The sequence below is a fragment of the Chionomys nivalis genome, chromosome 15, assembly GCF_950005125.1.
Source record: "Chionomys nivalis chromosome 15, mChiNiv1.1, whole genome shotgun sequence".
NCBI lineage: Eukaryota > Metazoa > Chordata > Mammalia > Rodentia > Cricetidae > Chionomys > Chionomys nivalis.
This window is the reverse complement of record NC_080100.1, coordinates 41,896,017-42,156,623: the sequence shown is the minus strand read 5'-3', so window position 1 is coordinate 42,156,623 and position 260,607 is coordinate 41,896,017. Positions and strand designations below refer to the sequence as shown.

At 39.8% G+C, this 260,607-nt stretch overlaps 2 protein-coding genes across 10 annotated transcripts; both read right to left on the bottom strand.

Moving 5' to 3' along the window:
- Positions 1-44,305: 44,305 nt before the first annotated feature.
- Srek1 (splicing regulatory glutamic acid and lysine rich protein 1) lies at positions 44,306-79,070 on the bottom strand. 3 transcript variants are annotated; one of them, XM_057789450.1, is made up of 12 exons: positions 78,784-79,070; positions 70,681-70,814; positions 65,436-65,551; positions 62,901-63,065; positions 62,270-62,448; positions 60,802-60,932; positions 59,860-59,974; positions 56,770-56,889; positions 56,131-56,451; positions 50,842-50,937; positions 47,424-47,568; positions 44,306-46,429 (listed from the first exon to the last, which is right to left on the bottom strand). In XM_057789450.1, exons 1-12 carry the CDS (start codon positions 78,942-78,944, stop codon positions 46,289-46,291), a joined length of 1,824 nt encoding a protein of 607 aa, XP_057645433.1. In that variant the 5' UTR covers positions 78,945-79,070; the 3' UTR covers positions 44,306-46,288. The 3 variants fall into 3 exon arrangements, with proteins under 3 accessions (XP_057645433.1, XP_057645431.1, XP_057645434.1); XM_057789448.1 differs by having other exon boundaries at positions 65,427-65,551; positions 78,784-79,069; XM_057789451.1 differs by lacking the exons at positions 70,681-70,814; positions 78,784-79,070 and adding an exon at positions 65,839-68,410 and having other exon boundaries at positions 65,427-65,551.
- A 37,352-nt stretch (positions 79,071-116,422) lies between these two features.
- On the bottom strand, positions 116,423-227,964 carry Erbin (erbb2 interacting protein). Of its 7 annotated transcripts, none has more exons than XM_057789402.1 (27): positions 227,739-227,964; positions 195,270-195,317; positions 189,614-189,811; positions 186,995-187,112; positions 174,701-174,779; positions 172,809-172,898; positions 171,621-171,677; positions 166,872-166,935; positions 164,572-164,646; positions 163,727-163,871; positions 162,368-162,440; positions 161,945-162,074; positions 161,420-161,535; positions 158,768-158,837; positions 152,919-153,018; positions 145,470-145,591; positions 144,777-144,947; positions 143,193-143,366; positions 140,518-140,632; positions 138,665-138,848; positions 133,412-134,954; positions 127,797-127,940; positions 125,448-125,564; positions 123,056-123,262; positions 121,710-121,802; positions 121,184-121,258; positions 116,423-118,974 (listed from the first exon to the last, which is right to left on the bottom strand). In XM_057789402.1, the coding sequence occupies exons 3-27, from the start codon at positions 189,800-189,802 to the stop codon at positions 118,867-118,869; spliced, it is 4,359 nt and encodes a 1,452-aa protein (XP_057645385.1). In that variant the 5' UTR covers positions 189,803-189,811; positions 195,270-195,317; positions 227,739-227,964; the 3' UTR covers positions 116,423-118,866. The 7 variants fall into 7 exon arrangements, with proteins under 7 accessions (XP_057645385.1, XP_057645379.1, XP_057645383.1 ...); XM_057789396.1 differs by lacking the exon at positions 227,739-227,964 and adding an exon at positions 227,164-227,428; XM_057789400.1 differs by lacking the exons at positions 143,193-143,366; positions 227,739-227,964 and adding an exon at positions 227,164-227,430.
- Positions 227,965-260,607: the final 32,643 nt, after the last annotated feature.

Below are 260,607 nucleotides of genomic sequence, written 5' to 3'. Positions count from 1 at the left end.
CACATGAAATTTTATTACTGATTAAATTATATTAAATTATAAAGAAATCACTCTACTTACCATTGACCTCCACATTGTCTTGCTTTAAGTCAGTGGTTCACAACGAACCCCAAGTTAAATCACTCAGGAATTTTAGGGAAAATATACCTCTTGAGATGGTGGTCTAATTGATACAAACTGGAACCGGGACATTGGGGTTCTATAAAGTTCCCAAGAGCTCCTTTTCGTCCTCATCATTGCTCACCTGGTTCATGGACTGAGTAATTTACCTGGGCCCTTCCCTCCGGGTTTAAATTCTTCTCTTCTCCTTGCCCTTGAACAACCGGGCCAATCTTATCATGCCCTTCCTGCCTTCAGTAAATGATTCTGCTGAACCTTTTAATCCTTCTCAATTTCTCCTCTATACATACTTGTATAAAAGCCCCAGTGATAAAGGGAGCTGTGACAGACAAGAGAGACAGATTGAACCAAGGAAGGAACCTGGGAAGAGAAACCAGGCCAGCTATTAGCAGCACCAATCAACGCGGCGGCCTCCCAGAATGGTGTCCGGCAAGGGGAAATGGCGTACCACAACACCCTCAGAGGCTGCCATGGGTTCTGATGCTCCTCCCACTTGGGACATGATTTTATTTCACACACACAAAAAAATTCCTATGTTGAAGTCTTATCCCAGTACATCAGCATGTGCCCAGAGGAGGACCACTTCCCAGAGGCAGTCAAGTTAAAACGACATCAGTGTGGTGTCCTTATGAAAGGGGGAACATTTGGACCTGCATTTAGAGAGACAGCCATGTGACAGCTTAACAGGGTTAAGTTGCCTTGTTTGGGATATTTCATCTCGAAGGTCCAGAGAGCTAGCGCACCCCTGGCTTCTTGACCGGACTGCTCTGCCTCTCCGTCCACTCTTGCCTCTGCCCCACGCCCGCAGACTCTTCCTCTAACCAGGCAAGCCTGCTTCATCATCTCTAGTGGAGCACGTTACCATGTTCGTTCCTGCTGTCCCCACTCCCTGTAGTGCTCACTCCCAGCCCCACTCCTACTGGCCTCAGGAAGGCGTCTATCCGAGCTGAGATCTCTCTAACCACTGCTCCCCATCTCCAGGCATTTCTAGAGTTAGCTGCTCCTCTTAAGACAAACCACCTCTGGCATCTAGACCCGGCCTGTCTTCCCATCCTCACAACCTGCCTCTCCACCCAGCCTCTGCTTCAGTGACTACCGTAGCCCATCCCACTAGATGGAAAGATAGCTGGGGTCTGACTGTTCTCCAGCGCTCACACCACTTTGCTTCCTCCTTTCCCGCTTCTGCCCTCCTCTGCTTGCAGACAGATGTGCTGGACATGCATGTGTGTGCCACCCACAGCTACAAGTGAGAGACTGCTCACCCCCTTCACCTGTGCTAACTGTTCCCAACGCCTCGGCTGTTGCAGAAAATTGAATGGAGTGGCCAACTCCGAAACCTCCTTACGCCTTGGTGTTTCCACTCCCTGGTTTATGCCCCAGCCCCTCCCTTACTATTGATCCTTATGATCATGCCGAAATAAACTCACTGTGTGCATACTGTGTCTTCTTGAGGTCAGGAAGGATACCCTTTTTTATTTTGGCCTCCACAGCATCAGTTCCTGTGGTCTCCCAGTAAATGCTAGTATGTGTTATCATCTTGTCAGGGGACCTAAGAAAAAATAAGGTAGATTAAGGATTCTTCTGCAGTTAGGATAATAAAATCAAATCCTCACCTTACACCAAAAAAAAAGAGATGAATTAAAGAAGCAAAGCAAAATTAAAGCCATTTTTTATTCATTTTATATACCAACCACAGTTCACCCTCTCTCCCCTCCTCCCTCTCTCCCCTACCTCTCTCCCCCACCCCCCACCCACTCACTCCTCAGAGAAGGTAAGGCCTCCCATGTGGAGTCAACTAAGCCTGGCATGTCAAGTTAAGGCAGGACCAAGTCACCTTCCCCTGCATCAAAGCCAAGCAAGGTATCCCCCCATAGGGAATGGTCTCCGAAAAACCAGTTCATGCATCAGGGATAAATCCTGGTCCCACTGTCAGGGGCCCCACAGACAGACCAAGCCACACAACTGTCACCCACATTCAGAGCGTCTAGTTTGGTCCCATGCAGGCTCCCCAGTTGTCAGTCCAGAATCCATGAGCTCCCACAAGCTTGGGTCAGCTGTCTCTGTGGGTTCCCCATCATAATCTTGGGTCAGCTGTCTCTGTGGGTTCCCCATCATAATCTTGACCCCCACCCTCTACTCATATTATCCCTCATCCCTCGCTTTGACTGTACTTCAGGAGCTTGGCCCAGAGCTTGGATGTGAATCTCTATATCTGCTTCCATGTGTTGCTGGATGAAGATCCTATGATGACAATTAGGTAGTCACCAATCTGATTACAAGAGAAAGCTGGCTCAGGCAGCCTCTCCACTATTGCTAGGAGTCTTAGCTGGGGTCATCCTTGTGGATTCCTGGGAATTTCCCTAGCACCAGGTTTCTCTATAACCCTATAATAACTCCCTCTATCAAGATGTCTCTTTCAATCTACCTCAAGATTCAGCAATACCATTCTTGGGCACATACCCAAAGGATGTTCAATCATACCACAAGGACACTTGCTCAACTATGTTCATAGCAACATTATTCATAATAGCCAGAACCTAGAAACAACCTAAATGTCCCTCAACCAAAGAACAGATAAAGGAAAGGAGGTATATTTACACAATGGAGTTTTACACAGCAGTAAAAAACAATGACATCATGAAATTTGCTGGCAAATAGATGGAACAAAAAAAAATCATCTTGAGTGAGGTAATCCAAGCCCAGAAAAACATACACAGTATGTACTCCGTCATAAGTGGATATTAGATGTAAAGCAAAGGATAATCAGGCTACCATCCACAGCCCCAGAGAAACTAGGTAACAAGGAGGACACTGAGAAGAACACGCACAGATTGGACCTGGGAAGGGAAAACAGGTAAGACCTCTTGGGTAAACTGGGGGTGTGCGGGAAGAGGGGAGGGGATGGGGATGAAAGCAGGAGGGAACAGGATAGTCGAGTTGCATTGTGGGAAGACTGGAGAGGGAGAGCAATAAGAGCCATTTTTAAAGAACAAAGAAAATCTCCATGCTCTAGTGAAGAGGCAGTTAAAAACTAAAGGTCCACTATGGAGCAGGAAATGTTCTGCTAGCAGAAACTGGGGTTGGGGGACCAGAACAGCACTTAAGTCAGGCTGGGGTTCATCAGGTAGCCAAGAGGGGTGACAGCTAAGCTAAGTTCTAGATCTAAAGAGAAGCCAGGAGAACTCCGGGGCAAAGGCTTTCCCGGGAAACGCCTGCAAAAAGACCCAAGCGGGAGCCGCGAAAGCCAGGACCCTGAAGCTCTCCGTGTATGTGATGAGAATCAGTACGGGCGTGGCATCCAGCTTGCACAGTGGGCTGTGGGTCAAATCCGCTTGAGTAGCAACCGTGTTTCAGATGTGACTCTGGAGTCTAGTGACTTCTTGGAATGAGCTAGATTCGGGCGGGGGGGGGGGGCGGGGGGGGAGCGCGAAGTTGCCGCCTCCCTAGAGTATCAATGGCCCTAATCTCCACATGGACAATACCTTTAGCAAACTTCAGCAAAACCGACCTGGCCATCCAATTAAGGGCCATGCAGAGTCCAGGACCCATACAAAAACACTGTTCATTCTCTGACGGCACCAGAGAGAGCTGCTTCAAAGCTCCAGGAACGCTGTTCAAACCGACAGAGATGGTCTATTACTCTGTGGCCAACTCAGAGCAAGGAGCTCACTCTGTGGCCAAATCAGAGAAGCTCCATTGGGGCTCCACCAGAGAGGGGGCAGGGAAGAGGGAACAAGCCAGTCCCACTGTTGATTTTCAGTCTGGAGAAATCGCAGGCTCTGGGTGCTATATTTTAGGGCCCGTGACAACTGCAATGTCTCTACCTACACAAAATCTATCGTGTGTGTCCTCTTTAGTCTCACGAATTGTTCTGAGTAGTAAAAACACGTTTCTTCTCAATTCAAACTGATAGCTTAAGATAAGTTTGGAAACTTTCCTAACCCAAGAATCAGATAAACTGAATCAAATGCTGTGTAACAGCCATGCGGTATTCCAGTGTACAGGGTCCTTAAAGTCCACATACAGCTAAGCTGTGGTGGTGCACGCCTTTAACCCCACCACTTGGGAGGCAAAGGCAGACGGATATCTATGAGTTCAAGGCCAGCCTGGTCTACAGAGCAAGTGCAAGGACAGGCTCCCAACGCTACACAGAGAAACCCTCAAAAAATAAAACAAAAACAAACAGAAAAATCCGCATACAGTCATCAGTGCATTTTGCCATGAAATCCTTCACAACCCGAGAGGGTTAAGCAGCAGAGCACCCCCACGGTACTGTCCCACAGCAACAGTGGCAAAAGGGAATGCTGAGGGGACACTTGGCTGCATTTGCCACTTGTCATCAGCAGGCAGGGGGCAAAGCTACCTGGCTTCAGAAACTCACTGCCACTAGAGGATCAGTAGAAAGATACCTGCATTTTCAAATCATCTATTTTTAAACACCTGCCTTTGGTCACCTGTCTGCTTTTTCCACACATCTGATAAGACAAATTTGGAGGAGACTTATCAAATAATACCACAGATAATGTACTCAAGGGATTTTTATAGTCAGAGATTCTCTGGGTTACAGCTGTGTTTTATTTATGACTCATATCACACACACACACACACAAAACCTACGCCGTGGGGCTTCTGTTCTCCAAATCCCCAGCACTTTATTTACCCCAAATTGTGCTCGTGTTTAACAGCAAGATCCACAGCAATGAAGCAAGAAATCAAGAAACTCGGCATTGGGTGTCAGCCGTTTAGTTCTTAGCTAGCTTGGACAATCCGGAGGCAATCACACGGAGAGGCTTTGGGTGGCCCTGTGGCCACTACAAATCACTGTGATCTGAATGAGAATCGTCTCTTCTTCAATAATACATTACAGACTCAAGTGCATTTATGCATCCTCGGGGGTTTCCCAGTAGGAACTAAGATTATTCCAGCACAAGCTCCATTGTTCTTATCACGTGGCTTCCATCAATACATTCACAATCCCGCTAAAGCATGCGGCAGAGGGGCACCCATGTCTCTAAGAGCTCAGATAGATACATACGCCAATAAGTCATAAAGAACTAAATAAAAGAACTAACAAATATTCCTGCCCAGGGTGTGCATGCCTGGATGCTCACATTCAAGAGCAGTCACAGTAGAAATTAAATAAAAACAACAGACAGATTCAGGCTAGAAGAGGTGAAAGGTCAAGTCAAGGCAGCAGATGGGTGGCCATCACGGGAGACCAAAGGCAACCTTTGGCATTAGCAGTGAATGACTACCCAGACCAATCATGCACGTTTCCACCAGAGAAATCCCCAATAAAAAGTGATAAAATACAAATAGAACTGTGTTGTGTCCCCTTCAGACCCAGAGAGAATACTAAACAAAGCCATACTGAAATGTCAGTGCTTATTCGACACCTAGAGTCCTGCTGAGCACCCAGTCAAATGCCACCGCCCCCATCCCGCACGGCACACACACACTTTCTGCCTAGCATCCTCCTGAGTCAATTGAGTCCCACACTATGGGAACAAGTCAAATCCTTCCCTCGGTAAGATGGCAAATTGCTGGGTGTCATGTGCATACACAATAGGCTATAGAGAGGGTTCCATGCCAGCTCAGTACCAAGGGTCATGTTCAATATGACCGACAGACTTCTCATCTCATTTCTTCCCCAACGGAATAAATCACATACTATTACCAGCACCCATTTTATAGAAGAGAAGCTCAAGTTTAATGCACTCAGCAAGGCAAAGCAACTACTCAATCCACAATCATTTACTCCATTGCCATTGAAGGATACAGCCTCCAACTGTGCAAGCCAATTCAACAGATCCTCTTTTGTTCTATAGGTCCTGTTCCTCTAAAAAGTCCTGTCTGCTAAAATAATCTTTCTTGGCTGCTAAGATCTTACCCTCCACCTGCCTTGCTCCCTCACTCCTGCGACCACATTCTAGGCGTTATCATCCATTGCTAATACCAGCATCACAGGAAAGAGCAATATGAAACCAAGGGTTCCCACTTTGATCTTGCCCAGTTCCGGGTTCCAGCTCCAGCCCAGTCTCCTGGTGTCTGTGACACTAGGTCACTTGTCAACTGTTTTGAAACTCAGATTGCTCAGTTGTCCGAAAAATGGGGAAGGTGGTCATCTGGGTTTGTTACAAAGGGAAATGGGACCGTTACAGGTAGAGTAGGCGTGAAGCTATCCGATAGCGATAGGTATTGTAGTGAGATGGTCCCTGTAACTCCCCCCACTGGGTGGCTCAGTCCTTGGAGTCAAGGGCTCTTTTCCATTTTGCAGTCTCCTTAGCAGGGATCTGTCAGGCTGAGCATTTTGTGGCAGGTAAATGAAAGGATTCCTCCTTTCACACGAAGCCTAGGAAATTCTGAACGCAAGACGCAATACAGATATGTTTGGAAGTGAGGCAGGAAAGTGCTTGCTGGCTAAGCATGAGGACCCCTTAACTATCCAGTACAGCAGTAGAGGCTGGGCACAGTAACACGCATCTACAGTTCCAGCACTGGGGGGAGGTGAGCAGAGACAGATCCCTAGGACTCACCAGGCAGTCAACACAGAGAAATTTAGTGAGACCCAGTCTCAAAAAATTAACTGGAGAGCAACTGAGGCAGACATAAAACATCAGTCTCTGGCCTCCACACACACATACACATGTGCATATGCATCTACACACACATGTATGCACAAACACCTGTAATACACAGGCAAGTTCTAGAAGCATTTAAATTCAAAAGGCTTGAGAACACCGTGGCTGTAAAATTAGGTGATGTTTAGTCAATAGCATTTTATTCTTGTTTTCTCGAGCCTCCCATGGGCCTTGGGTGGACACTAAAGACTGTCTAACGCCTCACACATGTCTTTTTAAGCCATATGCAAACTTTGCTGCACATAGATGGCGAACGTTGAACCGTGTGTCTCCCGACCCCTTAGAATTCAGGATCTACCTGAGGACCAGCTTTCACAGAGTAGCCCAGCCACATAGATACACAGAATTCTGGCAAGGTAGCCTTCTGTTAGGGGAGTCCAGGGGGCATTGTCCTGTCTTGGGTGCTGCTGAAACCACAGTGTGCTGCTGTCAAGGTAACAGTTTCCTAGGTCTCCACCAAGGTACAGTCACCCGCATGGACTAATTCTGCAGTGTTGATCTAGGAGGGTTACAGAGGTTGCTTCTCCGGATGTCGCAATAAAATGTACACATGCCCTGTATGAAAATCACCAGCCTCCTCAGGCACTGAGGTCTGGGGACCGGACAGCCATGATGCCTCATCAACCACTCCTGAATAAGCTTCCTTTACCGTGTGAAAGAGACGGAAGCTGTGGCCCTTGGCAGGTTCCATTCAACGGGAAAATCTTCCACCTCCAATGAAATGGAATGTAGGGGAAAAAGGGGTTAGAACAAGTTTAAGCAGAAGCAGGCTGTGAGGTAAGTGCTTTTAATGATGATCTGTTCCAGGACAAGCGATTAAGCTTAGCAGGAAAGGTGCAGAGCCTTGCTGCACACTGGAGCCTGCATGCCTGAGCCTCCCTGTACACTAAAGCCGTGTGCCTGAGTCTCCCTGTACACTAAAACCATGTGCCAGAGCCTCCCTGCACACTGGAGCCCGCGTGCCTGAGCCTCCCTGCACACTGGAGTCTCTGTGCCTGAGCCTCCCTGCACACAGGAGTCTGTGTGCCTGAGCCTCCCTGCACACTCGAGCCTGAGTGCCTGAGTCTCCCTGCGCACTGGAGTCTCTGTGCCTGAGCCTGGCTGCGCATTGGAACCTGCTCCTTGATGCACACAGGAGCCTGTTTACCTTGGGGCTCACAGTAGTGAAGAGCTCTGCCTGGTAACCTAGCGTCCCCTGACAAATGACTATGAGGTGATCACAAAACTGGCTCCCCTAAAGCTTTGTGGTTTTCAGAAATGTCTGTAGAAGGGTGATGTGAAATCAACAATCTGGAAAAAGGAAACCTTGTTTTTCTTTTCTTTCGTCAGAAAGACGGAGGGTTCATTGTGGCTCAGAGTTCAGTGGTTTCCACTTATCTTCAGTTGCCTGCTGCCTTTTGACAGAACATCATGGCAGTGGCCTGCAGTAGAGACCTCATGGCCTCCAAGAAGCAAGGAAAGAGAGGAAAGGGCTGGGTTCCAATATCCCCTTTGTAGGCATTCTCTAGATGACCTGACTTTCCTGACACCTCCCACTAGAGCCAGTCTGTTAATCAGACCTTCAACAAATGGCTTCAGGGGACATTCAAGGTCCTTTTTTTTCTTTTCTTCCCCCTTTGGTTTTTTATTTTATTTTATTTTTATTTTTTGCATGCTTTAAATTGGAGTTAAGAAATACATCTGGGGTTGGAGAGATGGCTCAGAGGTTAAGAACACTAGCTGTTCTTCCAGAGGTCCTGAATTAATTCCCAGCAACCATATGGTGGCTGGTAACCATCTATATGAGATCTGGCGCCCTCTTCTGGTGTGCAGGCATATATGCAGGAAGAACACTGTATACATAATAAAGAAATCTTAAAATAAAATAAAAAAAGAAAGTACATCTGAATCCAGAATAAACCACCTCCGTGCACCTTGTAGTTTCTTATTTTTTCCTTTTATTTAGAAAAACTTATTTATATCCTCATATCTCATTTTTCAAAATATTTGTTCACTTAATTTACTTGCATGGATGTTTTGCCTACATGTGTGTCTGTGCATCACATGCATACATTGCACGCAGAGACTAGAAAAGGGGGTTGGAGTCCTTATCAGCAGCCATGTGGGTGCTGGGATTTGAACCTAGGTCCTCTGATCAAGCAGCCAGTACTCTTAACTGCTAAGTCATCTCTCCATCACTTTTTATTGATTATTAATTATGAAGGAATGTAGATTTCCCATACTGTTGTGATTTCAATATGAGTTCACACACACACACACACGTGTGCCATAGGCCCTGTGCTTGAACACTTGATCCCCAACAGGTGATACTGTCAGGTGTTTGGAGATGTTGTGACACCTTTGGTAAGTGGGGCCTGACAGGAGGGAGCAGATGGCTCTGGAGGTGGGCCTTGAAGGTACGGCTTGACTCCACCCCACGTGGACCCTCTCCCGCTGAGATACAGAAAGCTGTCCCACCAGCTCCAACTGCCACCCAGAGCCACCCCAGCCATGATGGACTGTACCCTGACACCCCAGCCATGATGGACTGTACCCTGACACCCCAGCCATGGTGGACTGTACTCCTGACACCCCAGCCATGGTGGACTGTACTCCTGACACCCCAACCATGGTGGACTGTACCCTGACACCCCAGCCATGATGGACTGTACCCTGACACCCCAGCCATGGTGGACTGTACTCCTGACACCCCAGCCATGGTGGACTGTACTCCTGACACCCCAACCATGGTGGACTGTACTCCTGACACCCCAACCATGATGGACTGGACTCCTGACACCCCATCCATGGTGGACTGTACTCCTGACACCCCAGCCATGGTGGACTGTACTCCTGACACCCCAGCCATGATGGACTGTACTCCTGACACCCCAGCCGTGATGGACTGGACTCCTGACACCCCAGCCGTGATGGACTGGACTCCTGACACCCCAGCCGTGATGGACTGGACTCCTGACACCCCAGCCGTGATGGACTGGACTCCTGACTCCTACACCCCAGCCATGATGGCCTGCGCTCCTCAAACTCTAAACCAAAATAAGCCCCCCTCCTTCAAGCTGCTCCTGCCAGATGTTTCATCACTGAAATGAGAAAATAACTAATACGTACAGCAGCCAGTCCCCACAATGTAATTATGACACCAACTGCATCATAGTATCATAACTCCCTTTCATTTCAGATCCCACAGATTAAGGACTCAGTCATATCAAAGGCTTCCACTTCAAACACCAGTCACAAGTAGTAGGTTCCCATCTGCCCATGCTTTGGTCCAATTAGTTACAAATTTAGGGTTCCATTGAGTGCCTCCCCACGTTCAATAGTTTGTTATAATATCTCATGGACACTGTAAAGTGATTCAGCATACAGAGAAGTGGAGGAAAAGCATTAGGGTGAGTATGGGAGGGCCCCTAACCCAAGAGTTTCCACCCCTGTAGATCGGGGTACAACTCTCCTGGTTCATTGATGCATCTCACCAACATAGAAGCTTTCTGAACCCCAAACTTCTGGGACTTCGGCCAAGGCATCCTAACATAGGCATAAGCATGTATTAACTCCATCTTTGCCTCCTTTCCCCTTCCCAAGGACTGAAGATAAGGTGGATCCAAACTTCTTCTGGGACTGGGTCTTTCTAGTGATCAGTCCTTACGAAGAGTCTCCTGACTAAATCAAAACCAAGGACGTGCTTCTGCACCATCAGTGGAAGAACTGGGTCTCCCTCAAAGAAGCAACAGTGCTCACTGGTTCAGAATTGGGTTTGTTGCTGAATGTCTAGACAAAAGCCCACATAAAGATGCCAGAGAGATGGCTCAGCACGTAAGAGTACTTGAGGGTCAGAGTTCAGATCCCAGCGCCCTTATAGCAAACCAACCACCCTACACACACCCAAACCCCAGGTGGAGAGATGATGGTTGCTGGGGTTTGCTGACTTTCAGCCTAGCCCAGAAAATGCAAGTCCCAGCTCCAAGGAGAGACCCTGCCTCAGAGGAGAAATGGGGGACAAGTGACAGAGCTGTATACTGAATGCTTCGTCTGGCCCTCTGCGCATGTGCACCCACACTCTTGCACGTGCGCGCGCGCACACACACACCCACACACAGAGATGTGTACATACCCACGCAGATGTGAACAAGTTATAAATATTTTAAAGCCAGCATAGAAACTGAGAAAAATTAAGTAAGAGTAATTACTGACCAGGTGATGGTGGTGCACACCTTTAATCCCAGCACTCGCGAGGCAGAGGCAGGTGGATCTCTGTGAGTTCAAGACCAGCCTGGTCTACAGAGCAAGTTCCAGGACAGACTCCAAAGCTACAGAGTAGCTCTGTCTCTAAAAACTAAAAATAGAGAAAGAGAGAGAGAGAGTAATTACTGAATAAGCAGATACAGTCCTTCCATAAATTGCTCTTGTTCTGAGTTTTTAGAAATAACTGTGTGTGTATGTTTGTGAGGATGGGACACGGCCTTATTCATGCTAGGCAAGCTACACCCCAGACCCTGGTGTTTCTAAACATTTCACAGCATCATCTTGTATATTTCCACAGCTACCAACGGGCACTGTTTTCTGTTTTATAGGCAGGAAGACTGAGGCTAAGAGGTGCTAACTAACCCATACAGGGTCAAACAGCTAGCTGGGTGGAATGACTTGGGCCTGTGGACTTAGCATCAGCCTCTACCACCTGCCAATTTTATGGTCAAATGAGGTGTCTCCTTAAAGAAGAAACAGAAAACACGGTGAGGTGACAGGCTTCAGATGACTTGTAAAGCTGGGAGTGGTAGTTCGTACCTATAATCCCAGGACTCAAAAGGCTGAGGCAGGAGGATTGCTGTAAGTTTGAGACCATTCTAGGCTACCTACCTAGTGAGCTTCAGGCTAGCCTCAACTATAGAGTGGGACCTTTTCGGAAAAAAAAAAAATAAAGAAAATGCTCATGAATCTACCAAAAGGATTACACTGCCTTTGGGTAGATGCAATTTCCTCTATGTGTCTGTGTGTTTGAGACTGGTTAGGCAAGCCCAAAGGACTCACATTTTGCTTTGGTAAATGGAGAGCCAGCTACTCCCATCAAGTGAGGGAAAAGCTAAGGTGTGCCCGATGCCAGGCCAGTTCTCAGGCTTGCCAGCTGCAGAGACTCTGCACTGGGTCATGACCCAAGTGCTGGGCTGACTGCGGTGACAGGTGTAGAGGCCCAGGTCACCAGCCCAGAATGACAGCTCTCAGAGGCTGTCTGCTTCCCAGTCCTGCTGTCTATGAGACTCGTTCTTCATTGCCAGAATGATGGATTACCTTTTCATTGGGGGAAACACACACACACACACACACACACACACACACACACACACGGGGTGCCTCCAGGAAGCTCGGCTTCCCTTGAAAAGCATGAGATGGCAAAAATGGGAGCAATCTGCTTGCAAATGTACCTCCAAGTAGGGAAAATGAACTGCTTCTTATGATTAAATCAGAGGGTGACTTAAAATGCGCTATTGGAGCATCACCTCTCCATAGACAGGATCATCGTATAAATGCTAATCCTGACATGGGGCCTGACACAGCCCGCGGGGGATGTCAATGTCATTCCTGGATAAAGTGCCCATGTTCCTAGGACTGCAGAGAATTGAAAACAGCCAGGCAGTGGAAGGCGAGTGGCTGCGTGACTGGAAAGAAATGTCAGCTCCATGTTGACACTGGCCTTTGAACAAATAATATAGGATATAGCGACCACAATTACTCAAATGCCTCAAGATAAAGCCCAACTAAGGACACTAAACTATGACATGACTTATAAACGTGAATTTGTTGCGGTCTACTTAAAGATGATATATATTTGAAGATGGGAAGCTGAACCTTAAGGAGTCACTAGCTGGCACCAAAGCAGAGAAAAAGTGGCCCCAAGGAGGCCGGGTCTCATAGCTGACACAGGATTATGTCCGCTACACAACCAACGCATAGTCAAAAGCCAGCAGATTCAAGGGATACGGACACTGCCCCCAAGTGGGCACAGGCAGATTTGCAAATCATATCGCAAATATGGTTACAGGAAAAGGTAGGAATAGAGCCTATTCTCATCAATAAGCATGAACCATATCATCCAAATGAGACATTAAATATTTTTATATTTATCTAAATAGTACAGGTAGATAGAGAAACAGATTGCATATTCTCACACACATGTGTATATTATATTATTTATGAGCTATATACAGCGGTACATCATTTGTATAAATGTAAACCAACCTTTAAAATCTATTGGACAGATAGTGCATAAATGAGAACACTTGCCAATAAGTCTACAAAAATAAAAAACCTAGCCGGGCAGTGGTGGCACAAGCTTTTAATCCCAGCACTTGAGAGGCAGAGGCAGGCGGACCTCTGTGAGTTCAAGGCCAACCTAGTCTACAGAGGGAGTTCGGATAGGCTCCAAAGCTACAGAGAAACCCTGTCTTGAAAACCCAAAAAGAAAAAAAAAAAGCCCTCAATACCATTAGTCACTATGGAAACGTAAATTAAAATAGCCAAGCACATCTACTTGCCCTACAAAGCGCTACAATTTAAAAGTTGTCCTCTGACATCCACATATATGCTATGGCATCTACATAAGTAAGCGCATACATGTAAGCATATGTGCATGCACACAAACACATATACTACATAAATACAGTTATTAAAAAGGTTTTTTAAATAGTTCAAATCTATGGAAATACTCATTAACAATAGAATAAAAAATAAACGGAGGGTATTTTTTCACAAAAACTGAACTCTACAAATAACATAGTGACCAATAGCATTGATGATTCTAAGACAAAAAGTTTCTTCCCTAGTTTGTATCTCTGATGCCACGATAAACACCATGAACAAAAGCAACTGGGAAAGAAAATGTTTTATTTGGCTCACGGGTATATTCCATCATTGAGGAAGGCAGGAACCTGAAGGCAGGAACTGAAGCAGAGGCCATGGAGAAATGATGCTTACTGGCTTGCTCTCCATGACTTTTTCAGTCTTCTTTCTTAAACAACTGAGGACCATCTGACCCAGGCAGCACCACCCTCAGTGGGCTACATCAGTCAGTAATCAAGAAAACAGCCAGGCATAGCAGCACACTCTTTTAATTCCAGCACTGGGGAGGCAGAGGCAGGCAGATCTCTGGGAGTTTGAGGCCATCCTAGTCTACATAGTGAGTTCCTGGACAGACAGAGCTACATAACAGAGTCTCTTTCTCTCTCTCTCTCTCTCTCTCTCTCTCTCTCTCTCTCTCTCTCTCTCACACACACACACACACACACACACACACACACACACATACACACACACACAAAGAGACAAAAGAAAATGTCCCTATAAGCCTGCCCACAGGCCAATCTGATGCAGGCATTTCCTTAACTGAGCTTCCCTCTGCCCAGATGACTCCAGTTTGTATCGAGTTAACACAAACTAACCAAGTGCACTGTTGAACAGCTAAAGCATGAAAGACCCCCCCATACTTGAAAGACCCCCATGCCCACATACTATGTTAAATTCTGCTGAAAATTTAGCTGGGCCCCCGGGCTCAGCCCATGCTAAAACTGGATATCTATGGGTTGCAGACTCACTGACTAGGCTAAGGAGAGAGATACTCCACCCCCCAAGACATCCTATCTAAATTGCCAACTTGCTACAGGGTGTTTTATCTGTCTTTATGGTTTTTCCGGGAAATTCGAGAATAGACATGGGGCCATTCCCAGGATGAGCTAAGCCCACCAATTTGAGAGCCAATGAAATGCTTGTGCTATACTACCCTCTTATGTAATCATTTTTCCCTATAAATATGGCTGTTTGAATTTGCCCAGGGTGGGCAGTTGGCATAAGCTACTGTTGCACCCTCAGGCGCCTGTGTAATCATTAAAGATACCTCTTGCTGATTGCATCTGTTGGCCTGAATTATTGAGACTGGGGGATTTCTCCCACCGCCCTTGAAAACAAGGGTTTTTCAAGCAAAAGGTCTGGAAAAATCTATCTGTACAAGAAATTTCAGCACAGGCGAAAGCCCCTTTGGTTACAGAAACCATGGCAGTAGTTACCTTTGGCAGCAGGGTGGATCACCCAAGCACAAGAAAGACCTTTAGAGTTGTGGTTTTATACTCTAAACCTTTAAGCTACGGCACGGGGTTCCTGGTTACATATCCTACTTTGTAATGGTATGATTACCAAAATAACAGTAAGAACTCCATTTGTTTCAAAGTGTCTCTATCGAAATGCAAATGCATCTGAGAAAGGTCTGGTTGAACCCATCCCAACCCCTGCTGAATCGGGATGTATCAAGAGCTATAGCATTGACAGAAAGGAGATCCCAAGGCAGCCAGGACCCAGAGAACACACTCCTCCAGTCCTGGCCTAAGTTAAACCTAGCTTGAAGTTTTGACTTAGGCGGCTCTCTCTGTTTTCACCTCCTTCCCACTCTGTTCCCTGGCCTCTGGGCACGAGGCTCAGCTTTCATCATCTTCTTGACCCTTTTTTTTTAAATTATTTATTTATTTACTTATTTATTTATTATGTATACAATATTCTGTCTGTATGCCTGAAGGCCAGAAGAGGGCGCCAGACCTCTTTACAGATGGTTGTGAGCCACCATGTGGTTGCTGGGAATTGAACTCAGGACCTTTGGAAGAGCAGGCAGTGCTCTTAACCACTGAGCCATTTCTCCAGCCCCTTCTTGACCCTTTTAAAATCACCACCCACCAGGAACAGAGCCCTACATAAAAGGTCAAAAGCAATGGCTGTACGTGTAGAGGGACCTGCTTGCACCCAGTTGAAAACAGCAAAGCCAGGGGCTCTCTTCCGTTTTCTGCAGCTTCCCTCCCATTTCCTCCAGCTAATCCTTCACTGTCAGCACTTTCAGGATCTTCTCATTGATAGAAATGAGATCCTTGTTCCCTTGGCTGGAGGCTGTCTGATGGGATTTGGGGACAAGCTGCTGGTGCACAAGGAAGGATATATATAAATAAAGAGAGCAAAGTCATTCAGGAGGCCTGTGCCATCAGGAAGATTGTTAAAATAAATCACTGCATTTCCAAACCAGCAAGGGATATTTATCGCTGCATTCATCCAGGCTGTGCCCAAGAGTCTGGAAATACGTGCCAGTTTGTCCCCATGAGTGAAGATATGCATGATTTTAGCCAGTGAGATATGCAAATGTGACTGGCCCCATCAAGGATGACAATACCCTGATTTTATTAAAATGTAGCAAGGTAAGGCTCTGCACCCTGCCAATATTAATCAAAGGAACATAGGAAAATCAGAATTTATGTGTGTGTTAATGTGGAAGTCTGAACATGGGCAACTTGAAGGAGTCCACACTCCTCTTTCACCGTGTGGGTCTCAGGGGTCAAACACTGTAATCAGACCTGGCAGCAGGTGCCTTTATGCGCTGAGCTATCTCTCTAGCCCTTATTTTATGTTTAAGTGTGTGTGCGTGGGGGAATGTATGTATGAGTATGAGTTTGTGTGAGTATGTGTACGCATGGGGGATGTGTGCATGTGTGTGTGAGGGGAGGAGGGAGGGAGGGAGAGGGGGAGGGAGGGAGGAAGGGAGAGAGAGAGTGTGTATGTATGTGTGTGTGAGAGAGAGTAAGGCTACATATGTGGATGTATAAGTATGAATATATGTTATATGTATGTTTATATGGGGATGTATGGGAATATGTGTGTGTAAGATAGAGAGAGTGTATACAGGACTACATGTGTGTATTATATGAGTATATAGATGTTTATATATGGGGCTGTATGAGTGTGTATATATAAGTATGTGTGGGGGTATGTGTATGAGCAAGTGTATATGTACATGTGTTACATAAAGCCACTAGAGGGGCTGGAGAGATGGCTCAGTGGTTAAGAGCACTGACTGCTCTTCCAGAGGTCCTGAGTTCAATTCCCAGCAACCACATGGTGGCTCACAACCATCCGTAAGGAGATCTGGTGCCCTCTTCTGGCCTGCAGGCACACATGCAAGCAGAATACTGACAATACTGTATACATAATAAATAAATAAATAAATCTTTAAAAAAAATAAAATAAAGCCACTAGAATCTGTTAAGGGTTCTCAAGAATTTATTTAGGTATAAAATAGGGGTAAACACTCACTGATACAAAACGGTTTAGATGCCACCATAGATCCAGATGTCTTCGTCCAGTTGTTCTGTCCAGGGGTGAAGAGCAAGCCACCTGCTCCGCTCTGACCACCCAAGAGAGTGCAGGAGTAAGAGACGGTGAGACCCTCTCCCTCAGCTTATAAATTGTCATGTCCTAGAACCAGATTTAGAAAATACCTAGCCACAAACCTAGCCCTACACAAAGTACTAGAAGGAAAACTCCACCCCAAGGAAGTTGGCTACATCCACAAAAACACATGCAATAGATGACCTCACAGCAGGAAATCTCAAAGAAGAGAAAACACACAATAACACAATAACATCACCAACAACAAAAACTAAAATAACAGGTGATAACAATCACTGTCAAGGGATACAAACCAGAAAAGAAGAAGTCAAACTCTCACTATTTGCTGATGACATGATACTTTACATAAATGATCCCAAAATTTCTACCAAGGAACTTCTACAACTCATAAACACCTTCAGTAATGTTTATGAGTAGCAGGATACAAGATTAACTCGAAAAAATCAGTAGCCTTCCTTTACACAGATGATAAATGAGCTGAAAAACAAATCAAATAAGCATCACCCTTCACAATAGCCACAAATAACATAAAATATCTTAGAGTAACTCTAACTGAACAAATGAAAGACCTGTATGACAAGAACTTTAGATCTTTAAAGAAAGAAATTGAAGAAGACATCAGAAAATGGAAAGTTATCCCATGCTCTTGGGGAGGTAGAATTAACATGGTAAAAATGGCAATCTTACCAAAAGCAATCTACACATTCAATGCAATGCCCAGCAAAAGAACAATTTCAACTTCATATGGAAAAGCAAAAATCCCAGGATAGCCAAAAAAATCCTGTACAATAAAGAAAATTCTGGAAATATCATAATCCCTGACTTAAAATTCTAGTACTGAAAAGAACCTTGTATTGGCATAAAAACAGATAGGAGAACAATGGAACCAAATCAAAGACCCAGATAGCAATCCACACACCTATAAACACTTGATTTTTGACAAAAAAGAAAAAATATCAAATGGAAAAAAAGATAGTATTTTTAACAAATGGTGCTGGCATAACTGGATATCAACATGTAGAAGAATGAAAACAGATCCATATCCATGGATCTAAGACCTCAACATAAAACCAACCACACTGAACCTCATAGAAGAGAAAGTGGGAAGTACACTTGAATGTATTGGCACAGGAGACCACTTCCTAAATAGAACCCCAGCAGTACAAACACTGAGATAAACAATTAATAAATGGGACCTCCTAAAACTGAGAAGCTTCTGTAAAGGAAAGAACAAGATCAATAAGACAAAACCGCAGCCAACAGAATGGGAAAAGATCTTCACCAACCCCACAGCAGACAGAAGTCTGATCTCCAAATATACAGAGAACTCAAGAAATTGGTTATCAAAAGAACAAATGATCCAATAAAAAAAATGGGGTACAGACCTAAACAGAGAACTCTCAAAAGATGAATCTAAAATGGCTGAAAGACACTTAAGGAAATATTCAACATCCTTAGCCATCAGAGAAATACAAATCAAAACAACTCTGAGATTCCATCTTACACCTGTAAGAATGGCCAAGATCAAAAACACTGATGACGACTTATGCTGGAGAGGATGTGGGGTAAAGGGAACACTGCTGCATTGCTGGTGGGAATGCAAGCTGGTACAACCCCTTTGGACGTCAGTGTGGCGATTTCTCAGAAAATTAGGAAACAACCTCCCTCAACACCCAGCAACAGCACTGTAGAAGCAGATTCAGGCTGGCCAGTGGACCAGGTTCAAGACTTTTGTTGCTATTAAGGATGACAATGATCATGTTGGTCTTGGGGTGAAGTGCTCCAAGGAGGTAGCTACTGCCATCTGAGGGGCCATCATGGCCAAGTTTTCCCTCCTTCCTGTGCTGAAAGGCTCCTGGGGGAGCAAGACTGGCAAGTTCACAGGGATCCATCAAGGTGACAGACAGGTCACTGTGGCTCTGTGTTGGTGTGTCCCATCCCTGCCCCCAGAGGCATTGGCATCATCTCTGTTCCTGTGCCCAAGAAGCTTCTGATGATGGCTGATATTGAGAACTGCTGCACATCAGCCAGGGGCTGCACTGCCACTCTGGGTGACTTTGCCAAGGCCACCTTGATGCCATCTCCAAGACCAAGTTACCTGACCACCGACCTTTGGAAAGAGACAGTGTTCACCAAATCTTAATAGGAATTCACTGATGCTCTTGTGAAAACCCACACCAGAGTCTCTGTTCACATAAGGTTTTTTTATACAAGAAAAATAAAGGAAATTAAGTCTGTTTTAAAAAAAATTAGTTAAGGCTACACAGAGAAACCCTGTCTCAAAAACTCAAAAAAAAAATTTTTTTTTTCAAGGAATTTGCTTTTGGAAAGACAGATCGGTGTTTACCGGCCACTAGCATCCATTCTCCTTGTGACCATATATGGCTATGTTCTAGAACAATGTAAACAAAATCAGAAACTGTTTGGCAAGTAGACTTGGGGGAGATTAGGTTGGTGTCATTGTGTCAACACCATGTAAACCAGTCAAGGTTCCAGTTAAATCCTAACCCAAACAGTCAGAGGGGCAGACATACTTCTTCCTAGGCCAAAGTCAGAACAGTGCCCCAAGTGCCTACCTAGCGGTCCTACTGCCTTCTGATACGATGTCCTGAGTACCCTCCCCTATAATCCTGACACATTCTGAGCTGGCACCATGTGTAGCCTCCCTAGCAACTCAGAGCTCATCTCGAAGATCCTGGAGTCTAGAGTGGGCATCCCAGCTGAAGGAAAACGTGTCATTCTGTCAAATGTAGGACATGTGTGAAGGCTGTTTTCCACTAGCTGTATTTGTAGGGGCTGCATCCCACCAGCTGTGTTTGTAGGGACTGTAATTCCAGAGTCTGTGTGGGTAGGGGTTGTATCTCATCAGCTGTGTTTGTAGGGCTGTATTTCCAGAGTCTGTGTTGGTAGGGGTTGTATCTCATCAGCTGTGTTTGTAGGGCTGTATTTCCAGAGTCTGTGTTGGTAGGGGTTGTATCTCATCAGCTGTATTTGTAGGGGCTGTATTCCATCCGCTGTGTTTGTAAGGGTCGTAGTCTGGCCTGAAGCCTAGACTTAGCAGGTTTGTTTAAAGAGATTTTTAGTTTTTGTTCTTTTGGTGCAAGACCTGGACATGGGAAGAAAACAGGGAAGGAAGGAACAGAGGAAAGTCAGTAGGCAAATGTCTAAGGAATCCTACCCTGTCTGCATCTCACAGAAGCACTGGGGTTGTGAGCGGCAAACTGAGCTGGGGTGGAGAAAATGTGGAGACCAAACACAAAGAGATTATCATCTGAGCACATAAGTGCTGTGGCTGGGGTCACAAGGATAGCCGCTGAGACGATCAAGCACTGATTCCGACTCCCGGAACCTGCAAATATTTCCTTAGGAGGCACAATTAAATGAAGGATCTTGACACAGAGACATCATCTTGGCCCTCGAATCCAAGCGCAATTGTTCTGATAGGAAAGAGAGAGGGAGGAAGGGTTTTTGGTGTGGGTTTTACATTTGTATATTGTGTGTACACATATGGGCATGCATGGTGGCATGTGTGTGCACATGTACATGTGTATAGTTGATATGTTGATTCTTTTGGGGCCCACCCCCCAGCTCTGAAGTAAATACATGCAGATTTGTTCTTGCTTATGAACGCCCGGCCTTAGCTTGGCTTGTTTCTAGACAGCTTTTTTAACTTAAATTATTCCATTTCTCTTTAACTACGCTTTGCCTCTGGGCTTATTACCTTTCTTTAGTCTATATATCTTATACTCATTATTCCTTCTGTGTCTGGCTGGGTGACTGGTGGCTGGCCCCTGGTGTCCTCCTTCCCTCCTCCTTTTCTCGCTCCTCCCTCGCTCTTCTCTCTCGAGCATATGTTTCTCCTCTTATTTCTTCTCTCTGCCTGGCAGCCTTGCCTGTCTCTCTCCTGCCTAGCTTAGGGCCATTCAGCTCTTTATTAGACCAATTGGGTGGGATTTTTTGTTATTTTTTGTTTTGCTTTGGTTTGGGTTTTTCTAGACAGTATTTCTCTGTATAACAGCCCTGGCTGTCCTGTAACTCATTTTGTAGACCAGGATGGCCTTGAACTCACAGAGATCTGCCTGCCTCTGCCGAGTGCTGGGATTAAAATCATATGCCACCACCACCTGGTGCAATCCGGTGTTTCAGGCAGGCAAAGTAACAAAGCTTTACAGGGCTGAACAAATGAAACATTAGAGAATGCAACACATCTTTGCATCACCAAACAAATATTCCACAGTATTAACAAATATTTTTAACTAATATTCCACACTATTTCCCCCTTTCTATCTAAGTAAAAATGAAAGGTTTTAACTTCAACATAGTAAAACATACAACAAAAGCAGTTTTCAAGAATTACAATAGTCAGTCTACTTGTATTTAGCAAAATCAGAGAAAATACTTCATTATCTAGCTTATTTTAGTGATTCCAAAGTTTTATATCTAATATACTTTCTATCATAACTAAGGAAAACTATAACTCTAACTATTTAGACTTTAACTCCATCAAAGACCCTACTAGGATGTAATATTACCTAACAACAGAAACATCTGGCTGCCTGGACAGTCACCCAAAGTTTCTCTGCAACATCGGAGCATCCATCTTCAGCCTACAAACCTAGTGTAGAAGGAGCTGTGGGCAGGCCTGCTTTTCATCCCGCCCGGCTCCCTCACGGCTAGCTTTACACCCAAAATAATAACACAGAAACTGTATTCATTTAAACACTGCTTGTCCCATCAGCTCTAGCCTCTTACTAGCTAACTCTCACATCTTGATTAACCCATTTCTATTAATGTGTGTAGCACCATGAAGTGGTGGCTTACCAGGAAGATTCTGCGTCCATCTCGGAGAAGAGAGCTATGGCGTCCGACTCACTTCCCTTCTTCCCAGCATTCTGTTCTGTCTACTCCACCCACCTATGTTCTGACCTATCAGGCCAAGCAGTTTCTTTATTAGTTAACCAATAAAAGCAACACATAGAAAGAAGACCCACCTACATCAGCCTAGAATATCTGGCAGACTCTTCAGTGAAGCAGGAAATCTGAAGAACTGTCCTGCCTTTTATTGACAAACTTCGCCAATTGCTTTCCTCTGTGTCCTGCAGACTCTTCTGTGAAGCAGGACTCTCAAAAGACTGTCTTACCTTGTCATGGCAAAATTCAAGTTTTTTTCCTGTGTCCCACTAGTACAATTTGTACAGCATACTGTCAACAATCAAGGCAAGTACAGTTTCCTGCCAAATGGTTAGCCTTGCCACATTGAAAGCAAACTCTATATGGAGTTTCTTTTATGCCCATCATTTTTTTTTTTATGAAGTAAATTGGTGCTGCCAGGAGCAGAGGTGTCTCATTGTCATGAAAAACCTTAGGTTATTAAGCATCTTTTTTTTTTTTTTTTGGTTTTTCAAGACAGGGTTTCTCTGTAGTGTAGCTTTGGTGCTGAGTGCTGGGATTAAAGGTGTGTGCCACCACCAACTGGCATTATTAAGCATCTTAAATGCCATATTCTGAAGGTCTTTGAAGTGTTTGAAAATCATCTGTCTGTCTAAAGTATTCCTGTTTAACCTTGAAAACACACAAATATGACTATAAGTTTTATTATTATAGATTAACTACTAACTTCATTTCTTAATTATTTGCACTGTGGTGCTCTCTCTCCACACACACAGAGAGAGAGAGAGAGAGAGAGAGAGAGAGAGAGAGAGAGAGAGAGAGAGAAACAATCATAATAAAAATACAAAAGAAAATAACAGGAAATTGGACTAAAGTGCTAACAATAATTCTAAAGACTGAATCGCTCACTGCATTTCTGTAATGTAACCAGAGTGTCCCTGCCTTGTTCCTGTTGCAGGGTAGCCCAGTGTCTGGCCAGCAGGTGGCTCTCTCCAACTCTAGGACTGAGAGATGCAGGCCTACTCCAGCTGCAGTTTCTCCAGTCCCCTAGGCCTCATTAACAATGCATTCTCCTAGCAGAGAAAGATCCTGAAGAAAATACACCCATAACCTCAAAGTCTTAGCTTAAAGTGACCTATTCCCACACCTCTGGTCATGCCTAGATGCAGGTGTGGGCTGGAAAATATATTCCCGGACTAATTAGACAAAAGGAGTGAGATTTTTAGTGGACAGGAAGCCTTTTTTGCCACGGGGGGATTTAATCTTTATTTTATAAATGTTCTATAGTGAAAAGGATTTGCTTTAGTAATCAGGAAGAGCAGCTAACGGTGTGCATAGGACAGGAGGATGGGAGGATGCGCTAGAGAGAAAAGGGTCACAGAGCTGCACCGCAGGGCTGGTGCTGGGGCAGAACTGAGCCCGCACAAACGTAAGAGAATACAGAGTCCACTTTGGGAAACACCTTCACCCAGGCATCAAGTGCTGTTCTCAGTAGTTATACACGAGACAGAAACTTAGACGGAACTTTTAAATTGCCTCTTTTAATCTGTCAGATTAGAACATGTATTTTAAGAGATGATATACAATTTGATAAAAATGCAGGGTTTATTTCACATTTGGAGCAGGTATATTCTTGCTTAAGGATGAGTTGAGAATAAGTTCAGAATGCCTTTGTCCTCACAATCAGATGCTAGAATTTGTCCTAAAGTTGGATATAAATATAAAAGTCACTTCTATGGCTCTAAGGGGCAAGGGGTGACAGTTGGTTTTTCCTTGTAAAATGAAAAATTATGAGCAGCATCATTTTGTAATTTCTGCTTATTGAAGTATACTCTTATACATGCGTATACTAGAATACAATGAAGTCACCTTGAACTAGTCGGATGAGTTCCCAGGTTCAACCCCCAGGACCAACAAAACAGGAAAACAGGATACAACGCAACCTTTAGAATGTACTATAGAGTGCTGCTGAATGACACGGAAAATACATGCATCTTCTTTTTAATGTTTGTATGATTTTACATGTATAGGTGTTTTGCCCGCATGCAACAGCACTTCAAAGTAGCTACTCTAAATAATTTTTCCTCTGTCAGGTGATGTCACCCACCTATAGTTCTCAACAGTTTCCGAAAAGGCCTTTGGCATTCTTTACTGTATTTTATGGCAGTGTTTTTATGTGAAACAGTGTTCTCCACGCAAGCTAAAAGGCTCTTCACCACTGACAGTGATAAGTTCAAGATCTCTGTCAAGTTTGAACAGTGTTGAAGATGGCCTGTGTTCTGCGGCACCAAACGTTCAGCCGAGACGTAATTCCCTATATAAAAATGGTACATCCATCTCATTAGTATGCATGTTTGTTTTGTCATTAAATAGTGGTAAAGCTACGTGTATACCAAAGAATTGTTTTAAAATAAATGTCTTTGATTATTAACAATAAATGTCTAATTTGCACTCCTATTTTATATACTATATAAACAGAGGTTTTGCAACAACAACAACAAAAAATTCAGTCAGAAAGGGGTCGGTGAGAGGGAAAAACTTTAAAAGCCCCGTTTTAAACCACACTTAGCAAAAAAAGAAAAAAGAAAAGGAAAGAAGGGAGGAAGAAGATACACACTTAGCAGTTGAAAACTAGGGTGATCACTGTGCCTGCTGAGGGCTTGTTATAAGTAGAGGCAGTCTCTCAGGTGACTGCAGCATAAACAGGGGTTGAAGGAACCTGCCCTGGAGATGCTGCAATGAGGACTTCATGGCTGTGCATTAGTTACTTGTCTTGTTGCTATGACAAAATATCTCCCAGAAGCAACTTGAAGACATTGGGCTCACAGTTTGAGAGGTAGAGTCCACTGTACCCGAGAAGGCATGGCCTCAGGCAGCTCCACAGAAGCAGGACTGTGTGATCGGGACTTACCTGCTCACATCAGTGCAACATGAAGCAGAAAATCCAACAGGATGTTAGCTAGCGAGCTATAAAGCCTTATAGCCCAGCCCACAAACCAACTTCCTGCACCAGGGCTCTACCTCCCGAAGGTTTTGCATCACAAAACAGCACCAACAGGGGACCAGGTCCTTTTGATTTTGTCTTTTGTCTGCTGGGGTGTGTGTTTTTTGTGTGTGCACCTGTGGCTGCAGGCACATGTACATGTGTGCACATGTATGTGGGTGGAGGTCTGAGTTTGACAATGGATGTCTTCCTCGATCACTCTCTACCTTATTATTCACTGAGACAGTGAATCTGGAGGTCACCAATGCAAGCAGACTGGCTGGCCCACAAGCCCCAAGGATCTTCCTACCTCTCTGGCTTGGATTACAGGTGTGCACCACTATGTGGGGCTTTTAAGTCGGTGCTGGGATCTGAACTCAGGTCCTCACGCTTGTGAGGCAAGCACTTTACCAACTGAGCCACCTTCCCGGTCCAGCAGCAAGTGTTAAATACAGGAGCCTATGGGGGGTCATTTCATAATCAAACTGCTACAAACTGGAAAGATACTCATGATATTGGTGTGAGCTAGAGCTCACTCTAGCTTCACAAAGTCCCATGCTCTGCATCCTCCCTCTGGGACCCAACTTTATCCTTCCTTCCTTACAAACCCACAAAGCCTCCCCACCTGCTTTCATGGTACCCTCCCTCTCTAGCCATTCATTTATAGACATCACAATTTTTTTAAAAAACAAAAGTCACTCGTAATAACAACAATAGGAACCACCTAGTAAGTATTTTCTTTCTACTAAATATTGTGCTGAGCACCTAACAAACATTATCTTAATCCTAACTGAGAAGTAGATTTTGAAATTGAGTTCAGCCGGTAAACCTGAAAGAAGTACAGGCCAATAAAACGTGTGTGAATTCATAGGTTCGGACCGTGGCTCTTAAGCCGCCTCTTGGCTCCCCAAACAAGGAAAGGCTGAGTGAGTTGAAGGCATTTTGTGTGCCTGCAAAGCCAGCCTTGACTCTCTCTGAGATCAAGATGAAGCAATTTCTGTTTCAGAACATCGATGCCTTCGACTGACCTTGCTGCTAAATACTGACCGTGATTTTTGTGCAGCAAAACATTTCAAGTTCAAAGTAAGATGGATACATCTTAGCGATCCATGGAGGAGGGAAATCGATTTCTATGATAAATGCTGTGGCTGTGCTTCTGTCTTAGGGCACTGTCGGCAGTCCCATTAGAGCGCAGCATATTCGTTCCTGAAAGGCAGCATTCCCTGGCACCCAAGTGCTTCTTACCCCGGGATGTTTAAGGCTGCCCTGCAACGCGCAGGGAAAGAGAAGCACATCTATCCATCCGGTTACAACATCCCAGGGAACTTTTGATCCGGAGGCTGCTGTGCAGGGCCGTGAAGGAGAAAAGAAGTTGGAGGGAATGGGGGCGGAAGGCATTCTGGGTGGCGGAGACACGGAAGGAACCAGGAGTGGGAGAGACGGGGAGGCAGGGGACGGAAGACGAGTGGGCCAGAGTCTGGAGTACAGAGACAGGATTAAAGGAGGCAAAAGGAAAGTGGCTGGGAGCACAGGACTGTTCTGTGGCTGCAAGTGCAAAGCAATTCAAATTAGGCGGATCAAAGGAAAGGTGGAGAATTCAATCCCCATTCAACTGGGTGTGTGTGGAGCGGGGCGGGGGCGGGCAGGCCACGTGCTTTGCATGCAGGTGCTACACGTTTCCTTCTTTGTTCTCTCTTCTCCCTGGCCTCAGCTATGCTTCCCAAGAGGCACTGGCCTCAGCCAGACTCTTCTATGGGTGACTTCCTCCAGGCAAACTGATAGGTCGGTGACCGAAGTGCGGGGACTGCTCTCAGTCACATCCCCTGGCATGTCATCTCTTGGGGACTTTGCTCGGCGGGCACTGGAAAGCCACTTAACTTTACGCAGGGTTTAGAAAGACCAGTGAGCAAACAAGAGCGACGCAGATGGGAGAGAGACTTCGCCACAAGGACCTGGACCATAGCAGTAGCCCTTAGTGACCACCAGCAGGAGCTGGGAACAGGAAGGGACACCTGGGGCTTCGGTTGACTTTCAGGTTGAGCTGCTGCGGGATGGTGACATTGGGTTGGGGGGACTGCTTTCTGGAGGTCGCGTCTAAAGTTCTAGCTCTTTACCTATTTACACCCTGTAATAGAATGAGAGTCTATCCTGGTGCCAGGGAACCAGGGAAGCCTGGCAGCATGGCTCCTGTCAATCCCAGTCTGACTCTCCCCGATCTTCTAGGAACTGTGCCTCTTCTCCTTGCTGGTACATGCTGGCTTCCTGGTGAAGGGCCGCCGTTCCCTCCCATTCTCTCATGAAGGTTCTCTGGCCTCACCAAAGAAATCAATTCTAATGCTGCCAGCTCCGTTAAGCACCCTTCCTTGGCCCTGAGCTCAGAGCACTATGATACTCAGCTCCAAAATATTCAGATCCTCTCTGTGTCCATGTTTCAGTGTTCTGCCCCAGGTATCTATGCCAGGAGGGCTTCTAGGTCAGTCACCCCGCCCCCAGTCCAGACCCTCCAACCACCCTCAGCCCCTCCCTGGCCAAGGTTTGCCGACCTATCTAGTTTAGATCTTGCAGTCTTCTCTCTCGATGCAGTATATTGTATCTATATGGGACTGAACTGCAGCCAACTCCAGTTTAGGTCAGTAGACAAATCTTGGAGGAAGCAAATGCCAACTTGTGAGGCTGTTCATGTAGGGTTTTTTTGTTTGTTTTTGTTTTGTTTTTTAAGACAGGGTTTCTCTGTGTAGCCCTGAACATCCTGGAACTCTCTCTGTAGACCAGGCTGGCCTCCATCTCAGAGATTCACCAGCCTCTGCCTCCCAAGTTGCTGGGATGAAAGGTGTGCGCCCAGGTTGAGGCTGTACTTTTCTAAGAGTGAGGCAGGTTCTCTCAGTTACCACAAGGACCAAGCATGAGCCAGAGCACAGAGTTCTTCCACAGGCATTGGCGTGGCAATTCCTGACTTTGGCTCAGTCTTACATTGTTGTAATAAGAGCGGCGGGGTTGCGTCCCCGGCACCCGGCCGCCCGCATGGCTTAGCTTATGCCCCGAAATAATTACACGGAAACTGTATTCTTTTAAACACTGCCTGGCCCATTAGTTCCAGCCTCTTATTAGTTAGCTCTTACATATTGATCTAACCCATTTCTAATATTCTGTGTAGCCCCACGAGCTGGCATACCAGGGAAGATCTTAACCTGCGTCTGTCTGGAGTGGGAGAATCATGGCGACTCCTGACTCAGCTTCTTTCTCCCAGCATTCTGTTCTGTTTACTCCACCTATCTAAATTCTACCCTATCAGAGGCCAAGCAGTTTCTTTATTAATTAACCAATGAAAGCAACAGATAGAAAGATGACCCACCTCCATCATTACATTGCTAGGGAATGCTGGGATTTAGCCAGTATTTGTCAGCATCTCTGGTCTCTCCACCACGGCACCAGCTAAGACCATGAACTCCCTCCCACCCAGAGTCCTGCTCAGAACACTCCGTGGTGGGAGCTGGGCTTTGAGAATCCAGAGAGCGCACGAAGCCATTTTCAAGCTTGTTATTTTTGAGGCTCAGAGCTCCAGAAATGAATTCAGAAAGAAAATGAAAACCATAACAAGACAGACAGCAGGAGCGCAGTAGCCGCTAACAAACGCCGTCAGCTGAAACCAATTTGGACAGCTCTGCTCGGTCTCGGCTCATGAACTTCACTTTGCCTTAGAAAAGCCTTTCAGCACGGGTGCTCATGGGTGTGCGTGCGTGTGTGCGTGTGTGTGTGTGTGTGTGCGTGTGTGTGTTTGCATGCATGCTATGTTGTGGGCACGAAACTGTAGACTGGCTTTTGGGGGTATTCAACACAAAAGCAGCAAAGGAAACTTGCTTCATTTTGGAAATGATATCGGTGGGTTCAACCTCAGTAACTGATAGTACGATTTATAATTAAGAACTGCGTCTTTTCGTGAAACACCAAGAAGGCGCAGTGGGTTAAAAGGCATTGCTGCCAAGCCTGATGACCTGAGTCCAATTCTTGGGAGCTGTAAGGTGGAAGGCAAGACCTGACTCCAGTAAGTTGCCCTTTGACCTCCACATAGGTGCTGTAACATGTCTCCCTCCATCCCCCACTATTGCAGAAAATATTTTAAGGTGTATTACTTTTGTTTATGCTACATTTGTTTAACTTGTGAAGCTGTGATTCTTTGCCTGTCTAAAACACCTGATGGTCTGATAAAGCGCTGAACGGCCAATAACAAGGCAGGAGAAAGGATAGGTGGGGCTGGCAGAGAGAAATATAGGAGGCCAACTCTGGGGGAGACGGGGACAAAGGAACAAGATCAGGGTGCCAGCCACCCAGCTACTCAGCAAGTCATGGAGAAAGAGTGAAAGCAAGACATACAGAAGAAGACAAAAGGAAGACATACAGAAGTAAGAAGACAAAAGGAAGACATACACAAGTAAGAAGACAAAAGGAAGACATACAGAAGTAAGAAGACAAAAGCCCAGAGGCAAAAGATATATGGGATAATTTAAGAAAAGCTGGCTAGGAACAAGCCAAGCTAAGGCTGGACATTTATAAGTAATAATAAACCTCCACGTGTGTGATTTATTTGGAAACTGGGTGATGGTCCCCCCAAAAAGCCAAAAGAGTAAAAACACTACAAGAAAACCAATTACAATTTGGCATTCCAACATGGGAGTAAAATAAAATACAACACCCCACAAAAATAAAAAAATGTAATTTTTTTAAATGTTAAAAAAATGTGTCTACTGTGTCTTTGTCCAAGCTTCTAAGACTTTTAGATTCTCTTGTGCTCTGTTCTGGTTTTTCTTTTTTTCTTCTTTTTCTTCCTTCTCCTCTCTCTCTCTCTCTCTCTCTCTCTCTCTCTCTCTCTCTCTCTCTCTCTAATAAGCACCATGACCAAAAGCATCTGGGGGGAGGAAAGGTGTTTATTTAATCTTAGACTTTCAAGTTACACTCGACCACTGAGGGAAGTCAAGGCAGGAACTCAAGCAGAAACCATAGAGGAACTCTTCCAAACCCACACTCACCTTCGTTTCTTACATAGCTCAGTCCACCCACCAAGGGGGATGGTACCGCCCACAGTGGGCTCTAGGCCTTCCTACGTCAATTAGCAATTCAGAAAATGCTCACAGAGGTCCACAGTCCCATCTGATGGATGCAATCCCTCAGTTGAGATTCCCTCTTCCCAGGTGTGGCAAGATGACAACCAAGACTTATCACCACAAGTTCTGAGTATCTTTTGGAGTGTTAGAAGATTGGTAGCTAAGTCTCCTCAATAATATGAGGGACCAACCATACGGTAAAGAGGTAGGAACTCTCATCCCTTACCCCCTCAGAAGAAAAAGGGGCTGAAAGTTGATTGCCATCTGTCAACTTTCTGACACTATGACAACATGTCTCAGACCAAACTCTTATTAAATCTTATTTTCACTCGGTTTCTGAGTTTCTGAATCTGGTGGCTGACCATTGCTTTGGGGCCTGTGTCAAGGCAGGACAGACAGCAACGATACATGACAGAGTAAAGCTGTTCACCGTGTGGGGGCCAGGAAAGACAGACAGCAAGGGGGTGGGTTCCTAATCCCCAAAGACTTAACTTGCTTCCATCTCTCAAATGAGCCACTGGCTGCACACACCCCATTAATACTCAAGTTTTAAAGGTGCCTATACAAGTCATAAATCATCAATAATCATTCAATCAGCCAGGTGAATGGAAAGAGGCCATCATGAAAACTCAAATGAACAGGATTCTGAGAGAATCTGGGCTGCAGAACACATAGACGAAAGCACCTCCAAAGTCTACATACGGGGGGGGGGGGGGGGAGGAAGGGGGAGGAGGGAGGGAGGGAGGGAGGAAGGGAGGGAGGGAGGGAGGGAGGGAGGGAGGGAGGGAGGGAGGGAGGGAGGGAGACCTCTGTATTTCTTGCATCTGCAGCATCTCCGTATCTCTTGTGACATCCCTTACAAAGGGCCTGTTAACTGTTGAGGGCTTTTCAAAGTTGTTGGAGACACTCCATCCAGCAAATCACTACACTTGAGGAGGGAATCATGGGAACCCTTAGTTCAAACCATTGTGTCAGAAGCACGCGCTGAGATCTGAGAAGGCATCTGAAGTGAGCAGTCTTGCGGGACTGAGCCCTTGACCATGAGATTTGAGACTCCCAGAGGCTAATGTCTGACTGCGAGGACCCTCGTGCAGTGTCTGTGGGAGGACGGATTGCTGGTGGCAATCCCATAACACACTTGGATGAGCCGAGGTGAGGGGTTAGGCTGAGCGCTGACAGCACAGGAGAAAACACCTCATTTGTTTCACTCCGGCTGGACAGATGTTCCCTCCTTACCGTATCAAACACTAAATTATTTCTTTGCACTTTGTCCTCAAGATCCTTTCCTCCCCAAGGCTTTGCCAGTCCACATGTTGGTGCTACCTTCAACCCAACTGCCCAGGCCCCGAGATCATCACCGTAAAATTCTTTCACTTTCCCACGTATATTCCATTTTGGTATCCTGACATGCCACCTCCAAAGGTAACCAAAATTCACTATCTTCATTTCTATTTCCCACCGAATATGCTAGCATATGTGGATTAGGAAGTATTCTTAAAATATTTTATGTCCAGCACTCAAAAATGTTTGGAAGCCATTCACTGTCCCATCATGTTATTAAGGACCCTTAGGAGTGACCGGTCTTGAGGGTGGAGGCCTCATAAATAGGGTGAGTGCCCTTCTGAATGGGGCCTGAAGTAGCTAGGACCTTCCAGCATGTGAGACCTCAGAGAAGGCACCATCTATGAGAAACTGGGCTCTCAACACACATTAGATCCGCTAGGGTCCTAATCTTGGACTTCCCAGCTTCTAGATCTGTGAGCAACAAATTTCTGTTGTTTGTAAAAGGTATTTCTTTATAGTTTTAGCAATTCAAACAAAGACACTGCATTTGCTAATTTTTCCTCATGGAAACCTGTGGGTTGATCTGCGTACTTCCAGTGGAGCGTATGCTGAAGTCAGGAACAGATTTTGTGTATGGCACACCTTACTCCCAGCTCCTAAAGAGGCCCATGGAAAACCATGGGGATTGGTGCCAGTAACGGCACAGAAGTAGTAAGGATACATGCTATAATGTGTAGAAGTGTGTCCTCAGAAAGTCTACATTCTAACCACTGTTAATGATGGCGCCTTGTTTGGAAACAGGGTCATTGCAGGTGTGCTCATGCAATCAGCTAAGGTGAAATCATTTTGGATAGGCTGGTCCCTGAATCTAGTAAGACTGTTGTCTGCAAAAGAAGCAGAGGAATAATACAAGCCGCAACATTATACAGTAATTGCTCAGCTATCTTTTCATGAGCGACTTATCCGAGTCAAGGGCCTTGGTAAAGGTTAAACCAAGTTTCAAGGAAATTTTGGCGTTATTGCTTTGTAGATAAAGTTGCTGTCTTGTGCTGCAGATTTTTGCTGTAGTTAACTCTCTTTCTGCTACATGTCTGGGAATTAAGTCCCACAGTTGAGAACTGTTTTCTATGCCTTTGGGGCTCAGTGATCACATTGCCCTAGCTACTTGTGAGAACAGTTTCCCATTGCCAGGCCTTCGTTCTTCTCTCCTGGGTAAACGCAGAGATCTGCCTTCCTGCAATCATCTATCAGCAGGCACTTGGTCAGCGTTTAGGGTCCAAGCAAAAGCGTCCCATTTAAGACATCCACAGATCTCCAAGGACACAGAATCACTACTTGCTCCAGCTGCTGATTCATAGCTGCTTAGACAGAATAAGTATGCTCTGATTTTACCCCACTTAAAAAATTCCTAACTCCTTACACTCACTTTCACCTTAGTTTACTGCTGATTTTAGTTCAGGAAATTTACTGCTTGTGTTTTACTCTCAAGGACAGTAGAAGAGATGATTAACCATAATCCAGAGAAAGACCCACAACGACCATGATCAGAATGGCTGATAACAGTATAGCTCGGAACTGATAATTTAGAGGCTTGGGTCTCGTCTTCGTTTCTACCACTTAGAGCAACACTTACTCCAGACCTAGGCCTGCACAAATTACAGTGTCTGGTGAATGTGTTAATCAGATCAGGAGCCATTAGCTTCCTCAACTGTTTACATAGGTTGTCTAGTTACATGGTACCCTCTGTGCATGCTGGGAGAAAAGAAGCAGAGCACTGATTTAAAATACAATCTGTGCCCTATTCATACTTTTACTGAAAATAAACTTTTTAGCTCTTTACCAACGACCTAAAAATGTAGTAGAGCACACCAGCCTTCCCTTCTGGAACCCCTGATGTCGTCATTCCTTTCTTGACTTTCTCCACTAAAAAAAGCCCTCCTGACGTGTATGACCTATACTAGCCACGCTCACAGCCACAGATCTGTGTGCATGAAAACTCTTATCTGGTTCTTATGGGGCAAAAGATTGGTGCTAGAACCTGCTAGGGCTAGGAAATCGCTGGTTGTAAGGGCATAAATGACTAGGAACCTGTGTGACAGGGGATGAAGAAAGAAAAAAGAATAAAGAAAAATAGATACAAAGAAACTGCTGTGAGTAGACTTCCTAACCCTGAGATTTCTAGCCCCTTTTCGCTTATTGTGGAGTTGTGGGGTTTTTTTTTTGGGGGGGGAGGTTGAATCAGAAAGATAGTACAGTGGGTGTTCAGTGCCTGCAGAACAAGCATGAGGACCTATGTTCATATCCCAGCACCCACATAAAAGTTGAGTGTGTACGTGTGCACACCTGTAACCCCGGCACTGAAGCAGAGACAGGAGAATTCCAGGGACTCGCCAATCTAGCCAACTGGTGAGCTCCAGATCCACTTTAGAGAACCTGTCTCTGCAGCACAATACAAACCCAGAGACAGATACTGGGGTTCAAGCTGAAGATCAGAAAAGCAAAGCAGCAAGCCTCTACAGAGACCTTTTACCTCTACCAATTTTTCAGACAAGATCCTGTCTCTACAAATCCTCAGACTCCACACTCCACTGAGTTCCTGTGTCTTCCCCTTATTCCTCTCTCCTATGAGCCGTATTGCTCCTGTCTCCATCTCCCTAGTGCTGGGATTGAAGGCATGGGATCTCATGTGTTGAGATCACTTTGGTGTGAGCTATTTCTCTTTCAGACAGATTCACTCTTGTGTAGCCCAGGGTGGCCTTGAATTTACAGAGATCCGTCTGCCTCGGTGTCCCGAGTCCCCGGATTAAAGGTGTGTGTCACCATTTCCTGGCCTGTATGGCTGACAAGTATGACTTCTTTGCCCTCTGATCTTCAGGCAAGCTTTATTTATTAAAACATAAATAATATACCACTATATTTCTCGGAAAATAAGGTGGACAGGGAAAAAAAAAGACACTGGGAGTTGACCTCTGAGTTCTACACATGCACTCACAGGGCAATGCACCTACACACACACACCCCACATCACATAGATAAACAAAATACTAAGAGAAGAGACACAGGGAGAAGGCCATTTGCAGGCAGCGACTGGAGTCTTGCACTCAGGAGCCAAGAAGTGCAGGACTGCAAAAAACACTGAAAGTCTACAGCGAGTGCGGGCCCCTGATGAACTTTGACTTCTGACCCCTCACTTGGACTGGGGAAAGGAAATTTTGGTCAGTTTAAACCCTCTCCTCCATGGTGCTTTGCTCCTGCAGTCCTGTTGTCCACTACTTGGGTAACATGAGAAGAGGGAAATATCTCAAAATCTACCTCTAAGACTTGTGATTTATGAATTGTTGGAGAGTAGACTGGAACACAGTACAGGACCCAGGGAATCGGGACACCTCTAAAGTAGGTCTTAGTCTGTGAAGGCAAAGTAATCAAAACAAAACTGCCACGCTCCATCTGAGCCAACATCACCCAATCCTGAGAGCAAACATCAGACCCATTTGTTTCATCAAGCAATGAAAGTGCTCATTAAACTTCTGCTACCTCATCTGGGATTAGAAAAAAAAAAATCACATTACAGCAATGCTAGAATATGTTCTCATTGTTTATTTTAGTGTCTGTAATGCTTTTAAAAGTCAAAGTCTAAATATGCCGGTGATAAAGTTATGTCAGCCTTTCAGGACATCTTTGACCATAAATTGCATTAACTCAGACATCTCCCTTGATTCACCAAGATTAATGGAAGAAGCAGCAGCCCTGGCTTCCTTGAAGATTGTCTTTTTAAAATGCTATCAGTGATGTTTGCAAGCCCTGGAATGTGGCACCAGAGAACCTACATTTTGAGTAATTTTTGCAAAGGTTTTTAAGCTAAGCAGCACTTTGAAAGAAAATGTATCCAAATTTTAATTTATTAGAGTGGCAAACAGTGGGTCTTAGGTGAAACACAAATCTGTATTTTTGAGTCCTACTCAGGATCTGCTCCTTAGCTGGTAGTGAGACACGGCACTCACTTCCTCCTCACCTGGAAAGAGTAGGAAGTGAAGAGTGGGGCCATTCCCATGATCCTCTCCTGCCCTAAAATACTGTTGCCCAAAGAGTTTATTCCTCAGTGGCATATCTGTTCAAGTCTGCACATTGCACACTGCATAATACAGGAGACAGGTGAAGCTGAGCTCCACCTGCTACACCTCACACCACAGAATCCGCACACCCAAAGGCAGCACCACTTCCTGACTGCACAGGATGACAGAGACTAGCAGAAGCCTTGTTCCTACTGTCATCAGCTTCAGATCGTGGGAAGCCACCAGGTTCTTCCTTTGCTTCCAAGAAGACTGGAAAAGAACATATTTTTGTGGAAAAATATACTTATTTTTATTGCCCTTAATTTATTCATTTATCATCACTATTTTGTTTTTTTGAGACAGGGTCTCTCTGTGTAATAGTCCTGGCTGTCCTGGAATTTACTCTATAGACCAGACTGACCTCGAACTCACAGGGATCTGCCTGTCTCTGCCTCTGGAATACTGGGATTAAAGGCGTGCGCCACTACCGGGCTTATTATCACTATTCTTAAGACTCAGTGAATACCTTACAAATGCATGATTTTAGGGTACTTTAAGGCCAAACAGACTAGCTGTATCGAATTCTATCTAGTGAACTACACTGGATAGACGGCTTGCAAAATAAGAACGCTCGGTGCACAACTGTGAGGGCCTGATTTCCAACCCTCGGAACCCACATTAAAGTTCCTGATAGCCGGGCAGTGGCGGTGCACACCTTTAATGGCAGAACTTGGGAGGTAGAGGCAGGAGGATCTTTGTAAGTTCGAGGTCAGCCTGGTCTACAAGAGCTAGTTCCAGGACAGCCAGAGTTGTTACACAGAGAAACCCTATTTTGAAGGAAAAAAAAAAAAAGAAAGTTCCAAGATAGCCAAGGCTACACAGAGAAATCCTGTCTCAAAAAAAAAAAACAAAACAAAGAAACAAAGACCAAAACGAAAGTCCCTGCTGGGAGGGGCAGGTGGAGACAATAAGACAGCCAGGCTCTCCTACAGAGACTCTGTCCCAAGGGAGGGAGATAGAGAGCAGACACCTGGCATCTCTCCTTCAACTCTACATGTGTATACTAGTGCAATCACACCCCTCTGCCATGTATTCACATATATCGCAAACATATTTTTATATATACACACACACAATTCTAATGCAAACAAACAATACTTTACGGTAAGCCCATCTAAGTCATTGGTTAGAGTTCAAACTGTTCAGCTTAAGTAGTTCACAGCCTGTCCCATCATTAGTTTAATATCCATTCAACATCTGCAATTTCATACCTTGTATCAAGAGTGTCTGTCTATCTACATAAGCTCCTGAGCCACCTGGAATCCAACCCTGGCAAAGGGATCAACCTCTGGCTGAGCCAGATTCCTGGAATCTTTAAGAAAGAGTTTTTATCATCTGCCCAGAAAGCAAGCCTTATAAAGCCTACTTCTTCACACCGCAAGGTCAAGATGGTCAAGAGGCTGGGCGGAGGCATCAACCCTGCTAACACCTGCTCCTCCTCTTCTGGCCTGGGAAGGATTCACTATGAAGCCTCCATAGTTAAACCTGCACGTTCTGACCCTTTCCAAGGGTATTTGGCAATATGCCTGCACAGTCCTTTTTTGTTGCTGCTATCTGTTTTTAGACAGGGCTGTGCTATGCAGCACTAACTCGCTACTTGCTTTGGGCACAAACTGGCCTTGAACTCAGAGCAATTCTCCTGCTTTAACTTCCTGAGTGCTGGAGTCACAGATGCACCTCCACACCCACCTAATTTGTGTGTGTGAAGTAATTTTTTGACAAACAAAAACAAAATAGTGTGCAGCTCGGAGGGGACGTGGCTCAGAGGGTGGCACTGCTTGCTCTGTAAGTATGAGGACACGAGTTCAAATCCTCCTCAGCAGCCAGCTATGGCCGCACATGTCTGTACCCCAACACTGAAAAGCAAAGAGGGGTGGATTCAGAGAGCTCACTGGCTGGCTAATCACTGGTTAGTGAGCTTCTGGTTCAGTGAGAAACCCTGTCTTGGAAGCAGTAAGACTGGGAGCAAGAGAGGAAGACATCTGCCATCTTGCTCTGGACTCTGCAAGCACTTGAAAAGGCATGCACCTGCACACCACACATATACCATACACAAGCCTGCCTATATATATATATATATATATATATATATATATATATATATATATATATACCGATATATATATAGACACACACACAGCATACAGCCTAAAACCATAGACTAAAAATTATGACAGCAGATTTCTACTTATGGCTAAAATAAGAGTAACAAGAATTATAAACTACATGTACCATTATATTTGATATAGAAAAAAACATATACAATCATTGAGACATAATAGCTCAATAGGCAGGTAGTCAGAAAGATAGAAGATAATCAGAAACTGAATGTCAGACATTGCAAGTCAGTGAGCATGTTGTCAACAAACAAGGTAGAAAGGTTACAACTAAAGCAAGGGAGGGAAACCCAGGCCCAACCTATTCGTCTGTGTTAAGGAGATGAAGTTAAAAGGTCCACTGGGGTCAAGTTGGTCAGAGATTATAAGCCAGAATGTGGAGGAAAGGTCTGCATAGAAGCAGCTCTGAAGATCTGCAGGCCACCACAGGGCCATTGTGTTGCCAACTGAGGAACCATCAAGCTACTAGCCAAGGCCCAAGATTGAGAGAAAGAAGGCTTAGTCAGTTAGTTAGGTGCAGTCCAAACATGAGGCCCTGAGTTCGATCCCCAGTGTTCCCCTGGAAAAACATGGCATGGTGGTGTGCTTCGGTAATACCAACACTGGGGAGGCAGGCACCCCTAGGGCTCGCTGGCAGTCACCATAGCTGATCCAGCAAATGCCAAGTTCCAGGGAGAGGCCTTGTCTCCTGAAGAACCATACTTGAAGTTAACTTCTGCACGCCCCTCCCCCATGAAAAAATCCTCTGAACAATCAGTCTCCCCAGAGATGGAACAGGGCTGACAATCATAATCCTGAGAGAGCGTGGGGGGGTGGAGGGTGGGGGGCAAGGAAGACAATTCCCAGAACAGCAGGTGCTTGAAGAGTTTCTGCCTTAGTAGTGGGGTAAAATGAGCCCTAGAGAAAAGGCCAATCAAGGCATCCTTAACAAAACGTTAAAATCTACACTTTGAAAGTCCCTGAGGAACTTAGGTGCCTCGGGAAAACACACACATACACACTCCTACTCAAGAGTATCCACAAGGCACAAAAATACCCAATACCCAATATAATAAATTACATGTTACGGTATTTCACATTTAAGCCTGTAAAGATATAAAGGAAATATAAATTTGAGCTGGGATTGCACAACAAAGAATCTGAGGTTTCAGTTGTTAGTTTTAAAGTATACTAGGTAAAGTTAATAGCAGATAAGAAACTATAATCATGGGCTCAGGATGTAGTTCAGTGATAGAGTGCTTACCCCGTATGCACCAGTGTTCAATGTTCAATCCCCAATATGGCAAACAAACAATGAAAGACAAAAACTACAAGTATGTGTCTGTTGACCATTATGGTGCAGGACAGGCCGTGCACCAGCTTCTTCTCTAAGAGTGCACTGCGGGGTACTGGAGCTACTGAGTACACATCCCATTGTTCACACACTAGTAAGAAGTCACACCTGCATCAGCCTTGTTAATCTCAGAAACACCACACTGTAACTTGAAAAGAAAGAGAGGTAAGATCCACCTTGTGTTTTGTTTTTGTTTTATTTGCTTTTGGCTTTCTCTGCGTAACTACCCTGGCTGTCCTGAAGTTCAATCCACTTGCCTGACTCCCAAATACTGGGACTTAGGGTATATACTACCATGCATTGCCATGCCTGTGCAAGACCCAGAGAAAGACAGACAGACAAACAGACGGAAAGAAAAAAAGAAAGAAAGAGAGAGAAAGAAAGGGAAATAGGGAGGGAGGGAGGGAGGGAGGGAGGGAGGGAGGGAGGGAGGGAGGGAGGAAGGAAGGAAGGAAGGAAGGAAGGAAGGAAGGAAGGAAGGAAGGAAGGAAGGAAGGAAGGAAGGAAGGAAGGACGGACCTATACACTTCTCATAGGTGAATAATTTCAATAGTAGTATGCTAAAAAATTGAAGTAAAATAATGGTAAAAGATATTACACAAATGCAAAAAATCCTCACAAATTTTTGAGCTATTAGTATCAGGGAAAGATTTCAAAGCAAAGAACATTCTTAGGAACAAGAAAGGCAACTTAATAATGATGAAAAGGTCAAGTTAATATGAATTATTTGACAGTACTAACCATTTATGAGCCAAATAGCAGAACTTCAAAACATATAAAACAAAAATAAAACTAAGACCTCTCACTGACAGAAAGCAAACAAAATTAACAAGAATATAAAAGAACAGAAGTTACAAGTTACATTTTTATAACAAGTACACAAGAGCGCTTACCAAATGGAATTTACGGACCATTAAACAAAAATAATTAGGAATAAAATCATACAAATGTTTCCTAACTACAACGGAATTAAGATAGACTTTTTAAAAAAAGAAAAGAAAAATCTTTGGGATTTTCCAAATATTTTGACAGTAAATAACACAGATTTAAATAACTCAGGAGTTAAAAACAAAACCCATGGAAATTCTGAGTGTTTTGAATTGATGACAACAAAGAAACAATATATTGAGATTTGTGCAGATGCAGGGCATTGAAATGTCTGTATAGAAATGGTCTCAAGTCAAGGGCTCCAATTCATACTTCAGGGGGATAAAATAAAGATAAAAATAACAAAACACCTAAACCTGTAACATACAAAACTACAGAAAGACAATTTAAACAATATGACTTGAGGAAAAAGAACTGACAAGTGTCCTACTAAACTGATCCAAATAAAAAGCTTAACAATGAGGACCCCTGGACAGATCATACATGTTTAAAGAAAATATGAACAATTTCACAAAAATAATCAATTTAAAAAGAATCACACAACAGCTTATTTTAAAATACAAGTAACCATAAGCCTGCTTGTTAATACTGAATTTTCAGTAAAATATATAAATTAATTAATTTAAAAAAATTCATTGTGAGATGGGTCAGCTTATAAAGGCACCTGGGAACCTAAGTTTAATTCCCAGGACCCATGTAGTGAAAGAACAGAGTTCCTCAAGTGTAGGTTGTCCTCCAACCTACACACACAGACACACCAACGGATTGTAAATAATATTTCAGGCTCAAATAGCTTCACTGGGGAATTACACTTAACAATAAAATACAAATCCTCTCAGAAAATTAAAGATGAAGGAACACTTAACTTAAGCAATTAGATTAGCACAACCCTTTTTATCAAAATGAGAAAGCCTTGCCAGTTTAACGGTTAATTAAGTGACAACATACACTGAAATAACTCGGGGTCAGACCAATTAGGACTCTACAGAAATAAATTAAAAGGACTTAACTTCAATACTGTAATTATCTGCCAGAGGAATTATCCCATGTATCTACAATCATTTCTGATAAAAGGCATGTTGAGATATTTGCGGGGAGGGTGGACTGGGCAGTGGTGAGGTCTGACAGCCCAAGAGTTCAAGTTCAGACAGACTACACAAGACTCGGTCTCAAAACAACAGTAACAAGGGCCTTTCAGAGGAAGCCAGAATTGAGAGACTTAGCAAAGGTAAATGAGGGTCATGTCAATTCAAAAATCAATGTGGCAATTGAGAATTAAAATGGATGGTGGTACTGGTGAACTGAAGAGCCAAGGCACATACTGATCATAAAGTTTGTAGAAAGAACAGCGGATGTCACTAGTACGCTACCCAGTCTTGGAGACTGGAGCTTAGGGGAGGAAGTAGGAAGGGCCATGCCTATGTGACTCCACTTAGGACCTCCAGCTGAGCACACTGTGACTAATACATTAAACACAGGGGCATACCCTAAAGAGAACTAGCTAGTCATTTGCATTTATGCTGGCTTTCCTAATGTTTAAAAAAAAAGTTCTATTATAAAAACCACATTATAATACTATAATTATACTTATGATCCAGTGTCTGTCAGAAGTGGCTACTCCAACTTGGTGTACCTATATGAAGTCAAACAAAAAGAACCACATTCTGCAGCCTACGTCTGTTCCCAGAAAAAGCTTCTCCAGCCCCTGCATATATGCCTTATAACCCACCGGAAAACCAAACGGCCTAGTTTCATCTGAGAGGGCAGCTAAGACAAGGGCCTCACTCATCATGGATGGGCCAGTCAAGCCACAAGGTCACACTAAATTCTAATACATGGCTAGGAGTCTACTGCATTTGCTGTACACACACCATGGCAAACAAGACTAGAGAATGACTCTGGTCTAAGGGCTTGTTGGCACATGCTCTTATTGCTGAACCTTCTTCACAGGTCTAGTTAATTTATTATTAAGGAGGCAATTTTGACTAACTGGTTAATCTCACTTCCAAGGCCACCCTCAGCACATAATTCACTGGCCTCATGGAGAACTGCATTTCCCCAAAATCAGAGAAAGCATTCCACTTGTTATTAAGACATGGTGGCATCTGTTGCCACATAAAAATCTCCAGGAAGCGGATGCCATGAACAAAAGAGACTCTGAGCAGCTATCACTGAGACTACCACCAAATGCTTGATATGGAAAGCCTCGATTATAGTTACCATAAGACAGGGTTGCCCGATATGTGAAAACCTGTCTGGGTGGTCATTTCTCAACCCTGGAAGAGAAAATCACGTTTCAGTTATAAAAACAAGCTGTGAATATGCAAATATCTGTCCCAAACATGAAATTACTACAACAGTGAACTTCAATATTTTCATTTTATTAAAAATATAGCAACATGATAGCAGCAACTTTTGATAACTCTTTTACTAGTACCATGTAAAAGCAGTCCTCCTCACTGATACATCTAGGCAGCATCTTTACGCTTTACATTAACTTCTCCCCTGATGATCGACAGCACTGTTCTATTAAACTACTTAGACCAACAGAGTATTTTTAACTACTAAATTGGCCTATACAGTTACACAGTATATTCAGTCTTGTATGGAAATCAGTCCTCTGCGTTATTCCTCAATCATGTGCTGCCCACTAGTCCTGTTTACTAGTAAAATCCTACAATTCTCTGAGTATGAGCTTCATGAATCTGAACTTAGTCAGAAATGTCTCTGTCAGCAAACAAAGGTGAATCAAGAATACAGAAACCGCTACCCCATTTTGATCCTAGAAATTATATGTCTTATCTCCCAAACTGGTAATTTTCCAAATTAAAGTGTTAGCTGCCTATACAATTAAGTATCGGGCTAAAGACCAAAAATCTATGTTTAAAAAATTGTTATAAGTTGGGCTGCAGTTCAGTGACAAGAGAGTACTTTGAAGCCCTGGCTTTAATCCCCAACACCCAGAAGGAAAAAAAAAAAAAGAATCAACTATAAACAATCAATTCCAGAAACTACAAAATTATCTTAGCTTAGTTTGTAAGATCTATTACTAACTCTAACCTGATTATGGGCCGGAAGTCACAAATAGCTTTATTTTCTAATCTTTTAATTATGTATCATTCATGCCACAGGTGAAAACAGCATTAACTGTACAATAAGAAACAAAAGGAACTGAAAAGCTGACCTACAAATTAAGTAGGAAACAAGTTTTATTTTGTTACATTTATAGTAGACTCCTATTTCCAGAAATAGGATGAAACCTTTTGAAGAGCACTAAACTTGGAATTTAAAAATAATTTGACTATTAGTAAGTAAACACGGGAAAACATATAAATATACAATGAACAGTCACTGCATTACCCTGTCATAACCCACTCAGTTAAACCCTCTTTCCAATGACGCCCAGATATGCCCTTACCCAATGCATCTCTCCAAAAGACTAATGCTAGCTGCTAACTCAACTAACATGAAATGAAATCACACTCCACCTGTAATGCACTATAAATGGGAAATATTTTAAAGCCTACTAGTGAGCTCGATAACCCTTAAAGTTAAATATTCTCATAGGTTAAGACAGGTGTAGATAAAAAGTCGAGTCTTTTTAAAAATCTGAAAATAAAAGCAACACAAAGGAATTAGTAGTATCCTAAGAGAAACTTTTCTTGCCCCTCTGCCAAAAATAAATAAACATCTCAATTATAAACATTGGTTTTTATTTGTAACTGAGTATACCAAAATTTAATCCTCTAACATAAAGTTAAAGACATAAAAAACACTAAATCTGTCCAGAAAAGAATTCTAAACATGGGAGATTACCGGCTGAATAGTGTTTTTCTGCCTAAATTAACTAGATTAAACGGCAATCACGGCAATGGTCACAGAAGTTAAGGACCTGTTGCGGTCTACCTGTAAAGCCACCAGGTCAGTGCACACATGAAGACATCACAGTATCAGACCCTGACCAGAGAGAGAAGAGGAACCACCACACTTGCTGTCGGGAGGGAGAAGCTTCTCTTATCTCAGGTTTTCCTGACAGTAACTTGAGTGACAATATTTGTTTGTTTTTTGAGGCAGGGATTTTCTGTGTAGCCCTGGCTGTCCTGGAACTCACTCTGTTGACCAGGCTGGTCTCAAACTCAGAAATCCACCTGCATCTGCCTCTAGAGTGCTGGGATTAAAGGCGTGCGCCACCACAACATGGTTGACAATATTCTTGAAAGAAATAAAATACTTTAGTAGAAAACAGCAAATGAATAATAAAAAAAAAAAGAACATGTGTGGCTGCCTCCCTGCCTCCCTCCCTCTCTCTCTCTCTCTCTCTCTCACACACACACACACACACACACACACACACCAATCCTACAGCCTCTGACTTAATTTTCTCTTGTAACCCTACTTATTCTGAATTTGTAAACCTCTTCTACGTTAGTGATTGCTTGAGTAAAATAAATACCTACATAAAAAGTAATTAGTGGTAGAATAATGCTATTTTCCACCGTGAAAACGTCTGAATAGTGCAGAGCAGGAAGACAACTCAACCTCATTTAAAGGGCTGTTTTAGACAGTGCACGAGGCTGCTCGTGGCCAGGCTCTGTGTGCCACGCAAAACAAGAGCGGGATGAAACTGAAGACTCCTCTAAAATACTGAACTTTATTAGAGAAATGGTCCTAAAAATAGCAAAGATTCAAACATTTGCTCTAGTCTACTTACATATCATAAATAAGACAGCGGTTGAAGCGAGACACACTCCTTCACAATCTTTCCACAGGTGCCCAAGCATTTCTCTATCAGAATAAGCTGTTACTAGCCAACTGTATGTGGCTAAACGATTAAAATGGCCATTTATACTTTACATAGTAAAGCATTTTCCAAAAGTTTAATGTACACAGTGACAGAAAAGAAAACACACACATACACACAGTAATCTGAACACCTGAAGATGATTAAGCAGCTTCATAATCGAACCAGGCTTTATGACTTGCAGAAAGGGCTTTTCTATTCTTCAAATTATACTTTCAACAGTATTAATATGAAAACAAGACTCAAGTTGGAACCAAGCAACTAAAGTGCTACTTGACTTTTTAAATCTGTGACAGTAACCCTTCCCATGAGGTAAGGCAACTGAGTAATTTGATTGTTTAGGTTGTATTAAATAAAATTAAAATTGATTTTAAAATAAGATTATGAATGAAGCGTTTCTGGTTTTTTTGAAAATGTAACAATGAATAGTGCATTAACCGGAATTTATAGTTTTGCAGAAAACATGAGCAGTTTTCGTTTTACTACTTGCATACCATGCCGTCCATGAAAAGTGGAGTCTAAGATCGGTGGATGACCGTGTGTCTTAAACTCGCATAAGCATATCACTGAACAAAAACCAACCTCTGTATGCTCCTAGTCCTTCCTTTAAGTATAATTTCTGTATCATTAGAAGAAAATGATTGCGAGGTAATATTAAGGCCATCCAATTAAGTCAACTAATAAGTTTCCTCTGATTTGAAGTATTTCCTTTTCAATCATCACAGTAGAAAACTGGTGGTCCCAAAACTACACTGTTGTTTGAAACTTCACAAGTCTTATAAACAGGACTTTCTTCTCTTAAAGCTTCTGACACAGCCCTCGCACACTTCCCAATGGTTGTGAACAGAATACAGCCATCTAGACTCCATACGAATTGAGCGTGACTAGCACATATAAAATCCCAGAAAGCAGTACACCACACATTGCAGAAGGCACTAGAGCTTCAGCTTGTGCTCCCATAGCCCATTTTGAAAACTCAGTCTCCTTTTTATAAGGGCATCTTGCCGCCTACAGTTGACAAGTCACACTGCAGTATTATTCATGAGCTTGGAAATGTCAAGAAAGTTCAAGAAGAAATGCTCATTTTGTGGCAGACCCAATGGTTCTAAACACCGAACACTAACACGTTGTTATTAGTATTCGACAGAGCTGCTCTTCTTCTCAAAGAGAACAGTAGCATGCATTGTCAGTTGGTTTTTAATCCACTTATTTAAGCAATTTTAATCTGTAAAACTGTTTTAAAGAAAAACTGACGTCCAAAACAGTGAGCAAAAGAAAACACAATAGTGAGAATTTACCACAATCACTGTTAAGTCCCGTGAAGTAAATGTTAAAACTCCTTACATATTTTGCACTTTACTTACAAGAGTGTGTATATATATTTGCACAAATTTCAAGCACATCATCAAACTGTATATATTGAAAATTTTTTTTAAAAAAGTAAAACAATACAAAATTCAATAACTAGCATTTTCTTTAGGAGCCTCCAATGTTCATCTCCAGTCTTAAGGGATAGTTCAACTCTGGACCTCTGATGTTCAATTGATTTGCAATGCTTCTTGGCAAACACTAATGAACCACATGACAAGTGTGCCAGCCACCACGGAAATGCAGACTTCAGAAGATGGTGCACTCGGGTAACATCTGATTATTTCCATGATGTCTATGCTCAGTAACAAGATGTCCACAATGTCACCTCATAGCCGAAGAGCTGCTAGTTCCCATGTGTGGGTTTCTTCCCCGTGTACACCTTGCTGCAAACTGAACGCTTTGGGTTTGATCCCACCGTGGAGGGAGAGACGCAGCGAGCAGTCCTACGCCACGTCGGTTTTGTTCTCTTCATTTGGTTGGCAATTCCCATTCTGCTGCACTTTGTTTTCTTCCTCAATCCTTGGGGAGTCCTTCTCGTCAGCATCTTTGCTCACACTTGAATCTGTCTCTTTACTGTGTTCCTTCTACAACAAATATCAAGTGCATGTTCACTATTTTGCACAATAATTGTCTGTAATTATATACGGCTAAATGATTCAACTCTCTCTTGTGAATAAAACTGTATTGTTTTCTTTCATTAAAAACCCATGAAAGAACATGTGTCCATTTGCCCTTTGTAAGTTATTTCCAACAAAAGATGGGCAACTCATGGTAACAGAATCAGAATACAACAGGGAAACAGAAATTCTAGCTCTTCACAAACAGCCTTATAAAAGCCCCCAAAAGCCAAAGTGCTTTCCAAAACACTACAAGAAATAAGTGTGAGCACGCACAAAAAACTACAAGAAATAAGTGTGAGCATGCACAAAGGAAGCCACCGTTCCTCTTAGAAAAGCCTTCAAAAGCAGTACAAATTCCGCCGAGGCCTAAGGAAGAATTACATGAGAACAAAGAATACCTAACAAGGAATACATGCTTAATAAATAACGCCAATGTCACTAAAGATGACAACCCTCCATCAGTAGCAAAGCCAATTCCAGAACCTGTATTTCCAAATAGAATTATACAAGATAGTAAAGAGAACTGACATAATTTGCAAGTACTTTCAATTTCCAAGAAAAAGTTTAATTAGAGAGTTTTAATTCTGTACTGGCAAAGGAATATAGTTTTCAATTATATATTACATAATTGAACAAATCTAATTATGTGAACAAATTATTATGTGAACAAATCTAAGTTTAACTATATATTACAACAAAATCAATGACAACAAAGTCTCATCAAATTTGCTCAAATATATGCTGAGAAAAATAGCATCAGACACAAATTCAACCTCAGTATCATAAACATCTAATACACTTGTTACCCAGAAGTTCTCTACAATTTTCTCACAGTACATTACTTACTGATTCTCCAAATAAGGGATTAAGCTGCTTATGTTTTAGCAGGTCCTCATCTCTCTGAAATGGAATCTACAGGTAAGGCAGCAGAGCCCTGGGCCCTGGCTGAGCAGCTCACCTTAACCGCTGTGTTGGTCTTCTCCACCTTCTCCTTCCCATCCCGGTCATTAGAACTCTTTTTTGTAGACGTGGAACGCTCTCTTTCTCTCCTGTCACTGATGTGGTCCCGTTCTTTTTCTCTCTTTTTATCTTTCTTATTTCGGCTATGTTGAAAACATAGGAGTTATCTTTCAAGAATTTAAAGACCCACTGTACTCTTGAAAACAGTCCTTTATCTAACACAGGCTATCCAAAACAATGCATTGTAAATAAGCATAATAATAAACTGGATTGAGAAAGTAACAAAGATGGGCCTACAACCTGACCTCTTTCCACCTTTGCTCAACAGCCACCAACATGTTCCTATAAAATACAACTTGTACTGTCAACCTACTACTTTTTAAATGCTCAAGATACACTTTCTCTACTAGAAGAAGGTTGAGATAAAAACAAACTATAGTCAGTCTACACTCTAATGATTCCTTGTCCCTAGATTCACCCAACCACAAATCAACAATATGGAGGAAAAGTTGCATATGAACTAAACACATACGTTTTTCTTCCTGGTAAGGGAACCCTTCCACTGAATCTCTAACCCTATAGACGTTTTTCTTTTTATAATTCTCTAAATATACTATTATATAACACTTTCCTATGCACATTCTCAATATATGAACATTCAAGAGGGAATAAAAAGGGACCTGTGAGATGGCTTAGTTGACATCAAGCATAATAACCTGAGTTTGAGATCTGGGACCTACAAGATAGGAGAGACTCAACTGTCCCTAGGTTATCTTCTGACTCACACATTCACACAAAATAGGAAAAAAAAAAGTTTAACAGAGAATAAAAGGACGGAGAATCAGATGTGTGAGAATAGATACTAGCAAAACTTCGAATTTCAAGTAACCTACTACATCGCTTGCCCTACTATTAGAAACAAGAACCACCAATTCGAAAGCAAACCTAAAACACACAGACCACCACACTACTTGAAAAACAAAATCACAAACCCCTAAGATTATAGAGGGGAAATTCTGCATATTATTTGAGAAACATAAGTACTCCTGATCTAGCTGAGATAGCTCTGAAACAGAACTATGAGCGGTTCCCTATTAGTAGCTTAAAAAAGGTAACATTTAAAGCCACTGGGGAAAAACCATTTTTTATCATAGGAGGTTTGGAAGACGACTGTCTAGTCATTCGCATGGTAATAAAGTAGGATCCGCATGCCATTCTACATAAAAGAAATCAAGCAAATGGGTTTAGAGACCCAACTTATTTTTAAATGAAATGATTATATACTGAAAGCAAATCTGGATGAATTCTAGGTGAGAGGAAGTTTTGGTCACAACTAAACCTCCAAATACATAAAACAAACAAAAAAATCTGTAAATTTGTTTGCAAGAAACCTTACAGGCAAAACAAAGCAAAAAATTAAAAAAAAACAAACTACAAAGCAAAACCTTAGGTCTTCAAAAGAAAGCATTTTTGTGTGTATTATGTGTCTTCATATACGGCTTCAAAATCTAAGGAACAATACAAAGGAACAACATAAACAATAAAATACAAGGGCTAGAAAGGTGGCTCAGTAGTTAAGTACTGTTCTTCCGGAGGACTGGAGTTCAGTCCCCGGAACTCCAGTCAGACAGCTCACGATTGCCTGTAACTCCCCATCCTCTTCGGGACTCTGCAGGCACTGTGTGCACATGAAGAAATACACAGACACACACATACATATGATTACAAATAAAAATTTTAAGAAAATACAATCAATTTAACTAAAAATAACAAAAACAAAACAATTTGTATACTAACCACCATAACACAGTAATGAAAGAACTCAGAAGACTTGAATGCCATTAAGAACACCAGCAAAAACAATATACAGACTCAATGCAATTCCTACAAAAACCACTAACAGCATTAGCAGCAGATACAGGAAAAACCTGTCCTAAAACTCATGTGACATCTTGAAGGCTCTCCATATAGCCAAAATGTTCTTTTAAAGAAGAGCAAAGTTGAGGCTGGAGAGACAGCAGAGTTGTTGAGAGCACTCGGTGCTCTCAGAAGAGCCCTGTTTGGTTTCCAGCACTCACATGGCTCACAACCTCCAGTGCCAGGGAAGCTGACATTCTCTTCCCACCTTCACAGGTTCCTGCACATGTGTGAACATACAAACACTCAGGCACACACAGATAAAATCAAAGAGTATATAAATATTTTTAAAGCAAAGGATAAAACAGGGTTAGGTGACTCACAATTTCTCATTTCAAAATGACTACAAACTACATTAACTGACAATATGGTGCTAGCTAAGGACAAACATATGAGTCTATGGAAAGCCTAGAATAAACTCTTGCATACCAGATCAAATGGTTTCCAAGATGGGTAAATGGATGTTTTCAACAATGGTGCCAGGAAAACTTGAAATTCATATGCTAAAGAATGAAGCTGAAAACCTACCTCTAACCATATACAAAAGTTACCTCCAAACACATGAAAGGGTTGATGAAATGGCTCAGAGTAACAGCCTAGAGTCCAGTGACCTGAACCATGTGTCCGATTTCTGGAACCCACATTCAAGTAGGAGAGAACAAATTTCACAAAGATGTCCTTCAACTTCCACACACATGCTGTGGCACAGGCATGCCCCTCCACGTATATCACACACAATAAAAAATAAAAGACAAAAATCAAAAACAGACATGACAGTTCATGACATGTTTCAAAGTTAGTCTGGTCTAACATGTAAACACCAATGAGGCCTAGTCATTGAGCACACAAATATACAAGGATATGCTATCCTTTGTGTGGAGAAATAAAAAGTTGGAAAATATCCATTTGCCTAACTTTAAAAAAAAAAAAAAAAAAAAAAACAGCTGGGCAGTGGTGGCGCATGCCTTTAATCCCAGCACTCGGGAGGCAGAAGCAGGCAGATCTCTGGGAGTTCGAGGCCAGCCTGGTCTACAAGAGCTAGTTCCGGGACGGGCACCAAAGTAGAGAAACCCTGTCTCGAAAAACCAAAAAAAAAAAAGACAAAAGCTGAAGCAAACAGCAAATGGGAAGAAGGCAGAAGGAAAATAGAACTCAAGTCAGCCGGACTGCCACAGAACCAGTCCCAACATCATAAAAAGCAAAGGGGACATTCTCTCACCATACGGAGATATACCTTACAATTAAGAGTGGCAGAAAAGTACAGTCCCCACCTGTTTCACACTTTTCCATCTTGTAACTACACAGAACTGGAAAGGCCGGGAGCAGTCCCTACATGGACTGAGTGGATGAGCACATGGCTGGAAGCCGATGGTCTTAGACACTAACATCTTACATCAATTAAGAATACAAATGGATCAGCCACTCAAAAACATAACTTGAACGCAGATTAAAGAAGGAATTCTTTCCCACATTTTGTTTCACCAAATGTTTCCACCTACCCCCTGGGAGACGGAGACCTAGAAGACTTTCTCTTTATGGACTTTGATGTTCTTGGAGATCTGGAAGAACTCCTGCTCCTCCGTCGCCTCCTTTCCCTGAAAGACAAAACATGTCATTTTCTAAAATCAGCAACTGAAATAAAGGACAGTTCAAACTATAAAGCGAAAGGGTACCCAATTCACTGAGAACATCTCTCTAAGACTAGTTTGGTTACTTTATCTTCTTAATGTTTTTCAGACCTTGATTCCAGTCTCAGGCTCCTTAGAACTGACATTTAAATCTGCTTATACTACCAGCTTAGCTTATTTCTTTTATAATTGGGAGAGGAGTTAAAGGGATTCTGGGGATCAAATCCAAACAGACAAGTGCTTTGCCACAGAGCCATTCCTCCAACCCCCTCTGTGAGTTCGAGATCAGCCTGGTCTACAAGAGCTAGCCTGGTCTACAAGAGCTAGTTCCAGGATAGGCTCCAAAACCACAGAGAAACCCTGTCTCGAAAAACCAAAAAAAAAAAAATTAATTAATTAAAAAAAATTAACACTTTTTAAAAGCATGTTTTATTACCTGATTTTAGTACAGAACAAATTATGAACCATAAATTTTATCACTGACAAAACCGTCATCTAAAATTTCATGAGAAATTTATTTGACATACTTTAAATGCTTTCTAATTCTTCAAGTTAGTATACAAAGTGATGGGTTTCATTAGATGTTCAAATATCTTCTCTCTTAGCAACTAAAATCTTTTGCATCAGATCCTCTATTGTGCCTCTGGCTCATCCTTTCTGCCCCTCCATAAAGATTTTTTTAAAAAATAACAAAGTCTGCCAAAACTGAAAGATAAGCCATCTTGCTAGGGTTGAGGTGTGTCAGAAAAATAAAAAAGCATTTAAGAAACTTATTGAAAAACCACTTTCTCCTCTAGCTTGCTATCATTACTACTGTCCCAGTAATTTAAAACTGAATGTAAAAATTTATACAAGTAGTTAAAATCTGAAATTTAGGTAAGAAAATAATTACCAAAAAGAAAGAAAAATTTAACATTAATATATAATGCACATTCTAAACTGTATCACTTTTAATAGTAGTCAAACAATAAACTTCACAATGCCTAGTTAATGACTAATTAATATAGCCAATAATCTTATATAAGAAGTTCTGACAAGGGCTGAGGAGATTTTTCAGTGGAAAAAGTATTTGTGGCCCAAGGACCCATGTAAAAGGCCAGGCAGGGTGGCACATACCTGTAATTCAGCACCAGAAACAGGAGGACTGGGAGACTTGCTAGCCAGCGAGTTTCAAGTTCAGTGAGACCTTGTCTCAAAAAATAAGCAGGACAGCGACAGACGGAGACATCGACAGAGACCTCTAATGGTAACACATACACACAAGTACACAATCCCACACACACACAAAGAGCAGCAGCTCTGATAACCACTGACCACACAACCAAAACAGCAATCCTCTGAAATTCAAGTTTTCCTTACTATTGCTTTTAGTTTTCTTTCATAAAATTTAAGCACATGGATTATTAGTTGCATATCATTGCCATTTTAAAGGGCTTAAAAAAAAGCAAAGATCTGTAACAACACAAATACTGTTTAAACTGGATCTGCTTTTCCTAACGGAAACAAAGAAAATACACAGACAATTCAAGACTTACAGGATTATTGGAGGGCTAACGGATAGCACCTGTAAAGTATTAGGAACAGAGCCTGGCACATAGCAGGTGCTCAATAGACAGATTTTTTTCTTGTGGGGAGTGTGAACAGAATATTGTAGAAATCAAACCCAAATCTACTCACGTATGGTAGAAAGCACTGACCCACTCTTTCTGCCTTACCTATCCTTTCTTCAAAGCAATTTCCAAGCATTGGTATTTGTTTATGTTTTTGAGAAGGGTTTCTCTGTGTAGCCCTGGCTGACCTGGAATTCACAAAGCCACCTGCCTCTGCCTCCCAAGTGCTGGGATTAAACATATGTGCCACCATGCCTGACTGCATTAAACTTTATTTTGGTTTTTATTCTTTTTTTTATTTTTATTTTTTTAAATTTATTTATTTATTAAAGATTTCTGCCTCCTCCCCGCCACCGCCTCCCATTTCCCTCCTCCGATCAAGTCCCCCTCCCTCGTCAGCCCGAAGAGCAATCAGGGTTCCCTGCCCTGTGGGAAGTCCAAGGACCACCCACCTCCATCCAGGTCTAGTAAGGTGAGCATCCAAAAGACAGCCTTTCTCTGTAGCTTTAGAGTCTGTTCTGGAACTAGTTCTTGTAGACCAGGCTGGCCTCCAACTCACAGAGATCCGTCTACCTCTGCCTCCTGAGTGATGGGATTAAAGGCGTGCGCCACCACCACTTGGCCACCATTAAACAGTTTTTTAAGCCACCAATTTTTCTTTGAAAATACAGAATAGGAGGCAATGTTGAATATAAAAGCATGAAGTAGACTTTTTTGATCAGTTAGAATTGTTTCCCACTCAATAAACAAATCAGAACATTAGAAAAGAAGGGACCTGCTAAAAGGTAATAAACTGCAGCTGCTGCTGAACACAGATTATTGCTGTTTACCAGAGCTCTTAGAGCAGCCACTATGTGTGCGTGCATGTGCACATGTGAGTAGCCATTTACTAAACAATTCCTGACAGGTCACCCTTGTCTTTTGGTCTCTAGGTGCCAGGGCCTGCCTAAAGAGTGCATTTAGGGCTAAATATGAATCTTTCAACTCCCTTAAAGACAAAACAAAGGAGCCAGGTGTGGTGAAGCATGCCTTTAATCCCAGCACTTGGGATGCAGAGGAAGGTGATCTCTCAGCGTTTGAGGCCAGCTAAGTCTACACATTGAGTTCCAGGAAAGCCAGAGCTATACATTAACAAACATACGGCTATGTTATTAATTCCAATCATTTGATGCTGTAAACAGAATATCTGGATCGTACATTGACATAAAGGTACCCAGAGCATGATCAACAAAATCACTTGCAAGCAAGGTGCAGTCACAGTCTAAGCTGATCCCTAAGGCAAAGGCTGTAAGTCTGCTTCACTGTTTCTATTTCAAGAAACCCATCCTGACAGGTATTATTAATTTCAACTTCATAGTCTGTGGCAGTTTTTCAAAAGTGGGCACAAATACTTCACACTTTCTTTTTCTTTCTTTCTTTTGTTTTCCGAGACAGTGTTTCTCTGTGAAACAGTCTTAGAGCTCACTCTGTAGATCAGGCTGGCCTTGAACTCACAGAGATCCACCTGCCTCTGCCACCCAAACGCTGGTATTAAAGGCGTGCGCCACCATTGCCTGGCAACTTCACACTTTCTTAAATGAAGAAAACAAGGCATTGCACTTCTGACAGCAGAGCAGGGGGCAAGGGAAAGGCCTGTCTTTACCAAGGTTGTGATAGTCTCACAAGCTTGCTGGAAGGACTAAACAAGGTGAGATATCAAAGTCAGCCAAGAACTAGAACTGTCCTCTTATAACAACACCCAATAAACACTGCAACTAGCTTTTATTATCTTTTAATAGGCTAGCATAAAAAATACACCATTAAGTAACTCTTTTTTTAAAAAGGAAATATATTCCTTTATCAACTTGTTTGCAATAAAAAGCCAACTTTAAAATTAGTTGAAACCGTTATTTTTAAATATTTTTAAAAGACTAAGCTTAACTTATCATACAACAATCTGAAATAAGGGGTAAGAAGAGGTTTAAAGAACCTAGAGGAATATTCTCATTTTGTAGCTGTTACTATAGCAACCTGCTGCCACCTGGTGGCAGTTTATCTATTAATAAGTGGAAACAACAATGCTAAAATCTAATCCTTAAAACATCAAGAAACAAAACTTAAATGTCATACACAAAGCATAATAGAAGTAAAAGTTAACTCAAGATGACAGAAAGGACTCACACTAGAACTTTAGATATCATTAGGACATGCTAAGATTTACCACACCATTCTAGAGAAACACCAAAGCCTCAAAGGTCAACTATTACACATAAGAATTTTAAATAGAGGGGCTGGAGAGATGGATCAGAGGTTAAGAGCACTGCCTGCTCTTCCAGAGGTCCTGAGTTCAATTCCCAGCAACCACATGGTGGCTCACAGCCATCTACAATGAGATCTGGTGCCCCTTCTGGCCATCAAGCATACATACAGATAGAACACTGTATACATGTTGTAATATGAGCAGCAGGGCTGCGTCCCCAGCACCCAGCCGCCCACATGGCTAGCTTATGCCCCGAAATAATTACACAGAAAACTGTATTCTTTTAAACATTGCTTGGCCCATTAGTTCAGCCTCTTATTGGCTAGCTCTTACATATTGATCTAACCCATTTCTAATATTCTGTGTAGCACCATGAGCTGGCTTACCAGGAAAGATCTTAACCTGCGTCTGTCTGGAGTGGGAGAATCATGGCGACTCACTCACTCGACTTCTTTCTCCCAGCATTCTGTTCTGTTTACTCCACCCACCTAAGGGTTGGTCTATCAAGTGGGCCTAGGCAGTTTCTTTATTAACTAACCAATGAAAGCAACAGATTAATACAAGACCCACCTCCATCATTTCTGGCCCATTAGTTCCAGTCTCTTATTGGCTAGCTCTTACATACTGATCTAACCCATTTCTAATATTCTGTGTAGCACCACAAGCTGGCTTACCAGGGAAGATCTTAACCTGCGTCTGTCTGGAGTGGGAGAATCATGGCGACTCACTCACTCGACTTCTTTCTCCCAGCATTCTGTTCTGTTTACTCCACCCACCTAAGGGTTGGTCTATCATATACATAATAAATAAATAAATCTTTAAAAAAAAAGAATTTTAAATAGAAAAACATCTTCCCCATCACATGTCATCCTCTAGGAAAAATAATAAGTAATATTATTTAAATATTGCATTATGAAAGACAGCTAAGTCGGTCCAAATATCTCACCCAGGAGGTTCAATGATGTAGTGACCCCTCTGTTGTTCAATTAAGGGTAAATGTTACTACTTTTATACTTGTGTAGAATAATCTTTCCCCCTTGATTAAAAATGTACTCACTGATCACCAGCAACCTCATGGAAAGAGTTGAAGCAGGGTGCAGTGATAGCTCAGTCAGTAAAGAGCTTGTAGTGCAAACACGAGGACCTGAGTTCTACCTCCAGAGCCCATATGGAAAAGCACAGCACATAACAGGGCATGGTAGCACGCATCTGTAATGCCAGTACTGGGAAGGAAGACACACAGACCCCAGGTTGCCCTATAATCTCCACACACAAACAACCACAGGCATGCGGGCCTATGTACACACAAACCTGCTGGTACTACGAGATCTTCTTGATGCATTGTAACTTCTGGGTGGAGTTCTGGACTTCTTCTCCTTCTTCCGTTTCTCATCCGCCTCTTTGGATTTGTCTTTTTCCCGCTCCTTGTCTCTGTCTTGTTCCTTGTCCTTGTCCCGCTCCTTTTCCTGGTCCTTTTCCTTCTCTCGGTCTTTATCTTTGTTTTTACCCCGTTCCTTGTCTTTTTCACGATCCTTTTCCCTTTCTCTCTCCTTCTCTTTCTCCTTTTCCTTCTCTCTCTCCTTTACTCTGTCCTTTTCCTTCACCTTTTCTCGGGTATCTTTTCTCTTATCCCTTGAAAAACAAACAAATTCTTAGCTCAAAGAATTTTATCTCAAAAAGAGAGACCTTTACCAATACAATATCATCTGCAATGGCTACAGACATTAGAAATTTCTGTGTAACTCGAATGTGGACCTGAGCTTACAGAGTAGACAATTACCAGGCTGACTTGAATCACACTGATCATATTTGCATTAGAGGCACTCAAAATTAATCCTAGACACTAAAGAAACAAGAAAGCCTTATTTCTCTCATGATAAACCTAAACCACAATTTCAAATGACTGAGAACTGATAAATTTTAAATTTTCTTTGTATCTCTAGAACTCACCGTGAACGTGAACGACTCCTTGACTTCCGCCTCTCCCTAGACTTCGAGCGCTTTTTATGTGGACTCTTGGATCTACGTCTATCTTTCTGTCTTGAACGTGACCTGTTATGAGATCTACTCCTAAAGAAAAACAAATTGTAAGGAGATCAAAACTTAGAATTTCAACTGCAAAAAGTTTAGTTTTTTGTTTTTTTTTTTGTTTTTTTTTTTTGGTTTTTCGAGACAGGGTTTCTTTGTAGCTTTGGAGCCTGTCCTGGAACTCCCTTTGTAGACCAGGCTGGCCTCGAACTCACAGAGATCCGCCTGCCCCTGCCTCCCGAGTGCTGGGATTAAAGGCGTGCGCCACCACCGCCTGGCAAAGTTTAGTTTTTTAAATGAGCCTTCTATAATGTTTTAGTTATAACACCAGAAATTAATTTATTGGAAAATTTATCAGCTATATTATTGTGTAGGACACAAAACAAAAATAATTTAATGGTTATTTCCTATCAGAGGAAGTATTTTCAGGGATAGCTTTCCCTTTCATCACAGCATTACAAGCCTCAAATCTAGAGACCGTTTCCTTTGCCTGAGTTTTCACATCACCAATTGTCTTTAATCCTGGCTTCCTTGAAAACTGCTTTTGAGTCCTGAGGGGAACAAGTTATATGCTTTAGCAATCTCTACATTGCTGTTTGTAGATAAATGGTCCTGCACTTTTAGAAGAGCAACTTTTGGAGCTCTTTCATGGGAATAGCTTTCTGCCTGGGGAAGCAAAGTTCTAGAAACAGCTGACATTATAATCTACACTACCCTGCTAAGTCAGCCGAGGAGTAGGGGAAAGTGTAGGAAGATTCTTTCAGGTCAAAACCCCCAAGTCTTATGTATTTAATGAATGATCCCATGCCTCTATTTCAGAGGTAACTCATTCTCTTTTGTCTTTAGCCTATTTCAACGTGCATGTGTAAAATATGTTGGCCATGTATGTGTGTGTGTGCATGAAGAGCCACTTATTTCTAATATTAGCCTCAGATGCAACTATATGAAAGTTCAGTCATGAATATCAAGAACTGCCAAATTTCAATTTATACATAATAAACAGAATAGTGATTCTCAACCATTCTAATATTATGATCCTTTAATACAGTTCCACATGTTATGGTGACCCCTAACCATAAAATTATTTCACTGCTACTTCATAACTGTAATTCTGCTACTGTTACCAATTGTAATGTGAATATCTGATATGTGACCCAAGAAGACAGGTTAAGAACCATTATCCTAGAGGGAGAAAATAGTATGCAAATTCAAAGACCTCAGTTATTGCCCTAATTTTTAAAAGCATGTAAAGTTTCATCAATTATCAAAGAAACTGATGTTAATGAACAAGTTTTAATTTTTCTCAACCTTAGAGCTTGGCTCTCCTTTATAACCATTCAAAACAAGACTTAGGAAACTAGTTGTGGTGGTTTGAATGTCTCTGGCCTAATTTCATAAGAATTAGCACTATTAGATGTGGCTTTGCTAAAGTGTACAGCCTTGTTGGAGGAAGAGTGTCATTGTGGGGGTGCACTTTGAGGGTTTCTATGCTCAGGATACTGTCCAGTGTCCCAGTCCACTTCCTGTTGCCTGCAAGACGTAAGACTCTCAGCTACTTCTCAAGCACCACATTTGCCTGTACGGAGCCATGTCCTACCATGATGATAATGGACTGAATCACTGAGCTCTAAGTGAGTCACCCCAATTAAACATCTCCTTCATAAGAGTTGCCGTGGACAGTGTCTCTTCACAGCAACAGACACCTTTACTAAGACATCAGTCTTTATTACCCTTCAGCAGCTTCCTATTTCCTCAATCTTCTTTATGCTGTCAACATGTAGGAATCCATCCATCATACATCCTGGTCTTATACTATTGCATCTGTGTTACTTTCAAGCTTTGACTCTGGTCCCGACTGCACTTATTTTCCGGGTATTTTTGAGATAATGTAGGTTTAGCAGATCTGGTATTTACTATGTAGACCACAGTGGCTTAAATATAGGGCATTTGATTTTTGAGCTTACCTCAATAAGATCTTGGAGACAGTAAAGTCCTCAAAGGAGATTTTGTAAACTACATATGTACCATACCATTAAAAGGGCCAGAAATACAGTTTACCAAAGCCAAAGAACAACACTCTATTTTCCCACCTCATCTTTCAATCTCCTTCATCACCACAGAAACAGAAACAAGATGGAAGGTGTGTGCAGCTTCTCAAGTCCTCCTCCTTTAATTCCCCTACTTTGCACATGCACACATCTACGTCATTCTCTCACGACACGAGTGACTCAGCAACAATGAAGACTCACTACATGTCAGGCATTGTGGTGGCCAATAGGGAGTGGTACTATCAGGAGGTACTGGAGGAAGTATGCCACTAGGGGTGGAGTGGGTTGAGGTTTCAGAAGCTCAAGCCAGGTACAGTGCTGTTCTCTCTTCCTGCTGCCTGAGGATGCAGATGTAGAACTCTCTGCTACCTCTCCAGCGCCATTTCCGCCTGGAGACCCTGAGCACTGCTCCGGCATTAGCTTTTCTCAGAATGTACAAGGAAAACACTTCCTGCTAAGTATGTGTGAAAGGCTAGCTTACAAAAAAATCAAGTACAAAACATACGCAAATATGAAAAACACTTCTAAAATTAAAGATTTAAAATTAAGATGAAAAATTAAGAAACAATTTGAGCTGGGCAGCAGTGGTACATGCTTTTAATCCCAGCACTTGGGAGGTGGAAGCCAATCTCTGAGTTCAAGACAAGTCTGATCTACAGAGCAAATTCCAGGACAGCCAGGGCTACAGAGAAACCCTGTCTCGAAAATTCAAAAACTAACCAAACAAAGAGAAAAGAACCAATTTGATAAACTTTCTTTCCTTTGAACATAAAGCAAGAAATGGGCAGGGCAGTAACTGGTGCACCCACAACTAGACCACTACTGGTAGAGCGTTAGCTAACAGTAAGCACACTACCAGGTAAGCAAACACTAATGAAAATTTCTGGATTCTAATACTTCGACATCTTAACTATTTGAACACAAAACCAACAAAACATTAAGCATTGATAGTAGAGAGTCTCACCTGTGCTTTGACTGTGATCTCTTCCTTCTAGAATGGGATTTTGAGCTAGACCTGGACTTTGAGCGAGTGTGGGAACGAGATCGACCGCCTTTCCTTTCATTGCTCTTTCCAGACTCTGGGAGGAAAAAACCACTTTGCAGCGTAAGCTCAGAACAATTAAAAATCCCAGTTAATAATTAGGCACAAGTGGAATATACCACATATAGTGCAAGGGGCCTACTCTCTGTACATCCTCCTCCTGTGCAATTATCCTTCAGAAACATCCAAGAAAGTCATTGCATAAACTCGTTGAGTGCAGCCACCCTGCAGCAGTACATATAAACCAGATGATTATAAACAGCTGTTCGTAGTATTTTGTTGCTGCCATAACGTACGATTAAAACATGTCTGCAATTCCTAGGACACTGAGGCTAAGACCTTCCTGCATTTATTTTGTTAGAATTGAAGCTAAATTCCAAGTGTTAATTTAGGAAATCTAATTAAAGCTAAATCACATAGACATTTTTAGAGTGGATTTTACAGCACTTAGCAACACAAAATGAGTCAGTTTTCCTTTAATCTTGTAAGACTGAGTGTGTTTTTTGAAATCATATGCCCTTTCTCATCTTAAAATTAAAACTTTGAGGGAAAGTCAAGCTGCCTATTTTTAACATTTTACACATTTTTTTCTTTCCTTTTTGGCCTTATAATAACACTCATACTGTTTCTAGCAAACCAACCTCAACACTGACTTGTTGCCATAGAAGACTCACTTAAGCTAAAGTGTGTCAGCTCAGTATTAGGGAAATGTCGGTTTGTGCTGACTTATTCTAAATAATCCACTTACTATTTCTTGAGTTTCAGTCTTCTTATTTGTACAATGAAGGAACTGAGCAGTGTAATTCTAAAATTCCTTCCAGTCCTAAGACTCTCTCTGACTATACAACAACACTGTGGCCTTACCTGGTTCAATAGCTGCTGAGATAAATGACTGAGCTTCCCGTACTCGCTTCATTACTTCTTCTAACTCCTTAGCTGCAGCCTGAGGTGTCATCTCAGGAGGTTTTACTATTGCATTGTTGGAGTGATTTATTCTAAATTAAAAATATTAGTATATCACAAACACACCACAGTTTATAAAACATGAAACAACTGTTAGTAGATATACACATTTATAAACCTGAGGGTATTGCAACAGCACATAAGGAATAAAATAACTAAATACAGAATAGCCAACAGCAATCTCAGAAAACCATGATTAATCGCTCATCTAAACCTACCATCAGTTCTTGCTAAGCAAAGAAAAAAGAAAAACTGAAGTCTATCTAACTTCAACAATTGAACAGACAAGTGAATTACAATAAACAATTACAAGTGCTTGTGCATATACCTTAGAAAAACAACAATGCTGACACCAGGATTAAAATGGACCACTTCTCCCCCAACCCTGCTGGTTTTTATGGAGTCATCGTTTACTGCACAGAACTGGCTATCCTAGAACTCACTCTGTAGACCAGGCTGGCCTCAGTCTCCCGAGTGCTGTGATTAAAGGTGTGTACCACCACCACCAGTCATGGAACAATTCTATTCTTACTTAGATTCTGCTAATAACCTGCATACCCCAACAGAATGAAAGGGAAGCTAACTACTTGACCATTTTATTCAATACTGTCCCATATGAGTCAGGCACAGCTTCAGAGTTGAAAGGCATATGGTAAACCTCCCCTAGTAGGTAAGGTGGCTCTTGTGACACATACAGACACACCTGCTTTGTCTATTTACCCATTCTCCACTGAGAAGACTGAGCATATAACAGTGACTTATCTTTTAAGAGTAAAATCCCATAAAACTATTAATTAAGAGATAACCTATAAAACTCAAACCCACATTTACTTTAATAATCTGTATGAAATACACAATTTCTGGTCTTGAGTATCTGAAAAGTGATATATAATTTTTACCAACAGGGATGGACATGAGCAGATTAAGTCACAATGTCTGATTTAAAACACTTCTAAATACTTAACACTACTTTCTTCATAGGATTTGGAATTCACCAAAATTCTTATTACAAGAAGTCCTGTAGTTCGACTACAAGTTGCCCTTAATCCGTAATCTTCACAAAACAAACATGACTTACAGAACTATACAGAAAAATACCTGAAGCCATTATGTATTATATACAAATATATACACATAATGTATAATGTATATACATTAACAAAGAGTTAATGGCTAACTAGATATTGAAGACAGAAGAAAGAGATGTCTACAAATATAACATGCTATGGTGTCATGCATTTCATTCATACTTAATAGTTTCTTCCTATCCACAAATTGCCAATAACTATTCTTTTTAAAGCCTTAATTAAATCAAACATGTTAAAACTTTTTCAAAGCCATTAAAATTTCTTTGTTGAAGATTTCTTACTTCAGTGGCCTGTCTCCAAACATAACTCCATTAAAAGCAAGGGCCCTTGGTACAGAATTTTGGTCTGCAAATTCCACAAAAGCAAACCGAGTTGGCTGAGTCTCATCACCTGCCATCCGAACAAACTTCACTTCTCCAACTTGTTTAAAAAATTCAAGTAGTTGATCAGCTGTCGTTGTCTGAGGAAGCAGAGTGACACTTTAATACAGTATAATCTTTTTTTCTTTTTAAAATCAGGTAACTAAAGCAGCTAATGCTTGTAGGGAGAGGGAAGTACTTTTTATTTAGTGACGGGGCCACTGGCAAGGTTCCCAGGCTCCTGTCAACGGCCCCTTACCTATGCTCCTTTAAGATCCTGATTACACTTCCTGGGTCACAAGATACGCATGAGAGTAGAAGGGGGACTAGCTGGGAGGAGAAAGGGGACCAATGGGGTGAGGTAGTCACAAGAGAATAGTGGGAAAAATGAATACCATCAAAATATATGCATGCATCAAAACCATAATAAAACCTATTATATAAAATATGCTAATAAAAATAAAATTTAAAAATAAGTAAATAATACTTTATCAACAGAATTTGTAAGAAGAATGAATAAGCAGATAGTGCCACTCAGTTTCTTCCTAGTTACCTGCGAATTCAAATTTCCAACATAGACTGTTCTCCTAATTTCATCAATTTTGGAAGGATCCACATTTCCCATAAGTGGTGGCTGTGGGATCTCTCCAAGTGTTGTAATATTGGGGTCCAGTGCTGCTGCCGGTATGGCTCCCAAACTGCTAAGTGAAACACCAAGCTATAAAAAATAAAAGTAAACCATAAGGCACAGTTTTCAATAGTGTTCCAAGTATTGTTCTTTCATCTTGCTACCAGGAGATCATGAATGGGAGGTATAAAAGGATCCCTTGCTTTAAGCTACACGTATCTCAATTATTAAGCGTGAAATCATATTAGTTTTTAATAACGTTTTTAACTACCTTTAAACTGACACTAAAAATGAACACTAATTTTTAACCTTCAAGGTAGCTGCATTCTGTGATTTCCATAAAATAAACAGTATTATTGTACACTGTAGGAAAGAGGTAAGGTTAAGTTTCTAAGAGCCTGGAGTCACAATACCCCTGTCCAGCAAGCATTCAGTACAGTACCTTTCTGTCTGATGCTCCCTCAGTCAATACATGCTAACACAGAATGCATACACGGTCAGCAAAATAACTCTGAAGCTTTTCTACATTTTCATCATTAAGGACTGAGCTTTTTTTTTTTAAAAAAAAAAAAAAAGCACTGTGTGTGGGAAACTATTTAAAGAGCAAAATCACATACTGAAAGAAAAAGAACAAAACTTCAAAAAACCTTAAAAGAAACTACAATCACACTCGTCCGCAGCATGAGTGCTGAAACAGGGGAGGAGGTGCTTGGAAATGTGTGCACCATGTGACTGAAGCTATTACTCTAGGGTATGTGTCCACGATTACTAAGTGAATAAATTAAAAAATAATCCTTGTTATCAACACTAAGAGATCAGTACTACTAAATCCAATTTTATTAAGAAAAACTTAACTCAAGCAAGGTGGCACACGGGTGTAACAACAGAAAAAAAAAACAAAAACAAAAAACATTGTATCATCTTTTATGAAATTTTAAACATTTATGTTTATGTGTACATTTATGAGTTTAAGTGCACCACAAAGGTGCCAAAAGAAGGTACTGGATCCCCTAGAACTGGAATTCCAGAAGATTGTAAGGCACCTCACAACAAAGGTAGTCAGAACCAAGCCCAGGTCCTGCAAGAGCAGTAAGTGCTCTCAACTGTCAAGTCATCTTTCTAGGCTCCATGAGATAATTTTTCTAGAACGTTCATAAAATCAGTTTTCAGGACATATATTAGGAAACGTGTTTATTTTAATCTAGAAGGGATAGATCTCAGGACCTGAAAACATTCTCTGCATTTGGCAAAACAAAAGATTTTTTTCAAGGAAAAAATATAACCACTTTCATTTCTCCTTGTGCTACTCCATAAAACTGATTAACTAACAATATGTGTAAATATATTGTAAATGACCAAGATTTAAGAACTAGTAAATAAAAGCAGTTCCTAAAGATGAAAAATCAATGTCATTTACTCTTGTCATAGTGGCCAGTCTTATTCTTTGGAAAACATGCTAGAGTCTAATCAAGTTAAAAATAAAATCCAAATGCCTCTCTATGATCTAAAAAGCCCTACAAAGTCAGTATCCTATCCACCCCCTACACCTGGTTCTCTCTCCTCACTATGCTGCAGCCAAATTGACCAGCATGGGTACCCCAAACACAGAAGTTCAATTAAAAATCATTTCGAGGAAAAAAAAAATTGCAAAAGCTGGCAGTTGTAGCACACGCCTTTAATCCCAGCACTTGGGAGGCAGAAACAGACAGATATCTTTGAGTTCAAAGTCAGCCTGGACTAGAGAATGCTCCAGGACAGCCAGGGCTACATAAGGAGAAAACCATTTGGAGGGAGGGTAAAAATCATGTCGCTCCATAGATCATAGTGCAGGTCTCCAGAGAAGAATGCTGGGCAAGATTCAAAGTTTCAGAAACCACTTCTTTAATCAGGACAAACTGACCATCACAGTCACAAAGTTTGTGCGCTCCCTAGGAAACACTAGTCACAGTCCTTACCTGTCGAATGGCCCTCCTTTAAAAGGAGTTGACTGGATAGTTCACGCAAAAACTAAAAGCCCAGTAATAATTAAGTTATTCTTTTACTAAGAAATCACAAGATATTAATTGTTTAATTCTACACAGAAAAATCTCAGGTGTTTGTCAAACCTTGTTTCAACTTCTCAGTCACCAGGCACTCCCATGACTAACACTAAATTCCTGTTTAAATTTCTTAGTCCTGGTCCTCTTGAACTGGGGAGTGATCTAGTCTGTGCTATCTAAAGCACCAAGTTCTGGAAATTATTTTTCTAACAAATAACCCTTTTTGAATCCTCAAATTTAAACAAGTCCCAAATATTTCAGAGTAATCCCCAAAACAAGCTCAAGTAAGATGATGTGGGGTAAGTTCTTATGTATGGACTTTGGATGGTGTCACTAACACAAGGTGAAAACAACTTCCCCCTCCTTCCTCACCAGTTTCCACAGTCAGAGCTCACCCACTGAGAGGACTTACACTACTCACTGCTGTCAGAGGGCTGGAGGTCGGGATGGGAAGCAGCCCTGCACCAGGCACCAGGCTTGTCATGGTTGGAGCAGGAGCCAGTAAAGAAAGGGCTTTGGCTTCCTCTGGGATTTTACCTGCAGAGGCAAGTTCCAAATATTATGGAGAGCAGAAACACCACACCAACTTTACACTATGATTTTACAATTACCCTTGCACTTAAAAAATAATAATAATAAATGAATCTATCTAGCAGATCCGTACAAAGAAACAAATAAGAAAATAAGTCTTTCCTTTTATCCTGCTCTACTAGGAAAAATAAAAGTGAGCAAAACTTCAAAGACTAACAATCTCATTAATGGAATATTATTTTTAAAAACTGAATAATGTAGACAATTATTTAACACTTTGAGCTATGGGTCACCTGTACTGGAAACTTAATGTTCATGAACCAAACGATATCAAGCATGGACGCTTTCCCAGGACGCTGTTTTCGCGGTGATCGAAAGTTGTGTTACACATGACAACCGTTCGTGTTGGCTGCGTCACTAATAGCACACAGAACATCAGATACAGAAAAGAAGAACATTTTTTAAAGTTTAATCCCCAGAAATGGCAAATAACCAAATTAGTCAAAAAAAAAAAAAAAGAAAAAGAAAAAAACAAATATGTGCGAATTGAAATTTGCTCCATAATGAGTGTCTCTACCCTGTTACTGAAGCTACCTACTGTGAGCAGACAATTCTAACAATTCTCCACGACTCCACTCAATTCAGATAAACAAAAGAAACAGGAAACTAGAACATGCAATCAGCTTCAATGGTCCACACCCATTCATCAAAAACGCACCTCACCAACATCAGTAATGCCAGAAAGAATCCAATCCCAAAGATCCTTAGGCAACTGATAAAAAAAAATTCTAACTTTCAGATGCAACTTATCTGAATAATAGTAACTAGTACTTAAAAATGCTTTTCTTATAGTCTGTAACTTTCTAAAAGAATAAACTAAAATCACTTTAGAAGTGAAGAAAAATGCCTGCAACTTAAAAAATGGAAAATCTACTTTGAAGTTCATGTCCTACCATATTTAGTTTCTGAATTAAAAAAAAACCTGACAAACTAAAACTTTCACATTTCCCTTAACTTTTTAGCAAAAAAAAAAAACTTTCTCAAACTTGATTGCATATATAAATAACCATTTCTATTATCAATTAAGACTATTTTAAAACTGTACTTTAAAAAAAATCACGAAGACTGAAATACATATGGCAAGTTTTCAAAAGTATAATGCCTACTTTCAGTGGTAAAATCCTATTTAATACAACCAGATGTAAGAGAGAAATCTCCAAACAACTTTTTCTGGAAAGATCTCTAAGGATGGATGGAATTCAAGTTGGAATTTAAAACTTTAGATAATGGTTATAGCTTATCTATAGAAAGAAAATTAGAATTAGTTTAGGGGTTTTGGCAAATGCATACTTTCTAATTTTACAGCATCTAAAATTAACTAATTTAAAAAACGAGGCTATTACTTTAACTTCTGGAGAATAAATTTCATAACATGCAGAATGATAACAAGGTAGGCCTTACTGAAGACATCAAATAACAATGAACTATCAGTTACCACTATTACTATAAATCTATATATGCCACATATACTATACTATTTATAATAATTATCACATTCATTTTATCTATTAGAAATATAGAGTACTTTTTAAGGTTTAAAACCTGAACACATCTGATGAGTAACTGCTGTCCTGAGGTGGGCACGCTATGCTTCATTACCCTAATTCACGCACCTCAAAGAGTTCTAGGTTTAATATTATTTGTCAGTAACCAAATCCAGCTATTCATACAGTACAGAGGCTACACAATCATGAGCCAAGCTCATTACTTAGTACTGTGAGGCCTCAGTTCTATCTTAAATACCAGCAGGCTATCAGATTCTCCCTGCTGTTCATGACAACAAACTGTTAAAAATCAATAACTATAAGCTGAATATTATTTCTGTCTTATTCTATGAAAGATATTTTAAGAAAAGTTCCATTGCTTTATTTCCAAAATAAAATTTATCCTCTAACATTCTACCAGAGTATATAGAAGTATAAAACACATAAGCATTTAGCATTTTCCCCAAACTATATTTCAAAGAAAACTGAGGGAAACATCTCTCACGCTACTGTGAGTCCTGACTTCAGAATCCATGTAAAAAGCTAGTAACCTCTGAAGAATTTTCAACAAAAAAAAAAAATTCAAGCAAACAAAAAAAAAAAATGCATGCAAATAAATAACCAATAGTTTTCTCTAATATCCATTCCCCACAGAGGCAACAAAAGGCTTCTTAAAGACCAAGCTAATAAAAGTCAAAGACCTCCCCCTACCTTCAGATTGTTAAAAGAAATGTACTTAATTTTCCTTGCTGGTTTTATATGCCTATAGTTCTAGGGGAAGGATAAAAATTAGAAGCCATCAGTTGGTTTTATGAGAGATGTAGACTTGGGGAAAATAATAAGCACTGAGCCCATCAGAAAATGTTCCTACGATTCCAGTAAGCATTTTAATGTTTGAAGATCAAAATGTACCTCAACCCACAAACATCAATTAAAAGGCCCTGAGCATCTTCCCAGCACTGCACTCTAACTTACTGCATGGCAATTTAGTTCATCTCAAGGTTGAGTTCTGTTAATCATTCCCCCATAAATTTGCAACACGTTATAAATTCTTAATGGAATACCATTTACAAAGAACTGGAAAACCAGCTCACAAGCTAAAAGTGAGAGAGATTTAACAAAACAAAAACAAAACAAAACAAAAAAAGGGACAAAATAAAAAGAAATGAAATTAAAGTAAAACAATAAAAACAGAGACAGGGCGTCCATCTTCTGCGGTTCAGACTCCGATCTCATTTCCCCAATGAAGATTTCACTTGGCGGCAGGTTTAGTGGCATGGCAAACAATGCCTGACTCAGGCAAGTGTAACAGGTCTGCCTTGGCCAGTCTAGTCATCTAATAATGCACAAATATCACATAGAGAAAACATACAAAACCAAATTAATAGTCAAAATCCATCTACCAGAAAATGTGGACATAAAGTTATGACTGATGATTAGGCTGACACCTGCTATGTTGATCTTATTTTTTCTAAGTGTTAACATTTATAAAAGGAAATCTGAAATGTACGCAACAACAAAAAGAGGTCATATCTAGACAAGTATAATGAAAGTATATTTTATTCAAAATGGCATGTTTTATTAGCAATAGTTCATGCTCAACAGGTATCAACACCACTTTTTCCACCCTCTTCTACATTACTGTCTGAACTAAAACCCAGCAAACTGAAAGAAACTGAAAACCCCGTAAAATGTTTTACATGGCCGTTTCCATTTACACCACAATGCTGTTCCTAAGGCGTGGAGGCGAGCAGTGAGCCAAGTGCACAGGGCACACAAAGCACCGCACACCTCCACTCAGAGCTTCCTCCACTCACACTTCCCTTCGTTTGCTTCTCTCACGCTCTTTTTTAATAGAGCAATGCATTACTTCTTTGTTGGCAGTGCATAATCAGGTTTAACAGCTGTGAAATTCATCAGTTATATTTGACAAAATTAATAAAAAATGTGTATCAGTTTCTTCCCAATATAAACATGGAACTACAAAATGCAGTAAATGTTTAGATTTGCATGTCCAAAATTGGTAAAAATTTTCTTTCAAAATGATAGCATTAAAAATATTTAAGGAGCTATAACTGATTGTGTTTTTATAAATTTCTACCAAGTAAAATAAACAACAGACTTCCATGTGCTCATAACCTTGACAGTTCCTTACAAACCAGAGCTTCTCTGACTGTATGGGATTACAGCAAGGTTCCAATGATTTAAAATTCCTCTTTCAAAAATCAGTAATGATAAAAGCCTATGCTATAATCTTCTGATATTTCTAGTTAAGAAATCTACTGAATACTTCCTGTGCAGTTTCATGGCATGAAACTTTGTAGAATTCATATCTCTTCCTCTCCCATCTTACTCCCCAAGCATGTGCTCACTATGCTCTTAAAGAGTGTCAGGTAAAAACCTACTTGACAAATAATTTACTTTAATCCATCTTCCCTCTCTACTCTAACCCCTGAAACATGAGAAATATGCTTTTAATTTATCTGGGGGTTAAAAAAAAAAAAAAAAAAAAAAGAAACCAGAACTTCCTGTTCTGGAATTTCAAAATTACCTGTCTAGGAGGAGCAATATAGCTCTTAACATTCTAAAGCAAGAGTTCTGAAACAATCATAAAACTCACAAAGTGCAACAAATTCCTGATGCACTAAGTGATTTTAATGTTAACTTAGTAACTACAAGTTTTAAAATCACACAATGAAAAGCCTATTAAATTGTTTCTAGCATACTTTTATGCTATAAAATAGGTACTATCAGTCAGCAAAAAAAAAAGTTCATTTCTAAGGACATTTAAATTTAAAAAAATCACCAAATTTTAAAATTTATGTAAGTCAGTCAGTACTCTAAGGTAATTGTACATTAAAACTGTCGAAATCAGAAACCAATTAATTATACACGAATGACTCCGGGAAAACCTAAAATTTTTTAATAATTGGCTCTTAAAGCACTGCAAGACATAAAATTTAACAGATAACTAGAAGGCCTTTGGCCCTGCTCCCACCTTTGTCATCACTCCTTGACAGAGGCTTTAAAAATTGCTTTCCAATTACCCTCCCCAATAAAAGCCAATCAAAGAAAAAAGTTTTAAGTGTATAGCAAAAATTAGACTAAATATAAAACCATACAGTCTTACAACAATTGAGAAAAACTACCTTAAGAGGATATTTGAAAAAATAAACTGAGCATTTTTCAAATGAATATAAAAATGTTACAACCCCAATTTGGCTGAATGTGTAGCATTTTGCTTGGGAAACTCTTAACTCTGTCCCATTAGTATATACTTACATAAGCATTTTAAATACTTTTCCATACCAACTTAAGTTTTTAAAGTCAAAAGCTCTTCTTACAATCTGCAAATTGGTTACAGAAAAGCCAAAGCCAACTATAAAAGGCAAATATGCAATAAATTTTCTAAGTGTCCAGTTGTAAAATTTCAAATATCCATGAGTAATGAACTAACCACTTCAGTATAATTTTCTATCTGGTGTGTTTTTAGAGTACTGGCCAATTTCTAGAAAAGTCAAACACACAGGACAGATATTAAAACAATAATCAATATAATAAAAAAAAAAAAAAAAAACATGAGATACCAACCTTCGGCACAAGGAACTACTATCAGAGCTCTGTCAATAAAAACCGTGTTAGTTAGATGCTGGGCCACACCAACACTTGATGGGTCACGAAACTTAATATAACATACTTTGGAGGAAAAAGCAAGAGGTGTGTTGCTGCAAGATAAAAAGAAAACAAATGGATTAATAAACATTTGCATGGTTTTATAATTTTCATTTGCAATTTCTTTCTCTCACCACACTTAGGTAATTTTCATGGGCTGAAGACAATGCATGAAACAACAAATTTCAGTCATTTACTGCTGACTTGTCTGACAAAGCAGAAGTCAATCTAGGGTTGTCTACAAAACCTGACAAGTGAAATTTAAAATCAATCAGTCCTTGAGTGACATTTGAAAAGAGCTAACATATTCTCTGGTAAAATCTCTTTAGAAGATCCAGTTCTCAAGACTTCAAACTGTAGTCTCTCCCAATCCTAACTCATTACCCAACATTTATATCACTAAAAACAGAGCTAAAGTCATAGCTAGTGGTAGCACGGGAGGTCCTAGGTTCACCGCCAACAATGGAAAAAGAAATCACTGAAAACTTCATAATAACCATACAATCAGGTAATACAGAATTAAACAAGGAGTTTTTGCATATACCAGATGGCTTCAGGCTACAGAGAAATGTGCTTTTCGGACAAAAAAACAAAGGATTTTACAAACAAATTTTATGTAATTTATTTTGCAAAACAGTAGACACTCTAGACCATTTGATTCAATTCAAACTAGACAGACCTATAATAAAAAGGAAACAGCATGTTGAAAAGAGTTTGTCTATAATAGGATCTTGTTATATTAAATAAAATCACTACCTTCATGGGTTATCTATACTACTTCTCATTAAAACACTAAATAACTGCTTAACCAGTAATTACAAGGTCACCTTTGTTATTGTTGTTGTTGCTGTTTGTTTTTGGTTTTTTTTTTCCAGACATGGTTTCTCTGTGTAGCTTTGGTGCCTGACCTGGAATTTGCTTTGTAGCCCATGTTGGCCTCAAACTCACAAAGATCCACCTACCTCTGCCTCCTGAATGCTGGGATGAAAGGTGTGCGCCACCACCACCTGGCTATAAATTCACCCTTTTAAAAAGACATGTTATTTTTAAGTGTGTGTACCTATGTGAATGCTGGTGGCAATCAGGTCCAGAAGGCTGGAACTGGAGTCCCAAGTAAGCTGCCTAAGAGGGCATGGGGAACCTAACACTAGTGTGTGCTCTAACCACTGAGTCATCTTTCCAGTCCCCTACACAGTCATTTATTACTAAATCTGTTCTCTGTAATCCTTCGCATAAGCAATGTAGAAACAATGTAGAATGACATTAAATGGTTAAAGCTACAGTTACACTGTTAACCTGTGATGGTTAGCATTGCTAGTCTAACTAACTGGATCCACAAACACTAAGAGACAGTTCTACTCCATATTATCTGGATTAGAGTGGTTGAAGGGGTAACATTCCCTGGGCTAAGGTTCTATAAACAACATAAAAAGGAGAGAGCCAAGTGAGCACAGCATTAAGGTCTCTGCTTCCTTACAGTGGACTTAATGTGACCACCTACCTCCTATTCCTGCTACCAAATCTTCTCCTCCATAATGGACCATAACCCTAGAACTATAAACCAAAATAAATCCTTCCTTTCTCAAGCTGCCTTTATCACAGCAAAAAGACTGATATCCAAACACTGTAATATTTGCATTTAAAACTTAAGTCAATATTATAAATATAAGTACATAAGTAGTGGGACCACTTAAGTTTTTTTAATATTTATTTATTTATTATGTATACAATATCCTGTCTGCATGTATGCCTGCAGGCCAGAAGAGGGCACCAGATCTCATTACAGATTGTTGTGAGCCACCATGTGGTTGCTGGGAATTGAACTCAGGACCCTTGGAAGAAAAGGCAATGCTCTTAACCACTGAGCCATCTCTCCAGTCCCTTAAGTTGTTTTTAAAACTACAAATTCTTTCCTATTCGGCTCAATTTCCTCTCTCTCACCCACCTAAGGTCACCAATTCACAGCAGCCCTCACTAAAAACCCCTCCTCAGCAATCAATCACCTAAGGCAAAGTCCACTACCCAGTGTCACATAAGTAAACACCCCATTCAGATTTAAACCACCACCTTTACATTACCACACCTCTAACCTAGGTCTGTCCTGAGATCTGAACAGCCAGATCCAAGAGTATGCCTGCTGAATAGTAATTACACTTTGATGCACCCTTACCTTAGTTAGCTCACAATCCATTCACTGCCTTCTCCGCTTTTCAGTCCCGCCCAGTATCCTATATTTTCTGTTTAGTTAAAAGTAACAGGACATTCTCTGTTCTGGTATCTGGGAGTCACTAGTTTTACCAAAATTCACCAAATTTTTACCACATTTCACCAAAATTTTCAATGCTCCTTCTAAGTGCATGGTAAAATTAGACTCTTCTACTTCATGAACTTAGTTGTGTCCAAATAATTTGCCATGGTGGATCAACAGAACTAACATCTGGATTCTGCAGAAGCCTTAAAAGCCACAGCTTAGCCCCTTTCCTCTGCCACAGCTACCGGCAATGTTCAAGAGACAGAAAGCTGATGGTTCACTTCATCTCAAAGTGCTACACTGAGGCCAGTTCTCAGTGAGAACCACCAAGGCATGCTAGGAAATAACCTCTCTTGTCAAACTGAGCTTTGAATTCCAATCCTGAGTCACTCCTGATCCTTGGCCTTTCCAACTTCCTCATCTCCCAAATACAAATCATCCTAAGTCCTTCCTCATTCTCACTACTGATGTCTTAGTTCAGGACCTCAGCAATGCACACCTGGATCACTTTACAGTTCCCAAGTCAATCACTCTTTGTCTAACTTTAATCCCTTATTAATGGTCTTCCACAAAAGTGCCAGTGTGATCCTTAAACCCTAAATTGCATCACATCCCTTAAGATTACATTTCCTTGGAGGCGCCTTTGTGTTCCGGCTTCATTTTATATATGTCCAAAACTGCAGACACGTATTCTGGGCATGGGGACTCTGGGCATGCTGCTGCACTCCGGGAATCTGATTTCCTCTCTGTCTCTCCTTACACTAATTCCACCTTTAAGACTCAAGTCTCAATCCTCTGAAACCATCCAAAGATATTACAGGCCTCAGGTAGCCCTCGCTGAGCACCATATGCAGCTTCAGCAGGGCATTAGCACAATTTATTTGAACACCCCCCCCCAAACACATTCTATAAGTTTCTCTAGCCCCTTCCACAAGAGTCCACTTCACTGGCTGAACACACCACCTAATTTGGGTAGGCAGGCTTGAAAAGACAAACTTAGAACAATCAGACTCTTTCTAGAAAGAGGCTTGTGTCAGATGCGGGAGTAGAGAGTAGGTCCATAAAGAAACAAAGAAGATACACAAAGACAAACAGCCTCTTGAGAGAAAAAGGCAGTCACTTTGATCGCAGTTACCTTTCTGATTCCCAGTCCCAGGAAGCCCCACTGCTCTATGGCCATCACAGCCTTTATTCTTCAGCTTAGCAAAGACCTTTTTTTAACAAACGCCAGTACAGAAGATAGGTAACACTTTCTGTCCTTCCCAGCTAAAGCGAGTCAAAAGCCTACTAAAGCCCTAGGAATAGCAACAGGAATATGTTCAGTCCTCTCTCTAATCAAGAATCTGACAAGCCATCCATCACTAGAGCTACATTTCTTAAGTTGGCAGACCTTTTTGTGAAAAAAATGCATACCTAAATTGTCACTACTGAAAATGAAAAATGTATCCTCAATATCTCTACTTCACTTTAAATTTAATATTTATGGACACAGTAAACCAGCCCAATTTTTAAAGAAACTACATGAAAGGTGTACCATGGGAACCGATCTAAAAGTGGTCTACTCTAAAGAACACAACCATGGTACATACACGTAAGGTATATATATAGTACAGTGGTTCTCAACCTTCCTAATGCTGAGACCCTTTACGACAGCTCCTCATACTGTGGTGACCCCAACCATAAAATTATTGTTGTTGCTACTTCATTTGCTACTGTTACAAATCATAATGCAAATATCTGTTTTCCAATGGTCTTGGCAATCCTCATTTTAAAGACTATCAGAATCACACAAACAGTTTTATGCATGAAATTATTAACCAACATAACATTTATCTAAGGACTCCAATAGTAGTGCTTTAGATGGGACAGTTCTAAGCCCTTCTTATAAACTGCTGACACTGCCTACAGCCCTTCCAGTTACTACTGATGATCAAACACTTCCAAATGCACCTAGTTTAAACTTCTTCATTTGTAATTAAAAATTAAAACGATGGCCAACATACGACAGAATTTTAAAAAACACTCAACACAGCACGTGTCTTTAAATATTACTGTAAAACACAGTAATATGCAAAATGCTTATTACAGATTAAGTAAAAAAGGCTTATAATCACAGTGTATGAATCCTTTGATTACACTGTATTATAATAAGCACATACAGGGAGCCAGAAGGAAAAACATGCTAATGGAAGGAGTATGGTGGGGTGATGCTAAGATCACAGACTTTAACCAAAAAAGAAAAAAAATTACAGATTTTCTTGTTCTCCATTCTACACAAAATGGCTGCTAAAGCTAGGTTATGAAACAGCCCCCCAAAGGGCTCTGGTGTGTTGAAGGCTGGGTCTTCAGCTGCTGGTGTTACTTAAACAGGTGAATGCACTATTAGTATTAGGAGGTGGGGGCTGGGCTAAAACACTAGGCTGTAGCTTTAAGGAGATTTTATCTTGTCGCTGGCTCCTTACAGCGGCCTGGCTACAGGCTGAATCAGAGCCAGTCAGCACAGACTGAAACCTCTGAAATCCTGAGCCAAAGTAACTCCTTGCTTTATGATCTTAGGTGTTTTGCCATGGCAACAAAATCTAGCAAACACAGCATGTTATTTCTTTAATTAAGTTACTTTAAGTAGTTAGACACTTTAACTTTGGTTCTTTGAACTTGAAAACCAGAGCAAGCAAGAAAAACTGCAGGTAAAAATCTCCCTAGTGTTAGAAATCAAAAGAATTACCCTTGGGGACAGTGGAGGGGTAAAGGGGGAGTCAACTGAAGAGGGGAACTTGGAGGATGCAGGTACTTCCCCATTGTGTGCTTGCTACATTGCTCTGTTTAACTCTGTAAAAATTCATTGAGCTGCACACCATGACGTCCATTTTTCTGTATGAATATTTTCTCACAATGAAAGCCTACTGAAAAAAGCAATTTGTTTAAATAGGTTTTCATGGACTATGAAATTCAACTATTGTGCAAAAAATTGGACAGTAATTCTGGATACTTAATTATCTGGCAACACAAAAAAGAATGATGTTAATGAATGTCTACATAAACTCTTCTTTAATTTTCTGTATTGTCTGTGCAAGCGTGTGCACACGGGGTGAACTGTACAGAGATGTCAAGAGTATAACCTTCAGGAGCTGACTTCTCTCCTTCCAACTCAAGATAGCAGGCTTAAGAGGCAAGCCTTTTCACCTGGTGAGCCGTGTTACTGACTTGTTTACAGGAATGCTTAGTGTTTAAAAATTCCTATGAAACTGGCCCCTGGGGAAACAGTTCAGCCGGTACAACACTTGCCACAAAGCCTTCAGAAGGATCTGTAGGATCCTGGCACTCACAGAAAAGCAAGGTGTGGAGTATGCCTCCGCAGCACCAGGGAATGGAACCCAGCAGATCCCTAGAGTGAGCCAGCTAAGCCGGATTCAGGGTCGTGACAGACTGTTTTAAAAACACGGTGGAGCGCAAAATAGGGCTATGTTCACATTTCACTAAAGAAATGTATTTCCAATTTTAAAGCGAATAACCACTCAACTTCTAAATATTAATCACAAAACAATGTCTATATGACAATCAAAACAACTATCACTGTGTTTGACATTCTACTGACCGCACCAAACTGCATAACTGCATCATGGAGAGGAAAACCTGCCAGTAACGTTGTCAGTGCTGCAAAACCAGAACCAGGCTCCACTCCAGCACTTGTGAAAGGTACACATTTGTCTGGCAACAACTTTGCCAAAGGAATTGATTACTTTGTGACATACTGACTCTATTTTAATACAAATAGCAACCCTTTTCATTACCTTTGACCTTTAAACCCCAAATAATAACATTTTCCCAAGCAGGAAAAGGAAAGAGGGTTTACTCAGGCCGGCCCTGAAAACGAGGATAGACTCTTCATGGTGCATCTTCCCAGCTGTCGTTAATACCTGGCAGTGCTGCCACCTAAACCCAAGTTCCAACCACCGCACCAATGGCGACTCACTGGGAACGAAGTCTATCCTGTGATATATTTCCTCAGGTACTCTACGGTCCCAAAGTTAATTTACAAGAGCTCAAAGGCAGAGTATTTTACAGACTGGCTTCCAACCCTTGCAGGCCATGGTCCTCCCCAAGCACTCCTCATTGCTAACTGTTGAGTACGAGAGACAGCTGAAAGCACCTTCAGCCGCTGAGACAGCACAGACTGTAATGTCACAGCTCAAACCCTGTGCTCATGCGTTATCAAAAATATATTATCAAAAATATACTGCTTGAATCTCAGCATGATCCAGTAACCTGTTTAAACAGACTAAACGTCCTTCTACAAGATACTACCTCATAAAAGGTCAACTTCATGAAAGATTTTTTTAAGCGAGGGAGGGGCCTATTCTAGATCTGAGGGGGGCAAAAATCATGTGGTCCTTGAAGATACACTAGAGAAAGGAGAGGAGGAGGAATCCCACTTTTGGAACAAATGAACTCTTTTTTTGTTGTTAGCTCTTTTGTTTTGTTTTTCAAGATAGGGTTTCCCTATACAAAATAAGTCAGGGAATTCACTCTGTAAACCAGGCTGGCCCTGAACTCAGAGATCCACCTGCCTCTGCCTCTCGAGTGCTGGGATTAAAGGCGTGCGCCACCACGCCCAGCTAGAACAAATGAAATTTTAATAACCAACTGTACTAACAAATCAGTGAATTCGAGTGAAGAGAATATGGATGGGCATTCAATGTAGTATTTCAACTTTTCTGGATGCGTGAAATATTTCCAAGAAAAAAACGAAAATATTTAATTTAAAATTAAATATTCAAATGCATAGGACATCAATATGCAGTGGTTTCAATACTTACAGGTAGATAGTCGGGAGAAAAAAAACGCTCTATATGCATCACTATGAAATAAGACAATTCTTTTACTATAAAAAATCGTAACAAATACCCTTTTCCTTCAAATGATTTTTGCATAAAGAACAAAATACTGCAATATTTTTCTTAAAGTTTGTGAGTACGAGAATTTTAAGAACGGGAAAACCATTACGAGTTATCTGATTAGTTAACATTGTATAAGGAAATGTGCCACTTCAAGTACACTAACTGGGAAGCGATCTCGACATAAAAATGCCAATTAAGCCCTGATTTTTAAACACACAGACGCAGCAGAGATAATTCCGCACTGACTTATAGTTTTTGAAAGGTTTGAGCCAGTGTGACCTTCTAGGAGAAAAATTCAGGCTGCTGCCAAAAGGAGGTATTGACGTGATCTTTTAAGATCGTAGATACGGGCTCGGTGAGAAACATCAAAAAGATAGTAAATGTCTGTGATCACCCCGGGGAACAAAAACAGCCCTGATTCCATGTTGCCAAAGGCACTCTCAACAGCACTAGCACCCTGACACTAACACCTAAAGGTCCGGGCCACTGCAGGCGGTCTCCACGATTTCTCCCAGTGCAAAAACGTTATGAGCATTTGCCATGAGGGCCCACCTGCGGCCATCTTAAGTTCGGGGGGGAACCTTAGGGCTGGGGGCACCCAGGTCGAAGCCCGGACATCAACCACAGTCCCGGAGGCTCGAAAGGGAAAGCCACTCCTAAGTCCTTCGCAGGCATCGCGCGTCGAGGTTAATCAACAAAATCCCAACTCGGGGAGACGGGCGGGCAAGCGGCCCGGTGCCCTCATCAAACATGGCCGCCCAGGGAAGCGCGCGGTCACGTGACGGCCGCGCTCTCTCTCCCCCCCCCCCATGCCTCGGCGCCCGAGGTCTCGATGGCGGCGCGCCCCTCCCCCCGCCGGGCTCCAGCACTCACTCTGGGGGGTAGAGCCGCAGCTCCTCGATATCGCCTAGGAAGGAAAAGAGCGTCCTCATCTGCTCGCTGGTCACCGCCGACGAGAGGTTCGTCACCTGAATCACCGCCGTAGGGAAGAGGCCGAAGCCTAAGCCCAAACCGAAGCCGCCGCCGCTGTTCATCCCGGTCCCGCTGCCGCTGCCTTCCCGCTCCCCAACGTCCACGACGCGTCAGCGACGGAGCCTGGGAAGCGCAGACGCGCGGCCGTGAGCGCGCTCCCGCGGGCTAATTCGCGGCGCCGGGCACGTCTAGCCGCCCGCCGCGCGACTCTCCTGCTCCGGGGGCTGCGCGCGCCGGCCGGAAGTGTCGCCCTGGCAACGCGGCGGCTCCCGCGGGTCCCGGCCGCTCCAGCCTCCCGGCCTGGTCGCGGCTGCTGCTGCTAGGCGTCACTGTGTCCCCAGAGATGTTTCACCGCTGCCGCGGGTCGAGGAGCGGAGGTTGTCCCCTGAAACTCCGGCGCCTCTCTGAGCGTCCGTCATCGTAGGAAGCCCGGCTCCTGCTGGTCGGCTACGAACACGGAGGAGGAATCAAGAGGCCTGGGCTGCAGTTGGGGGAAAAGGCAATAACGTCTGGACAGTACAAATAAATACCTGACCAAACTATAGCTTTCTTAAGTACAGGCTACTCTCCACTTAACCTGTTTTTAAAGTTGGCATGCACCCTGATTGTGAGAATCCTTGGAAATTTCCACACCAAGTATGGAGATTCCAACTGAATTAAATGATTAGTTGTCATTGTTTATAAAATACAATTTATTCACTATCAGGCCTTGATGTTTATACTGTTAGACAAAGGCACCTACGGTCCACATAGAACTTGCACCTTAACATGGCACAATACTATTCAACCAGAGCGGCTATATCCAAAGTGCATGGTCTGGAGTCCATTCCTGTGGGCCCAAATATCGAGAAACATACTATTATTGAAACTTTTCACATTAACATTTGTACTGGTGGGCTAAAAGCAACAGTAGGGCTGAGGGTGTAGTCACGTCGGTAAATGTTCTCCTTGAAAGCCCAGTGTTGATCCGGTAAACCTGAAACTGCCGTGTACCGGTTATCTCAGCGCTGGGGAGGTGGAGGTAGGGCGATCAGAAATTCAAGGTCATCCATGACGACAAAGCAAGTTGAGGCGAGACTGGGTGGGCTACATGAGATTCTGCCAATAGATGGACATATGGATGGGTGGATGGATGGATGGATGGGTGGATGGATGGATGGGTGGATGGATGGATGATGGGTGGATGGGTGGATGGATGATGGATGGATGGGTGGATGGGTGGATGGATGATGGATGGATGGATGGATGATGGATGGATGGGTGGATGGGTGGATGGATGATGGATGGATGGGTGGATGGATGATGGATGGATGGGTGGATGGATGATGGATGGATGGGTGGATGGGTGGATGGATGATGGATGGATGGGTGGATGGATGATGGATGGATGGGTGGATGGATGATGGATGGATGGATGGGTGGGGGATGGATGGATGGATGGGTGGGGGGATGGATGATGGATGGATGGGTGGGGGATGGATGGATGGATGGATGGATGGATGGGGGGATGGATGGATGGATGGGGGGATGGATGATGGATGGATGAATGATGGATGGATGGATGGATGGATGGATGGATGGATGGATGGGGGGATGGATGATGGATGGATGGATGGATGGGTGGGTGGGGGGATGGATGATGGATGGATGGATGGGTGGATGGGTGGGGGGATGGGTGGGGGAGATGGATGATGGATGGATGGGTGGGGGGATGGATGGATATAATGGTAGGTTAAAGAACTGACAATCAGGAAGCAAGGCGTGTTTCTAAACTGAGTTCTGGATATTCTTCACCTCTGTCCACTCACACTACACTTAGCTGTAAATTTCAAGTAAGTTCCTTGTAAAGAAATACAACATTGATGTTTTTCAAATGCACCATGTACTGGCCTTGAATTCATAGAGATCCATCTGTCTCCCAAATCCTTGAGATTAAGGTGTGTGCCACCATGGACCTGGCCTTTTTTTTAAAAAAAAAAAAAAAAAAAATGATCAATGTAAAACGAAACAAGAACTTCTGTACAGGTAAAGTAGCTGTCCCCCAGCAAAACACTCACTGTATTACCGAGTTTTCAGACAAAATACAAGGTTTACTGAACTTGTATATGCCACCTTGAATATTGTCAGTATTTAAAGTCGCTAAGCCTTGTCTTCGGACTCAGCACACGCTTTATCATGAAGACTGCTCTTTGTACACGTGAGAAGACTGTGCCTTCTGCAGTCAGAGTGTTAGGCCACTATTCTAGTTTGCTTTTGCATTGCTGTGACAAACACCACGACCAAAGCAACTTGGGGAGCAAAGGGTTCATTTGACTTAAACACCTTGGATCACAGTCCATCGCTGAAGCAAGTCAGACCAGGATTCAAGGAGGAGCAGACAGGAACCATGGGAACTCTGGCTTGTTCACAGGCTTATGGTTCAGCTACCTTACATACCCCAAGCCCACCTGCCCAGGGATGGTACCGCCCACAGTAGGCCTGGCCCTCCCTTACCAGTTAGCAAGTAAACACCCACAGGCATGTCCACGGTTCCAATATGGTTCACGTAATTCCTGAAGGCTCCCTCTTCGCAGATGTGTCATGCTGAGAACCAAAATGAGCCATCCTGTCACTTAGGTCAAGCTGGTTGATAATATTGCTCAAGACTTGTTTCCTTGTGTGGGATGCGCTGTAGGACCCAGACTAATGACACTGCCCGTGCTGTTAAAGCATGGTGGGGTATAGCCATGTCCGCTGCTGTTCCTGATGAACCCATTCATTACACAAGGAGTGCCCAAGCAAAAGCCCACCAGAATAGTGTGTGTTGGTGAGGGGGAGCTTTTCTGCCATATTGAGTCTCTAGCACCCTCTGTTGACAGTGTTCAATATTGCACCATCAGACATTAATTTCACAGAGCTGAAAACCAAAGGTGAATTTGGAAAAGCAACTAAACGTGTCTCCTTTACAGTATGTGACCATTAATGTCTCTCTGTAGTTGTTTAAAATTCTTCTCTTACATTGGGGGCTGGAGAGATGGCTTAGAAAGTACTACTTTTTCAGAGAACCTGGATTAGAGACCCAGCACCCATGGCAGGCGGTTCATAACCTCCTGGAACTCCAGCTGCAGGGGGTCCAACCCCTCTGGGCTCCGTGAGCCTTGTTCTCACATGACACACCTACACGCACTTAAAAACAATAAAAACAAATCTTGAAAAATAAAACTCTTATTTTAATGTGCTAGCTTGCTTCTTGGATTTGCCCCTCTGTCTCCATTGTCTAGTAGAGAAAGAACAAACAGACCTGCACGGGTGTGTGAGACACTGAGAATCCAAGAAGCTTCCGAGTCCATCCCAAAGGTAAATTTTAAGATTTGGTTTGGTTTGCTATTTGCCTGTATGTATAGCCATAACACATGCATGTATAGCCATAACACATGCAGAGGCCAGAGCTGTATTCAGTCCTCAGCACAACAATCAAAGCAAAAACACAAGCCAATGACAAAGTGTTTTGCTTTTTCTGCTGCGGTGACAAAATACTCTTGGCAAATAAACTTGAAGGAATTATTTATTCCAGCTCATAGTTGCAAGTTACAGTCCACAACTGTGAGGATGTCACAGCAGCAGGTATGTAAGCAGTTGGTATCCTTAGACCTGCAATCCAGGGGGGAGAGGTAGATGGGTTCCTGTGCTCATCTCACTTTTTCCTTTTTATACAGTCCATAATCCCAGCCCAGTAGGTGTCTTCCCATGGAGTTAACCTAGCCATGGGAGTCCTCCACAGGCATGCCCAGAGGCCTGTGTCCTGGGTCATTCCATATCTCATTAAATTGCAATTAGTCACCACACAAAGGAAACCTAGTTTTAAAACATTTCAGTTTAATTCAGGTGTATTGTGTTTATTCAAAAGGCAAAGGAACAAAAAAAAAAGAAATTTAAAAAGTATATGAATTAAGAATCCTGGGCACCCCTCTTCTCCAGGGCTTGGGATTGCACTCAGGACATCTTTCTTGTTAAGAACATGCTCTGACACTGAGCTGCACCCAAAAAATGAGTTTTAGTTTACAAGAAGGACCTTAAGTATATGTCATGATTTCCTTAAAAACTGCACTGTTTCTTCTGGCAAAGGGAAAATGAGCTTTCTCCAGTAGAGTGACAGTGGGTATATCAACCACAATCCAAGGCAGTACCCATGCCCAGGAGTAGCCAACACTAAAAGGGTTCTGTGTTTTTGTGTGTGTACCAGCGCATGTGTGCACATGCTTTTTTGAATTATTACTTGCTTTGATTTTTTTTACTTGAGGGAGGTGGAAAAACATTAAGTTGGGTGAGTAGGGAGGTAGGGAGGATCTGGAAGGAGATGGAGAGGGAACAGAATAGGATTAAAATATATTGTATGAAAAAATTTAATAAATATAACTAAAGTAAAAGCCAAGCTTCTTATATATCAATACATTGATATATGCAAACATGATCACTTTGGTGTGGGATCTCTGTATCAAATGAGGCGGGTCTTCCAGGTATTTGAGTAGGTTCTTTTCTCTGCCCACCTCTGTGTATTTGCTTTGTATTGCATTTAAAGATGTTTTATTGTTATTTAATGTGTGTACAGGTGTCTTGCCTGAATGTATGTTTGTTCACCACATGTGTGCCTCATGCCTCCCATGGTGCAAGGGGGTGGCAGAGTGGTAGAGAAGAGGTCATTGAATCTCTTGGAACTGGAGTTACAGATGTTCACGAGCTGCCCTGAAGGTTCTGGGAACTGAACCCAGCTGTGCTGCAAGAGCAAACCAGTGCTCTTAACACTGGAGCATCTCTCTAGTCCTGTTTTGCTTTTTGAGGTGGAATCTTGCTATCTAGCACAGACTGGTCTCCAACTCTAGAGCCTCTTCTTCAATCTATTCAGTGATGCGACTCCAGTGCAAAAATTCCAGTGCAAGGACACCATGCTGGGACTCAGGGATGGGACTCCAACGCTGGGACTCCAGTGGGAGGGGCTCTGTGCAACAACTCAGTGCTGGGATTGCAGTGCAGGGACTCCAGTGCGGGGACTCAGTGCTGGGATTCCAGTGCAGGGACTCCAGTGCTGGGATTGCAGTGCAGGGACCCCTCCCCCAGCTCCTGCTGCAGGGTTGTCTTAGTTACACACGTCCCAGCTCCCCCCCCCCCAAGTCTGCGCTGTTGTCTGCAAGGTCCTTGGCTCAGGAACTGTTTCCTGCTCCTGCACTAAGGCTACCCACCCAGAGGGGTGAGTGCCTGCCTGCCAGATAGGCCTGAAGGTCCCTGCAAGGGAGTGCAGGCACCTTCAGCTTGTGCTGCAGGGTCTCCTGGTTCTACTCGACCCCGCCCTGTCCCCCACATTCGCCCTTTTGTTGTTGGTGTCTTTGGGCCACCAGGCATCCCTGTTTCAGTGCTGAGGAGTTTTATCCTGACGGGCTATCCGCCCAGAGGGGGATACCAGCCATCCCTGTTTCAGTGCTGAGGAGTTCCATCCAGACAGGAACAGTTCCTGCTTCTACACTGAGGAGATCCACCCAGAGAGTCATTCACAGCAAAGACTGGGCCAAGATACCAGGCCTCTCCTGGCTCCATTTGAAGGAAGAGATGGGCAGGCGCCAATGCAAGCATTCCTCCAACAACCTGAAAGGCAACATGACATCACCAGAATCAAGGGACCCTGAAACAAGAAGAATTGAACACCCTACTCCAGAAGAAATAGAAGAAATTGACTTTAAACGGAACTATATGAAAATAATAGAGAACCTCAAACAGGAGGTGAAAAACTGCCATAAAGAAATAGAGATGACAAACAAAAAGGTAGAGGAAATTAATAAATCTCTCAAAGATACCCAAGAAAAACAAGAGAAACAAGAAAAAGAAATCAAACAGGTAAGGGAAACGGTTCAAGACTTGAAGAATGAAATGGAGGTAATGAAGAAAACACAAACCAAGGGAAGGCTGGATATGGAAAATCTGGGTAAAGGAACAGGAACTACAGAGACAAGTATTACCAACAGAATACAAGAGATAGAAGAAAGAATCTCAGACACTGATGATACCATAGAGAAAATAAATGCACTGATCAAAGAAAACAGGAAATCCAACAAATTCTCATCACAAAACCAGGTAATCTGGGACACAATAAAAAGACCAAACCTAAGAATAATAGGGATAGAAGAAGGAGAAGAAGTACAGCTCAATGGTCCAGAAAATATATTTAATAAAATTATAGAAGAAAACTTTCGCAACCTAAAGAAAGATATTCCTATGAAAATTCAAGAAGCATACAGAACACCGAATAGACTGGATAAAAAAAAAACCCTCACCATATAATAATCAAAACATAAAACATACAGGATAAAAAAAGAATATTAAGAGCTACAAAGGAAAAAGGTCAAGTTACTTATAAAGATAAACCTATCAGACTTACACCTGACTTCTCTATGGAAACCATGAAAGCCAGAAGGTCCTGGATAGATGTACTGTAGAAACTAAGAGACCATGGATACAAGCCCAGACTACTATACCCAGCCAAGCTTTTGTTCACTATAAATGGAGAAAACAAAATTTTCCAGGATAAAAACAAATTTAAACAATATGTAGCCACAAATCCAGCCTTATAGAAAGTAATAGAAGGAAAATCACAAACCAAGGAGTCCAACAAGGCCCACAATAACTCAGACATCTAGTGACCCTTCACCAGCACAACTCAAAGAAGGGAAACACGCAAGCTCTACTACCAAAAAAAAAAAAAATGACCGGAGTTAACAACCACTGGTCATTAATATTACTTAATATCAATGGACTCAACTCACCTATAAAAAGGCACAGGCTAAGAGATTGAATATGAAAACAGGAAAACAGGATCCAACATTCTGCTGTTTACAAGAAACACACCTCAACCACAAAGACAGACATCTACTCAGAGTAAAGGGCTGGGAAAAGGTTTATCAAGCAAATGGACCTAAGAAACAAGCAGGAGTGGCCATACTAATTTCTAACAAAGTTGACTTCAAACTAAAATCAATCAGAAGAGATGGAGAGGGACATTTTATACTCATAACAGGAACAATTCATCAGGATGAAGTCTCAATCCTGAATATCTATGCCCCTACTATAAAAGCACCCACTTATGTAAAAGAAACATTATTAAAACTTAAGGCAATCATCAAACCACACACACTAATAGTAGGAGACTTCAACACTCCTCTCTCACCAACAGACAGGTCAATCAGACAGAAACCTAACAGAGAAATAAGAGAATTAATGGAGGTAATGAATCAAATGGACTTAACAGAACATTCCACCCAAATAGAAAAGAATCTACCTTCTTCTCTGCAGCTCATGGAACCTTCTCGAAAATTGACCACATACTTGATAACAAAGTAAACTTCCACAGTTAAAAAAAATATTAGTAACCACCTGTGTCTTATCAGATCACCATGGATTAAAGTTAGAAATCAACAACAAGGCTATCCCCAGAAAGCCTACAAACTCATGGAAACTGAACAGTCAACTACTGAACCACACCTGGATCAAGGAAGAAATAAAGAAAGGAATTAAAGTCTTTCTTGAATTCAATGAAAATAAAGACTCAACATACTCAAACCTATGGGACACTATGAAAGCAGTGCTAAGAGGAAAGTTCATAGCACTAAGTGCCCACTTTAAATGGAGAAAGCATACATTGGAGACTTAACAGCCCACCTGAAAGCTCTAGAAAAAAAAAGAAGCAGACTCACCTAGGAGGAGTAGAAAACTGGAAATAATCAAACTGAGGGCTGAAATCAACAAAATAGAAACACAGAAAACAATGCAAAGAATCAATGAAACAAAAAGCTGGTTCTTGGAGAAAATCAACAAGATTGATTAACCCCTATCCAAAATAATCAATGGCAGAGAGAGAATATGCAAATTAATAAGATCAGAAATGAAAAGGGGGACATAACCACAGACACAGAGGAAATTCAGAGAATCATTAGATCTTACTACAAAAGCTTGTATGCCACAAAATTGGAAAATGTAAAAGAAATGGACTTTTTTTTTAGATAAGTACCATATACCAAAGTTAAACCAGGACCAGGTGAACAAATCTAATTCTTCTGTTAGTCGTGAAGAATTAGAAGCTGTTATCAAAAACCTCCCTACCAAAAAAAGCCCAGGTCCAGATGGTTTCAATGCAGAATTCTACCAGAACTTCCAAGAAGACCTAATACCTATACTCCTTAATGTATTTCACAATATAGAAACAGAAGAGTCATTGCCAAATTCCTTTTATGAAGCTACAATTACCCCGATACCAAAACCACACAAAGACTCAACCAAAAAAGAGAACTACAAGCCAATCTCACTCATGAACATTGATGGAAAAATTCTCAGTACTAGCAAACCGAATCCAAGAACACATTAGAAAAATTATCCATTATGATCAAGTAGGCTTCATCCCAGAGGTGCAGGGCTGGTTCAACATACAAAAATCTATCAATGTAATCCATCATATAAATAAACTGAAAGAAAAAAAATATGATCATTTCATTAGATGCTGAAAAAGCATTTGACAAAATTCAACATCCCTTTATGATAAAGGTCTTGGAGAGATTAGGAATACAAGGGTCATACCTAAATATAATAAAAGCTATTTACAGCAAACCGACAGCTAACATCAAAGTAAACGGAGAGAAACTCAAAGCCATCCCACTAAAAACAGGAACACAAGGCTGTCCACTCTCTCCATACCTCTTCAATATAGTGCTTGAAGTTCTAGCAATAGCAATAAGACAACATAAGGGGATCAAGGGGATTCGAATTGGAAAAGAAGAAGTTAAACTTTTGTTATTTGCAGATGATATGATAGTGTACATAGCGACCCCAAAAACTCCACCAAAGAACTCTTACAGCTGATAAACACCTTTAATAACGTGGCAGGATACAATATCAACTCCAAAAAATCAGTTGCCCTGCTATACACAAAGGATAAGGAAGTAGAGAGGGAAATCAGAGAAGCATCACCTTTCACGATAGCCACAAATAGCATAAAATATCTTGGGGTACTCTAACCAAGGAAGTGAAAGATCTATTTGACAAGAACTTTAAGTCTTTGAAGAAAGAAATTGAAGAGGATACAAGAAAATGGAAGGATATTCCTTGCTCTTGGATTGGGAGGATCAACATAATAAAAATGGCAATTCTACCAAAGGCAATTTATAGATTCAATGCAATCCCCATCAAGGTCCCATCAAAATTCTTCACAGATCTTGAGAGGACAATAATCAACTTTATATGGAAAAACAAAAAACCCAGGATAGCCAAAACAATCTTATACAATAAAGGAACTTCTGGCGGCATTACCATCCCTGACTTCAAACTCTATTACAGAGCTACAGTATTGAAAACAGCTTGGTATTGGCATAAAAACAGAGAAGTCGACCAATGGAATCGAATAGAAGACCCGGATTTTAACCCACAAACATATGAACACCTCATTTTCGATAAAGGAATTAAAAGTATACAATGGAAGAAAGAAAGCATCTTCAACAAATTGTGCTGGCATAACTGGATGTCAACCTGTAGAAGAATGAAAATAGATCCATATCTATCACCACGCACAAAACTCAAGTCCAAATGGATCAAAGACCTCAGTATCAATCTGAACACACTGAACCTGATAGAAGAGAAAGTGGGAAGTACTCTAAAACATATGGGCACAGGAGATCACTTCCTACGTATAACCCCAGCAGCACAGACATTAAGGGCAACATTGAATAAATAGGACGTCCTGAAACTGAGAAGCTTCTGTAAAGCAAAGGACACTGTAACTAAGACAAAAAGGCAACCTACTGACTGGGAGAAGATCTTCACCAACCCCGCAACAGACAAAGGTCTGAGCTCCAAAATATATAAAGAACTCAAGAAACTAGACTTTAAAATGCTAATTAACCCAATTAAAAAATGGGGCACTGAACTGAACAGAGAATTCTCAACAGAAGAAGTTCAAATGGCCAAAAGACACTTAAGGTCATGCTCAACCTCCTTAGCAATCAGGGAAATGCAAATCAAAACAACTTTGAGATACCATCTTATACCTGTCAGAATGACTAAAATCAAAAACACCAATGATAGCCTTTGCTGGAGGTTGTGGAGAAAGGGGTACTCTCATCCATTGCTGGTGGGAATGCAAACTTGTGCAACCACTTTAGAAAGCAGTGTGGCAGTTTCTCAGGAAATTCAGGATCAACCTACCCCAGGACTCAACAATACCACTCTTGGGAATATTCCCAAGAGATGCCCTATCACATTACAAAAGCATTTGTTCAACTATGTTCATAGCAGCATTATTTGTAATAGTCAGAACCTGGAAACAATCTAGATGCCCTTCAATGGAAGAATGGATGAAGAAAGTATGGAAATATATACATATTAGAGTACTACTCAGCGGTAAAAGACAATGACATCTTGAATTTTGCATGCAAATGGATGGAAATAGAAAACACTATCCTGAGTGAGGTAACCCAGACCCAAAAAGATGAACATGTGATGTACTCACTCATAATTGGTTTCTAGCCATAAATAAAGGACATTGAGCCTATAATTTGTGATCTAAGAGAAGCTAAATAAGAAGGTGAACCCAAAGATAAACATGTAGTTATCCTCCTGGATATTGGAAGTAGACAAGATTGTCAGGCAAAAATTGGGAACTTGGGGCGGGATGGAATGGGGGAAAGGGGAAATGGGGAGAGAAAAGTGAGAGGGGGAGGATGGGGGGAGTTTGGGGGAATGGGATGGTTGGGATAAAGGAAGGGTGGATATGGGAGCAGGGAAGTATATATCTTAATTAAGGAAGCCATTTTAGGGTTGGCAAGAGACTTGACTCTAGAGGGGCTCCCAGGTGTCCAGGAAGATGTCCCCAGTTAGTTCCTTGGGCAGCTGAGGAGAGGGAACCTGAAAGGCCCTATCCTATAGCCGTACTGATGAATATCTTGCATATCACCATAGAACCTTCATCTGGCGATGGATGGAGATAGAGACAGAGACCCACATTGGAGCACTGGACTGAGCTCCCAAGGTCCAAATGAAAGGCAGAAGGAGGGAGAACATGAACAAGGAAGTCAGGACCACGAGGGGTGCACCCACCCACTGAGACAGTGGGGCTGATCTATTGGGAGCTCACCAAGGCCAGCTGGACTGGGACTGAAAAAGCATGGGATAAAACCAGACTCTCTGAATATGGCGGACAATGAGGGCTAATGAGAAGCCAAGGGCGATGGCACTGGGTTTTGATCCTACTTCATGAACTGGCTTTGTGGGAGCCTAGCCTGTTTGGATGCTCACCTTCCTAGACCCGGATGGAGGCGGGAGGACCTTGGACTTCCCACAGGGCAGGGAACCCTGACTGCTCTTCGAGGGAGGGGGAGAGTAGTGGGGGGAGGGGAGGGAAATGGGAGGCGTGGAGGAGGCGAAAATTTTTTCAAAAAAAAAAAAGATGTATAGCTGGCAAAGATTTCCACCTCCTATCCGTTCCTTTACTTTTTTTCCCCCAATGGTTTTTCAGTAGCTATGTAGCTTGTCCTGGAACTCACTCTGTAGACCAGATTGGTCCTGAACTCTTAGAGATCCACTGTCTCTGCCTCCCAAGTGCTGGAATTAAAACTATGTACCACCACCGCCCGGCAGCCTTTTAGTTTTATGAGGTTCCATTTGTCAATTGTTGGTCTTAATTCCTAGGCAAATGGGGTCCTATTCAGAACGCCCTCCTCACACCTGTACCTTGTAGAGTAACTGCCTATGCTCTCTTCCAACAGTTTAAGCACTTTTTGTCCCAAGAAGAGGGTGTCAGATTCCCTGGGAAAAGAATTACAGACAATTGTGACCCATCATCTAAGTGCTAGGGTTTGAACCTGGGTCCTCTGGAGAAGTAGCCAGTGCTCTTAACCACTGAGCCATCTTCCCAGCCCTCTTATAGTGATTTTATAAGTACCAGTGTCTTCATGTTGAGCTCTCTCTTAAAAACTTCAGCCGTGTCTCTGTTTTGTGTTGGTATAACTTACACACTTAACATTGTGTACTTTATAGAGAAAACAGGTTTATTTAACTCATGGATTTTGGAAGATCAAGAGCATGGAACTAGCTCAGCTCTGATGATGGTGGTCTGAGAGCTGGAACCTGTGTCAAATGACAAGAAAGAAATCAAGAGAGAAAACTGAGATAGCCAACTTACCTTATACCAACCCATTTTCATGTGACTTAAATCTACACCTCTAAACTCACATTAGTTCCTTTGGAGAAGTGCATCACCATGACCTGATTAATTAGTCTCAATTAGGACTTCTACCACCTCAACATTATACCATAGTGGGGACTTTCTAGAACTTTAACTTTTGGGGGACACCCTTCACCCATATCTAAAACCATGGCAGAGTTCCTGACACCTGATAAACATATACTGAATTTAAAATAGAGGTACAGATACCTAAAAGCAACAAGGCCAAGATTTTTTTTTTTTTTTGGTTTTTCGAGACAGGGTTTCTTTGTGGTTTTAGAGCCTGTCCTGGAACTAGTTCTTGTAGACCAGGCTGGTCTTGAACTCACAGAGATCCTCCTGCCTCTGCCTCCCAAGTGCCGGGATTAAAGGCGTGTGCCACCACCGCCCAGCTAAAGGCCAAGATCTTTAAGGTGAATTTAGAGCAAAAAGCAAGCAGTGTTCTAGTGCTCTGTTCTTTATAGACATGTGAGCTTCAAAAGTTTGAATATACCACTTAGAATTTTTAATGTTATTTGTTTTCCTGTTATTGTTGGTTATTTTACTCTTTTCTTTAAGAATACTGTCATATATCTTGTATTTGTCCTCAACTTACCTTAAGGAATGGCTGGTATTGGGTGTGATTTTAAACTATTGTATAAGTGGTCCTATTTCTCCATGGTTCCCCATACTAGAAAGTTTTCTTAAGAGTTCATGTGTAGAAAGGATCTTCTTATAAGGCCACCAATGTAGAAAAAGCAGTGAGCTAACAGTCAGACTAAATACCAGAAAGAGAAACCTCTTTGTTCCTGAAATAAACACATGACTGCTGCTGGCACGTATGGCCCAAGACAGGGATGTGGTAAGATCAATTAGTCATGTACAGACCTTAGTTCATTTAAATCATAATGAGGTAATCTGATAGTATTGTTGCCATGGCAATTGAGCTCAGCGCTGCAGGTCCAAACATTTGGTGTATGTGCATGACTGAGGAGCCAATGTAGTGAAGCTGCCATCTGTGAAATTGTAGCTGAGTGCCTCCAAGTCAGAATCCCATCCAGGTGGGAAAATGTTTTTTTCACTGGCCAGATGTACCAGGACATTGAATCCAAAGGGAATCTCACTTCTGGAGCTAAATATCTGATTGTAGCAGCTGGCCAGAACTTGTTACACAGACAGTGCCAGATAGATGATTCTACACCTATAAGATGATGGAAAGATGAAGCAGAGAAACCATGAAATTGTGTTAGGTTTTGACAAATGATTTTTCTAGATCAAGCATGATTAGTACTTCAGGAATGCAAGGATGGCTCATGGTTATTATCTTTGGACTATGCCTCTGGGTTCAATGTACTAGTATTTTTGTTGGAACTTTTCACATCTATGTTAATAATGATACTATCAATAATTTTCTTATAATGCCTTTGTCTTTTTAGAATAGACTGTTGTGAGATTCCTCTCTGTATGTTTGAATATGTTTTATTATCATTGGTCAATAAAGAAGCTGCTTTGGCTTATGGCAGGAGAGAATAGAGCTAGGCAGGAAAACTAAAATGAATGCAGGGGGAAAGAAGGTGGAGTCAGGGAGATGCCATGTAGCTGCCAAAAAAGAAAGACACTGGAAACTTACTGGTAGGCCACAGCCTCATGGCGATACATAGAAAAATGGAAATGGGTTAATTTAAGACATAAGAGCTAGGTGGGAATACATCTAAACTGCTGGCCAAGCAGTGTTGTAATTAATAATCTGTGTGATTATTTGGGTCTGAGCAGCTAGGAAACAGAAAAGCAGTCACCATTTACAATAGACATCAGACTTTAACAAATGAGTTTCAGGGAGCTACCATTTTAACAAACATGAAAAGTATCCCTATCACCCAAAGTATTCTTTCATGCACCCATCTGTAGTTAAACCCTACTTGCCTCTCCATTCCCTACTTCCCTCTCTATTCCTTGACATCCTTTCACTGGGTTCTCATCTCTACATGTCTGCCTTCTCTAGGATGTCATGGAAATGAATCCATGTAGTGCATAGCATGTCAAGACTGCTTACAATTTGGTATAATGCATTTGAGACTCACCTATCTTGTTGTATATAGTGACAGCTTGTTTCTTGTGGCTCTGTAGGTTTTTATTTTTCTTTGTTTTTGCATCAGTCTTGCTACAACTCAACTGTCTGGGTGCTTATTGTTTTGATTAAAACAAAGATAGCTGTATATCACACATGGCTCTTTTTTGTTTTGTTTTGTATTTTTCTCTTTGTAGCCCTGGTTGTCCTCAAGCTCACAAAGATCCGCCTATCTCTGCCTCCAAGTGCTGGGATTAAAAGTGTATGTCACCACTGCCCGGTTATGAAGATAACTTTTTAAAAAGCAAATTTTAGGAATTTTACCTTCATCTTCAGCTTTTATGAAGTTTCACTATGATGAGTTTATCTATGAATTTCTTATTTCTTTTCCTCCCTCATAATTTTTGATTTCCTAAATCTGGATATTAGAGATATACCTTAGCCTCCAAAGAATCAGTCTTTGAGACAATCACTTAGTCAAATTCAGTATGAACCCCATTTTCTCTCCAGTTCTAGTTCCTGCTTTATTTCTGGAAAAATGTTCATTGCTATTTTCTGTATGCATATGTTGGTGAGATGGAGGGAAAAGAGGAATGGGAGGATCTTAGTTATGCACTTAATTTTTTTTTGTTTTGTTTTGTTTTTTTGTTTTTCGAGACAGGGTTTCTCTGTGGTTTTGGAGCCTGTCCTGGAACTAGCTCTTGTAGACCAGGCTGGTCTCGAACTCACAGAGATCCACCTGCCTCTGCCTCCCGAGTGCTGGGATTAAAGGCGTGCGCCACCACCACCCGGCTGCACTTAATATTTTTGATGTTTTGCATAGAATTTCCTAGTGTTTGTAGTAGGTAGTTTTCAATTTTCTCATAGTACCCAGTATTTCTAATATTTGGACCCCACTTCTCTCTTTTCCTTTTCTGTTGAACTTCAGCTTCCACTGTGCCACAAAAGGAATGTCCCGCACTCCAGACAAACAGCTCTTTTCGGATAAAATCAGATATTCTCATTCTGTAGGATTGGGAACTGTGATTTTTTTCTAGAAGTTTTCTGTTCTCAATCTTATCACTTTTCTCCTCCTCCCCTTCCCATCTCCATTTCCCACTTCTTTTTCCTTCTTTTCCTTTTTATATTTTGACCCCTGTGTTGGCCCACTTTTTATTTTTTTTCTACCTGCTCATATTTGTCTTTAGTTTTGACAGTTACACCAACATTTCACAATCAGTGCTTTCTACCCAGACCTGTACCCCAAGCCAGATTTGAATACCTAGAAATCCCCTAGTCACCTCCTCTGGATATCCCATTGTTAATACTCAAAACACCCCCAAAGAGATCTATTATCATTTCCTGATCTGCATGTGAAGGCTGCTGCCCTTTGCCCTTGTCATTTCCCTAGCTGGGTCTACATTCCTTCAGCCCTCATCTCCAGGGTGTGCTATACTCCATCCAGCCTTACTCCAGTGTGCCACACTACTAGTCATATTTGATGTCCAGTGATATCTGTATTACATAAGTGTGATGGGAGATAATTGTCTACTTGACAGGATCTACTGGACAAGAGCGGTCATACTTGGGAGGGAGTAGTCTAGACTAAACTAACCTATGGGCATACCTGTGAGGAATATCTGGATTACATTTGCTGAAGGGAAGACTCAATAGAACATTTTTCCTCATTTTTCTTTTCTTTATTTTTTTTTTGGGGGGGGCTTCTTGCCTTTACATCTTGGTGTCCAGTCCACCTACTCAGAAGACAGCTCCTTCTGCTCTCTAAGCACACCGAGGACCAGTGACTCCCCAGGCATTCTCTAGGTTTTTAGTGCCAGCCTGGGACTGCTGAGGCATCCCTAGCAATGAGTAGCTACCAGGGACTCAATGTGAAGACAGTCACTGTTAGACTACCCAGCCTGTACCCTGGAAGCCAAGCTAAGAAATGCCTCTTTAGTATGTACATCCATGCTATCAGTTCAATTCCTCTAAAGAACCCCCACTAACAAGTATGAGAACTGAGGCCACCCAAAGCTAACTGATGCCTATGAGTCAATTAGCACTTGGGACTGCGAAACAGATATGAGAGAAAAGTCTGATATCCCTCATTTCTGAAGAGAAGGCTACCTGGGTCAGGTGAGTCTTCATTGGTAAGAATATGGCTTTCAGGAATGAAACATAGTGCTTCTTAAATGCTGACTTGGTATCTTCTGCCTCAGAGATAACTGGAAGATAACATTGGATCTATGGCTGCCATCCTACCATGAGGAACACTATTCCAAGTGTGACTCTTCTCCTGGCTTCAGCTCAGGAACTCTCTCCCCAAAAGCTGGCACATGAGAACTAATGCACCTCTCATATTTTCTCCTATGACTATGCATGAAATTTGGGATCTTATTACCACCTTAAACATTTTATTTTAGGGAGACTAGTTTATCTAATTGATTTAGGAAGGACAGTAAGCATTTATTCTTGGTTTATGATTATTTGCTTTAAACAAAAGTAGAACATTTTTCTCTGTGTCTAAATTGACCTGTACCCAACTCATCTATCAGCCTACAAATATTTGTTTATCATGAATTATGTCTGTGTATACTGCTGCATAATAGGGTATAATCCATGAAGACCTTTAAATGGAAGTGCTTGAATCTAACCCTAAAATGAGTACAGCTTCAGCTTTTGATTTTAAGGCTAAAAACTATTTGTAAAGTAAATTTTCAAACTCAGGCTGAGGCTCACTTCACTTTTAGTTTCCTAAGGTAGACAATTATAAAATGGAACTTCAGTGAGCACCTTCTCGCTTATGTTTTGCCTTGCTTTCCCAGCACTACTTCATTGGTCTGGGGCACAGGTTGCTCAGGTTGCTGTAATGAAGTGCTATAAACCAGCCAGTTTAGAGGACAGAAATTTGTTGTCTCACAGTTCTAGAGTGCAGAGTCTGAGACCAAAGTGTCAGCCAGACCATGCTGCCTATAATGGCACCAAAGAAGGAACTGTTTCAGGTCTCAAACCTCACTTCTGGTACTTCCTTGACTTGTGAAAATCTTCGAGAGAGCCTTCAATCTTTGTACAACATTCTTTCTCTGTGTGTCTTTGTCTGTCTCTCTGAGTGTGTGTGTATATGTTTATATATGTGCACATATATGTATGTGTGCATGTTTCTAAATTTTCCACCTTTTATGAGCTCAATGAATTACCTGTTCAATGACTTTATTTCCAAATAAGGTCCCATTGTGACATAATGGGGAATAGGACCCTAGCATGCATATTAGGAGGTGCACAATTTAATCCACTGGTGTGGGAGGTCCTTTTGTCTATGTATTTGCTTTCATTGGTTAATAAAGAAACTGCCTGGCCTATTGATAGGGCAGAGCTTAGGTGGGCGAAGAAAACTAAATGGCATGGTGGGAGAAAGGAGGCAGAGTTAGGGAGATATCATGGATCTGCAGCCAGAGGCAGACATGTTAAATTTTGCCAGTAAGCCACTGCCACATTGTGATATATAGATTAATAGAAATTGATTAAATTAAGATGTAATAGTTAGCCAATAAGAAGCTAGAGCTAATGGGCTAAGCAGTGTTTTAATTAATACAGTTTCTGTGTGATTATCTCCATTCTGGGTAGCCAGGATGAGCAAGCGACCCATTCCCCAACAAATTGGTGCCCACATGACCAGCTAAATTCACTTAAAACCTGAGAAATTTTAAAAAGAAACTCTAGACCAAAAAAAAAAAAAAATACAGAGTTTAACACATCTTCTTGCTGTTTGCTGGTAGCTTGCTGCAGCTCCTTTAAGAGAGATTTTCCTGATTCAGCCATAGCAGAAAAAAAAAAGCTGCACAGTTGTCAAATGCTGGCTTTCTGGGATATGCTGCTAGTGCAACCTCTGGATCTTGTGGGAAACAGAGCATTTGGATGGGATTTGTGAGCAGACTGCTACAGCTTGATTAATGGCAACATGGACTGGCTGTGTGCTTGAGACTGGGGTGGTGTGCTTGGCTCAGAGGCACAAGCAGTTCCATCATGCTGGACAGTGCAGAGCAATCAGAATCTACTGTCTATATCATAGTAATAGTGCAGCTTAAGTTTTAGACTGGGCAAACAGATGGTACCGTATTATTCCTAACAATGGTGCAGCTGAAGTTTTTAAGAAGTGCTTAGCATTTTAAGAAGTGCTCCTTGACAGTAAAGAATTATAGATTCACAATAGGACAGATTCAGACATAAAAAAAACCTCTAAATGGCTCACAGTGTTGGATAAATGTACATAGGCTTGGAAGAGAGAAAAGAAGTATAGTCATAAAATAAAATTAATGCTTTTTTTTTTAAAAAAAGGTAAAGTCCTTAAAGAGACAGAGTACAGATAATCATAGATTAAAGAGAGTAAAGAAAAATAAGCCATGTAAAGATGGAAAATTCATAGAGAGTATGGATTATGTATATTATTGTGTCTTCTTTGAATTTTTTGACTGTGAAGGAGCTAAGTACAGAGAGACATTTCATTGTATGGGCTGCTAAGCTAAACCAGCATATATGTTCTAAAGGTATCTTGATTCCAAAATTTGAGTCTAAGGATATGTTGCTTTGGTAAAGAGGTTTCTCTTTTGTTTTCACAGAAGATGAGAACATGTGGAATACTTCCAGACAAATATGGTTTGATAGATCATGCCCCCCTGAAAGGTCATCGTGAATACCCCCCAAAAAATACTTTTCCCAATAAATGGCAGGAAGCAGTATGGAGAAAACTATGCCCATATTCCCAAATATTATCTATAAATGTTTGCTTGCATTTAAAGGGAGATATGATATAGATATGAATAATTTGTATTGGTATAGATCTTGGTTTATTGATATAAATTTAAGGTCAATTTTGTCATATGTATATGTATTTCTGATCTTGATTAAGGTATTGTGATTGTGTAGCTTATTTAAAAATGTAATGTATAATTAAAAATATGCCAATAGATAATCATTTATAATAGTCAAGTTTGTAGTCATGTTAGTTAGGTTTCCTAGATGTATAGTGATATAGGTATTTTTCATATCTTTCACAGACCTTCAGAATATGACATTAAAATGTTTTAATAACTTAGGACTTTTTATGGAAATGAGACATGTCTGCTCCTGGCAGCACCAATTACTTCGAGAGGAAGATGGGCATCGAAGAGGCTCCTTAGCCATTTGGGCAAGAAACTGCTCTTGCCTGGACTGCTTCATTGGACATGCAGTACCCACAGAGAGATAACTGCTGAACTTGCCTAAAGGTAAAATGATCCTCTGGGGTTCCTGCTTCATGAAAGAGTCCACGGTAGCGAGTACAGCAGAAGGTGAGAGCTCAGATCTTGAGACAATAACCAGCAGGCAGCAAGAACTAACTGGGAATGGCATAGGCTTTTGAAACCTCAAAGACCATTCCCAGTGGCACACCTCTGCCATGCCATCTAATCCTTCCCAAACAGTTCCACCAGCTGTGACCAAACATTCAAATATATAAGCCTATGAGGGCCATTCTCATTTAAACCACCATACAGCATTTTTCCAGTCAGACACAGCATTTGGGAAAAATCTGTTCATGAGATCTGTACCATCTAATATAGTTACCACTAGTCACCCATGACTGTTTAAATTCAAATTAATTCATATGAATGTAATTTTAAAATGTAGTTCTCACACTAGCCACATATTCGAGGTTCAATTGTGATGTGCAGCTGCCAGCTATGGTATTGTACAGCACAGGCAGAGAACCTGTACATAATTTCAGTGATTCCTACCAGAGGGTGTCAGGCTAGATAGTAATATGCCTTCAAACATTTTTGTTTATGCATACATGTGTGAGGGAGTGGGTGTCACTTGTGTGCAGGGGCTCTAGGAAACCAGGATATTGGGTCACATCCCCTAGAGCTGAAAGTAACATAGTTGTGGGCCACAGATAAAGGTGATGATAACTGACCTTGGATTCCCTGCAAGAACAGCAAGCCCCCTCACTGCTGAGCCATCTTTTTAGCCCCAGAAACAAGGCCCTTGAGGAGATAAACCTTTGTCAAGGACACACTCCAACATGATTAATTAATTCTTTCAGGAAATAAGACAAGAGTAAGTTAAGTCTCCGACCTCACGGAACTCGTCATTCAGTACTTTTCCCTTTCATGGTCAAGTCCTAACTAACTTCAATAGATCTGTTGGAAAGGGGTGTTTGTTACATCTGAAGACCATCTACCACAGTGAAAGGTAAGAAAACGCCAGAAATGTCTTCACCACTATTCTCCAGGAAGTGGTCACACTCTTATTCTTGACATGAAATGAAAGTAGAGTTCACGTTCTCACTGTACCTGTGAAGGTCATGGTTATTGTGCACACATGCTGACCCCAGTGTGAAGATACAAAACAGTACCACACTTTACAATGAGAAAAAACCAACTGTTAACTCGAGCCTTTTTAGAGTTTAGTACATTGTTTAGTATCTGACCATGTTACAGATTCCAGTGCAAACATGATTAAATCAAACTAAATTACCTTTTACTCTTTAGAAATTTCCGCATAGCATTTTACACTTAACCATCAGATCCATAGACTCTGGATCTCATGAAAATCAAGGAAGAAACAATTTTGCAATGATATATGGCAAACCCCCTCAAGCTTCCAATTAAATGGCAAGAGACTGAAGGTCACTTTATACCTCGCAGGGTGTGTTTGTACAAACATTCAAGATGATCGTGTTAAATTTCAGAACAGACATATGGATTGTCCTGCAGACAAAAGTAAAAATATAAGACTGTCAAAATCAAGTGAAATCATTTAGAATGAAAAATAACTTTCACGGTGTAGTGAATCCAGAGGTAGGGTACTGACAGAATACTTCAAGCTTTTTCAGTGTCATATTTGGTTTTGGGTATGTACAAGGTCTGCATCTAAACTTTCCTGCTGGGACCAACAAGACAGCTCAATGGCTAAAGGCCCTGCCTGCCATGCTCCACAGTCTAAGCAGAAAGGAGAGAAAGTTCTCTGACCTTTATATGCATGCTGTGGAATGTGTATGTGTTTTAAAAAAATAAACATCCTTAGTGGTTTCCAGGACATAATTATCTGCTATCATATTCAAGAATGACTGACTTAAGATGACTTCTTTTCCTTAAAATTTAGAAACCGTGTCATATAAATAAAGTCCAGGAGCCCTGCATGAAAGTGCACCTGTAATCCCAGCACTTGGGAGCCTGAAGCAGGAGGATCAGGAGTTTAACACTAGTCTGGAGTCTATAACAAGACCCTGTGAGTGAGGGCAGGGAGAGAGAAAATGACACACAGAGAGAGAATGAATGAACCTCAGTGTACTTATCCTTGTATTAAATGCTGATCTTAGACTGGTGAGATTCGTCTGTGGATAAACTCCTTGAGACCTGGACTTGGCTCTTCATAACCCACATAAAGATGATTTAGAAACATGCATCTATAATTCCACAGCCCCTCTGTGGCATGGGAGACAGAAACAAGAGAGTCCTGGGAATCTCAGGGGCCAGCTAACATGATGCATGAAAGAGTGAACAGCAAGACAGAATCTGTCTCAAGGTAGAAGGTGAAGACTGACACCCAAGCTTGTCCTTTGGCCTCCAGGGGTATGCTGTGTCATGTGTATGCCATCCCTGAACACAAACATAGCATAACACACAAAGAATATATGAACAGGATGCAGTTTCCATTTGGCCTTGTGTTTTCCCACAAGCATTGTTCTATATTGCCTTTTTACTTTCCTAATTTCCATTTAGAATTTTATGAACTGACCAAATATCTGGTAATTATACTCATATCACTATCTATTAGTGAGGCTACCAGTTTGGAAGTATTAAAATATAAGGCTTAAAGAAAACAGAAATCCTTTTTTTCTTTTGGTTATAACCAATTCAAAAGTCAATGTTCTAGGTTAGTTTTGTAGCTCAATGGTAAACGGTAGATTGCTTGTTGAACATATACAAGGCCCTAGGTGTTTTTTTTTTTTTAAAGATAAGGTGCAGGGGGCCGGGCGGTGGTGACGCACGCCTTTAATCCCAGCACTTGGGAGGCAGAGGCAGGCGGATCTCTGTGAGTTCGAGACCAGCCTGGTCTACAAGAGCTAGTTCCAGGACAGGCTCCAAAACCACAGAGAAACCCTGTCTCAAAAAAAAAAAAAAAAGAAAAAAAAAGAAAAAAAAAGATAAGGTGCAGGGAAGGCAGGTCCCACAAGGGGCCACGGCAGGTCACCAGAAGATTTGGTAGGGCTGTGGTGGGTAACCCAAGTAGTGGTGGGTCACTGGAGGCCTTGGGGGGGGGTCAGCTGGTGGAAGACCACAGCCTGTCAGAGACAGACAGAAATGTCATACAGAGAGAGAAAGACTTTGGGTATAGAGTTTACTTAGTGGGTTATGGAAGGGAAAAGGAAGGGGAAGGGGAAAAGGAGAAGAGGGAGAGAAGCAGAAGGGGGAGGGGAGTAGAGAGAGAAGGGGAGAGAGAGAGGCAGCAGCCACCTCTTCAGAAGAGGGAGGGAGGGAAGGAGGGAGGGAGAAAGAGAAGGAGGGAAGGAGGGAGGGAGAGAGAGAGAGAGAGAGAGAGAGAGAGAGAGAGAGAGAGAGAGAGAGAGAGAGAGCGCTGGTAGGCTGGAGGAGGCTGGGAGATCTACTTATCCACTTGCCTAGGCAGAAAGGGAGGTTTGGGAGTAGGTGTGGCTTGCCTCTTAAAGGGACAGGGTACCCAGGTGATAGGCCACCAGATCATAACATTCCCATCTCTTATAATAAAAAGGCGGGAAGTTAGGCACAGCAGATTAAAGGAATTGGGATGGCGGTTTCTCAAGACTGCTTTCTGCTTATTTGTGGGCATTGACCTGAGAGCGGGACCTGAGAAAGCTTGGTGCTGGTCACATCCTGGGGTAGCTGGTCTGTTTATTCCTGTCCAGGGTTTGTGGTATGGAACTGTCCCGTGTCTCTTGGACCTGGTAAGGTGTTGGCAGAACAGAGGACAAAGTTAAGTTTAGGAAGAAAAAGTTTTTAGGGACCAGGGTATTGAGAAGGGTGTATCTAACCTGTTTAAGGTGGATCTTTCAATTCAGCTACCTGGAGCTCACAAGAATTCTTTGGGTTTGTGAAATCATAAGCTTTAAACAGCAGCATATTTATTTATATCTGAATGATTGTGAGATATTTTGCATAATGAAAAGTATGTTTAAGACTATGAAAGGCAGAGTGAGAGAGAAATTTGATAACTTGTGTTTGTCCTCACACCTTTATAACTTGCAGGCACACACCTTAATAACTTGTATTTGTATTTTACTGAAATTCGTTTGGTGAAGATGTCCTTTTAAACTGATAAAACCTCAGCTGTCAAACTGCATCAGAAATCTTTGAGAAGGATAAAATTTTACTTGAGTTATTGATTAAAAAACAACAGAGAACTTACTTGGTTGACCACCTAGAGTCATTCTTTAGAGTTGCTTGGCTACCTAGAGCCACTCCTCAGGGTCCTCTATGATTGTTGGGGTTATATTTGCCTTTTGCTGTTTAGTGCAGGGCCTGACAGACTCCAGAAGATCCTGTGGGCTAAGAAGTCTGTAGGAAGACAAGCCTACCTTGACCTGAGCAGCTAGGTTGTTGATTCCAGCGATTCTGTCCATGGTCTGGAGATCTTCAGTTTAGACAAAAGACAGTTTTGTCCAGTGGTCAGTGCCTGGCAGTTGATGAGGCTAATTGTGAATGGATGTTGTTCTGTGCCAACCTGTCTTCCGTCTTCTTTGGAGGAAGTAGAGTGTTGCTAGGAGCCAACCTGTCTCTGTTATGAAAAGTCTTTTAATAATTAAACATTTAAATGCCAAATTCCCCAGTCTCTGAGCAGTTGGGGGTTGTTTATCAGGTATAGACAAGTTATAACTACAGTATAGAATCTGCCTGGAGAGCTGGGTCATACGTAGGTAACAGAACCCACACATGTACACAAGGGCTTACATAGCTGCGTTATGTATAGGTGACATGACCATGTTGTAGGTAGGTCACATAAAGCCTGAGGACCCTAGGTTGCTATGTAATTTGCCTGAGTATTTGTCAGTGCATGCGTGGCCCTGGAACACAGAAGTGCTGGCTACAGCGCTGTGTGACAAGAACTATAGCACTAGGTTCTATCCCCAGAACTACAAATTTTTTAAAAAAATCCAAAATTCTAACATACACCTCATCTCATACCTTTTATACTTAGTAGAGTTTAAAATAATTTTGACAACACGAGATTTTAAAATTTGACTAGTTCTAAATATACAGAATATTATTTTCTAAAGGCTCTTTAAGATTTTCAGATGAAGGAAATTTTTATAAGTTTTGTTACTGAGCAAAATAAAAGTTGCCTGGCCATTAGTAAGGTCAAATAATAAGTTAGTATTTAATTTTCCTAATGTACTAATTCAGTGGAACCCTTCCCTCTTTTAAGAGTTTTGATAGAAACTGACTTTTTCCTGTGGGTCCCAGGGCATCCTGGCCACACATATGGGGCCCAGGCCACACAGCTGCCATGGCAGGTTTGAAAGGCTAAAAAGTAGCCCCAGGTTCCAGGAAAAGCCTTAAACAGATGCCACCCAAGGAGGGCCAGCATCTAAAGAGGGGTACCTGAGCCCAGGACTCTCCTACTCCCCTTTTGCTAAGATACCCCTAGATAAATGTCAGCCAAAAACCCTACCCTGCCTGGGCTGGGCACTCTCTGTTCTCAACAGCTGAGTTGGGCAGACAGAGAGTCCAAGCTCAAGCTTGACTAAAGGCTCTTCTCATTTTTATGTATGGGATTTTGTCTCTGTGGTTATCTTTTGGGGATACCCATTCCAATTTATTTGTGCACTTGTGTACATGTGAATGTGGAGTCCAGGGCAATCCAGGTATCATTCCTTAGGCATAGTTCATCTTTTGAAATTTGCTTTTGAGACAGGGTTTCTCACAGGCCTGCAGCTCACCACGTAGGCTAGGCTGGCTGGCTAGTGAGACCCAGGATCTGCCTCTTTCTCTTTTTAAAAATTTGTTTTTGTTATTTCCAGCACTGAGATTACAATATTCACCACTTTGATAGTCTGAACGTAACTGGCACCACAAGCCCAGAGAGAATGGCACTATTGCGAGGTATGGCTTTGCTGGCATGGGTTTGGATTTGTTAAAGAAGGTGTGTTACTGTGGAGGCAGGCTTTGAGGTTTCATTTATGCTCAAGTCACACCCGGTGCCTCAGTTCACTTCCTGTTGCCTGCAAGATGTACCATCCTCAGCTACTTCTCTAGCACCACGTCTGCCTGCACACTGCCATGTCTCACCAGGACAATAATGGACTGAACCTTGCCACCCCATTAAATGTTTTCCTTTGAAAGAGTTGTTGTGGTCATGGTGTCTCTGCACAGCAATAGAAACCCTAAGACAACTTCCATACATTTATTTTTTTTTTCATGTGGTTTCTGGGGATCAAATTCAGGTCCTTGTTCTTGCAAGGCAAACCTTCTACCAACTGAGCTATTTCCTGTCTCCTGGCAAGGTATTTTATAATGCAAACAAATGCCTGATAAATGAAATTCTTAGCTTGTTAGCAACACATCCAAGACATAGTGCAAATAATAAGAGTGGAAGAGAAGAAATTACTGCTGCATATATCTCTCAGCACAGTACCAGGGACGTCAACAATATTTAGGTAGGGCAGTTCTATGCCCTGACATATGTGTGGCTGCCTCGTTGATCAACAAACTGCGTGGAAACGCACATTCATTTTAAAATTAAAAAAAAAGTGTAATTAAAGCAGGGATTTTTTTGTCTTTGTTCCTAGAATTAATGAACATGGTACTGATTAGTGAGGAAACTGAGGATGGGGAGCAGATGGGATTCTTGGCAGCCATTAGGCAAGCCTGACTGTTGGCAGTGGGAGCTACCTAGTGCTCTAGCATACGGTGCTCAAAATACCTCAAGCAATTAAGAAAGTGTCACCTGGAGCCTGCCAGTGAGGCGACATCTTAACTACCTCCTCTGAAGCCAAGAATAGCTCTTTTATAACCTGTGAGGCCAGCCAGCCAGTTTGGGATTCACTTTCTCATTTGCTGATGTCAGTTTACAATGAATTTACAAGTTCCTGCCTACAAACATCGCTCTTGTGAGCACAGTGCTGTTGCCTATGGTAGTGTGCAGACCAAAGAGCACATGCATGATTTGTTCATTCATTCACAAACTGTACTGAATGCAGAAGCTGAGTACTTTTAGCATGTATATAACAAATTTTGTTTTGAAAGCAAGTTAGCATAGGGCTCTTTGTGAAAGCCCACAGCCCTTCTTCCTGCCTTTCTCCTTTTATCATCTTCCTTTTATATTCTAGCCATTCTTACTATGGCCTAAAAGCCAATATATATGAATCCCGCTAAGTATCTGATATGACCTCTCCTCCTCTCCTCTCTTCTCTCTCCCACCACCTTCTGCCTTGACTACAGAGGTGAAGTGTAAAAGTCCCTTGTCTGGGAACAAAGTCCTTCAGAGAAAACCTAGTACACATCCATTGTGTCAGAGTAGACCTAAAAGGATTTCCCAATACCTTTCTGAGACTCAACAATACACATGGCAATATGAGAATGATACTAGGGCATATGGAACTTTTTAAAATTCTTATTTGGCTCTTTAAGACAGTCTCATTATATAGCCCAGACTGGCCTTTATAATTATCACTACAACTGCATAAACACCTTAAAGTTATGGTAATATAGTTTGAATTAATAACTTCAACCACAAATAATCTTATTCCTGTATACCTCTGCACTTAAATGTTTTGCTTTACTGCATATACATTGAGATGGCCTTATAATTACTCTAAAATTCTTTGTCTCATTTACAAATGAACTACATAATTATGACACTACCAGGTTCTATATTTACCTGTACACTTACCTGTATTGAGTTCAGTATTTTAATCTGGTTTTGTAGTGATGTTTTAAGAACTCTTCTGAACTCTGTTGAGCATTCCTTGAAGGATAGGTTTAGTAGTGATACACATTTACTTTTATCTGGGTAAATTTGAATTTCAACTTCATTTTTGAAGAGTTTTTCATTAAGAAATCAGATGATTATTTAACAGTACGTGCCTTGTACATAATGATGCGTTTTTTTTTTGTTGTTGTTGTTTGTTTTTTTTTGAGACAGGGTTTCTCTGTGACCTTGGCTATCCTGGAATTCTATAGACCAGCAGGCCTTGAATTCAGAGATCTTCCTATTGCTGCCTCCCCAGTGCTGAGATTAAGGGTATGCACCACCATGCTTGGCTACAATAGTTTACTTTTCTCATCATTATTTCGGTGACAGAATGTTAGTAACCCAGGCTGGACTCCCTATTTTCTATGTAACAGAGAATGACTTTGAACTCCTGATCCTCATGTGCTCCCATGCTTTGTGAGGTCTAGGGATTGAACTCAGCCTCTACATCCTAGGTGAGCATTCTGCCAACTAACTTTATAATCTCTTTGTAATTCTTTATTATGGCATGTCTTCTTGTTGGTGTTTTATTTTCTTTTTTTAGCTGGAGTTATTTGAACTTCCTACGTTTGCATATACACTCTTATCCTAAGAGATTACAGGGAGGTAGTCAACACTATTGAGTCACTGGGTTATTCAATTAAACAAAATCTGTTAGATGGGTATCAAACGTGAACACTTCTGACTTTTCTATTCTCTAGCTTGTTATGATTTTAGCCAACCAGCATGACTGACACTTCCAGATTCTAGGGCCACGCATGTGCAGACAAACCCTCAGGCAAAAATACCTAGCCGCCCCAGGGACCTTAAAAAGTCCTGTGTGACCCACGTACAGCATGGTTGCATCACCTACGTATGATGCAGCTACTAGGCCCTTGCTCCCATGCATGAGCACTGTCATCTGCATATGATGTAACTATGTCATCCCCCTGTGCGCATGAGCTAGGCAGCCTTTAAAAGTTGGACATGCCATCTTCAGCCCTTCCTGCACACTGACTTCACCAGGCCTGTACACATCTTGTGTGTTGCGTGCTTCCTTTTCACTTGCGCCAGGTAATTTCATTGGTGCTGTGAGACTCGGTAGGCTCTCCTGCCCCTCTCCTGGGGTAGGGATTTGGAACCGGGTATTTTTTCCACAACGTGTTCCATCTGCCTGAGTGCGACCTGTACACATACCACCGACTTCAATTGGTGAGTTTCCCCATTCTGGTCAACTTAACTGTTTCTCCAAACCCAAGGAATTGACCATTGAGCTCCTGGCAATCTTCTGATGTTCTTAGAAATGGGGGGAAAGCCCCCAACCACAGTCATCACGGCTACAGTTGAGCCCTTCACTGACATTCATCCCTGGTTGCTTTTCATAACTAAAAACATGATCAAACAACCCAAGGTACTCTACCGTGCTAGCACTGCACATGCTGAGGAGTGTGTTTACCTTGAGGCCCAGGGTCCCTCAGATTTTTTTCTTTTCTTTTGGACCACTCGTTAAGTGGTCCCTGACATGAGAGACCACTTGGAGCGGCCTATAGCCTCTCTGGCTTCTGAGTCACCAGGACCGGAGCCAGTCAGGATACAACAGCCCTCCTGTAGAGAAGAGCTGTCTTCCTTCCTATAGGCTTTGCAGTGTTGCCATTTCACACCCTGCCTATAGAAAGGAGACATCCTCGGGCTGGAGAGATGGCTCAGAGGTTAAGAGCATTGCCTGCTCTTTCAAAGGTCCTGAGTTCAATTGCTAGCAACCACATGGTGGCTCACAACCATCTGTAATGAGGTCTGGCACCCTCTTCTGGCCTTCAAGCATACATGCAAACAGAATATTGTATACATAACAAATAAATATTAAAAAAAAAGAAAAAAGAAAAATATTAAAAAAAAAAAAAAAAAAAAGAGACATCCTTCTATAAGCCTTGTGGTGTCGCTGTTCTCGTGGGTTTTCATGGTTTCAGCTAAGGAAAACAAGACATTGAAGACTGTCAATCCACCCCACCATGCTCTTTAGAGGCCCCAAAACCCCAGAAATTGACCTACTTACAGATTCCCACACTTGTCCACCTTTGCTTGAAAAAATGGCCTCATTACCATTTAGATAACAATTTAAAGTGGCTGCCTAATGGCACCTTTGATCCCGATAGTCTATGGGAGCTTTCTAACTACTGTCAGTGCACAGGCAGATGGAAGAATTTTCTTATATCCCAGCCTTTTACTAGCTAAGCTCTAAGTCTAAGCCCTCTGTCCTTGCAAATTGTTTACCTGCTCACATGTTCCTGGCTATGCCATCTGAGACAGAAGAACATTCCACTTACACACTGGACCCAGCTAACAAACCCCCACCTTTCTGACCTCAGTAGGCAGCTACTTCTGCTTCTTCAGCTTCTGCTCTGGACCCCGCTAAGGAATCCACACCTTTCCAACCTCAACAGACAGATGCTTCCACTTTTTCACTTCCCACTGGTTCGCTGTGTGCCTCACCACCTCTCTCTGCTCACACTTGCACCATCTTTCTCCATTAGCACTCGCGCTGCTGCAGGCTCCGCTGCCCTCTTCAGCTCTCTCTTTCTCCCCACTAACTACTCCATCAGCCTCACTGGATAATTCCTCCTCTTCAGTGCCAGGCTGCAGCAGCTGCCTGGCTCTGGCACCCACCTTTACCCCTCTTCTCACATGCTGCTATAGAACCGAACCCTGACTAAGTCAAGCCAGCTGCAGTTCTTTTCTTGTGACAGGTGGCCAGTATTGATGGATTGGTTAGGGTACACGTCCCCTCCTCCCTTTCAAAACTCTCCCATACAGAACAAAAACTGGAGTCCTATATGTCTAATTCTAGCTCTTTCATAAAGCAATTACAATATATTACCCAGTCTTGTAATCTCATCTTTCATGATTTTATATGATCCTATCTAATAACCTACTTCCTGAAGAGCACAGACGAGTTTGGGAGCAGGCTGACTACATGCAGATGAGGTTCACCAAACTCATGCAACACTCCCTCTCTCCCCCAGGGAGCAGAGGGACCGGTTTTTGACTTGTCTTCTGGCAGGTCTCCATAAGGCTGCCCTCAAGCCAGTAAACTATAAGCTCTCAGATGTTGTCCAGGATACGAAGGAAAATCCTTCTGCATTTTTGGAATTTAGTGCAATTTTCTGCACTAAAGCTCTGTTACAATATACTAACTTAGATCCAGAAACCATGGAAGGCAGACAGTTACTCATGACTCATTTCCCCCCCAGTGCTACCCCAACATTAAGGCTAAACTTAAGATGTTTGGAGAAAGGCCCTTGACCCCACAGGCAGAAGTCTTAGAGTTGGCTTTTAAGGTGTACCATGCAAGGAATGACAAAGCCCGCAGTCATCACTGTCACATGCTAATCATGCCCCCCCCAGCCAGCTGAGGTGACAGACTGCCCCATCCATGCTATCTGTGCTACTCCCTTGCTCCCAGGGCTCAAGAACCGCCAGGCCCATGTTTCAAATGTGGTAAAACTGGTCACTGGGCCCAAGCATGCCCTAATCCTCATCTTGGTCCTGTGAGACCTTGTCCAAAACGCCATAGGGAAGAACATTGGGTAGTTGATTGTCCTCGTGCACATCGTGGCATGGAGACATCAAACCCAGAAAATTCCCAAGTTGGCCTTCTAGGTCTAGCAGTGAGGCTTCCCGGACTCATTTGACCTAACCGCAACCATCATCTATAACAGAGAGCCACAGGTAAACATCACGGTATCAGGACAGCCCATCTCATTTCTCTTGGACACTGGAGCCACATACTTGGTACTAAGGGAATTCTGGGGGCCTACCTCTCCTAGTTTCCCTATTGTCAGGAAACAATAAAGCCTTATCTACCTCAGCAGACCCCACCACTTGACTGCATTTTTAAGGGTATTTATCTCACTCATTCATTTTCAGTCATGCCAACCTGCCTGGTACCTCTTACGGGAAGAGATTTTTTTTTTTTTTTTTTTTTTTTTTTTTAGCAAAAGTAGGAGCTTCCATCTCATTTGTTCCTTCTCTTCACCTTACCCCAGATTTGCCAGCAGCTCCCCTCCTCTTCCTTCTACCCTCCCAACCTCCCAGCTCCAATATGTCTTTTCCTCTACCAGCCTCTCAGGTAGACCCCCAAGTCTGGGACACCAAAACCCCTCTGTGGCTAAACACCATTCCCCCATCATTATCCAATTACAAGATCCTACTAAGTACATTACCCAAGCTCAGTACCTCCTCTCTCTCTCCAGAGCCTTGGGGGACTTAAGCCTATTATTTCTGACCCTCTAAGAAAAAAGCTACTTTGCTCCAACTCTTCTCCCTTTAACACCCCTATACTTGCTGTTAAAAAACCTAATGGAACCTATTGCCTGGTTCAAAACCTCCAGCTCATTAACTACACAGTGGTTCCTCTTCATTCTGTAGTGCCTAACACTTACACACTTCTTTCCATTATCCCTCCAGGAATCTCTCACTTCTCAGTTCTAGATCTCAGGGATGCTTTTTTTTTTCTCTATTTCTCGAAGCTCTCAATCTCAAAATATCTTTGCCTTCACCTGGACTGACCCTGACACTCACCTCTCCATACAGCTCACCTGGCCTGTCCTTCCCCAAGGATGCCAGGACAGCCCACATCTATTTGGTCAGGCTTTAGCTTCTGATCTACTCTGTCTCTACCTAAGTCTAAACTCATACAGTATGTGAATGATATCTTACTTTGCAGTTCATCCTTGGAGGTTAGCAAAACTGGTACCTCCACCTTTTTAAATTTCCTGTCCAAAAAGGGCTATAGAATCTCACCTTCTAAGATCCAACTATCTGCCTCCCAGGTCATTTACTTGGGATTAACTATTACCCCAATCCAAAAAGCTATTACCCTAGATAGAAAAAAATCTAATTCAGTCCCTTGCAGTTCCTTCTACAAAAGAAGAGGTTTTATCATTCCTAGGAATAGTTGGCTTCCTGCATTCATGGATCCCCTCTTTCTCTCTCCTCCCCCACCTCTTATACAAGACAGCTCTCAGCTCTCTGCATGAGCTCCTTCCCTATTCCATTACTAAACCCTTCCAGAGACGCCAGCAGGCCCTTATACAGGCTCCAGCTCTTCATCTCCCAGATTTAACTTGTCCTTTCTCCATGTAACAGAGGAGGGATATGCCTTTGGGGTTCTAGGACATCATCTGGGACCTTCCTTTGGACCTGTAGCATACATGTCAAAGAAGTTGGATCTCACCACTCAGGGCTGGGTACCTTGCATACGTGCTTTAGCAGCCACTGAGCTTCTTATTGATGAGTCAAAGAAACTAAGTTTTGGGTTGCCCACCACTGTCTTCTCCCACCACAATCAGTCTCATCTCTTAACTTACAAAGGCTTACAAACCTTACCCCCTTCCAGAGTTATTTCCCTCCAAGTGGCACTGGTAGAAGATGCCACACTCACTTTCTAATCTGGCCCACCCCTTAATATCTCAAATCTCCTACCTCAACCTAACATTTATTATTCCCCATCCCACTCCTGCACAAAGACCTTAGAGGATCTACTGCCCCACTCCTCACATATACAGGAGGGCAAACCGTCCCAGGCCACTTATAGCTGGTACACAGACGGCAGCTCCTTTTTATGAGGGGATCCATAGAGCAGGTTATGCCATAGTGTCGGATACTGGGGTGGTGGAGGCAAGGCACTCCCTGCCCATACCACTAATCAGCAGGCTGAATTAATAGCCCTTTCCCATATCTTCCAGTTAATCAAAGGGACAATGCCCCCATGTTGGGCGCCAATTGTTGCAGGGGGGCCCACTTGTTCGTCTCAGCCGCCCAGCTAGCTTAGCCCTGAAATAATCACACAGGAACTGTATTAATTAAATCACTGCTTGGCCTGTTAGCTCTACTTTCTTACTGGCTAACTCTTACATATTAATTTAACCCATTTCTATTAATCTGTATATTGCCACATGGCAGTGGCTTACTGGGTAAATCCCTAGCGTCTGTCTTTGGTGGATTCATGGCATCTCCTTACTCTGCTTTCTTCCTCCCAGAATTCAGTTCTGTCTTCTCTACCTATCTAAGTTCTGCCCTATCAGGCCAAGGCAGTTTCTTTATTCATTAACCAGTACAAGCAACAAAGGGGACTCCCACAACAAAATTTAAATGTTTACATTTAAATATGTAATATATGCCTTTCATATCCTCCTGTCCCATGCAGCTATCTGGAAGGAGTGTGGGCTTCTTACAACAATGAAAGGAGGATCCATAACTAACTCAGGTTACATTATGAACTTGTTAAAAGTCTCCCATCTCCCCAAAGCTATAGGAATTATACACTGTTGGTCTCATCAAACCAACTTACATTATTTCCAAGTGAAATAACAGGGCTGACCAAGCAGCTAAAACAGCAGCATTCCAGGGCCCAAACCTACCTCATCACCTCAGGGGGTTAATATAGTACAGCCCAAATTCTTGCAGACACCCCCTGCCACCAGACAAATTTTGCGAGGACCAAGCTGCCAGTCAGCCAGTTCCACAGAGTCCTTTTTTGGACTTTTTTTTTTTTACAAAAAGTAATCAGCCACCCCAGGATGTGGCCAAGCACTTCAACTGATGCCCACAAAATCAGCAGGAAGCAGTCATAAGAGACCTTACAATGCCCCATTCCCACCCACTAAAGAACCCCAAACTCCCCAAATATTTAGAATAAACCAAAGGATGGAATGTTATTTTAGCCAACCAGCATGGCTGGCACTTCCAGATTCCAGGGCCACGCACATGCAGACAAGCCCTCAGGCAAAAATACCTAGCCGCCCCAGGGACCTTAAAAGGCTCTGCATGACCCATGTGCAGCATGGTTGCATCATCTACATATGATGCAGCTACTAAGCCCTTGCTCCCATGCATGAGCAGCACCGTCATCTGCATATGATGTAGCTATGTCATCCTCCTGTGCACATGAGCTAGGCAGCCTTTAAAAGCTGGATGCACCATCTTTAACCCTCTTTCTGCACACTGACTTCCCCAGGCCTGTACAGGTTTCCTCTAATAAACTCCTAAGTGGGCTTGTGTGCTTCCTTCTCACTTGGGCCAGGTAATTTCATAGCTGATACTACTCACAAAGTTTGTTGGCACATTTGTAATTCCAGCTCAGCAACTTAAGACAGGAGCACTGCCATGAATTCAAGACCAGTCTGGGCATCATACTGAGTTCTAGAATAACCTGGGTTAAAGAGAGTCCTTCTCTCAAAAACAAAACAAAAAAAAGTTATTTATATTCAATCATTTCTATTCTTTCCTGAACACATAAACCTTAAAGTATCAATAGCTCGGCATGGTAGGATATGCCTGTACTGCCAACACCTGGGAGGCTGAGACAGGACTGCAATGAGTTCCACGTTAGACATGGCTTCACAGATAAATAACCAAAATAAATAGCTAATGTAATTTCTCCTTAAATGGTTTTTAAGTGATGCAATTATCAATGTCAACATTTTATAGAGGTATAATTTAAGGGATTTTGAAAAAAACCTACCTCTAAGTTAAGCAACAGTATCAAAAGGAACTGATAGTCTATACTCTCATAAGATAACTAAAAGTGCAGGTATGCCAAAACTGACATTTCTAAGATACAAAATAGGCAAAATTCTTAAGAGTTTCATTTAAAAATAAAGTTCTGTCTCTATTCCTCTTCTTTTCTGTTCCACAATCTAGACATTTTCTCAAGGTAGTTAATTCAGGGATAATTATAGGCCATCCACTCTCTACCCCTTTCCTTAGCACCACCATTCTCCACTGTCTAGCCTATGTTCAGTAGTGTAAAAGTCAGTATTTTATATTTTGCCTAATTTTAGCTATTTTCAGAAGAATGAATTAGTCATGACCAGAAAATGAAACATTGAAAACTTACCATGAAACACGGGAAAAAACCAAAACAACCAAAAGCAGGAACAAAGAGGAATTATCCTTAAGGCAGTGCAGTTTGGTATCCTCAGACTGTAAGCATCAGCAGCTCCCGAGATCTTACTAGAGATGTAAATTCCTGGGCCCTGTGCAGGTGACTCAGACAGATGCCATAGGAGAGATGTTGGCATAAAATATTAAGATGCATGCAGGTTTTACATGACTAAAAACAGGTACTACGTAAGTAATTTATGGAACATGGACAGGTATTCACTATAAACTTTACAACTTTTGTGGATGCTCAGAAGTCCTGTACATACAGGTACTTGATACATGTTAAAAGTTTACATTGCAGATTGTAAGAAAAGTAGGTTTGGGGCTGGAGAGATGGTTTGGAGGCTATGAGTACGGACTACTCTTCCATGGGGCCTGGGTTCAATTCCCAGCATTTACATGGTGACTCACAATCAACTCTATCTCTAGTTCTGTCTCTGTGGTCACTGCACACATGTGATACACAAGCATATATGCAGTCAAAACACCCATACACATAAATGTTTTAAAAACTAGTCTTGTATAGTTGATTCAAAGAGACCATGTAGATGGATCTGCTTTTGGACACAACAGTCAGTGATAAATACAAGAAGGACTAAGGATCTATATGGTAAAGAAAAACTTATACCATTAACAAAAATAAATATGGAAGAAGAGCTTTGTGACTTGGGCATGAAGATTTTATTAAGAATAATGAAGCATAAATGAGGTTTCATCATATGCATGTTAAATCTTTAAAACCAAAAACAAACAAACAAAAAAACCCAAGATATTACCAACAATGGTGACTCTATTGTGGACTGGGAGCTGTTTGTAATATAAGAATATAGTAAGAAATTCAGGCACTGAGGTACAAACCCACAATTCCAACACTAGGAAATCTGTGGCAGGACTCAGAGCTCTAGCTATATACTGAGTTTGAAGATTCCTGGGCTATATAGCAGAACTCCATCTCAAGTACTCCTATGACAAAATTTAAGAAATCGGTATTTAAAACCTATAAGAAACTCCTGCAGTTTTAGTCTTTAAAAACTTCAGAGAGATAGAAAAAAAGTCAAAAAGGCCAAAAAGGATAAGAAATTTTCAAAATGCTAAATCTTAATAGACACCATGATGGGCAAATCCCTATTGCCAACTTGGCTGGATTTAGAATGACCCCTAGGTGTGTCTTTGAGGATTCCAAAAGAGTTTAACTAGGGAGGGAAGATACAGTCCTGGGGGTGGGGCACCAGCCCACAGGGGAGGGTTCTGTATGGAAATAGAAGTATAAAGTAAGCGGAATGCCAGCATTCTGGAGTGCAGCAGCAATGTGACGGCCGCCTCAAGCTCCAGCTGAGAATTTCTGCCAGGAGAGACGAGAATGCACCTCAACTGCAGAGCCAAAATAAGCCCTTAAGTGTTACAACCAGGAGAGGTAACTAATTAGGCACTCCAGAAGCAGAGGAACGGAGTTTAACGAACACCAGGATACGATGTGTACGTGTTCATGTCTGCAATGTGCATGCACTAGTTGTGGATGGAGGCTGGTACTGGGTATCTTCTCAACAGCACTTCACCTTACATTTATTTTTCATTTTTTGAGACAGGGTCTCTCATTGAACCCGAAGTTGAGATTCTGCTCCACTGGTTGGTCAGGGTGCTTCAGGGAGCTGTCTCCTCAGTGCTGGAATTATAGGCACGTGCTGCCACACTTGGGCTTTTTATGTGGGTCCTAGAGATCCACTCCTAGGCTCTCCTGTTTGTGTGGAAAGCACCTTCCAGACTGAGTATCCCCTAAGTCACTACTCACTGACCATCCTGACTGGTACAATTCTCTACTAACTGGGTACCACATTTAAACAGTTAGGCCGGGCGTTGGTGGCGCACGCCTTTAATCCCAGCACTCGGGAGGCAGAGGCAGGTCGATCTCTGTGAGTTCGAGGCCAGCCTGGTCTACAAAGGGAGTTCCAGGACAGGTTCCAAAGCTACAGAGAAACCCTGTCTCGAAAAAAACAAAAAAACAAAAACAAACAAACAAACAAAAAAACACATTTAAACAGTTACTACAAACAACATGGCTCTGGTTTTGAAAACCTGTTGCATAGTAGTGGTCAGTTTTGAGCGTGGCCATTACTACAATTTAGTAAACAACAGAAACTAAAAGCGGCTTCTGTATTTCTTCAAAAGACACAGATTATTCAAACTCTGCAATTCTGTTGTCATAACAAAATTCTCACAAAGTAATTTTAAGCCCCATAAACCCCCCAAATTCTGCAAGAAAACTTTGCCTATTAGTTTAAGGACAAAATTTCACTATTTATTTTTTACTTTTACTCTATATCATATGCTACCCCAAACTTTGGCAACAAACTTTCTTATCCAATTTTCAAGAATACTCCTAAATTAACCAGGCGGTGGTGGCACACACCTTTAATCCCAGCATTCAGGAGTCAGAGGCAGGCAGATCTCTGTGAGTTCGAGGACAGCCTGGTCTACAGAGCTAGTTCCAGGACAGGCTCCAAAGCTACAGAGAAACCCTGCCTCGAAAAACCAAAATAAATAAATAAATAAATACTCCAAAATGAAAAGGAACTACAGCTCAATAAAATGACAGCATATATAACATCTGTTGTACTCATAATAGTTCAACAGGAATATGCAGAGTAATCACTGAAGAAGCCCTGATTCTGTGAAGCCTAATTTCCTTTGCAAAATTATAATCAACAATTCTCGTTTAAGGTAAGGCCACTGAGAACTGTGCAATTATATCTGTTTTACTTATTTCTAATTAAAAGTGGCTGTGAAAATGTGAAGTCAAAAAAGGGAGTGTGACTATCTTACAATGCCGCCATAAAGTAAGAACAAAGGGAACACCGAGACTTATATTAAAGAAGCTGTTTGTCATTCTTTGTTTTAGAGATTACAACACATACAAGTGAATTTTATCAAAATACAGCACATTTCTTCTACTATATTCATAAAAATCAATTCCTATGTAAATAGTACTGAAAAATCAACTAAAATGAGTTAAAATTTACAAAGAGTTGTTAAAGGGTTTCAATCAAAATTATGAAAACTATACAATACCCAATTGATAACAGCCTGAAAGAAGTGCAATCTCTGAGTTCAAATGTTTTAAAAGTGCTGACTATTCTTACTAGAATGGAAATGCTTCAACTCGCTCTGTAAAAATAATGCAGGTATTGTTTTAGCTAGTTCGAGATTCTCAGCTAAGTCAAGGTTGAAGAAAAAAGCATATCACATTAAAAATACCCAAATTATGCATATCAGAAATTTAAAAATGAATTTGAGAAATGAATATTGCTCTAATAAAAGTCTTCAGGCTAGCCTCAACTAAAAACAGTTGCTGGTCTCCTATGGCACTTTACTCTGGTTCAAATAACCATGCATGGCATTTGAATTTTATTTTATTACATAAAACAAAAGCAAATAAAATTACTGGATTGGATAAACAAAATTAATAACCTCTACCATCAAATATTTGTTACAGTCACTAGGAACAAAGGCAGTTGGTGGTAAAGCACTTACACTGTACACTTAGAAACCCTTTAAAGACTCTCAAGTGTGGAGTTCACATTTAACGTGATCTGGAGGAACAGCCCTTGACTTGAACCCTTTCCACATCGGTAGGCCCCAGGGACCATCCCTTGCTCTTCCGCTCTCCACAGCACTTCTCTATCACTGCGCAGTCTCACAGACTTGCTTTGGTTTCCTAGCTCCACGCGCACTCCACAGTTCCTTTCACTTTACCAAGGCAACGCCAGGCCAAACAAAATTAAGAGGCTTTCCTAAACTTTCTGACACTTCGTATGACAGGCAACAGACACAATCTTAAAACTGGCCTTTTAGTTTAATTTGCTTCTTAAAACAGAAATTATAAATTAACTATGGAGTACTAATTATAAAAATTAGATTGCAAGTACCACCATTTGCTAAAGAAAAAATATCAGAGAACTTCGTAGTATGGGAAATGTGTGGACATGCATCTACATTAGAGTTAAAAACTTCAGTAACTAAAAAAATTAAAAATTGAATCACCAGTAGCAAATGTATAATCAACAGCTATGACAAGAATCCATCTTGTAGAGCTCATAAAATGCAATTATTGTCTTTTAAAAAGACATTTTGTATTTTATTGCATTATTCTATTAATAAAAATACATTATCAGATAACTTTTTTTTTTCACTGTTAGCCTCAGATTTTTATAGGAAATAATGTTTTATTCTGGTCTCGGAAAGTGAACCCATCAACACCAACTTCATCTAATCACTCTTCAGTATGCACATAGCAAAAGCCAACACTTCAAATCTCTTACCCACATGGAAAAAAGTAGTTCGGCAGAAAAAACATTAATACCAGTTGGATAAAAATAAGGGCACAAAAGCTATGAGATAGATAGCTCTGCCATCTGTCTCTGGGCTACAATCAAGGCTAACTATTGCCTTGCATACAGTCAGTCATGTGTATGAAATCCAAAAATAAACCTACATTCTATACAAAAACAACATAATTTTGTTTTTGTAGCCTTGATTTGCTAAGTTTAAAAACCTAACAACAAATTTCATATGATATGAATTCAACAGTCTCTTTTTATCTTCTGTACAGTGGTTCTTTCCCTCTAACCACAAGCTCCATTATTATTTCAGTAATGTACAAGTTCCAAGCCAACTGTCTGAGTTCTTCTTTATATATAAAAATAAGCAAAATAGTCATTTCCCCTCCAAGTGTCTTCCAATAAATCTTGCTATCTTCCCCATTTGTTTTTTTTTTTTCTTTTTCCTTTTTTTCCTTCTTCTTCTTTTTTGTCTATAGTGCTTATGAAGAAACTTCTCGAACAATGATGAGTTCTACTGTGTTCTGGAAAGTTTTTAACAAGGACACTGCTTGTCCATGTTCAATGTTGATAAAACTGTAGCCATTAGCCTAGAATAAAGAGGAAAAACAACTTTTAGAAAAAAAATCTCAGAAAAATATTTGCACTTCTAGTTGTAAATTTCTGACAGCCAGTTCATAACCTATTAGAAAAAAGAACCAGTCCAGCAATTTAAAACAACACACTGGCTGATGGGATGATTCCATCTCACTCCACGCTGGAAGCCCTGAGTTTGAATCTGGGGAACCATCAGCGCAGAAGGAGAAAACTGACCCCTTCAAGTTGTTTTCTGACCTCTACACTCATGAAGTGCAGCACATGTGTGTTGTACACACATACATAAAATTAAAAACACATACAGACTAACAGTCCCTACATTCCATACTTAGCAGAAATAAAATCTCTATAGAAATAACCCAGAAATTTGTATTTTGTTCAGGTTATCAGATGATTCTTTTAAAATAAATTTTATTTGACTAAGTTAGGTGTATGGATGCTTTGCCTGCATGTGTGTCTGTGCCTGATATTCAAGAAGGCCAGAAGAGGGTATTAGATGCCCTGGAACTGGAGTTACAGATTGTTGTTTCCAGGAACCCACCTGGATCCTCTGGAAGAACAGCCAAGTACTCTTAACCACTGAGCCATCTCTTCAGACCCTCATATAATTCTAATACACTGTTCCAATGTTGGGAAGTACTTGTCAAGGCAAGATCAGATAGGGTGTTTTATGTATGTGTTAAGGTAGATCCAGGCTTACCAAACTTCAAGGGTAACTGAAGGCAGTGTCTAGACTTATTATTCATTGGAGCCATTGGTTCAAGATCAGCAAACAGGTTATACAAAAGATAGCTAGCATTTACTGAATTCTCACTCTGGACCAGACAGACACACATGTTGAAATGTTTCATATGAATTAAATCCTTTCGTTCTTAAAAAGAACACTATAGATTAAAGGCAACACTATAGACTCATCTTATTTCAAAGACTGAAAACCCAGGAATGTCTGAACAGAAATAATAATTTCCTGCCATAAAACTGAAAGCATGGATTCTAATGTTATTCAGAAAAGTATGTGTGTGAGTGTTTGTGTGGGGGTATTTATAGAGGAAAAATAATACTGTGGAATATTTGTTTGACTAGGCAAAGATGTTGTTACATTTGTTTATAACGCACTTGATCAACTATGTAAAGGTGTGTTACATTTGTTTATGCTGTATTTGTTTAATTATGTATAGATGTGTTGCTGTTTCTCCTTGTCTGCTTAAAGCACCTGATTGGTCTAATAAAAAGCTGACCAGTCAATAGCTAGGGAGTAGAGGGATAGGCAGGGCTAGCGGGCAGAGAGAATAAGTAGGAGGAGGAATCGAGGCTCGAGGGAGGAGAGAGAGAGAGAACAAGGGAAAAAGAGGGAGATGCCCAGGACCAGCCATACAGAATGAAAGAAAGGTAAAAAGTCCCAAGGCAAAACGTAGATGAAGAGAAACAGGTTAAAATAAGTTATAAGAACTAGCAAGAAACAAGTGTAAACTAAGGCTGATCATTCTTAAATCTCTGTGTCATGATTTGAGAGTTGGTTGGTGGTCCAAAAGAAAGCCCGTTACAAAATACGAAAAAATGGATACTAAAGATAGTGTGGCAAAGCATGATCACTTTTGTTACACAGTTCCTGTGAGTTTTCTGAGTCTGAAATTATTTAAAAATCAAAACCATTAAAAATTTTATCATCATGAATTTGCCTATAATCCTTTAATCACTCCAATTTTAGTGTATGTGTTGCTGAAGTAGGAACTGAGCTAATATTAAAAAGGGCTGGGCAGGAATTTGTTCTGACATGGTATTTACTTTCAACTACTAAACTCTACAATGTCTCTATCATTTTTGGTTTGAAGGCTTCTTCGTATTATTATCTGAACTAACAGTAGTTCACATATGAAGGAGGAAGGACTATCCTTGTGAACTAAGCGACTGTCATACTGCGTGTACTTAGGTAAAATGAAGTTACTGAAGTAATATAGAGAAGGAGTGGAAATACCAAAATGTTTCTCAGATTTTAAAATTTTACTATCTGATATAATGACAACTAGCATTCAAGTAGACCCTCTTAAATTAGTAAAATCACTTCTAAACTTAAAATGATTTATCAACATGTAAACATGACTTTCAAAAAATAAAAATATTTTAAACCCTAAAACATTAGAAAGTACTGTAAAATAAAATTATTGCAAAATGAGAGGAAATAAAAAAGGTTGACTTGATTACCTGAATAATTTTATCACCTGGCTGTAGTATTTTTGATGCTGGTCCTTCAGGCTGTACCCTTGTTACAAATATACCCTTTAATGAATAACCACAAAAAAATATTATTTAAGGCCAAACCACAAACTGAAAGCATGACTCAGGAGCAAGGGAAAACCTTTTCAATACCATGCAAATACTTGAACATGGTGGAAGCTGTCTCCTGACTTTTCAGAGTACCCTCTGACAGGCCAACAAAATTTCTCCCTCTAGTAATCCTGACTTTAGCAAAGCAATGAAATAACTTCTATGGACTTTTGGAGAAGCAGTACCAAAACTAAAAATCTCTTGGTAATATCAATATTCATATTTCAGGTCAAATTCTTTACTTCAAACAACATGAAATAAGCAAATTTCAAAAAACAAAGATAATAAAGAAAGAAAAGAGATGAGAGACCCAGAAAATTTACATTAGATTTTTACTCAATAGTATGAGATTAATAAATGAGACATTATGAATGTTCAAGGGAATTAAAAAAAAAAAACTTACATCATCATCAGGTCTGAAAGGGTTTCCTCTACCCCCAACACCTCCTGATATGCTAAATCCAAGTTCTGGGTCCTTTTCTACTCTTACTCGAATCTGATTTAATATGAAAATAAAAGAAATATCACTATACAAGAAAAATATACAATAATATTCATATTTAAATACCGGTGAATAAGTTCAAGCAGATGAGGTGACACAACAACACAGAACACCATTATTCATGTTAATGAGTTAGTGAGGGAAAGGCACAGCGGAATTACAAAGTGTGGCTCCTAACATTACTTATGACTTCAATCAACTGACATTGGCTCTATTTTACTTTTTAGCCAGCCTGAATTTTTAACATCATGATGCATATCTACAGAATACATATGCACATTCCCAACAGTCTTCACTTACAGACTACTTAAATTACATGCTTACTGTCTTGTGCCATAAGGTACTTAACATTGAGAACTGACTTTAGAACTCAACCCTTCATTCCCTCTGTTTATAAGGTTCAGGGGAATTAGGACTGTAAGATCAGACTGACTAACAGCAGTTTTAATAAACTATTGTAAAATAAAAGGTGTAGAAATGTTTTCTTTTCTTGAGACAGGCTCACTCTGGCTGTCCTGGAACCTGCTGTGTAGAACAGGTGGGCTTGAACTCACAAAGATCCTCCTGCCTCTGGGTCCTAAATGCTGGCTTGTTTTGTTACCACAGGGTCTCACTAAACAGCCTAGGCTAGCCTGGATTGTCTGATGCATCCAAGCGGACCTTGAACACACTACTTTCCAGCCTCAGGCTTCAAGGTGCTGGTATAGCAGGTTATAGAAGCTAAAGTTCTGTTAAAGGATGCTCCTGTTTACCACAGACTTGCTCAAAACAAAATGTGGTCAATACCAAGGGTTTCAAGGTTATTACGTCATGAATAAACCATCAAGGTATAAGAAATTATGACCTATATGTTTTGAAGATCAACCCTCAACATGGTCTGGAGACTATAGTTGAATTTTCTAATCTAAAAGCTCAGGCTCTGCTGTAGAATAGGACCACTTCAGTTTACTGGTCTACTATTTATAGTCTCAGAAGAAAATCTATTGGAGCATCATCAATCCATTTTGGACAAGCAGTTGCCTTAGAATTAAAAGAAAAAAAAAAACACACCCCCAACACTAAATCCTATGTTACATGATCATAAAGTTAAGTTAAAAACTACAAAGTCTAACACTTTAGAAAACTAAACTTTATAAACTTAAAACAAAATGGTAAAAACTAAATTCTATGTGGATATATTGCTATTAACCTATAAGAATATATGGAAAGTTTAATTTCATATTTCAAACAGTCTCGATAATTCTTACCTCTTGCTTTGCCAGCTCATGGCCTTGTCTAGGAGAACAATGGGGATGTGTATATGGAGGCTGGTGGGCCACTTTCAGCATCAAATAATCAATGAGTTGTTCTCTAGAGGGATGCCTTGCCACAGATGCCTGAGGGGGATGATGTATTTGACTATAATTTGCCTGAGGCCTGAGAGGCTGGGCCATCTGTCCATTACTCAAAGGCATCTAAGAAAAACATGAATTATCTTTAAAATGACCAGTAATAATGTCTTATTACAAGTATTTGGACATTCTTCTTGGAGCAATACAAAAGCAGTAGTTTTAATATTGTACACCATTAAATACTGAGTTACTCTCACTTATTCTTCTAATTTTAAAACTTCCAAAGATATTAATATCTAGATATTAAACTTTCTTGAATATTTACTGATCAAATCTATCAGCAAACTTTTAAAAGAAGGCCTCGATGTATATTTTAAATTGATTTTGTTATATATAAATCTACTGTTACACTTACCAATGTTAAAGTAGGAAACGAGTATACTGGAAAACTTTAACTATTGATATACATAAAACAAATTTTTTATATACTAAAAAATTAAACTTAAGTTATACTATTAGAAGGTTATCCTTTTCTTATACCAAATCATAACATACATACACAAAAAGTGAGTGTAGTTATGTTTTTCCTCAAGAAAAAAAACTAATTGAGTGTAATTTTTTTCTTAATTTGAATATATTTTAACTTTATTTCTTACTTTTCAGAAATAAAAGTTCAGCTATCTATACAGAAATTAAGTGATTTATTCTTTATGGGTTCATGTATTATCAGTAATTTTCAAGCTCTCTAAATATTAATTCTATGGAATACTTAAAAACACAAGAGTTAAAACACTGATATTCTACCACAAAATAAACCCACCACAAATTTTGTGAGATTATTCGTTTGCTAATGAACTAACTACCTTTAATAACCCCCATGTATTAGGAAACTGAACCTGAATTTTAGACTTAGGATGACATTTGTAGTGAATAGCTTATTTTACTCTACAAAGAATCTAGCTAAAGAGCGCCTGCTTCTGTTATTCATCATTTGAATTTCCTTGTAGGGTAACTGAAAAGAATTTCTGTCCAAAGGACATTACAAGAGAACTAAAATTTCCCTGAAAATTACCAAACATGGAAGTTTGACAAAAGTTTCAGAACTGTATGCTGTGAACTTCTATCTTGCTAAAGACACATAAAGGTTTGCTGTTTAAAAAGAATACATATATACATACATATATATATTATAGTTTCTTCTGACTATAGTCAGTCATGCATGCCATGGCATACGTCAAGGTCAGACTACTTTCAGGGGTCTGTTCTCTTTCCACCCTGTAGTTTCCAGAGATTGACTTCATGCTGTCAAACTCAAGACAGCTGCTGCTTTTATTCACTGAGCCATGTTTCTTGCTTTAACCTCCCTGACCTTGTAGCCCATGCTGGCCTCGAACTCTTGACCTTCCAGCCGTGGGTTTCAAGTGCTAGGACACAGACACTGCTATTACACTGAGCCTTTCCTATTCTTAAAAGCTGCTGACACCTGGATATTCAGTTTTGTCTAAATCAGTATTAAACATAAGAAATATATTAAGCTATGTTTAGTCAATTCCTCATGAAATAAAAAAAGTGTTAAGAACTAAGCTGTAAGGTGCATGTTAAAAAAAAAAGAAATTGAATGACAGCTTTGAATAAAAGGAAAGGGATAAAATAAGTAAGCATGTATGAGCTTATATATCAGATGGCTGGATGCCTATTCTCCAGAGCAACTTAAGAGTTGTAGACAATAAATGCGAGTCATAATTATTGTATCTGGTTCCACTAGAGGCATGCAATTGGGTAACAAAAATAGCTGAGAGAGAACAAGAATGATCTCTGGCACTGCTACAAATAATTTATCTGTAAGGTTTTTCCTACAAAACACTAAAAAAGACAAAATGATCACCTCTTCTACTATATACAAGGTCTTTCAAGATGATTTCTAATTCTATCTAAAGATTTTCAAATGTTTTTAATTAACAGTAAAATATTCTAGAATGCAAATTTAAGACAAGGTCATTGTCTAACTCTCCAAGTAGGTTTATTGTCAAGAATGCCAAAAAAGTTCTTGATTCAAATGCTAAAATAAGCAGGTGGAACTATAGCAAGAAATGTAACTATAAATCGATTCTCTAGTGTGAAAAACAATGGAATAAACCAAGAAACAACAGAGTCAAATTCTCTTGTATTTACGAATTACTTAAAAATAATCCTACATAATGAAAGCAAGCCTTATAAAATATTTTCAAAGTACATATGAGATTTTAAATTAAAACACTGAAAACAGTAAGCTAAAGACACTGCTTTGTTTATTGCTGTAAGCACCTACTTTCATCAAGCTGTCTGGAAGGTCTTTGTGACTAAGTGCACCTGATGAGTAGTTCTGCTCTCCTGAAATCAATCTATCATCTTGGCAAGAATCTCCTGGACTGGATGTCTGAGGATGCTTCAAATGAGGGAGGAAAAAAAGTAAACAAATAATATACTTTAAGATGTGAAACAAAACAATGAGATGCATGAAAGAAGTTTAAGAAATTCTGCTAGACTGGAGACACAGAAGACTCAAGTCAGATACTATCATCATCACTGCCATCAGGTCTTTTAGCTTTCTTCAAAGGTACATGGCAAAACATTTGTTCTTGTAATGTGTAAAAAAATTTATAAAGACAGATATTTTTAATCTTTGTAATATATACCATTTTATGTTTTTTCCCTTTACTTTCATTTATACTTATAATTTAGTATCTTTACTCAATAAGTATAGTGGTTAAAGCTAGCTAATTCTCTCCAATTTTATGAGCAACTAATAAATTATTGTAAAGCACTAAAGAAAGTGTTTTTCATTAAAAGAAAATGAATTGGTATTGTTTTGATCTCATGGTATCACCAAGAACTCCCCTTGATTACAATGACGTGCAATACCCATAAATCCACTGTATAAAACTTGCTGTGCTGTAATTCTGTCATACTAACATTGGCTCAGGCACTGTTTTAAAGAAATGCTTTAACATTAACTAATTCATACCTACATATGCTAAATTATAGTTTAACTTAATGATAACCTTAAAGAAAAAAGCTAAATGTTATTATCCCTGACTGTTTTTATAAATATGATGAGAATAAAGCATTTATATTCACCTTATGTTAATTCTAAGCACACCTAATGTAGAAAATGAAGCATAGTATGTTTCACTATTGCTTTCAAAACATGCTTAGCAGCAAAAAAGTTAAATTTTATATTGAAAAATAACTCAAAATACAATCCATTATAATGTACCATGAAACACATACAGTTTTAAGAATTTGTAATTTAATCTTAAAAAGTAATACTTGCAACTGACATATCATGTCCAGTTAGTTGCCAGTTCAAAGCATGGCTTAGCATTTTTTTGGTGTGATTTGATCTAATTTTGTCTACTAACAGTATGTATTTCATTTTTTTTTTTTTTTTTTTTTTGGTTTTTCGAGACAGGGTTTCTCTGTGGCTTTGGAGCCTGTCCTGGAACTAGCTCTTGTAGACCAGGCTGGTCTCGAACTCACAGAGATCCGGCTACCTCTGCCTCCCAAGTGCTGGGATTAAAGGCGTGCGCCACCACCGCCCGGCTATTTCATTTTTCTTCTGTTTTTGTGATATACATTTAGAATATATAATCAACATAGCTCAAAGCTAGAAACTTATACTCAAACCTGAATAGACAACTACACTTATGCATCATATACAAAAGCATAATGTGAATGAAAAACTAAAATTCAAAGTCTGTATAGACTTTAAATCTAAGGAAAATAAGGACAAAATATTTTTGTAAAACAAATTTAGAAAGAACAACTCTCTAGGTGACTATGCCGAGTTAATAAATCCACTCCGGGTATGCTGAAGTAAAAGGCTGACTCTGCAGTCATCAGCCTGTTTGTTCTTCTCCTAAACTAAGAAGCTTGATGACCACTGTTGGCTCACAGCAAAGACACCAAGTAATGGCAGATGGCGGAGCACACGGCAAGACCAGCTCAGAGCAGCCACAGCAAACTCAATCCAGAAAACTGCTTCTGCTCTAGAACATAACAGATAACAGCCAGGGATGAAGGTGGAAGGGGTCTGGGGAACAAGTAAAGAGCCTAGAACAATCAAAGAGTCAAAATGAAAATAAACTATGAGAAGGAATAAAAGAAGGTTGTAGAGAAGAAAGGTCATTTGGGGCAGAAGGGGAGATTTATTTAGAGGCTGTGAGTCCTTACCAAGCCATGACAGCCTTGTTTTTGTTCATTCTTGGCAGTCCTTATAACTGACTCTTAAACAATCACTAGATAATAATCTTTCACCACTTAATGATCATGATGAAATGTGTTCAATTAAGATTTGGATTTTTCCTTTCTGCTATACTTTTACAACTTCTTCAGTCTCATATTTAGTCATATTCAGTGAAATGGGATTAAACTTTGGTGCATATAGTGCTTTTTATTAGCTGATTCTTAGTTACTAAACTTATAAATAACACCTGGCTAAAATCATTAACTTATGACCAAAGAAATTAAAGACAGAAGTTGTAGATCTAAGCCATAAAAAACCCAGAAAATACAAAGATTTCTAACTTAGAGAACCTTTTCCCCCAGAAATGTCAAAACACTTAGATCTGAATGTTCTCGTGTGTGCAAAAAGTACTAGCCTACTATCGGTACTCACTCGAAAAATGTGCCCACCAGAACCTCTTCCGTCTGCAACACTCAGGGCAAGGCTGCCCTGGCTGCCATGCAGATCCCTAGAGCTGCCATAGTGAGAGCTGCTTACAGCAGTGAGAGTGGAATTAAAGGACCTTGACAGCATACTCTGAATAAAGAAAGGGTAGATTTACAGAAGATTAGTGTAGCATGCAAATTCCACAAGACATGTTATGTACACAGATTTATTTACAAGCAACCCCACCCATACCACGAACAAGTATCATGCAACACTGAATTCAGAGCCAGAAAGAAATTGATACATACAGCTATATAACACATACATACATACAAAACAGGTATAATCATGTTTAATCACATGCTTAAGAATCAAAGAAGTACAAACATTTAGCTGCTTTTGTTTATTAGACACTACCATTTCCTTTATGTCTATTAGTATGTCTGAAAACTGAGCACACACCCGGGTATGTGTTTATTTATATAAAGTTGTATATAAGCAAATTTTTCAACATCAGATGAATTTACCAGCAACTAGTAATTCCAAGTCAAAGAAGTTTCTATTTAATTCTATGGGAATTCTACTATTAAATAATATCAACCATTTAAACATATATGCTACAGCAAAATGTCATTGTGATAATCACCTGGTTACCAGTCATTTTCATTCTTTCAAAAATTTATTTTCCACATTTTGAAAAATATTTTAAATTGTACAATGTAACTTAAAAATATTTTATTATTTTTATTTATGTACATGTGTCTGTGCATACATGTATGTATGTCCAGTATATAAGTGGCCATGGAGACCAGAAAAGAGTTATCAGATCACCTGGAGTTGGGGTTATAAAAGCTTGTGAGCAACCTTACATTAGGCGCTGGAAACAAAGGGGAGTCCTCTGTAGAGTGTCTGTCATTCTATAATCATCAAAACAATCCTAGAAAAACTTTATGTTGACAAACATTTCCCATTCAAGTAGATGGTTATTGCATTTTGGAGTTAGTGGTGGCCCAATGATAGTATCTTTCTACAGTTTGGGTTTTCATGAAGACCCTTGTATTTGACCCAAGAATTAAAGATGCACCTTAATAAATACACTTCTGATTTTCATCATTCCTAGACTTTCAATGTGGATGGGGCTTGATGGCTAAGATAGGGAAACCGCATTTTAGGCAAAACCCGTTACTAAAATCGAGAAATGAGATAGCAAGCATTTACATATTACTCTTCAGAAATATATTCTCTTGATTTTGAAGTTGGTAACTAATACCACAAAATAACAGACTTCCAAAAGAAAAAAGATCTATAAAGTTACTACTCCTTAGTTATTTTGTGGATTGTAAAGTATTGATTTTAGCATATTAACTTGATTAAATGCTAGCACACTGTACTAGGCACTGTTGTTCAATATTCCTGATGGTTATCATGTAGAGAGAAAACAGGGCTGAGTACAAATCTCTGTGTTAGCCATGTCCTGGAAGAGTGGTGTTCAACCTTCCTAATGCTGCAACCATTTAGGATAGTTCCTCATGTCATGGTGACTTCCAGATATAAAAATATTTTCATTGCTACTTCGTAACTGTAATTTTCCTATTATAAATCATAATGTAAATATCTGATATGTAACCTCCTAGGGGTTGTAACCACAGGTTATCAGTGTACTAGATGGACGCCTATTATCTAACAAGAACAAGTAAATGAGACAATGGCCACTTTGTATTAATATGGTTTAGAGTACTTTATATCTGATTTTTTTATACAGGTAGGGATATCAGCAAATACTAGTATTAGTGATAATTCAACTCTGAAAGGAAACGGTTTGACTAGCCTTGGACTCACAGAGATCTACCTGCTTCTGCCTCCAGAGTCCTGGGGTTAAAGGTGTACCACCACCGCCCAGCTTAATTCCTTTTCAAATTTTGTTAATTTACTTAAGTCAGTGGTAAGATCTTCAAAGTAAAATCTATTTTATGTGTTTGAATTCTTAGTACAGTTATTTTATGGATAAAGGAGAGGGTTATAACTAAAAGGTCATAAATGCATATGCTTCAATAAACTACTATGCAAAGCAAAAAATTCGAGTACCTCAAAAGGGAAGGGAAGCACTTTCCCATGCTGTCTCCTCCACCACCGTCAATTATGCATGTGTGCATGTCCACATGCATAGTGCCAAGGAAGGAACAGGGTCCTTTAATATCTACCAACATCTTGAAGCAATTCTTTGAGTTTACAGTTTAAATCTTGCTGCTATTAAAGTAGCTAATTAGTAGCATCATTATGAAGTACTTGTATTGCCTATGTATGCTACCATTTCACACCTAATGAAAAATTGCCAGACTAAAGCATAGTTTCTACAATTAAAAATGTCAACTTTCAAAATCTTATATAATACTTTTAGAACATTTCTGAACACAAGAAAATAAATTAAGTCTCTGTACTATAATAAAGGTTAGAAATAATTTTATGCCCTATTATCACATCAAATTCAATTAACTCAAAACCAAGTAAGTTATATCTTGCCAAATCTCCACACAGTGTCACAATGCTTTAAAAACTCCATTCTCAAATTTTTTAGAATTAAAAAACCACAAAGTTATGATCAAGTAAAGTTTTTAAATTTTCTTTCTTTCACTCAGGACTAAAATATATTTTAGGTTAGTGAGGATAGGATACCACCAAGTATTACCCCTGGGATCCCTGCAAGTTTTCCTCTGACTACCATATATGTTTGTTTGAATTCCTAGTACGGTTTTTATGGATAAATGTACACATGTACACACACACACACAAAATGTAACTTAAACATTTTTTAAAATGACATTAAAGTATATTTCAAGTTGATCTCTACAGAATCCATAATCTTAGATACTGTATGAATCATCAATTCATGCTGAAGACATGTGCTTGGGAAATCCTAAAATGCCTCTTTCATCATTATCAATCGTCAGATCATAACAACAAAAAAAAATGGTTTCCTGTGATACTCACACAGAAAATTTCCTCCTGAATTTTTTAAAGTTATTCTGTTCCTGCCATATAATATAGATTATCCTGGGCCAATTACTTAGCTGTTTTGACCCTCAATTTCCTTCATAAAATGTGGTGATATGAAGGCGGAAAGAAGGGGGTTGGGGAGGTGGTCTTCCCCAGGGAAGAGCACACCAACTGGCTGTCCAGCACCAACAGTCCCGAAAACATACCTACAATAATAAAATTAAAAAGAGGACTTGAATTTGAAAGAGTGGGAGGAATATATGGGAAGGTTTGAAGGGAGGAGCAGGAATGAAAAAAATTTATATATATACACACACACACACACTTTTTTTTTGATTTTGTGTTTTTTTTTTTTTTTTTTTTTTTTGAGACAGGATTTCTCTGTAGCTTTTGAAGCCAGTCCTGGAACTAGCTCTGTAAACCAGGCTGGCCTAGAACTCATAGAGGTCCGGCCTGCCTCGGCCTCCAGAGTGCTGGGGTTAAGGGCGTGTGCCACCACCACCTAGCAATCTCAAAAAAAAGTGGTGTTAAGAGTATCGTAAGGTACTGTTTAAGTTTAGAACTATTTTACACTATGCTATCTTATGTAAAATTAACTGTTAGAACATTCTATTTCTCCTAACTCAACCTACACACTATCAAATTATTTCAAAAATAAATAAATCCTTAATTCAGCCAAGGTGAATTGTCTCTCCCTATTCTCGGTATTCTTAACAGAGAAATACTGTTTGTTTCTGAGACTGGGTACCACGCAGTTCCAAGCAGACCTTGAATTACTGTCTCTACGGCACCTAGTGCTAAGATTACAGAGGTGCATAGCTGAGGAGAAAACTTTTCCTCTCTCCTTCTCCCTCCCTCCAATCAGCAATGAATTTGCATCCAGCCTTTTAATTTTCTTTCTTACAAGTGTTTTATTTCATAAATCCACTGATCAAATTGACTTTCAAAATACAACTATAAAACCACTGTCACATATTTTCTAAGAAACTGTGTATCAAATTTAAAAATACATAATTTATGCAATGGAAAGAAAAAAAACTAAAAGGCACATTCAACAATGAGCGAAACGCTGCTTGCTTCCTATTTACTGAAGTTCAGATTCCTCTCTATCAAACAGAATAGTGGGAGAATAAGCCACTTATGATGTAAGCTATACCAAATAAAAACCTTCATCTGTACCAGCAATCCCTCCTTTATCTCTGATAATAGTGGAATTCCCAACAGTCACCTATGCAAAACACAAACCCTCAAGTTTTGTCCCTTATCCACAGTAACTAAGTACAGTATTCAACTACAATCAAACTTTGAGGATGTCTACTTCAAAAGTCTCTTGAAATTCATTCCTGTATCTCTGTCCCATTAATAAACACTTCATTTGTTCTCAATTAGTCTCTGAAACAGCCTCTTTGACAACAACCTTTTCTTCTAAAATCTACTTCTACATGTGCAACACAAGTTTATTATAAATTGGAGCCATGTTCCTCCTCATCTCAGCTGAAGAAATTTTCAAATTCCCAACAAAATGAACACAAATTCAAATAGCCTCAACAGTGTGTTAGAGTTATAGCAAACAGAAAAGATGAAGATGAAGTTAGCTACAGCTGACAGATGTTAGCTAAAAAACAAATTTAATACAATTGGCTACAAAGAAATAATCATACTTTGCATTTTTCCAATAAATTAAGGAATTTATAAAGCAACAGACTACATATGTTCAGCTGTGTTTAAAATGTATTATAGCTTTAATAAATAGAGAAACAATAATTTTTAAAAGAAAACCTAGAGAGATATATAAAGCTGAGTCTTAATAACAAAAAATCTTTGGTTGGGAGTCGGAAGGGGAAATAAGACCTCTCTTTGTAGCCCAGGCTGGCTTCAAAACTCCTCCTGCAGACGGCTAAGTACTGCAGTTACAGGTCTATGATACCATGCCTGGCTTAAGGATTGTATTTTACATTTTTGGGCCACGTAACAATGCATCCTTTCAAAAGACACAGATTTATAAATGAGGTTATGAGATGAACACAAGCATTAGTTATTATACCAACATTTCCGAGTTGCACTACAGCCACAAAACACTCAACGGAGTTGTTCAAGAACATCAGAAATGTAATCCAGCAAAGTAAAAAATAAACGCCATGCTGCCAGTCATTGGTGTCAGTGAAGTCAGTTCATTTAATATAGACTGCAGAAAAAATTTTTGATGAAATATTTACATTTACAAATATATTTTCATTATCTTAGTAATTATACAGTAAACCGGTATTTTTCTTACAATATTCATACAATCATCATTGGTAGTAATCAGTTCAGAAAATGCTGAGCATGGCTGTGTATATATATTGTATCCAGTTTATGAGTACAAGCTAAAAGAGACACACAAGCATAAGGAGACTGCATGGCATTCAGAGACTTTGAGGAGTAAAAAAGCAGTTTGTACAATCATCTCACTTGTCCTGGCTTAAGTTTAAATATAGAACTCTGGTTCTAGCAACAGGAAAAAACACTTATATTGTAAGTAGATAATAATTTGGACTGTGTTATTTCACTGATTAAAAACAAAGGAAAAACCATTTCTAAGGAAAATAAATTCATAAAGAATTAAAAAAAAACTCACGTTCAATTACCTTTTCTAACTTTTTGGCCTCAATATGTCGAAGTACTTGTTCTCGCCAGTCATGAGGAACTTTACTTTTTCCTGGAGGATCTAATAAAGAATGTTCAGAACCAACCCTTGCATTTGGTCTTTTTGAAGGACTAGTCCGTGAGTAATTGAAATCACTAACTGACATAGTTCTCTCTGGTATCTCATTAATAGAGGGACGGGCACTCTGAGGCCTTGAAGTATTTGGGCCATCAATGCTGTATGCTCGTGCAGAAAGCGGTCTCTGTGATCCTGACATCACTGGCGTTCTTCCCACTGAATGTAAGTCTCTGTATGACAAATAATCTCCTTCAGAAATTTGAGCACGCCTTGTGTGACCAGGATCACCAAGATTCATAGAAGCTGTTGAAGACACACTACTCTGTCGCTGAACTGCAGTCCGAGCTCCTGTTGGAATTAGCCGATCATTTGGGGAGACAGCCCACATTTCTCCATGTCTGGCTGGAGCAAGTCTCTGGTGTAAATGGTATGCAGTATTGGCTCTGACGTTGTTATGGTTAGAGAAATTCATATTGGCAGAATGCTTTGTGTAACTGTGATTTTCGGCACTCTCTGATCTAGGAAGGCGCTGAGGAGGAAAACTGACAGGATCTAGCTGTGAATTTTGTTTAGGGTGCCACAAGGTCTCTTTGACTGCAGCACTGCCACTGTACTGAACGTTATACTGCGGTGGACCATACAGTTGAGGCGTAGACTGTGGGCCAGTTACTATGGGGCCTCTTATTATATTTGGATCTTCAGGGTTATGATTTGAATCAAACTTGAAAACTGTCTTTGTACCTGACATTAAATCAGAAGAGGAGGAAGAAGCAGTGAAGACCTGCAGTGGCTGGTCATACAGCAGTGTAGCAGACTTGCTCCTGACTATGTTCTTCCCATTCGCGGAGGATGTCATTTTAACTGCTGCACTTGGTGGCTGAGGATCATCATCACTAAGAATGTCATAGATCTTTAAGCCTCCAGTCTCCATGTTAGTTATACTATGAGACTTCATGACAGACCCGACTGGACCGCTTCTTTGAGGGGAGAGATCTTCGGTGCTTTTAGAAACACCCATGTCAGCAGAAGGAGTAGAATTCTGGGGTTCTATCCTACCAGAAGACTGTGGGACTTCCTCAGGAAGACCATTTATCTTATTTATGGATTCCAAATTCGGATACTTATTTCCATTTTCTGTATGTTGAGCTTCACTTTTAGGATGAGCACTTAAAAAGCCTGTTCCGAGCACTACATCTTGTGCCTTTGATCTTTCCGTGATTTCTGGCTGGCGCGTATCATTTGTCACAAGTTTATTAAGATTCATGTTGATACGGTCTAACTGGTGAGATTCATCAGATGTGGATTTTGAATCATCTTTTTCAATCAGAACTAATCGTTCTTCAATATTCAAATCATACTCAGGCAACTTAAAATCCTTTTTATCATTAACTTTGAATTTTTCTTCTGGTGAATTGTTTAAAATATCTCCATTTTGTAAAAGACTATTAAAATTTTCATCTTCTTGCCTAAAATAAAAGAATTTTATGAGAAAGTAATAAAGACAAGTTTTCTTAGTAACAGAGTCATTAATAACTATTGATCTGTAGATAACACACATTAAAAGAATTGATGGAGCTCCAGATAAAGACTTTAATTATAATATACGAGTATCACTATAATCTACTGATATGTACAAATTTTATGTTTTTATATCAGTTAACATTGAAGTTAAATAAAAATGTCAAGTAGTGGAGATTTTTATTAAGTGAGAGAAAAGTAAAGCAGTTAAAAATCATCAATAATATAAGATTAATGCTGTGGAATAATCCTTTTGTGTACCATAAAGATTTGTCACTCAAATTGGTTTAATAAAAAAGCTGACTGGCTGGTAGCCAAACAGGAAATGCAGGCAGGACAACCAAACTAAAGATGCTGGGATGAAGTGGAGTCAGAGAAGATGCCAGCAGATGCAGATGAAGTAGGATGTGGCAGGATGTGCAGAAAATGAGTTAATAAGCCATGAGCCTCAAGACAGAGGTAAGAAATATGGGTTAATTTAAAATGTAAGAGTTAGCTAGTAACAAGCCTGAGCAATTGACCAAGCATTTATAATTAGTATTAAATCTACATGTTAGTTATCTGGGAAGCAACTGCTGGGACACAGGAAAACTCCGCCTACAGACTAATTTTAATCAACATGTTCAATTTAACTTGTTACAAAATAGATTACCAGGGCTAAGTCAAGAACAAGAACAGTATGGTATCTTCTGTCATTTCACAAATGTGCTGAAACTTTAAATGCTTCAAAGTGGGAAAGCTACATTGAGAGTCAGACAGTAACTTGAATGATTAAGTAAATGGCATAGGACTATTTTACAAGTAAATTCTGAAGCTTTACATTAACGTCATTAATAATAAGTAGTTATTAAATCCAAATATATAAACAATTAAGTTAAACTAAAATAAATAACCGTATAAACACCTAAATTCAAAAAGGGATCAAAAGAAAAACTATATAACCATTACTCTGTAATATAATGTATTTGGCAAATATTTCATAAATGTGTCATTCTAAAACTATAGTCACTACATTAAAATCACAGTTCATTATTTAAAAAGCATGTAAAAGGTATTGCTTTACTCCTTGCTTCATCCTTACTTTAGATATTTCTCACAATATTGAGGACAATATATAGCACCAAACAAGAGTATCTGAATGAACCCTTCAATGGCACCTCCCTAGTATGATCCACATTTCCATGGTGGTCTGAATGAGAAATGCCTCACACAGGCTCATGTGTAGGGACACTTGGGTCTCTAGTTGATGATGCTGTGTGGGGGAACTTTTTAGAGCATGGGGCCTTGCTGAAAAAAGCACATTGCTAGGGATCAGCTTTAAGACCCTCATTTCCAATTTGCTCTCTCTTTCTAGCTATGGTTGGAGATGTGATTGATGTGGAATTTCCTTCTGTATAGGTATTGCTTTTACTGGTTAATGAAAAAAGCTCCTTTGACCTATGGCAGGGTAGAATATAGCCAGGCTGGAAGAGATACAGAGAGAAGGTTGAGTCAAGGAGACACCTCCTAGCTGTTGAAAGAGGAAGACGTTGTGACCGCGGAACTTTTCTGATAAGCCACAGCCTCATGGTGATACACAGATTAAAAGAAATGGATTAATTTAAGATATAAGAACCAGGCAGAAATACACCTAAGCTATTGGCCAACCAGTGTTGCAATTAATAAGAGTTTCTGTGTGATTATTCGGGTTTGGTCGGCCTGGAACAAAGGAGCAGTCTCTGTCTAAATGTGATCTCTCAGCTGCCTGCTGCCATGATTCTCCCATCATTAAAAACTCTCCTTTAGGAACCATAAACACAAACTCTTTTCCTCATACATCATGTTTGGTCAAGAAAAAAGAAGCTAAAACAGAAGTTGGCACCAGGGAGTGGGTTGATGCTGTAAAGAATCTGACCAGGTTGTTTCTGGAGGAATGTGGAGGACTGTTGATGGTCGTACTAAAAATTAAGCAGAGTTTACAGGTCATTCTAGTAGAAACTTGGAGACAGTAGCACTGAGAGTACTGAAGATGGGAGAGGTCCTGCTCAAGAGGTTTGAGGAAAGCAATAACTGTCTTAGCAACTGTGCTATAGGCCATTTGTTGATACGCTGGCAAAAAATTTGGCTGCCTTCTTTCCTAAGAACTTGCCTGATGCTAAAATAAAAATAGCCAGCTGTGGCTATATACGCCTTTTATTCCAGTACATGAAAGGCTGAGACAGGAGCATCTCAGTGAGTTCAAGGCTAGTCAGGGTTATGTGGTGAAACTGTCTAAAAACAAAACAAAAAGTAATGAACTAATTTCTTTGGGGCATGAAATTTCAATACAGTATAATGTAGAGTTTGGCATAGTTACTATCGATTACTCTTTATACAAGTCTATAATGAAAAACAGCAAGTAGAACAAATGAAAAATGTAGTTTGGAGAGAAGAAAACACTAGAAAACTTAATACTACAGCCAATGCAAGTGCTAGAAAAGGGATATGTTCTAGAGATATCACCATTAAGGACAGTGCCCTGCTCTGCACTAAAACAATGACAAGGGTGTCTTCAGTTTACAAAAGATGCTACTAATGTAGGGAGAATATCAAGGGCCCACTTGAGCTGTCAGTTTAACTTGTCAATGACATTTATGGGAAAATGTAAGAGTAAGGTGGATTCCTCCTATATGGTTTCAGAGCCACTGAAGACAGCAAAGTCCAGCAAGGAGTTTTTTTGTTTGTTTTTTGTTTTTTTTTTTTTTTTGGTTGGAGCTGCTGTGAAAGGGCCATGAGAGGTTTAAAGGTTGGGAGGTCACAGTTAAGAAACTGTATTGAGTCTCAGAAGAGACTTCAGACTTTTGAACGGTGTTAAGACTTAAAAACCATGGGAACTTTTAATACAGACTTAAATGCATTGTACTTTATGATAGGGTCATGAGCCTATGGGAGACAGGGAATAGAGCCTTGCTGGAGGGAGTAAATCACTAGGAGCGACTTGAGGATTTATAGTCTCACCCCACTTCCAGTTTGCCCTCTACTTTCTTCATGTGGTTAGAGGTATGATCTCTTAGCTTCCTACGCTAGCTGCCGCTGCCATTTCTTCCTTACCATTATAAACTCTTCCCTCTGGAACTGCAAGCCAAAATAAACTATCTCTTCCATAAGTTGCTTTGGTCATGGCATTTTATCATGGTAAGAGAAAGTAATTAACATGATTTATAAGGATAAAAATAACTTTCAATATAAATTTCTTTAAAGTGGCTGTTTATATATTTTAGCATCTAGAAATATTTATATAAATGTTTGTTCATTTTACCTAGAAATTAAAAATCCACTACATTTTGTTGTTCCTTTCTCAACTAAAAAAAAACGCTATTCTAAAACAGAACTGTGCTAGGCAGTGGTGGTGCATACCTTTAATCCCAGCACTTGGGAGGCAGAGGCAGGTGGATCTCTGTGAGTTCCAGGACAGTCAGACTGTTACACAGAGAAACCTTGTCTAGAAAAAATCAAAACCAAAAAAATCAGAATTGTAAGTAACTAATAATCAACAAGTTTCAAAACGGAAAGAAATATATTGCCTAAGCAATTTGTATAATATTTCTGAAAATGCTTATGTTTAGTCCTGCATTTACTATTTGTATTACTATTTCTATTTATTATACAAGTAAATAATATTATTAAAATGTTCACAAACCTTATTTTGGAGTTACTACCAGTAGGAATTTGTTTCACTGGAGAACAGAGTGAGTTGTCTTGACTACTGTCAGTATTAAGAGAAACTGAGTCAGACATCCGAGATGGAGAAGAACAATTGCTGTTATTCTGATTGCTATTGTGTGTGACTTCATCTGACAAAGAATCTGTATCCTTTGCATCATCTGAAACAACAACAAAATATTTAAGAGCAATAATAAATTCACTAATAATTTATGGAAAGCTTTTGTATGGATTCCATGTACAAGGTGGTAAGCAGATAAGATAATCAGAGGCATTTCTGAAAATTAAATCCTAAATATATACAAAAATTCAAGAACTTTAAAGTTGTGGTATCATTTTATAATGTAATCAAATATAAAGGTACTTAAGATTTGATTTAGCTTACTGATAAAATGATGGGTAGTTTTCAAAGTCAACCCACTCATTTTGGTGAATGTTCTTTCATTTTAAGAACTCATATAATAAAACATACTTAATCATTCACAACCTTCCTACAGTTTATCTGGGTAAGAAATTATTTCTTATGCACATGGAATTTTTTCAATTTATTTTTATAATAAAATTGAGCAATGTAGTCAATACATAAACAAAATTAATGATTTTCAAAGGTCATCTCCCTCACTTCTTACGAATGTTTAAAGACTTATTTTTAATATGCATGTTTATATATGTATGTGTATTTGGGTGAAATGTCTACAGAAGTCAGAGGTATCACTTCCTCTGGAGTTGAGGTTACAAGTGAGCCACCCATTGTGAATGCTGGGAACCAACATGGGTCTTCTGTATTTCTCCAACTTCAAAGAACTGCTTATAAAGTGGTAATCTCTTAATATGTGATGTGCCTGTTTATCTAACAATGAAAAAACAAGCAAACAAGTCAGTATTTACACTCCACTAAGGCAGAAGTGAAAAAAGCAGTTTTGAAAACAGTCCATAAAAAAAGCTCTTTTTGAAAAGCTCAATTCTAGGCAAATCAAGGACTAGTATACCCAGATACAGCTGTAGAGCAGCATATGAACTAAAGGTATGTTTGTTGTTCTTATAAGCATGGCTCAAATGGTCTAGAAATCACAACCTCAAGGTACTTGAGTCTTGGTTTCTTCATTTATAAAAATACCATTAGATTGCCTTTGAAGTTCTTTTTATGGGGCGATTATGACAATCAACTATTTAGGACAGAAGTACCTAAGCAACTGGTAAATAAAGTACTCAATTGTTTCTAAGTAGCATTATAAACCACCATGGTAGTATCATTAATACAGTGAAGGCAACAGTCTGGACAGATATTTGGTAGAGATAATGCAAAGCTAATCAGGCACTAGGTATAAGAGGTGTGTGACAAGATAGGTGTTTGCTACAACTTCGTTTCTAAGAGTTTATTATTTTCTTACATAAAAATTAGTTGGCAAAAACTAGGGAAGAGGGATTAATACCATTCTGGAACAGATAAGACTAAAATAACGTGAGCACCTAGCATATATCAGGTACTAGGCTATGTATTTTATGCATAATCTTTAACATTGCAATCCAAATTTTTCATGTATTTATGAATAAAATTAAGCACTCAAGGATAATATATTTAGAACATAAGCAACAGAAATAGAATTATAATCTATAACTATATCCCTCTAATGTCCATGACCTTACAAAGTCTGTATGGGGGTAGGGAGGACCCACTGATACCTTCATGTAAAAAGGAAATAACATTTTGGAACAGTAGTTTTTAAAATGCTTCAGTAATTTGTCATTTAATAAAATTTACTCCCACAGAATTAATATATCTCATTTAGGTAATTTCTAGTCTTAATGCTTTACCCTTCAACATCTAACCTTTTTTGTTATTACTAAGTGCTACAACTTTGGGCTGGTTAATCGAGGTTTCAATTAATGGAGGTCGCATCTCCGCCATTTTCATTTCTTCGTCAGAAGAAAGGTCTTCAGATTCCTAGTTTAAAAAAGGGGGGGGGATATAAAATTTTAATTTTGGACTTTTTAAATGAGTAAATACACCAGAAAAACATCACAGGGAAGACTAAGTATATAACTAAGAACATGTACAAAACAGCTTTTTAATGGCAATAGTTAACAAAAATCTGCATGACTTAATCTTTTCAAGTACAATAATAAAACTATAGCAGTTATTAACAACATATTAAAATATTTACTCTATAATTTTGGAGCTATATTAATAATTATTACGTGCCAGAGATATGTGAGGTTACAGGTAAACAAAAATGACCAAAACACAGTACTACCTTTGAAAGATTCAATTTACAGAGAGTCCCTCAACAGAGTCTCTCCCTAATTGTCAAGTCTAGTCTCTTCAGTATGCTTAGCTTCTAAGATATCTTCTAGGATAGACTGCTATCAATGTGAACTAAGAAATTCTCACTCATTTTGAAAATGTTATTGTCTATATTTATTACAACCAATATACCACAGTTGTTCCAGATTACCTACTACTGAATAGTGTCAGCAAAGAAAATGACTTGCCAACAACTATTAACAGAGAGTTTAATATCATATAGTATACATGAAAACAGAACTCTTGCTGGCTAATTCATTCCTAGGCAGAAAAATGAAACTAAAGCAAATTTTTTACAAAACTTGTTCCCCTGAAAAAGAAAAAAAAAAAACAGTACTAAGGACTTTTATTTCTTCCTAAGTGCCGTAAGAAAGGTATGAATAGTGGAGATGGCTCAGCAAATAAGAGCTCTTGTTGCTCTTGCAAAGGACAAAGGTTTATTTTCCAACACCCACATAGAAGCTCCAATTTTTGGCACACAAAAATGCTGTAATTTTAATGAGATAGCTTGCTAAGCTCTATTAATATCCTTAAAGATGTGTTTATTTTTATTGTGTATATATGAGTGTTTTGCCTTTTTGTATGTTTGTGTACCATGTATGTACAATACCCATGAAGGCCAGAAGAGGGTGTTGGAGCCTCTGGGACTGGAGTTAAAAGATAAAAAAACACCATGGAGTTCCAGCTAGGCATGGTAGTTCACACCTATAGACCTAGCATGAAAGAGGCTAATATACGAGGAATACCACAAGTTATACCAACATGGGCTACACAGTGAGGTCTAGACCATCTGGGGCCACAAACTGAGATGTAGTTTCAAAAAGGTTATAGTTCCATATATGTTTAGCAATCTCATCTACACCTGAGACATATATATTCAATAGAATATTATTCAGCGATAGGAATAAGATGCAGTTCTGAGAGATATCACAAAATGAAATTCAAGACAATTATGGTAAGTGAAAGAAAATATAAAAGACCAGTGAGATGGCTCAGTGGGCAGTAGGCAGTATTAAACAAAACACAAAACGAAACATATTAAGTGTATGATTTTGTTTATACAAAATAGGCAAATCTATACAGGCAAAGTAGGTTTAACTGCTTAGAGTTGAGGGGGAAGCAAAGGTACAAACATATGAGATTTCTTTTTCTTTTGTCGCTGTCAAAAATATTCTGCAAGTAGCCGGGCGGTGGTGGCGCACGCCTTTAATCCCAGCACTCGGGAGGCAGAGGCAGGCGGATCTCTGTGAGTTTGAGACCAGCCTAGTCTACAAGAGCTAGTTCCAGGACAGGCTCCAAAACCACAGAGAAATTCTGTCTCGAAAAACCAAAAAGAAAAAAAAAAAATATTCTACAAGTAATTGTGAAATGGCTTTACAACATTGTAAACTGTTTAAGCTGCTGAATTATATACTTTGAAGTATTAAACTCATAGTTTTGAGATACCTCTCAATAAAGTCTTTTTTTTTTTTTTTTTTTTTTTTTTTTTCGAGACAGGGTTTCTCTGTGGTTTTGGAGCCTGTCCTGGAACTAGCTCTTATAGACCAGGCTGGTCTCGAACTCACAGAGATCCGCCTGCCTCTGCCTCCCAAGTGCTGGGATTAAAGGCGTGCGCCACCACCGCCCCGCTCAATAAAGTCTTTAAAAAAGATCTACAGCTTTTACTTATTCAATATGGGAAATTATACGTTCTTAGATACTGAACAAGAGTAACAATTCAATGATGAAAATTTACATAATGATTGAGTATAGCCGTAACAGCCATTTTCTGTTGTTCTGTTTTTCCTATACAGTGCTAGGGACGGAATCCAGTGCTGTACGCAAGCTAGAACACTGCTCTACTACTGATCTACATCTTTAGCTTTTCATTTTGATACTACAGAAATAAAAGCAAGGTCTGGGGATGGAGAAGATAACATGGACCTGTTATGGACAATGAACTTGAGTTTGATACTCATTACCACAAAAATAAATAAAAGCACTTGTAATTATTAATTTTATGTAACATATCATAATCAAATTTACCAACTAGTCATTTACTCACAAGCACAAAATTTTAAGCTTAAAGTGATGAGTGGTATTTTAGCAGTGTGAAATTTTTTAAGGATTGCAATATTTTCTGAATCATATTATGCTTCTAATGTTAACATCAATGAAATATTAAACTGGAAACTCTGATTATGTCAGAATGAAGTCATACCTCAAAAACATCATCATGGTTAATATGCCTCAGGTTCCCAGACACTTTCATATTTGCAGTCACTGGTAAATTTCCAGGACTGGTCTCAGCTTCAGGTTCACTCATCTTCTGTACAGAATTTATATACTTTTCTCTTTCATCAAGTTTGCTTTTCAGTGTAGTACTTTCTGAAGTCTACATAAAAGATAAAGACCTCAGATTATAAGTTTTGTGTTTATTTTTTATTAAGTGTTATATAAAATTTAAGCAATCCATCAACCTCCAATTCTAAATTAGTACTAAAGAAACTGTTGCCAAACAGTGATGTCACACATCTTTAATTCCTATAGTGTTATATTATTTGTGTTTTAATAAAGTTTGCCTGAGATCAGAGGGCAAAGTAGCCAAATTAGTTAGCCATACAGGTCAGGGAGTATACACCTTTAATCCCAGGACTTGGGAGACAGAGGTAGACTGATTTCTCTGAGTTCAAGGCTACCCTGGGCTGCACAAGACTGAATCTGTCTAAATAGAAACAGAGCTAACACAAAGAAGATTTTCGGCATTTAGGATCACATGCCTTCAATCCCAGCACTAGGGGAGGTGGAGACAAGAGCAATATGGCTGAGCAGAGGGAGGAATATAAAGGGGAGGAGACAGTAACTCAGTGGATTGGAGTCTGAGGTTGGTGGAGAGCATTGCAGGATCGTTCCTTTGTTTGAGCATTGGTAGAGGTAAGAGCTCTCCAGTGGTTGACTGCTTTGCTTTTTTGATCTTCAGCTTGAACCCCAATATCTGTCTCTGGGTTTTATTATTCGTGCTACAAATGCCAGCACTCTGGAGGCAGAGGCAGGCAGATATCTGTGATTTTGAGGCCAGCCTGGTCTACAGAGTGAGTTCCAGGACAGTCAGGACTACACAAAGAAACCCTGTCTCAAAAAACCAAAAAAGACAAAACAACCAAACAAACAAATAAAAAACACAACAAAACACCCAAAAACTGAGGACATGTAAATTAAGACCTGAAGATAAAATGTCCATTTGGAAGGCAGATGGCCCATAGATAGCCATGATTATATTAAAATACATAATTTAGCAAAAGTTACTTTCATAACTCTTTTTGTCTGCTATAGAATGCACAGTTATTCTAATGACTGACAAATCTTTGACTTGGAGGTGGGTGGCACTGAGGAAAGTTCTGAAGCATTCCAAGGAAACGTCAGTATCTGCAATAACACTGAAGCATTCCAAGGAAACGTCAGTGTCTGCAATAACAAGGGACTGAAAATCAGAATAAAGTGGATCAGGGTCATCGAAGTAGGAGGTAGGAGTATTTCCAGAATGACTCTCAGACAATCATTATATCTTATTAATTGTTCAGGCAATGACTTTTAAAAGGCTATCTTGACACTATCCTGATAAACTAGACATTCTGTAGCCAGAGAACAAGAAGACAAGCAACTGGGAAATTCAAAGGTTTACTTTAGGCATCTAAGAACAAAACTATAAGTTAAGTAGTATAAAATTAAGATCATCGTATAAATTCTCTCAATTTTTAGGTGACTTCCAACACTTGACATCATTTCTTGGAGCTGAGTTTCTAACCTTCACATCCATATCCTTATTTACAACTTGCTGATCTTCATGTTTCATATCTCTCCCAGACTCCTCATTAGTCTCTTCATCTTTTAATCTATGTACAATGGTTTGAACAGTCTTGACCATATTCTTAAGCTCATCTGGGTATGGTGTTGGATATCTCTTTAAGTTTCCCTCCTAGAAAAGTAAGAGAAACATGAAGTATTAGTATTTCTAATGTCAAGCTCAACTTAATATATAAGAATTCACCAGAACTTCTGGACATCTGACTCATAGAATAGTGCAGACAGATAACAGAGTCACAAAAATTCTGTTTTATATATATATATATATATATATATATATATATATATATATATATATATATATATATTTCTCTCTATCTATACATAAATATTATATATATATATTTCAAATTCAGTTGTTTTGTTTGTTTTTCCCTTTCAGTGCTGGGGATCAAACTCTGAGCTTTTACATGCCAAGAACTCCACCAATGAGTTATATCTCTCCTCAAAATTTACCTTTTAATGGAAATTTTATACTGTTCTCAAATTTTTTCATAGGTGAAATATTTTGGTTTAGTAAGTGCTTTGAGGGTATGCAATGAAACCAATACTTGGAGCCAGAAATAGCATCATACAGGTATAAAGTATGACAAACTTGAGTCAGCACACCTGAAATAATGGCTGACAGACTCACCCTGGGGGGTGCCTCTCTTTCATCTTTGTCTTCATCACATTCAAATGCCACTTGGGCCCGTTGTTTCCTCTGTTCTTCCCACAGTGCAGGATTAAAACTTTCATTATCTGATATGAACATAACTATAGCAAAGTAGAAGAAAAATGTATTTTACAATAAACACAGAAACTATTACTTAGTCATAATCTGCATTATAAAAACAAGTCTGTGGCAGTTAAAACTGGTCCAGGATAAACAGTAACAAATTCTAGGGTTAAGAAACAGGCACTGGTTTTAAGATTTCTTTACCACAACCAATGCAACTTTAGTTTCCCAGAAGCTGATCAGGCTTTTGTTACTAGAAGGATTCATGAAGTTGCTAATCTAAACACTACAGATACATAGCTTTTGTGTAGGACTCTAAAAATTTTAAGACAGTAAAGCTACCACATCTTCCAATTCTGGAATTCTTTTTAACATTAACAGTCCAATAAGCATGGGAAGAGTTAGTCCCATGACAAAATAAGATATCGTGTTAAAAAAATAAAATAAATTACGTCAGTGACGATTATTTCCTTGTATTAAGCATTATATGCAATATAGATTACATTAAGTAAATAAAATATGGTTTCTACACAAAAATGTAAAAAAATTTAAATTTAATATAAGTCAAATCATTTTTACCCAATCAGATATAATATTAAATCTTCAAAGACTTACGTAAGTTTTCTGGAATGGCTTAAAATAATTAATTAAGTTAATTAGTTAATTAAAAGAATCAAGCTGGGTGTGGTACGTGCATCTTAAATCCCAGCACTTGGGAGGCAGAGGCAAGCAGATCTCTGGTCTACAAAGTAAGTTCCAGGACAGCCAAGGCTGTTACACTGAGAAACTCAACCAACCAACCAAAAAAATTCATTCAATAATTATGTAATATAAGAAAAGATTGTTTTGAAAATAAATTAATTTAATAAAAAATACAAAAAACAATTAGACAAAAGTTATACAAAAAAATGAAGTCAAGATTTTTGCCCATAAAAAAGGATTTGTATTCAGAACAAAAGAAATTATAGAATGGGGGAGTAAAAGCAAATATATGCCAACACACACACCACCCCAGCACCACCACCAAAAACCAAAGAACTAACCCTGAAGAGTCTCAAGCACCCAAGTATGGCCATCTTAAATATGTGTGTTGAAACAACATTAATACCAAAAATTCCAAATTATGACTTATTTGCATTTTCTTTTCCTTTGTGAATTACTTGTCCACACTAAAAGTGACATAAAATAAACAGGAACAATAGGAATGACATTGTGTGTGTGTAGTTTTATTTCTTGTTATGTGTTCCTACGTAGGGTCTCCAGTTCCTTATGTAGCTGAGGATGACCTTGACTTTCTGATTCTCCCATCTCCACTCCCCAAGTGCTGAGATTACAGGCTGAGGGCTTAATGCAGGGTTTCTTATATGCTAGACAAGTATTCTACCACTGAGTTCCAATTCCAGACCACTGTGTGCGAGTTTTAAAACAGGTTCTCATGATACAACCTGTGCTGACCTCTCTAACTCTGAATCCCCTGCTTTGGTTTTCTGAGTGTTGAAATTATACATATACTTTTATTTTCATGACTTAGTTTGAGATTTTTATTTTAACTATTTTGGTGAGTTGTTTAGTATTTACTTAACAGACTATTTGTGTTTAAAAAAATGTGGAATATGGTTCAAATTGTTGAAATCTCCATGGTATCATTAAAAAGGTAAGAGATGTATACTGTGGGACAAGGGTCTTTTATCATGTCACTTGTATTATTTTTAATAAAACACTGATTGACCAGTAGCCAGGCAGGTAGTAGAGGCGATGAGAACAGGAGAATTCTGGGAAGAGGAAAGCTCAGTTCTGTAGTCGTCACCCAAACATAGAGGACGTAGATGAGAATGCCTCGCTCATGAAAGGTACCAAGTCAAGTGGCTAACGCAGACAAGAATTATGGGTTAAGAGGTAAGAATTAATTAATGAGAACCCTGAACTAATAGTCCAACCAGTTTATGATTGATGTAGACCCCTGTGTGTTTCTTTGGGACTGAACGACTGCAGGACCTAATGGGACAGAAATCTCTGTCAACAGATATACTTCAGTAAAATGACTCCCTGAGTTCAATCTCAAGCACTAAATGAACCCACACGCCAGATAGAGTAGCACTATGCCTTTAATCACAGCACTGGGGAGGGAGAGACATAATATCGTATGTTCAAGTTCATCCTCACATACATGGCGGGTTGGAGGTCAACCAGGTCTATGGGAGACCCAGGTCCAGAAGACAAAGAGAGGCAATCAGAGCCAGGCAGTTTTTAACAGTCTACTTCTAGGATTCATGAAATTAACTCACTTAGGTTAGGTAGTAATCTTTAAAATTCTTTCTTGTCATTAGAGCATGTGCATGTATGCATGTGTGTGCGCATGTATGTATGTAGGCGATTTTGTGGGTTATTTTCCCCCTTCTACCTTTACATGAATTCTGAAGATAATTACCATGCTTGGTTGGCAAATGCTTTGACTCCAGAGTCATTGATAGTCCTTGGGTAGCAGCTGCAATCACCAGTCAGCCTCCAAATGCTTAAGAGTTAAAGCAATTTTATACAAGAATCCCAGAGTTTGTAACTCTGACCATGGCTCTCACTCTCAATAGCTACTGGTTAATTACGTTTCTTAGTATTTTGAATAAATTCCTTACCTTTCAAGCTTCAGGGTACCAGGTAATATGATTTCCTACTCTTACTTTACAGTCTCACAAATCTGAATGTTGAGGCGAATTCATTAAACACTCCTGAATGTGACTACAGGTCGTTTTCAAGATTTGCTATATCCTGAGTAATGGGAATGCCTGGTGGTGCCACCCTACTCTGTAATCTTAGTTCGTAGACATCTTCAATGCCAAAGTTAATCTTCAAATCAGATAAGGGATTCATAACTATAGTCATACTCAAAACATTCCCACTTCTGTCATGTACCCTCCTGCTATATATTAGGTCACGCCCTGATTGTTGGTAAATGTTCACATTGTTAGCCATCTTTCTTTTCCAACATGCAAAACCACTCTAGGTTTTACTTCCTTCTTTAATGATGTTTTCCATTTCATGACACCCTATCACTTCCTTCAAATGTCCTTTCTGAAAACCAGAAGCTAATTTCTTTCACATTACTGTTACCCTTCGTGTCACTATTGGGGGGGGGGGGAGATAAAAACTCTCAGAGAGGTACTCCAGATTGATATTACCCTACCAGGCTGTTTTCCGAGTTCTCTACATTTTATATACAATATGTACCTAAATAATAGAATAGAGGTAATTTTAAAAACAATCATACATTCTCTTCTCCCTGCTTAAGTTTAATTCCACTAGGCCAGACATGGTAGTACACACCTTTAATCCCAGCACTTATCATATCTTTGAATTCAAAGAATTCTAGGTCAGTCATTGCTACAAAGTGAAACATTTTCTCCAAAAAATACTAATTCCTCAACCTAGACTGAGATTCTCATTCCTAAGTCTTTCAAATTTTCTCATCATTATCACCTTTAGATTCTGAAAGGCAAGTGGTTTTACTTAGCTCTAATAGCAACTGTCTCACAGGATGACAAAACCAGATTAAGTTCAATTTAACAAAGTGAACACAATTCCTCTCAAGCTGGCATAAAGCTACAACTTGAACAGTAATATTCACCATATGAGTCATCTATTTCTTAGAGGTACTGGGATAAAGAAAAACATTTCCTGGAAGTTCAAAGGTAATTCATCATCCTCTTGATAAACACTACTGTAATTTTTTCTCTTAGTTTTATTAATTGCATGGGAATATGATGGAATACACACGAAGGTTGGAGAATAAGAGAATCAGTTATCTCCTTCCATCAAGTGAATTACAGGGATCAAACTTAAGTCATCAGACTTGGTGGTAAGCTCCTTTACCTGCTGATCCCACTTTCCAACCCCAAACAGTACAGTTTCTAATTTGAGATGTGAGTACATTATATTCGTGTATACCTATGGTAAGGTACTTTAAGGGGCAAATGAACTCCAAGGAAATCTAAGAGTTTTCTGATTAATTAATCATTACAAATTTCCAGACTCTAGCTCCCTCTACCTTAAAACAAATTCCAAAATAAAACCAAAATTATGACAGCATAATTCTTTCTATCAGAATCTGAACAGCACTTCCTTATCTAAATAATCATCCTTTAAAAGAAGAAATCATAATAGGAAGTCAGCTAAAATAGGGGCTGGATAAAAAAAGGCCAGGCGAATCTGAATCATGAAAATAGGAAACAGTAAAGTTAAGAGGTCAAGGCATATCTATTTGTGGTTAAAACATTCACAGTTTACACAACTTAGAGAAGGGGCTAGCAAAAACACTTCTAAAAATGATCAGAGAGTAAATACTCTAAACTCTATGAACTAGAAGCAACTGATGACATAGTATATTGTTGGAAGACGGCTGTAAAATTGAGAAGTTACAGGTATATAATATTTAACTTGTTTCAAAGTCACTCGAACTGATGATTTTTAAGGGCCGACTTAATGAAAAGATTGGAAATAACTAAACAGATTAAAAATTTAACTCATCTACCTTGTTTCTATCATGTGGCAAAGAGAACACTATCATCTTTGTAAGAAGAGAAACTTGCTTTGATAAGATTATTGTTTCATAGGTATTTTCTGTAACACTTATTTAGGAAGAGCAAAGGCTATTCAGACTTTCTATTGAAATCCAAGTTAGGCTTTTGATATGCAAAATATAAATAAATTTATTGAAAGGTCTATAATTAAAGCTCTAAGAATAAACTTAAAAGATACATCTCTTTTCTATGTATTTAAATCTACTTCTAACTTCATTTATCAAAATAATAAAATGTAGAACTGTTTCCATAATGAACTAGTGTACTTATTTTTAAACTGTCAGTACTGACACATTGCTAAATGTTGTGTTGACTACTTTCATGTCAACTTGCCATAAGATAGTCATTTAAGAGGGAACCTCAATTTAAAAAAATGACCCCATCAGATATGTCTACGCTGCATTTTCTTGGTTGATAACTGGTGTAAGAGGTCCAAGTTCACTGTGGGCAGTTCCGCTCCTGGGCTGGTGGTCCTGGATGTTATAAAAAATTAAGCTGAGCAAGCCATCAGGAGCAAGCCAGTAAGCAACATTCCTCTACAACCTCTGCTTTAGGTCCTGTCTTGAGTTCCTGACTTGAATTTCATCCAGTGTTGAAATAAACCCTTCTCTTGCCAAAAGTTGCTTTTGGTCATAGTGCTTTACAGTATAAACTCCAAGACACATGTAAATAAAAATTCTGCATGCTAGAAATGAAGTTTGGCCAGGCAGTTGTGTCTCATGCCTTTAATGCACTGGGGAGGTAGAAGCAGATGGATCAAGGCCAGCATGGTCTACAGAGCTAGTTCCAAGAAAGTCAGGGCTACACAGAAAACCCTGTCTCAAAAAAAAAAAACAGAAATTAAATTTAAATGGATGTGCAACACTGGGGTATAGCCCACTGGTACAGTGCTTGCTTACCATTTGTAAGGTCCTAGGTTCAATTACCAAAACCATAAAACAGACAGAAAAGGTAAATGGGCAAATACTATTTATGGTACTAATAGAACAGGACAGAAAATGATACCAAATATTTGAACATGTTAACAAAATATTTGTTTGCTTGCTTTTATTCCAAACTCAATTTTTTTTTCATTTTTCCTGATCTCTGAAGATTTATGAAAATAGGAAATAGCACTAAGTATTGATATGAATATGAAATATCTCCCACAGGTTCATGTTTGAACAGTTGGTCTTCACTATTCTAGGAATATTCTATTCTAGATAGTCGTACTATTCTAGGAGTCTGTGGAAACCTTAGGGCTGGGCTTGTGCTGGAGGAAACATGCCTCTAAGGGTAATACCAGGTCCCCAACCTATTCCTTGACAGAATTCCTTGACACCTTGACAGAAACTGCTCTGGATCTCCTCCACCTTCTTACTGGGATAAAATGAGACTTCTAAAGATATATCTTTCTTTCCTTGTTTCTCCTCTTCTGTAACTGTAACAATGTAAAGCTTGACTGACAGAGTAAGAAGGTGTGAGAGTCCTGTAGCTACTACCTGCTATGCAATGTGATCAAGTTAATTGTCCTTTTGGTAGTAAAGAATGCTAGTACAGTACTTAAAACATTTTAAAGAAAGACAGGAAATGATTTCTTAGTTCAGAGAAACGCCATATAATGAAATATTTCTGTTGCTGGCACTCAAGTATAGACTGGAAGCTGGTTCAAATGGAACTGCTAAATTCATTTAAAAATGAGAAAATGGAAACTCACTCACTTAACTTACCATGGTTTATTTTATTTTTATGTTATGTGTGTGTGCTTTTTACCTGCATGTATCTCTGTGTGCTACATGCATGCATGGGGCCCATAGAGTCCAGAAGAGAGAACCATATACCCTAGAACTAGAATTGCAGACAATTATAAGCTGTCAAGTGGGTGCTAAGATTAGGAATCTGGGTCCTCTGGAAGAATAGAAATGCTCTTAACCACTGAGCTACCTCTCACGCCCCCTAATTATCATTAAGACTAACAATGAATTTACACTTTTCTTTAACATTTTATATTGAGTTACTTTCTAAGAAACTTCAGACCATAGATATGCTTACTGTCTTCAGAAAGATTAACACATATATAAAAAGACATTTAAGTGTAATTTTAAAAATGTTAAACACAGAACAAAACAAAATATATTAAAAATAATTTGGTCCTCTGTCTTCACACAATAATTCACAAGTACACACTAGCGGCCAATATTTAAGAATATATTCTTGCCGGGCGGTGGTGGCGCATGCCTTTAATCCCAGCACTCGGGAGGCAGAGGCAGGCGGATCTCTGGGAGTTCGAGGCCAGCCTGGTCTAGAAGAGCTAGTTCCAGGACAGGAACCAAAAGCTACGGAGAAACCCTGTCTCAAAAAAAAAAAAAAAAAAAAAAAAAAAAAAAAAAAAAAAGAATATATTCTCTCTGGCTTGGCAAAACCTAGGAAGTAACTTAGTAGTGACTAGATAGTAGCTTCACAGATGACCTTGATCTAGAGTGTGGACTCCAAGGGTATTATATACAATAGAACAAACCATGTCCTGGTTGAATACTTCTAATCACACAATGCTTCACAAGCATTCCTAATATTTAGTCAAGTGTGATTTGAAGTAAGGAGTGCTACAAATGATAACATTATCAGTGTTACATAAATAAAGAAAGCACACCACACATTTCCACACCTCTATATTCAACTTATAATGTTACTTATCCACCTATTTCCTGAAAACTTTCTGATCAATATTCTAAATTCCAATGAAGTAATAAAAAGTTTTGGAGCTAAAACTTCTCTTGGCACTTAAGGGGAAGGGGAGGAAGTCTTTAATTCCTACCTTCTTCAGTCCTTGGTTGCTGAGGGAACATGTAGTTAGTAAGCACCATTTTCTGAGTCTCTGAATCAGTTTCTTTTTGAAGAGGTATCAGAGGTTTGGACTAGGGAAAGAAAACAAATGGTTAATTTTTAATAAACCTTTGTCAATAAAAGAAAATATATATCTAATAATCCCTACAAATAACCATCCACCAATTTTACAAACTATCAAGGTACAAGTTACAAAAACAAATTTGTATATATACAAAAGAACACTTTTGAGCATTCATTTGAAACCACATAGAAATCTAGAAAATAAAATTTTAATAAAAAGCAAATTCAATATGTATTATTTATCACTGAAACAATTATAAAATATTTCAACATGCCAAGAATACCTATAGCCTATGAATTATTTACTACACAGAGATTTTACTAAAAATGTTATAAAACGTTTTCCATTATGTTATTTTGCTGTCTCTAGTATATCCTTTTGTAAAATGCTTTTTAAGGAAAAAAACCATTTAGAAGGTTTAAATTAGTTATCTAAACATTTATTCCAGTTAGCTGCTAAACAGACAGTGCTCAAAAGTAATCAGTAAGTTGAACCCTGCTTCTCTTCTATCTCCATCAATGGCACCAACAAGACACTTGGTGGAGCCACAATGATGGAGGTGGGTCATCTTTCTATCTGTTGTTTCATTGGTTAACTAATAAAGAAAACTGCCTTAGCCCATTTGATAGGCCAAACCTTAGGTGGGTGGAGTAAACAGAAGAGAAGGCTGGGAGAAAGAAGCCGAGTGAGGGAGTCGCCATGATTCTCCCATTCCAGACAGACGCAGGTTAAGATCTTTCCTGGTAAGCCAGCTCGTGGTACTACACAGAATATTAGAAATGGGTTAGATCAATATGTAAGAGCTAGCCAATAAGAGGCCGGAGCTAATGGGCCAAGCAGTGTTTAAAAGAATACAGTTTCCGTGTAATTATTTCGGGGCATAAGCTAGCCATGCGGGCGGCTGGGTGCCGGGGACGCAGCCCCGCCGCTCATATTACAACAGAGTGGCGCCCAACGTGCTAATGAACTCCACGTAAAACCCGAGAGGGCTTAAAAAGGACACAGAGAAAATTTAAGACAGCTTTTTGCTGTTTGTGGGTTGCATGCGGCAAAGAAATTGTCCTGACTCAGCAGCAGGAAAAAATTGGCTGTTTTAAAATGCCGGCTTTCTGGGCTGTGCCGCCATCACGATCTCTGTCTGGCTCCTGCAGGAGACAGAGCTTTTGAATGGAGCATTTGGAGTAAAGAGCTACGGCTTGCTTGATGGCAATGTGGACTGCTGTGTGCCTGGAACTGTGTGTGACTCAGGGGCACCAAATGGTTCTGATACAAGAGCGGCTCAGCTCCGCCACGTGGAACTCTGCTGGTCTCAGGCAGGAACTACCGTAATTACCATAATAACAGCGCAGTTAAGGTTTAGACTGGGCAGGACACAGGCAGTACCATAATACCTCTAAATGGTGCAACTTAGGTTTTTAAGAACTGCTTAATATTTTAAAAAATGCTCCTGGATAGTAAAAAAATTACAGATTCACAATAAAACAGATTCAGACATAAAAGACCACAGTGTTGGATGAGTGTACGTAGGCTTGAGAGAGAAAAAATATATATAAATAATAAAGTCTTATTATTTAATGTCTTAAAAAAAAGGGTAAAGTCTTTAAAGAGACAAAATACAGATAGTTATAGATTAAAAGAAATAAAGAAAAATAAGCCACGTAAAAATGGAAAATTCACAGAGAGTCTGGATTCTTTGTATTACTGTGTTTTCTTTAAAATTTTTGACTATAAAGGAGCTAACTGCAGAGAGACATTTCATTATATGGGCTGCCAAGCTAAACCAGAATGGATATAAGGGTATTATGATTTCAGAATATGGGTCTAAGGATATGATGCTTTGGAGAGGGTCTTCTTTTGTTTTCACAGAGGATGAGACTCTGTTAATTGCTTCTATCCAATATGGTATGATAGACCACGCCCTCCTGAAAGGTTGCTGTGAACACCTTCAGAAAATTACTTCACTCAACTGCCGACTGAGATGACCCTGACACACAGGTTACACCATGAAAGATCTGAATACAGCGCCCCCATTCAGCAGGAAGCAGTTTGGAGAGAAAAACTGCGCCCATGTTCCCAAATATGGTTTATAAATGTTCTTTTACATTTAAAGGGGGATATGATATAGATATGAATAATTTGCATTGGTATGGATTTTAAGGTCAATTTTGTTATATGTATATGCATATTTCTAATCTTGATTAAGGTATTGTGACTGTATAGTTCATTTAAAAATGTAATGTATATAGGTTGTTAATGGATAATCATCGATAATTGTCAAGCTTTTAGTCATGTTAGTTAGATTTTCTAGATGTGCATAGATATATTTCAGCTAGATAGGCATTCTTCATATCTTTCAAAGACTGCAGAATATGGCATTTAATATTTTAATAACTTAGGGCTTTTTATGAAAATGAGACACTTCTGCTCCTGGCAGCACCAATCTACTTCAAGAGGAAGATGGGCATCGAAGAGGCTTCTTATGGAGTTTGATAGCCATTTGGGCATGAAACTGCTCATGCCTGGACTGTTGCATAAACTGGACACAGAGAACCCGCAGAAAAAGGACTGCTGAACTTGCCTAAAGGTGAGATGGTCTTTCGGGGTTCCTGACTCATGAAAGAGTCTGCGAGACATTCTGCAGGACACAGCAAAAAGTGACTGAACTGTCTTTGAAATTTCCTGTTTCATGGAAAAGTCTGCTGGATACTATAGGCCTGAAGGCTGAAGATGGATGCCCCAACAATACAAAAGAACTTTGGGTGACTGTCCAGGCAGCGAGATGTCTCTGTCATTTCTAGAGTTTTGGATCTCTTGTTTACTTAGGTAATATTATATCCTTTTGGAGTCTTTGATGGAGTTGAAGAATGGATAGATAGTTATAGTTTTCCTTGGTTATGATAAAAGATAAAATAGATATAAATATTGTAACTGTAATTCTTGCTTGATAACTGTTATATGTAATTTTACTATGTCAAAGTGAACGCCTTTCTTTTTTGTTTAAACAGAAAAAGGGGAAATGATGGAGGTGGGTCATCTTTCTATCTGTTGTTTCATTGGTTAACTAATAAAGAAAACTGCCTTAGCCCATTTGATAGGCCAAACCTTAGGTGGGTGGAGTAAACAGAAGAGAAGGCTGGGAGAAAGAAGCCGAGTGAGGGAGTCGCCATGATTCTCCCATTCCAGACAGACGCAGGTTAAGATCTTTCCTGGTAAGCCAGCTCGTGGTACTACACAGAATATTAGAAATGGGTTAGATCAATATGTAAGAGCTAGCCAATAAGAGGCCGGAACTAATGGGCCAGGCAGTGATTAAAAGAATACAGTTTCCGTGTAATTATTTCGGGGCATAAGCTAGCCATGCGGGCGGCCGGGTGCTGGGGACGCAGCCCCGCCACTCTTATTACTACACCACCAGGTATTTTAGACTTCATTCTTTTCTAGTATCTTTCTTCTAAATGGTTAACAAATAGTATCAATATCTGTTCTAATACAACTAACTCTTATTTTTAATATACTCACCTAAAATTCTACCATTAAGAGCCTTAAATAACTCCAAGTAGGTAGTCTTCTCTTCTATATTATCTTTCAGTTTATTCTCCAAATAAACTCTTGTGAAAACCTGATTCCATTCTGAAATCTTATTCCCAAATACTTAAAAATTTTGTGACTTCTACCTAGTAAAAAACGGAACTGTCCTATAGTCTCAAATATTCTGACCATTTTACTTGACTTTCTCAAATAATGGAAGTGGTAAGTCTACTCTTTCCTAAAAATATGCTTCCTTGAAATCTCAAAAACAGGCTGATTCTTCACTCACACTGTTTTTGACAAGAAGGACAGAGATGACGGTATTAACACTGCTCTGAGAGCTCACCTGGTCTATCGTCAAACGTAAAAGCCAGTCCTGCACACATCATCCTGGTTTCTAAATTCAATCTCTGTATTATCCACCAATCTCCTCAACCCCAGGCAGAGCATAGTTAATTAAAATATTTCAAAATATTCCAAAATCTGAAAACACTGAGCACTGACATGGTTGTCCCAAGTAGAACGGGACACATCTGACGTCAAGAGAAAGTTTATGCTGAAAAAAAAAAAACCCTAAAAATTAATTTTTTTTTTTTTTGATTTTTCAAGACAGGGTTCAGGAGACAGGGGCAGGCGGATCTCTGTGAGTTCGAGGCCAGCCTGGTCTACAAGGGCTACATAAATTATTTACAGGAACTAAAAATTTTTAAATGCTACATAAATTATTTTTCATATATGTAAGTAATATATGAAATATTAATAAAGTTTATAGTTAGACTTTTATTCCTATCTTATTTTTTAATTGTGATTTTTTTTTTTGATTTTCGAGACAGGGTTTCTCCATAGCTTTTGGTTCCTGTCCTGGAAATAGCTCTTGTAGACCAGGCTGGCCTTGAACTCACAGAGATCTGCCTGCCTCTGCCCCCCGAGTGCTGGGATTAAAGGCATGCGCCACCACCGCCCGGCTTTAATTGTGAATATTAAAAAAAAAAAAAAAATTCTGGGAGGTAGAGGCAAGTAAATCTATGTGAATTTGAGGTCAGAATGGTCTATAGAGAGAGAGATCCAGGATAGCCAGGGCTACACAGTGAAACCTTGTCTTGAAAAACCAAAACAACAACAATAAAAAGAAAATCCAAAAATCTCCAAAATATCTTATCCCAAGTATATCAGATATGGAATACTCAATCTGCGTTCCCTCCTCTTATATTAAATATTTCCACAGTCAAAGGCAATTCAACAGATATAAACTATAAAGAACATAGATAAACTTTTTGGTCCAATCATTTCTTAGTGTGTAAAGAAGCAACCCCTTTAAATGGCAGTATCAAAATTATCTAGGACATTTGTAAAAACCAATTTCCCTAAAATTATTCTGCTATTATCCTTTAAACAACCCACTGCACAGATCAAAATTGGCATATTTTAAAATGGGTGAATTGAATGGCATATGAATTATACTTCATAAAATTTATAACCACTGCTACTTATGGAGTACCTGGGCAGAGAAAAGAATTAGTTTACTGAGCTTTTCCCATACCCTGAATGTCTAACTACTGCTCTTTAATTCCATTTAATTTTAGATACTCCTTCAGTTCTCTAGCTATAAAAACTCAAGATGTCACCTGTTGGTATTCTTCCTCTGAAACCTAAAATCACTCATTCATCAAATACTTACTAACATATTTTATATCGAAGCACTAACAGAAGACAGAACAAAACAAGTATGTACACTGACTTCTTGAGTCTGCAGTTGGTAAGGTGTAGGGTACTAGAGAGCCTAGGGGCATTCACTTACTGCTGTCTCAGACAAACATGACAGCATTTCTGAGAGGTTTAAGGTGAGAAGAGGAAAAGAATAGGGCAAAGAATGCTCTGAATGCCCCTATGCTCAAAACTGCTGAGAGAACAGATTTTCATGTGCACTCAAAAAGAAGTGACAATGGTAGTAAGTCATACAAAAAGTTAGGTAGAACTGAATCTGATTTCCAGTCTCTATATTTTTATGGGTTTGAAAACTTGCTAAAATACAACAAAATCACTTATATATCTATATCTGTGTTAAACATTGGTTCTAAATATGGTAAGGTATTTCTTCATATCTACAAAAATGCATCTTTACATGTGAACAAAGGTATAACTGCTCTTATGTGGCACTATATAAATTAAAGGGTATAATTACATAACACAATTGGAAGTCCAGCCAAATACTAGTTCAGAACACTCACCTGATTATCTGAGAGCCACATAGCAGTCAACTGTTGTAGCTTTGTAAAGCTAAAAGGCAAATTCTTTAATCTGATTGGAAAAAGACAAACAAAAATTATACTTAAAAATGAGAATATTTCAAATGACTAAGAGATTACATTAGAAATGCAGCTCAGTGGTCTAGTGCCTACCTAGCATGGACCCTATCTTCTTACCTCCTAGTACCACAAAAAATAATTAAAATGAAAACATAAGTGATGGAGGAGTTATTTTCATTTAATAAAGAAACTGCCTTGGCCCATTTATAGGCCAGCCCTTAGGTGGGTGGAGTAAACAGACAGAATGCTGGGAGAAAAAAGCTGAGTCAGGAGTCGCCATGATTCTCCCACTCCAGACAGAAGCAGGTTAAGATCTTTCCTGGTAAGCCAGCTCGTGGTACTACACAGAATATTAGAAATGGGTTAGATCAATATGTAAGAGCTAGCCAATAAGAGGCTGGAGCTAATGGGCCAGGCAGTAATTAAAAGAATACAGTTTCCGTGTAATTATTTCGGGGCATAAGCTAGCCATGCGGGCGGCCGGGTGCCGGGGACTCAGCCCTGCCGCTCTTATTACAACACATAAGTCATCTGAACAATGCTGTATACTGGCATATGCAGTTAACATAAAAAAGTAAAATCAAATGCACACTTTTATATAGGAGAAAAGACAAAAGCATTATCTAGTTTTAAAACACAATTCTCTATAACTGATTTAATTCTGCAGATAAAAGGATAATCAGGTCAATAATGAAAATTAAAACAAAAACAGTATATGCACCAGCCCCGAAGGAATCTGTATTTCCTGATGACTGTCACAATCTAAGACTCGAAAAGCCATCTCTAACGTTAGTATAAGACTTTCCAGATTATCTGACAATTTATTTTAGGACAGGCACATTAACCTGTCCAATATGAGTATCTATACTTTTATTTATTTATTTATTAATATTTTTATGGTTTATTTAACTTTTATTTTATGTGCATTGGTGTGAAGGTGTCAGATCTCCTGCAACTGGATCTTCAGACAGTTGTGAGCTACCATGTGGGTGCTGGGAATTGAACCCCGGTCCTCTGGAAGAGCAATCAGTACTCTTAACCACTGAGCCATCTCTCCAGCCCCCGCATCTATACTTTTAAATGAAAGAATGAACAAACTTTATCTGATGCTACTTATTATTCTGTGAATGTTATGGTTCATTTTGAGCCAATATAATTATACAATCTTTATTGTAAGTTAAAAATAAACAAATCTGTTAAAAAAATAACCGTCCATGCCATAAAGTAAGGAAAGGCCACCCTGAGTACTCACTCACTCACAAAACTGCTGTTGTTTCTGTATTTAGAGAGAACTAATGCTGTAGGAAGACTAATGCTGTAAGAACACTGTGCTGCTCCACATTTTAGTGAGCTATTACTATTTCAAGATGATAATACGTAAAATAAAGTGATACAAACACTTATTAGAGTAGTAAATTAAAATAAGATTCTATTTTAAAATAATATTTCTACTTTATCCTTGCTATCTTAAACCTAACTAGTCTTCTGTGCATACCTTTGAAGACAGAGTTTGAAGAGTTGGTGCTCTCACTTGGAAAAAAAAATTATGAGAAGAAACAAACTTTACTACAGAGGCAGAGGTTCTTCTTAAATAAACTGTAGCTGTTAGGACATTTTTGACAAGTCAGTCAGAATACTGTACTTAAAGTTCTACTTTACAAACTATGTGAGCCTGAAATTTCTCCTACATAAGAGAGAAACCTACTATACTATTACAAAAGGATTATGTTTGTATTTTGTAAAGTGTTAGAAAATAAAAAACATTCTGTTGTGGATTAATGCTCTTGTACACTATAAAGATTTGTCACTCATACTGGTTTAATAAAATGCTAATTGGCCAGTAGCCAGGTAGGAAGTATAGGTGAGACATATATAAGAGAATTCTGGGAAGAGGAAAGGCAGAGAGTCAGTCATCATACAGATGTAGAGGAGTCAAGATGAGAATGCCTTACTGAGAAAAGATACCAAGCCACATGGCTAAACATAGACAAGACTTATGGGTTAATTTAAGTTGTAAGAGCTAGTTAATAATAAGCCTGAGCTAATAGTCAAACGGTTTACAATTTATATAAGCCTCTGTGTGTTTATTTGGGACTAAATGGCCATGAGATTGGGCAGGACAGAAACTTCCATCTATAACTTTCTGCAACTATTATTTAAACAACCTTAGTCTTTCCACTCCAGCAATCACTACTCCAGTCTGGGAATCTAGAGCAATCAATCTGCTCTGCAATTTGGCTTTTGTGGCCCAAACTGTATGAATGAATCTCTGCCTAGAAAAACATAAGCAAAGATTAGATTTAAAAATTGCTTTGTTCAGAAGCAGTACAAAGGTGAATTTGGGATTACAGGAATTAAAAGGCTAGATAACAATGAAAGAACAAAGGTTGTATAATTATGTTGGTTCAAAATAAACCATGACAATCACAGCAAGTAACATCAGATAGTTTGCTCATTTTTTCAATTGAAAAAATTTAAATATATATAAAATGAAATAAACACCAGCTAGCATAGTATATTTCATATCAAATTTTAACTTCAATGTAGTCTATAAGCCAACAGAAGATTACAAACCTATTATCACTTAAATTAATGACTTTCAATTTTTGCATATCACCCATTTCCTCTGGAAGTGTCTCTAGTTTATTAGAATGGAGAAACAGCACAGTTATGTTTTTCCAGTTTCCAATCTGAAAGAGAAACAAACTGGAGATCACAAACCTGGACTATAGGTCAATAAACAAAATTATATTACTATATCTGAAAGTGGTGAAAAATAATCCTTGCATTTACAAAAGTATTACTTTTGTAGTAACTTCTCTCTCTCTCTCTCTCTCTCTCTCTCTCTCTCTCTCTCTCTCTCTCTCTCTCTCTCTCTCTCTCGGCATGCATCACCACCACCCAGCTTTAACTACTCTCTTTAAATTACTAACTTTCCTTTAAGAAGAAAAGTGTTTAGGAACAGCTTCAAAGTTGCATAGCCTGTTATTATTCAGAATATAAATTGATTAATAAACTATTTTAGAAAGAAAATAAAACATACTTAAAGAATATGTTTAAAAGAAGACAAAAATCTGACATAAATGTAAAATACTGTACCTCTGGGGGTAACTGTTGTAAGTAATTGTGATCTGCAGCAAATGTTCTTATGTTTGTGAGCTGTCCAACTGATGAAGGCAAAGCTTCAATTTCATTGAAACTGCAATCCAGTTCTTCTATAGACCTTAGACTATAATTATAAATGAAAATACATTGTTTTTAAAATCTACACTATACCCAATATTTAAGAACACACCAACATGAAATTAGCAAATAATGAAATTTGGTAAAGCTAAACTTTATCAACAATAAATGAGTATATTTTTATTACTATTATATAATAACAAAACTGTATGCAAATTACTTATTTTGAATGTTTGTAGAATCTGCTTTGATGTTCTTTATGTAAATAAAATGCATGTAGAGACACAAGCTGAGTTAATAATAGCACTTTCTTTGTCTACACATTCACACACAACTCACCCTCCTACTGAGTCTGGTAGATACATTAACTGGTTTTCATCTATTTTAAGAGTTGTGACATTTTTCAATGAACCTATTGAGAAGAAGTAATAAATCATTTTCAGCTTAAATTATAAAGCAAATTCATCAATAATCATGGTGAAACACATTATATTTGACAACATTTAGAAGACATTACCAATAAAAACCTACTCACAAAAGACACTACACCCTATCATCACCCACTCTTACTCACCCAATATTTCTATTTTCACCCACCTCACCTGTGTGTGTTATGTGTCTATATGTGTGTGCAGGTGTATGAACATGTTTAGGAAAGCCTGAGGTAAACTTTGGTGTCCTTACACAGGAACCATCCTCATTTTACCATAGTAGGACCTGGGGCTCATCTATTAGGTTAGGCTGGCAGGCAAGGAAGCCCCAGGGATCTGCCTCCTCAATGCTGGGAACAGAAGTGCACACACCACTAAGGCTAGCTTTTAATGTTAGTGTTTGGAATCAAACTTAAGGGAATCAAACTTAAGTCCTTATACTTGGCAGGCAAGTCTTTTACTGACTATCTCTGCAGCCCCTACTGTACTGTTTAACTTACTACCCAACCCCCAAGTAAAATATAAGCTTTCTAAGAAGACATTTTGTCTCCAGTGTCCACTTCTGTATTCTTTTTCTAAAAACAAAGTCATGACATAAAGAATTAACCACAATCTGTTAAATTAATAAAAACACAGCAGTGTGAATTGTCACTACATAACAAAATAGTATGTAAATAACTATATTTCAACTCAAAAATCAAAAGTACTTATTAGATTAGAATAGAATTCTAAAATGTAAAATGTGTCTTAACTTTAAAACTGGTGTAATTCAACTCAGAAATATGATAATTTAGTTTTTCTATTATATTACCTTGAAGATTTAAGCATTGAGACTTTCATCCAAGTGACCTATCTACCTCATACTTTATCAAACAAACAACTTCAAAATAGATTGAGCATGAATTGTAGATATATCATAAATTTTTTAAAAGCCTCCTGTTTTCTTATCTATCAATCAATCAATAGTAAAGTAATAGAAAACAGTTTCCAAATAAGGGATAGAGATCCAAGAAGATGAGTAGGCTAGCTTCTTTGTCAAGAATTTATTAAAGTTATAAAAATCGAATTTCCTTAGAATAAATATAAATAGTAACAACAGTAAAGTAGTAAACTGTACAATGGAGCACATCAGGGGAAGCTCAAGTAATATATGTAAGTGGCGGTACAATAAAACATTAATAGAAAGATTCTGAGTTTCTATGAAAGATTTGAGTAAAAAAGAAGTCTTTAATAATTAAAAAGAAATTGTTTTGAAAACAATACAGACCAATGGTCTCAGGCAGCTGCTGAAGGGAGTTACTTGATAAGAGGAGGTCTTGGAGGTTCTCACATGTTGAAATTCCTTCTTCAACCATTTCAATATTATTTTTAGAAACATCCAAATATGTGAGCTGTCTCAAACTACCAATAAACTGTAGGTAAAGGACAGAAAATGCTATTATTATATCAAGTAATTTTGTTTTGTTTGTTTTAAGACGTGTTTCTCTGTGTAGCCCTGGCTTTTCTGGAACTTGAATTTACAGATCTGCCTGTTCTGCCTCCTGAGTGCTGCTGGGATTAAAATGTACACCACTATGGCCAGGATCAAATAATTTTTAAAATTTAAGTAATAAGCATAATACCAAGTTTTAATTAATAACTGAATGTGAATGTTTTCTCAATCACCAGACATATTTAATAATAAAGATGTGTAATAATTTTATTCAAGCAGAATGATAGTTTTCTTAGGTAAATATTGATCACCTTCTATGAAATGGCAATTCTCTTATGTCTTCTCTAGATATGGAAGCATACCGTTTCTCAGGTGATAAAACAGAAATCATTTTAGTTTAACTATTTCTGGAAAGACTGAATTTAGTATAACTCTGACTGTTACTAACAGAATGCATATGTTCTCAATAGTAAAAATACTATTTTTAATAGTTTGTTATGGACGTTTTCAGATGTGTGCATGGTTTTTAAAAAGTACAATTTGTTTCAAACTTTTGCTTAATAAAAATTAAGTAAAAATTCACCATTTAAATGACTAAACAACTTTTAAATGTGCATTTCAAATACTCAAAAAGAGAGACAGTAATAAATGGAAAGCTACTGAAATTTTCATATACATACCCCTGGAATAAAAGTCAGTCTATTACCATCCATCCAAAACTCTTTCAATCCACTTAGTTGTTCAAGTACTTCAGGCTGTTTGGACAGAATCAGAAGAATTCAATTAAATTACATGACTACATCTGGCTGAAAAAGCCCAGGAATTTCCAAGACAATCTTTAATCAAAACATTAAAGGAGAGAGGAGAGGGAAGCACCACAAGAGGTGTGCTTCTGTACAGCACCATTGTTACCACTGGGAAAACCAAATTCCACAAAGGTAGAAAGATTTGTGAAAGTTCTGGGTTACCCAATTGAGTCAAGTATTTACACAGTTAATAATAATAAAAACACTAAAATAGGACCCATTATTTAAAAGTATGTAATAAAAATATTCTTGTTCATTATTAATAGATATACAAAGCCTTTTAAAAAATCTTAGGAAAAAAACTCTAAAAAGGCAATATATGATTTACTCTGTGTGTGTATGTGCATGTGTGTGCATGTGCACCAGTAGACACATGCATATGTGCATAAAGGATGCCCCTGAGCTACAGCTATAGGTGTCTGTAAGCTGCTCAATGTGGGTGCTGGGAACCATATACCAGTCCTTTGATTGAAAGAGGAACATAACAAGAGTATATTATTATGTGAACTAGTAGGAAACTGTATAGTGGGAAATTATATTGGTGCTGAAAGGCTAAACTCACTAACCCCCTTATATTGCTGTGAACCTTGGTATTCAGGTAAACCTGTTTTTGGGCACTGGCCATTGGAGCTAAAGGTTTGAATGTCTCCTTGAAGTTGTTACTTCTCTCATTCTAAAGAATCATGGCAATCAATAAGTACACAATGGCAAAGGGTACTACATACCCACTCACCACAGCAAGTCACACATTCAGATCTATTATTAATAAGTATAGGCAAGACATATAGGCATAATTTGAATTAAGAGAAACTTCCTTTTATTCTTTGTAAGTCTTTATCATTGCAACCCAGTAGTAAGTTGTATGGGTTTCCTTTGTTTTGGAGACATACTGGAGGCCCTTTATAACAGGGATGACTTTAAATAGATCCTCCTTGACTCCATCTCCTAAATGGTGGGATTACAAGCATACATCACCTAGCCTGTCTTTCTATTAAGTTTGTTGTTGTGGTGGAGTTTTTTTTTGTTTTTGTTTTTGTTTTTTTTGGTTTTTCAAGACAGAGTTTCTTTGTAGCTCTGGATCCTGTCCTGGACTTGCTCTGTAGACCAGACTGGGCACAAACTCACAGAGATCAGCCTGCCTCTGCCTCCCGAGTGCTAGGATAAAGGTGTACGCTGCCACCACCTGGCTTTTATTTTTCCCCATGTGTGATATTAATACAGATCAAAATGGGTAAGAAAAAAGATGATTTTTGAAAGCTAATAGGATTCACAAAACTAGTAAAACAAGATTCACACTGCTTATATTAAAGTTAATACATTAAAAAATAAAAGATAAGGTCATATTGGGTAACTTAGGAAGCAAAGCATGTACTTTTTCTCAATAAGTAAAACTCTGCAAATACGTGAAATCCATCAAAAAACATCTTAAGTTAGAATATGAAAAAGTTGGCTGAAGAGATGGGTCAGTGGTTAAGAGTACTGGCGGCTATTTCAGTGGATTTGAGTTTGATTTCCAGAACATGCTGGCTCAAACTGTCTGTAATTCCAGTTCAAGGGATCTAGCACTCTCTTTCAACCTCCTCAGGCACCAGGCATGCAAACGGTAGACAAGTCACACATGAAGGCAAAACACCCATACATATATAATTAAAAATTTCAATAAATTTTTCAAAAAGGATATGCAAAAGAACTTTAGAAAAGGTTATAGGGTCAAATACCACAGTATTATACTGACTACAGTTGAAATGCACAACAGAAGTTCTTATTCTTAACATTACCATTTGAAAGATGCCCTAATTTTGAACAACAGACTTGCAATCAAAAATTTTAAATGTGAGTTCAGTTAATGAATACTTCTTTAAACCCATCTGGTTTACTTTCTGAGAACTTACTTAGATACAAATCTGCATGCTTACTCCACTCCTTATAAATCCAGTACCACGGTTCACTCAGAACACAAAGAACAAATTTAACTAACAGACCTCAATGCAAACTTAAAAACAATTTTCTATTTTGTCTAACCATTTCCAGATTTCCCTTGGGTTAACTTTTCTCATGGACAGGAAAGTTCAGGTTAAGAATTTTCTTTAAAAGCATGTGCAGTTTCTCCTAATCTTAATTCTGCATCATGCCCCTGAACAAATGCAAGACTGGTGCGATGGGTGAGGACTTACCACTTCTGTGAATTCATTACTTCCCAGATCCAGTCTTTCCAGCTGGGTCAGTCTATTCATGGTTCTATTGACAAAGGAGTAACAAAGAATTAACGACAAAAAATCATAAATTGCATAACATTTTCAAATCTCATAGTTTAAAACATACTTATATGATGTGCAGACTTTTCAACATACTATTTCCAAAGAAAAAAGTTTTTTTTTAATTTCTACATAAGATAAGCTGTCAATTCGTCGCTTTAATTTCAGCTTTTCATAGAATAAGATATCATATAATTAGACTATTTGGCAGATGCATAATCATTACCACCACAATTTCAAGAAGTCTTTTTTTCTGGGCTGCTTATACATTTGCAAAACTTAAAGACAACTATAACTCTAAAAAGTAATTTTCAAATGTTAAATTACTCCTCACATGCTCAAGCCAAATCAATACAATTCAAAGTAAGGGTTTGTTAAGAATTAAAGTAGAATTAGATATTAAGTTTATTAAAGCAATATGGGTTGTAGAGATGGCACAGTTGTTACAAGCACTTATTCATCACGCAGGACACTTGGGGTCAGTTCCCAGAACCCACAGCTATCCACAATTGCAGTTTCAGGGGATTCAATCAATGCTCTCTTCTGAGGCTCATGTGGGTGCAGGCAAAACACTCACGTAAAGTGAGTTAATCTAGCAAGAAAAAATTTTAAGTTAAAGCAGTAATATATCATGTTCAACCCCCCCCCCATGTCAATACTTCTCTATAAGAAAAAAAAATTAAAAAGGAAAGGGGAGTGGGTTCAGAGAACCCACAGTCAGTTCCCTGCACCCATGTGGTAGCTCACAACCATACCTAACTCCAGTTCAGGGAATCTGGCCTGCTGCTTTCCTGACCTCTGGAGGCACCAGGCACATATAGGCAAAACAAACACTCATACACATAAAATAAATAAATCTAAAACAAAATAAACTAAAAAAAAAACCAGATTCTGGAATGAAAAAATTATGCTGCAATTTTATTTCTTCTTCTACAATATCTTTTATACAAAATTAATTGTGAATTCATTCAAATGTGTATTTATGCTCTTGAATTGCTTAGAGATAATATCTTTTTATATACACTGAGGCACTATCAACTATACAGAAAAGAAAAGCCTGTGTTACTCACACATTAAGACTTCATAGCATTAAGGCAAAATAATACAATGTATATCAAATTACCATTAGTATAATATATTCAAACATTATATGGAAATGAAAGCTTGAAAAACAAAGGAACTTAAAAATACGGTGAAAGATTATGGAATTTTATCTTCTCTGAATGTTCAAATGTGTAAAAATAAAAAGTAAAATTCAGCTAAAATATTTTTCAGCTTTTCAGTAAAAGAATATCCATCATACTGTAATGGAACAATTCTATGGGCCTAAACTGAATATAGCTACTTTTTCCAATCAATACATTTTAAACATAACATTCCTTAATTCTTAACATTCTTTAATTTAATAAAAACAACACCTCTTTAATTCATTTCACAACACCTACCTTATCAAAATCAACTTAATGTAAGATTTACTGAGGTCCTATCTGCTGGACTACAGTCTATTTCCCTCATTCATGTTGACCTTTGTCTATAAAGCCTATAAGTTCTCGTTTCCTTCATAAATCAGACAAAGAAATTCCAGGGTCTTTATCAAATGTATAAAATCACATGCTCTGTTATCAAGTTGCTATCTTCAAACTACTGTGCAGGTGGGGATCTGAGAAAAGAGGGGTACTGGGAAGAGACACCTGAAGAACACAGACCAAGTCCTGTTCCGACTGTCAGACCAACAAGGTGACAGAAATTTACTTGTAGCATCAGGATACATAATAAACATGAGGGCTATTTGAAGAAAACAAACCTACTACTTTCATTTCAGGGTACACAAACAAAAAGCAGAGCACTGAAAAAGCTCCACTACAGACACTGTCCTAAAACGGTGAGAAATTTAGATACATGACAAAAGGAGAAAACCCACTGCAAGTAATCTCCACTTAATTCTGTTGCTATTAGCAACTTTGGATCTATTTGTATACTTCAGAAGCCACAGGAAAAAAATGCATACTAGAATAAGAACATGTCTGCTAATTCAAGGAAAAATTAGACGGCCCTTCAAAATTTGTCAGTGCCCTTCAGACTCCTTTATGCAATATTAAGTTTCACTTAACTGTATATGTAAAACAATTTTTCATCACAAAAAGTTGAGTCTGCAGGAAGACTCAGTGGGTGAGGACACTTGCTGCCAAGTTGACAACCTGAGTTCTACTCCCAGGGCCAAAGGAGGACTGGCTCCCTCTCACTCTGCACACATAAGTTTTTTTCCTTTCTTTTTCAGGGTTCTCTGCGTAGCCCTGACTGCCCTGACACTCACTCTGTAGACCAGGCTGACCTCAAACTCACAGAGATCGCCTGCCTCTACTACTGGGCATTGAGATTAAAGGCATGTGCCCCCACATCCAACACTTTTTTTAAATTTAAAGCCTGGTTACATGATCTAAATGTACATGAATATCTCAATAGTAAAACTATTTATATCTTATAAAGTTACAAACATTTTAATCATATAGCTTCAAAATAATATATATATATACACACACACACACACACACACACGCACAAATTTATTTATACAACTTGACTGAATTTCTAAAGAGTTAAAATTCAAATGGTCCATCAGGTATCAGATGGTCCACAGGCTACAGATTTCATCTTCTATGTTCCCTATAGGCCTATATGTTGTAGGCTTGGTCCCTAGCATGTAGTATACTCAGAAATATGCTTTAGAAAGGGGTGTAGTGGAAGTCAGACTGGGGGGGTGCGCAAAAAAGAGGTCATAAGGACCCTTCTGTTCCACTCATGTTTTTCTCTTTAATTCTAAATTGTCACAAGGTGAGCACCTTGCACTGCTCACCAAAGTATGCTGCTTCTCCATAAAAGCCAAAAAAACAGGGATCAACAAACATTATGACTAAAATAAACCCTAAAAAGTTGTATCACAGGAACAAGATTGCTCAGCAGGTAGACACTTGCCATGAAGCCTGACGACTTGAGATTGACTCGCATAGCCCACATGGTGGAAGAAAAAAACAGCCTCTAGTAAGCTGTCCTCTGACTTCCACAGTCAATGGCATAAAGGAACACAAGAATGTGTGCATGTGTGCACATACACAGATGAGAGAGAGAGACAGAGAGAGACAAAGAATGCATGAACAATAAGCAGAAACAGCACAACTGCTTTCTGTCAAAGTGTTTGGGTGGGAAGTGTCTATATTAGTTACTTTTCTCATAACTGTGATATAACATTTGAATAAAGCAAAACAGTTTTTTTTTTTTTTTTGGTTTTTCGAGACAGGGTTTCTCTGTTGTTTTAGAGCCTGTCCTGGAACTAGCTCTTGTAGACCAGGCTGGTCTCGAACTCACAGAGATCCGCCTGCCTCTGCCTCCCAAGTGCTGGGATTAAAGGCGTGCGCCACCACTGCCCGGCCAAGCAAAACAGTTTTTATCAGGCATTTTGTCACAGTGACAGATAGCTAGCTTTTGTCATCAGGTATTACAACTTTATCTAGCTTTTTCACGTTTCTTCTTACCCAGTAAAACTTTGAACTAGGCCAGGACCAAATCAGTAATATATCCCATAAAATCATAATATAAATTATTCTCTAATTTACATTTATCTGCACTACCACAAACTTCATTCACATAATAAAACCAGCCACTAGGCTTAGCACAGTCACTTTTAAGATTTATTAAGATTTATTTATTTATTATACATAGTGTTCTTCCTGCATGTATGCCTACAAGTCAGAAGAGGGCACCAGATCTCATTAGAGATGGCTGTGAGCCAACATGTGGGTGATGGGAATTGAACTCAGGACCTCTGGAAGAGTAGCCAGTGTTCTTCACTGCTGAGCCACCTCTCCAGCCCTAGCAAAGTCACTTGTAATAAAAATTAAATATGGTCTCTGTCCTCAAAGACATATAATCATGTGGGGGTAGGGGTATGTATGCATGATGCATACAGAAGGGTATAATAGAAATAAAGATACATTAAAATTTTTTTAAAAGGCAAAGAAAAAGCAATCAGAGAAAATTTAATAACTGTGGATGTGTTCCACTGAAATTTTATTTCTAAATATGAACTGTGTATCATATTTAACAACAGCCTAACTAATAAACTACATAGCGGTGCATTCAAGGTTCTATATTCAGTAAATGGCCAACAACTACAGTCTATTTTGAATCAGAACTTCTGTCTTTTAAATACTCTTATATTACTATTTGCTCTTATGAAGCCCTTTCTTCTTGATGTCAGCTTATATTAGAGAACCAATCACTCATTTATAGATTTACAACAGACTATAAAGCCATACAATAAAGTTCTGTAGTTACAAAATGTCACATGAAGATCTCACAAACCACTCTGGATGACGTGTAAATATGAACTCTTGAACAGATCTCTGTCTGAGACTCAAACTTTCTTACTCGATACTTTCACTGCTGTGTCACATATAAATAAGATTGTGACTCGAAGAAGGATGAAATCAGCGTTATCATACTACCATACTGAAAACCAACAAATTCATATATTTTTATATTTAATACCAAGAATTGTATAAAAACATGTCTTTCAAAATAATGTATGTTCATATTTTAAGAAAAATTTGCTTTATGACCTAAGGATTAAAAACTCTAATTGGATTTTAAAAGAGCAGCATATTGACTTACTTAGGCAACATTTTCAACTGATTTTCTCTAAGTTCTAGTATCTGGAGTTTAGTTAATCTGTAAAACAAAGGATAAAGCAAGACAAAAGAATCAAATATAAGGAATTGCATTAACATTTGTCATATTCTAAAGTAAAGCAGCATCAACTATATAGTTACTACATGTAATGTTAAATGTGAAAGAAGAAAAATAATTTTAATAGAGCTAGGCATGGAGGTGCAGCCTTTAATTCCAGCACTCTAAAGGCAGAAGCTGGATCTCTATGAGTTCAAGGCCAGCATGATCTACATAGAAAGTTCTAGGGCAGTTGGAGTTATACAGTAAGATCTTGATTAAAACAAAACAGACTGCTCCTCAAAATCAAGAAAGAAAAAAAAATAAGCACAATTAAAAAAAAAATTTTGTTTTTGATTACTGTATGTGCATTCTGTGTTTGTGTGTGTGTGTTCACGTGCCACAGCACACTTTCAAAGGTCAAAGAAAAACTCTATGCAGTCAGTTCCTTCTTTCCACTTTTATATAGGTGCCGGGGTCCAGCTCAGGATACAGGACTTGCAGAGCAAGTGCCTTTACCTGCTGAGCCTTCTCACTGGCAAATAGGTAAGCCGCTTAATACATTTTCAAAGGAACAAAGTGGTTATCCCTAATTTTTCAATCCTGGAACAAATTCTATGTCTTTTCTGAAAATACCCACAAAACTGCTTACCACTCCAGGATTATAGGACAATAATACACATCCATATGAATAAGAGAACATTAAGGACCATGAAGGAAAAACACTCGACAGTTGAGGGTGGGTACAGAAAGATGAAAGAGACCTCAGAAATAGATTCCCTTTTCTTAAAAACTTTGATTTCTAAAGAGAAAACTGCTAAACTGTTAAGTCACTTTAGAGTTTCATAAATACTAACACAGCATTCAGTATCTCAAATATAGAGGCACTACTCCCATTAAAAACATCTGTTTTGCCAGTTTTAAGAACATTTATTCTGTTTAAATTTGTATTTACTATTTATTTGGGATAGTAAACCCAAGTAGAAATAATTCAAAGGAACTACAAGAACTGCAACACTTGGAAATAATTACGAAAGAAAGGTTTATGAAATGAGTGTTAGTAAAGTACTTTGCAGTCGTGTGAATTTTACAGAAGCTAACAATATAAATAAATATCTTTAGAATGTAATTTACCTGCCAAAATTAGCTGGTAAGAATTCGAGGAAAGCATCATTCAGATATAATTGGGTCAGGTTTAGCAGTTGAGAAAACCCATCAGGAAGCCTATGTAAAATTTAAAATAATTAAATTAAGTACATATTTAAAATGTCAGTTTCTTGCCAAAAACTTCACTCAGAATTGGCATAATATGGTTACCTCTTCACTTTTATTAGTGACTTTTACATTAAGCTTTCCTTTTCTAACAACTTACCTAGTAAACTAGTAACTGCATGTTTTTTTTTACAAAGGAAGATAAAATTTGTCTTAGTATCATAAAATGTGCACAAAATAGTGCATTTAGAATGAGCCAAAAACACAGAATGAACATTAACTATGAATCATCAGGTACCTTTCAAATCTATCTCATCCAGCATAAACTAAAAGGACTATATAAAGAATTTCTAAATACTAATAATGTAGCAAGATGAATGATTCTTTGTTTTGAGAATTAGTCCTGTAGGATGTAAAGCTATAAACCTTGATGCTACAGTTAGAAGCCAGTAGCATCAGTATACGCACACACAGACACACACACACAATCACACGCCCACTGTGAAAACCAAAATCTCCAAGGATGCCATATATTTCCTAGTATTAAAGAGCCAACAGTTAAGAACCACTGGGTTGGTATCATTTTCAGGTTCAAGTTTTGGCCTACGAATGACTAAGGCTGTAGAGCTTTATAATGAGCACAGGAGAAACTGAAGCGGTGAATGACAGATTAAGGCCAAATAAGAATACATGTTCTTTATACTTCTATTACATACGTTCATAAATAAGTTACTGATGTACAACTTGATGTTAAAAAAATATTTTCAAATGAGTATCTATTTCATCTTTAAATATTTGTACTGGATTGTGACAAGCATAAAATCTATGTTGCAAGACGTATCAGACTCTGACCTGTTTATTTTTCCTTTACTCACAACATTCCACCATCTTCAATACCAAGTAAGGCAGCTCTATTTTTCGTGAAACTTACCATGGAATGAGTATTCTGGTTATACTCTCAACATGGTTATATGAGGCTGTGCTTCATTCTATTTACCTTTAGCATCACTAACATTACAATTTTGCAAAATTTAACAGCTCTGGTACAAAGAAAACTGTTTACAGACTTTACTATCATAAAAGAACACATAGCCTCAGGTACATGTTGTAACCAATCACTTGTATTTTTCTTCAGTTTTCTTTTAGTTTGTTTTGAAAGTGCCCCATCTGATTTATGATATATGCATATATTAGTCCACTTTTTACTTTGATTATAAGACCTAGAACACTCACATTCTTTCTTTGGGACCTCAAATTTATACCTGTAGTATACGGGTTAGAAAGATTATTAGAAGGTGTCTAAAACTGAATCTCCATGGGACTGTACAAGTTTAACAACACTGGCTGCTCTTCCAGAGAATACAGCTTTGATTCCCAAAACTATGTTACTTCAGTTCCAGGGGATTGAAGGCCCTCTTCTGGCCTCCTCAGATACCAAGCACATACATAGCACATAGACCATGCAGGCAAAACACTTTTGCATACACTCATATTCATTCTCTCTCTCTCTCTCTCTCTCTCTCTCTCTCTCTCTCTCTCTCTCTCTCTCTCTCACACACACACACACACACTCTGGGGGGGAGTACATATGGTACACAGACATTCAATCAGGTAAATACACACACACACACACACACACACACACACAAACACACCTGCACCAAACAAACAAACAAAACCCTGACTCTCTGTATAACTAAGATTGATCCAATTTTTCTTCAAGTGTCTAAAGAAACAATCTACATTCTACTACTTAATGCTCTGCAGTTGTTTAGAGTCAAGAAAGCAGTTTATAATTTAACTAAAAGACTTACTTAGAAATAGGGTTTACACTGGCCTCCACAACTGTCAAAACTTTACAATTTTTAATATTTTCTGGAAATTCTTGGATTCCTAGAAAACAAACAACCAAATTAATAGGATATATTACAGATATGTCAGTCTTGGGGAAGAGAGGTATTACAAAGGCCAAAATAATAATAATAAAGACATTGTGGAGATTCAGAAACTAATTACCAACTAACCAAGAACTCAGGAAACTGACACATCAATGCAAATCAGGCCACTTTCACCACAATTTGTCTAACTCCCTTTTAATTTTCTTTCATTTGCCTCCCTATAGCTGCTAAATACTTTGATTAGTTTTTCTGCCTTTTCTTAGCACTTCTGGAAATCAGTACCTTTCCTATGAACTAGGTAATGATAAAAGATACAAAAGGCAAAACATTTAATATTCTATTTTTTTCCTCAGGGAAAAAAAACAGCTTTTAAAATGGAGGGTTCCGGACTGGGCTGGTCCCCTGTGTGTATAAAAGGAACAGAGCTGCAAACAAACCTGCAGGAGGAAAGGATGGAAAATATACCCTAAAATGTGCCCTAAGGTAGTAGTGCTGTCCACTGCTAATATAAACCTTTTCCCATACATTCCCATGTTTTCACTTCCTTCTTCTTCGAACCTTCTTACTTCACAGTGAAACACTTACTATGTAACTATTTAAGGGCCACAGTGATTTCTGTACACTATCATGTTTCAAGAAACCTACTGGGCATTTTGGTTTCTACATGTTCTTCAGACCAGTGAAGTGAAGGATTTTTTTAAAGCTAAACAAGAGGGTAAACCCAAGGAAAAACATACAGTTATCCTCCCGGCTATGGGAAATAGACAACATTGCCGGGCAAAAAAATGGAATCTTGGGGGTGGGGTGGGATGGGGGTGAGGGGAGATGGGGAGAGAAAAGTGTGAAGGAGAGGATGAGGGGAACTGGGGGAATGGGGGTGATTGGGGATAAAGAAGGTTGGATAGGGGAGCAGGGAAACTCATATCTTAGTTAAGGGAGCCACCTAAGGGTTGGCAAGAGACTTGAACTGGGAATGGCTACCAGGTGCCCAGGGCAATGTCCCCAGTTAGTTCCTTGGGGCACCTGAGGATAGGGAACCTGAAATGGCCCTATCCTATAACCATACTGGTGAATATCTTGCATATCACCATAGAACCTTCATCTAGCGATGGATGGAGATAGAGACAGAGACCCACACTGGAGCACCGGACTGAGCTCCCAAGGTCCTAATGAGGAGCAGAAGGAGGGAGAACATGAACAAGGAAGTCAGGACCATGAGGGGTGCACCCACCCACTGAGATAGTGGGGCTGATCTATTGGGAGCTCACCAAGGCCAGCTGGACTGTGACTGAAAAAGCATGGGATAAAACCGGACTCTCTGAACATGGCGGACAATGAGAGCTGATGAGAGGCCAAGGAGAATGGCATGGGGTTTTGATCCTACTTCATGTTCTGGCTTTGTGGGAGCCTAGACAGTTTGGATGTTCACCTTCCTAGACCTGGATAAGGTGAACATCCAAACTGTCATGTCAAATTTTAGTTTCATTAATTTATCATACCAAAAATATAGGAACAAATAATTGGTGATTGGTACCAGACCACAGATCAATTTTAATTACTTGCATCATTCTGTTCTAAATGAACACTAATTAGGAACTTTTTTTTTTTTTTTGGATTTTTCAAGACAGGGTTTCTCCGTAGCTTTTGGTTCCTGTCCTGGAACTAGCTCTTGTAGACCAGGCTGGCCTCAAACTCACAGAGATTCGCCTGCCTCTGCCTCCCAAGTGCTGGGATTACAGGTGTGTGCCACCACCGCCCGGCTAATTAGGAACTTTTGAAAAGCATCTTCTGAATGAATTTTATATAGTCTCCTTCATTATCATAATGATCCAATAGGGTTGTCACTTTAGGGTTATTTATTACAAGATCCTACGTAAAAAACAGAACAAAACAAACTTACTGTAACACTAAGTGTGGAGTTCTACAGGACGAGACGAATGATACAAAATCCACAACTAGCATACTATTTTGGTCAAAACTCACCAATGAATTGGGTGTGGTAGGATGTGTGCTTTGCTTAACATATGCAAGGCTGTCCTGGGTTTAATCCCCAGCAGCAGCATCAAAAAAAAAAAAAAAATCACCAATAGATGCCAAAATTAGTAGGTAAAAGCATAGTATAGTGAAAAAGATTCCCCAACAAGATACTTCATAGAGTAACGAAGAGTAACTGAATCTGATGAGAACCTCCTAAATGACATGTTTTGGACTTATTAGCAGTTATCAGTTAGCCTCATCATGTGGCAACTGAGAAAAGAATGCAAAGGCATACACCTTGAATTTAATAATGGGAAGCATCAAAGAAAAAAACTCACATTAAGAGAACTTTAAAGAAATGCCAGTATAATAAAAAAAAAATTATCAGGAAGAAAAGGAAGTCCAAGAAACTAGGAAGAGGAATCTGTCTTAAGAGACCTGACTAAAGGTAGCACATGAAAGTAACAAATTCCAATATGGATGCTGAGAATATACATTGCTGATAAGAGCACATAGCCAACTATAGAAAATGTGGTTGTTCCTCAAAATGTTACATACAGTATTATAAATGACCCAGTATACATATACTACTAGGTATATATGTAAGAGCATATAAAATATATGTTCAAATTAAATGTTATACATGAATGCTCATACTATGTAAAAGAGCCCAGATGTCCATCAATAATAAATGAATGTATAAGCATAATGAACATAATATAGTATGTTCACACTATAGAATATCAAAATATGGTCCAACAAGGATGAGTACTGAAAATATGCTAAGAGAAAGAAGTTGGACACAAAAGGTCATATAGTTTTATTTATTTGAAAAATCAACAATAAACAAAACTTTTCAGAAACAAAGCAGATAAGAGGTTATCTGGTGTTGTGCAGCTACTTCCTCCAAATTGAAACTTAAAATTGAGGTTCACAGACTTAGAAGGCTCATCAAACTTTAGAAGAGTCACAACCCTTCCCCAAGATTATATATAAATAGTAGACAATCTAGGAAAGAAGAGACTCCAGTGGAGCTTCACTCCAAGTTCAGCAGATGCCAGGTGACAAATCATGAGCTGTCACCAGTTTTTTGGTGATACAGCTGCCCTTCTGGGTAAGCAATCCCAGTAAACTCACTGGCTCGGAACACTAGACCTTGGAATAATTTCTTTGGTCTGTCTTGGGTACACTATCTGAGGTGAGAAAAAAATGTTCACCCACATCTCCATGGGAAAAAGTCACATAACATGAGAGCTTGGGAGATGCTAGGAAAGAGACAGGAATTCTTTATAGACTGATGAAAATATTCTATATAGGTACTGGTAATGGTGGAATAAAATTTAAAATGTGCTAAATTCTACCAAATTGTATAATTTAAGAGATCTTTTAACCTTCAAAACTTTATAATTCCTATCCTTGTCTGAATGTTATATTAACACTTTTTAAAAAGCTAGGCTTTAAGTACCTCAAATTCAAAAATATCTTTACTTTATTATTCAGCAAACATGTTTCAAATACAAAGTGGAAGACATGAACTACAAATACTAGGACTTTATCAAAATATAAATTTGGTAAGTGGGCTGGGGAGATGGCTCAGTCAGTCAAGTGCTTGCGGTACAAGAATGAGGTTGTGTGAATCTGGATCTCCAGCACTTGTGCAGAAAAGCTGGGCATGGAACCACAGCTTTATTCTGTAATCCCAGCTCTGGGAAGGAAGGTGGGGGAAGAAAGAAATCAAGGGCTTGATATATAGTTATTTTAGCCAAATCAATCAGTTCCAGGTTCACTTAAAGGCCTGTCTCAAAGAAGTAAGGTGGTGAGCAGCTGAGAAAGATACCTGACTTCAACCTATGACTTCCACATGAGCACACATGTACAAAGACAGACAAGACAAGACTAGTAAGCAAGCAGGCCAGCACACACACACTCAATCGCACATGCACACAGTCAGGCATGCGCACACATCAATGTGGTAAAGAAAATGATTTTATCACACTGGTTACTTCTTACCCTAGAAAGTTCATTTTATCTATTGTCCTTTTTCTTACTCTTGCAGATCTTGTTAGGTACAATCAGGCCTCATTCTTTGGGCTTTTCCTCTAAAGTTATGACCTTAGTGAATGCACCTAATCTTTGTCCTGACATATCACCCATATGGTGACAACTTTCAAATGTATTCCTCTAGAACTGTTTTTATGACTTAACTCTATAATCTTACAAATAACTGGATGAGATATTGGTATCTCAAACAAGAAAGCAAGCAAGCAATTAAACAAAAAGTCCAAGTTACTGAGATAACTAACCTAGAAAATGGGGGAGGGAGTCTTTGTCAGCTATATTTCAGACAAGTGTTTAATATCTAGAATATATAAAGAATTGCAAACATTACACACATACACACATATATACAAACCTGCAATCAGAAAGGTAAGTAGTCAATGAGCTGAACACTTCTCATAGAAAAAGGTATGGCCATCAAAGAAACATACATTACAACTACTTTGAGATCTACCTCATTCCAGTCAGAATGACTACAGTTAAGAAATATAAATGTGGGGGAGGGTATGGGGAAAAAGGAATAATAAATTTATTCACTGATACAGTCACTACAGAAATCAGTGTAGAGGCTTCTCCAAACACTGAAAACAGAACTACCATACAACCAGCTATACACTCCACAGCATATACCTAAAGGGCTATATCATACTCAGAGATACTTGTAAATCCATATTTATCATTGATAAGTTAACAATAAAAAGGAAACAGAATCAGCCCAGATGTCCACCAGCAAATGGATGAATGGATAATGACAACATAGGATATAAACCAAAGATATTTTATTCAACCACACATATACACACAGAAAAAAATGAAGTTAGGAAATCTACAGGAAACGGGAAGAACGAGAAAGCATTAAGTGATGTAACTCAGGCTCGGAAGGACAAACACCATCTGTTCTGTTGCATATTTGAATACCAGCCTTAATTTTTATTTTATGTGTGTGGGTGCCTTTCCCCTGTATGTTTATGTGTACACCACATGCATGCCTAGTGTCTAGAGACCAAAGGAGAGCATCAGATTTTCTGAGAACAGTTGTTAAAGCAGTTGTGAGCACTGACCCAGGTCCTCTGGAAGAGCACCCAATGCTTTTAAGAGATAAGTTTCTCTCCAGTCCAAAATGGGCCAGGCTGGCCTCTAACTAGTGAGCCTCCTGCTTCCTTCTCTTTAGCATATTCAATTAGAGTGAGCTGCTACAACCCACCAAGTCCTAGGATCTAGTTGTAAAACCTGTGCATCTAGGAGGAAGTAAATATGACCACTGGGCAAGAAATTAAAAAGGGGCCCTTGCGTGGGAAGGGGAGGAGACAACAGAATATGGAATATTAATGTAGAAGGGGGAATACTGTGGGCAATAGAATACAAGCAGGGAAAAGGAGGGGCAATAAGATAAAAGAATATCTTGAAGGCAGGAGGATCAACCAGAACAAAAGGATGTATGAAAATATTACAAGGAAATCTGGTATTTAGTAATTTAATTGAAAACTATTCCTGAGTTGCCCCTTGAAATTGCAATTGCAGTGCCTACCAATTCCTCCATCTCAGCTGGCTGCAATTTTGTCTTTCCAGTTGCAAGATAAAATCAACGAGGTCATTTGTAACTCTCTTCTCACATGCACATGCAGCAATCCATCACCAAACACCAAATACCTTCAAGAATATCCATAGTCTGCCACACCCATCTCTACCACTATCATCTCCACAAACTAAAACTGTGTTTGAACTGGCTGTCTTTTCACCCATGTACTCACAAACTCTTCACACACATAGCTAAACCTAAATATGAATGTCCATGCAGATGCCCACAAGGCCTCTATGATCTGCTTCCATAAATCCCAACCTATGCTTTTATTTCTGATATGATCTATTAGCTTAGTACTGTTTTTACTACCCTGTCCCTGGGTTTATCACACATGCTAAGGACATTAAAACATTATAAATGTTAGTACACTAGCTATTTTCTCTTTCTGGTGCACTTACTTCAGATATGTACATGGCAAACTTCCTTACTTTTTCAAGACATTCCCAAAGAGGTTTACCTTCAAAGTATGAGTATTATCTAGTCTGAAGCAGAAAAGAAAGACAGGGAAAATTAAAGGGACAAAGGAAAGAAACCCCAAAGTCATCAAAATGACAAACATCCCTTTCACAATGACTTTATTCAGATGATAGTTACTTCTGCTTTGCTGTGGTCTGACATTCCTATAGACAAGATTTAAGATAACCAGTCCAGAGTAAAAAGTTCCAACAAAATTAAGAAACTTTGCTGTAATGGTTATCTACATAGTCAATATTTCTTTTATAAAGACAGAATATTAAAATACCTATGAATCATGCTTACGGCCTAAACATGTATAACCAAGTTTGTCCTTTCACAGCTCTCAACCTAAAAAGAAATTTGTAACCTCACAAGAAACTCTATGGGCTGGAGAGATGGCTCAGCGGTTAAGAACACTGGCTCTTCTTCCACAGGTCCTGAGTTCAATTCCCAGCAACCACATGGTGGCTCACAACCATCTACAGTAAGGTCTGGCACCCTCTTCTGGCCTGGAGGCATACATGCTGACCAGTGTTGTAGGAGGCCGCTTGTTTGTTCCTGGTTGTTCAGCCCCAAAATAACCACACAAAAACTGTATTAATTAAATCACTGCTTGGCCTATCAGCTCTAGCTTCTTACTAGCTAGCTCTTACATGTAAAATTTACCCATTTCCATTATTTTATATTTTACTACAATGTTCGTGGCCTACAGGCAAGGTTCCACCTGGCAACTCATGTCTTTCCCCTCTGGCAGCTACATGGCGTCTCCCTGACCCCACCTTCTTTTTCCCAGCATTCAGTTTAGTGTCTGTGCTCCACCCACCCACCAGGTGGAAGGGAGGGAGGGAAGGAGAGAAAGAGAGAGAGAGAGAGAGAGAGAGAGAGAGAGAGAGAGAGAGAGAGAGAGCGCACGAGAGAGACCTGGGTACCCAAAAGGTCACACCCCAACCTGGTCCAGCCTCTTAAAGGTTATTGGATGAAGGAGGTTCCCCATCACCTCCCCCTTTTGTCTAAATAAGAGAGTTCCAAACCTAATAGAAAACTATATGTACTAGGAATAGATATCAAATATAAACTTAGAATTACAAACAGCATAAACAATATTAAGCAAGAAAGATATGCTAAAAAATGTTTTAATAAACATTCTATCCTAAAGAGTCTAAATCTTGCATTGGAAGTGGCTTGGCTAGATCATAAGAGGAAGGTAACTACAACTATTTAATCTTCAACTCCACTGAAGGCCTGGGAAGGGAGATAGTATTAGGCAGGAAGTGCAATCCAGCAGCTTCCAAATGTGCAATATATGACAGAGACATAGGGTATTAAAAAGTTATTCTCATGAGAGTCATTCTTTTTTGTAATTATAAAACATATGCTCATTTAAAAATTTTTAAGAGCTCATTTTTTTCTTCTCTCCCTGCCTCTCTGAAAGATTTTAAAATTTAAAATGTTATCTTCTATACTAGGTAAAGAAAGCTAAACAAAATTATTCCTTATTTGCTAATAATTCATTATTCAGGAATCTGAGCATGCCTCATTAGTAGAATATGGAAGGAAAATCTTTCAAATACAAAAAATTAACATCATTTAATAACTTTTTAAAAAGTCACACAGATTAAGAATAGTTCTATTTCTTTTTAAAAAAATATTTATTTATTTATTATGTATATAATATTCTGTGTGTATGTCTACAGGCCAGAAGAGGGCACCAGATCTCATTACAGATGGTTGTGAGCCACCATGTGGTTGCCAGGAATTGAACTCAGGACCTTTGGAAGAGCAGGCAATGTTCTTAACCACTGAGACATCTCTCCAGCCCCAATAGTTCTATTTCTCCACATAATAAAGACCTAATATAAATTCACAACTAACATCATGTTCAACAACTAAAAGTTCAAAGCTTTCCTTCTACAATCAGGAACAAGGAAAAAAATCCCTACTGTCATTACACCTATTCAGCACCACAAAATGCTTCATTCAACTATCAACCACACAAGCAATAGCTATCTATAACACTGCAGTTGAAACCTAGTCTCAAATGCTACAGTAGGCTCCAGTGTCCAAGTACAATACATTTATTCAAGTATATGTGGTGATACTGGTGTAAACAAACCTGTTCTGTCAATTATAAACACTATATAATGCTAGTTTAATGTCACTGGTTTGTATATTTACTGTTATATACTGTTACTTGTAATAATTTTAAAAAATACTTGTTATGTAAAATATGTAAGAATTTGTGCCTTACATATTTCCAAAGGTTTTACTGACAACTTCTAAGGTTGTTAGGAAATAGTGGGACCCTCAGATAGGTAGGGTTTTCTAAAAGGAAGTCAGGTAGTTGGGCCACAGTTTGAAGAAAAAAATGTAACACCATTCCTCCATTCTCTGTCTGCTTGCTGTCTCCCATAGGATGATGGGACCCCAACACATGTCCCTGCTCTAATGCACTGTGCCACCAGCCAAGAGCAATGAGGTGAAACCATATATATATGTTTTGCATATATACAGTTTTGCAGTTTGAGATATATATATCAATAACAATCTTTGCTCTTTGTAACATTATTTTCTTGGGTATCTTGTCAGCAATGAAAGAGCACAGAGCTCTTCCTACTTATTAAGGAAACATTTACTGTAGTACAATCCAAGTTGCATTCTCATGCACCCTATGCCTACTATTGCTTGATTACATCTAAGACCATATAAGCTACCAGAATGGCAGATAACTCTAAGGGTGCAGCAGGAGCACTCATACCTTGGTGGTATGGACTCTCTCATTAGACTTAAGACCTACACAACAAGAGGAAAATCATCCCTGATAATGGAAAACCAGACAGTATCCAGGGCTAGTTAAGTCATGGATCTTGAAGGAACCTACACCTGGTTAGTAAACCAGCCTGATCTAAAACTAGACTCTAAGTATTTATCCTTATGCCTATAGGTAAGCAAAGTCCTCACCCCTCATAAAGACAAAGAACTAAAGGGATCAGGTGTGGTAACACAGCACTTGGGAGGCAAAGGCCGGCAGACCTCACTGAGTCTGGTCACAGTGACCAGTCTGGTCTACACAGTGAGTTCTAGGACAGCAAGGGCTATGTAAAATGACCCTTTCTCAACACCACCTCCTGCAACTAAGGAATATGGAGAGTGGGAGAAATAGTCTTCCCCAGGGAAGAGCACACCAAATTGGTTATCCAATACTAAATGATCAGCCCTGAAGTCGTATAAATACAAATAACACATAGGCTGAGAAAGTATGTATTTATATTTAGGTAAGAACAATTAAAAAAAAGAAGCCATGAATTTGAGAGGGGAAAGTTACATGGGAAGAAGCAGGGGTCTGATGGAGGAAGGTCATTGGTTAAAAAATAAAGAAACTGCTTGGCCCTCATAGGTTAGAACATAGGTGGGTGGAGTAAACAGAACAGAATGCTGGGAGGAAGAGGAAGTGAGCTCAGACTCGATAGCTCTCCTCTCTGGGGCAGAGGCGATGAAGCTCTGACCCAGGATGGATGTAGGCTAGAATCTTCCCGGTAAGCGCACCTTGGGGTGCTACACACATTATTAGAAATGGGCTAGTCCAGGTGCGAGAGTTAGCCGAGAAGAGGCTTGATATAATGGGCCAAGCAGTGTTTAAAAGAATACAGTTTGTGTGTTGTTATTTAGGGGCATAAGCTAGCCAGGCAACCAGGAGCTGGGGCGGCAGGAACACAGCCCACAGCTCCCACAACAGGGGTCAGAAAATTATATAATTTCAAAATATAAAAGATGATTTTTAAAAGACCATATTCTATATTTATCAAAACACAATTACCTGTGATGTATTTCTCAGAGAAACTTGGAAATATATAGTTATTAAGTTATGCATAGCTGTATTAAGTCCTAACCAGAGCAATTAGGCAACAGAAAGAAATGAAAAGGATCAACATTAAAATGGAACATACAGAAGTCAGTCATACTTTTATATGCTAACAATAATCTATCCACATTTTTTCTTTTAAAGCTAACAGCAAAAAAGGAACTACACTGAAAACAACAAAGCTCTGATGAAAGAAGCTAGAACTGTAAATAAATGGAAAGAAAGATTCCCCATGTTTCCAGATTAGAAAGAACAAAACTGTTAAAATATCCAAATCATCCAGTGTCCTGTTGATCCAATGCACTATCAAAATTCTAATGACATTTTTCACAAAAACAGAAGAAAATAATCCTAACAGAGTATCAAAAAAGACTCCAAATCAAATATGATCTTCAGTAAAAAGAACAAAGCTATGGACCTCACCTCATTTAATTTCAAAATTCACTTACAAACTCTAACAACGAAAGAATACGGTACCAGTATAATAGAAAAATGCCAATGAACAGAACAGAGGGCCAAAAATAAACCCAAATATGTATAATGAATTGATTTCAACAATGCTACCAAGAACACATCTGTTGCAAGATATTTGATTACACCATGTAAAGACACGTCACTGTGATTGGTTTAATAAAAAGCTAAACAGCCAATAGCTAGGCAGGAGGTATAGCTGAAACTTCTGGACAGAGAGAGCTCTAGGAAGAAGAAAGTCGCCAGTCAGATGCAGAATAATCAGGATAGGTATAATGGAGATGAGGTAACAAGTGTGTGGAAGAATGTAGATTTAAAAATATGAGTTAATTTAAGTAATAAGATCTAGTTAAAAACAATCCTAAGCTAAGGTGGAGCTTTCATAATTAATGTCTTCATATTGTTTTTTGTGTGCTGGTAGCTCAAAGAAAAATCTGCCTACACACATCACAAGGAAGGGGGGGGGGTGTCTCTTCAGTGGGACTGGGGAAAGCAGATGTCCACTGTGTAGACCAAAGGATTCTAAGTACGAGACCAGATACTGTAAAACTACCTCTTAAGAAGAAGCTGCTACAGGTGCTGGGGAGATGGTTTAGTGGTTAACCAAGAGCACTGACTGCTCTTCCAGGGGACCTGGGTTCAATTCCCAGACCCACATGGCAGCTTACAACTGCTGTAACTCCAGTTCCAGGGGATCTGACCTTCACACAGGCGTATAGCTGGCCAAATACCAATGGACATAAATAAAAATAAATTGTTTTTAAAAAAAAAAAAAAAGTCGGGCAATGGTGGTGTATGCCTTTAATCCCAGCATTTGGGAGGCTGAGACAGGCAGATACTTGTGAGTTTGAGGCCAGCCTAGTCTACAGATAAAGTTCCAGGCCAGGCACCAAAGCTACAGAGAACCCTTGTCTTGAAAAACAGAACAAAGCCAAAAAAAAAAAGGGGGGGCGATAAGCCTCCTATACAATGGTTTTCTAAAAATATGATACCAAAAATATAAATAACAAATACAAAAATAAACCAGTTTACATAAAACTAGAAAGCTATGCACACCCAAACAAGTCAGGGATAGTTGTCTGAGTGGGAGAAAATGTTTGTAAGCCATACAATTTCTGACAAAAAAAAAGAAAGGTCTGCATGTCTGTACTCACTGCAGTATTATTCCCAATAGCTAACATGTGGACTTAACCTAAGTTTCCATAAATAAATGACTCAATAAAGAAAAAAACTGTATATATGTATGTATAGTGAAACACTCTTCAGTCATTAAAAAAGGAGACCTAGTCATCTGCAACAGGATGGATGAACCTAAAGGACACCAGGTTAAGTAAAAGAAATCATGAATAAAAACATGAACATCCTGAGTTCTCCAATACTGAATATTAAATGGGCAAGCTCACAGAAACAGAAAGTCAAATGGTGGTCAGCAGAAAGCAGGGTGAGGGGGTAGGGTGATTAAGATGTTGATCCAAGTAAAAACTTTCAGTTAGGAGGAATACATTTGAGAGGGTCATTGCACAACATGGTCTATAACAATATATTTAAAATCTGCTTATTTTCCAGCTGTTTTGAGGTATCACTGATTTTATATCGATAAACAATTCTAAACTGAAAATATGATATTAAATTTTATTGTATTTGACATAAAGCGGGTAACAACTTTTAAATGGGAAAAATCTTACTATATTTATGTAAAATAGATTCTAGATGAATCTAATATATTACAATATACTTTTAAACATTTGGAAAACAGCAATCCTACCAATGAAATATGTTTCAAAGAACAAGAATCTGGAAGACTTACCATTTTTGCTGACATCCAGTTCCCTGAGATTAATAAGGTTTGCAATGGATGCTGGTAATGTTGTTAAATCATTGTCTGGCAAACTTAGTTTATGTAGAGACTGACAGTTAAAAAGTTGCTAGGGAAAAAAAGAGAGAGGATTTCGATTATCTTTTATATTTCTTTAGTTATTTCATGAACTAATTTATATGATAAATATCCATATTAAAGCTGAATGAGTTAGGCCTATATTAACACTAAGAAAGGCTTCACACTGTTCTGACTACATTATTGTGAATCTGAATAAACTTGAATCACTTAGAATGATTTATACTTCTAGCCTCCATCCAGTGAGAACCAGTATATAAAATATATGGCTATATTCTTTGTTGAAGCTATCAAATAGTAAGTGGTCATTACAAACTGTAAGCTTGTCTTTCAAACAACCTTATTCCAAAAAGAAAGCCATACTGAAGAGCATCCCTTGAAAACCATCAAAGTGCTAGGTGTGTGGTAGGTACGTGTTCGGTTACTTGCACTGTTACAGTTAGCATCTCTCTTATACATGCCTCCGCACTGAGGTCCTAATTCATGACTAACCTGGGTTTTCCATATTCTGTCAGAGAACTAGCCATGGCAAGTAACAGAATTGTTGGAGTACACAGTAATGATGAACAGTAAATTACAAAGTACACTACAATCACAATGTAGGCGTGATTCACAATCAGGTAACTGGCAACATTTAATGTTTTTCCACAGCTATTAAAGACTTCACAAAATTATCAAGAATAAACTGGGCTTAATGCCTCAAGCCTTTAATCCCCAGATCTGGGAAGCTGAGACCAGACCTAGAGAGCTGAGACAGGAGGGTTGCAGTGAAGTTTGAAGCTAGACTAACTACAAAGTGAGATTCTATCATAATAAAATTTATAAAAAATAATTACCTAGGATAGCATTGGCTTTCCAATGCTTTTAGTATTGGTCATCACGATTAAAAGCCTTTGTATACTGTCATCCAGGATGTTCACAAACATACAAATATCTAAACCAACTATTTCATGAATCAAGGTTTATAAGCAATATGCTTTATTTTCTGTTATGTTACAGTTAGGGTTGCTGGATTAAATACAGGATACCCAATTAAATTTGAATTTCAGATAATTTTTTTTAGTATAACTATATCTTACATATGGCATGCTTATACTAATTATTTCTTATTCATCCGAAATTCTTATTTAAATAAGTCTCCTATAATTTTATTTTCTAAATCTCACAATCAAAATTATAGTCTATTTTTCAGAATTCTGATAACACATATTAAATTATTCTTTGGTGGCTGTGGCTGGCTGGTTTTGAAACAAGGTCTCACTATACATATGACCCAGGCCAAGGCAGAACTCACTGAGTAGCTCAAACTGACCTTGAACTGGAGATCGTTCTCCTTTAGGGACCACCATGCTCAGCTCTAACCCATTTTTAAAGCCACCAATTTCAAGACTCCATTTACAGCTTCAAAGGGCGTGGTGATGCACACCTTTAACCACAGGCCTTGGAAGGCAGGGGCAGGTGCTGCAAGAGCTGCTTGTTTGTTTTCTGGAGGCCGCATAGCTGCCCAGACCCCCAAAATAATCACACAGAAACTATATTATTTAAACCATTGCTTGGCCCATTAGTTCTAGCTTCTTATTTGCTAACTCTTACATCTTAATTTAACCCATCTCCATTAATCTGTGCATCACCATAAGGTCGTGGCCTACCAGCAAAGTTTCAGCACATCTTATCTGTCTCTGGCAGCGGCTCCATGGCTTCTCCCTGACCCCTCCTTCTTCCTCCCAGCATTCAGTTTAGCTTTCCCTGCCTAACTAAGTTCTGCCCTGCTATAAGTCCACAACAGTTTCTTTATTTATTAATGGTAATCACAGCATACAGAGGGAATCCCACATCAAGCAGGGAGATCTCTAAGAGCTGAGGACCATCCAGTCTACAAGGTAAGACCCTGCCTTGAAACAAACAGAAAACAGCCATTCAGATGGCCCCTAAGAAACTATTTAAAGCTACTGCAGTTTTTTCATAAAACATGAAAACAAATACAGATAATAAGAGAAAAATAAGTAAGTACATACTAAAAAAAAATAATAAAATGGTAATGGAAAAAAGAACTCTACAATATCAATCTTTTCCCGCCAGATGTTATGAGATTTCAAAAATGCATGTTCTCCAAATCAATTCCAGACAAAATGAAGGAATGCAGAATCCCACCTCCAAAAACTTATACAACCATAAAAGCATGATGTGGTAGCTGAAATAACAACTAGCCCCAATTATAACACTGCATATAAAGGGTTTATAGAATTTATAATAAGTAAAATTTCAGTTCTTTGACTAGTAAAATCTAATGGCTCCAGAAGTTGTATTGATGCATTATCTATTTTGATGGTTATAATATGCTTCAATTAAAATAGAATAAAGTTATTAACACGAGTACTTAAACAACTTGAACAGAGGTAAAATCTGCATCATTTTGAATTGTGCTTACAGTAGGACTAAACCAGTGAATGAAAACACATATGTACAACAATATAAGAATGTAAACACCTATGGAGACATTATCTATAATAATTATTAACAGTATTAGCATACCTTGGGAAGCTCTTCAATCTGATTAGCATCTAAATAGAGCTCCTCCAAAGTTTTTTCAAAGGTAAAAATCTCTTTGGGAACTTGTTCCAAGCTGCAATGAGAATAATCTAGAGTAGTGACTGTCTCTTCTTCTCCTCGTAGACAGCGACATGGCACCAACCGCACAAACAAACTTCGTTTGGTAGTCATTTTTAGAAGCTGCAACATGTAGATAAAAACAAGTCAAATTATATACAATATAACAATTTTTCCAACAAATTACCATCCATATAGCTCAACTCAATATGCCATGGACAAAATACTTCCTCATCATCATACACACCCAATGGAGCCTATTTAAGATTGCTTTAGGGCTGGAGAGATGGCTCAGTGGTTAAGAGCATTGCCTGCTCTTCCAAAGGTCCTGAGTTCAATTCCCAGCAACCACATGGTGGCTCACAACCATCTGTAAAGAGGTCTGGCGCCCTCTTCTGGCCTTCAGGCATACACACAGATAGAATATTGTATACTAAATAAATAAATATTTTTTTAAAAAGATTGCTTTAGTATCTATATTTATATTATCTATTGGACTTCAAATTAAACTCAAGCACTCCAGTACTTTACAAAACTATCCAAGAAATAATCATTCATATTTTTATAAAACCATGCTTTGTGAATTCTGCTTAACTCTCAAAAACAACAATAAAAGATTTCTCTCTCATTTCTGGCTCTAAGAGTTGTTTCTTAGGGAAGAATTGACTATATGTATTTCTGAATAGGAAATGACTACATGGAAATTTTTGGGTCTTCTTAACCACCTATTAGGAATCAAGCCCCATTTAACTTTCCTATGTGTGGTGGTTTGAAAGAAATGGCCTCCAAAGGGAGTGGTACTCATGTGGGATGTCCTTCTATATATATGTTGCTTTTATTGGTTAATGAATAAAGTTTTTCAGCTAGTGGCTTAGCAGAAGAACGCTAGGCAGGAAAACTAAACTGAATGCTGGGAGAAAGAAGGCGGAAATGAAGAAAAGCCACATAGCTGCTGTTAGAACCTTGCTGGTAGGCCACAAGCCTCGTGGTAAAATGTAAGATAATGGAAATGGGTTAATTTAAGATATAAGAGCTAGTTAGCAATACGCTTAAGCTATTGGCCCAACAGTATTGCAAATAATATAGTTTATGAGTGATTATTTTGTGATCTGGGCAGCCAGGAACAAACAAGTGGCTTCCTATCATGGTACCATTAGAAGGTGTGGCCTTGTTAGAGGAAGAGTGTCACTGTGGGGGCAGGCTTTGAGGTCTCTCACCACAATTGCCAGCAAGCTGCCATGCTCCCCATCATGATAATGGACTGAACCTCTGAAACTGTAAATGAGCCACCCAATTAAATGTTTTTTTAATAGAGTTGCTATGTTCATGATGTCTCTTCACAGCACTGAAAACCCTAATTAAGACACTATGGGGGCCAGGCGGTGGTGGCGCACGCCTTTAATCCCAGCACTTGGGAGGCAGAGGCAGGCGGATCTCTGAGTTCGAGGCCAGCCTGGTCTACAAGAGCTAGTTCCGGGACAGGCACCAAGGCTACAGAGAAACCCTGCCTCGAAAAACCGAAAAAAAAAAAAAAAAAAGACACTATGGGGGCTGGAGAGATGGCTAAGAGGTTAAGAGCACTGGATGCTCTTCCGAAGGTCCTGAGTTCAATTCCTAGCAACCACATGGTGGCTCACAACCATCTGTAATGAGGTCTGGTGCCCTCTTCTTACCTGCAGACATCCATGCAGACAGAATGCTGTATACATAATAAATAAACAAATCTTTAAAAAAAAAAAAGACACTATGAGTCTCCTACATGAAAATTCCCATCTACTTCAAGTATAATTTTGTTTCAATCAAATACTAGCCTATAGTTTTTAGAAGAGTTTAAAGATTCTAAATTTTTTAAGATTACATGTGAGTAAACTTACTTCAAATACAGTCTTTCAGTTAACAGAAAGCTGGTTTTCAATTAGTAAAAATTCACAAAGTCAATTTTATTAAGTATTTGTGTATAAATTCCAACTAAGCAAACATTAAACTAGCAGAGTAATAGTTTAATATAAAGAGAATGACTGCCAATTGGTAAGTAATTCTTTGTATAAAAATACAATTCTTTACAGAAACAACACTTTTAACTAGCACCAAATCTGAGTTAAAGTCATTAAGACTTCAGGTACAAAATATAAAAATAAAAACTCAGTAAGAAAGACAAATACCTTAAAATTTTTAACTACTGAAAATCGATGAGCTAAAATGTCAATGTTTAAATAAAGACATAATCAACATTATTTTTTCTTTGACTCGGGATCCAACATGGTTCTGCAAAGCACTATACTAATGGTTCTACTCCCCACTTTATGATACTTGAATGTCTGACAACAGGCAGGGTAAGCACTCCCCTTATACCCGTTCCCACACTATGACTTTACTAAATCATCAGGCACCATGCTAAAATTATTTGGATAAAGTATGTAAATATTTTCTGTATTACAATTTCCTAGGGAATGTTCTTTGTTTCCATAGAGAAATAGAGTTTAAACTAGGAAACAACAGCCAGAAATTAAAGGAAGATCTTTAAGGCAGTAATTAGTTTTTCTTTTTTAGAACTACACACTTAGAGATTTTTGTAAAATCATGTAATATACATTTGAACTAGATCCTCAAAATCCAGTATCAATAGGTCTACTTAAAAATCTTTTTAAGAAAATCTAGTCAGTCAAGCATCAGATGGTCTCACCTAAGGCTGAAGGTTCAGTACAATGATAAAGTGCTTGCTGACCAGCCATGTAAGGCTCACCCTGGTTTAGAACTCCAGCATCACACACCCACAAGGTTTACATCTAAACTCTTTGTCTAGAAAGAAATATAAAAAATGAAGCATACTGAATTCTAACTAACAATTCTATGTCTAAAGAGATGTAAATTTTTATCAATAGAAATAACAGTTCATTCAATAAAGAATTTAACTGCTAAAGGGATTAAACACTGATGTGGGATATCCTTCTGTATATATGTTGCTTTTATTGGTTGAATAAGAATAAAGCTGTTTTGGCCAATGGCTTAGCAGAGTAAAGCCAGGCAGGAAATCAGAACAGAGATATAGAGAGAGTAGGTGGAGTCAAGCAGATGCCACTCAGTCCCTGAGAAAAAAGACATGTAGAAAATGACGTAACACCATGGCCACATAGCAATGCATAGACTAATAGGTTAATATGTAAGAGGTAGCTAGGAATATGCTTAAGTCATTGGTCAAACAGTATTATAATTAATATAGCCTCTGTGTGATTATTTGGGTTCAGGCAACTGGAAAGCAAAAGTCCAGTCTTTGTTTACAAAATAACACCCAACATGGGGCTAACACTGGGTGAAAGGGGAGAAAGAGAAGTAGAATGGTTCATCTGCTGTGGCAAGAGGTAGAACAGATGAAGCAAAGGTGATGGATGAGGAGCAGGATAATATGTGTAGCTAGCTTGCCACCTGGGGCCATGGTATAGTTCAGGCCTGTGCTGCTGCCAAGGGCCATGTCTGGGTCTGTGTCCCTACACCAGTTGGGGTCTGTATTAATGTCCATGGCTTCAGTTGCCACTGAAAGCCTTGAAGCAGACCAGTGACTCACTGCAATGAACATTTGAAAGTAAAGCTGATAGAACAAAAATATATTGCGTGACACATTGCGACTCCCAATGCCACTAAAATGAATAAAGAGGTGTTGGATAGGCAAGAAAGACAGAGAACCAAAGTGAGTTTGTTTGTTTTGAAATTTTTAAAAACTTTCTTGGGTGGTGGGGAAATGCTGCAAGGGTGAGGGCAAATATGGAGAGACTAGAAAACAAGTGGAATGATGTGCAATTCCCACAGAATCAATAAAGAAATTATATTAAATTAAAAAAATTGAATCCTCAAAATAGATAAAAGATTTCTCATTTAAATTGACATTGAGTCAGGCCATTTAAGAACCTGCTATCTGTTCTATCCAGTATGGTAGCCAGTAGACACATGTGCTATTTAAACGTAATATTAAATCAAATAAAATCTAAAATCTATTACTTTATTCCATTTTAGTTCAAACGCTCAAATGCCACATCATACGAGGGATACCAAAGTGAATGAAACCATTTCTACCATTACAGAAACGTCAACTGCACAGAGCCACTGCAGGGACTCAACAGGGACTCTCACCAACTACATGTTAACAAATACATCTGGACATACAATCTGACAGTGTGTAAGAACTTGAATGATATGACTTAAAATAAATTTATGTTCCAGAAACCATTCCAGAGTTAGGAATATAATAAATGAATGGCATGAAATGTTATTACCTGATATGTGTTAATTCTGAAAGAAAGCATATTTATTTTGGATATGATGTAGGCCACTTGAGGTACAGGGTAATTTATAAAGTAATTGTTAAATTGAATGTCCCTAAGATCTTCCTTCACAGAGCAAATAGATAAAAAAAATATAGCAGGACAATTAGTTCAGAAAAGAAAGAATAAATGTGTGCTTTGCTCTAGGAAGCTACAGAGTGCACATTCAAAGGAAACTCTTGTGAATGAAAGCTACAAAGAGCAATTCAAACATCAGATTAAATTCAGACTTTTTTTTCTTTCTGTCTTTTTTGTTTTGTTTGAGACAAGGCCTCATTCTGACTCAGGTTGGCCTCTTGGAGTCAATTGAGTGTCCATGGTGGCACATGCCTTTAATCCCAGCACGGTGGACAGATCTCTGTGAGTTCAAGGTCAGCCTGGACTATAGAGTGAGTTCCAGGACAGGCACCAAAGCTACAGTGAAACCCTATCTCGAGAAAACAAACAAACACAAACACAAGAAGATTGCAAGCATTTGCCATTATGTCAGACTCTCAGTCCTCAAACAGAACTGAGTGAGCACAAAGCCAATATCAAAAAGAGATCTGAATTCTACATAGGTCTAAAGATAAGACAGTATGGAATGAAAGTTGCTAACTAATTTAAAAGAAAAACTAAAGAGACTTTAATCCTTGAGAGAAAGGTATAAACAGAAAGCAAAATTACCTAATGCAATAATAATACAAGGCATAATGCATAAGACAAGACAGTTACCCTCAAGGAAGACAACCAAACCAGACTGAATAGAAGTGATGCACAATTAAATTGATGGACTGCTAATGAGAATTTTAGGAAAAGCTACTACATAAACCAGAGGTGACAATGGAGTTAAGAATCTTCCTCCCCCCTCCCCCAAGACTGGGTTTCTCTGTAGTTTTAGATCCTGTCCTGGAACTAGCTCTTGTAGACCAGGCTGGCCTCGAACTCACAGAGATCCACCTGCCTCTGCCTCCTGAGTGCTGATATTAAAGGTGTGTGCCACCACCACCAGGTTTGGAGTTAAGAATCTTCTAATCACAAATGAAAAAAGTAGTTAACCCAGAAAAGAAGCATAAGAAACTGACAACTTTCTAACAAAAACTAAATCTAGCCAAGCACGGTGGTTCATGCCTTTAACCCCAGCACTTGGGAAGTAGGAATAGATCTCTTTGATGCCAACCTGGTTTCCATATTGAGTTTCAAGCCAGCCAGAGCTTGATAAATGAAGGAGGTGCAGGGGGGGATGGAAAAAGAATCAAATCAAACAAAAAAGAAATTCTACTTACCACTGGGTTGAATTTATCTCCCTGATGTTTCTTAATTGAGCCAACATTCTATAAAAAGCAAAAAAAAAATTAACAATAAAAATATATTTTTATAACTAAGGACCATCTTTCCTAATTCGTAATTTACAACAAAAGCTAAACTGAAATTTTAAAATAATGCTGATCACCATAAACTGAAAATATAATCAAATACAAAAACCAACACATCAGCTGTAGTGGACTTGGCAGCCTTCCCAGATACGTAACCACATCGGGCCAACAGTTCTCACTTTTTACTGACAGGATACCTAGTATTCCTAAAGACCAAAACAGGCCATCATTCAATTAACGAGCTTTGGCCAGCCAAAAAAGAACTCCCAGAACACAAGTGGGCTACTGGTACACACTAAGTGACCATATCTAAGTATGTCTCCTATCTTGACTCTTCTCTTGCTTCCTGGGATTTTATAAAACACAAGATTTCCTGTGATACAAGAAAACAACTATTTTCTTCTGTCAGGCCTACTGCTCTGCTTTTCTTTTACAGCTCAAAGACTATTCCTATAACTCACCAACTGTTTTTATTTGGATGAAACTTAATACATCCAAGAACTTTTATTATACAAATAAGAGTTAAATTTATTTGCAGAAACTGTGCTTCAAAATCTAAGTCTTTGATTTGCGGCTATTGTATAAGAAACTGTGTAAGACTAAATAAGACTGCTGCTTTTATATCCATAAATCTAGACATATAAAACAAAATCTCCCAAACAGCATCAAATGTGCAAGTGACTTAAGGAACAAGGAACAAATGGAGGTTTTCATTGGCGGACTTTAAAAGCAATGGTTATACTTGTCCAGGCTGCTTACACTTCTAGGACCACTAGCAGTCATCTTACTTTTGGTCCCTGCATTTTAACCTGTTGTCAAGCTTGTATCTTCTAGAGCTAAGAGTTCCAGTTCAGGTGATGCTTAGACAAGGCTTCATTCCCAGCTGGAGGAAGTTCCCATCTCAACAGCCTCCTGGACCAGGCAACAAAGACGTATCTACCAAGACTGCTACTGCTTCTTAAAAATACATGGGCATATCTGTATGCACAAATTTGCTTATTTCTAAGGAAATGGCTAGTTTCTTAAATAAAATTGTTCATATATTTATAAACTATTGGGAGCCTTCATCTATCAAAATAAATGCCCAAGTGATATGCATGCCTAGGTGACATAGCACATGCCTAATCCTAGTACTCAGGAGGAAGAGTCAGATCTCTGTGAGTTCAAAGTTTGAAGCCAGTGTTTGGTCTACATAGTGAGTTCCAGATCAGTCACGGCTACAGTGTACAATACCCCTGTCTCAAAAAACCAAAACAAAGCAAATTATTTTTTCACTAAAATGTCATTTGAGCTTACTGAAAAATAATAATTTTTTCCCATACAAATAAATTCCAATCACCAACTATATTTCAATTTAGCAGACTTCAGGTTCTATGCAATGAGTACTGCTAATAGCTTAAAGAATGATTCTACTGCATGTACTGGCTTTGTGGGAGCCTAGTCTGTTTGGATGCTCACCTTCCTAGACCTGGATAGAGGGGGGAGGACCTTGGACTTCCCACAGGGCAGGGAACCCTGACTGCTCTTTGGACTGGAGAGGAAGGGGAGGGGAGTGGGAGGAGGGAGAGGGAAATGGGAGGAGGTGGAAATTTTTAATAATAATAAAAAAAAGTCTCAATGGAGGAGAAAGAAGCATAACCATTTAAAGACATCGGACCTTCTCAGGCAGAACATCTCTTGTAGGAAGCTCTTCAAGCATTAAAGGGGCTTTTTAAAGAAATTGAAAAATTGCCAGGCTATCAGTCTTCTTCCTCAAATAACTAAAATAAACTTACTAGGGATAACTTGCAAAAAAAAAAAAAAAAAAAAAGAATTTATTACTGCTCTTAAGAATCTCCACTATTCAGTGCACTAATGTTAAGTGGGTTGAGCGTTCTAGACTAAAAGAGGTGGACATAGAAAGAGGACATAAGTAAAATCAATGACATACAATATTCAGTGACTTTGTGGCTAAACAACAGTTTTAGTCCTTCATTTTCCTACTCTTGAATCATCACATAATGACTAGAGTTGCAAAAATCATCTTAGTACCAGAAGTCAATGAATAAAAGAATTAAAGTCTGTTCATAAATAAGCCTTATCAAATATCAAGTAGAAATACAAAATGAGCTGAGTAGCTAAACCAATACCATTTCTAGATTTCTCAATATATCCTGAAACTAATCTATTTGCTTAAACAACTGTCAGACACCAAATGCAGCAAAAGATGATTAAGTAACACAATCTAAATCCCCAACACTGCCTGTTTTCTTTCATCTACAGAATCTAGAATTAAAAAAACCCACAAAAGTACAGAGGTAAATCAAGCATGATGATTTAAGCCTGTAATCCCCAAATTCAGAAGGAAGAAAGATGAATCCCAAATTCAATTCCATCCTGGTCTACATAGCAAGTTCCAGGTCATCAGCTATAACCATAGAACAAAACATTCTCAAATAAATAAAGTGGGGTGGGGGAAATGGCTTGATGGGTACAAGACTTTACAGCAAGAGCCTGATTGGGAGTTCAGAGCCCTAGAATCCACATAAAGAACATGCAGTAGCACACGCATCTATACCATTCTCACCATGGGGGAGATGGGAGACAGAAGTGGAATATTCCCAGAAGCTCTCCACCCAGCTAGTCTGCATAAGCAGCCACAAGGAGACCCTATTTTGAAACAAGGTAGAAAGACAAGGAGGACCAACACACAAGGCTGTCCTCTAATCTCTGCCATGTGCACACAACCACACACACACACACACACACACACACACACACACAAGAAGGGACACTATGTAAGAACAGGAAGATGACCAGAGAGAGTGGGAAGTAGGACCAAAGGATCAATGAAGAATACAATCAAAAAAAATTTTAATGCAAATAAAAAAAAGAAAAAAGACCAACAGAAGATATCCATAGTATGTTCTCTAATTTTACAATTGCTCTCATCAAATAAAGCTATTTAATCTCTGTGCAAATGGTTTAGGTATGAATTATTTAACCTTCATATACTGCATGCCACTGACATACAATACCTTTATGGATAAGCTAACCAAGATGGGTTGGGCGGTGTGGCACATGCCTTTAAAACACTCAGGAGGCAGGTGCAGGCGGATCTCTATGAGTTTTGAGGGCATCCTGGTCTACAAAGGGAGTTCCAGGACAGACTACAAAAAGCTACAGAGAAACCTTGTCTTGAAAAACAGACAAAAAAAGATAGTCACTAAATCTTATCATTCAGTGTTTGTCCAGATGTGGCAGTATAAGCTGGTAGAATGGAGCTTGCTGTAACCTAAAATGGCAAAGATCACATCAGTCCTTGGATATAAGAGAGATGAGGTATCTGTTATTTAAAAAGTTGGGCCTAAAGTACCTTAGAGATACATGAATATGACCCAAAGCTGATAACCAGATATAGGCATTCAGAGATATAAGGAAAAGACTCATGCTAAGGATATAAATTTGCAAGACATTTACTTATAGTTATTCCTTAAAACAGCAAAAAATGAGATGAGATTATCAGGACTATGAGGACAGACAGAAAAGAGGGTCATAACTGAGTTCCACAACACTATGATACTATACATGTCAAGAAAAAGAACCAGCCAAGGACTCTGAAGTATGGTCAACTCGGGCAAGACAACACTGCATTCCAGGCATGGTGTGGGACAAATGTCTATATTCTGTCAATTATATTTTAAATAAACGCTGACTGGCCAGTAGCCAGGCAGGAAGTATGGGCGGGACAACCGGACAGGAAGTGGGGAGGGGATGAATGAGAACAAATTTCTGGGAAGAAGGAAGCTCTTTCAGCAGTTGTGACCCTGCCACAGAAGAAGCAAGATGTGACTGCCTCACTGAAAATGGTACCAAGCCATGTGGCTAACATAGACAAGAATAATGGGTTAATATAAGTTATAAGAATAAGAAGCCTGAGCTAATAGGCCAATCAGTTTATAACTAATGTAGACCTCTATGTGATTTTCTTTGGGACTTAATGATTGCAGGAACTGGGTAGGGCAGAAACCCCGACAACATAGGCAAAAGTGTGATTGCGTAAAAGCAAAATGAGAAATGTTTCAAGGTAGATGGAGTAACAAAATCTGTCAAAAACAACAATTTCTGAGTATCTCAACAAAATCACTTTTACTGGAAAAATAAATGTTGGGGGAGGCATTTAAGAAAGAAGGTGGTAGCCCTAGTTCAGTGGTAGAGCATCTGCTAGCCCGCATAAAGCCCTATGTTCAATGACCAACACCAAAGAAGAAGAAAGGGGGCAAAACTGGAAATTCAAAACACAACCAGGCAGTTTTATTTAAAACAGGATTATAAAAAAAAAAAAAAAAACCAGTTGGCAAAACAGAATATGAATCAAAAGATACACAGTGAGTTTGGAGGCAAAGAAAAAAAATCTAGTTAAAGAACACAAATTAGTGGTACAAAGCAGTGAGTGTCATTGTGTCATATTCAAATATATACATGCTCTGGACAAGAGAAGCCAATTATAAACCTTTTTTAAGAAAGAAAAAGACCTTTTTGATTTATTTTTTTATTAAGTATATGCAGTGTATGCCTGAGTAAGTTATGTGTGCCATGTACATGCAGATGCCCATGGATGCAAGAGAGGGCTGGATCCCCCAAGAACTGGAGTCGTATGTGCTTGTGAGCTGCCCCATGTGTGTGCTATAAACAGAACCCAGTCCTCTGCAAAAGCACTTTTAATCAGTTTTTGATTTTAATTATTGAGCCACCTCTCCAACCCATTATAAACTTTATAAATAGGATATGGATAGCCATCCATAAATTGCACTAGCAAAACCATTAAGAGTTACTAAAGAAAAAGGGAGGGGGAGAATCACAACAAAATAAACCCTTGGCGAAACCTTGTAACTAGCTGGCTAAAATTCACCCAGAGTGGGGGATGCATATTGCTCAAAGACAGAGCTTGCTTTGCATTCATGAGGCCCTGGGCTCAATCTCCAGGTCCTCTGGAAGAATGGCTAGTGCTCTTACCCCACTAAGCCATCCTTCTGGTCCTAAGTCCATTAATTTTTTTCTAGATCTACTTTTTGTACCTGTGATTTACATTTTTTGTTTTTTTAGGTTTTTCCTGATATTAGTAACCAATGCTCTTTTGTATCTTACTATAGCCTAATTAGAAGTCAAAATCTCCATATAGATGTTCAGTACAAATGAAATAGTTCAATTTACAGAAAAAAAATACTCTAATGGGAGAAATACTATCTGGCTTACTCTGACAAGAAGAAGAATCTGTGGAATTCTCCACCTCAATTTAGGAGGATTGATATACTTTAAGGCACAAAAGACCTTCCAATTACTTTCCAAAGTCTTTCATTCTACAATTACGATACTGACTATCTCAAAGCAAATTAGCTACTAAAGGGTTGTAACAGAGCATTCTATAACCCTAAAGCATAAATGGGAGTAAACAGCTCAAACTTAGGGAGGAGAAACAGTACACCTGTTCCTATCAGAGCTGACTGAATTTTCAGCATCCAGTTGACAACAACTAGACAGAGAGACATTTTATTCAATGTTATTGCAAATGTGTATTCACAAAGTGAATGCTTTACCATGGGAAAGATGTTTAATCATGGCCTTCTCCTACAGTCTTGACATTAGCTTATTCTCCATAAGTAAGAATCCTGCAGCAGGATTCTTTATGTAAATGCCTTCAATTTTCTTTACTTTCTAGTGTTTAAATTTATGCCAAAGTGATGTAGGATTCCCCTCTGTATGCTGTGAAAATGACTGGTTAATAAAGAAGCTGGCTTGAGCCTATGGCAGAGTGGAGCAGAGGTAGGCGGGGAAGACAGAACTGAATGCTGGGAGAAAGAATGGCAGAGTATAGAGAAGTCATGGAGCCATTGCCAGAGACAGATGTCCTGAAACTTTGCAGGTAGGCCATGACCTCGTGGTGATGCACAAATTAATGGAGATGTGTTAAGATGTAAGAGTTAGCAAATAAGAAGCCAGAGTTAATGGGCCAAGCAGTGATTTAAATAATATGGTTTCTGTGTGATTATTTAGGTTCAAGGTGGCAGGGACAAACAAGTGGCCTCCTCCCAACACCAAAGTAATTCTTAATCTTCTTTGTTTCTGTTAGTAACTTGTAAGAACTGTTTTCACTTCTAAGATTCATCAAACATGATTTAGGAAGAGTCAATGAGAATAAAACCAGATGACTATATTAAAATCATGAGCAATGTTAAGACTATCATCCCAGCGATAACTGGAAGTACTTTTAAAGAGAGCCAGGAGAATTAGCTCAGGTGCAGATCTTAGGCTCAGCATTCATAAGACCTTGGATTAGGGATTTGTGCTTCAGTACCATATTTAAATTAACAGATTAAATTGTAATTGACAAAAAGAGTTTGATCATATGCAACATAAATAAAACATATTTTCCCTTCCATCTTAAAAAAGAATCTCTTTCAAAAACAACTCTGTTACGTTATCTTCAGACCTTTATCCTGCTCCTCTTTACAGCAAAATCCCTCAAGAAGTTGTCTACATTTACTATCTTCATTTATTCTTTCCATCATACTTTTTTAAAATTTTTATTTTTTAAAAGGATATGTGCATGTACATATGTATATGTGCCATGTGTGTCTGCATGCCTGCAGAGGCCAGAGAGGCCCAAAGAGGGTATCAGATTTCCTGTAGCCTGAATTACAGGCAGCTGTGAGATACTCAATGTGGGTGCTGGGAACTGAACTCACATCCTTTAGAACAACAGTAAGCACTCTGCCATTGAGCCATCTCCCCACTCTCTAGTCCCCAGTTGTTTGTTTTTGTTTTTCCCAAGACAGGGCTTCTCTGTCTTAGCAGTCCTGGAACTAACTCTTATAGACCAGGCTGGCCTCAAACTCACAGATATCATCCATCTGCCTCTGGCTCCTGAGTGCTAGAATTAAAGGTGTACACCACTGCCACTCAATTGTTCTTAATCCAACCTCAATCACATTTTGTCTTATCATTTCTATTAAAACTATTCACACAGCCTAGTTCTGTTACTACACCTGAGCATGCCAAAGTCTCCTTTGCTTGTTGATTGATCCTCTTTAAAATCAACCTCTTAACACATAACACAAATCTTATTTCTCTTTTACATATACTCAAACCTGACCAGAATAATTGCTCAATTTCAAGGTTTGGATTATTTATTTTCTAAATAGTAAGTTGTAACATTATCGGGGCCTGCTTGTTGGGGTTTTCTGTCCTGCCTAGTACCCCACAACTGTTTAGCCCCAAGGAAAATCACACAGAGATCTCTATAAGTTATAAAGCTGAATGGTCCATTAGGTCAGGCTACTTATTAGTTCGTGTAGCTTATATTAACCCATTATTCTGATCTATGTTAGCCATGTGGCTCAGTACCTTTATCAGTGGGCAGATCACATCCTGCTGCTTCGGTGGTCTGGGCAGGAGTGGGAGAAATCAACTTCCTCCTTCCCAGAATTCTCCTGTTCTCATTGCATCATTTCTACTTCCTGTCTGGTTTTACCACCTGTACTACCTGCCTGGCCAATCAGCTTTTATTTAAAACACGATTGACAGAATACAGACAATTCTCCCGCACCACTAAGTACTCACGAAGCTATGAAAATTTTTTAGGTTTTTTTGTTGTTATTGTTGTTTTTGTTTTTCTCTGTAGCTTTTGGGGGGCCTGTTCTGGAATTAGTTCTTGTAGACCAGGCTGGCCTAGAACTCACAGAGATCTGTCTGCCTCTGCCTCCTGAGTGCTGGGATTAAAGGCCTGCACCACCACCGCCCAGCTTTTTTTTTTTTTTTTTTAGGTTTTAACTCTAATGAAATTATAAATGTTTGGAGACAGATATGTTTAACATGACTTAACAATAATTCAGTGTTGCCACATCAGAATACCATATTACTCCATTAATATGCACAACTGTATGTTTTTGTGTATCAGTCAAAAGTAATTTAATTGAAAAATAACCTAATAAATACAAGTGAATGCTGTCTTTGTTTGGGTTCCAACTTGTCCTTCAAATTGGCTAAAACTAGAACATGTAAAGATTAGTGTTTGAGAAATCAGCTGGCAGAGCAAGAAAAGTAAGGCAGGGATAGAGTAAATCCCAATACAAGGAATCATATATTATCAAAATCTTCCATGTGATGGAACAGGGGCTTGTTCCCCTTAAGCCTGCATAGAAAAACACAAGGCTACTCTGAACTCTCTACCTATGGAATGAGAAGCTTTTATCTACTGCTCTTCTCAGTGTGGGGAGACAGGAGCAGAACTGCTTCTATGGACTTTAACTCTTCCTTACTACCACCTCCTTGCTTTCTAATTCAGGCTTCCCATAGCAAAGTCACTGAGGCAAAAAAAAAAAAAAAAAAAAAAAAAAAAAAGCCTGTTTGAGACAGGAAGTCCAGCCTCAGGTAAGCTTGATTTCTCATAGTATCAAGTCCCATGACTGAGTCAAGGGTGAACTAAGAGAATGCAGTCCACAAGCAATGACAGTTGCACTAAAGTGAGTCCTTTTCTAAACTCAGACTTGCACATTTAACTCTCCACCCAACAGCCCCATTTAATAAGGGGACTAAAATGATTAAGACAAAGAATAATAGGCACAGGCTCAGGTACTTGGGAAACAAGCAGAAAGAACCCAAGTTCAAGACTAGACTGGGCTACAAAACAAGTATGGGATCAAGAAGTAAGTTTGTTGCAGGAGGTCCTTCCGCTCCTCCAGCCAATAGCCGCCGAGATACCAGCCCAATGGGGCGTGGTCTCTTTCCCTTTAAAAAAAAGCGGCTACTTCCCTCCTCTCTCTCCTTACTTCCTGCTCCGGTTCAGGCGACTAGACTTCTTCCTAACTGCGTGCACAGAGGGCTATTGTCTGGGACGGTGATCTGTAAGTTTATTCCCCTTTAAATAAATACCACCCTATTAATCACAATTCCAAACTGGTGTGGGATTGTTTATGACTTGCGCCATCATAAGTTAACAGTACTGTCTAAAGCAAAAAAATTTTTTTTATTTTTTTTTTTTTTGAAAAAAAATTTTCCGCCTCCTCCCTGCCTCCCATTTCCCTCCCCCCACTCCTCTTCTCCTTCCTCTCCAGTCCGAAGAGCAGTCAGGGTTCCCTGCCCTGTGGAAAGTCCAAGGTCCTTCCCCCTCCATCCAGGTCTAGGAAGGTGAACATCCAAACTGGCTAGGCTCCCACAAAGCCAGAACATGAAGTAGGATCAAAACCCCATGCCATTCTCCTTGGCCTCTCATCAGCTCTCATTGTCCGCCATGTTCAGAGAGTCCGGTTTTATCCCATGCTTTTTCAGTCACAGTCCAGCTGGCCTTGGTGAGCTCCCAATAGATCAGCCCCACTGTCTCAGTGGGTGGGTGCACCCTTTGTGGTCCTGACTTCCTTGCTCATGTTCTCCCTCCTTCTGCTCCTCAATGGGACCTTGGGAGCTCAGTCCGGTGCTCCAGTGTGGGTCTCTGTCTCTATCTTCATCCATTGCTAGATGAAGGTTCTATGGTGATATGCAAGATATCCATCACTATGGCTATAAGATAGGGTCATTTCAGGTTCCCTATCCTCAGCTGCCCCAAGGAACTAACTGGGGACATTGCCCTGGACACCTGGTAGCCACTCCAGGTTCAAGTCTCTTGCCAACCCTTAGGTGGTTCCCTTAACTAAGATATGTGCTTCCCTGCTCCCCATCCAACCTTCTTTATCCCCAATCATCCCCTCATCCTCTCCTTCTCACTTTTCTCTCCCCATTTCCCCTTACCCCCATCCCACCCCACCCCCAAGATTCCAATTTTTTGCCCGGCAATCTTGTCTACTTCCCATATCCAGGAGGAGAACTATATGTTTTTCCTTGGGTTCACCCTCTTATTTAGCTTCTTTAGGATCACAAATTATAGACTGAGTGGCCCCTATCTATGGCTAGAAACCAATTATGAGTGAGTACATCCCATGATCTTCTTTTTGGGTCTGGGTTACCTCACTTAGGATAGTGTTTTCTATTTCCATCCATTTGCATGCAAAATTCAAGAAGTCACTGTTTTTTACCGCAGAGTAGTACTCTAATCCAGAAACCTAGCTTAGAGCACTTGCCTAAAATGTGTGAAGCCCTACATTAAATTCCCAGTGCTGCTGGAAAGAGAAAAGAAGGGAAGAGAGAAGGGAATGAAAGAGGAGGAAAGAGGGGAGAGAGAAAAGAATAAACTGAATGAATGGTTCCCAGATCCCTCGTAGAACTACATAGCAGCAATACTGTGGCCGACTAGAGAAGCTAATCAACCATCTTCTCTCTCCATAACATGTAAAGAACAAAAGACAGCTCCTGTGGAAGAAACTGCAAAGAATCAGAACACTCTCGCTGAAGAAAAATATAAGACAAGATGCACATTAATTCCTGAATACTTTCTAATTATTAGTTCTAATTTCTTCCTGAAACTAACTGCTTTCTAGACCTTGAGTGCTCACAAGACCAATTATGTCCTTCATATAATCCCATTTTTTCTAGTTTCTGCTTATTTGATAAAAAAAAAAAAAAAAAAAGAGGCGGGGTCAGTTACACTGATAGCTTTATACCCAAGCTTTTGAATTTAAAATTGGAAAAAATTTCAAATACATGAAAAATTTAATATAAAAAGCATCAATTACTTTTTAAACCACTGTCTCTATTCTTCCATCCACACTGAAAGACTCAACACCCTTAGCTCTGTACCAGAACCCATGTAAATGCCAAGTGGGTGTAGTAGCCTGCTTTTAATTTCAATGCTAAGAAAGTACAAACAGGAGATCCCTGGAGCAAGCTGGCTATTCAGCCAAGCTTTATTGTTCAGCTCAATGAATAAGGTGGGAAATGATCAAGTTGAACCTAAAGATGTCCTGTATGCATCAACATACATATGAATGCAAATACATCACACATTCCACACAAATAAGCAAGACAATCAGTAAAGGAGTTAGAGCTCTGGCCCAGCAGTTTAAGAGTGCTTGCCATACAATCATGAGAACCAGAGCTTAGACCCTCTCACAGAGGTATCAAGCTGGGTGTTCCCTGAACGCCAGTAACACCAGCTCCTGGAGTGCAGAACAAAGACAGGAGAATTACTGTGGCTTTTGGACTTCCATTTTAGCCAAGAAAACATGAGCTCCAGTTCAGGGGAAAACCCTGCTTCAAAGAAACAGGCAGAGAGTGACAGAAGACATTAAATGTGTAAAAATTTCTCAGAAAATTCGGAATCAATCTACCTCAAGACCCAGCAATACCTCTCTTGGGCATATACCCAAAGGATGCTCAATCATATCACAAGACGTTTGCTCAATTATGTTCATAGCAGCATTTTTCATGATAACCAGAACCTGGAAACAACTTAGATGCCCCTCAACTGAAGAATAGGTAAGGAAAATGTGGTACATTTACACAATGGAGTACTACTCCAAAGACACCTCAAAATTTGCAAGCAAATGCACAGAACTACAAAAAAAACTTACTGAATGAGGTAACCCAGACCCAGAAAGACAAATATGTACATGTATATGTTCACTCATAAATGTCCCTTAAACATAAAACAAAGAATAACCAGCCTATACAGTCCACAACCCCAGAGAACCTAGACAAAGAAGATCCTAAGAGAGAAATACATGGATCCGCCTACGAAGGAGAAAAAGACAAGATCTCCTAAATAAATTGGGATCGTGGGGGACAGGAGGAGGAAAGTGTGAAAGGGGAGAGGAAAGGAAGGGAGGGGAGTGGGTAAAAATGTATAGCTCAATTAAAAACAATAAATTATAAAAAAATAAGATGGAGAACTGCTGTGGGACAATGATCGTGCACCCTGTAAATATTCATCAATTGTATTGCTTTAATAAAACACTGATTGGCCAGTAGCCAGGCAGGAAGTATAGGCAGTGCAATCAGGCAGAAAGTAGAGGCAGGGCAACGAGAACAGAATTCTGAGAAGAGAAAAGACTCAGTCTACAGTCATCACCCAGACACAGAGGAAGCAGGATAAGAATACCTCGCTGATAAAAGGTACCAAGGCATGTGGCTGACACAGACAAGAACTGTGAGTTAATGTAGGATGTAAGAGTTAATAAAAAGTCAGAGCTAATAGGCCAACCAGTATGATTAATGTAGACCTCTGTGTATTTCTTTGGGACCGAACAACTGCGGGACCGGACAGGACAGAAACCTCTGTCAACAAAGAACAATAGAGGAAGATATCTAAACCAAACTTTGCTTTCACATGTGCATAATGGGGTACATATCTGGACACACACACATACACCACATGCATGCTTACAAACACAAAAAGAACTGTTTTAGGCTGTCCCTTACTGAATCACAATAATTTTAGTATTAATCCAAAGGATTATATTTTTACAGTCTTCTAAAACGGGCTCTTTAACATCCCCCCACAATCCGAAGAGTGTAGTAAACGCAACAGCACACTAGTGGAGGTCAGAGAATAACTTTCAGAGCTGGTTCTCTCCTTTACCATGGACTCCAAAAAAAATCAAACTCGGGTCATCAAGCTCCTATAGCAAGGGCTTCTATCTGCTGAACCATCTTACTGGCCCTGAAATAGTTTTTTATGTGCACTGACTGTCATTACTAAAAAACTTTATTAACTTAGTAGTATTAACATAGGAATCTCAGAAGTGGGAAGCAACTGAGTACATGGAAGTTGCCATCACTTCTACAGTTTAATCAAAAGCTTTAAAAATATTTTTTGCATTAAATTCTTATTTTAAAAAAAGAAATATGTTATTTTACAGGTGAATATTGTTTATGCTAAACTGTATTTACAAACAAACAACAAAATTTCAATTTGATTTTATTTAAAAATGATTTGCATTTTTTGGTGAAACTCTTTCAAAAAAGATAAAAGTAGTAATGTGGCAAATAAGAGATCTCTTATGATTCAAGTCATTTTGCCAATTCAGTATTGTTTATCTTCTGAATATCAGTATAAATTGTTTTTGAAGAAAATTATAGAATTCGATAAAAATTACTAAAATAGAAATTAAGAATACAGTCAGGAGTACAGCACTCACCTGGAATGCATGAGCCCCTAGTTAAATCAGCTACTATAAACTCTTAAAATGGGGGAAATGATTTATGGTATTAAAACTAAAACTATGAATATGAAACACCTGCATTTATAACATGCTTCCATATAAATATACCTTCATGCATTATGCCACATTAAAGTTATGGAAGCCTAAGCAGAATCAAAGTAAGCAAGTGTACAACTTCCTCTGCCATACTGCTTCAGTTCTAACATTTGCTTCAAGTTGTCCACAGACTGTCCATAATAGAAACACACAAATACATCTGTAAATTGTATTTTAAACTCTGAAGCTTTACAGATGAACATGACATTTTTTCTAGTAGTTTAATTTCTCCATTCTCCCAGTAGGATTCTCCAAGTAGTAATTAACTCAGAAACAAGATTTATGCTCTAATCAAATTTTATATAAAATAGTGAGAAGTCACTGATTTTTCATTCAAATGGAAAAATCAGTTGAGTTTCTTCAGTATCATTTTTATATATTATGCATAACTGTTCTCCCAACCACATGACTTTATTTATTATTTTTTAAAGATTTATTTATTTATAATATATACAATGTTCTGCCTGCACATATGCCTGCAGGCCAGAAGAAGGCACTAGATCTCATTACAAATGGTTGTGAGCCATTGTGTGGTTGCTGGGAATTGAACTCAGGAACTCTGGAAGAGAAGCCAGGGCTCTTAACCTTTGAGGCACCTCTCCAGTTCCCCCACATGACTTTAAAACTCAGACATCACTATTCATCTGCATTACCTCTCCTGATACCAAATTGGCTGGTTGTTCTCAATGTTGACATGTGCCCCTTGGCTCAGAGGATAGAGAGAAATCGCTGCCCTCCAGATTCTAGCTCTCAGCACTGTCATCTGGGGGCCCACAACTCCAGCTCCGAGGAATGTGAGAGCCTCTTCCGACTCTGTGGGCACCTGCACTCACATGTGCACACACCTCTACACCAGTGGTTCTCAATCCTTTGGGATCAAATGACCCTTTCACAGGAGTCACCTAAGACCATCAGAAAACACAGACATTTACATGTCAGTTCATAACAGTAGGAAAATAACAATTACTAAGCAGCAATGAAAATAATATTGTGGTGGGGGGGTCACCACAACATGAAGAACTGTATTAAAGGGTTGCAGCATTAGCAAAATTGAGAACCACTGCTCTACACAGACAGACACACACACACAAAAATTTTTCAAATTTTAAAGTGCCCTTCCCAGCAAAGATACCTAAAACTCATCTTCACACATTCTCTAACTCAAATGGAAAAGAACAATTCCTTGCAGAATAAGGAACTAACACAGCAAACACCGCATCTGAAAGTGGTTCTCACAGATATAATAGTAAATGGATGAGTCAGAGGCCTGACTAATTGATGTCCTGTAATGAAGGAGTCCATACAATGGTCATATTTGGAGTGGGTAGATTGTTTTGCTTTTTGCACAATATTTTTTTAAATATTTATTTATTTATTATGAGTACAATATTCTGTCTGTGTATATGCCTGCAGGCCAGAAGAGGGCACCAGACCTCATTACAGATGGTTGTGAGCCACCATGTGGTTGCCGGGAATTGAACTCAGGACCTTTGGAAGAGCAGGCAATGCTCTTAACCACTGAGCCATCTCTCCAGCCCTTTTTGCACACTATTTTAATAAGCTGTAAATATCCAGTAAATTAAGAGATGAAGATTTGTTTTGTTTTAAAATTTTAATTTATCAAAATTTTTGTCAGCAAATCTTATCATAAACAGCAATGTCTACCTGTAGTTTGACAATATAACATACCTGTGTCAGTCTAGATGTGTAGCAAGTACATTGCCTGAAACACCTGATCTAATAAAGAGCTAAACAGCCAATAGCTAGGCAGGACAGAGAAACAGGTGGTGCTACCAGGCAGAAAAAATAAACAGAAAAACACGGAGAGGAAGAGCAAGAGAAAAGGAAGGAGAGGGAGATTCCAGGTGCCAGGCACACAGCTGGCAATGAAGCAAGAACTGAAGAAAGGTATACAAAAATAGAGAAAGATAAAAACCCAGAGTCAAAAGGTAGATGGGATAATTTAAGCAAAGAAAAGCTGTCTAGAAACAAGCCAAGCTAAGACTAGGCAGTAGCAGACCCTCCTACACACACAAAGAAGAAAGAGCCAAAAGAGAAAAGAATGGGAAAAAACAACACCAAAGGCTGGCCTCCAGTTCACAGAGATCCTCCTGCCTCCCGAGCGCTGGGATTAAAGGCTTATGCCAGCACTGCCTAGCTGAACTCAAAGTTTTTAGTTATGACTGTACATTAGAATCCAATGCCTAAGCCATCACCTAAACAAATTAGATCAGAATCTCTGGCAAGCAGGACCTAGACATGTACATATTTTTGTTTCATTTTTAAAAACTTCTTACTATATTCATTTATTTATTGGTGGAAGAAGACATGCCATGACACACAGAGGTCAAAGGAAAACTTTCAGGAATAAAACTCATGTTGTCAGGCTTGGTGGCAAATGTCTTTATCTACCGAGTCATTTCACCTTCCTTTTTCGGGGGGCAAAATGTCTATACAATGAAATGAACACATCTTAAACGTATATACAATTATACTGGGGTTTCAGGACATTTTCATTACCCAAAACCTTTCCATAAATCCTCTATCCAGTTAACATCCCTACTATCCAGAGGCAATCACTCTTCACATCTAATGTTAGAGCTGGAGTCTAACATTTCGTAGTAAATAGAATCATACAATATTATACTCTTGTGTCTGGCTTCTTTCATTAAACAATGTTTTTGAAATTCATCTGTGTTTAGTCAATAATTCGCTCTTTCTAACTGCAGAGTGGCATCTCCTTCAATTTATTTATCTATCTTTTAATTAAATATTTGAATTCAGTCACTTAGGAACTATACAAGCTGCTCCCAACATATTTTAAATGCATGTTTTCAGTTCTCTTGGGCAGATGGGAGTGGAACTGCTTACTTCAGGTATTTTTAATTTCAGAAGGAGTGGGCATCAAATTTTTCAAATTCTCTACAGAATACTGATATGCACCTTTAAAATACTTAATGACAGCTGGGAGGTGGTGGCCCATGCCTTTTAACCCAGCACTTGGGAGGCAGATGGATCTCTGAGATCTCTGAGCTCAAGGCTAGCCTGGTCTACAGAGTAAGTTCCAGAACAGGAAGGGCTACACAGAGAAACTGTGTCTAGACACCCCACCCCACCCCCCAAAAACTTAATGACATTTTTTAAATGTGATCATGGAAAAGTATATGGTTGCAACAATAATACTGCTACCTACTCCGTGTTCTAGTTAGTAGAATAGGTTACTTCCCCCATCCTTAACCTTGTAAGTGGTTTCGAAGATTAAACTACCTATGATTTTCATTTCAAATAAAGTATCTTAGTCAATTTTCCATCGCAACCAAATGTCTAATATTGGTACTTTTTAATGAAAAATAATTTACTTAGCTCAAAGGTAGGACTTCCTGATATGTGTGTCCGTGTGTGTGTGAGAGAGACAAAGACAGAAAAGACCCACTATGTAGTTGAGAAGCAGACAGAGACAGAAATTCTCACTATATAGTCTAGATAGTCGTTAATCTGCAATCTTCCTGTCTCGGCCTCTTGGATGTTGAGAGTAGAGGAATAAACTACCACCACATATGGCTCAGTGCTCAAGAGTTTTCAACGCTGAAATCCAAGTGATAGGATAAAGTAAGTAGAAAAGATATAAATAAATAGATTCACAAATCCAAATTTCATCTATGGTGAAATGTCATCCAAAATTTTAACACAGGAGAAGTATCACAAGGCATGAAACAGCGTATGTAGATCACACAGTCATGTTGAAATCTCCACTTTCTGGGCTGGAAAGAGGTTCAGCAGATAAAGGTACTTGAGGCCAATGCTGATGATGAACTGAGTTCAATCCCCAGAACCAGCATGGTCAAAGTAGAGAACACAACTCCCACTGATTGTCCTCTGACCTTCACATACACTCATTAGTACACAAACACACATAAAAAAGATACAATCACACACATACATGAAAAATAATAAAAATACTTAAGGAAATAGTTCAGTCAATGTAGTGTGACCCTGCAGCAATGATCTGCATTAGATTTCCAGAACCCACATAAAAAGCCAGACATGGTAGCACATGCTTATGTTCTCAGCCATAGGGAAGAGATGGGGGCCATGAAGCTTATGGACAGCCAGTTTAGCCATATCAAAGAGCCACAGGTCCCAGTAAGAGACCTTGTTTCAGCAAACTAAAGGAAAGTTTGGACATGAACAGCCTATTTCAAAAGAAACAAAACAAAACAAAACACCTCAAGACTCGGTAACATATAGATCAAAAAGTTTAAACTGACTACATTTGATTTGCTAACATATTTTTTTATTTTTATTTATTTATTTATTTGATTTTCGAGACAGGGTTTCTCCGTAGCTTTTGGTTCCTGTCCTAGAACTAGCTCTTGTAGACCAGGCTGGCCTCGAACTCACAGAGATCCGCCTGCCTCTGCCTCCCGAGTGCTGGGATTAAAGGCGTGCACCACCACCGCCCGGCTTGCTAACATATTTTTTTGGATTAGTGATATAAACCTTCCTGGCTATGCCATTGTCTCTTTTACATGCAAACTACTTTAAATCAGAAGTACGGTAACATACTGGGCAAACTTTTATGAAGGAAGTATCTCCAAAGTATCCAAACATCTTTTCCTTAATATCTATATGATGTCTTGATATTTATATTAACATATGTCTTAACACTTAGTTCTCTCCAGGAGATCCAACTTAGTTTAGTTGGCCCAATTTCCCTCAAAGTGGGCTGCTTCTAACAATTGATTATAGAAAGGAAAAAGATAATGATCTCACAATGAAGAAACTTGACAGATACTATCTTAACCAAGTGATCAAAGTTACATCATGGTAAGACTGTGTGTCTTTCTTAATATGTCAAGAGCACTTCCCTTGTATAATTCCTAAAACCTCATTCTAATGAGGTAGCTCCCTCATTGAGATCAGAGACCTCAATTTAGGATCACTAAAAAAATACTTAGGTAGAATGAATACCCACACACAAGGTCAAGTAAAAACAATGAAACAATGAAAGACTGATTTGGGCTTTTTGCTTGGTTTGGTTTTTCGAGGCAGGGTTTCTCTGTGCAGCCATTAAAAACCAAATGCTGCCATGGAACTGTAAACAGAATAAAAAGCACACAGGTCCTCACCGCAAAGCTTCTTTAGTTCTTGTCTCCAGGCAGTTCCTGATCTGACTTCCCTTCATAATGGACTACAACTGTAAGCTGAAATAAACCCTTTTTTCCCAATTGGCTTTTGACCATAATGTTTTATCACAGCAATAGAAAGCAAACCAAGACATGAATGTTTCCAGAGGGGTAAGAGTCTATCACGGCAGAAGGCATGAAAACAGACAGCAGGCATAGTGGCAGGAATACAAAACTGAGAACTCACATCCTCAACCACACTACCACTCAACGAGTGAACTAGAAGTGGCATGAGGCTTTTAATTTCAAAGTTTATCACCAGAGACACACTGCTTTCCCAAACAGTACCACCAAACTGGGGACCAAATGTTCACATGCACAAGACTGGGGAGGAGGGTGCATTCTCACTCAAAACACTATCAGGTTTCTCATGCCTGGTATTGGGGTTCTTGTTAGATAGTCTATAGTCCTGGGAGGGAGCAGTGTCAGCCCAAACAGCATAACTTCATTTAAGACACATAAACACTTATATGTATTTTTTATAACTTCAGGTAAGTATAGGATATGATTAGTTATATCTTTTTCAAACATCCTTAGTGTTGTCTGTCCCTCCTCCCCTTTTTTCTTTTGTACTGAGATCTCCCTCCCCCCTTCTCCTTCCTAACGCCCCAGCCCATTTTCCCATGTCCTCCTTCACACAATTTGTGTTCTATTATTCCCCTCTCTAGCATCACCCATTTTCTCCCATGATCTCTTTTTACTTTCCTGGTTTCTGTGATTACTCCAGATTCCATATTCACATCTGAAAGTTTGGAGCTAAGAACTGCAGATGAAAGAATATGTAGCATTTGTCTTTCTGGGTCTGGGTTACCTTGTAACTGAAAGTTCCTTTCCTGCCTGCCAGTTCCTGAATAACCACTCTGAGGCATAATATTAATTACAAACTGTTTAGCCAATTAGTTCAGGCTTATTATTAGCTAGCTCTTACATCTTAAATTAACCCATTTCTATTCATTTATATTTTACCACGATGCTCATGGCTTGTTACCTCACATCTTGCACTTCGGCAGTTGCTGGCGTCTCACAGACTCCACCTTCCTTCTCCCTCTATCTCTGCTAGAATTTCCCACCTGGCTCTATTCTGCCTGGTAATTGGCCAAGTCAGCTTTTTTATTAACCAATGGTAATAAGACATACTCAAGGCATATAGAGATATCCCACATCACTATCTCACTAGATATAATATTTCTAGTTCCACACATTTACTAAGTACATTTCATTTTATTTTTACAGATAAGTTGTAGTCCGTTGTGTATATGTACCAGTTTTATTATCTATTCATTAGTTGATGGACATAGGCAGTTTCCATTTCCTAGCTATTTTGAATACAGTGACAATGAATATGGTTGAGCAAGTATCTGTGGAGTCGTTTGGGCATATGGCAATCAGTGGTATATAGTTGGGCCATATGGTAGATTTATTTTTAGCTTGAGAATTCTCCACACTTGATTTTCAGATTGGCAGCACCAGTATGCAATCCCACTGACAGTAAATGAGGGTTCCCCCTTCCCCCAAACCCTCGCCCACATTTTTTTTTTAATCATAGCTATTCTGACCTAGGTAAGATGAAATCTAACTTATTTTGTTTGTATTTCCCTAACTGTCATGGCCATGGAGGAACATTGCTTACTGCCTTGCTCGGTTTGTTTGTTTGTCTGGTGGGTTTTGTTTTTTTTTTTTTTTTTTTTTGAGACAGGGTTTCTCTGTGTAACAGTCTTGACTGTCCTGAACTCACTCTGTAGACCAGGCCAGCCTCAAACTCTCAGAAGTCACCCTGCCTCTGCCTTGGAGTGCTGGAATTAAAGGCAGGTACCACAACCACCCAGCAGTTTGCTTTTTTATATAACCCAGAACTACCTGCCCAAGGGTAGCACTACCCACAGTGGATTGGACCCTCCAACATCAATCTTTAATCAAAAAAAAAAAATGTACCCACAGACTTTCCTAAAGGTAATTTGATAGAGGCATATTCTCCAATGAGTTTTCATCTTCCCAAATGACCCTTGTTTGTGTCAAACTGACAACAACAACAGCAACAACTAACCAGCACAAACCATAAAGCTGAATAATCTCTTCTATAAATTGCCTTTGTCATGGTCAAGAAAATTCTAGTATCAGGCTTAATGTAGATAAACCCTAAAGACATTATACTAAAATACATATCATATAATCAAAAATAATACAGACAAAAAGTAAAATGGTAGTTGTCAGGGACTCGGTGAGCATAAAGTTACTTTTAATAAGATGTTTCAATTTTATAAAACAAAGAATACCAGAGATAGCTGACGGAGACATGTATGCGACAATATATGCGTAAGACTAAAACTGTATGCTCTAAAATGATGAAGCCAGAAGTGGTGGTGACCGCCTGTAATCTCAGCACTAGAGAGGTGGAGGCAGGAAGACCAGGAATTCAAAGTCAGCCCTCAGCCCTTAGATACCCAGCAAGTCCAAAGATATATGAGACTCCTTTAGTACCTTCACTCACGTGGCTAGCAGTCAGTCTTAACAAAGTACTCCTTTCTAATCTGACTATTGCTTGAATAAAGTTTCCTTTCTACCTTTGGGGCAAAAGGAAGATCAAAGGGAATTTTATGTGTATTTTACCACAATCAGAAAACTAAAGAGAAAAATCCCAGGGGCGGGAGCCTCTGTAAATATTGGGAAGATGTGTCAATGGCAACTATGGTACTTGAGTTGAACTAAGTCAAAATTGTCTAGAAGTTGACAGCAGTTGTAGATAAAAATTTGGGTTTTCATAGTAAAACACAGGGCCATAAGCCTGAAATCTCAGCACTCAGGATCATGAGTCCAGTTTCAGCTACGTAATGAGACTGTTTCAATAACTGATTATTTTTTTAAATGGATCTTTCACTTGATCTGTAATCATTTTCCTATTTCTCAGAAATAAAACAAAATGATGTTTAATTTCAACTTTCCAGACAAAAATTACCAAATGTTTATGATTTTATTTCTTCAAAACTACAAGTAACTTCACATTAGTAATACCTTCTTCACATGTAAGAGTCAGTAAGACAAATGGATCTCAGATAAAATAACTGTCTTAGATCCTCACTGTCATCCCTAACACCAATGCTGCCATTTCTTTCATGTCAGTCACATCACCGAATCCATTACTGCTAGTCTTAGCAATAATGATAGACCAAAGTCATATACATTCCTCAACAACAATATAACATACAGATCAAAGTTTAAAATAAACAACAAACTCAAGTTAGTAACAATATATCAGATTAGTTATATATCTGTGCAAGGAATGTGCCACAAGAATACAAGAAATACACCGGGCGGTGGTGGCGCACGCCTTTAATCCCAGTACTCGGGAGGCAGAGGCAGGCGGATCTCTGTGAGTTCGAGACCAGCCTGGTCTACAAGAGCTAGTTCCAGGACAGGCTCCACAACCACAGAGAAACCCTGTCTCGAAAAACCAAAAAAAAAAAAAAAAAAAAAAAAAAAAAATACAAGAAATAGAAATATGACATGGTATTTCAGTTGATAGCAATTTTTTTTGTAAACCAGAAACTACACAGAGAGCTTATGTGTATTTGGAAAAACAAAAACCTGAAATCATGTTGGAGAACTGCATACTGCTTTAAAACAAACTTTTCTGTGGAACTTACTGGCTCAAATATTAATACTCACATTTCTTGTAAAGTGAACTGTGTTCTAGCTATTTCTAAAATTTAAAAATTATAATAATGGCATTTGCCAAAAAGGAAAATGTGTATTAATCCAGAATTCCCTGACTTAAGTGAACTCCAACATTTCTTCTCTAATATTAATTTAATCTTTAGGAAATAGTACTATTCTAAAAAAATCAGATTTGTCAAACATACTTCAAGAAATGCTAATATAAGGGTGAAAGCAGTGAAGTTGGGAAAACTGGATTTGTATTTCCAATCTTACTTAATGTTACTGATAAATTATCTCCAGACCTTCATTCCTCAACTGAGCTAACAGTTTCCTTTTTGTTAACCAAAAGAAATAGGAGTTCAAGGAAAATGTCTGTAGACATTCGGTGTGGTTTTTCGATTGTTTTTCGAGAGAAAAAGAATCAGTACAGAAGCAGTGCTCAAGAAGTCCTTCTCAGATGACTGAAGAATTCTTCAAACACAAAGACACAGAAAGGACCAACTCTGATTAAAAGAATCAACATGAGAACCTTTGTTTCTCTATAAATATTCAGAGTTTACTAAGTTCCCTTTTGCTTCTTATTTTCACAGCTGAAGATGCTACAGAAAGCAAGTGTGAAACAGTTCAATGGAAGCCCCCAGGCAGCAATAAAATCTTCTTATGGGGGTTTGCAGATATATAGCCCAGTTGATAAGGTGCTTGCCTTGAATACAGGACAGCCAGGACTATACCAAGAAAACCTATCTTGAAAGAAAAAAACAAAACAAAACTGATCAGACTAGAAACAATTTCCATAGCTAAGAACCATGGTAAAGAAAATGACTACAGATGATTGCCAAAGGATGGGTTCATAGGCTCAGCAAGTAGCACTTGCTGGAAAGCCAGAGCCCACATGGTAAGAGAGCATCAACTCTCACAAACTGTCCTCTGCCCTTCACTGTGGTACCTGAATGCCCCTGCCCCCCCACTAGTAATAGTAAAATTTCTAAGTTAAAAACAAAACAAAACAAAGTTTGCTTGTTTGCTCTTTGCCTTAAAAAAAAAAAAAGAAGATGACTAGTATGATCTCTGGTTTAGAAACGGCTTTCTCTTACCTACGACATATGAAACAGTATCTACTATGTATAGCCCCCTCCTAATACACAGTACACCAAGACAGTAAACCACATTTCATGAAGTCCCCAGAGATCACAGGGCATCTAAAGTCCATGAGATATTTTCAGGATGCTTGGTTGGGCCTTTCCTTCAAACCTAAAAGTAGATCTACTCACATAAGGCTACCTTTTTTGTTTGTTTGTTTGCTTTCTGTTTTTCTTTCGAGACAGGGGTTCCCTTGTGTAACAGTCCTAGCTATCCTGGAACTTCCTTTGTAGACCAGGCTGGCCTCAAACTCACAAGAGATTGCCTGTGTCTGCCTCCCAAGTTCTGGGATTAAGGGCGTGTACCACCACCACCTGGTCACATAAAGCTATCTTAGTATGCTCCTCAAATCATGTCCAAAATCTCCAAGAATAGGAAAATCCAACCTATTAATTCTAGGGCAGATGATAGAGTGACAAAAAAAGAGATTCATGTTTAGATTACAAGTTTCTTACATAGATCCCAATGTAAACATCTCCACTCCGAAATTTAGAATTGACCTGTGGTTTGAAAACCAAGGCCATCAAGATCATGTAGGTGTATGCTTCAAATTCTGGGGTGATATAAACAATAGAATTTCAACATGGTACAAGAGGATATAGGGAAAAGTTCCATGAGTGAGAGAGAGTACTTGCTCTGCAAGCATGTGTGTTCATATCCCCAGCACTGAGGGTGGAGCCAGCCAGATGCTACCAGCTCCCTTGCTAGCCAGCCTAGTCAAAGAAGGTGGATTTCCAGCTCATAAAGAGACCCCCATCCCAAGCCAATAAGGTGGAGAACAATAGACACTGGACTTCCTGATCTGGCTTCCCCCAACAAACTCAAATGCCTGCACCCATTAACAACCCTCCCCAAAAAGGCATAGATGTATCAAAAATCACTGCATTTACAGTGAATGTAACAATCACCTCTATAGGGAACTAGTTTAAGAGTAACAGTAAAAGTACCAAATTCAGGTTGGATACAGCTTAGATCACTTAACCCAGCATGTCCAAGGCCTATAAGAACTTCCAGTTCAGAGTGCCATTTTAAAACAGTCTGCCTTAATTCATTCTCCTCCCCTTTCACCCCCGCCACCCGCACACACACAAAGAAGAAAAACTACTTTTCACTGTCAGAGATGTTATAAATACTGAAAAAAGATAGACAGACAAAGAATGAGCAAGGTTTAGTGATAAAAGTTCTGTAACTCACTGCTGAGGAGGGAGGACTTGGGGGAACCTGCAGAAATACTGCTTCAGAGTTCAAAACTAGCCTGAGCAATTTAATAAGACATTTTTGAAACACAAAGCAAAAAAGAGAACTAGAGATACAAGTAGAGGTTCAAGTCCAATCCCCAGTAAAGCAAAAGAAAATGTAAAAAATAACTAGTCTGTTTGTGTAGATTAGAGCTAGCGTTATTGTAAACTCGTAGTCTCACATAGATACCAATACAAATATGAGTCCATAAAAAGATTCCCTTGCTCTGTAAACTGGACGGCCTGGGGCAGCAGCATTCTAAGAGCAATAAATACAAGTACTCAGACACTGGTGAGTCTGCAGAAATGTCTCAATAATGAAAAGCACTTGCAACACAAATCCTGAGGACTGGAGTTCAGATCCCAGTACCCACAGATTAAGTCAGATATTCTGCACAAGCCTGTGAGCCCATCCTAGGGGGCGGAGATGGGAGGCTTGCCAGCTTCCAGCCGGGAGAAAGAAAAGAACCATGAGCTTCAGATTCAGGGAGAAAACTGCCTCAAAAGAATCGGCAGGTGGAGAATGATATGAAACCCAATGTAATAACTAAATATGAAAAATATCAGGCAACTGAAAATGACAGAATATTCTGATGCCATGAGAACACAAAAAACTGTAAATCTCTGATAAGAATGCTGAAAAGCTAATCATAACAATGTAATTATGAAATCCAATGTAAAACTAAATATGAAAACTATTAAGACAATTGAAAATGAAGTAATATTCTACAAAATAATGAGGCCCGTAGTTTTCAACTGTATCAGTGCCTTGAAAGAAATTGTTCCACATTCAGGAGCAGAGTGACAAGCAATTGTAACATATAAAGACAACTAATAGGGTTTAGAAGGTCCTGTTCGTGTTACATTATAACTATGACAGTCATGTGATCATGTGACATCCTTCTTTATAAGAAATAAACATGGAAATATTTCAGAGCAACAGGGCATCAGATGGGCAATTTATTGACAAATAGGTTAAAGAACAAATAGATTCAACTTTTATGTCCTGTCATTGCCTGTAATCACAACACTCAGGAGATAAATCAGGAGTTTAGGGTCATCTTTGGCTACAGAGTGATTTTGAGGTCAGTTTGGACTACATAAGACCCTATGTCTCTTTCCTTCACACACACACACCCAAAAAAAAGCTCAAATAAGAAAGCTTTCAAGAAGTCTGTGGCCATTTTAAAAACCTGGAAAGAATATACCTAAAAGGCAATCTGCAACTACCAAGGACTGGCGAGGAAAGGTGACATCAAATGCAGGTTACCCAGTTCTATGGCCTACAGTTTCAGTTACCTGAAATCATCCATAGACTAAAACTATTTGACAGAAAATTCCAGAAATAAACAATTCTAAGTAAAAGCTTATACTATCCCTTTCCAGTACATCCATACTGTATACACTCCCTACCTGTCAACCACTTAATAGCCAGTTAGGGTATCAGATACAGGGCTTGTGTTCATCTAAAGCTTATTTTTACTCAATGGACCAAAAAGTAAATAGGCTATTAAATAGGCTAATAAGCAGAAGAAAAGCCAGTTCCTTTTCAGTAAAAAGTACAAATTCTCAATAATAAAAGGAAAAAAACATACTAAAATTGCTAAAAATCCACATTAAGAATCAGTCCATCTTCTGGCCAGGTGTAGTGGTACACACCTATAACCCCAAGCACTTTTATTAGCAGGAAGATCAGAGTTCAAGGCCAACCTCAGTCACACAGTGAGTTCGTGGCCTAAGCTACACGAGAACCTGTTTCCAAATCAACAATAGGAATCTTCTTTCTATCTGTGAAACTGTACAGAAATTTACAGTAGTTTGCTATCCCACCTTAAACAGCAAAGGTTATAGCTACTGTAGCTGGGGCTACAGCTACATGGTAGACTACCTGTCTAGCAGGTTGGGTCCCTCAAAATCAGTTTTTACCACTTAAAAAATTAAAACTAAAAAAAAAAAGTTACAACCACAGTATGTAGCAAGCGCTTAGTAAAGACAAAAAGGGCATACAATTATAGGGCTTGGTACCATCAGTGGCTACAAGCATTTGAACCTTTTATAGCCAAAGGATAAACAAGTACTGCTATTACTATACATATGAGGGGTAGATATTAAAAAGCATAAAATGTATCTCCACAATTACTAAATTTTCTTAGCAAGGAGGACTGGAAGAACTGTGACTGAGCAGTTGGTCAACTTGTAAACAAACTATAGTAGAACGTGCTGAAGCTCCAACATAGCTATCTGTACTGTGGAAAACTGACAAGCCAGCAGGATTCTGAAAATAGGAAGGCGTCTCCTGAAGGGCAGGAAACACCTGTACCAAGAAGCCAAGAGATCCACACACATCCTAAAGCTAAACACATTAGTACAACACACCTCTTCTAAGCAATTACCAAAGCAAGAACAAGTATTCACTTGGGTTGGGAAAAATATGCTTAAATGACCAAGAAGGTACATAGTAGGCCATTAATAAAAACTTTACCCACTAACAAAAAGTAAAATACAGTATTTGAAGAAAACCCAAGAGCATTAACAGATCTACCAGGTACAATAAGATCAAACTTCAAATAAGATACAGAAACAATTAAGCAATATCTCAGAGATTCTAAATTACATGTAGACCAAAATACAACTGAAAAATAAAAACTAACTTCTGGCGGTGGGAGGAGTTCTTAGAAACTGTATTGCAAAAACAAATTATTAAGAACTGAAAACCAATGAGTGAGCTGAAAGAGTAGTCTCAAGATTCTCCAATATCTCAAAAAGTCCCCATAAGTATCTAAAGAATGTTTGAAAACAGCCCTCCCTTTTCTAGAAATGTATATAAGACGTGGATTTCCTTCATATATTTCAATCAAAACAACATACTACAACAGATGGAAGAAGTGATGTATGAGATTTGAACTCCTTTCCATTAAGTCCAACATAAGTAACTTACAAAAATGCAAAAAATCCTTCTTTTTATTATCGCCAGTCCTCCAAATCCCTAGGTTCAACCATGTTGAAAATTCTTGGGGAAAATTGCATCCGTACTGAATACATACAGACTTTCCTTTCTTGTCATTATTACCTAAGCAGTACTTCACACTGTTCGCCTAGTATTTCCCCTGGATTTAGTATACAAGTCATCTGAAGCTGCTTTAACGTGTCTCAGCAGATGTGCTTAGGCCACAACAACTACTAAGCCGTTATAAAGAAGGGACCAAAATAGTCGTGGCGAAAATGGAACAATTCACCATGGACACCATGTCACAACTGTATTTGTTCTGGAAAATCATTACGTTTTTTGCTCAAACAATGTTAGTATGCAATGGCTTGCTGTTATTTTTAAATTTTGTTTTAATTTCTAACAGAACAGTAACCAATAGCTGGCACAAACCCAAACTCTTAGGGGGTTCTCAATGTATGTATAGAATTATTGGTGATTCTAAATTCAAAACACCATATAACCTTAGGACTATTACGATTTCTCATAATCAAACCACATTACAACAAATGACTCCTCCAACCTGCAAATGAAATGTAAAGAAGGCATTCTGTCCCAAAATAAGTGGTTCAGACTACAAATTGGTCTCTGAAATAACAAGATTCAATGTATGGCTGTTTCGCTTTACAACACATAAAAGTGATATACACTCAACAGAAACTACTTAAAATGATCACTTATTCAACCAGGGATGATATTTCTTAGGAGCCACAAAAATAAATAAATAAATAAATAAATAAATAAATAAATAAATAAATAAATGAATGAATGAATGAATGAATGAATGAATGAATGAATAAATAAATAAATAAATAAATGTGCCCTACAGTGACCTGGGTTGCCAGAGTTTTTTGATACAGGTACTCAATAAATTACATGAGATACTAAACACTGTTTTAAGCTAAGCTTTGTGTTAGATGATTGTGCCCAACTGAAGGACTTAGTAAGTGTTCTGAGCATGGGTAAGGTAGTCTAGGCTGAGCCACCATACTCGGTAGGTGTGGTGTACTGAATGCATTCTTGATTAGTCTCAGCTATCAGCATGCAAACTCATCACAAGTTCAGGAACATCTTCACTTTCCAAGTTATTTAATCTTCTTTCCATTTTCCCATTCTCTCACTATAATACTCATTAGTCATAATTTCATGGTGCTGTCAATGTGCCTTTCTCAATTCTTCTAGCACAACAAAAAGAAATAGCTTACTATGCACAAAAATCTAAATAAGAGTGTCCCTATAAATAAACTTCATAGGCTTTATTATACCTATTTTTATTATACACATGCCATTTTGTTGTTTTCTAGGGTTTCTTAAAACATACTATATATACTTAAATTCATACATACATATCAGTGGGGCTTTATTTTACGTTTATTTTCTAATGTTATTTCCTATTCTCTTACATACTATCATCAATAAGGTACCAAGGCCTTCATTCAATGTAACAAAATTGGAAGTGACAAAAATAATGTGTGACAGAATACCAATGCAATTACGGATCAAGACACAAGAATATATACAACCTGAAAAGACTACCTGCAGAGGCACTTGGGTAGAAAAAGAGAACTTTCAGAACTGCATAAAAACAAAGCAGTGTGCTAACAAGCACTGAAACACTTCCGTGAGTTGGGATGCAAACATCAAATTAAACAAATTAAACAAATTGATCAATTTTTCTGTTTCATGTTTCAAACACTTTGAGGAGCAATATGCATGGACAAAGGACTTTTGGGAAAGAGGAAAGGCAAAAAAAAAACTAAAAAATTAGTAAACATGAAAAAAATAGAATAAACAAGTAACATTAATTAAAGAGAAATTTAAAAACTAAAGAAATTAGAAGAGAAAGTTGAATAACAGCAAGTTTTAAAATTAGGAAACCAAACACTGAGAGAGAAGTTATAATGTAAACTGAGAAATGGGAGTTACTTATTCAGAGTAAATAACAAAAGGTACCAAGGGAAGAGAAACTATAAAGTGAAGGGGGAAACAATTTCCCTAGCTAATTCAGAAGTAGATATTATAGAATACAACTCATATATACATGTTCTACAACAAAAACAGTGTGCATTCGGAACTAATCTACTATGAACAGTTACGGAAGTGTAACACTGCTGTCAAGAAAGAAAAGGAAAGCCATCCTGTGTGGCTGTTGTTTCAACAACAATCAAGCCATCACAAATGGATGAATAAGATAGAGTCAAGATTAAAATGCAGGAAACAAAGTAGGTATATTTAAAGGAGACTGAAGAAACAGCAATTATAAAGAAATGTATTTGATCTCCAACATCATTCAAATTCTGTATAAACCTAAATGCTTTGTAAATATTGTATCTATTTCTACAACAAAAAGAAGCTTAAATTCTAAAAGCATATTATCAATAAGCAATTATTTCAAATAATGCCGAAATAAATACATAATTTTCTGAAAATTTAAAGTATGCTCCTTGGCAGATAGTGTTCATCATGAATTTTTTAAAATTAAAAAAAGTCAAAAATAAAAAACATAGAGTAGTCACTTGGCTAAGAAACAGTACACAATAAAAAATTTCCATTCCTGAACCTCACTAAGCATATACATGACGTTCAAAACAGCTCGTTCTTAAATGCCAAGGAAACGTAACCAATCAGGAGGAGCTTTGAAAGCCCAAGATTACTTTTTTTTTTTTTTTTTTTTTTTTTTTTTGGTTTTTCGAGACAGGGTTTCTCTGTGGTTTTGGAGCCTGTCCTGGAACTAGCTCTTGGAGACCAGGCTGGTCTCGAACTCACAGAGATCCGCCTGCCTCTGCCTCCCAAGTGCTGGGATTAACCAAGATTACTTTCATTAACAAGCCTCTCTAAGACAGGCAAACACACTGGGAAGTACTTTGTTTCACAATTTAATCCAGCAGGGGAACCTCCCTCAAACAATACTGAAAACACATAAAATTTGAGTCCACTGAGAAAGACTTCAAATCACTGTCTTTTAAAAAAGAAATCTCTCTTCAAATCTTTGTTGCATTTTAAACAAGACTTCAAAAATATTTGGTTTGAGAAGAGTATAAAACCTAAAATTCATTAGCAAATTTGGTGCTAAATTTACCTTTCAGTAAAATGCAAAATAAATGTCTTGTTGAGGAAAAAGAGGGAACCAAAGGTGAACAAAGGTGGAACACCTCATTTTTAAAATGTCAAAACGTAAACATATTACTCTCTCTAAAAAAGAAAAAGTCCTTCTTGAGTGGGTGGGGGCGCTAAGCAGCATAGTCCAGTGTTGTCATCTGCATCCAGAAGTAACGCAGTGCCTGTCATCTCTGCAAAGGGTTTCTCTTTAGACTTGCTCTATTAAGGCGCTGCTGCTCTGAAGCCAAGCAGAAGCCATAAAAGGAAACCGAAGTTCAATGTCATTTATTTTGTTCCCCTCTTTCATATGCTAAAGAATAACCTCTTTTGCCGCCTAATTATACGTCCCCAAATCATAAAGTCCGCCAGTTATGCACTTTAAATTCCTTCATAAAGCAGTCGGACTTTTAATAGGAATAACTTGATGGCTCACAAATTTTACCAATAAAATAAAAATGGAAACAAAAACTCCAGAGACCAGGCCCTAATAACAAAACAACATAAATACTGGAATGATTCTCTTTTTGAAATGTACTTCATAAAAGCGATACAGCCAAGAACAAGCTGTGAACTAATTTGATCCTGATCTTTAAAACCTACCTTTCCTCTCCCAACTAAAAAAAGTCAACTCTTTTTCCTCGGATTTCTGGTAATTATTTCGGTAGCATCTGATTAAACATCAATTTAAGCTTAAGCTACATCTACCTATAATTAATATTTACTTTTAAAACACAGTATTTTCTGTCACCTCCCTTTACTAAAAAAGCACGGGGCGGGGGGGACTAAACTTAAAAAGGCACGCAGTTGAAACAGACTAGGGGAAAAGACAGCAGATTTACTGCAGCCAAAACTAGTTTCCCCCACGAAGCCGACCCCCATTGGTTCAGAGGCGTTCCTAAGTCTGACTGGTGGAATGTCGGCCATGCTTCACGAGTTCCTGCTCGCACAGTCCGTACCTATTCAATTAGTAGGCAGAAGCAAACAAGAACAGATGGGCCAGCGCGAAAATCTTGAGAGTCACACAACAGCAGACAGCGCCGCTCTTTCTCACTATGTGCCTCCCCCGAGGATCTGAAGCGTTTTTTTTTTTTTCTCTTCCCTTCCTACGTCCCTACTCGGAACTGCACCCAAGTCCTGACCAATCAACCACTTGCAGGTGTTTGGGGGTTTGCTTTGTTTTTGTAGCCATATCCTCCTTTCTTTACCCGTAATCTTCACGACCTCGTTCTGCTTCCTAGAACACCAGTTTCAAGAAAAATCTAGCAGCTCCTTGTCTCCAATCAAGTAGCCAAACAAGCACTGTACGCTACTGACTGAAAAGAGCACATTACTTACGACTTAGCCTCAGCTGTCCGGAGAAGCCAACCGAGAACGGCAGACAGATGGGTTCTAAAGTCCAAAGAACCCCAAGAGCCCTAACAAAACGAGCTCTGCGTAGGATTAACGCCAGGGCCAAAACAATCGGCACCAACATAAACAAATGTGGCAGCCATCTCGGTAAGAGCGAATACGTCTCTCCCGGCAGCGACTTAACTTTCTTCCGAAACCAAAGTTGCCGGGCTCAGCGATTTACTATACGTTCCGGAACACTAAAAACTTGTGCACCTTCGGCCGAACAAAGGCACTCTTTCTTCCGATGGCTGCAAACTTTCCGTGCCACAGCATTCTTACAAGCCCATCTCAGAAAGAAAGGAATCCAGACGGTAGACCGGGCAAAACAGAAACCCAAACATACATCAGTTCCTACTACTCAGCGGCTAAAATACCAAACCACTCCGACACGAGAGCAAGAAGAGAGGCAACTCGGGCAAAGCGAAGCCGACTAAAAGTATCGTTTCCGGCCCACGAACTTGGCGGCTGCTCGACGCTCTTCATAAGAAAAAAGAATTATTTATTTATTTTTTTTTTACCTCTCGGGGTGTCTCAGGGCAGCCGTCTCGAGGCTCGGCTTGACATGATTTCCTGCCCTTCCTCCGCGGCTCGGGGCCCCGCCGAGGCTCCCGTGAGGGCGAGGCGGATGTAGAGCTGCCTCCCGCAGCAGTGCGGCTGCTCCGGTGGGGGCTGGGGTGCGCGCTGGCTTCCTGCTCGCCACTTGTGTCAGGAGTTTCCCGGCCCCGACTGGGTCCCCCGCCGAAGGGAAAAACTTTTCACTCGTGACACCACCCGGAATTGCCGTGCGAAACTCACTTCCTGCCTGGGTGAAAAGCAGGATCCAGCTCGGTGCCCCGGGAACCCGGAACCCCGGGGCGGCGCGCCTCCGAGGGGGAGGGAGGGGATGGCGCCCGCCCCGAAGCCGCGGGACTACGCGCGGCTCACGGGGGCGAGGACGCGGAGCTCGGCCGGGCCTGGGCCGCGCTAGGCCGCCGCCCCCACAGCCGCGCCGCGCGGGTATTGTCTCGAGTGCGCCGGCCGCGCCCTGCGCCCGGCCGCCCGGTCGCCGCCGCCCGGAGCCGGAGCCGACTGGCCGCGCAGGCAGGCTCCGAGGCGGCCGTCCGTCCGTCGGGCCGTCCGTCCGTCCGGCACGGCCTCTGCCCCCTCGCCTTCCCGCCGCCGTCCTCCTCGCGGCCGCAGTGGCGCCGTCTCCTCCGGGTCTCCTCCTCAGGAGCTCGCGGGCCCGCGCCGAGGACCGAGGCTGCGTCGCGCGCCGCCGCGCCACCTTTCAGTCGAGCGGGAGACGGACGGGAGAGGGGAGGCGAGGCCGAGCAGAGAAAAGAGGAGGCGGACCCGGGCCGGCCCGGGGTGGAGGGAGTTTCTGCCTCACAGGCCGCGGCGGCAACAGCGCCACCGCCCCGGCGGCTAGGGGGGCCGAGGCTGCGAGGCGGCGGCGGCGGCGGGGGCGGGGCGGCCTCCCGCGGGGGCGCCCCAACCGCCCACAGCCGGGCGAAGGCCGGCGCGAGCCAGTCAGCGGGCGCGGGGTCGACGCGGCCGACGTCGGCGGCGGGGGGCGCGCGGCGGGAGGCCCACCCCCCACCCGGCCGGCGGGGCCCGGCCCCCGCCCCCGGCTCCTCGCGACCCCGCGAGGCCTCCGCCACCCCGGCCGATCGAGTTTCTTTGTACGGCCCTAATTGGTGCAAAGAGGTTGTTCGGGTGCAGCCCCGATTTGCAGGCGGCAGGTATCTCTTTTCAGCCGCGGCGCTCCGACAGCCTCTAATGGCACGCTCAGGTTGCAGGAAACCACCTCCGCTGCTCGCTGCAGCTTCTTCCCACGCCGGGCCGAGCTGGCTGCCAGCGGCTGGGGCCCCTCCGAGGAGACAAAGCTGGTGCTGGAATGGGGGGTGGGGGGGTGATCGTGGCCCGCGAAATTGCCTCAAGACGGTGCCTTTGTTAGGGAAAACATTGGATGCGCTCCGAACGCGGCGCACAGCCTACCAGCCCCTACGCCTTTCGGGCTTGCAAGTCGTTCCGTCGCGCTGGCCCTGGTAGTTCTGCCTGGCAGGGTTTGCGTTTATTGCAGGGAGAGACTTAAGCATTCTGTCAACACATATGGCTTCGAAAGCTTCAACCATAACATTGCCGTTTTTACAGTTACTGCTTTAAGTATGTTAGCAGACAGAACATCCTTGTTTTACCCGAGGGAATGGAATAGATTCTGGGCAAACCATCGTCCACCCCCACTCTGCTGTATTAACTATGCACAGGGTTGGTAATTAGCCTCTGGGTCCCTCAAGTCACTGGTTCAGTTCTTCCGTCTGTAGCCCAGAGATAATTATTCATCACCAAGTGTGAATAAAAAGCTGTATGCTTTACAGATGAGTTTTGGCTCGCGTCCAGAAGGAAGAGTTCGCGAAGTCCACCCAAGGATTCTTTACTAAAGTGAGTTCTACGCCAGAGACAAATACTTGGAATAACTCCAAAGATATTCGAGTCATTTTGACTCGAAGTGGAAGCATTTTAACTACACCCAAAACTGCTAGAATTAGCACAGGCAGGCGTTAGTTTCTGCCTAGAGCAGAAAGTGAAGATGGACGGCGATACCGGGGCTTCATTGCTGCCTATGAGAACGTTCACTGGCAACTCTGAGCATGGCACCGAGGTATCTATTTTACACTAATATGGCTCTTAACCATTGTATATTTAAACAGTGTATTCGTACAGACTGTTTCAGCCGACATGAGAAAGTTTTGTTTTACTCCACTTTGGAAACAGGTCAGGAGTTTGATCAGGACTCAGTGCAGAGGCTGCGATCAAAGAGCTTTGCTCTCCTAAAGCATTCTGGATAGAGCAGCTTCCATCCGGTGAGAACTCTAGGATTCCAGTACTGCAGCCTGTGGGTTCCCTAGCTCAGTAGTAGAACATTTACCCAGCACACACGTACCCTGGGCTTGATCCCCAGCACCATTGAGGAGAGGATAGTACAATGGATTGAAATAAACCTACTTGCAGCCTGAATAACACCAGATCCATCTCTAGGCTAAAACTTGCCCTGGTGCTAACCTTTTATTTTAACTCCTACTGGGAACCATACTGAGTACCACTCCACCTAACAGTTGCTATAACTCACCTGAAATTCTGTCAGTAGCATTTATCCCCTTAGGGCCTATTTCTCCAGAGCAAAGCCATAATCCCGGGAAAGGTAATATTTTAAGCCTTAATAGTCATTTATACCTAATTCATCAGATTGTTCTCTAAAGCAGCTTTTGGAGGAAGGAGAAAATAAGGACAGCATATGTTGATGCTGAGTAAGTACAGGATAATGAATCTCACTACTTAGAACAGAATAAGGGAGAGTAGAGGAACAAGGCAATAAAATGAATTCACCGTTGTTATCCATCACTGTTTAGTTCATGAACAGCACACACAGAAATAGCCGAACCTCTGCCTGGACTTTCTTACACACATTCCTGTTCTGTGCTTGACAGATGTGTTGTCTTTGAAAACCCTCTCACAAGACCTTGAACAATGGATTGAGCTTTTATTTCATTTATCGTTAAACGGGAAACTAAAATCCCACCTTCAGCAAGACGGCCTTAATGTGACTCGGTAGTGACACACTGGCCTCTAGGACCACCTTCAAGAGTAAACTAATGTCTATTGATAGCAGTTCAGCGCCCCTGTTGGGATTCCCCTTCCCAAACCCAGGGCTGAGGGGAACGCTGCCTGATGGAAATAAGCCACTTCGCTGAAGAAAAATAACCCCAAATGAGGGCATTGGCACTGTTTTTTTCTTTGTTTACTTTGGTGTTTTGGTTTGGTTTGATTTTGGTTTTTTTCAATACAGGGTTTCTCTGTGTAACAGTTCTGGCTGTCCTGAAATTTGCTTTGTAGACCAGCCTGGCCTCGAACTCACTAAGGTTCCCCTGCCACTGCCTCCCAAGTGCTGGGATCAAAGGTGTGTACCACGGCCACTCGGCTGGGTTTTGGTTTTTTGAAACTGGGTTTTTCTGAGTTTTTTTCAGTGGCCTTGCTCTCCTGGAACTCACTCTGTAGAATGGGCTGGCCTCGAACACACAGAGGTCCACCTGCTTCTGCCTCCCCAGTGCTGGGATTAAAGGCGTGTCCCACCACCAGGCCTAACTGACCGATTTTTTAAAAAGACCCTTGCCGAAGCCCCATGTCAACCAAGCCTGAGGAGGAGACACTGGAAGAGGAGCGCAAGGAACCAGCACTCTTTTCTCGGCCTTTGACTAAGAGTTAGTCATCTAAAAACAGTTTTCTGTTTTACTTTTTGTTTTTCTTTTAAATCACGGTAGTGTTTAGGAGAACGAACCTTCTGACTAGCAAGGGGTTAGATTAAAAACAAGCCGAGACGCTGTAGATGAACTGGGTCAAATTATACCATGTCATTTTTTTCAGTGGAGATTTCACTTCCCTCTTCTCACTTCCCTCTTAGCCCCTGGACAGAGAGCAAGGGCACAAGGTCAGGGAGCCAATCTATGACTCAAAAGAGGCATCCCAACACCTATAGGACCAATACTAGGGTTTTCAAATAATACTTTGGGAACAGAACTACCCCTCCCACAACAAAAGGAAAAAGGGTTAGCACTATCTTATGAATTACAGCCAAAGACTATTGGTGAAACGTTTTCCGTCCAAGTTTCGGAGTTTCCACACCAGTACAGCAGTTCCCTCTCTTATACAAAGAAACATTCCCGGAATCCCACCAGTGCCCAAGACTGCAGACAGAACGAGCCCTGGATGCATTGTTCTTCATGTGCATGCATAAGGATGAGGAAGTTCAGTTCACAGACTAAATGCGCGAGGGATCGGCAGCAACAGGAGGATAATTGTAATCTAATAAAATCACGTGAGGGCCAGCGAGATGGCTCCGCGGGTGAAAGTGCGTGTCCTCAAGCCGGACTCGTGACTCACATTCAGTCCCCAGGACTCACGTGAGAAAGCCACCTCTCAAAAGTCCTCTGGCCTCCTCACACACGTACACATACCAAGGCCCACGAATAAAATGTAATTTTTAAAGCTATGCTGAATGAAGTCTTTCTAAACGTCTGTGTAACACTCACATTCTTGTGATGATGGGGGATGATAGCCTAGTGTGGCAGAACACATCTACAATCCCAGAACTCACAAGGCAAAAAGCAATCGGATTAAGGCCATTCGGGGCTATGTAAGATATCCTATGTCAAAAACAAACAAACAGCAACAACAAAACAACCATAAAGCCTACATGATGAGAAAAATGAGATAAATTATACGGTACAGCAATGGTATATTACGTAAGCCTTCCTTGAACACAGGCACTCAGTGGTATCACTACAGTGACTAACGGCTGGACAACAGACACGATGGGAATCCACGGGGCAGAAGAATGATTTCCATCCCTATCAGGACAAAGCAGAGCAGCACACAGTTGAAAATGTAAGACGTGGCCACCTCTAGAGTTTTCCATACAATCTTTTCAGACCATGTTTGACCATAGGTAACTGAAACTGGCAAAGGTGAACGTGCGGATAAGGGGGAGCTGTTATGTATACTTGTTCATCTTTCCCCCTTACCCTATCCATTCGTGAGCTAGAAAGGTTCAATTTATGATACCTTTTGAATATTTTTAATACGAGGAGACTATAAACAATGGCTAAAGATTATATGTGTGGCTTCTGAAGCTTGACTGAATCAGAAACATGGCTATTGGGTGACAGGGGCCAAGTTCCTCAATCAGTACCAGCATAAACGTGAATGTCCCCTTCAGAATGGGGGCTGTGATAGCAACTCCACGACAGACAATTGGCAGTCCTGAGTGGAATAGCTGGCCAAGTGCTGTGTGCATTGCTTGGCAGACTCTGGAGTGTTAGCTAGGGTTAGTGGCGACTTTAAAGCAAACTGACAACGTGTATCATGTTCCCACCGTTTCTAAGACCCCCATAGTCTACCGGGCAAAGCAGCACCTTTAAAAATGGAAGCAAACAGATGATGACACAGGGTGACAAATATGAAACCCAAACTGTCCTGAGCCGATCATTTCCCCTCTGCTTCCTTGCCGATCTACTTCTTCCTAGTATGAATCACAGTCTATTTCCATCATATTACAGTATACATTAAAAAAAAATTTTAGCAATGTTAAATCAACAAAAATTTAAATATTGCTATGCATTGCCCATCCATGCAGGCTTGCAATTCCAAGTGAGGCAAATAATAATCTTTCTTTAGATAACAAAATTATTCCTCCCCTACTTAATCAAGTCTACATTTCATGAATTAAAAGTTTTCTTATAGCATTTTATTTTAAAAACTACTTAAAATACCAGCAAAATAGCAAATGGATAAATAGGCATTGAAAATAATTTGAGGTGTAGTAAGTGGCTTAATGCCCTGCTCTAAAATACCAGCTAAATTTTTAAAAAGCTATCTTCTAGTTAAGCCTTGTATCATTCCCATCTCAGAAAAAGTAAAACCTCTCTACACTGTTAAAGGCTGGCATAGCATAACTATAATACTGGATAAATCTTATCTAAATCTGGTTTAGGCAGTATTTGGAAAATGATATTTCTCAATTAGGTCTTCTAAAGTAATTCTGGGTATGCTTTACTAGGCTTAATTTCTTCTCTTACAGAATTTATTTTCTGGAAATAGCCTGCAAATTTCCTTCCCCACTGCTGTCCAAACAGCAACATAATTTTAAATGTTTCATCTCTCTTTCCTGTTTCCTCTAATCCACTCTCTCTATTTTTATTTTGAATTAATGTCAACCATCCCGTCAGCCATCTATTTCAGCTTTCTTAGTTTTTAATTATTCCTGGTTTTTTTTCCTCCCAGTTTCCCTCCGTGAAAAATGCTTAATTTCTTTCCCCCTCTGGAAACTCCTTTGGAGATTTTTTATTTTCTTGTGTGGAACTTTACATAGCATAGCCTTCACTTTCCTGCTATACCACATATTAGACTACTAGTAAAAGACAACTTAGCTTCCACCAGATATTTTGTCATAGAGAAGAAAAAGTTCTCAATATTTTAAAATACGTTGTTAATAAATTTCAAATAATATTTTGTTTTTATACTTCTCCTTTTTAGGGGGTCTCTGTGTAGCTCAGGCTGGCCTTAGATCTTCAGTCCTTCTGTTTAGCTGAGCGCTAGAAGCACTTCCTCCATGGCTCTTATTTCATTGCTTTTGTTTCATAGATAACTCATATTTCTATTTCATCTGCTGCAGATAGAATCTTTCTTATCAATATGATCATTTTGTAGAAAAGTTCAGGGATTAATACCAGCACTTACTAGTTGAGAACCATCGAAAAATCACTTATAAAATGGGAAATTAAGCCCTATTTTAGCTATATTATATGAATACACACACACACATATATATGGTTATTTTGAGTGCCAAATAAAATGGTGGACATTAAAGCATATTGTAAACGCTACCTAAGCAAACCATCATTTGTTATATCTAAAACAGCATAAGCAATATTAAACGTTCATGGACTTGGCAACTACATGGAGTGCATATGTTAGGATCTGACTCTAAACACCTTCCTTGAAGGCCATGTGTTAAAATGTTGTTGCCAGATGATGGACTTCTGAGAGGTGATGCCTCATGAGGGCTGTGTCTATGGGTTAGAGGCCACCAAGAGGGTGCATTTAAGAAGTATACTAGTCTCTGGACTCTTCCTTGCCTGTCTCAGCTTCCCAGCGGCCTAGACGACGTGAGCCACTCCTCTTCATCCCAGGCCTCTGCCTGCCCTCAGGGTCAAAGCGCTGGAGACGTCTGACTGTGGAATGAAGCCTCCAAGGTAAAATAAGTTGCTTACCCCCCTTAGGTTATTTATCTCAAGTATTTTGTCTCAGTGACTAAAGATGACTGACACAGTATGGAAACGTTCAATTCCATATTAAATGTAGTACCTCATTTTTTTTAAAGAAAGTCTGTCACCTATAGAAGGTATTAACTCATCATGTTTTAAATAAAAATTCAAGTTATTAACTCAAAGACCAAAAATTTAGTATTCTTAATAATTTAGGCAGTAGCTAGATATTATACTCTAAAAATACTGATAGGTAAATAAATATTTGTCTTATAAAGAATGTTTGGTCTACTTAAAGAAAATAAGCTCTTAAGACTAGCAGTGGTGGCACACGCCTTTAGTTCCAGCACTTGAGAGGCAGAGGCAGGTAGATCTCTGAGTTCAAGGCCAGCCTGGTATACAACAGCGAGTTCCAGGACAGCCAGCGCTGCACAGAGAAAGCCTCTCTTTTATTTTTCTGTTGGCTTATTTGTTTTATATTTTATTTTGCTGCTAGAAATTTTTTAAAAATTAATAAACATTAACATTAAAAAAGAAAAGTAAAAGGATTTAAAAAACGAAAAGAAGCTCTTAAAACTAGAAGTTATAATTTTAAATAATCAGGAAGAAGTCATCTCACTTCAAGTTCAACAAATTTTATAGGTGGAAAAAACCCCATAGGTTTGACAACTGTCTCTGAGTCACACTACAAGTTAATTAAAGCCCGGTTCTCTGAGGATGGGATATTGCTCAGGGGCAGACTGCTTGTCTAGTGTGTCAGGGCCTAGGCTAAATCCCTAGTGCTGCACAGGGGTGAAGAAGAAAGGAGGAGGGGGTGCAAAGAGGAGGAGGAAGAGCCCAGTTCCCCCCACTTCTGCCACACTGCCACCACAGAGAATTCAAACATAGAACAACCCAGCAAACACCAAAGACTGACAGATACAACTACTTGAAATTTTCAAACTCCTATAGTGGCAAAAGACACCATAAACAAAGTTGAAAGATAAATGGCAGGCGAGGACGGGGGAAAAAAGACGTAAGATATAGTAGTTCATATCTGTAATATATAAAAATCTCTTATAAATCTAGAAGAGAATAACAGTCCAATTGAACAATTAACAAAAGACATAGACTGATGGTGTACACACACACACAGTATAAAGAGCCAATGACCATTTGAAAACACATAAGGATAGGAAGGAGGCTCAGTTGGTGCAATGCAGGCCTATCAGGCTAGAGATGCTGCCTTCCATCCCAGCGCCCCATAAAAGGGTGTGTAAACCCTAGCACTCAGAAACTCAGGATGTAGGGATAGGAGGATCAGAAGTTCAAGATCATCCTCAGCTCCATAGATTGAGGCCACCATGGGATACATGAGACCCTATCTCACTAAACTAATATTAATAATAGTCATAGTAATGGAACCAGAACTCTGGGTTGAACAACCCCATTTGAACCTAGGATATCTAAACCCCCTGCTGGCTTCTGCTATTTGCCCTGTAGTTGGAATAATTGCTTTTCAATATTGTCAAGGAAAAAGAACTGCTCTGAGCCACAGTCAAAGGGTGCTCCAACGATGTGGACACAAAGGGAAGTAGCCCAACTTGATGACAAGCCGACTGGCGTTAAAATGCTATACCCCTGGCTCCAGAATGTAGACAGGGTCTTTCTGGTGTCACTCTGAATGACACCTGTAAAGAAGTTGGAGAGTGGTACCCCAAGAGTGTCAAACTTGGGCATGTTCCCTCAGCCTAAACTACCAGGCTTCTGGGCATAGGTTTTCCATAGTTTACCCAAATTCCAGTACTATAGACTTTGGAAAACATGGTTTTAAAGATACATTGGCCCTCAGTATCTTTGAGTTTCACACGGATTCAACCAATCACAGACTGGAAATATTGGGAAGAAAAACACTACATCCGCACTGAACATTTGTAGACTTTAAGCAAGTACTCTGCTTTTGTAGAGGGGACTTGAGCAGCTGGGGACTTTGGTATTTGCAGAGATTCCTGAAGCCCATCCCCAGCAGATGCTTCCAAATAAAGGTTGAACAGGATAAGATGGTGGCAAACAATTCTAGCAAATCACAAGAGTTGGCCACATAGAAGCCCTCCAGAAGAACAGTACGTGATGAGATTGAGCCTCTAAGGGAAGCAACTTCGCAATTCTCTGCCAGGCTGGTAGTGCCCAGTTCGGTGAGTCCTGGAGACTCCTGTGAGAATATCCAAGATATCTGGAGCTACTGCAGGGTCTCAGAGGAAGGAGAGAGGCTCCCTTCTTGTTACCATGGGCTTTCACTACTCCTCACATGCCCTTGGATTTGCTTCTTGCAGATTATCATAAAGACAACTAAAGAGAAAGTACCTGGATCTGAACAGAAAGCAAAGTGAGGCTTAACATCATTTTTAAAATAAAATAAAAGGGCTGGAAAGATGGCTCAGCAGCTAAGAGCACTGGTTGATCTTCTAGAGGACCCAGGTTCAATTCCCAGCACCCACATGGCAGCTCACAACTGTCGATAACTCTAGTTCCAGGGGATCCAATGCCTGATTCTGACCTCTGCGGTCACCAGGTACACACATGGTACCCATACATATATGCAAGCAGAACACTCATATATATTTTTTAAAAAGTATTTTTAAAAATCCTACAAATTTTAAAATAGACTAAAGTAAGCCCAAAATGAGAGATTAAAATAAAAATCTCTTTATTCTTATTCATTTTAGTTTTTGAAATGGGATCTCATGTAGCCCAGGGGTGTCTCAAACTCACTATTTTGGATTTTATTTGGTATTTTGAGACAGGATTTTTCCATTTAGTCCTGGTTAAGACAGAAGCTCGCTCTATAGACCTGACTGGCCTCAGATTCACAGAGATCTGCCTGCCTCTGCCTCCTGAGTGCTGGGATTAAAGGCGTGTGCCACCACTGTCCGACAAGACTTTTTTTTAATGTAAGTGTATATGTGTGTTTATGTGACTGTCATATGTGTGCAGGAGCCCATGAAGAGTAAAAGAAAGTATCAGTTCCCCTGAGAGGTGCTTGGAACCAAACTTGTGTCCTCTAGATGAGCAGCAAGGGCTCTTTAACTACCAAGCCATCTCTCTGGTCTCTCTGACTCGTGTGTAGGCATGGTGAGCCTTGAATTGCTGATCCTCAAACCTCTACCTCCAAAGGCCTGCAAGTATCTCATGCAGAATGAAATATCTTGAAAACTGAAATTAATTTGTCAAAAACAATGTATGAGCAGAGGGAGGAAGACAGTTAAAATTTGCTAACTGAATCGAGGGATGTTTAGTATTACATTCTCCACAAAAAGCAGAAAACTATGTTGTATGTATGAGGGGGAAAGTTGAGTTAAAATTTGAAAAAAATCACCACTCCTTATGATGTAAGCTTGTAATCCCCAGCATTACAAGGGAGGTGGAGGTACGGGATCAGAAGTTCAATGTTATCTTTAGCTACATAGCTGTGTGAAATAAGCCCCTGGACTACATGAGACCCTGTCTCAAAATGACAGCAAAAAATATATTAAATAAATGGCATGGCATTAAGTATGGTAATTTTAATTCCCTCACTCCAAGAGAGGGTTTCTCTGTGAAACAGCCCTGGCTGTCCTGGACTCGTTTTGTAAACCAGGCTGACTTCAAACTCACAGAGATCTGCCTGCCTCTGCCTCCTAAGTGCTGGGAGTAGAGGTGTGTATGACCACCACCCGGGCTAGTATGGAAATGTTTAATCTAAAACAGAAAGCATAACAAAGCTACAGGTATAACTCACTGGTAGAGCACTTCCTAGCATGCACCAAGTCCGGGGTTCCATTCCTGGCAAAATAAATTCATGCACACATACAGTTCTGCATTTGTTAAAAAGAAAGACAGCTGCTGTAGGCAGCTTTTACAATTCTTAAGTAGTCTGGTTTCACCAGAAGACAAGATTCTCAGCCTCCTGAGCAGAGAGGTGAAGAAACAAAAGGCCTCTCTGAAAAACGTCCTTGGACTTTAAGGGCCGTGGCTCCCGGTGTCCTCGGCTCTCTAAGGAAGTAGCTGACTTACGTCTGCCGCTGACACAGCAGCACAGACTGCCCTTTATACACTTCTCCCAAGCCCTTCACTTCACTCTCATCTTCATCGCATCCTTATTAGAACAGTAAGTTACGACGCCAGTTAATAGATAACCTGGCTGCAGAAGATTAGGTAGCTAGGAGACGACAGGGCTGGGATGTGGACCCAGCTACCAGGGAGCAGCCCATCAGCACCAACTATTAAAGCACCTGTAGCCCTTGAACTACTTTTAGTTCTGGGACCAGCAGGTTTTCTATACTGAAAGCAAGAAAACATTTCACCTCTAAATCATTGGGTTTAGGGCCGGGTTTTTTTTTTTCATAATTCATATCGTTAAATGAATGCAAAGAAATTTCAATTTTATTTTCAAATATTTCCCTATCTTTACCTTTCTCATATGCTCTCTCTAAACAAAAACTGGTCTCTTTCCTTTCTTTCTAATACATAGGCAATTTTTCAGCATTGAGGTAGATAGGCAGCTTATGAAGTATAAAGGGGAGGACAAAAACATTCCACCCTAAACAGCCTAAAATAGGACCTTATTAACAGTGTTATTCAAGTGCCTCAGTAGAACAGAGTAGATGGTGATTAAAGACCTTTTTCTCTCTCGTTTTTTGGACTGCAGCAATTGCTAAGTGAGGGAGCTCATAACTAAGATCTGTAGCTAGCTTTCTCACCAACCAGCTCCCAAATCACAACACAAAGACTTGTTATCGATTACAAAAACTTGTCCTTATCTTATGCTCATCCCACTAGCTCTAACAGCTTATATTAATCTGTTTCTCTTCATCTACGTTTTGCCTTTGGGCTTTTTTTTTTGTTTTTTTTTTTGTTTTTTTTTTTTTTTTTTTTTTTTTTTGGTTTTTCGAGACAGGGTTTCTCTGTGGTTTTTTTTGGAGTCTGTCCTGGAACTAGCTCTTGTAGACCAGGCTGGTCTCGAACTCACAGAGATCTGCCTGCCTCTGCCTCCCGAGTGCTGGGATTAAAGGCATGCGCCACCACTGCCCAGCTGCCTTTGGGCTTTTTATCTTTCTTTCATTCTGTATGTCCTATTCTGAGTCTGGCTGTCTAAATAGCCCCCCTCCCTCTCATCTAGATTCCTCCTTCTTCTCTTATGCCTGCCTGCTCCACCTATTCCTCTCCTATCTAACTATTGGCCGGTCAGCTTTTTATTAGACCAATCGGATGCCTTAGGCAGGCAAAGCCATACATCTTTACATCATTAAACAAATACAGTATAAACAAATATACCACATTTTTGCATAGTTAGTGTAATATTCCACAACAAAGACCAACATACACACACACACACACACACACACACACACACCATTCTCTCTCTCTCTCTCTCTCTCTTTCTGTTTTTGCTGCAGCTGTTAACCTGTTTTATACATCTGGTTTGTTTTTGTTCTTTTGAGATAAGGGCATTACATGACCCAGACCTGCCTGGAACTGTGACAGCCCAGTCTGGCCTCAAGTTCACGGCACTCTTCCTGCCTTAGCCTCGTAAGTACCGGGAATGCATGAACGAGCCACCATGCTCACTTTGAAATAAAGACTCGCATTTTCTTTCACTATTGTTGCGTGTGTCTGATATGTGTGGAATGAGGGATGCACAGGCCACAGTGCACATGTGGAGGTCAAAGGACAACTTTGTGGAGTCCATTCTCTTCTATCTGCTTTTACTGTGGATTCCAGGGATCAACCACAGGTCACCAGGCTTGCAGACAGATAGGCAGATACCTTTGCTCACTCTCTGAGCCATCTCACGACTTTTTCTTTTTCTTTTTTAAGATGTGTATTTGGTATCAACTTTATTTAATTAAATCAAGTATTACTGCACTGGAATGTTTCTAGTAACTGTTCTGCACACTTGCACAATGTAACATAAGCAAGGCTCAGTTGATACTTACTTTCAAAACTGATGCCTTTATCCTTGGTCTCCTTCCCTGTCATACATTTAGGACTCATTGATGATTCTCAGTCAGCAGAGTAGAAGGTAGTTTTAAAACCATTACCAAAGTAAACTCCCATTCACCTTTTACCTGCTCACATTGCCTCATTTAAAGCTTTTGTTTTTGAAAGTATGTAATAGGTTTTTTGTGTCTCATCTGTTGCTCCAAAAGAAGCAAAGAACTAGCTTGTTAACCTGCTGTGTAATCCCTGCACAGACCACAGCTTCTTTCAGTGGGAAGCCAGGCTCTGCCAAGATTGGGGAGGATTGCAGTTTAAACATTACAGGGTCAAGTTCAGTGTTTGTTCCATTCACAGAACTCCCGTTGGCATCAATGGCGCTTCTGTGCAGAGTGGAATTTCGTGCTCAGTGACATGATTTCTGGAAGGTCTTCTATTTTGCCAGAGTGTATTCCACAATGAATGTAATAAAGAAAACATTTGCAATGCTCCTCTTTTTTAATAGACCTATTCTTGATTTCAATAAAATGCCATCTACAGAAATATCTTTTTCCTACAGGATTTATAAACCTATCTGCAGCAACTGGAAAGAATCTTCAGTATCATTACAGATTCATCTGTTTGTAAGTTTTCTTTTATCTATCTATCATCTATCTATCTATCTATCTTTCTTTCTTTCTTTCTTTCTATCTATCTATCATCTATCTAGGTTTTTTAAGACAGGGTTTCTCTGCGTAGCCCTGACTATCCTGGAACTAGCTCTGTAGACCAGCCTACCTCAAACTCACAGAGCTCCACCTGCCTCTCCCTCCCAAGTGCTGGGATTAAAGGTGTGCACCACCCACTGCCAGAGAATTTTTATTTCTTTTTAACATGTGACATAAAAAGCACAATTGCATTTAGCCAACAACCTTTGAACCTCTAAAATTTATGCCCTAAAATACATCATAATTGGCTGATTTGAAACATATGATCCTTAAGTCTAGTAAACCAAAATATGCAGATTTTAATTTCAGTGCCACAAAGATCCCTAGGTAAGTAAAATTTGCTAAATAGGAGAAATAAAGGCACTGAAATCTATGTAATTGTTGGAAGGACCAACAATTTATATCAGTGAAGTACTAGAACACTATGTCATGGCTTTATTGTTAAGTAGTATCATAGCACCAAGGAAAATTAACTATTTAGTAATCATAATTTATAATTAACTCATTGTTTCTGTGACATGTTTTGGAAAACTTGTGTTTTTAATTTTTTCAAACACGTATTATTTATGAGAAGAGCACATGTGTTACAATGTACTTGTGGAGGTCCTTTCTCTCCTTCCACCACGTGGGTTCTGAGATGGTGCTTAGGTCATAAAGTTTAGCAATAAACATCATTATCCACTGAGTCTTCTCACCAGCACAGGAACATGTAGTTTGGTATATAGATTTTATTGCCTTGACTAGGTGTAGGCGTTATCTGATTCACATTATTGCTTGGGGAAATTACACAAATGAATTAAAATGTCTAACAATATATTTAAGGATTTTTAAGCGTTCAAAAGAACATCTGAAGTTTCTTTGAGGCCAAGGAAACACTCTAGACTCAAAAATCTGGTGTGTTTTGCTTAATCTTCAGAAATATTTTTAAACAGATTGGATTTCAAGCTTCATTAGTTTTCTCTAAAAAGCTTTGGCATGATTCATTCACACGTCTTACAAGGGAAATGCTGTTGCTTTTGAAAGAGCAACCTAGGAGCTAGAGAGATGACTCTGCAGTTCAGGCGCTTGAGGACTGGAGTTCATAAATGCCCAGTGGGCGTGGTGACCTGCTCATCATTCCAGCCTTAGAAGGCGGAGGCAGAGGATCCCAGAGCAAGCTGGCTAGCAAGACTAACCAAATCTGTGAGCTCTGGGTTTGATTGAGAGACCCTGCCTCAATGAATATGGTGGAGTGAGTGAAGAAGGATGATTCTTGATGTTAGTGTGTGGTGCCCATACACACACACACACACACACACACACACACACACCCCACATACACATGAAAAATGGAAAAATTAGCAAAACATCACTCTGTAATTAAAGCTCTTGGGTGATTGAGGCAAAAGAAACTTTAGTCTGTGGCCAACTTGATTTATAAAGTAAGATCCTATTTCAAACAACAATGACAAACAAATAAATGGCACTTTTGTGCACTATGTATTTTCTTGGGGTGTCATTTAACTTGTTCCTTTATCTCCTGAACTGAGTTAATGATCGCTACCTTTAGAGTGCTTACCAGACCTGGAGGCAACCTTCCCCTCTCAGAGTATATGCACCCATCAGGAGGCCTGCATGCCTGGGTTTTCCTCTTCTGAAGACTGGCATAGTTTTACAGCCTTAGCCTCCTTGGTCAGCTCCCACCAGCCTTCCAACTGCTTTAACCAATGACAATTGTTGCCTGACTCATAATTTATTTCATCACTGCTTTTTCGATTACTGAAACACATACATAGATACTCCTCAATTTATAAAGACTTATGTTGCCAACACACTAAACTCATTAGACCTTGAAAATACCAAGTCCAAATGCATCTAATTAATATACCTACTCGACTGAACACGGTAGCTCAGCCTAGTGCTTGCTACCTGACACATGCTCAGAGCATGTTATGAGGACACAGTTGAGCAAAATCATTTACTACTCAGCTTATTTTATAAGAAAGCGGGGAATACTCCATATTATTTACAGAATATATGCATAAACAAAACCAGAATAACAACAAAATAAACTGGCAACAAAACCCACTCTAAAGAACTGACGTTTTCCCTAGGGGACCTTACGCTGACTGGGAGCCTCATTCACTGCTGTTCCTCACTCCATAAGAGTACCGTCGTGTCTCCAGGCTAGATCAACCTTTAGAATCTGCTGAATGTGTGTCTCCTTCAAGTCCCCAGAAAGCTGAAAAACAGAAGCCAAATCATCCTTAAGTCTAGGACCATCTATATACAGTAGGAAAAGGAAATGACCACACTAATAATATTTTCTTTTTTTCAATTTTATAATCATTGGTATTTTGCCTGTATGTGTGTCTGTGTGGGGGTGTCAGAAGCCCTGGAACTGGAGTTACAGACAGACATGAGCTGTCATATGGATGCTGAGAATTGAACCTGTGTCCTCTGGAAGAGCAGCCAGTGCTCTTAACCGCTGGGCCATCTCGCCAGCCCCAGTAATGATAGTTCTAATTCAAATTTAATATTATAATAAGGAATTCCTGTAGAGTCTTTCCACTTATATTTGCTGGCATTTTACTTTCATCTTTCATGCTTAAGAGCTTTGTTGTTAATGACAATATTATTCATTTGCATTAAACTCATGTGTGTATGCATATGTGTGTACATGTATGCAGATGGGCATGTCTGAATGTGCACATGTGGAAGCCAGAAGTCAGTGTTGGGTGCCTTCCTGTTATACACTCCTAGTGTCTGAGTCAGGATCTCTCAGTGAACCTGGAGCTCACTGTTTGGGCTGCACTAGCTGTAGCACGAGTTCTAATTGTTATTAATAATAAAAACCTGGAGTCAGATATTAGTGGGTGAAAGCTAAGAGATCCGAGAAGCAAAGCAGCCAACCACTAGAGTTCTTACCTCTCTACCAATGCTCAGTCCAAACGGGCAATCCTATCTCTTCTATGAATCCTCGGACTGCATCTGTCTCAACGAATCCTCCAACTGCATCTCCAGACCGCATCTGTGCTCCTGTCTTCTCCCACCTTATATTCCTCTCTCCACCCAGCCATATCACTTCCCATCTCCATCTCCCCAGTGCTGAGATTAAAGGTGTGAGCCACCACTGCCTGATTCTGTTTTGTTTTGCTTTAAGTCTGATTCAATCTAGTACAGCCCAGTGTGGCCTTGAACTCACAGAGATCCCTCTCGCCTCCCAATTGCTGGGATTAAAGGTGTATGCCACCACCACCTGGATTCTGTGACTAACTAATGGCTAGCTCCACTCTCTGATCTTCAGGCAGGCTTTATTTGTCAGATTACAAACAAAATATCACCACAACTGGCTGTGTATTTGCAATTAGATGCATTTGGACTTAATATTTGCAAGTTCTAATTCTAATTTGTTATTTTAGAATGATCCCTTTCTTCCTTCTCATCTTCCCTTCCTCTTCCTCCTCCCCTTTTTTTCTTTTCTTCCCCTCCCCCCTCTTCCTGGGATCTGCTGATTCTGCCCTCCCAGGGCAGGGCTTCAGTTCCAGTGTGATTCGTTTGTTTCCCTTGGCATTAGAGTTTTATAGATTTTTTTTTCAGACTTTGTAATGAAACATTTATATATTTATGTGATCAAACTATATAAAGGATATGTTTGGTTTCCCTGCATTCCTTTCCCTCCACCCATTCCATTCCTCTTGTTTGAGTTTGTATGCTGTATCTTTAAAAGACTTCCATTTGCTGGGTGGTAGTAGCAGTGCTGCATGCCTTCAATCCCTGCAGTCAGGAGGCAGAGGCAGGAGGATCTCTATGCTGGTCACAGAGGGAGTTCCAGGACAGCCAGGGCTGTTTCACAGGGAAGCCTTGTCTCAAAAAAACAAAGGCAAACAAACAAATGAAAGTTTTCTGTTCACTTGAGACACTCTAGGCGGTGGGTGGAGCTGAGCTTTTGAGAGTTGCAGGTTGAGGAAGAATTTGTCTTCAGCTAAGGTGGTCTTTGTAAAAACAACTTTTTTTCTCTCCTCAATGCTTCCCTGTAAAAGCCTTTTAAACTGAAGTCGTTGTTTTCTGACTGTTCTCCACGAGCTTTTATCAACTCTGCTAGATAAAGAATTTTCAATGGGGGGTAAAGCAAATTAACTTAAAAATTAATAATAGGTACTACAGTTTTATTAGATTTATAATCCCATATACATATGTGTTTGTAAGAGGAAGGCTTGTTGTAACTCTGTAGCAAAATGTTGATGCTGTTTGCTTAGATTATTTCATGTTTATTTTTACATGTATTTTCTAAGTGATAATTTAAAAATAGAAATATGCTTCATTTTATGTAAAAGATAAAATAGGGACTTGAGAGATGGCGCAGGGGTTAAGAGTGCTCTCTGCTCTTGCAGAAGACCCAAGTTCAGATCCCTAAGCCCGCATCAAGTGGTTCACCACCAACTCTACCTTCAGCTCCATGGGATCCCGCACCCTCACCCTCCTCCATCCTCCATCCCTGCACTCACACTCCCTTTCACATACAGGTAACTGAAAAACCAAGAAAAGTGTTAAGAAGATGAAACAGGGCGAGGAGAGATTTCAGAAGCCCAAGGCCTGTGTTTTCCATGTGACCAAGAAGAAGCAGAGGAGGAGGAGGGGAGGAAAAGAAATATGGGGAGGAGGAAGAGGAAGGGACAATGAGAAGGAAGAAAAGGATCATTCTAGAATAACATAAATTAGAATCTTTTATTGTTTAATAGATACAGGGTTTTTGTTGGGATGGAAAAGTAGTTACAGCAAGAAGCGTATTGTGATAGTATCTACAACACTGCAAAGGCGCTTACAGTCACTGGCGCACATAGATGGAGCGAATGAGACTGTGTGCTTCCCATGGTAAAATAATAGACATGAATAGGAGTACTATAACTTGGATGAGCGCCTTCCAAAGTTCATGTGTGAAAGACTGGGTGAGAAGCCTATGGTCCTACTGAAATATGATGGAAACTTTAAGAGGTGGGCCTAGTGGTAAAAGTGCCCTTAAAGGGAATATTAGAACTCTGGCCCCATCTTCTCTTGGCTGCTGTGAGCTGCACCTTTGACTACACCTACCCATAATGATGGTTTGCTATAGACCCAAAAGCAATGCACCAACCAAACGTGAACTGATACCTCCAAAACTGTGAGCCAAAGTAAACCCTTTATCCTATGACTTGACTTACTTCATGTTTCAGCTCAGTGATGGAAAATTGACACAGGGTAGCAAGTGTTCTTATTACAGATCAACTTGGCATTCAGTGAAATGTATTGAATGCCATGATCTTGCCGCGCTCACGTATATCCCTGGCCAAGTATCCAAACCACTATTCCTTGCTTGATTATATAATAAAGATAAATATAAGTGGTAGATTGCTTACTTAGCATATTTGAGGCCTTGCATTTCACCTCTGAAGCCAAAAAGCAACAGGTAAATAAAGAGATCAAATACAAACCTATTTACTGAGGCCTCCACAAGCATCTTACATACACTGTATCACTCAGTATTTCTAAAAGGTAAACCCCATTATTCCCTCTCCTTTTTGAATATGAAAAAGCCGAGACTAAGACAGTTTTATGTAGGTGGTCAAAGCCCACCTAGGGGCAAATCAGGGTTTGACTGGAGGTCTGTTTTTCACCAGACCGCTGTCCTTTACCGCCTTGCTTTCCAGAGTTTGAGTACACCAGCTCTTTACCACCATATGTGGACGATTTTACACACCATCCCTGCGGCTATAAAAGATTCTTTGCTAACTTTCCAGTTAGGAGTTTACGTAAGAAGACAGTCGTGTTTACTTTACAGCTTTCGAGTTTCTGCTATGTTTCTTTAAAAAACTGATTAATAGATCTTTGGTGCAAATTACTCTTGTTATTATTAACTTTCCAGGCTTGTGAAATAATATTAACCGTCCCCCTTTAGTTTGGTTAGAGACAGAGTCAACATGAAGATACAGTCTATGATGTATTTTGAACCCAGTTTTCCAAGGTGAAATCAACAGTTTTCTGGAAATCCAAGAGAAAAAAAGGTCACGCAATTACCTTCCTGAATCCACCCCAGAGTCTGGAGGAGAAGACGGGGGTTTGAGTTACGGCCATGTTTAGGAAGTATACCCCATGTGTTACCCCTGTTTGGAAGCTTAAGGAACACATTGATAGTTGAGAGTAGACTGATTCTAGGGCCCACACTTCTTCCTTATACTCTCCATTCATGAGGAGTGCATTCTTGTTGGACTTTGGAAAGATTTTGACCTTTAGCATCTTCTGGTTTTGTTTACAGCACCTGCAAAGATCCTGGACCACTCCTCTCCTTTAGACACCAATGTAGACACCATAGAGTTTGAATTCTGACACACATGTGGTGTTGTTCCTAGGTGGACAATTAACAGGAGCGTGTTTCTTTGAGCCACTTACACCGATCCTTCAGATGCTGAAGGCTCACACTGGGAAGAGTTGTACAGGAATCTTGCTCACAAGATGGCAGCTCGCTGATGCTATTTTCCTAAATAAAATGCCATAATAAGTTCATTTAAGATAAAGAATGCTGTTTCAAGAGCTGTCAAAGAAATGGAAAATTTGGAAGCACTGAAAACTCACTATTGAAAGAAATGTGAACAACAAACTAACAGTATGAGGGGCCAGCAAGATGCTCAGTGAGCAAAGGGCCTTGCTGCCACATCTCATGACCTGAGCTTCGTCTCCAGGACCATGTGGAGGGAGGAGAGACTGACTCATGTAAATTATCTTCTGACCTCTATATGAGGGCTGTAGCACACGCATGTATATACACATTAAATAAATACATACATACAATTTAAAATTTTAAATTGTGTATATGTGTGTTCTGTGTGTGATTATGTACACCTGAATACAGTCCCTTCAGAATACAAAAGAGGGTATTGGATCCCCCAGACTTGGAGTTATGGACAGTTATGGGCCACCAGATGTGGGTGCTGGGAACTGAATTTGAGTCCCCTACAAGAGCAGTAGGTGCTTTTAATCAGTGAGTCCTCTCTCAATTTAAATTAAAACAAAACAAAACCAACCACAGCCTGCCAGCATTAACTAGAGTTGCTGAATGCGGCAGCACACCTCTGGATTTTCTAGCATTTGGGAGGTAGAGCAGGAGGGTCAGGCATTCAAGGTCAGTCTCAGCCACAGAGCAAATTCAACTCAGGCCTGGATTACAAGGAGACCTTATCTCAAAATAAATAAATAAATAAATAAACAAAATTAACCAGACTTTTAGTATGAGGACGAAAAGGAAAGTTTATGCCAAGAATTTGTGCAGTCATGCAGAACCAAGCATGCAAGTAACTCAGTTCATCAGAGTCAAATGAGGATAACTGAACACGCCTTTCCTATACACACATAGAATATACAAAAATTTGGTGAAATAAAATGGTAAAAACCCATAGGTTTGACCCTCTTACAGGTTGAATGATCTGACATGGAAAATGTTTTCCACGCACCCTAGTCAAGAGTCCCTGAGGTCTTCTTTACGTGGTTGTCTGCTGCCCATGACCGAGCTCCAACCTTTCAACAAAGGCCAGCACATTCCCATTTGCAAAGTGGGGGCAGGTTTATCATCCTAATTTGAATGTTACACATCCTTGAATAACCATTAAAAGACATGCACAGAGATAATAAACATGCATGCAATGCCCAATCTCCTTGTCAATGGAGGGCACCTGTGGAAGAGAGGGTCTAAAGCTGAGGATAACTCCCATGTCATGTGTATGTCTAGGTAAAATATATTTGCTAATTGTAAATCACTTCCCTATTCTTTATCTTTATTTATACCAGGGTTTCCCAACCTCAATACTACATACACTTCGGACTAGATGATTTTCGTAATGGGGCATCTTGTAAATGAAGCAGCCAGTACTTCTGGCTTCTGTCAATGGAAACATGACGTGGAAAAACCTCCTTCTACAAATGGGACAACCAAATATGACTGCAGATACTGCCAAATGACTCCCCCACTGAGTTATACCAATATCAAAATGAGTTTGACTTTGCAGCTCTGCACACACCAGCTGAGCGGTAAGAAAAGCAGGCTAAAAAGTTCAAGAGGCTCAGGACAGAGGAGCTGTATGGCAGATAATCTGTGGTGTAGATAATCAACAAGTCATTCGTGGGAATTAAACGCGGGCCTTGGAGCATCTTATTAGAGCCCGTCGGTGAACAGTGAGTGATTGAGGTTGATATAAATACCGGACACAGTATAATCACCTTCCGGGCACCAGAGCCTGGCCACTAAAGAGCAAATCAAGTGCTCCGTTTATAGAACTTCGTGACTTGATACACATTGTGCAACTGAGCGCATGCTTGTTTTTCAGTCGTTGGCAGATGGGCTCCCAGGGAGGCTGCCAGACGCTTGGGCCTTGCAACCAATCCCGTGAAGCCTGCTGGGCCTGAGGAAATCAGAAAGGCGCTGACTAAGGAATTCAAGAAGTAATCGCTTCTAATTTAAGCACAAATTTGATAAGGGGTCTGCCGTTTTTAGCTCATTTTATATGTCCACATATATCTTATGGATTAAAACCCTATTTCAACAAGAAAATCTTGGGTTTTGGCTTTGGCTTTGAGACAGGCTGCCGTGTAGCCCAAGTAGGCCTCAGACTCACTAAGCAGTCGAGAATGAAGCTGAACCTGCTTCAGCCCTGGCTGCTGGGATTCTCGGTTTGGGCCCCCAGGAGACGGTTGCAGGAATGATGACAGCCTGGGGCTCATGAATTGCTCTTCTGAAGACCAGTAGCACAGGACGCAAACCAAGACCGGGATAAATGTCAGTGCTAACGCACTTGCCTGGCGCGAGAGAGGCCCAAGGGCAAGCACCTGCCCTGGAAAAAGAGAGTAAAAGTCTCCTTCCAGGCCCCACTTCCTCCAGGAGGAATCACTAGACCGGTCTTAGCCAGATGACGTTTGTCTGCTTAGTATTTTATGTAAGCAGTTTGATACAACGTCTGCCGTTTCACGTGTGGCTTCCTTTCTTGACGCTCTTTTGTGAGGCTCATCCAAGTTGCTGCATATAACTAATTTGTTCTTTTCTTGTTGCTATATTGGTTATGATGAAACACCACAATTACTTTCTCTATTATTATGTTGTTCTCAGTTTGAGATTATTAAAAATAGTTATTTATCTGAACATGGTAATCCCAGCCAGCATTCAGGAGGCAGAGGCAGGTAGATCTCTGTGAGTTCTAGACTAGCCAGGACTATGCCGTGAGGCTCTACCTCAAAACACAAGCCACATGCACACACACACACACACGCACATGCACACACATGCGTGCATACACACACAAGCACACACACTAAAGACGGCCGGAAATCTTATTCTTTGGGTTAATATGTTGACTCTATTTTTTGTTCTTCCATTAGTTGTACTAACTGGGTCCCGAGCTCCGCTGTCTGCTTGGTATGAAGTATTTGTTTCTTCCATCTAGAGTCTCTGGATGGTAGATCTAAGAGAGCCTTGATTTCACGAGTTCAAGTGATCCTCCTGCCTCTGCTTCACAAGCAACTGGGGCAACAGCTCAAGCCCACCATGCCTGATCAGAGTGAGGAATGAATAAACAGTGGTACAGCCGTGGGCCATGGCTATGGCTCAGCAGTAAAGCATTTAACAGAGCATGTGCAAGTCTCCCAGCTCGGTCTCCAGCATTGCAGAAAAAAAAAAAAGTTATTTAAGAAAATATTTAATTCTAACTGTATAGAAGTTTGCTGAGATGTATATAGAATTTGGGTCTCGTTAATTTTGGTTTGTGTTTTTCTTTTATTGACAAGTTTTTTACAATTAAGTTTTAATGTATGTATATGTTTTTGATGAACTGGATTATAAGCCAGTCTGACTTTAAAGCACTTAAATTCCTTTTCTCCCTACCCTCCCCCTGCTTCTTCCTCCTCCCCTTTCCTTCTTGACACAGTTTTATTCCCAGGCTGGCCTCAAACTCCCTATGTTCAAGTATAACCTTGAACTCTTAAACTTCTAAACCAGGTAGAATACACAAAAAATTAAATAAATACTAATTGTCATAAATAAGCATTTCTGCCTATAGGGGAGAGAAGTATGTTGCGCCAGTACAACGTGGCATCTTGGTAAAGGCCACCATTCACATCGGAAAGACAGCTAATGACTTTGGCTACTCAGTCTCTACTGGACCCCTGGTATGCTGTAGTACTGATATAGGCGGTGCGACCCGGGGTCACCCTGGTCGGCCTATCAAAGCCGCGATAGTTCTATTAACCCATCGCAGCAGCTTCCGCTTTGTGTGCCCTGAATCACACGTTGGACAGAATGTTAACCTTTCGGTTGCTTGTGTCTGTGCCTCCATGTTTTACTACCATTAAGAACTAAGAGAAAGTGAGCAGAACAGAACAAGAAAAATCCACATGTGCATGTGTGTGCACACATGTGTATGCCTGTGCGCCCACCTAGTGCAGGCCAGAGGACGTCAGATGCCCACTCTATCACGCCCCCATTGCCCTGACACAGGACCTCTCCTTGGGGTTCACCCTTCTAGCTAGTGTGGATGGGGTGGGGTAGTCATCTTCACGTCTCTCCTCTGTGCCGGGCTAGGTTTACAGGTCCAGAGCTACAGGAAGCTTTTTAACTGTGTGCTGGGGATGGAACTCCTCCAGTCCACATGCTCCCTAGGAAATGCTCTTACCCCTGAGCCATCTCCACCATTCCAAGACATCAATTTCAGCCTTTTAAAACTCTGCTTCAGGGCCATTTCTTGTCTTCAGACCATTTCCCCCATCTAGCTCACATTCTGGGTTGCCCCTTGACTGCCATGACTTGGGAAGTAGCTATCAACTGAGGCTGCTTTGTACCCCAAAGCCCATGTCAGCAAGATCCATTTCTAAAGTTTCTGTATTGCATCAAGCCATGGCCTCAATTATTTGGAAAGAGGTTTAGTAATTACTATATTATAGGAATCTCACTAAGACAGATTTTAATTGAGGGGAACTAACATGAAGATATATCTAGAAAATACAACACATGTATACGTTTGGTCTTAGCCAGAAGACTGAGGAAGAATTCATTGTCTGAGGAAAAGCTGAAGTAATCGAAGGTGCTTAACCTGGATTTAAGAAGGACAATGGAGCAGGGCGATGGTGGCGCACACCTTTAATCCCAGCACTTGGGCACTTGGGAGGAAGAGACAGGCAGATCTCTGTGAGTTTGAGGCCAGCCTGGTCTACAAGAGCTAGTTCCTTGACAGGCTCCAAAGCTACAGAGAAACCCTGTCTCGAAAAACCAAACAAAAAAAGGACAATGGTACAATTGTGTTCTAAGTGAACACCTGCCATGCAGAAGTGCAGAAGAGGAAGTGGGAGTCGCTTCATTTATAAGTAGGCAATATAAATAGGAAGATGTTTTAAACTGGCTTTTGGAGCCAGATGGAAGGACAAACCATATATATATTCAACACAAACCAGCTCATACCCTGACTATAATATACTGTTAGTTTAACTACACATCTTAGAAGGAGGGTTGTTTTCAGCCCTGAGGCTGGAATGGAGGAGAGGCTAAAGCAGAGAGGAGGATGCCGTAGCACACTCAGGTCATGCTGAATTTTCCCCGATGACTGGGGTGTTTTAGGACTGGTCACTTGGAAGAGACTGCCCTTTAAAAGTTCTGAAGAATAGGATAGTGGGATTTTCGGGGAAACAATGGAAGACTGTTCTGCACCATGCAGCTGGGATCGAGAGAAGAGGAAAAAAGCATAACAAGAGGTTCTCCCTGACCAGTGGGAACAGGATGAGTGCGGACAGAACCAACCGGTGGGGGATTTAAGATGGAGCAGAATGACTGAAGAGTTAGTTTTAATGTAACTTCTTCAAGAATTTATGAAACACGTACATCAATATGCCTAAAATTTCTTAAAATCTTACTTCAATGTAAAGTGATATCTACTATCTAGAAAAGAATTTTACATTGTTTACAAAAAGTTATCTCCATATACTATTAAAATGTCATGTCTTTAGATGCTTTGTTAGTAAGTCTATGGAAGTGTTTAGCAACTGGAATTTCTTTCTTTCTTTCTTTCTTTCTTTCTTTCTTTCTTTCTTTCTTTCTTTCTTTCTTTCTCTTTTTTTGTTTTTTGAGATAAAGTTTCTCTGTGGCTTTGGAGCCTGTCCTGGAACTAGCTCTTGTAGACCAGGCTGGCCTCGAACTCACAGAGATCCGCCTGCCTCTGCCTCCCGAGTGCTGGGATTAAAAATGTGTGCCACCACCGCCCAGCAGCAACTGGAATTTCTAAAGAATCAAAGCTGCCTATGAAGGATGGGGACACCGTTCTTCAACACACTCTATGTTGGTGACATGTCTCTGGAAGAAGACACAGAGATTGGTAGTGACTGCCTAGGAAGGAGATTTTCAAAGGCAGGTCTTCCAGCGGGAGGCGGAATCTTCCTGTCCTACTTTTTGGTATTGTTTGTATTTCATACCATATGCCTTTTTCAACATTTTCAACATTTTATCTTTGACTTTATCAACATCCAGTTGAAATAGTACCTATTTTTTCATTGATTTACTTTGGCATATTTTGCTACTGACTTTTTTTCTTTCTTTTTCTTTTCTATTTATTTATGTATGTATTTATTTATTTATTTTGGAGGCAGTGTCTCACTATGTAGTACTGGCTGGCCCCAAATTTAGGATTTTCCTGCCTCTGTTTCCCATGCGCTAGGATTACACACGGAGGCCTGCCCCCTTGCTAACATTGTTTTTAATCCCCTTTGCTTTCCACCAACTTTGGATGTTGTTTGCTGACCCAAAGCACAGCTTTGGTTGAGAACAAGATCTTATCCATCCCTCCGCATTCTTTTTTCCTCTAATATTTTCTCCATGGTGGGGCCAGCAATCGGCTTCATGCAAACGGTGGCATATCCATGAACTAATGATTATATCTCCAGAAGTTAGCACAGGCCCTGGAACGGGTGGACATAAGAATCAATTAGAATTGCACAATTACAATCGCGCGATGAAGAATAAAATTGTCGTTCTTTGTCATGGAGACTGGCCTGCCAGGAACTGCAGAAGAGAAGGATCTTATTAGTGGAGTTTATGAAGCCATGTTAATATAGTGTTGCTTATGGACGCTATCATTCTGAATTCCAGGAAGGAAGGCATTAGGATGCTTCCTTCAGATTGAGGGTATGTTTGTATTCAGGGCACAGTAGTCAGGCTGGCTTTGATGTTGGGAAATTCTGTTCTCTGGTCATTCTCACTGGTATTGGGTGATAACACTCTGCGGTTCTGATTTGCATTTCTATGATGACCAGTGGTGTCGAGCACACCGCATACTCATTGGTCATTTGTACATCTTCTCTTGAGAAATGTCTTCTGAGTCTTTGGCCCCTTTTTCAGTTGGATTGTGTACTTCCTTTTTTTTTGGTTTTTCGAGACAGGGTCTCTCTGTAGCTTTGGTGCCTGTCCCGGAACTAGCTCTTGTAGACCAGGCTGGCCTCGAACTCCCAGAGATCTGCCTGCCTCTGCCTCCCGAGTGCTGGGATTAAAGGCGTGCGCCACCACCGCCCAGCTGGATTGTGTACTTCCTGCTATTGAGTTCTGTTCATAAACTGGCTCTCAGCAAATGCTATTCTCTCACTCAGTAAATTTATGCTGTTGATTGCTTCCTTTGCTAAGCAGAAGCTTTTTAGTTTAATGAAATCCCATTTCTCTATTTCTGCTTCTACTGTCTGTGCTCTTAGAGGCCTTATCTGAAAGGTTCTTGCCAGTGCAATGCGTCCCACGTCCCAAACTGCTTCCCAGATGTATCCAGTCCAATGTGTCCCACATCCTGAACTTTTCCCCCAGGTATTCTTCTAGAAGTTTCACAGATCTAAGTCTTACATCTAAGTCTAGTCCACTTTGAATTGATCCTCGTGTGCCGAGGCTCAAACTCAGGGCCCTGTGTGTATGGACAACTCCTGTTGACTGCATCCCCGGCCGCTTGATTTTCGTATGTTGTAAAAGACAGAGGCCTAAATTTGTTCTTCTGCCTATGTATATCCATTTTTCTTTCGGGTACCATTTACTGAAGAGACCATTGTTTCCTCAGTGTGTGCACCTAGCAATGTCGTTGAAACTAGTTGACAGTGCATGTGCTCTCGAGAATGTGGATCCTGGAGAAAGGCTATGCATTGTGGATGGGAATGTAAATGAGTGCTGTCTTTATAGAAAACAGGATGAGGGTTTAAAACAAAACGAGATAAAACACAGCCTTAAAATAGGACTGTCATGTAACCTGGAGTCCCACTCACGGGAGCTACCCAAAGGAAATCGAGTCAACACGTCAAAAAAATATGTGTACTTCTACTTTATTGCAGCTGTGTTCAGGGGAGCCAAGGTTCAGGTTTGAGTTGAGTGTCAAATGAACAAACCCAGAAAATATATAAACAGTAGAATGCTATTTGGCCATAAAAGATCAAAGCCCACCATTTACAACATGAGCAAACCTAGAAAACGTTATTAGAGGGGAAGTAAGCCAGATGTAGAAAGACAAATACCATGATCTCACCCATACTTGGAATCTCAAAAACAACAGAACAAATAAGAGAACTCATGGAAGCCAAAAGGAGAACAGTGGTTGCCTGAGACTGGGGAGGGGGAGGGGAGGCGGGGAGAGGATGTGGAACAGGCGCCACGATACAGTTGGGTGGGCAGAGAGAATGCGTTCTGGAGGGCTATTGATCCGTCAGGATAGTTAGTAATATTGCAGTGTGTAATTCAAAATAGCAAGCAGAAAGGAATCGACCGCTGCATTGGGAAGATGTGATGGATGTTTAAGGCAATGAGCACGCTGATCACATTGACTTGACAACACACACACACACACACACACAGGCGTGTGCTCGCGCGTGTGCACACATCTTGCGGTAGCCCATAAACTTGTATGACTGTTGTGTTTCAATGAAACCAGTGTAGCACAGGACATGTAAGTATTTAATGTTACTTGATTGAGACTTCAAAAAGCTTTTCCGAAAGCCATCTTCTCTTGTCCCAACTATTTTTCTGATAGTTTTGCCTCTGTATAAAACTTTCCTCACCAACCTCTTTCCGGTTCAGGGTGCTGTACACTAGCATGAACACACGGACTTACCTGAATAAAGTGATATACAATCAAATTTCTATAAAACTACATATTACAGTTCTTCATTTCTAGGAGACCAAATAGTTGCTTTTCTTTTTCTTTTCAAGGAAGGCCAATTATCAGCACCCTGTATTAGTTTTCTTCCTGTACCTTCTCTAGTCTTCCGGGTCCTTCCTAGTTTCCTACCCGTGCCAACTGTCACTTTTGACCCATCCCTGTTCATCATCTCTTCATCCAAATGCCAAGTCTTATACATTTTGCTCATTAAACAGACTTCAAACCATTTCTCTGCATCATCAATGCTAGTAACAGTCGAGGCCACTATAATGTCTTGCTGTAATCATAGCAAAAGGGTCCTAAATCACCTCCTTGCGTTCAGTCTGTCCTCAGAGATCCAGTCTATACATAGTAGCTTAGAATGGTTGTTTAAACCACAACCTAACCATGCTGTTCTCTGTGTTAACATATGACGCCCACTGCCTTGAGGATTAAGTTCCAATTTCTCAGCCTGGCTTTGTAGACATTCCTGGTCTGCTCTTGTTACCTGTTTCTGCTCTCACCTCTCCTGGCGTCCCTTCCCCCAACCTGGCTGCAGCAACAATGAGCTTCTTTCTGGGTGCCTTGGCATTTCCTGGTCTTTGCATATACTGCTACACATTTACCACTTGGAACACACCAAGTGTTCTCTGCATCACCAGATTTTGCTAGCGGCGTTCCTCAGTTGCGAATCTTCATGCAAACTCCACAATTCCTGGGGAGGCCTTCCCAGCATCTGTCCTAGACTGAGTACCCCATTCTTATTCCTGTCAGAGTTCATGGCACACTGGATTTTCATTTCCTGTTTATTTTTGTCACCTTTATTAGATCGCTAACTCCCCATGGACAGACACGGCGTCTTGTTTAATGCTGTAAGATGATAGCCTGAAGGTCTTGTAAAGGACCCAGGAGAGGCCTGGGACTAAGCTCTCATTTCCTATTGACTGAACTAATGAATGAAGTCGCAGAAGTGACAGGCTCCCTGGCTGCTAGAGTGGGTACAAATAGAGCTTGAGTTCCTCTGCCCAGATTAGCAAGTAAACAAACCTTCGGGCCTGTGCCAGATTGGGGATATCAGGACTTTGATTTTGCATGGCCTAGGATGACCTGATCCCAAGGTTGAGCGTCATGGCTTTAACAGTCAAAGGCCTTTGAATTGTAAAATACTCTACTTTGTGTGTGTGTGCGCGTGTGTGTGTACTTGTGTGCACATGCCTGTATCTGTGTGTGCATCCCTAGTGTCATTCCTCAAATACCACTCACTTTGGTTTTTGAGACAGTGTCTTTCACTAGCCTGGAAATGGCTAAGCTGGGCAGGCCATCCATGAGTTCTAAGACCTATCCGTCTCTTCCTTCTGGGTGCTGGGATCACAAGTATGTGCCACTGCACCTGGTTGGCTTTGCACAATTCTGGAAATCAACTTGGGTCCTCATGTTTGCATGGCAAATGCTTTGCTGATGTGGGAGTCGCCTCTGTGTGCTGTAACTACCATTGGTGAATAAAGAAACCGCCTTGGCCTGTTGATAGGGCAGAACTTAGGTAGGCGGGGAAAAACTAAACGGCATGCTGGGAGAAAGGAGTCAGAGTCAGGAGAAGCCACAAAGCCCTGCCAGAGACAGACACTGGGAACTTTACCCAGTAAGCCATAGCTACTGGCGATACATAGATTGCTAGAAATGGGTTAAACTAAGATAGAAGTGTTAGCCAATAAGAAGCTAGAGCTAATGGGCCAAGCAGTGATTTAAATAATATAGTTTCTGTGTGATTATTTTGGGGCCTGAGCAGCTGGGAACCAACAAGCGGCCGGGAACTAACTAGTAGCCTCCATACAACACTTTACCAGCTGAGCTCTCTCTAAGTCCTGATAGAAGATATTTCATCCTCTAAATGACTCATAAACTAGACAATTTAAACCCTCTCTCTCTCTCTCTCTCTCTCTCTCTCTCTCTCTCTCTCTCTCTCTCTCCCCTCCCCTCCCCTCCCCACTGTCCCTGCTCTCTTTCTCCCTCCTTCTCTCCCTCTCTCTTTTCTTTAAAAAGCAATTGTTAGCATTCAATGACTTTTGAATCATCTTCCATCTTCCTTGGAGCTCTTCCACTGAAGAATTTGTCCCTTACAATGGCATAATGACAGATGGCTTAAGGAATTTTCTCTTTCTCCTTCTCCTAGGACTTTGCAGCAGCCTTAGAAGGAAAAGGTTTCTAGTACACCATATGTATTAGTCGGAGTGCTCAAAAGGGAGAAAACTGATAGCGTGCACACGTGCGTGCGTGCACACACACACACAGAGACACACGATTGGCTTACAGGATGCAGTCTGGGTATTCCATAATAGCTGTTTCATACTGGAAAGGCAGAGACTCTGGTGGTTGTTCAGTTCAGGAGGCGCTGGATTTTTTTTTTTTTTTTTTTTTTTTTTTTTTTTGATTTTCGAGACAGGGTTTCTCTGTAGTTTTTGGTGCCTGTCCTGGAACTAGCTCTTGTAGACCAGACTGGCCTCGAACTCACAGAGATCCACCTGCCTCTGCCTCCCGAGTGCTGGGATTAAAGGCATGCACCACCATCGCTCGGCAGAGGCTCTGGATATTGTAGCACTTCTAGTCCAGTGCTAGAGTCCGGAAGATGCCTGGAGACCTGCTTCTCTTTAGTCTACACTGGAAGCCAAACTTTCTGGGACCCAGGTGGCTATGTTTCTGACTTGAGCATCACAGAAGCATCTACTGTCCCTGCCAGAGGGCCAAGCCAGCAGACTCCAGAACTCCAGGACAAGGGGTGGGTCAGGATGGGACTCGAGTCGCAGCTCTCTTTCTTGTTGTAGGGTAGAAACTAGACTCTAGAAAATCAAAGATCATTCTGGAGAATGAGCATGGGCAGAGGGTTTGAACACATGGATTGAACACTTGGAATATTTTAATAGAAACATGTCAGGAGCAGGCTTAAACAAGAAACAAGGCTTCTGCTGGTAGAAGAGAAGAATCTAAGTCACCAAAGACATCAGCAAGATAAGATCAGAGGTTATATATGCTATGATGTCATAATGGGGTGATCTGATAGAGGGTGGGGGGATGCTTTCTATACATGCTCCAGAAAGTCCTCTTTGAAGAAGGGACCTCTGAACTGAGACCTGAATGGTAAAAAGGAGGGAGGTGGAGGAAGAATAATCACGTTGGAAGAAATAGCAAGTGCAAAGAATAAATTTGCAAGTTCAAGAAACAGGAAAGAAGCACATTTGTGACAAGCCTCAAGGTTGCTGGCGAAGGTGGTTTGCAGACTGCAGGATTGGATTTGAGCACCGAGGAAGCATTAGAAACTCTAGGCAAGTGACTATTACTTTTAAACCTCTCCCACCGGAACTAAAAACCATTTGTTTGTGCCTTGTCAGATTTCAATACTCAGAATGAATTGTTGACATATTAAAATGCATTTGTAGTATGTTTTATGTCTGTTAGTGAAGAATGAATCTTCTCTGCATATTTTAATTCTTTTTTTTTCCTATTGTTCCTACCCAATGGGAGATTAGAAAGTAATTTTGTTTAAGAACTAAAATTAAAGCAATTACTAATTTTAACCTATTCTCCTCCCAGGCGGCTACTGCAATTAAAATCAGAACCTATAACAGCCACATCCAATGAGAACACAAGGCTTTCCAATCCTTCATTTCAGACCTTTGGGTGAAGGGCTGAGGTCTTGCAAATCTTCTCTGTTTAATTGCAGCTTATGCAGCCTTTCTAGCGAACGTGTGAGGTTTAAAGGTGAATTGAATCCGAGGGTAATTAAAAAGTTGTGTG

Coding starts and splice junctions, on each gene's coding strand:
- Srek1 (XM_057789448.1), bottom strand. CDS start 78,944: ATGAACAGCGGCGGCGGCTTCGGTTTGGGCTTAGGCTTCGGCCTCTTC. Junction 62,449..62,900: donor TTGGAAATTTGAATTCGCAG/GTAACTAGGAAG, acceptor CTGCTTCCTCAG/ACAACGACAGCTGATCAACT. Junction 56,890..59,859: donor AGATCACAGTCAAAGCACAG/GTGAGACTCTCT, acceptor GTTTTTCTTTAG/GAGTAGATCTCATAACAGGT.
- Erbin (XM_057789402.1), bottom strand. CDS start 189,802: ATGACTACCAAACGAAGTTTGTTTGTGCGGTTGGTGCCATGTCGCTGT. Junction 163,872..164,571: donor GACTGACTTTTATTCCAGGG/GTATGTATATGA, acceptor CTTTACCTACAG/TTTATTGGTAGTTTGAGACA. Junction 145,592..152,918: donor GCAACCAAGGACTGAAGAAG/GTAGGAATTAAA, acceptor ACTTTGCTATAG/TTATGTTCATATCAGATAAT.